Here is a 230,836-nt window from a genome sequence, read left to right as displayed (position 1 = left end):
TGAAGATCCTGGATGGCTCCTGGGTGGCCTGTTTGTCTCTGCTCTGGAGGTAGGCAGGTAACTCCGGGCTGGGATGAAGGTGTTGAGTGTCTGCTCTGACCAGGTATCCTGTGCACAGTCAGGTGTTGTTCTTGTCTGCCCAGCAGAACACCCAGCCCAGGACGGTAACAAAAGTTTGTCTTCAGAGCTGGCAAAAGTTTCATTTCACAGAGCCAGGCTTAATTCCTTTTTATACTGCTGCATAGAGAAGTACAGTGGGTGATACAAGTGACGTGACACTCTGAATGCCCCATTATAAGTGTTAGAAGTCAGTCTCTCACCACAGGTTAAAAATTAAAAATGCAAATCTCACCCTTTTATTGAGTCATTGACAGTTTGTAACAACAACAAAAACAACAATCAAAAAATAATCTAAAATACAAAAAAAAATCAGAAACAGTGAAGAACTGGAACAGCCTCCTCCCTTCCCACCCCTCCTGCTAACACTGCAATACAAACTTAAGTCTGTCTGATTAAATTGGCTTAATCTTGAAGTGGAGTCCAATAAGACTGAAGACGAGACACTTAAGGTCCTGGACCAGGTAGTAGAACACTCTCAAGCCTTCTGGATCTCTGCAGTGCACAACAGAAGGAAGAAAGGGGGAAAGAAAAAAAATTAATACTGATGCACTTAGAGAACAGGTTACAGAACTAATGTATTAAAAAAACCAAAAGCGTATATGGGCCTTTTTAGATGTCATCCTAGACATTTGTTTCATTCTACACTGATTGATTAAATACTCTGTACTCCAACTGTGAATATTTTAAGTCTTTAAATAATAAGCATTTTTTATCATGAAAGCAAGTATCAACAGCACTTAGGATTTTACCCTCCCTCTCAACAGTCAGTCTTTACCACTTAGGTGAAATACAGATATATTGTACCAAAGGAATTGGTACAAACAGGCCAACGGCAGCTCAGACTAAACAGGGTTCCTATAGCAAGGTCTGCTCTCAGTGAGTTTGAGAACACAGCCTGTAATGCCACAGTCTGAAGGCATTTGGCACATTGTGCTGCAACACAGAGCACTGGTGCCCCCAGGAGCTGATTCATACTTTGAAACAATATAAAATAATGTACCAAATAATCAGGAAGCTCTAACAGATTGGTAAACAGAAACAAGGGCAGCATAAGAAGCAGAGTACGTACTTGGACTGATTTACATCAATGAGGGAACCGATTTTTGACGTGGTAAAGGAGATGTGCTCGTCACCAATTACTATCTCGAGCTCCTGAAAAATAAAAGGTTATAGAAACTCACTGCTTCATGGTAGCAGTTACAGAAATACTTCAGTACTGTTTTTATGGTTTTTATTACAAATTTTTGTAACAAAGATATCAAATGCAGCAGGTCTGTGGATTGTATTAGCATCCACAAGTACACTGCCACTGAGGCACTACTCAGGTTTTAAAACATTATTTGTTTCCCTTTCGGCTGGAAGCAATACTGGCTTGAAGAAAAACTTTTGTTATGCTTCCAAGGAGCCAACATATGAAAATTAAAGAGCAATTAGAAGAGACGCTGCGCACCCTACCTGTCGGCCCACCCTGTCAGGAGGAGGCCACAGAGCATCATCTTCCTTTGTGATTTCACTGTCGTCGATTATTCTCTTCAGCTCCTCCATCACACTCTTGTGCACGTAAGCCTGGACACAACATTCCGGCAGAGAAATAAATACAAGCCTGCCCACGAGGAAGGCCCACCCCGAACCCTGCCCAGTCCCTCTTGCTGGCCCCTCGCCCTCAGCCGCGCTGCCCTCACCTCTTTCCGGATCATCACATCGTTCTTGTAGTTGCTGTTGTTGGCGTAGCGCAGCTTCCCTGTGGGGAGAGGCCGGGCATTAAACCACGCCGGGGCTACCCGCGGCCCGCCAGCCCCACCTCCAGCAGCACGGCCACCTCCCCCGGGCCCCCGCCCCGCTCTCACCGTCCGGCCGGAATTCGAACTCGAGGAACTCGTGTCCGAACTTCCCCTTGTGCCCCACGTAGTAGCGCAGGTAAAAGTCGCTCGCCATGGCCGCGCCGCCGCCCCGCAATGTACGTCATGAATGGCACCGGCGCGCGCCTTCCGGGCGCTCGGAGCGCAGCGGCGGCGGGCGCGGGCGCCCCCTGGCGGGCGGCGGTGGGTGAGGGCTGTGCGTGAGGGGGGAGCTCGGGCCCGGCCCCTCGGCGGGGTTGCACCGGCACCGGGCCGGGACACGGCCGGGACATGGCAGGGACACAGCCGGGACACAGCGGGACACGGGCTAAAGCCACATGGGGACAGCCCCTAGCGACACCACACGGTATCAGGCGAGGGGCCGCCGCGCCTCCGCTGCTCCCACGGATGAGAGTTCCAGGCTCTCAGCGGGCTCCGTGAGGGAGCAGTTATTCACTTGTTACTAACAATAGAGGTCTAGTGATATTTAGTCATACCAATGGAAGATGTTATTTTGTGTACGTGGCCATTCGTGATGAGCACTGATGACTGCATTCAGTGCTACTACAAGAACTTGATTCACACCTTGTTATGCTGCACTCCTCCCAAATTAGAAAGGGCCCACCAGAACCATCCAATTTATATTTTGAAGAAATGTCCCACACGGGGATCAAACCCACAACGTTGTCGTTATCAGCGCAGTTCTCTGTCCACTAGGCTATTCCAGAAGTGAGGCTGGACCTTGATCAGGTGAGTTAATCCCAGAGGCATTTACTGATCTCCTTTTGCACAGAGGGAGCAAGCACTGTGCATTTATGATTTTGAGCAAAATGCACTGCAAGTGGACAAGTTTCTGTCTTCTGAAGCAGTTTGGTGCCTCACTGGGACTGGTGTGTTGAGATCCCTCATCACTGGTGGCCTGAAGTTTGAGGGTAAAGGGACTGGGGGGTAAATCCTGCACTTTTCTGCTTTGGGAACTGCTAAAAGCAGATAGGCAGAGACACATCCTTTTGTAAAATATGCCCTTCTGGAAGAAAAATTCAGAAACAGGGTATCTTGTCATTAAACGGGATGCTTTTTATTGAGGACACAGAAGGGGAGGCTGGTTTGCACTGTGGTGTTGGAAATGGGTTTGCAGTGATGAATGTGATTTCATTTAGATGGTGCTGTCTCACATCCCACTGCAAGGCTAATGGAGCTCTCTCTGCTTTCCTTGGACTTACAGCAAGGTGAAGTCAGGCAATATTTACTCTTACTCGCTGTTTTTCACATCTTTGTGCTTGAATATTCTCAGTTGCATTCCACATTTTTTAGAAATGTCCATTCTATAAAATGTGTAAAAGTTGTCCCTTCAGTAGAAGAGTCCTACTGATACATAAATAGACAACCTGTTGCTTTATAATATCTGCAGGTACTGCAAAGAAATTAAAACATAACCTTAAAAAATATAACATTTGTATTCATACAAGATTGAAGGATTTTTGGCAGAATTATTGCCCTGCTTATTTTGTGAGCTTGGTTGTCCAGTCTAAAAGTTACTGTCTGGTTTGTCCCCAAGATTGGAGGTTTGACTTTGGTTTGGGGATTTTTTAATGAGAATAATTCCACTGTAATTGTCTAAATTGTTTATAAGCCTTTTGAGGAATATCAGTGCTTAATGTAAATTTATTTAAATTCTGTATTGGAAGGAAGAGCAAACTGGAGTAGGAGTTATCCCAAGAACCTGCATTGTAATTCCTTCTGGAGGTGTCAACTGTCTTTGAGTTCTCTATATTAATTCTAATATATTTTATGAAACTATACTATATGTGAGACAAAAATGTTGAGGTTTTTTGCTGTGTGTATATTATTTTTTTTGTCTAAGTGAAATAAATGTTATCTTTGATGGTGATACAATGGGTAAGGAATTGCTGCCAGTGTTGTTTGGGTTATCTTGACACATTTACAATCCCAAACCAGCTCTACTTGAACGCATTGGCTCAAGTATGTGTTTGTGAGAGGCACAAATGTGTGCACTGTAGTTCTTTGCATTCTGCTTAAAAGCATGTATAAACAGTGGTTGTTTTGCCTCTGAAGGAAATAGCTCTATAAACACACATTTTTAGCATTATTTTACATGATAAAAGAGCTGTAATGTAACAATGTGCATATGGAATCTTGTACTGGTACTGGTTTCTAAGGGGTTTGGGGTAGGAGGTTTTTTTGTTTGTTTTTGAAGAAGAGCAGAACTTACATGATTTTCTCCTCTGACCTATGGGGAGCAGGTACCTGTGGGACTTGAAAAAATGGGAGAAATCAGATATACATGTTCTGAATATTTCTATTTATCTGTTTTTTTCTCATCTCAATAAAAAAACAGATGGCTTGAATGAATCAACCTACTTTGGATCCATAATTTAACTTAGTTTTAGGATTGCAAGATTTGTGATTGTTTCTGGAAATACTTGTATTTCTGCTATTTTTTTCTCTTCACTAGAAATGTTGAATGCTTTGGAGAACTGGGTGACAGAATTTTTTTCACAGATTGCAAATAAATCAGTTTTTTTTTTCTGATATTTTTCCATGTCTGCAACTTGTGAAACCATGTTCCAAACAGAATTTTCTACAACTCTTTCTCCTTGTATCTGCAGAAGCTTTAACTATTACTGATTGCCCTATCAAAGAAATGAAAGTTAAAAAATCTGAAAAGTTAAAAAATCCCTAAAATACTTCTTTAAAATGTGTTCCATAGCATTTAATGTGTTCCATGGTGTGGATCTTGACTTTGCATATAGATCCTTGTTCTGCCTGTGTTACTTCCTTTGTTGCTGGGGAGAGAATTTTGTTCTGGTTTTGAAGAATGTTAATTCCTTTGCCTCTGCATTGTGTGAGATAATGAGCATCCAAATCCAGCTGAGTCAGCAGTGTGTTGTGGCTGCTGAGAGACAAACTGGGGGTGCTGTGTTAAACCTGAGCTTTGTGTTTTAATGCACTATTTACAAGAGTTTGTATTTTGAAATTGCTGTAGGGATGAGTTTCATCTACTTGGTTAAAAATACACCCCTGTAAGAAGGAACATTTACAGTTTTGGTGCCAAGTAAAACAACCTTATCACTCTGAGGTGAGGCTTTCCCCACAGGGCTGTGCTGCTGTGGCTGGTTATTGACTGAAAGACTCTGTTTGCTCACAAGGCAGTTCTCACTGGTGATCACTTAGTAAACAAAAATGGGCTGTATTGACTTCTGTATTGGAAGAACCAAATCCTAGCACAGACTCCTGTGTAAATGAGTGGCAGAAAAGGAGAAAGATTTGTGGAAATTAATAGAAAGCAGGACTGCAAGGGTCTGTCATTGTTGCCACGTTCATCCTCCTGCCCTCAGACAACATCAGCTCTCCCATGTGAATATTTGTGTGAGTTTTAAGGAAACTTTTTGGTTTTGATTGATTTTGATTGCCTGCTTTTTCTACAGATCGTTTTTGTGTCAAATGCAAGTTTATAATGTAATTGAGTTTCTCATTTAAAAAGTCAGCCCCCATCTCAGTCTGCTGGGTTTGACAGGGCTGGAAGTTGGGGTGCAGTGATGGATGGGAGCTGAGAACTGTCTGGGGTCCAGTACTGATGAATCCAACTCTTTAGTTTATTGCCACAAATAATATAAGAAAACAAATATTACTTATTTGAATGGTTTATTTATTTTTCATGATTGAACTTACACAAAATAGGATTTGCTCTTATTTAAAAATAGATGTGTGTTAATTCTGACTTCAGAATTTCACAGAGATAGTTATGAGGGATGACATGGGGGAGCTTGTCTCCAGTGGTTGCTTCTGAGGAAGAACTTGCACATTTAGACTGAAATTAGCCTTTGTGAATTGTCCTCTAAGTAGTTCCCCAAGAGGTACATAAGACAGAGGTATTTTATGGCACTGCATGTTTCAGGCTCTTCATTTGACATTAGCCAGGTGCTGGATTCCAGTCAGGTATTTCTGTGTAAACTGATTGTATTTAAACAAATCTGCCAAACTCTTTCAAGGTTTCCCTGGGGGCAGGGAGTGAGCACAGGTATTTATTTAGAGTTCAGCCCATGACCTTCCTGTAGATGTGGATTGTGTCTCTATAAATGTGGAAATGGGCAAAGGAGTGTTGGACATTTTACTCCTTGATTGGAAGGACATGCTGGTTGTGCTGAGCTGCTCCAGAAGATACTTCAGACAAGGGCTACAAAGAAACTTCTCTTTGCTTCCATGTGGCTTTGCTTTATCTTCAATAAACACTGTCCTATTTTTTTTCTTTTATTTGAAATGCTTTACCAAGTTTGTTTGTTTGTTTTTTGTTTTTAAATCCAAGCTCTGACAGAGCCTTCTGTCACACCAGAATTTCACAAGCTTTACAGAGGTGAGAGACCGGGGGCAATGCTTTTATAACAGAAACTTTAAGATTTTACCTTTAGGCATGCTTATGCTGCTCTAAGTGGGCCTCATGGTCTCTGTTACACTTTGACAAAAAGTTAAATGGAATTGTATTTATTTCCAACATTTTTAGCTGTGTACTTTTTAAGTGGTTTTGCATTTCATTTTTCTTTCTCATGCTTATCATCATCTCTGAAACACTCACTCTTCAATGTATTTGATTCTAATATTTGAATTTTTCTTTTCCCTTATTCTATAAAGAGAGAAACTGGTGTAGTAGGTCAGGAAATCCAAGCATAAGGTTTCATTAGCAAAAAAGAGAAGTACCTCAGGCATGTTTGCCTTGTCACAGCCTGCTTGTCCCCTGCATGCATCAGACTCTCCAGTCTTCAGAGTCATTTGAAAACTCTGTCAGGAAAAATACACTGCTTTCCTTTTACATAGATAATTGTGCCCTCCAGCAGGCTTTGATCTGGTGGATGCAGGAGTCACATCCCTTTCCTATGCAATCCTTATTTTTTAAAACCTTGTACAATTCTGAGGCATCCCAAGTGAGAAGCAAACCCTCAGCTTCCAAGAGAGGCCTTGCAGATAGACTTCATGCACAGGTGATGTGCTGAATTCATTCAGGGTTGCCATGGCAACCCTCTTTTTTTTCTTTATCTAGAAAAAATTGTTTTATCAGTAAATGTACCTTTCCCCAATGCCCCCTGGCTTCTGTTCAGGGCTCTCATGGCTCTTAGAAGCAATAGATGGGCAGGTCCTGAAATTAGCAGTGTCACAGATCCTCACTAATTAGTGTTGCTCACTAATGCTCTTTATTCCTCAGCTCTGAGTAAAGCAGCATTTAGTGTCTCCACTTCTCCTCTGGGGTTTTTGGCAGAAAATTGCCCCTTCCATACTGCATGAAGCCACACCATCTCAGATTCTGGGTTTTCAGCATCATTATTATTTTACAGCCAGGAGATACAATTCTCAGTCTTCATGTTCTCCTGTCCTTCTCCCCTGATCTCAGAGAGTTCTTGGTCATCTTTTTCAAGATTCTGCTTTGCTGTGGATAATGGCTCTCCTAGGAGCCATCAGGTTGGTTCTGTTCCATGTTCATATCACTGGCAGTTTTTCAGTGATTTAAAAGTAAAAAATAAGAGAATGGAAACAACCAAGATGAAAAGGATGATACTGGCTCTAATACACTAATCTCCTTCCAGAAGCCAGGGAGTTATTTCTCAAAATAAAGTGATTTGTCTCTCTCAAGGAATTATTCCTGATTTCCAGTCAGTCAGGATTAGTGTGACTGTGAGTCCATCCTGTCAAACCATGGGATGGTGCACAAGCAGTTCCTTATTGACAGCACTTTAACAGAGAGCTGGATGCCAGCTCCAGGAATTAATGTATATATTTTTATATATTTCCACACAGGCAAATGCACTTGCATATGGTTTTTTCTGTGCCAAATAAAAGGCCTTGCCCACAGATGGCTCTTGGGATTAAAAGGATTGGAAATAATTACACATTTTTATTTTCAATGAATAAACTTATTTTGCCATTATCTCAGGCAGCAGCATCCATCTGTTGTACATTACTTGGGCATTGCTTCCACAAGAGAAATATTACAGGTAAAATTATGTTTAGACTGTCATTACATTAATTATGTCATTATCATTCATTTACATTATGTTTTTATTTCATGGTGTTTCTAAAACATTTTGTGCAGAGAATCCAGTATATTATCTAGAATTGTCACAGAAAAAGTTAATTTCAGATAATGTATTTTGTGCTTCTGATTCTTTGAGAATAGCATACAAAATTATGTCAGTGATCTGTGTGTAATCTTGGTGTTGCTATACTAGACAAAATATTCCATTAACATAAATCACCTTTAATAATCTTCACTGTGCAGGTCATGAGCTGATACTTGTGTATGGACATAAAATTCCAGCCTAAATATCCACTCCTATTCCAGCCCCTGCCTGTGGGGTCTTTGCTCCTCATTTTAGGGCCATGTCACAGATCCCTGATGGTACCTACAGAATCTGCTCCTGCCTTGGATTTGGGGAAGATGTGCACAGTTTCCTCTCTGTGGTGGCACAAACCTCTGATTTAGGAAGAACAAAAGAGCTTAAATCACATCACCCACTCACTTTGCATCCTGCAGTGGAATGAGAAAGGTCAGGCAGTAACTTTTGTTCAAAAAGAAGACTTCAGTAGAACGGATTTGGTTTATTTAATAGTAAAGAAAAGGTCATGGATTTTGTTCTTTTATCCTTACATAAATTGATTTTTTAAAGTTGAAGTTGGTTTATCAGCATTTGTGTTCTATTGCATTGTTATTTCAGTACTGGAGAAAAGGTCATCTTCTTGCTGGGTGTCTGATATTCCATGGTCCATTAAAACTGCATTATTTCTGCTGAAGCTGAATTTCTTTTCTTGCATTTTTTTTCTCTCTTTATTTCTCCCCGCTAACTTCACTTGTCCCAAGTGAACTCAGCTGCAGCTGGGTAGTTTGTGCTGCAGTCTGGTCTATCACAGGTGCCTGCACAGGATTGTGTCTCTTATTTGGGTTATAGAAACATGAATGTCTTGCCTGTGCTAGCCTGATATGCCATTTAGGTTCATATGGATTTTTTTCAGGTTTTGTTCACTATTCAGCAGCTTGAAGAGATACCCACTGTAGTATTTTTTTTAGGGAAGTGAATTGCATTCTGTCTCAGAATGAAATGTCAGTAGAAGACAGTGACTGAGTTTTTTGCATAGAGTAAGAAAGAAAAATTAAAATATTAAAAAATATGGAGGTCTGATGGGAAATTTATTATGTGACTCTTCTGCTAAGGAAATTGTATTTTCTTTACAGCCAGCTCATCACTGACTTGTTTGCCTTACTTCAGTTCTACTCCAGCAGTCTTTGAGATGGTGAGAGAAAAACTAAAAAAGATTTAATGTGCTTATCAAATCAGAGGTGTTAAGCCAAATGAGTGTCAGTGGGGAAGGCTTAATTTTGGCTTAATTTTAGGGTAGTGGTAGAAAAGAAAGTAATCACCTTTTTCTTCCTGTGTTGTCACAGTAGTGTAAAGAAGGGGCTGGTGGAGTTGCCTTTTTATCAGAAATTACTGTGCAGTTCTTTGCTCCTCTTGTTGAATGTAGTGAATGCCAGCACAGTAATTATATGTGAACACAATTTTCAAACTGCCAAATATTTTTGCTTTATACCAAGTGCTGGTACTAATGATCAGGTGCCAAAGGCTGACATGAATTCACATCTAAAAAGTTATCCTCTGTATTTTTTCTTTATAGTTGTTCTGTTTCTTGTCAGCAGCACCTGTGTGTATGCACTTGGAGGTTAAAATTCCTCCTTAGAGGATTGTCAAATCCTCTGAATAAGTCTCAGCTGGGGCCATGGCCCTCCCACAGTTCCAGCCCAGCTGCTCGTTGTTTCTTTCTAACTGTCATTGCTCTCAGATCATTCCCATGTTCCTTCCTTAGCAGTTCATCTCACCCTGTCTGGAGGCAAACTTTATACTTAGATCAGAATTTACTTTATAAAAATGTTGGTGGATAAGAGGAGATACTGGAGGCCTGCTGCTGCACAGGGGTAAGTAGGCAAAACTGATGCTGCATAAGATCAGTGTCCCTAGAGTCTCAAAAATGCAGTAGTTAATACTTTATGAATATAATTTCACATCTTGCTGGAGATTCATTTGGTCTGATGACATAAATATTCTGATAGCACTGTGTTGATTTTTCTCAAATGAGGGAATGGTAATCAAAATAATGTATGGCTGTGGGCTCCTGATCTGCAGGAGCACCTGAAGGTTATTCCTCTTTGGCCTTGTTCTTGTTATGAAGGTAGAGTGTGCTCTAAAAGGGAGACATTAAATCAAAGCTCACTGTGTTCTGGAGCCCTCATAGCACTAACAGCTATTGACACTACAAATTATGTTATCTTCATTAGGGCTTTTGCCTTGAAGTGACTCATTGAAATTAAAAGGCTTTTGTATACCTGCTCATTAGAAGGTGCTGCTCCAGTATTTAGGATTAAATGGAACCCTTTGTAGCCTGTAGGTCACACAGATGGCACACAGGTCCCTGAGGGAAGAGGGGGATAATTCTGTATCACATTAATACATAAGTACAAATGCTGATGTGTGTTTGTGTTTTGGCCAAGGTGTGAGCAGGTATTTGATGTTGTGCTGTTTGTGCTCCCCAAAGAAAGCTCCAGTTTGCTCTCCTGGCCCACCCCTGCCCTGTGCAGTTCTGGGGGGTGGATTTGCCAAACACCCACCTGCTCTGTAAGGTGAGAACTCCCAACAGAGTCACATCTCTGATGTGACACTGGATGATTGGGTCAGGAAGCAGAGATCTGCACACAGCCATTGGTGTTACTGCAATGCTTTGCTGGGCAGTCACATTTAAATCACCACCAGTGCAGAGCTGCTCTGTGTGCTCACTGTGCAGGGACAGGGACTTTGTAAGCACAGTCCTGTGCACAAGACTTACTGAATTAATGACATCTAGGGGCAGTTTAGTGGCCTTAGTCCATCCTTCTGTGGATTGACCAGGCTTGTCTGCAGGGTCTGGAGCAGTGTGGCAAAATGCCAGCTGCTATGAAGGGGGTACATTTTGAATGAAATGAAGAAGTATTGCAGATGCACATGGGGGAGCCTTGTTTCATTTTCTGCAAAGCAGGGGAACACCTGGTTTGGCCCACCACGGGAACTACAGCTCCTGTTCAGCTGGGTTTTCCTGAGCAATTTGTCCCATATATCCTGTTGCTATGGGAAACCATAACTGCAGCTAATTCCTGGCATAGTGTAGCTGAAAGTCCAGAGTAATGTGTTACAAACAACACATCATCATCATATGGTCCTGTCACAGCTCCTCAATTAATTTATCTAGGCCTGCAGATGGCCCATGTCTTTGGTTGTGTATAAATCAGGCTTGGGGTGCATCCCTATCTCTGTCTATTTGTGTTACTTAGAGTCTATTCTAGGCCAGTGATTATACTTTGAATATCAGACATTCTCTAGTTTAATCATTTTGGTACTGTACATACTCATGGGATCATAGAATGGTTTGGGTTGGAACAGACCTCTAAGATCATCCAGCTCCAACCTCCTGCCATGGGCAGGGACACCTTCCTCTAGGCCAGGATATTCCTGCTTGGCCTTGAACACTTCCAGGGATGGAGAAGCTACAACCTCTTTATGCAGCAAATATTGCAGCTCTATGAGTTTCTGTAAACTGACAGCATGACTGAAGAAAGTACCAAAATGTTCTGTATTTGGTGGTTGTGCATGTAAGTTGCAATGAGTAAAGCATCACTGCTTCTCTGTGTTCTGGGCAGAGCCACAGACAAAGCAAAGGAACAACTGTAACTGTCCTGGGGGGTTGTGAGCCTAGCCCTTGTTTTGGGCTCAGTCTGCAGGAGACAAAGTAGGTTTTTATGATTAGAGTCTGTATGGATAGTTCTTAAATCACCTTAAAAAAAAAAAAGGGAAGAAACAAGGATAGATGTAGTTTGGAGAGTTCATGCCTCACCACACTGGGGTGGAGCTTGTGTCAGCTGAACTCCAAAAGGGCAAAAAAGGTTTAAATTTGGTGTTTCCTGAAAAGACCTCTATAGCAGGAGATTCTGTTAACCTCACCTGCTCCTCTGCAGGCTGCCAGCCACTGATGTGGTTGAGAAAGTTTTTATTATTAATTCTTTATGACTTCTATTGCCACTGATGTCTTTAGCATCAAAGTAATATGAAGTCAGTTAATGAGGTAATGCTTTTGAATGTGACACCCATTTCAGATACTGCTAAAAATAATGCCAATTTCCAATAATTTTGAGTCAGCTTTTCATTGCAGGAAGTGTAGAAGTCAACTTTAGCCTTTGTAAGAAAATTTCTGTCAATGAAACTTAGACCTAAATATTATCTTTAATATCTTGTTTATCTTTTAAACATAATTTCAAGGTGTTCTCTGCTTAGAACTTATTTAGGTCTGTGTCTTATTAGTAAAATATGTAGATTCAGGGATTTTTCTTGAATGTTTGGTTGTACGGCTTTCCATCATCTTTTATGTGTAATGGCTTGAATTAAATGAATGTATGTGCTTTTAGCTGAGCCCCAGTGGGGGAATATATGCATGAAAATAAATTACTGCAGTTGGAACTAATTAACTCCTTGATTGGCAGCCTCAGCAGATAAAGTCCTGAATAGGGTAATGTGGAATGTCTTTGCTATTTGGCCTCAGTTGTACCTGGCCAAGAACTGTAGGTAAAACCTCTTCTCTTCTACCTGAGGCAAGGGCTGAAGAATTGAACTGATGTGAAGACAAAATTATCAGTCCAGCCTTCTGTAATCGTGTGTGCACCATCCTTGGAGCCAGGCGGGGGCCTATCAAACTATCAGGGAGATTTGCTTGTTACGCTGACACAACTTCAGCTCCCTGCTAAGGCACTGCCTTATCACCCTGACAAGATTACAGTGATTCCTTGAAAGTGTGGGGAACTGAGCAGGCAGCTGTGCCTAATCCCTTAAGAAAATGTTCTCCCACTGAGGTCCATGGAGAGATTTGAATGCTGCAAATCATTTGAAAAAGAGTATAATTTTTTAAAGCATGGTAATTCTCATTCTGCTTGCTGATGCAGAGGTGCAGATACAGGTTAGTATTACTGCCCTCCTGGAAAAGCTAAGAACTCTGTCTGGACTGGTGCTCCTTGGCTTCTTCTGGAAGCTGGGATGAGAAATCCACATTGAGCACCCTGAGGCATACAGCCCACCTTCTGGGGACACTCTGGGAAGTGGTCTATTGTGAAGCTGATTGGTTGTGTCCTGGTCTCTGGTGCTGTGATAACAAAAACTGTAAGTTCATCTTTATCTGTAAAATTGGACTCTCAGATTTGTGGCTTGGCTGGGATGTTGGTGCTCAAAGCCATACAAGTAAAACAAGGTGGCTCAGTTCATTCCCTGGGGTGTAATGAGCCTGGCAAACTTTTGGCCATTTGGCCACCAAAGCCTTTCTGTCACTCTCATTCTCAGGAGAGGAGAGGAAAGAAAACACAACAAAAGGGTCATGGCTGGTGATAAGGATAGGGAGAGATCCCTCCACCAGCCACAGGGAAAACTGACTTGACTTGGGGAATTTAAATAAGAGTAGGATAATGAGAAACAAACCAAATCTTAAAATGCCTCCTCCCCCACTGGGTTTAACTTTGCTTCTGATTTTCTCTGTCTCCTCCTCCTCCAGTAGATTATTTACTGAGATGTGTGGCTCTGTATTTTTTACTCCTGTATCTAGGGATGACCAGTATCCCATTTCTTCACCACACCGGGGCAGGTGAGGCTTCAGGTTCACCCTTTGTGTGCAGGGGTTGGGCCAGCCCCGTCCCTGGCACAGCCTGGGGCTCTGGCTCACCCCAGACTCATCACATTTCAGCCCATGAAATGACACAATCCTGGCCAGGCTGTGCTCACCTTTGGAGTGATCCCCTGCAGGTTGCTGCAGGACACGCAGCTGCAAAGCTGCAGCCCCAGGTTTTGTCATCAAGACAAGCCTTAACAACCCCCAGAGTACAACTGAACAGCTCTGCTAAGTCCGCAGCTGGGATGTAGCAGTGCCTTCATCATCCCGTGTGCCATTTCAGGACACAGAGCCCCAAGAGCTGCGGAGGGAGTGTGTGGGTGTGGATGTTTTGTTAATTAGCACTTGGAGCTGGCCACCGAGCACCCAGCGTGTTAATGTGCAAATGGACTGTAGCTTGAACCGAAGAGTGGCTGCTCTTTCCCATATCTAAATTCACTGTTGCTTTTTTCTTGTTGAATCCTTCCAGTATTGATGCTGTGCATTCAGGAGACAGCTGGAACTGGCAGCACTCTATAAATGCCTGCACTGGAGCAGTCAAAGAACTCACAACAGCCCATGGCTGTAGGCTCCTGCTTCAAGGCAAGGATGTAAATTAGGAAGCTAGATTTAAAAGTGCATCCCAAAGTTAAAGGGCTGGTTTGATGGAGAACAATCAGTGTAAATGAGCACACATGTTCCTGCAGAAGGCACAAAGGTGACTGAGTTCCATGTGTTACATAAACACTGAGGGACACAGAGGAATTCCTGTAGGCCACTGAGCATCTTCATGGGAGTAGGCAGAAAGTGTTAGTGTGGATTAGCTCAGACTGTACCTTTACTATGTGTAAGAAGTGAAGAAAAAAAATATAATTTCATTGCTAATACAGCATAAATAATTTAAAAAGGGAGTTGTTTTGGGAGGCATACGTTAATGCCCAGGTAGGTTTGGGACTCTCTTATGGTGCTCTTTCACTTTTCTTTTGTGCTGTTCTTGCTGTTTATATCTGGAGAGAATTTTGTTGCTGTTTCACTTTTTCTATTTGTTACGGTATTACTTTGCTAAAAAACTGAAAGAGAAGACTGTTTTGAAGTAAGAAAAAGCTATTTTCAGTTAGATAGAAAATGAAACCACTGATATTTACCAGTACATCAGTCCATATTAGTTTGGTAATAACTCTTTGTGCCTGAAAAGTTTTACCTGCTTGGCTGCTTCCTTTGGGACCAAGAATTGTCTGAAAGAGGATTTCAGTAAATGCACTGCTTCCAAGGGCTTTGGACAACCCGTGATGGGGAAAGGTTTCATTGTGTTGTATTATCCAGGATTTCATTTTTTCAAGAGAAAGGGAGGAGAGAGTAAAATAACAGTGTGTTTAATTCTGAGTCACTTATGTGTCCAGCCAAAACTTTTGTCATACTTCCCGTACAGTGAACCTTTTTCCAGCTTTATTTCCTTGGGAGGGACAACTAAAGAAGTTGAGCCTGCCTCTTGAGATTCCAAGAACAGCAGTATTTCTGTCCTTTCTTCAAGATGGCATAAATGTGGCTCTAAGGAGTTTGGCAGCTTCTGTAGGTGTTTTACTAAAAGCTCAAAGAAGAAACTTTGCAATTAGTTGTTGAATAGTCCAGCATGTAATAGTTCAGGTTAAAAACTCCACCAGTTGTGTTGTGGGCACCATTCAGTTCTGGCACATTTTCTCACACTGGGTAAGGATTGGTGTACAGCTGGTGCTGGTTTTCATGTGATTTCCAGGTGACCAAAACCACCATGGCAGAAAAAGACAATTCAGAACAAAGTGCTCTGTTGTGGAATATGTATCCCACTCTGGATTTGGGCAATTAGGAGTTAGGAAACTCAGACCAAAATATGATACAGTCCCCTTTCACACACCACAAAGTAACTAGAGTTCAGTAATCCCAGATAAAAAAATTTAATCTTTCTATAGAAACAGTGCACTGTTTTACAAACGTGTTCATTTGGTTTCCAGTACAGCAAGTGTTACACAGAGCCCCCCCGCCCCTCCCTGGGCCTTTTGTCCGGAAGGTAAGAACTGAAACACAAAAGGCACCAAGCAAGAACTTACTCTAACAGAACTTCAGTATGACAAGACAGAGCAGAAATGATTACAATGTTAAATATCACCCTACCAGTCTGAACCATTATTTAAAATAATTAATTTCTTAAAAAACAAATTTGGTGTTTGACTTCTCAGTAGTTATAAATCTGTAAAGGTTGAAATCAGCACTGCACATTGAGTTCATTTACAATGGTTTGAAAAAAACCTGCAGACTTTTACACGTGGTTTGTACAGGTTTGTTTGTGTGTTCTTAAAAAAGTATCAAAACTGTAGAATTTTCATATATATTTACATTCGTCTGTTAGTTACAGTGTTATCACATACAGCCTTTCTCAGATTTTCTTCATGCACACAGTGCATGGATTTGTAGAAAGAGAGCTTCATACCTTAAAACAATAATGGGATATCTCACTCATTTTGTCACTGCCTTAAAATCTAAAATTTGGAAGGATGCTTGATTACTTCTGTATTGTCTATGCAGGCCATGAGGCATTTGAGAGTATGTGTTATGTCTGTAATGCATACCAGGGCTTTACACACCTTCTTCCTTCTCTTAGTCAAGAATCAGCTTCCAGCTCACATTACTCTGTAAATTTATTATAAAAGAAAGGAAGATAAAAGGAAAAAAAAAAATCCCAAACCTACTCAGCCTGAGTTTCTTCTACTCACTCAAATACACAAGCTTGGACTGACATAAAAACACGAGGAAGATTTCTGTTAGGATTAGGTACAGTTCAGGGAGGTACCAGTCCATTATGCAGTGGGAGGTAAGTGTATTCACTTCCCACAGAATTCCCAGGAAATCCTATAGAACGAGATGAGAAAACCAAGTGTTTTTCCTGCCAGGTGCAGGATGACCCAGCCAAAGACACTGGAAAGGCTGGGAGTGTTTAACCTGCTCTGGCCTCCTTGCCCAGTGCTCTGTGACACCTGCCATGGAACAGCCAGTTCCATGGGCAGGACTTTGAAAGAGTTCTGTGCGTGCCACAGCAGCTCCTAAAATTAGATTTTTTTAAATCATTATGAGCAGGGGACAAGGTCATGGAGGGATGGAAGTGACTTTTGTTATCATGTTATTTTCCTGATGAACCAGGGAGTGCTCACTTGGGAGTGTGGACATATATGGCTAAATCTTTGTTTCTGTTAATTCTGAGCTGATTTAAGAGGTGCAAGATTCCCAGAGTGGAAAAGCATTTAGATTTACAGTAATTTCACTATTATAAGCCACACTGATTATAAGCTGCACTTCCAGGTGACAGCAACTTTTCGTTCTTTGTCCATACATAAGCTGCACCTGATTATAAACTGCATGTTACAATACAGGGTGTGATAAAAGGTATCTGTTCTATCACCATCTGTTGAGGGTGGGGGCAGTGATCCTTATCTCCATGGGAGATATTCTGCTGATGGGCCATCCATTGAAACCAGGCAGGGCATTGTTCTTTATCTTTTCACAACCCATCCTTCCTCCAGCCAGTCATTTTCTGCTCATGGCCATTGAGTCCCACTGTGGCACTGATAAAATTACTGCATCCCATTGGGAGTTGCTCCAGCCAGGGGGAAGGGCCCAACATTTCTTACCAAGATAAAAACAGAGATTTTGGGACACTGGTCTCCAGAGGAAAACCGGATTTCTCCACATCACCACTGGAGCCCCGGAGGGAAACTGCACCTTGTACAGGAGCACTGCTCCAACTGAGCCACATCTGTCACTGCAGGAGGATGCAGCCACCATGGAATGGGACTGCTGCCAACACCCTGCCTGACGGGTGTCAGGTTGTACTCTGACTTTGTCAGGGTTTGGGGTTTGTTTCTTTGTAGTACTGTATTTCTATTTTAGTTTCCCTAGTAAAGAACTGTTATTCCTAATTCCCATATCTTTGCCTGAAAGCCCCTTGATTCCAAAATTATAATTTGGAGGGAGGGGGTTTACATTCTCCATTTCAAAGAGAAGCTCCTGCCTCTTATCAGACACCTGTCCTCCAAACTAAAACAGCAACTTTTTGTTCTTTGTCCATATATAAGCCACACCTGATTATAAGCCGCACTTCCGGGTTCAGACCAAAATTTTAGTCAAAATGGTGCGGCTTATAATCGTGAAATTACTGTAGTACATTTAGAAACAAACAAACAAAAACCAAATCAGATTTGTACCAAGCTGTAAAAAAGCAATAATACAACACAAAAACCCTGGGTGCTGCAGGAGTTTCTCCTGACTGAAATGCTGGAGGCAATGGCTCTCCAGTTAAATGCACTGCATGGATTCTTCATGGACAGACTGGAAAATGCAAAAGCAGCCCTTAAGAGCCAGGATGGAAGTCAGGAGCAATTTGTTATGGAGTGCTTCACTGGTCAGCCATCTTACACAGTGTCTTTAGATTTCAAAACTTCTCAAACATCCTGTAAAAATTCAATTATCCCTAATTTTCATAAATGTAGGCTAGTAGTTTTAAAATATATGTATATATTTTTATATATATGTATATATTTATATGCCTATATATCTATCTAGTCCAGATAGATATATACACAGATAATCTATGCACAGCAAGCCAAACATACAAAAAATAAATACTCTCACCCCTCTACTATATTTACAGAACAGATCTTATAATTCATATTTTGTTAATAAATATTTCTAAACTGCCTGTACAGAATTTATTTTACTTATGTTGATGGATAGCCACAAAGCATATTCAACATATTTACAAAATATCTATAAATATAGTCTTAAAATAAAGCAATAGCTACTGAACCTTCAGCCTGGCTGGTTATGTACATTGAGTTAGTAGCTCAGCTGTTGCTTATTCACTATCACAAATGGGTAGTGCAACAAGTTAAAATGTGTATAAAAGATTATACATACGAAACTCTCACATCCTTTGGATGTTTGCAGTTCATTATAACTTTGTGGTTACCCTTCTGCAACATAAATAACGATCAAAAAGAAGAAGCAGGTTCTGTGATCCAAAGCAGATTTGTTCAGTGTTCAGATGATGGCAGCAGCATCTTCATCCTCACGGCAACCCATCATCTTCTAAGCTTAATGCTACACGCTGGGGAGGGAAGAAACACACTTTTGTCAACTGTGCTACTGGTGCTCACTTCTATTTCTTGTTAGAACTCTCATGGCTGTCCCTCCTGTATTGGTGACAAGCCTATTGTAGTAGGGACTTTTTTCCTTCCCAAATGAGGTCACTCACTCAAGTGTTAATAAAGAGGTGTGGGGAAGATTCCTGCCCATGGATGTTGGATAAAATTGCTTGTAAGGGATGGCACTTTCTCCAGTGTGATCTTGTGAGGGACCTTTAGATGATAGAGGACATTATCCACACACCTGCCTGCCTACAGGAGCTCTATTGCCTTCACTCATTGCTCTGCATCTTGCTGCTCTCTTCTGAAAATACAGTGCACTTAAACCTGCCAGTGCTCCTCTCCCCAGGGATGCTGCTCTGACAGAGGATCCTTTTCTTTAACTTCTTACAGAACCTCACTCCTCCTTGTGAGGAATGGGACTTTTCTTCATACTGTTACTATAGAGAAAATATTCTCCCTGGTTTGTAGCAAAATTCAGTTTATCCTTAGAATAGTTTGGACACTTGGTAGCAACCTAAGCACAGATATAATGGAATCCAGTAGAGGATGAGTAATCACCTGTCCCATTCTGACACAGCTCTTGAGGGAACTTTACATTTGTCAGATTGGTACCTTGGTTAGGACAATTATTCTTCTTTTGAGCAGAGTATTTGCTCCAGAGCACTAAATTCTAAGACAACTGATGGACTGCCAGAAGTTTAGGTTTCTGCTTAATCAGTGATACTAAAGAAGTTCTGTTTTTGTCATTATTTGGCAAATAAGCAACACTAATCCAAATTCTGTACTGGAAAACTCTCAACAGAATTAATGTTGTCCATCAGCATCTCCTCAGGTACTTACTGCTGGGTACACGTGTCCAATTTGGGCAGTTCGCCCAATGTGGATTTCATCTTCATCTTCCTCTTCTGTTGTCTTCCTGTAAACTGGATTATCAAAATTCATGCTTTTAGTATTCTTCCGTTTCCAGTTTCTCCAGATGAGGTATCCCCCCATGCACAGCAAGCCAATGACCACTGAGGAGAGGGGAGAGAAAAGGCTGTTAGGCAGGCATGGATCTGCTGGCAGCTTCCCATGCTGGCAGCCTCCTCAGAACATTTTCTCAAAGCTGGGCTACTTTTCCCCAGTTCAGCAGTTCCTGTGCTCTTTCCCACCCCACCCCTGAAAACTGGAAAAGTGTATTTACTGTGGTAATACAATATTTTGGAATTGCATTTTGGTGTGATCTCCTTCAAAGGTTAAATCCCATGTGCTTACCCACAGGAATGACAATTCCAATCACAGCTGCTGTTACAGTTGAACCGAAGCCTTCATCATCGTTTGCATCTGTAATTACAGAAGTGTTCTGATCATTTAACTAATTTGCTGCTTTTAAAGAATGTTTCCTGCTACTACCTGTGCTATCCTGCCCATCAGAAAGCTTTTGCACTTGAAGAATTTACAAGAAGTTTAATAATAAAATCATTCTGACTACACTGAGCAGCACACAGAGATCTAGGCTGAGCTGAGCTTCTCCTGAGGAACAAGGTCCCTGCAGTGCTGCTGCCAGGCCAGGGGACAGGGACACACTCTGTCCAGGGCTGTCAGAGAAGCTCTGACCAGAAATGGGTGACTGTGCTTGGGCCTCCCATTTTCAAGCACAAAAAAGGGGGCCAGTTTTAAAAACCTGACATTTAATGGAAATGCCATGCACGGATCAGGGGATGGTGAATTGCTGTTCTAAAAATCCACAGCACAACACCTTCTAGTACTGACACAATTAATGACTTATGGAGCTGTCAGAAAAAGAAGGTACTTCAAAGCCATCTGCACAGCTTCTCTGTTTAATTTTTTGCTTTTTCATTATTTACAGCTAAGCAGTTAGTGAAAGCCATCTATCTCTCATTGCTGAAGCCTGCCCCAGCATGCAAGAATGGTCCCAAAACTCAATAGTGTACTTATAAGAGAAAAAAGCAATTACAGGAAAATATAATTTAAAAAAAATCAATATAACCTTTGCAGTTCTATACTTCAAAATGTTTGCCCTGAGCTCTCATATAGGGTATCAGTAGAGAAAATTTACTTTTGCTAAAATATCAGGAGTTGCAAGAGGAGGAACTAACTGTACTTTTGATACACCAACATTTCCCTGTGGCAGGCTGTTCCATTACATAGTTATTTACTTAATAACACACCAGATTATTTCCAAAGTGGACAAGAAAAGCACCTTGTTTCCATAGCTTATTAAAAAAGGTAATTATTGCATTTGGAAGAAACTTGCACAAAGAGAACTGAATGCATTTTAGCCATTAGACTGTGCTTTCCCCATGCAGCACAGTTCTGTAGACAGGGGTGGTGTATTGCTGCTTTCCAGATGTAATGGAAACAGTGAAACATTTGGGGGAAAGTAGCATTTCACTGTTTTTAAACATACATGGCTGTTTGAGGTCTTGCAGAGCAAAATCTTCTCTCTGGACTAGAATTTTTATTTTATTTTTTTGAACAGCAGTTCAGCCTTTCTGTTTTGCCTTGGCAGCAGGACCTGGAGGGATTGCCTGTTAGCTCTGAGATGGAGGCTGGTGCTCCATTGAGGAGAGCCTATTAGTGCTCTCCACTGGGATGCTCTTCTGATAAATAATGCAAAACTTCAAACTTGTGTCATGATGAGGCCACATTAACATGCCAAGCACGGTCACACAAACCAGAGCAGCTTGTCTTGGGCTGCAATGATTCCACACGTCCAGCAGCACTAAAGATGCACAGGGGGAATTTTTCACTCAGAACTTGTGCTGGATCACTTTAATAATTAAACAATTAAAATAGGTGAAGCACCTGCAGAATCTTCCATTCTACTGTCTGCAGCACTGAAGCTGGCATGAGCCAGTACTGGGTACAAGGCAAGGGCTGATGTGAACTCTCAGGGCTGTTCATGTGCCTTGGATAAAAGCTGATACAAATTCCTTGACATGGCAAGTGACTGGAATGACAGCAGCCATCTTAACCCAGAGAGAAGAGCTGGTGTCTCCTGCTGTGCACCAGGGTGTGCCTGCACCTGATCCCTCTGCAACTCAGACTTTAGGGCAGGTCTCCCACCAGGGCAGGAGGAGTTGGGACACAGAAGAAGGAAAGGAATCTCATTCACTTACAGTGCTGTGATAAATTGCTGTTTCCAGTGGTCATCTCAGAATCTATCAGGATGGACGTGGTGGAAGGTAAATGAAGACTTGGGGTGGTGATTGTAGCTTCTGGTACAGCTTTGGGGACGACTTCAGTGGTGTCATTGGCACTGCCAGGGACAGTGGCGATGGTCGTGGTGCCATCGGTGCGGGACACTGTGCTGGTGGAAACCACTTCAGGAGGTGCAGTGGTTGGAAGATCTGAAAACCAAGAGCAACAATGAAATTTGGTTAAAGCAAGTACATCAAACAAGTCACAAAAGGTGATATAAATCTGGGAAGAACTGTTATGTTTAATGAAGAGAGGCAGAAATCAAATTCCAATTCTATTTCCCAGGTACTATTGACAGTTCTCTGCCTAAAGCTACAGAAATGATTTTCTGACATCAAGTTTGATTAATTAATACTAATAAAAAAAGCATTCTGTATTGAAGATAGCTAAGAAGTTCACAGACTTGGGGGTTTCTGAGAACCTCCTAAGATTCTGAATTTGTACCAGGAACTCAGTGAATGTTAGGAAAAACTACAATGAAGCCACTTGTCTCTTCAGGATATTATCAACACCCACTGTGGCCTCTCCAGGTCTGGTATCTATCTACAGATAGATATCTATATATCTAAATATATAAAAATATATATTGCATACATAGATTACATAATCAATATATCAATACATGAGTAATGAATTTTAATGGTTTATTGACTGTTCACACTTTTAGTGCTGGTCCCTAGCTCCTTTTCCCCACTTCCTGCTCTATCTTTTTCTGGTTAAGCTTTCCAAAATAAGCAAGCTTTCAACAAAGGACACCACAGTGCTGCTGTGCTCAGAGGGCACCAAGGAGTGGAATACAGAAGCTGGTGTTTGTATTTTCACCATCAGGAAATATGTAAGTATGATGTTGTGGGGACAGTGAAATGGAGATGTGATTGTATTTACCTTTGTAGCATTTTTTCATGTCAGGACCCAGCCACATATTGTCAGGACAGGCACATGTGTACTTGGGGGAATGGGGAGAGATCTGAGGTGCAGGAAGACACAAGTAGTCACAGCCTCCGTTTGGCTGGGGGCTGAGCTCACAGGAATCTGGAGCTGTTCCAGGATGGAAGAAAAGACAAGTTATTTTTCTAATTATTTATTTCTTGCTTTTGGCAAAGAAATACCAGATTGTCTGAAAAGACCTTTTCCCACTCCCTGCCTCAATTTATCAGGCTGCTTAAGCATCTTTACAGTTTGTATGGTGGAGTGGAACCTTCAGTACTGTAAAAACTTCCCAAATACATAATGAATGGGAAGCATCACAGTGACAAGAGTAACTCACTGTTATCAAAGATGCTAATTAAACAGCTATTAGCAAATTGCAGATTCTTCAATAAATGCTGCTGCTGAATTAATTATGCAGGAACTTCAAACATTAGGCATTGATTTCCCATTATTACCTGTGCATTCTCTCTCATCAAGAACCATCAGGGAGCATTTCATTTGCCAGCTCAAACAAACCTGATTCAGGGCCATGACATCCTGAGGACACCTCTTACCTTTGGGCTGCTTTAATTCATGAAACACCACGATGTCATGAGGGTTATTGAGATTCTCTGCCAGGATGGAGATGTCCAAGCCATTGAGCCTGTTTGCGCTGAAGATCGCTTCGTTCTCCAGGTCAGTCCAGAACACTCTGTCCTGCAGGGAATGCAGATTCCTGACTGGCCTGCTCAAATCCTACTGGAGTTGGATTAAACTCCAGCAGTCACAAAGTCACATTTTCCTACCTTGGGGCACCTTCTGTTCACACTACTTGTCTGCAGCTTTTTTCTATTTTGGACAATGTTCAAAAGCCCAGCACTCCTACAAGTTTACAGAGTGCTGTGTAATTTTGAGTAGCTCTGAGACTGAGGTGAGGGAAGACATTTGTTACCTTGCTGATTTTTTCCTCCTTTCCCAAGATAAGACCTGCATTAAACAGGTATCTGTGAAGAGACCAGTGCCTAGAGCACACCTGGAAGCTGAGCACCTATTTCTCTTTTATATTACTGCCTTTTGCTTGGCATACTATAACTGAAGATACAGAACTGCTGGTGGAAGAGGTACCCAGGAATCACAGTTACCAAACAGTTTAATTGCTTGGTCATCTGTGTGTGCTGCTGCCTCCTAAACCTGTGTGTATTTCCATAAGGAAGGCCACACTGCTGGACAACAAGGACAGCTTAACAAAAGCAAAAGGGCTGTCTGTTATTCTAACCAGCCATTCGTACCAGGAAGGATGGAGAGAGGTGAAATAACCTAAGAGATCCTTCCAAATGCTGCTGATGAGGATAGCACTAAAGAGCAACAATGATCTGGAGAAACCTATGCCCAAACTTAGATGCCCAGATCACACACTTCACGTAGGTGGAATAAGGGATTTAAGGATGAGGGTTTTCCTGAGCCAGAGGCCAACTGGACCCTTCTCTGCTATAACTTGCGTACAGTGAGTGCCAGAGTTGAAGCCTTTGTTCCCCTGATCATTTAATGCACTGGTGCTGCATTAGGTAAAAGCATGAGAGAACACTTTGGTCTTGATTAAGGGCTTTAAAAACCAATTTCCCTGCTGAACCCACACGAGGTTAATCGGTTTCTATAGCAGCAACTGCCCTCACTGAGGTCTGTGCTGTGCAAAAGGCAGAGTTTTTAATCAAGAGGAGCTCTGAGACCTCTTACAGGCTCCAGTCTGTTCTGCATCCGTTTTCCACTCTTACCTCAAACACTGCCAAGCCAAAAGGATGGCTCAGATCATCCACAGAGGAGATCAGAACTTTTCTGTTGCTGCCATTGAAATCAATGCAGGACAGTGAATGCAATTTGGAGTCTACCCAGTAGAGACGCTGATTCAGCAAATCTGGAAAGTAAAACACAATGAAGCAAAATTACACACAGCTCTTGCAACTCTTTTGCTCTTGCCCAGCATGTTTTTCCTGCTGGCAGCATGACTAATCTCTTTATTATTGGGCCTCTTTTTTTTTTTTAACACTAGTTCTGATTTTGAATCAGTGCCCAGATATGCTGGGATAAGACCCTATAAATAAGATTATAAAGGAGGAACATTCTGCTCTGTGTGTGTGGGGGGGATGCCTGACTGACAGCCTTGTACAATGAGGTTCTTTTGTAACCAGGAGCAGCAGAGGAGCAGCAGTTTGGGTTTCCCAGATTCTCTCCATCAGTGTCTGAGTGAGAAGCTTCATCCCCTCCCAAGGTTGTTCAGGCCTTGGCCTCTTGCTGGAGAAAACTACTGAGATTCCAATGAGACAGAGCTGTGAGATTCACACATTTTCAGTGAAGAAAGTCTTCTTATGATGCAGGCTGGGGGAATCTGCTGGTGGGGACAGTCCTACCACAACCAGCATTTGGGGAGGGTGCAGGTAAGAGTGGGAGGAAAGGAGCCAATATTATTTGGAATGCTAAGCACTACATTTCTCTGTCTGGAGCAAATTCCCTCATTTTGGATGGGATTCACTGAACAGAATGCAAGTGGATGAGAGCCAACAAAACAAGGTTATATAATTAAACAAGTCATTAATTAATTTCTTAATTACTAAATGATAACATTATTTGTTCACAGCAGTAGCACTCCAGCAGTGTGTAATGGCAGCAGCAGTTCCTCCTCCATCCTTGCCACAGCCAGCATTTTCAAAGCCAAGCACAGAACCTCACAGCTGTGTGGTGTTAAACACACAGAGCTCCAACTCCAGAGCAGGATGTTCCCTGCTGCTCCACAAAACCTCCTTCCCACCCTTCTGCTTGGTGTGGCAGTGAGAACCACCACAGCCCTCTGAGGGGTTCCATTCACCCTGAGCAGCTGGGCAGGCAGGGAATGGTGACAGGGAATGGGTTCTGCAGGCCCTGGCCCTTTCCCTGATACTCTGTGCACACATCCATCATTCCTCAGTCCAGGGCAGGATCCTTACACTGCTCCTGAGACATTTGACACCAACGATTCAGATGCTTTTCAGACTTCTAAAGCATTGTCACAGCTCTGCATCCTCCCCCAAAATTTCCTTTTGCCTTAAGGCACAATGACAAGCAACTCAAGGTTCCTGGAGTATGAGGTTCTGACTGCAGCAAGACTTGCTGTTTGTGCTACTGAAATAAGGGAACTCGTGTTTGTGAGCAGTTGTAACAGTTTAGGATTTGTGTGTGCAGGTGCCTTTAAGCATTTACAGTTTTGTTTTCCTGCTTATTTCCTCCATCCCCAGTGGGTGCTGTAGCTCTGACCTGGCACTTACCAAGTGTGATGCCATTTGGCCACTCGATGTTGTCGGTGACCAGCACCTGCCGCCCCACGCCGTTCAGACCAGCCTTCTCAATCTTGGCTTTGTCTCCCCAGTCAGACCAATACATGAACCTGAGAAAGACAGAGGTAAGAAAGCAATAACCTGGACTCCAGTTAAGAAACCTGCACTGCTGGTTGCAGTAGGAGGTGCCCTAAGGTTCTCTCTTTTTTATAACAGTTAATTCCACTGGTAGAACCACATGCAGTTCTCAAACTGGGTAATCTGCCACAAAATTTGCAGCAGAATGCAGCATCTCATCCCAGTAACTAACCCCTGAAAACTCTCCTGCTGTGCCTGTTAGGTACCTGGCATTCACTCACCCATATAGCCCAAACACAAGTCAGACAGACTTAATTTCCCAGCACAGCCTCTGTTCTGGGACCAGCTCAGGCCCATTGAACACAGGAACTGGCCCTGAACTGTCTTTAACAGCAGGGACCTTGCCAAGGGTTAGTTAAAGCATCTCCACAGTCCCATTGCAGAGTGTATCTTAAAGGGCATCTGAAGTCCTGGTGAGATGAAACTACCCCACGTTTGTCAGAAGCACAAAAAGGTCACTGAATGTCTGTGCTGGCAAAGGGGTGTTTGTGGTGTTCACACCCACCTCTGTGTGGGATCCACAGCGATGGCTCTGGGCTCACTGAGGTCACTGTTGAAAAGTGTCCTCCTCCTTCTCCCATCTGCAGTGGCCACTGAGATGGTCTTGTTTCCAGAGTCTGTCCAGTAGATGTTCTTGTGGACCCAGTCAATGGCCAGTCCCTCGGGGGAGTTGAGCTGGCTGTCGATCAGGATCTCCTGCTCGGCCGTGTCACTCGCTTTGTCGATGTAGGCGCTGCAGGGACAGGAGGTCACAGGGCTCCCACAGGGCTCTCACAGGGCTCCCACAGGGCTCTCACAGGCTCCCACAGGGCTCCCAGAGCTGGGCCCAGGGGCACCATGGCTGGCACAGGAACCCTTATGGTGCTCCTGCAGCCTTCTGCTTTCTCCTACAGCCTCTTATTTCCCCATTCCCATATGGCAGCACTTCCACAATAGGGAACTGTTCATTGTTCTACCTGCTTCCTACTATAACTGCACAATTCAGGAAAACATTTGACTTCAGGCATGCTAACTTCAACAGCATTGATTTGTGGGATTTATGGACATTAAAAACATAATCTCCAGGGCTCTGCTAAACAGAGTTGAACTGAGCATGCAATAAATGTGCTTAAATGTACTGCAGAATTAGGAGCTGTGTAGCTAATTATGATTCATCAAAGGAATTCATGAAGCTGCATTAATTTGGCAAGTGATTTCACTAGATACAAACAAAATGTTCACTAAATATTAGTGGCAGCCTCAAAATCTTTCAAAATGATAATGAAAGGCAGCAGACTCCACATGGATGTTTCATAAATAACTGGAATGTTGCTCCCACAACCACACAGGCTGATTCTGTTCTCAATATCAATTCTGCTGAGTGAACTGAAATTAGTTATTCTGAGTTTGCATCAGTGTTTGTAGAAGCCTCTTAGAATAACTCAGTACAACTTAAAGCAGTTATAAAACAGCAGGAAGTTTCTGCCCCTCACCCCAAACATTTGAAATCGTAAGATGTTTCACAACCTCTCTTCACTGCCCATCCTGCCTTTGCTCATGGAATGAGAAGGTGAATTGTATGGGAGCTGAGTTCTCCAATATCAGATTAGAGCCTTGGAACTGAAACCCAGGAATTCCTGGCAGTTTCACAGTCTGCAGTCAGGGCTGGAACGGCCCTGCAGAGTCAGCCTGGGTGACCAGTACACTGCTGCATCTTCCCTACAAGAATGGTTTTGGTTTGTCTCTGAGCCAGCACCAAGAATGGTACCTCAGGGCTCTATGGGCCTGCCAGTTCTCCCAGGATTCCAGTATTGCAGTGTGATGAGCACCCAGTGCTCTCAGTGCACAGCTCCAGGCCAAGTAATCCCCTGCAGTGGAACAGCTGTTCCCTGTTCCCTGCCTGCACAGGAGGGAAAGCCAAGAGGCTCTCACAGCTTCCACAATGAAAGGGCTCAAGTACAGGTGACATTTCAATTCTCCCAGTAACTAAATATTGTAAAAGATCTGACACCCCAAAGGAGACATCACCTCAACAGGACAGAATCTGGGAAGGGAAGTGATGTGACCATTATGAAAGATGGGATCTCTTGCCAGTGATTACCTCCCGTCCTACAGTTTTCACCTTGCAATAACCTCAACCACAGACTGCTTGTTCCCAGGGACTCCCAGCATATTTGCTGTTGGAGAGCTGCAGGAGCAGTGTCTTGGATAATTCTCTGTCTATGAACTCACCTCTTGCCCAGACAGACCCAGTGAGTGCTGACAGCTTTCTTCTGAACCATCCTCCCACTTTCAGAACCCCACAGGCCCCTCAGGGTACCTGCCCAGCTACTGGTGGTCAATGCCCAGCACAGCCTGGGCAGATACCTCTGCAGAAAAACCTGTAGAAACCCTTGCTTGGCTCCCACGTGCTGACACCAGTCATCCTGTGCCTGATCATTAGCTGAAATCCAGAGCAAACCATTGCAGAAGCTGCAATAGCTGTGCAAATCAGAATATACACGGGGGATTTTCAGCACATAAATTAAATGCTTTTTTGGCTAAGCACACTCACAAGCCCCAGCACATAATAACTGTGATGGATACCATAAAAACAGCTGAAGGAGGAGTGAGAATGAGAGTTACAGAAAGTGTACTGTGGTCAGGTGCTGTGAATTTAAATCCAGTCTACCAGAGACTGCAGTGGGCAGCAGCTTGTGTCTGTGTTGCTGCCTCCTTGCTCCCACCATTTGCCTGCTTTGTGCTTCCAGATGCCAGGTCCTTTGTGGCCTCCCATACAACACTCACAGCATGGCAGCAGCCTCAGCCCTGCTTTGCAGTATCCATGGTTCAGGAAACAAGAACCTACATTGAACTGCATGAGTGCAGCAGGATCTGGCATTGATGAAAAGTCACCCTGTATTATCAAAGAGATAACTGCACAGGCCTCTGATGTCTTTATCAATTAAAAAAAATTACCATGTCTGGGGCTCAACAGGTAATGCTGTCAGGGTAGAAAAGCCCCCAGGTGCCCTGTACCCTGCACTGTTCTCTGGACTGCTTTAGAGGATACAGATGGAATGCAGCTTTGGGAAGGGACCAGCACACACATCCTCCATCCTCTCTTGCCCCTTACCTGTAGATTTTTCGGTAGAACAAGTCACACCAATAAATTCTGTTTGTTGACACCTCCACATCCAGTGCCACCACGTTCTTCAGCATGGGAATGATCCGGGAATAGTCCCTTTTCACCAGGTCTATTTTACGGACCTCGTGGCGATTGGTGAAGATCAGGTACGGGCTCTTGCCTACCACAGAAAATCAGCACATTTATCACTTCAGCAGCTGTCCCAAGGGCTGGATTCAGCTTTCATTTCTCAAACAGCAATGGAACTATCAGTCACTGATACCTGTGTTTGTACAGAAGATTTACACGACACTGGAAGCAAGTGGAAACTTGCTCCAGAGGCAGGGCTGTCACCTGCAGGAACCCCTGTGGTCTCTGGACACAGGCTGGTGCTTGGACAGCCTGTTCTGCTAAGCCACAAGCAAAACTCTGGGGAATGGCCTCATCTTCAATTCATTCAATCCTGGGCCAGATTTTGGTGACTTACAGCTGGGAGGGTGGAGGGGTGGCTCAGCTACCCTGTTTTAATCAAGATGTTTTCTACTACCACTAAATGTTTTTGCTGCACTGTTTTCAATAACACCTGTCAAGAGACTTTCTTCTCTAGTTTCAGCTTCAAACATCCAAGTAGTGACTGCAGTCTTGCTCTGTACACTGTTAAAATATTCTGATCTGCATGATCAGTAGTTCTTGCCTAGAGACGCATCTGCTATTGCTGCAGCAGCTCTGTGCTGCTCACAGTGAAATGTCTTTGCTTGCTTTGCGTGTTTCCTTTTGTTTCCGTTCCCCTGCCTCAGCCCTGCGAGTGTGTTTTCTTATCGGAGTTGTGCTGTTGAGCAAGCAGAGTTTTAGTGCCTGTGGCAGTGTCTTACCTACAGCTTTGCAGTTCTTGGACAGGGTGTCCATCTCGTATCCTTCGTAGCACTCACATTTGTAGTCTCCCTTGTAATTAATGCAGATCTGGCTACAAGCGTCTGGATTCTCACATTCATCTATGTCTGAAAGGAGTGTTTGAAACCCATCAATAACTTGAAATCAAACCATCTGTGATGGAGCAGTGCTCAAGTGAATATAATCACGTCTCTCTATGGTGAAACACAAGGGACTGCTGTTTGCATGTCAATTACCTCCACACGTTTTTTTATCCAGAAGCTTGTATCCAGGCGGGCATTCGCACTCGTACCCGATCTTCAAATCTTTGCATATGTGTGAGCAGCCACCGTTGTTCATCGAGCATTCGTTAACACCTGCAGGGGATACACAGATCACCTATGACAAATGGGGGCTTTTAGTTGTGAGATTGAATAAAATTAAGAGATTTCCTCAGAAATTTTCTCATTTCTGTGGGTTTGGTACTGGCCCTATAGAGCACCAGTGCCTTCAGGGACAGGAAGCCTCCACTGTATCACTTTCTTGCTCTTTATTATTCCAAACCAACGCTGGGGGATCATTTGGACTCAAAGCTAGTGGCTGAATGAATGGGGAGCCCTGGGGATACAGTGTATGTGAGTCTCTGCATCTCATCCCATCAGAGAGCTGCTGCTTTGAGCTGTTCTGCCACATGTGAGAAACTTCCAAGGGACCTAAGGGCTCTCTGCAGCATATTCCTCCTTCCCCATGCGCTGGTTCATGTTGACTTTTCTGAACAGTCTCTCTGAGCTTTAATAATTCATGCTGGGGGACTCTCATCTCCCAGGGGCCAGCTGTTTTGAAATACTGTACTATTTTCCCATCCAGCTCCAAGGAATGATCTATGTGAAAAATTCCAGACAACACTGAAGTGCAGTCTGTCAGAAATACTCCATTAGCACTGAGATACAGTCCTCCCACAAACATGTCCCCCACAGCAGTCTTTGCTGGCAGCCCCCAGCAGCCCCAGTGTGCAATTTATGAAGCAACAGCTCCCATCCTGTCCTGGGGCCCTTTCTAATCCAAGGCCACCTCTCTAATCCTGCTCTCAAGTGTGGAAATGAAAAACAGAATAAATGGATCCTTGAAAGTAGAACTGCATGAGAGGTTAGAAAAAGCTGGTTTCCTGTCAAAGAAAACATTTTTTTCTTGTTGTAATTGACTTACAAAAGGTGAAGAGAAAGTTCTCTTCTTAAGGAACACTGTTGAACAGGAGCTGTGGGATTTCAGGGATAGTGGACTCACAAGAACAAGGAAAACTGATTTGCTCCAGTCTATATTGCAATTTAAAGGCAAATTATTAATTTATCTTTTACTTTTTGCTTCCTTGCACACTGCAGGTAAGCAGCACAGCAGAGCCATTAAACCATTGCTTTTGGAAGAGAATGGAAACAACCACAACCCAATTAAGTCAGTAAGACTGGGAAAATACCATGCCAGAAGGAATTAATCTCAGCTCTGGGATGCTTTCACCTTCCTAGCAGGTACATATAGAGATATCGATACATAATCAATTGAGCAAGTTCACCAGGCTCTGAGAAGGTGTCCACAGACCCACTGTGTATTGTCACTGTTCAGTGACATTTATGGACAGAAATCTCCTATTCCTACACTTGCATGGGTCTGTAGCAAATTGGGTCATCAACATGCACAACTGCTCCCTGCAAAATACCACAAAGGCTCTTTTGATTAACAAGTGAACTCTCACTCAGGTGATTCCCTTGGTTTCAGAGGTGCTCTGTGGAATGGATTTAGGGGCTGTAAGTAAAGTGCTGCTTCACTTGCTGCATTTCTCAAGAGGAGCTAAGGAGGAGCCAGGCAGGAGGACCCTGGGCAGCTGCTGTTCTTCACCTAAACTTCAGCAGTATATTCCCTGCCTGCCTAAAATAGCCAAGTGTTGTCCTGCCTTCTGCAGTGCTTTTTAGGGGGACTCTCAGAGGCACTGCAGAGTTTGGGAGACCTCCACAGACAGACAACTGCAACACCCACTCAGAGAAACAGGGAGATGTGGATTAGTGGAAGAAAGCAAGGGCATGAGGTAGGAGTATCTTCACGAGGCATGCACACACTCTTCCTTGTCTAAAACAGGGAGAGACTGACAGTTCTTCCTGAGCAGGAGTTATTTAAGGGGCAGCCACTGAGCTCCATGATGTCATGGAAGGAGATGCCTGTTGGAGATATCTCTGCACTGGGGAAAACAACAAATGTATTTGAGTAATGCAGATCAGGGCTGGTGCCCACAGTATCTGGTGGGAAAGGCAAGAGAGGGCTGTCCTATGGAGAAGGGCATGGCTCTGTGGCCTGGGCTCTGTTCCCCTGGCTCCAACAGCCCTGACTCCTGGCATTCCCACAGCCTAGAGCTGGCAGGACACTGCAGAGAGCAGCCTGCTGTCACTGCTGAGGGAAGCAGCAACAATATGTACAACCAAAACCACCACAGCCAGAACTGGCTGAAGTCCTCTCTCACGGGTTGCTGCCACTCGACATGGGAACCTTCAAAGTATGTTCCCAATGCTATATTTTTTATGGTGTTATCATCATCTTAGAATTCAAATATAATTTAGGCAATGAGACTAAATAAACTGGTCTGTGTTGTGGAAGACACAAGTATTTGGGGAGAGGGGGAATTCCTCATTCCCAGTCCCGTGCTCAGTTCATACATCCCTCCAAGAATAAAATCTGAGTGGAGAAGGGCACAGTTCAAACTTACAGATGATCAGACTAAGCTACTAATTATATTCATATGAAGGGTGATGAGAGAATAAAGGCAAGGAAAGAGGAGCAGAGTGAGAAATAGCATTAGCAGCTACATGTGGTTACACTCAAAGCTGTGAGCACCAGATGGAGAAGAGGGGAAGCAGTTACAACAGGAGCAACACGTAGAAGGCAAGTACTGTACCACATTCTTTCAGAGGCTCGTCAGACCAGTCCCTGCAGTCTCTATGTGAATCGCACACTTTGCCTCCGTCAATGCACTCTCCACTCTTACACTGAAACTTGCTGGGACTTTCACATGCTGACTCTGTCATGTTGGGCAAGAGAGGAAAGCAACTAAGTTACATGAGGCTCGTGACATCACACAGGCTGACATAAAGCTCAGGAGGGTGTCATTAGCAGAAATGGGATGGGATTAAGTAAATGAACATTGAGCCTGAGCATCATGCAAAGAACTTTTCAAGTCATGCAGTCTGCCTGGTCAGCAATTATCTCTCCCAAGCAATCCCACTGCCAGAATGGCTTAAAACTGTACAGGAAGCAGCTCAGCACAGGCCTCTTCCCTTTCCAGAGGCCACACAGCCCTGGCAGATTCACCCCACGGAGTAAGAGGAGCACCTGTACTCACCTTGGACACAGCCAGCCTCGTCACTGTTGTCTGGACAGTCGTGCACCTTGTCACACTGCTTTGCTCCATGGATACAGGTCCCATCACCACACTGAAATTCATCTGGTTGGCAGGTCACCAGAGCTTTAAAACAACAAATTCAAGCATCAGGCACACAGAACTCAGTCATTTGTGTGGTACCTATCAGCCATGACACTGCTGGGGTTGTATCCTGTCAGCAAATGTCAATCAGCTGCTTCCACCAAAGCAACAGAGGCAGCAGCTGCCTCAGCCACTGTTCTCCTTTGCCACTCTGCTGTGCCTGATCACCCTCCACATCCTTGGGAAAACAGCATCAAAGCCCACACGAGGACACCCAGTCAAAACAGACCCAGTGCCAGCAGTGAAGCTTCTCAGGTGACACAGAACAGAGCAAGCAAGCAGCAAAACTCCCAGCAGTGGGGCAGCTCTGGGGGCTGCAGCCTGTGTGAGGCCTGGCTGCTTTCTAGCTGGGATTGTACAGTGACACAGGGTTGGCAAAGACAACTGCTCCTCAGCTCTCCTTCCTTCAGAAAAAATTACATTTCCAACACATTTCAAAACATTTTGGGCTAAGGCCCAGGCAAGAGACCTGCAGTGACTCTGCCAAAGCAGTGTGGTGACAGCAGCAGTGAAGGCAGCAACGAGACACAATCATCAGGTTACTGAATGCCCATGAGCCAACAGCCCACTGGAAGGCAGAAGAGCTCCACTGCACTGTGGTGTTTCTTGGGGTTTCCAGCCCTAAACACTCAGCAATATCAGCCCAGTTTTCATGCCTCAAGTTCATTTGTCCAGGTCAGATTTTGATGGACTCAAACTAGATCTGATAAACCGCAAAGTTGGGGAAATATATAAACCAGACACCTGCACTGACCGTGCTAAAAGCAGTCAAATTTCCCTCCCCAAGTTAAAATGAATGAGACCTCCCTAGCTGGGAGCAGCCCTGTGCTTACACAGGGGTACAGGCAGCTTGGAAAACAGGCTCCTCATTCCTGGGACATGTTTTGGAGCTCCCTTCTGAGGGGCCCATTGGATGTATTCTTAAAATCCTATTAAGGCAGCACACCCTGGAGAGCTCCTGATTCCAGCCTTTCCATGGTGTGATTGTGTCCTGGTGTGGTCTGACAGAAAATCACTGCTTCTGAGTAGTAAGGGGAGGCCAGCACTGGTGTTACTACAGGGGAGGTGAGAGCTGTCTGCAGACTGCCCTGGACAATTTGGCAAACTGATTCTAATATAAAAATGACAACTTTCAGATAACCCAGGAGAGCTGCAGACATGAAGTGAGCCAGCATCAATACCATAAAGTATCAGCTGCACAAAGACTCCACATTATTGCTGATTGCATCCTGCAGGATGCAGGATCCAGGTTCATGATTGCTTCACCTGACTTAGTTCTAGCGCATCTTCAGCCAGCAAAAGGCACCAGAGACAGGAAAAGCCACAACTGTAGGGCTGGTGGGGAAAGGGAGAAATCCTGTCATTAGAAATACACAGAATTCACATGAGAAAAGTTTGGAAATAGCACTGCTCCTTGGAGGGGAAAGCCATATACACTATATTCATAAAAAGCTGCAAAGTGAGAAAAAAATCTCAAGCAATAAACACAGTTATGGGCCCAGCTGTGCTGCCACATTTCAGCTAATAAAGCCAGGTACAGGAATGGGAAACCTCAGTGGGACATCTGGAACAGCAGCTCCAAACTAAGCCTGTGGGATCTGCTGCTCCACCGAGTGCAGAAAAATGAAGGAGGGAAAGAAATGAAGCCATGGTCTGGGAGAGTCACAGACCACAGGTGTGCCAGTGGCACCAAGAACTCCTGCAGGGAGGCAGAGTCACTTCTGCTTAAACTGTTCATGGCATGTGCAGCCACCTGCCTGGGGAACCCTGACCATGGAGAAAGCATCTTCCTCCACAGGAAACCCTGACTTCTGCCAAGCTGAACCTTGGCCACTGCAAAGCTTTTCCTGTTGCCTCACTGAAAATTCCTTTGCCACAACTATTTCTTGTCTTCACCCCTAACTTGAAAACCAGTGTGCTTCACCTTTTCTGTAGCAACTTCTATGTGTGGAGGTAGGATAGGATGGTCCTCCATTTCTGACTATAAATATGAACCCCTCACAAAAGTGTAACATGAAATTAAAGCAAATAGGGTTTTGTCTTTTCTGGAGCAGAAACAGGTCTCCAGTTTATCAAGTCAATCTGCATGACAACAGCTACAGATTTGGAAGACAGCTGTTAGAAAACCTATAATTGTCTTCAATTGTAATTTTCAAAGCTTCTCTAAAGAGCAGTTACAACTAAATGCTAAGAACCAAAAGGTTTCTAATCCTAAAATGAATTAAAATTACCGAGAATTTTGCAGGAATTGCAAAGACAATGCGGCACAAGCACTACAAGACTGAGAGAAAAACGACAGCACAATTCTTAGCTCAGTTGCTACAGAGACTGCAGAACACAGATGTGGGGCTGTACTCCACTGCACAAAGAAGAGACAGAAGTTTGGAGACCAGGATGGGTTTCCTGGCTCACTTCTCACTCCACCAGAGCTGTGCAAGTTCAGACCTTTGAGGAACAGCCCCTGAGCCTCTTAACAGACATCTAGAAAAGGCAGCTACAATAATGGCTCCTACTGATAACAAAGGCATTAAAATGCATGTATAGCATATCTATTTTTTCTGCATTTTTCAGGAGAATTCCATGTTATCCTGAAGTTGAGACACTAACCCATCTCAGCCCACTGGCAGAGCTGACAGCAGGTTTCCATTAAGGCCATTCCCAAGGCAAAGCAATAACCCAAGAAGAGGGAAGAGCTGTGCTGTTTATTTGCACAAGATGTTCAGAAAATTGCTGTGCCTAATTTGGAAGGTTTAAATCAGTGAAATCTCAGTAGTTTTACAGCCATCTCCTCTGCAAATCAAATACAAATTACCAAAGCCTTGTATACAACATATACAATTTGTATACAAATACAAAACATATTACCAAAGCCCTGCTAAATTAACAGGCACCTTCAAAGAGACACACTTCCCATTTACAAATCCTGGGCACAAAGCTGCATGGCTCAAACTCAGCAGGTATATTCCAGACTCCAAACCTGAGCCTCAGTTTCTTCTGGTTTCTGTTTTTTTCCCCTTCCTCCTCAAAAAAGAAAATCCCAACATTTGCAAAATGCATCAATCCCATTTTATGGATGGGGAGACAGAGGCAGGAAAGTGTGAGGTCAGGTCTCAAGGGGTCTGTGTTCTTGCTGTCAGTTGTAACCATTATTTATTCTCCCTCCTGGATGCCCTAATGCAAGTTGCAAAGGACATCTTAAAATACAACCATTCCAGATTTGGAGACTAATAAATCTAACCTAATGTTCATTTTATAAATATACATATATACATATTTGAATATATATGCTATGGAAAAAACCCCAGCCACCCAATGTTCTCACACAGCTTTCCTGAAATGACTCATTCCCTCCTATTCATTTCTTGTCTCGCTGCCAAAACCTGTTCACCAATTGTCACCCTTCATTTCTGCTCTACTCATTTACCAATCCAAAATGTTTGTAACGAGTGACGGGTGATGGCCTCATGACTTTTTTTAAAGCATTAGCTCCCATCCCTCTGTTTATACTGCACAAGCCCCATATGATCCCCATTTGCAAGAGAAGATGTAGTGGTGGGATCTGCAGTTTTAATCAAGTCCAGCCAAGGGCCCATGTGCCATCCCTGTTGCTAAAGGGACAGAGCTGTCACACACCTGGAACACCTCTCTGCATGCCCCATGATACTGATCTCAAACAGGGAATTTCTGGAGAGGAAAAGAATCATAAAGGTCCCTAAACTCTTCAGTCCAACAGATGAGCAGTGACACTGAGTTTCCAGAGCTCCCAGTGTCCCTTTCTTACTGCAGGCAGTTGCACCTCAGCAACAGCTGCATTTAGGACAGGGAAACAACATTAATTTTGGCTCTGACCCAGTCAGCACATCAGCTAGGTGAGCACTGTGAGGCTGCAAGGTCTCTCCTGGTTGCTGTCTCAGAGAATCCCACCCATGCAGTGTGAATGGCTGCAGGCTCACACACTGCTGTGGCACTGGGGTGCAACCAGAGCCAGGTACTCTGTGCAGAGGAGCACTGAGGTAGCTGAAACAATGGGGCTTTGAATCCCACTGTTTCCCAATCCACAGGACTGAAGGCAGCAGAATCAGCTCACATGCCTGTTTCTCCCAAGTAGACAAACTGCACTTTGTGTTGGACCCTCATTGAGCTAAATCTCCACTACTCAGAATTCTCTCAAGTCACTTCTGCCACATTTCCCCCTTTCTCCACTGGTTGTCAGCACTGTGCTGTGCTGCAGTGGTGTCCAGCTGTGTCCTCTGCCCTGGGAGCTGCCTCTGGTGCCTCTGGAAGTGCTGCTGGCTGAGGCTGCTCTGCAGCTCAGGGAGGCTGGTGGGGTTGTGATCCTTCAGGTTTCATGGCTCGGCAGTTTGAGCTCAGCTGGACACGGCTGGTGGCTGTCACACCAAGGACAGAGGCTGGGGAACAATGGGCCCTCTGCCTCAGGAAGGGACATGGGCACAGTCCCACCTCTCACCCAGCAAAATGTCAAAATAAATGGGGCCTGTAAAAGACTTGAGACATTTCAAGTTGAAGAGGGATTGAAAGTTCAGAAACTTTTCATCAGAAAGCACCATCAGTGAGCTGCTCTGCTCTTTCTCCACTTGACAACAGAAGGGAGCTCTCCCTCTATTTCCCTCTCCTGAGCTGTCCAAACTCCTCTCAGGTTGCTGTCACTGCAGGGAATGCATCCCCTGGGAGAGAGATCAGTGCTGCTGGAGTCCCCTGTACCACACACCAGTTCTTCACCTTTGTTTGTGACATGGCCTTGGCACTGCCTCCTGATTTGGAGGGGACACAGGTACAGGAGTGCCCCAAACCACCCAGGCTGCCCCAGCCAGCAGTGCCCATCTCCAGCAGCTGTGATTCTGCATGGCTTTCCTGAAACAGGGCCAGGAACCAGCTTTGTCTCCTGACTCCCTGGTCCCTGTGATCCTTCAGAGCCTGGCAGTACTGCCTGGGTACCTGCTGCCCAAGAGCTCTGCCAGTAACTTTAGCACCTTCTTGGAGATGAAGGAAAAGACAGCTTTCCTCATCCACCCCTCCCTGGGAGGGGTTGACAGCCTTGTACCCAAAAAGAGCAGCCAAAGCTGCTCTCTTCATAACAAAACATTTTTGGCTTCCCCTATTCAGCTCTCATCTTAAAAGAGTCCTTGTCTATCTTAAAGGTACAGCAGCTCCAGGGTAACCTGTGGCTCATCCCCCTGCTCTCCTGCAGTGCAAACAGTGAGTGGTGTCCAGGATTCACTACATCCTCCTCTTGTTAAAATAGCCACTGAATTTATATCTGCTTCTCTGCCTGGAAGAGTGTGATCCCAGCTCCTTGAAGGGCTCTCCCACACAGCTGCTCACCAGCCTGGCCTTAGCATTGTGATGGGTATGAAAAGATGTTGCTGGTAAGTGATAAATTTTCTTAGATACCTTGCAAAAATCCCTGGGTTTGCAGCTGGTTGCTGCCTTCCTCCCCAGAGGTGGCCCAGTGTCAGGGCTGCTAAATATAAACAGTATGTAAATATTTAATTTCAATCTTGTCATTATGAATATTCTAGCAAAACATTTTGCTCTTGTTTTCTTCTCTCTCCCTCCTCAGGTAAGTGACCAGCTTGAACAGTTTAGTGGCTAAAAATGGATGAAACATTCAAAATACCACACATACCAACACCAGCATGCTAAATGCATAAAGCCAGCTGAAAATAAATCCATTATTTATTAGCTCTGTGCCTTTATCAAGCCAAGCTCAAAATGCATTTCAAACTGGATTCTTCAGAGGTACTTCTCTTGACTGCCTTGTTCAGTATACTCCAACTTCAGAGGCAGAAAATGAATTATTTTTTTCTGCTGATCATATATTCCCTTTAGCATAGCAGCTTCTAACCTCCAGGCTGTGACCCCACCATGCAGCCTGAGGGCTTTGAACATTTCTCCCATTTTTCACTCCTTGTCTTTCTAGTGAAACAGATCTCTTCTGAGGCTCAGTACCATCCAACAGCTCTTGCACCTCCTCTATGAATTCTCAAGGAAAAAGCACAAAGGAGTGTAGAATACGCCTGACCCTGCTGGGCCGGGCACCCAGCCTTGTCGTGCGGGACACAAGCGCTCCTTGTCTGGCACAGCTGCTGCTCAGACATCAAAGCCTTGCCTTCAAACACAGCCCAGAGCAGCCTCCTGGCCCTTCCTCCCCAGCCCAGAGAGCCCTGCAGACACTCACGGCAGTCCTGCTCATCAGACTTGTCCTTGCAGTCCTCGTCCCCGTCGCACTTCCAGTTGAGGTGGATGCACTCGCCGTTGCCGCACTGGAACTCGTGGGCCGCGCACGTGTTGAGGGCCTTGGCGTCGTAGCCGCACCTCTCCATGGACTCGTCCGACTGGTCCTCGCAGTCGGGCTGGTTGTCACACACCCACTGCTCGGGGATGCACATGCTGTTGTTGCACTGGAACTCGTTGGGGTTGCAGGTCAGAGGGGAGCACTTCCTTTCATCGCTGCCGTCCCCGCAGTCGTTGTCACCGTCACACACGAAGATGATGGAGATGCACGACTTGTTACTGCACTGGAACTCGTTGGGAGAACAGGCTTGGGAATGAAAACAAACAGGTGAGCTGGGAGGTCTCCAGCCCAGCCCTCACTGCTGCCCCAGCTTTAGCACATTAGGGATGTCTGAGGGCAAAGGCACAAAGGCATTACCACAGCTGTCCCACCCCAAAACATTTCTCCCAGTGGTTCCCACGTGGCAAGGAGCTGGTGAGGCCACAGCGCTCCTCAGCTGTGCCTCAGGATGCGTCCTCCAGGGAGCAGGGGCAGCCTTGGAGAAGGAGGGGCACAGCAGGGCTGTGGGAACTGCGGGTGGGGGAAGCAGGGGCAGCGCTGCCCTGGCACTGAGGAGCAGCCAGGTGAGCCCCAGGTGGGAGCAGCAGCACAGAATGGGAATGGGAATGGGACAGGAATGGGAGGTTGCAGGGAGAGGCTGGGGCTGTGCTGGCAGCGCTGGGCTCTGCTTGGCTCCACGCTGACATTACCAGGCTTCCTGACTTTCATAAGCACAGAATCAGGTTTCAGGATTTCACAGTATGCCTGGTTTTGGACATATTAAGTGGGATGTGTAGGGTAAATATTTAGTGAGTCGAGCATCAATTTAGCTGCAATCTGCCAGTAAGGCCCTTTACAACACGCTGAATGCCTTCCCTGGAAATCACAACTCAACATTAACATACAAATGAGGCGCTTGTCAGATAGAAGCTGAGTGGAGCACTCTCCTCTGCAAGCCTAATGGACAGCTGAACCAGAGATGCCTGCTCAAATTAAACTTTCAGGAACTTGGATCCAAGAAAGTGCAGTTTGCAGTCACTTTATTCCATCAAGGTGTGGGGGAACCAAAACCATGGAAGAAATTCTCTCTAAGTACTTTGAGGTAGTTACTTACAAAAGAATTACTCTTCTGCAGCTTCAGCCCCTCTACAGGGAAGTTATGGCTTTGATAAATTACAAGTACAATAACTATAAATGCATACAAATTACAATAAGTTGGGGGTTTTTTTACATTGCACTTGGGAATCTCTTTGTCTTCAGAAGCAGAACTACTTACTGCCACATCTGCAGAGTCCCTACATCAGACCACACAGTTTAGAGGGTACCAATCACTGCAATTGCAATTGCACCTGGAAAGAGCAGAATCCCTCTAAAGGACCTGTCAGATCTCAGATTTTAGCCAGTGACAGGAACCCAGTGGGATTCTACTGCAATATTAGTCTGGTTTATACCTGGGATTAAAGCAGAATTTATCCAGCAATTAAGAACATGTCCACTTGCACAGATTCCTAATTACATTCTGTCTGGCAAACTTGCTGGGCTCTGATAACCTAAGCAGCCTGTCATTTTACATCAGAACATGAATACACAAACATATATATATATACACACACACACACACCTCTCCCCTCCTGCCCTGTGCTATTTAGTCCCAGGTTTTCCAGATGTCAGAGCACCTAATTAGAAGAGGATTGCCTTCCTTGCTGCATGCCCTGGCCAGGACCCAGCTCCCTCCAGCAGGGAGAAGCATCTAAAAACCTTCCTCTTTTGCATGGTAAAACTGAGACCATTAAAATGCTCTGAATATGACCCAAATTCTGCTCTTTATCTCCATTCAGCAGATTTTTCTATCCTTACCCCATAACTGGAAATCATCTATTAGCCCTACTGATCAGTACACAGCTATAGAACTTAACACTGTCTTCAGAGGAGCCATTGTGTGGAACTGCATATGGAACATTCCTCCAGAAAGTGGAAATTCAAGGAGATGTTTATAATCTTACCAATCTATTTAAAAATGGTAGTGGGAAAACAGGAGTATTTCTATGGCCATGTACAGGTTCTGTAACAGATAAAGGCTGAGAAGAAGAAATTGCTTTTCTGGCATTATTTTGATGAATCTCAGAAACAGATCAGAAAGCAAAATCTTGCATAGTTCTTTGATCCTTAATGTTTGGGCAAGTTTGTAATGATTTGCACATTCCACATATGCATAAATTTCCTTTCCACCAACTGTAATGAGCCCCTCTTTTTCCCCTCCTTGTTTTCTTGGTCCCACCTCCACCCCTCCTCCTGTTTGTACATATTTCCCTTCAGAAATCTGCTGCATTGGCAAATTAGTGACTGATAAACATAGGAGTGGGATACAGACAATGGAAGTTTGCACAAAAGCACCTCCTTTGCACCTACAAATCCCAGTACAGATATAAAATTACTGACAATCCCAGCCAGAAAGTAGAAGCAGTTCAACTTTTGTAACCTCTCATGAGGACTTTCTCAGTGAAGCATAAGAATTGCTAGCTAGAAAAATTGCATGGTCATGATTATTTTATTTCTTTTTAAAAATTAAGTTCATGTGATGCCAGCACTAGAGACACAAGCTCTCTCCCCACGAACAAGTCCAGCAGTTTGGCTGTTGGGAACTCCCCTCTCCACCCCACAGCCCTTAGTGGGGATCAAGCAGCTCCTGGGTCTCACCTCCTCCAGCAGAGCTCCATCACCCCTCCCGTGTGCTCTGCTGCTGCCAGGGGAGGGCAGAGAGCATCCCAAGCCCTCACCCTTCCTCATCCTCCCCAGAGCTGAAATCTCTGGGCATGGCAGGGTCAGGCTGAGGCTGCAGCTCCCGGCCCCAGGGAGCAGAGCTGCTGCTGCTGGGATCCTGCAGCACTGCAGCCAAGAGCCCAGGCAATAAAGCACTGCATTTCCCTTCCACAGCACCTGCAGAGATGGGCACGGGGCAGGAAATCCCCCAGGGACAGTTTCCTTCACATCCCCTTGCATAAATCTGTCAGGGTGCCTCACAGTCCCATCACCACAGTGTTTCATTGCCTCCAGAGCATTTCAGTAGGAAACATGCCAGTAGTAATTAAATGATCACTGGGGTATTTTTCACTTGAGCAATTTGTTTGCATTCTCCAAATTTGCTACCTGTCCTATTATAGGCTGATTCACTCAAGACCAAGGAATCAAATAATAATTTGCTTTCTTTAGTGCAGAAGAAATTAATAAATGTTGTACTCTGAGGTGCAAAACCTACTTCAAACATGAGTGATCCCAATAGAAAACCTGGAAATGTTTGTCACAAGGTGTTTAATCAACAGCCTTCAAAGCATAACTATAACATCAGTTTACTGTAGAGCACTGTAATGTGCAAAGGTTCTTCACAGTTTTAGGAAGTAAAATATCACACATAAATGATTATGTAGATGTGATTTTGCCTACAGACACAATATACCAGAGGTATTCTGCATTAATTTTTGCCCTGTGCTGTGTGCCAATCTGCAGAGCACAACTGTCACAGTTTTTGCCTCACAGCCTGCAGCTGCACTCTTGTCACTTCTCTAGAGGAGAGTGCAGCAGAAGCAGCCTTGGGATAGAGGAAGTTAAAAATAATAAAATAACAGAAGATCAGAGAGATTGCAGTTGTGGAGTTAGTGTTTCAGTACTGGCTGGTTCTCTTTTGCCCAGAGCCAGGATTTAACCAGAGGCTTTAGCTGAAGTCCAGTGCAGCAGGGACAATCTCAGCTCAGGCATGGCACCAAAAATTCAGATAATTCTGCCACATGCTTTTAAAGTGCTTTTAGAAAAAAGCAGAATACTCTCAAGATGTAGAATTCTCTAAAAATACAGGGTGCTCATTAAAAACTGTCATTTCAAAACATATATATTTTTACATAACATTTCTATACGGACAATTATATCAGGCATGGATCCTCAAATCTGGATAAAATTGAAAAAATGAAATAAATGGTGTGTCCATCATTTCCAGGAGCTGTGAATTATGTACAATGGACTATAACTGCTGTCACTGCTAATCTCTAATTAAAGATTTTACAGCTTTTCGGTAAGATTCAGGTATTTAATTCATCTCTCCTCCAAAAGAGCCATTTCCACTTGAAATTACATGAATGGCTTAAAGAATGATAATTATTTGGCAACATTTGTGGTAAAGTGGATAGCAGCAATTATCCACTGATGCTGAAGACAAGATGATAAGATGAATTATTACACTGTATTTTTCTGATATTGTCCCCAAAGCAACTTTAAAAAAAGTGTCTGAAAATTTATGATTTTTAAATATCTGATAATGGATCTTCTACAGCAGGCAAAGGATGATTTGTGCATACCAGCATTTGCATCAGGGAGGGAGAGATGTGCTGTGGATTCATGGCTGCTTCAACACTGGCAGGAGAGGCTGCTGGACTTGAGAAACTCTCTCAAGCTCTGAGATTTAGGATTTGAGTTCTGCAGGGCTCAGAGGTGGAATTTCTGAGCTCCATCTGCCCAGGATTTCTGTCCCAAGTGCAAGCCCAGCTCCCCCAGCCCACAGGAGCCAATCTCTGAGCTGGGTCATGGATAAGGAGGTCACTGAGTGCAGACAGGGTAGATTATGTAGAACTCCCAGTTACCAGCACTGTCAGCATGTTAGTTTTGTTTAACTAGTATTTATTTTCAGGTTTAATTCTGTCTAAATTATTTATTTTGCCTGCAGTCAATTGCTTACCAAATACCTGAATATTTCATACAGATCTTCTGTCAAATGCCAGTCTTTAAAGCCCAGATTCGTGCCTGGAAGGACAAGTTTCCCATGGAAAGCTGCCCTCCAGGAAGGACAGCAAAAGAGATGGAGGTAAATGAAGATGACCTTGAAGCTCATTGCTCTGAAAAAATGACAGGCCTCCCATGGAGGGAATAATGCAGTGGAATTGCAGCCTCACTCCCACCAGTGGTTGTTGCTATGGTGATTGATACTGAAAAGCCCATCTAGATGGAGGCTGCAGAAGGAATAGTAATTCCTGATATTGTTCAAATCACTAATGGAGCTAAGGAGCCATCTCACACACTCCTGCAAATTAATATTTGCATGTGCTGGCTGCCTTTGTCACACGCTGCCCTCTAACACAAATCAGTCATTTTCCATTCTCTGTAGCACTATTTGCATAGTATTAGTTAATTATAACCCAGCAACAAGATGCCAAAGCCCCTGCTGACAAATAATAGTTGGTTCAAAAATGTATTTGGTGATTTAGAATGTATTTCCTGAGATTCATATATTAATTCCAAGTGGTTTAATTATCTGGAAATAGAATTAATTATGACCCCCAATTTACAGAGAGAAGCAGTCTATGTACAAAGGTATGAATATTCTGCACTGTCTTTAATTTCATGTATGTGCAATAAGGTTGCAACTCATACCTGTGGTCTCCTCGATTTTCCTTCAAACCAGGAAAGGATTAGGAAGTTTATCAGATGTTCTTCTGGCTAAATGACTGCAAATGACCTCAAAATAAGAACAAATGAAGCCAGTGCAGAGAGTTTAAGGGTAAAATAAAGCAGCTTGAAAGACAAAAATGGATGGTCAGAATACCAAAGGTTAATACTGTCCTGTTTTTGTGACAATCCAAGACACTCCACGGGGATCTCATGAAGATAAAAACAGCATTATTATTCTTTTATATTCTGACTGGAATATAATCAGATGAATCAGACTGGAGATGTTTGGTACTAGCCAAAATTTAACAGGAAAACAAATGTGCTGTGAAGTGTCTAGTGAGTTTCTTTCCTGACTTTGAAAATTGGAGCCTGTACAGGACAAGCTCACTCCTATTCCTTTAGACATGACTTGCTTTTTAAAATGGCAATTTTACAAATTACACCAATTTGGCAAATCCCTCAGAAACATCTGATAATAGCCATTAAACATCTGCTCTAATATTATCACACAAAATTCTGTATTTCTGAGGAATATATGAACATTCAGCAATCAGAACAGGGCATTCCTGAGCAGGGCTCCATCCTGGGACAGGGTACACAAATCCCACATTACTGCACACACCTGGATTCAGCAGGACTCCCTGTGGGTATGAGTTTTCTGCACAGGATTTCTGTACATGGCATTTTCTGCACAACCACAGTTTAATTTTGCCATTGCAGTTTAAATCACAGACACTTTGCCAGGAAAAGCCAATCCATGGATGTCACCTTCCACTCACTGGGCAGATTCCCACTCTGTGCTCATCTGCTGAGACACAACCTGACTGTTTTCCCCACTGTTTTCTGGTTCCTTATGTCCAGCTCAGGAGAGACTTCATCAGAATCCTAAAAGCTACACTCCAACCACGTTGCCAAATGACAGCACAACTGGTTTTATTCTTAGGAAATGTGGGAAAGGCAAGGAATCCCAGCCCCTACCCCACAGCCATGTCACTGGCCTGCCACTTTCTCCTTCCCCTTCCCCATTCCTAAGCACAGGGATGGGACCAGATTAACCAGGGGGAAAGCTGAGCCACTTCCCCAGAATCAAACAAGTCATTTATAAGTTGCTGCCATAACTAAGCAGGGAATCCTGGAGGTTGCTGACTCACAGGTTTGAACTCACCTGAGCAGTGAGGGACAAAGCAGAGCTCACACTGCAAGCAGTGAGGTCAGTGCCTTATAACATTTCCATTTACTAATTTACTTTGCTTGATGGGAACTGTCTGTAAGAGGAAATATTGCTTATTGCAGTTTGCTTCACTATTAAACACTCACTGCATTTGGAACAGGCACTATTAACCCTTCTGGAGCACAGACAAAACAAGGCAAGGCTGAGAGCAAGGCTTAACAATTAAGAGATGCTTTGGAAATAAAATGGTTTGCAAGACAACTGATCTGAAGGTACCTTAAAAAGAAGCACTGAGGATGCAACAAGGCCACTGGCAGAATTTGGTGCAGCCCCATTCAAGGTTATGAATGGAAGTACATCCAGTAATGACCAAGTCCCTAAACACAAGAGCCCTGTGGTGATTTTGGGAAGGGGAGGGGAGAGACTGACAGACTGCTCAGGAAACAGCCAGCCCCTGCCTGTTTTCAGTTATGTGATAATTAGGGGGCACAGCTATTACATGATGTAGGCAACGTACCTATGTACCCACATTTCCAGAAAAGAATGGCAATCATTTCTCAAAAAACAGTAATAGCTTTTCTACTCAAATGGAAAATTTAATCACTGAGTGACACTCACTGCAATTAAACCTGTAAGGGTCGTGTGCTGACTGTGCTCACATTAACAGCAATGAGATTTCCATGGCATTAGGATTTGCCCTGCAGTTTCTATGACTTGGGAGTAGAAAGCAGCACTTTCCTTGATTTGGGCTGAGATGAAGACTCACATGTTCAACATGAGCAATTATTTTAAAGTTATTGGAACAAAGAAGGGTAATGAAGTGGTGTTTATTGTGAGCTAAACCTTTCTCATTACATTTTATCTAATAAACAAATTCCTTTGCAAAGTAAAAGTAAACTTAATCCAACCCTTATATCATCCTCTATGAAAAGAATATTTCAGCCACTAAGATGACTTTCAGATTAGTTTTATCTGTTAATATGACTCATAAACCAATTTTGCTTTTTTTTCCTCTTGCATCAAACATGACATGGTCCTTTCCTGCGTGGGACTGTGCTGAGTTCAGGCTACTGATTCTGATTTAGCCTTCAGATCATATGCTCAGGAAGCAGAACTGTTAATTAGTGTAACACATATGTACTGGTGGCCACTGCAGGATGCAACTCCTACCCACATATCTGCCATCATAGCATCATCATTGGCACTGCCAGCTACTGAAGATTTCCCTGAATAAAACTAATCAGATTCTTGCTTTTCAGATGAATAGGCTCAAAATTATAACTGCATTCTTATGAAGAAAGCACTTCAGGGACATGGAATACGATTGTATTTGGCAATAAGAAATGCAATTCTTGACTGTTTCAACTCTAGGAGCTCTAACTGTTGAAAGACAGACTGCCCAAAAGATAAACACAACTACAGGCCAAATCTTGTTCCTCTGCCAGTATGATGTGAGATTGGCAAGAATCAGAGCTGATGTCTCCAGCTAAAGTGCAGAAAGAGCAGCAGGACAAAGCTTGTGTGGGTGTGCCCAGGTATCCCGCAGTCCAGCACTGTGAAGCTTTACTTTTAATTATGCACAGATCTTTGTATAAAAGCAGCTGTTCAAAACCCTGAACAATGATCCCTTGGGTGTGAAGGATGTGTCTGTGGGGGGTGTGTGCTCGCTGCTCTTTGCATCCCCCCCTTTCCCCTCACACTCCTTCAGAGGAACGCTGCAGAAGCACCACTGCTGCATTGTCTTGTTTTCAGATTGTGTTTTCATCTACTCTGCTTTAGAGAATAAATTATTCATGGAGCTCTGATAGGGACAATTTCTCTGTGAGGAGGATCAGCACAGGGCCACCCCTAAAGCCCCACTCTGTGCTGGAAGCTCCATTTGCAGAGGTGCCACACATGTTCTTTTATAAACCTAAGCTCAAGAGACAGCAGCAGGGAAGGCAAAGCCATTCTGCCCTCACCCTCTGCAGGTAGAGCCCTGGCACAGCTTGGGCCATGGCTTTAGGGTTTAATTCTGGATTTACACAATGACTGTCTTACCTCTAACCTAAGTTCACACATTGTTTAATTATGTTTCATTACAACGAGCATCCAATATATTAAAAATGCAACTACCTTCACTTTTCCTGTCAGCATGCAATTAAAAGTAACTCCCAATCTCTTTTCTTCCTTGCCATTTTGTTCTGAAGGAACTCAGGATAAATATGATTATGGGCAGAGATTTTTTTCCTAAATAACAATGGGGATTTTTCTGCAAATTACTACAGCTTTTGAAGGAGCTCTAATACTTTAAGCAGTGATAAAGTGGCAGCTGTACATGTTTAATTTCTGAGGGCCAGGGCATAATGCACAAGCATTAATCCCTCCAGCTGTCCAGTAATTAAACATCATGTGAAGCACAGAGGATATCATTGCTGTGCTACCTTATCTTATTTATGAAGGACTTGCATTTGTTAAATCTAGCAATTCTTTTTTTTTCCTTCTTGGAAATAACTGTAAATTCTTCCACCATGGCAAGTGCACTGAAACTACAGCTACCCTCTATAAAATGCCAGGAGTTTCAGATCAGCTATGTTTCTTTTAATCACATACTAAAAAAATGAATAATGATAGTGGATAAATATTTCTTTTACAGGCATGACTGTGATGCTATGGACTTTAACCTGTTAAAATTGGTAGGTTTTTCAGGGAGAATGCATGGCAAAATCTGATCCTTTGGGTTTGGTGTCCCTCTGAGCTGACTGAGGGACAGCACATAATGAATGTTAATTCATTAACAGGCAGTGAACAGAACTAACTTTGACAAAAGCACACATTAATCAAACTGCAATGAAAGATAAAATCAGTGCTACATTATCACCAAGTTAAAAGGTTTCAGGAGGATCAGTGGAGATCTGGAATAGACTGGATCAGTATGGTCCAATCCCAGTAGGGAGCACTGCAAAATACAGGTACCTTTTAGTGCACAAAGGAAAAAAACAGTGCTGGGGCAACCTGATGCTCTTTACAGTTACAGGACAATGATAAAGGATGATAAAACAATTTAACTGTCAATAGAAAGGTCACCTCATGTGAGCGTAGGTGCAGGAGCAGAGTGGGGGAAGGTGACTTTAAATCAGCTTTGCAATTTCCCTCCTTCAGCTGGTTCATCACCAGGTGGATCTGCTGGAGGGATGAACAGCTTTAGCCTGCTTTAAATTCTGCCTGCAGCCAACGGTTCTCAGCTGACCTGAGGGCTGATAACCAGGGCACTGGCAAGAGCTGACTCCAAGTTTTCTGCAGTTGGACCTTCCAAGAAAAGGACCCTCACCTGGAGGGGCTGCTGCATTTTAGGGAGAATAACTCATGAGTCTGGAGCTGTGCCAGGAAAAGTGGAAAGTTCAGCACCTGAGGATCCTGTAAATGATCTGTTTACAGGGAAAGCCTGGGAGCTGCCATGGCAAGGACAGGGTTACAGCTGAGCACATCTGTGCTTACTGTGGTTTGCCTTATGAATTTAAAAAACCTTTATCCAGTTTGTTCACTTTTAATCTGGCATATCATCATATCATAAGGCTGAAAATCTAGAACTAATTCTGAGCTACATGGTCAGCAATGAAAAGCCTGAAGACCAGGGTCCAAAAGAAGATGCTCTGGGTAATGGGGCTGTCACTGGCATGAGACTCCTGCAGGAATTCCTGTAGGAATTCCTGGCTCTCACCTCAGCCAACTGCACAAAGTCAGTATGAGCACATCCTGCAAAAGTTCCCTATGATCACTGTCTCTGTGCTATAGTTTAGCAGAATAAACCATGGCATGGATAAATAATCTGCAGTCAATAAATCAATGAATACATCACTTCACTGCATCTGACTGTTGGGAAAGGGGAAAATGGTGCACTTCCAACTCCTCATCTGCAAGACACAATTTCCATATTGAGTGCAACCAGTGGCTCAGGTGAGAGCCAGTGACACAGCCAGAAGAGACAGGGCCAGAGCCTTGTTCTCTGTGAGCATCCCAGAGTCCTCACAGGAGGAACATGTGTGCACTAGAGGGGTTCAGTGCCATTTCAGCTGGTACAGGATGGCAGCTCTTCTCTTCTAAAGCCACTCTCAAGTGCTCTCTGCCTTCCTGAGCAGCTGACAAACACTGCTTACTGTGTCTCAGCAGAGATTTAACAAGTTCTGCATTAGTTAGCAAAGTCCACACAGACCCCGAGCTGTGTTGCTTTAATTACAGCTTCTCATATTTAATTTCTCTTTTAGTCTCAGTAAACACATTCCTAAGCTTGTCCAACTCATTGTGACAAAGGCTGGGTGCACTGGGAGCAGAAAACCTTCACCAGGGAAATAAGGAGGCTGCCAGCACCTCCAAGCCAGCAAATTCAACACTGCTAACACTGACCTATGACTACAACACACCTGGTACTGTGAAGACTCAAATTACTTCTGCTCTAAAAACTGAAAAATAAGATTTTTTTAATGTAGTCTTATTTTTAAAAGGCAGATATTTGCATTTTCAGAAATTGTTTGTGCACTGGAAGTCAGTAGTGTTCTTAAAGCCTGTCTGTTGGAAGTCAATTATTTAGGCAGACAGGCACTTAACTACCTATGTGCAAGGATTAATACCTGCAATTAATCCCCTGTGCAACTACAGCCTGTGCAGACAAATCTGGATCCCTGATCACTGGTGCTTTATCCATTGCAGGTGAAACAATTTGCAATTTCCATTCTTCCTTGACAAGTTCTTCCACAGGGTGAAAATCCCACCATTTTGTCATTTTGTCTCCTCATTCAGATTCTCTACTTTTGTCCCCAAGTCTCTGAACAGCTCCTTTCTCCCCCAGCTGCCTGTGCCAGTGTTTGCACTGGATAGACTTCACATGGATTCAAAAGGCAATGATATCATTCTGAGAGGAAAAATCCAGCAAGAATTACAAGATTCAGAGCAGTGGCTGGAAAGGAAACTGCTGGAGGAGGAAGAACCATCATACACCTGCACTGTTCCTACGATTTTGGATGATTCTGTACCATAATCATCACTGTCCTCTCCTGCAGGAGATCCTCCTTTAACTCAGCTGTGAACATTCTGACACAGGGACAGGCTCTTGCACAGCCTCAGCACAACCAAGCTTTGCTCCTGAACACCAGCACAATCTTATTACTGCTACAAATTACCAGTGCAGAAATGGAGGCATAAATAAAGTTCATAAACTCCATATTAAATCCTCTTGAAGAATTATAAATCCAAGAGCCAGTTAGTCCTATCAAAAAGTAAGAGTATAGACAGTTAAAATATTTTTGAAGTGTCACATGAGGTTGCAGTAATAGCTCTATTAATATGGATTTAGAAAGAGCTTAGGGGTTTTTCTTCTGGATGCCCTCACTCACACCATCTTCAAATCATCAACCACTTGTTTATTGCACATGCAGACTCTCACCACAGAAATTATTCTGAGCACAAATAAATCCCCTTCCAAACATTTATCCAGCAAGATGTGTTATTTATAGACAAGTTGGTCAGCTCTGTGAGAAGTGCAGCCTCTGTCACAGGGTGCTGTGCTCCAAGGGGCTGTGGGTGACAGGCAGTGCTGAAGCTTCTTACAAAATGAGAATAAAAAAAACCTGAGTGCAGAGATTAAATTAACAAAACAAAGAGAAGAAGGGGTCTGAAGTGGTGAGGATACTGTGTGCTGCTGAGATACGAGGAAACAGAGAAAGGAGGATTCTAACCAGAGAAGAAATGGGGATGTTAACAGAGTATCAGTGGATAGGCTTAGTGAGGTTTATCAGATTTGGATAAAGGAGAGGATAGCTATCAATCCTCCACAAGCTCCCTGGTGAAACAGCTCACACAATTGTTCTCATGCATGAGGAAAAGACCTTCATTTGACAGGCAACCTCCCTGAAAGTGCCCCCACTACAGCCCTTCAGCAGTGCCTCCTGTCTCCCTCTCAAAGCAAGTTTTGACCTCTGAAGGATGCTGAGTTGAGATCTTAGGGCTGAAAGCTTTTGATGTTTGCAGCCACCCAGGATGCTCCAAGTTCACCTGTCAATGCCTTTTCTCCTGGTCCTCGTGCCAGAGAATGGCCCATCCCACAGCCAGACTCAGCAGAGATTTCCAGTGTGTGGGGACAGTGCTCAGTCATTAGAAATTGCTTGAAAGCTACTAATTAATTTCTCACCAGGTACCCAACAACCATCAAAATGTGGTCATTTGTCCTTGGATTAAATTTCCATTTTTAAGAACCTGCACATGCACTAAAACTGGAAGCTAAGTAAGAGCAGAGATGCTGAAACATCCAGAACAGAAACCCTCAGCTATTTCCAAATCCATTAATAGCATCATTATGCTAAAATTATGTGGCATTCAGAACATTACATTCATTTTGGGGGTTACCTATGGTTTAAAAAAAAAGTTCAAAGCAATTTCAAGTAGATTTTTATCTAAAAGACTCAGTGAGACCATTCCCACTGGTGTGAGCAGCAGCAGCAGCATTACATCAGGGGAGGCAGTGTAAAAATTGTTCTAATTTCACTAACTCATATCAGGAAAATAGCAGTTACAATTATCTTCTAAATTTGTCTCTATTTCAGGCCTCTCGTTCAAAGAAAAACACTCAAGAATTTCACATGGAAAATCAACAAAAGGAAGAAGAAAAAAAGGACTAAGAAAAAAATACTTTTACAAAGAGAGCTAAATAGCAGAACAAGTTGCTCACAAAGTAAAAGCTTTGACAATATTTTGTTTGATAAAACTGACTGCAAAGAAATAAATTTGTCCACAGCACTCCACTCAGAGCCACAAAATGTTCATGTGAAACATACTTTCTTACACAGTTTCTCCCAGTTATACTAGGCAGAAATTAGAGCTCAAAATCAAGTTTTCAAATGAAAAAACTTCAATTTGTGCTTGAATGTAATCAGTCAACCCTTTCACCAGTAACCTGGAAGTAAAAATAACATTGCTGATACTGCATGCAACACTAGAAATGCTGAGGGATGGGTGAATACACAGAACTCAGAGAGCTTCTTAAAAGCCTGGGATCATTTGCACACAAAGAATTTAGTAAGAACAGTATTAGAAATTAGAAAGGTGGTTTTACTTCTGCACAGACTGGCAAGACTGATATTCCCTAAATTCTGGTGGTCTGCGTAAAAAAAAGTTGGAAAACCAACTGGAATACCAAAGGGAGCCACAAGAATGAGTCAAGCATTCATTCAAAAGAGAATATTTGACATCAAGAAGCATAAAGAACAAATATATTTGGTCTACCAAAAAGGCAGCCTGAGAAATGGTTTGATGACACAATGTAGGAGTTTTCACAGACTGAAACCACTGTTAAAGGGCCCTTTCATTCAGCACAGACAGGCCTAATAAAAGGCAATGGCCATTTAGGGACTGAATTTAAAACAGTTATGGGTACAGAGTACATCATTCTCTCTGTCCAGTGAAACAACAAGCTATCAATGTCCAGGCCTCTCTATCCCACCCCACAGAAGCCATCCTGAGTCTGTCCCCACTCTGCAGGGACAAGGACACACCAGGAACCTGCTGAGCTACCACAGAGGAAGGTTTGGACCTTTCCATATCACCTGGGTGTTAACCTTAATAATAATACTGAATTCCTCACAGAATTCACACATTTTCCAGCCAGCCCCAACTGGAATATCCTTCTTTCCTCTCTGTTCCTAAAAGTCACCACTTAGCACTGCAAAGCACAGTGAATGAGTTTGTTGGTAGGAAAAGTCATCCCTTTCCATGCAATTCGTAACAGTCACTCCAGGACTTTTATAAAGTCCTAAATGGAGATGTTGTATCTGTATGAACTCACCAGGAGTGCAACCAGCCTCATCAATTCCACTTTCACAATCCTTCTGCCCATCACATCTCCAGGACAACGGGATGCACTTGTTGCTTAAATCTCCACAGCTCATTTTTTCAGATGGACACACTTGTTTGGCTGGAAGGAAAAAAACCAAAGAAATAATGAGAAGTTAAACATATTTCTAACATTGTTTATGCTGTTAAAGTTACTTTTACTTTGAATGGCTGATCCTGAGACATATTGGAATGGAATCCCAAGTCAAGCTGCTGCCTCTTCAGTTAGGTCTCCCTGCACAGGCTGCCCTGGCCCTTCCTGGCCCTCCAGCCCCTTGCAAATAAAACTAACACCACCCCTCACTCTTGGTTTTGAGCCTAACTCAGCCAAAATGAACTGAGAAAGTTGTTTGAACAGACCAGCAGGGATTCCAGCTGAGAACCTGGGGCTGGTGGTTCCAGGGAGGGATGCTCAGAGCAGCAGCAGCACTGCCCAGCTCTGCCTCCCTGCCCAACACTGAGCTGGAGCTGTTCACTCACTGCCCCTGCACACAGCCCAGCAGCTCTGCACAAACCACCTCCAGCTGAGCCAGGAAAAACAAATTCCCTCATTTAGTACAAGGGTGTACATCTGTGTTTGGCAAGGCAATTTCTAAAAGTAATTGTCTGGGCAGACTGTGGTCAGCAAAGCTGAGGAAAAAGCAGCAAGGACAAGCAGGAACCTGCAGATATTTAACAAATTGAGCGGTAGCTGCGTAAATTGAAGGCAACTGTGATGTCAGACACGGAGACACAGGAGGACCTGCAGAAGCAAAAACCCCAGTACAGGCAAGAACACAACTATGAAAAAGAATCTGCCAGATTTATCTGGAACCAAGTCAGCTGTGAAGCTTATTCTCTCATAACTAGTTTGCATTGCTAAAATTCCTACTTTTTTCCCCTTCATACTAGCGTAAAGAGCAACAGATCTATATTTATTGTGACAAGGCTGCTGAAATGCAAAATGTTCCACAGTTTAAACAATTGTTTAGCATTCTGGAATCATCATCCAGTTTGGCAGGATTTGCTTATTAAACAGACCAATTTTTCTCTTCAAAAACTGATGTCTATTCAAATAGTTCTTCCATTGGTATTAATGACAGTAATGCTGTGTGTGGCTGCAGGTCTACTGAGCAAGGGGAACCTAAATTCTAAATTACAACTTTCACATTACCCTGCCTGGTAAAGGTATTTACACAAAGTCAATCAGCTTCCCAAGTGCTGAGTGAAAGAGGATGAGAATGATACCTCCCCTTGCACCTACACAAGGAGGCTGTGAAAGGGCATCTTACAGCCCCAAAGCATCAATCAGCCACTTGGAGAGCAGTTTGCCATTTCATCCCTGGAATTCTCTCTCTTACCGCCTTGAAGTGCTGTAAGAAGCACTTTTGAGAAGCTGTGGGCAACCAATACATCAAGAAAAATTAGGTCCTGCCACAGACAGACAGTTAATAACAGATGTAATGAAGTTTTAGAAGCCTGAGGCATGACAGCATTTCTGTTGAAATTTGCTCACTGCATACCTAAATAACATTTATGAATGTTGCATGATTACAGGGGGGAGGGGAAAAGGGATCCTTGCTTAGGCTTTGGGATTATTTTTCCAGCAAATTTGTAATTAAAAAAAAACATTGGAAAGGCTCCCCAACAAGACCCCACCAGGATCAGTGTATCTGCCAGCCCAGGCCAGGTCCTGTGTCCCTGTTCCTCTAAGCTGCAGGTTTTGTACTGCCCAGCTGCAGTAAGGTCTGGATTGGACTGGTGTACTGGGAAAACTGGGACACCAAAAATGTCACAGAGACATTTGTTAATCAGGTTATTGGTCCACATCCCCAAAAACTGTTCTAGTTCTTCCTGCTCTGGCAGTGGTGATGGGAAGGAGAATTTGTTTTGATGCCAAGAAGGACAGGTCTTCCATCCTCACTAAATATCCATTGAGAACCAAGTGTGCCAAGACAGGTGAGAACATGTTCCACACACCTGATTTTGAAGAAGGTGAAACATAAACACAAAATGGTATCATCACACAGTGGGATCATTAACCAGCAAAAAGGTTACTTATTGGTCACAGTTTAAAGTATGGGCATTACTTTTGCTTGGCTGCTGTGGGCAGATGCTTAATAGCTTTGGGAAGCTGAAAGGTTTGGAAAGGTATGAACAGAAGGTTCCTATTTATGGAAGGCAATCTCTGTGTTAATCATCTCCCTGACAGAATAATTACAGACATTTAAAATATGTAAATCAAAGCTTGCACTTTCAGGGATGCAGCAATAGAAACTGCTGTTGGTCACAGTCCATCAAATCTCTGTGTTCACTGGTTTCTGCACTGAGCAATCATTGCAGGAACCAATGATGTGTAAGCACTGGCAGGTAACAGAGAGGGGATCTTGCACAAAACTCCAAGCAAAACTTTGGTGAAAACACACCTGCATTTCCAGCAAGCTGTGTGTTTTCCTGCCCATTCCCTGAAGAAGCTGCAGATGCAAGTGGAGTCCATGTTATTGTCCACACTATTAGAGAGGCTTTCAGCAACTGCAGTCCAGACTTAACATTCCTGTTTCTGTGCACAGCTTACACAAACCCAGGCCTCTTGGGCTGACGTGACCAAAATGTTTTACTTCTTCCTTCCCTCTTTGTGCACCCAGAAAGGAAAGGGTTAGTGCTGTGTGTGATGGTGAGGCCTCTTACCCTGGAAGCATTCTGGACCAACACAAGTTATAGCAAGATCTGCCTTTTCAGAAAAGCACCATTAAACAACTTGGTTGAAATGTCAGACACATCAAGACCAATTTATCACAATGAACTGCAAATGCCAAGGATGGACAACAATGGTTTATTTATAAGGAGACAAGAGCAAAGAAGACAAGAAGGTTCCATTTACTCACTACCCCAATGGCACATTCTTCTATCTCTTTATGGGAGGCTACAAAGTCTTTCAGAGACCCACAGAGCCTAACTGGCGCCCCACTGTTCGCTTCCTCTTGTGCCACTGCTGTGCTTTTCAGGCTCCGGACATCATGTATATTCAAGAAAGCCCAAGAAAACAAAATTGATTTACTTTCAGAAGACCATTTGTCAGGTTCTCACCAAACAGGTACTCTAAGAGCATACACAAAATGCAATTAAGCAGCTTCTACTGGTGGGAAACCCACAAGACTTTTCATCAGCAGACTGAAAAGAATGCCCTTTGTGGAAATACATCATCTTACAGGTCTGAACAGCTCCTCTATCTCTGCTGAAATAACTCCCCATCCTCTCCAGACTGCCCCTTGTGGTTTTCTCAGGTTCTTCAGCAGCTCTAACCCAAAACTTTTTTTCCTACAACAGACAAAACTCAATACTAAAATGGTTCAATTATTTTCTGCCATGCCAATGAACTGTTCCCACAAATATTTCCACTATTTTTATTATGGAACTTAAAATTCCTACCTCCCTCTTTCCTCCAGCAAGGGTTTAGTTGTCAGTTTTGGTTTTTTTTAAGGAATGTTTTTTAACAAGGACCTCCTTTCCTCAAACACTGCCCTTAAATCTTCTTTTGTCACATGGCTCAGAGATGTACCAAGAACAAAATAAGTGCTCATACCTTCCCAAGTACAGGACTAGAATTCAGTTTGTTTCCAGACAAAGCAAGCCAAACTAGTAAATGAGCAATATTTCTGTTCTGCAGAGAGGAGGGGAGCTGACAGGCAGACACTGCTTAGAGTAATTCAGAACTCAGAGTTCTCAATCACTGAAGATTTGTGATTCAGTAAAAAATCTCAGTCACAAGTTTGCATATACAGTTCTTTATATATATGGTGTGTATGTATGAATGTATATCCCAGTCTACACTCACTGCTGACTTACAACTCAAAGCTTCCAATTGAAGTATTTAAGGTCACAAGAAATGCAGTTTAAAATCCATATCCTGACTTAAAATATTATCTCAGCTAAAGGTGTGTCCAACCCCTTCTCCCAGCTGTGGGTGGGTGAGGGACACTGGCCTCTACCCCATTCACCACCAGTTCACTCTGCAGCTGCAGACAGGTCTCTGTTGTTTCAGTTTACTTTACTCAACCCTTCAAGACACATCAGATTCTGGGTGGGATTTTATAAGGTGTGCTATACCATACTTGCTGGACTTGATCTCCCTGTCCCCTTCCTTGTGACACATCACCATCAGAAGTGTTTGTGTGGGGACAGCACCATCCATGGTGGATGATTGCCATGTCCTGGGAGTTTCTTTGGCCCTGGTGCACAGACACTGTGAGCACACAGGGACTCCCCTGAACCCTCAGCTTTCACTGGGTGCTTGAGTTTGGATCTGTGCATCAGCAACACACAGAGACAGAACACACTCTGGGGAATGCTAATCAAAGAATTGTTCCCACTAAAGTCAGGAGCTACACTGAACCCCCCTTCTGTCATGAAAAGCAACACAGACAAACATCAGCCTGCTGGGATAGCAAGACTTACACGAACCTGTAACTTCTACAAGAGCTAATGCAACTCATCCAGGAGCAGTGCTAGGGCTGGTCACCATATCTGTATTTTACATACACTTGAGATCTCTGAGAAAATACAGACAACTCTACAATTTCAGTTGAAAGCAGCCCAGGCCAAAACAAATGTCATGATTAGTGGCTTAAGTGAATTAAGATGAGAGCAGTGAGGCTTGGCATGAGACCAACCCTCCACCAGTGACGCCTTTGTTGACAGAAGCAGCCGCCCCATCCATCTGCTCCCACAGGAAACTCTTCTGGTCAAGCACTAATTCCCAGGGCCTGGGAGCTTGAACTGATGCTACCTGACCACATTTGTGAGTGTGTAAGTACAGGCTGGTGTGCCATAAGCTTTGTGGCAGCATGCAAGGGCACAGAAATAGTGAAAAATCTATTCTTCCTATCTGCACATAAAAATAATTAACTTATGGGCACTGCCTTTAAACTTTCAACATAAATTAAGCAACTCAAAAGGTGACTAAGGAACCATACTGTAAAATGCCAGGAACAGTACTAATAATTGATACACCTGATAAATAGTTAGATTCAGTGATGATGACTTATGTTCAGAAGTTCCCAGAGGAACAGTAGAGGATTTGCACAGATTTCCCTCCATTGCATTGCACAGTACAGCCCTTACTCACTCCATTCTTGTGTGCTTGTAAGAAGGGCTCCTTTACAACACCATGTATTAGGAGTCTCCAGCTCCTCTACCTTGAAACTGGAGGGAGAAAATAAGCTTAGCATACAAAGGGCTCAGCTTGTCTGAAAGAGCTAGGTAGCAGGTACTTCGTTTTTGTACAGATTAGCACATTGGTGATTACCACCTCTGACATCAGAGTGAAATAATCAGGAATTGAAAATCCCAAGATTAATCCTAATTACTGAACTAGAGACTCACTGTCAGAATAACAGTGAGGTAACTTTTATAGGAAAAGTGTGTTCCAAAAGCACTACAAACAACCTCAAGTAAGAAAATGATTCTCTGATATCGTGCCAACAGTTTTAACAGGTAATAATATAATAAATAAACACATAAACTGTGTTTGAGCACAGTGCAAGGAGGTGAGAGATCTCTATAGCAGGCTGCAAAGACAAGCTCCATGTCTCACAATGTGAGCCACCTGCATGGGTCAGGAGGAATCCCAGGTTCAGAGCTATCCTGGCACATTTGGAATCCTGAATACTCAGAGCCCAGGACAGCAAGCTGCACAGAAAGGACTGCTACTCTTGATTTCCAGTGCACCATTTTATCTTCAATTCCTGATTGCTATGTCTTACTCATCCACTTCAAAAATCAAAACTACCATCATACTTGGCTACAAAAAGCATTTCCTTCCCTCAGTCTGACTGGCAGGACTTCAGCTGATTTTGTATTCCTGTAAACACAGCAAATGCTCTTTTGCTGCAATCATTTGAGCACATCTCACCTAATTAATCTCAGAGCTTCTCCAGATACTGTTCTGATGGCACTTCATTTCATCTGTACCTGATGTACCCAGCAGCCCTAGTGCTGAGAAAAAAAGTCTTTAAATTCAAGTCATTTGGCTTGTTTAGGATAAATCCAAGTCTAGGTCAATGGTAAACAGGATGATTACATGGTCCTCCTTGGTCTCAAACTGCAGGAAAATTGTCATACTTTGAGTAGGAATCAGAAAGCTTTTTAATTGCCTTTAAACTGCTTCTCATGGATATACTTCTGAAATTTCAGAATTTACAAAGATCAGATGTTCAACAGCAGTGAGGATATACGCTGCTAATCCTCATTAAATTCCATTTTTTTAACCATCTAGTGCTTGTAAAACAGCAGTGTTTTTTTAACTGGTGTCTGTAGAATACCCTGTGACATTCCCCCACTGTCAAGTCTGGCTGTGCACAGAGAAACCAGTTCCTAAGAGACCATGACAGGTTATTAGGCATGAGAGAGATGCACATGATACAGTGAGAGCTTTCTGCTCCTGAACAAACTACATTTCCTTACCTGCCATTGCACACATGAGAATTCACTGCAGAAGTTCATTCCCTAAAGCAGCTTTCATGCCCAACACCTTGAGACAGAAGCTGCCTTTGCAGGGGAAACAGAACAGTTCCACAGATATTGTCAGCAATCCCTCAAGGCCAGTCCTCGGCCTTTCTGCTCCACCCAGCCCTCTCTGTGTGATCAGCAGTGCCCTGATGGCTCTGATGTTAAATGCCTCAGGCACTGCTTTGGTCAGGGATGCACAAATCCTTTAATAAACTTAACCCCAGGATTCCAACTCATTCCTTGCTATCATTTCCCACAGATCCTGGACACCAAAATACCCAGTGACCATGACCACAGCACGCTGGTGGTGTGTCCTGCTGCAGGGCTGAGCTCCACTCCACGGGACAAGGCAGAAATGTGAACAGAATGAGGCTGGTGCAGTCCAGCTCCATGTGAGTAAAGCATTACTGCACAGAGGGCAGCCCTGCAGAGCCAGGAGCCAGCCCTGAATGCCAGGTTCTCCTCTTGCCTGGCACCACAGCCATATGGTCACGAGAAACATTTACTCAGATTAATCCAGAGAAGAAATGAATACAGCCCTGTAGTGACAGCCCTGCTTAATGACAGTGAAGCACAGCCCTCATTGTTTAGAGGAACAAAAAGGGGATTTTGATAAACTCAAGTCAGAGGCCATCTGCCAACTTTCCCCCCTACTTCTATCAACTTTGGCCCTTTTCATGTCTTCTTGATGGAAAAGGAAAATCCACAATTTACCCTGGATTTAAAATGGAGAGCAGTTTAAAGCCCTAACATGGTCCCTCCTTGTGAAACCACCAGACCTTCTTGCCTTTCTCTCTGCTCCTCCTCTAAACCAGAGCAGAACTTGCCTTCAAGAGGAGTTGTGTCTCTAAGACATTATTCTGGCTACTGAAAACCTGAGTTTCCACACCAGATTTCTTCAGATCACTTTGTACTACTTAAAATTTTATTTTTTCTTCACTGGTGGTTTTCTCTCATCTCAAGGATCAGTTGGTCATGCCCTTAGATTGGCACAGAGGCAAGAAGATGCTAATAAAAACCACAGGGAAAATCCTAGACATCAAAGTAAGAAAGCAGAACAGCTGAAGAAGAACCTGTTTCTGGCAGAAGTAAAGCAGCAATGTGCATTGCTGATCTCCAACAGTCTCATAATAAACTGACAGTTGACTTTGGTAGTTAGCAAACACCCAGGCCTGCCAGCAAAACCCAGGACTCAAAATTTTCTTTAGAGATAGTTTTCTAATAGAAAAGCTATTAAATATTCCCTTTTGTGAGAGGCATTTTTCATGCTCAATCAAAAACAAAGCTTAAAAAAAAAAAATCCAACAATGACATGACTTTGTTTAAGGTCAAAAAAAATACTCTGTTTTTTTCTACCCTGAACATAACATCTTCTTTAAACTCTATTGTTTCTAGAGCTAGTTTGAAAGAGAGTGATGTACAACATTGTCCTGTCAAACCTCCCATCCCACCACTGTCTACATCAATAATTACCCTGTCAATCTGTGTTCACATTGCAATGCAGCTCAGCCTTCCCTTCCCTTCTGTATTAACAGGACTGGGGGAGGTCAGGGGAGAAGAGAGAAAAATTAGGAAAAAAGGGGTAAAAAAGAAAAAATAAAAGGATTTTTCCTTTTCTGTAGCCCAGAAAACAAATGGAACTCCAATCTTTGACATGGTTGAGAGCAGAGTTAGTTTCTCAACAGAGATCCTCTGCCTGTTTTTTTCCAGGGATGCCTACTGTGAAAAACAAAATCTGGCTATTGAAAACCTCTAAAAATCGATCATGATCCACTGTGCTCCCCCTTGATTAGTGATGTGTGATGCTTTTAAGGCAGTTCTGATTCAGACAAGCCTTAGGAGAATAAAACCCGAGGGCAGCAGCTGAGCCAGCCCAGCCTGGTAGCCAAGTAGCCGGGAATGAGCAGAGTTCAAACACAGACATGCTCTGGGAAGAAAGGGGAGTGTCAAGGAAGAAATGAGAGGCGGGAGGTTACAAGCTGGGCATGAATGGAAGTCAGCTAATTAACCCCGAGAATGCAGCTTGTGAAAGGAAAACTTGTCCCTGCCCGAGATCAGCGGCTCGGGAGCCTCGTGGGCAAAGAGATCTGTGAGCAAGTGAGAGTTTCCCACGCAGCCACAGAAGTGACAAAGGGATGTGCTGGGACACCGAGCAGAGCTGGGGTCAGCAGGGCACAGGTGGGGAGCAGCCCCAGCTTCCCCAGAGGGGACTCACTGCAAATCTCTCCTCACCTGGTCAGGTGGCAGCCTGTGCCTCATTCCCATCACCTAATTCCCATTACCTGATGAATTATCCCAGAGCCCACCCTGGGTACCAGCCCATCCCTCCTGGGCTGAGCTGCCAGGGACCATGGGAAGAGCTGATCTGCACAGAAACCCAGGTAATAACCACATTCCACTGATCTGTGCTCATCCAATAATGCTTCCTGCTTTATTCCTAGGCTTTGGGTCTAAATACACTGCAGCTTTAACAACATCAACTTTCTTCACTAAAGATTCAGTGATAAAATACTCCAGATTGCAGCACACAATAAATCAATCATCTCTCCCTGTATGGATTTGTAACTCAGCAGTTTGAAAGCATCTTGGAACAATTTCTGCACAGATACTTTTAGATAAGGGACAAATTTATTTTTTATTGAATCAAATGTTATTTGACTGGATTTGGTTTATAGATAAAAGTGACAGAGTTTTCTAGGCTGTCTTCAAATTGTTGGCACTGTGACCCTGAACTGTTTAAAAAATTAGTTTCTAAAAATAATTCATTCTCTCCACTGGCAGTATCTCACTTTGTTCAAGCCTAGCAGACATTATCACCTTGGTCACTTGTCAGATTCTTATACAAGCAGCTAAGCATAGCACCAGGACAGATTTATCTATTTTTCTTCCTATATATTAATTTCAAGAATGCCCCAAAATATGCATCCCAGAGTGCTCCATTTCTATTACAGCAAATCCAGAAACAAATTCCAGATGGTAGCTTATTTCATACATATTCTGGCTTATTTAGGCACTTGACTTCTCCACTTCTTTGGAAGCAAATTAATGCTTAACTCAAAATTAGGTTTTGAAGCGCAGTTTAAAAAAATTCACCTGACTATATCATGCAATTAGCAAAAAATCAATTACCAGATGCCAGTCTGAATTTTAAGACAGAAAAATTATTGTATTTTGTAAACACTGAAAACAATGACAAAGATCCCTTAAGTTGGAGAAATGTCTCTGCAGAGGTGACTCTGTTTCACAGGCCCAGTGCACAGACTGAGAGCAGGTCAGAGCAAACATCCAGAATGATACTGGATGAACCCAGGGAACAGCTATCCTGGTAAGAGGGGTTTTGTGGGAACAAAAGAGAGCAAAACACCTGTAATAATCCTCACAGTGTCCATACACTGTGCTCATTGAGCAACCAAGAAATATGTGGGGCCAACTTCTACCTCCAGTTCTTTCCAGCAAGGCAGCAAGAGAGACTTGGTCTGTAAATTGAGATGTAAAATATTATATATATAAAACTAGTATATAACAAATATGTAAACTGTGTTATATAAATTTTACTGGCAGTAAAATTTATATAATCAGGAAATATATAAAAATTTATATATCAGGAACTGGCAGTTCCTGCCTCTCATTCTTCCTCATCACTTAGGCAGTAACTAGGAAATTGTCAGATATTCCAGTACCATCCTGAAGATAAGCATAGTTTGCTATCTGATGAACTCCTAATGAACATACTGTTAATTGCATAACCTTCCTTCAGCACAGGAACTTTTCTGTTCATCAAGGGCATGGATAAAACAGCTTCTTTGCTTTGGAGCATCCTTGTAATTAATAATATATTCTTCACACTTCTAAATATAACCCATAATGAGATGCTTTAAAGGATCCAAGCTGCACCTTTCACCAAGTGCTTTTGATCAGAAGGGAAGGAGCCAGAGCCTGTTCAGACAACAGAGGCTGCTGGAACAGCGACTGTCGCTTCCCAATCCTGAAAGGCTGCACACGACTTCAAACGGGCTCAGCAGCAAAAGCTGCCAAAACAGCTTCCTCCACCTAAAACACAGTGTCTCGTTATCTCTGGGCATATTCTGTGCACATCAGAGATGAAAAGAAGTACATAGATAGTATATATAATATAGTCTACATAGATGTGTGTTGGGAAACTTCTACTCATTAACGCCATGAAAACTTTGCCATTAATCACGAATTAGGTGATGAGCAATGTGCAAAATCTCCCCAATTATGTTTGCCATCCATGTGACCTGGCACCTCTCAGAGATTTCTCCTGGTTTTCTTGTGTTGAGAAAAACACACCTCCAAGGATCACAAAACAGGAAAAAAAGTTTCTTGATACCTATGACTTTCTCTGGGGACATTTTCCAGAAGTTTTTTATGCAGAGCACTGGAACAGCTGCCCAGGGAGGTTGTGGCATCTCCCTCTCTGGAAACATTCCCAAACCCACCTGGACATGTTCCTGTGTCACCTGCTCCAGGTGACCCTGCCTCAGCAGGGGCATTGCACTGGATAATCTCCAACCCTGGCAAACCTGAGATTCTGTGACCTTCAAATAATGATCCATGGTTGGGGAGAAGAAAAGAGAGTGATTCTCCCCCATCTTTGGAATTCCCTTAATTAAACAAAACAAATTTTGCCCTGAACATTCCTTCCCAGTGATTTGGATGGACTATCCCATGTTTCTGAGGTAGAGTTTCTTCAGTGTCAGAGCTTGCTGTGCCTTGCAGCAGCTGGGCCAAATGCCTTTCCCTATAAACTGTGAGCATCACTGCTGTCTGTGCAGCAGCTGAAAGAACTTCCCATGTTTAAAAGCCTCAGGACCATTAAATGCTTGCACAGCAAAGGCTGACTTTCTACATCAACACCTTGTTTAAACAACAGCATGTCTTTATGACAGGTACCTATTTTGATTTACAGACTTCAGTCAGTAAGGATTTCTGTACAAGTGAGTCCACTTTACTTGCCACTACTGTTAAGAGCTGTATCTTATCTGTATTTCTCTTATCTAGTTTCCTGAATCAGGCTAAAGAAACAACTGTGTGATGAAACCAAAGAGACAGGTGTAAATTGACAAAGGCAACTCTCTACCCTCTCTTCAATTAATCAAATACCCTTCTAATAAGGTTTGTTTTTCAACTCTAATCATGTGAGCCTTGTAAGGTTGTTCACAGCCCCTTGTCTAATAACCTTTCCACTTTATAGCAGCTGCCCATGTCTTTTACCACCTCTCAACCACCTGCTCTTCAACTTGCTTAGCACGACCTCTAATTATGTTGTAAACTACATTTTTCTAAGATTTATGTTTAAGTCAAATCACATATCACAAAATATATGCAGTAGCTTATTAACATTCACAGTATCTTATTAACAAGGTCATGATTCAATCAAGAACCACTGAGAAGTGACACAACTCTTGTTTTCCCTAACATGTTGACACGGTGGGTTTTTTTTAAATCTTGATGTATTAAGTTCCATTATCAGGCTCTCTGTGGTTTTGTCCAAAACTAACAACAGCCAGTTCAGCACACACAGCTTTGGAATTGAAATGTTATTGTTCTAGCAGCCAGAAGCTCCAGGTTACTGACTGCAGACCTTCTACAGCAGGTTCTGTACTCTGCTCTGTTTAACCTTTTAAACCACCCTAAAAATACAGCTTTTACCAACATACTGAAACTTCCACCAGTCTTCTAACATCTGCAAAAAAACAGTAATGCAAGTTCTAAAAAAAAGATCAGAAAACTGACTGGCTGTGTCCCTCAATGACAGTTTGTCAGTACTTCTGCTTTAAAAGCCAAACCTTTAATAGCTGTGGTTGAGTAGCAGGCATGTCATTAAATGTGCAAATGCAACTTCTTCCTCTTTCTTCTGAACAGAAATTAGAAATACTTTCAGTATTTACTCAGTTTCTGCCACTGCAGCCTATACTTCCATTCTCATTGACCAGTATCACACTACATGGATTTGTTTTTCATACAGCTAAAGGATTCCTAACAATCCTTCCTATACCTGGCCACAAAATTCTCTTGCTTGCTTCTGGCTTTCCTTATTCAATTAATTAAATCCCCCTTGTACTTACACTGTAATAATTTCAACTCTCTCACACTAATTTCCTACAGAAACAAAGTTTCCATATACAATTAATGCCTCTCCCCTGATAACCTGCTTCTCCGTCCTCATAACCAAATGTGGTGGCCAAATTGAATAAAATAATGAAAATTATTATATTTTGAAGGTAATTTTTATATGTTTAATGAAAATACATGGCAGGGTAGAATGCTCTGACAGAAGAAAAGGCTGCACCAAAAGCCCAGCCTGTACTGGATGATGAAGAAACTGGGGAAACTTTTAATTTGAATTCTCATTCTCTTATGCACCAAAGAGTCAATCAAGCCCAGGACATAAATGAACAGGAGTCAGGGATGGAAGAGAAATCAAATTCACAAGTTCTGGTGCTCCTGAAGTATTTGCTAACTCAGGGATTGACGTTACTTTGCAGGAATCCCAAGTGCAGAGCAAGCAGGAGAAAAGCTCACAGAAATAGAGCATAATGTGGTTCTTAAGGGCTAGTACATGATTCTTTAATATTTCAGCAGCAAGACTTTCTTTCCAACCTACTATAACTAAAAGAAGCAGAACAGATCTCTGAGACAAGTTCTGTCACCTGTATAGTAGGTGAGATTGCACTTGGTCTAGATAAAGTAATTTTTATGACATTCAAGTTGAAAGTACACCCCATTTCCTATGCAGGTCAGCTATAATTTCCTACACAGACCAAAGACTTGAGGGACTCTGATGTCAGAACTTTAAATAACTGCACTCAGAGTGCCCAACCTTTCCAAAACCTTCTCTGGCAATGAGACAGAGCTGTCCTCATGTAGGTCTTTCCCACCAGGCAATTGCAGGAGTGAGCACACACAGAGCTCAAGGGGAAAGGGTCTGGCAGATTGAAGAGATTTGACCCAAAGCACTGGCCCTGCCCTGCTCCACACCAGAGCCAGGAGCAGCCAGAATCCACCAGCCCTGCCTGCCAGCATCAGGGACATGGCAAGCACAGCACTGCCACTGAAGGCACAGAGGGCAGCTGTGAGGCAGCTCCTCTGCTCTCTGGGCTTCTCTGCCATCTTCCCCAAAGAAAACAGATGCCAGGCTGCTAATCTGCTTTAGGAGAGGGAAAGAACAGCCTGGCAGAGATTTTGATCCGTGTCACAATTACAGTTCAGTCCCGGAGCAACACACATTTCTCATGATCCCCAGCTGGAATTAATACAAAGGCTGAGCTGAACCAATATAACCTTCAGAAAGTGAAGGAAATATTCTCTTGCATACCCTTAAAAAGCAACTGAAATATGAAAAATGTCTGGATACCTAAAGAATGCTTCATTCTGTTAGGTTTAAAAAATCAAAACCAACAAAAACCACGATCCAAAACAAGAGTAGCCATGTGAAATCATCAAAATAAAATACTCCTCTCCTCATGTTTGAACAAGCCCTGATCTCCTGATTGACTATGCCTGGAGAAGCGTGCTCATAACAATGTTCAAATGTATTACTTGATTTCATTCTCAATACAGGTAACACTGTGGGGCCACACAAAATATTAAATCTATCTACAAGTCACCCCAGCATCCAGCTTCCAGCATGTACCGGTCTCAATGACCCAGGTTACACAGAAAAGCAAACACAAATTCTGTGAGCCTGTTACAGAAGAGGATGTGGTGCTCTTGCTGATTTTCAATCAACAGAACAACATGACTTGGTCAGCCCAGTCTCTTCTGTGCAGGTCCAGTCCTTAATTTGGTTTTAGCTGACAACCACTGCACTCTACACAATGTGCTGGAGCTGCACATGTAGTAATTGTGATTTTAAAGACAGATTTGTACATCCTTTGCTGTGTGCACTGGGATGTGTCATCCTTGGCTGCCTTAACCATGCCCTGAACCCTCACTCTCGAGGCCACTGTCCCTCCTTCCCCTCTCAAACCTCTCCCCTCGCTCCACCCAGCCAGTTTTGATCTCTCAAGATCTGTACAGTTTGGGAAGTGCTTAAGTAATTACAGTACAGAGGAAGTAAGTCAGCACATGTATGGGTATGAACTATGAAAATTTTTCATTTGGCTCAGGAGGAGAGAAAATGTGTCTTGAAAGCCAGAAACATCAGCCCTTGTTCTCAAAATATTTGATGAGCAGATAGGGACACATTCACTCCTCCTGGAACATACTCTACATGACAGCTTCCAGTGGCAGCTGCTTTACACTCTGGAAAAAAACACTGCTTTTTCCAAACCAAAACCATAGGAGATGAATGGAAAAAATCCAAGTGAAGGAGAAGAATATATACAATTGTTGTAAGGCTATGTATAGTTAAGAACTGACCCCACAGTTCTGAAGTTCCTCCCTGATTTGGCACAGTCATTTAATACACTTTTTGCAAGAACCTGAATCCCAGACATGTTTTTCTTTTAATTCTTTTACACAAATTTAGAGATTTCTTCTTCATTTATTATGTATAGCAGGGATTACATTTTTGTTTAGTTTAAATTGGCCTTTTCTAAACATAGTTCTATAGCTTCAAGCTACTTCCCTTTGAAATGTTTTCACAGTGGTCCTCTCCCTGGTATTTAGAACTCACCATGACTAATTCCTCATAGCTTCTTAAATATATGCAAAAAGAAAAGGACTTTCATTTATGTTACTAAATGCAGTCACATCACAGACTGTCTCCTAAAATCAACCTTTAAAAACAATAATAAATATTTCATGCCATATGCTGAGAATATCATGGGCTCCAATCTCTTAAAGAAAACAGAAACACATGGAAATTCCTTGCTCAGTACTCTGTGGAAAGAGACTGTAAAGCACAACTCAGAGGGGTGGATAAGAGTTGTTATGTACAAGCACAATGCAAAGGCCACTGTTAAATAAACAGAAATTGTGTGCATTAGGACTCAAACTGTGCTCAGAATTCAGGCCACCATGGATCTGAGGCCACCAGCAGTTAGCTCTGTTACTTGCATTCCAAGTACTATTTCAAAGGACAATTCTGCATTTCAAGTAAAACAAGGTATAATGTTTACACCCACACAGAGTAACAATGAAAGGAAGGAAAAAGAACAATGACAATTCCTGATTTTCTCCATAATCCTGATACACACTTCTGCCTAAATACTTCTCTTTAAACATTCTCAATCAAGATTTCCAGCTCACAAAACAAACCAAGGAGTAGCTCAAGACACACTAAGCAATGGAGCATGACTGGCACTGAGACAAAGTCATTCTGCAATGATGGGCTGACTTCTCAACAACCCAAAAATCCATGCTCCCAGTCCAGCAGCAGCTGGAAGTAACAACAGTGACCTTTAAGTTCCAGGACAGTAAAATCCAGCTACAGCAGGCAGTAGAACATCAAGAGGCAAAATCTGAGAGCACATATGGCAGAGATGATCTGTGCCTAAAGGCTACACACACTCAAAACTCCCATTTTGGGTTTTTTTAAACCTTCACACCGATGGTTTTGAAGAAGTTGCTTAAGCTCAGTTTTTGTCAGAGCTGTGCACCTCACTGCCTTCACTGAGCACTGATGCATGTACACATGTTAGCAAAGCCCAGGCATGGCCAGATGCCCCCTTTCCAACTATCACTACAGGAGTCTGCAAAAGGAATTTCTCCCTAGAATCCACTAATTTAGAGCATTCACCTTAGAAGCTGCTGCCTACACTGAAGCATCCCAAAGGGTGCATTTAAACACTGACAATCTCCTTCAGAAATCTCAGTCTGGATGCTATAGATATTTCTGGTGTACTTGTGAACATCTAGGCTTTCTTTACTCTTTACCTACACTTCTTGGAAAACAGTGACTTAAGAAATTATCTTACTAAAGAGTTGTGGATGAAAAATTTAAGTAAGGGATTGTGGAAGAGCAACAGTCAAATTAAAATGTGCTCAACTCAGTTAACAAAAAAAGACTGGCAAGAAATTAGACCAAGAAGAACCCCACAGTTAAAAGCTCTTAACTCAGTGGAAAAATCTCATCCCAATTTACAGCCCTTTTATTAGCTGGTGTCTATCAAACAGGAATATAATCAGACCTATTGCAATCATCCACTCATGACAACACAGCAGCAGCCCTGACAAAGTGACACCACTTCTTTTGCAGATGGTGATGCTTTTAACCACTTGAGTGACCCATGGCCCTCCACAAGGCAGCAGCAGAACCAAAACAAACCCAGACTGCCAGACCTGCAGCTCCAGGACTTTATGGCAAGATGTCCTGCAAGTCCCCTGAGAACCACACACCAATATCTTCATTTCCTACCACACCTCAGCACAGAGGGCAGAACCAGGTGTGCTCCAGCACTGGCACCAGACTCCTGCTTCTGCCACCCTTCCCCTCACCCTCCTCAACTGCTGCTCACCCTGCCCTTCACACAGGGCATCCTCCCATATCTCCTGCTCATGCTCTTCTTCTCCAAACCCACCTTTGGAGGCTGCTCTCGCTCAATGCACAGTAACTATGTTAATACAAATATCTCTCAGTAACTCTCCAGCTGCACCTGGTTGAGGGTCAGTTGAGGGACCCCTCTGACCTCACTGCTGCTCTGTTCCACTCCTCCTGCTATTTCTCAGTTTCATTTCATTGCTCTTCTTGCTTCTCTCAAGCCTGTTCTGGTACAAAGTCCCTCTGACAGCCCCCTGTAAAGCCAGCACAGCCACAAGCTCTGTGCCACAAGGCAGCTGCACAGCCTGGGCAGAACCCCACTGGCTTCAGCAATGCCCTGCTGCAAACTCAATTGCTTAATTACACTGCAAACACAATTACCTAATTACAAAGGAAACTGGGGCTGCTATTACAGAACCTCTGTTGGATCTGCTTTTCTGAAGCACCTCTTGGTGCTGAAATTACAAATTGTGATGTAAGTTGGTGGTTTAAATGCTTGGTGGTTATCAGACAGAAGAACAATTTAGAATGGGCTTGTAGTAGAGTATTTATGTGCAAAAAAGGAACTTAAAAATGTGATTTTTAAGGGTGACAATATTTCTTTAATCCCTTAAAAGTCGTTTAGTTCACTGTCTGGCTTGACTATAATGAATCAGGAACCATTTTTCCAGCTTTCACACCAGATAGCAGGTAATTATGGAAACAGAATAGAACTTCAATTATGAGAAAAACATAGATTGTTCTATTGTGATCTTCCACAGCATTGCTGTTTCTTAGAAATAAACATATTGTGCAAGCTGGAAAGAAACCATTGATTAAAATTAATCAAAAGCCCTACTAGAAGCGTGGACATGCTTTTCTTTGTAAAAACCAAAACATATCTGACTAGAGATACAATAGTTGAGGCATTTGAATTACCTCTTCCAAAGCCCACTTTAATTTTTCCTCCCAGATTCATTTAATTAAATCTACTATTACAGGGTGGCTTTTTTCATTTTACATACACTATACAAAAGCTTGGTGTGCTCTGGGAAATCTAACAGATTAGAAAATCTTACCAATAACTTTTTATCTTGACTCCTTACCAGTGATTTTCTGCTGAAGCAACCTGTTTAAGATGCTGTTTCCAAGCATGCCAGCAATCAAATACTTTTTACAATAAAACAATAGTAGTTGCACTTATAGGCACCTGATAAGCAGAAAAACCTTTCAGTTCCTCCTCTGAAAAGCTGGAATATCAATAAAACAAGGTCAGAGGTGTCAGAGTCATAGCAAAGAGTCCAGAGCTGGAATTACAAACCATGCTAGGCTATTACTGGCACAGGCACCACCTTTTCCCTGGTGTTTTGTCAGCACAGTGGGTGCTCCGCTGTTGATGCCAGCCCAGAGCAGGCACAGGAGCACCAACAAACACTTCAGGGAGATCAGGCCCAGTGCAGGCAGCTCCACTTCTGCAGATGCTCAAGCACAAATGAGAGCAGGGGGTGCCTGGGGCTCCTTCCCTTTCATTCCCTGGCTCATCAAGGAGCAGGGCACTGGGGACAGGGAATCAGAGCAGTGCCAGGCTCCATCAGCAGGGCTGGTTCCACACAGCCCCTGCTCCAGGCTCTCAGCTCTGGCTGCAGGTCCAGCACACCCAGAGGTCTCCCAGCCTCCACATCAGCAGCTGCTCATTCATTTTCCTTCCTCCCAGGCTCACTTTCTCTCTCTTGTTCACAGAGATTATTCCAGCTCAAAAACAAATCAAAACAGGGAGGAAAGAGCCCCACAGAATGCTAGGGGGACAAAGCTGTACAAAGGATAAAGGAGTTGAGCAGCATTGAGATGAGACCTATTTGTAAAAGAGGTTATGGTTGCAAAAGTGCTCCTTGTCACAGGGGAAAATAAAGGCACACAAGGTCCCTCGATGAGCAAACATAATGAAAGCCAAGATGAGTGATAAAATCATAGAAAGAAAAAAAATACAGGTCTTCAGGACACTGCCAGAATTCCCTGTAAAACATTTTTTCCTGCTTCCTGAAGTCTGTCCTTTTAAAATTAAAATTTAAAACTTGCCTGAGGATGGTGCAGCATTGGTATTTCATCTCATATCTGCCAGGACAGCAACTGCTCTCTGTTCTGTCAAAGGACTCAATCTTCCCAAAACCTCAAAGACTAAACTGAGTACAGTGTCCCAGCAGCCTCAGGGAGCCCATCCCACACCATTCCTGGCAGCACCTGCATGGCCACAGTGAGGACAGGGCTGCACCAAGGTCCCAGCTCAAACCAAAGGGAGATGCTGTTTATTCCATGCTAAAGTGACAGCTCTTCTGAGGTTTTACAGGTATTGAGAAGTGAAATGCTGCTCAAAGGAACCAAGAGGACATGAAGAACTCAGGGAAAAAAAAAAAGATTGAGTAGATTAAGCATAGATTTAATAAATTCCAGTATATCCTCACTCTTTTATGTGCAAAAGAAAGCAAGTCTGAAAAGGCTCTGGTGCTATTAAATAATTGTGTTTCTTATCTTGGAGTGAACATTTCATCTTTTATATACATACAAAGAAACCCCCACCTGTTTTCTTTTTTAGAGGACAGAACAGGCAGCTTAGATGGCAATTTTAATTGAATGTGTTCAGGCTGTTGCACAAGAACACTGATGTGTAGGCCCAGGGCTGGGAAGAAAAGACTTTCCCTTACCACCTACACCTTAATTCATCATAAATATCCTGCTGGTTCTCACAACTCAGCTCCAAGTTTGACACTTGCATGTCTAGAGGCAGGAATTGTGAAGCAGCAACGCAAATTCCAGTGGAATTTGGCATGTTAATTGCTGTTTCTCAGTCATACTCCATGGGGCTGATGTACCTGGTGAAATACTTGAATAATCAATTGTTCTTTTCTCTGTGTGTCTATGTGCATTTCTCAACACATATGTATCATTTTACACACATAAATGCACACACAGCAGCTAGAAATGAAATTGATTGTCAAATATGTTAGGCATGTTAATCCCTGTACAGGGAAAAAAAGAGAAGTGTGGTTATGTTTGCAACCTCTGCCAAAACAGGGAATCACAGTCTCATACAACTTAGAGAGCTCCAGTGACAGGGTAAGATGATGAGAGCAGGCCAGAAAAAGGGTGCAAGAACTGGCATGAGCCCAACGTGTGCTCTAACAAAGCTTCAGTTCTCTGCATTTTAATGCAAAGGATTTGTAATGTGCTGTAGTAGGTTAAAATACAAGACAAAAGGGGAGAGCTGAAATGTGTCACTTCAAATATAGTCATGAAAATAATGTCCCTAGAAAGGAGGCAGGAGCTGCTGCTAAAGCCAAGCCTTGATTAAGCTCTGAGTGCATCCCACAGAGGCACAGGAGGATCCACACCACCCTCACAGTGCTGGCAGTGCTGGCTCTGACCCTCACCCCAGAGCACAATCTCACTGAAAGCATTGCAGGCATTAAAAATCTCCAGTGCAAGGCTTAAATTACAGAAATACCCACCAAAGCATGCTGAAACTGCATATTAAACCAGTCTTAATCATGATCCTAATCCTAAAGGAAGCAGGATGGAGTGTCATGAGACCCTTATTAAAACTGCAAAAGATTTCAGTGGGAGTGAATGAAAACAGGATCCTACAACTGCAGGAATGGAGAGAGAGAGGAAAAATACCCATTAAAGAAAAGGTGGTAGAACAAGGAAAGACAGCTTCAACATACAATTCATTATGATACTAAAATGCAAATGCATTTTAATGTCAGTAACATTAAGATAAAGTTATTTGATATTCACTTATTTTCCTCACACCATAATTCACCCATTTAAAAAAGAAGAAAAGGTTTGCTGTCTGTGTTCTTGCACTGAAACACTACTTCATTCACTTAAAACATTTCAATTTGCAAATTATGTTTTTCCTTTCATTCCCAGAAACTATTTCCTTTTCACATCAACCATAGTAGTTAAACAACTGTGATTCCTGCATCCTTCCCTCAATAAACAAACAAAAGGATAAATACAAAAATCAGGTAGTCTGAATTTCAGAAAGCAAGCAGCAAGAGAATGGAAAAAAACAAAAGTACTAAGCAATGAAAAGCTGCTTGAGATTTCTGAAAACCTTTTACGTTTTTAGTAGTTCAGTATTTATAGCCTGTTAAATAATTACACATACAAGAGCTTCACACACTCAACTTTAATTTTCCTGCTATTCTCTCCTATTGAAATAACTGCAAGATTAATTGTAGCCATAAAAAGCCAGCATCCAACTCTTTTATGACCACTCCTGTCTATAAACTGCACGAACACATTAGACCAATGGGGAAAACGTTTAAATGCTGGTGTTTAAACTTTGTAGCTGTCAACAACAAGCAAAAGCTCAAAATCGATCTGAGGGATGGAAACACTGCACATGTCCAAGCAGACAATGCTACCTGGAACAGTGACTCCCTCACAAGATACCACTGTTCAAGAAGAGAGCAATACAATCATCAGAACAGACCCAGTAGGTTTTTTCAGTTGGGTTTCCTACAGAACCTGGTCTGCCCTCTGCAAAGGGCACTGCTGAGACTTAAGCTCTAAACATGTTCCCATAAAGGAAAACCACATTTTGTGTAGGTATTACTTAAAACTTTTCAGCACTGGTAGAATTGCAGCACAATCATTACAAATCCTAAATTCATTTACATCTTTAGGTAAGTAAAATGCTGAGATCACCAAAGCCATGTAATCATCATCAAAAAGGAGATGTAATTCACTGCCCACGAGCCACAGACAAAGTTATCCCACTACTGGGGATAAACTGCTCAGCTTTGAGTTTGCTGAATTTCCTTTGATGTAAAAAGAATAATTTCACGCTTCAAGAAAAGGAACAGGATGCCAGAAAAACTGGATTTGATTCCTTACTCTCTCAAAGATTTCTCTTGTAAGTCCCTAACTAACCTTTGGGATATTGAGGTTGTCTTAGGGTTGGTTGCTCAGTCAGGACACACCTGGAGGCACCAGGCAGGTGCAGTGCTTGTGGATCCAGAGGCACTTGGGAAGCAGTGGGCTGAGACAGGATGGTTCAAGCAGGGGTAAAGGTCCATTTGTAAGAATTTGAACCATCTCATACACTTAGAATAAAAGGGGCCATGCCTGGGAACGACAGGTCTGCTGACAACTCAAAATGTCTTGTCCATCTCTATTGTTAAACTGCCATGGAAAAGGAGTTCTCAGGAGTCTGGAACCCTCTGCAAAGTAAACCTGAAAGCTAAGTGGCATCTTAAAACCAAAGAAATGAATTAATCTTCGAGTTATATTTTTGATGTGACAGGGGTGAATGAACAAAGCAAAACCTGTATCCTGATTACAGAATTGCATCATCGCCAATTATCTGACAAAATAATCTGAAATGAGAGACTACAAACAAGGAGAGGCTGGGGGACCAGCACTTGTTTGGCCAACAGAAGAGAAGGTTAAAGGAAGATATCATTGCTGCCTTCAACTCCAAAATGGGAGGCAATAGTGAAGATGGAGTCAGACTGTTCTCAGAGGTGCACAGTGACAGGAGAGGTGACAGACATGCTGCAACAAAGCAAACTCTGTCAAGATAAGAGGATTTTATTGCCATTTATAGGGGTGGTCAAACATGAGGACAGGGGTCCAGTTTGAGCAAGGAATTGGACCAGATGACTCCCAAAGGTCCAAATTATAAACCTCTGTCTTAAATTATTCCACGACTTCATGGAGAGATGATCATGGCTGTTTTCATTTTATTCTGTCTCAATAAATTTGATCACATTGAAAAATCAAAGCTTTCATCACTAGCCCTACAAACCAGTCTGGGCACTTGGAAAATGAGACTGCCACTTTTGTGCCTTGTCTCTGGGAGGATCCTGAGGCTCTAGAAGTGTTTCCACATCCAGTACCTTGCCGTATATTTGCTTACAGATGGGGTGCTCAGCTGCTGCAATTCAGCAGTGCTCCCAAAGGCCCAGCAGGGACAGTGCTGTATTTTCTGCTGGCCATAGCCAGTTGGAGTGTTGTTAAAATGCACACCTGTACATCTGGCATTAACATCACTGTATTCAATTCCCTGAATGATCTCTAACAGATTATTCCAACAGAACAGCCCTTAATTTACATGTTCCACTGCATTTGCAACCCCCAGCATCTTATCACATTTATACCAACAGATCTGCTCTTAACCTTGGGAAACAGAGAATAAAAAAAAAAAAAAAAAAAAAGGCTTTCTTCACTGCCCCTGGTCCTAAAACTGGGTATGTGGCTGTGCCTGGTTGATTTGGCCTAGATTTTTCTTTGCTACTTGAATTCAATGGCCCAATGTATGTGATGCCCTGAAAGGAACACTCCACCCTTCTCCAGGAAAAATTCTCCAAGGGCAGGGAACAGTTTATTAAGTCCTTTTCCACAAAAGCACAGCAATGTCACCAAACCCACTCAGTCATGCAGGAGATTTGCATCAAAGAAGAATAATAGAGACATAATATCCTTTGGGCTGAACAGAGGATTGTGCATTTGGGGGTGAACGACACCATCAGTGCTACCAACAACAGCATTTTACATTTGGGCAACTTAATAGGAAATGAGGGCAGAACTGACCAGCACTGTGAGAGATCAGCACACACAGCAGCAGCCACAGAGTGCCTGGGACCATGGAAAATACCCATTAAAAATATAACTGTCAGGTTTGGCTACATCTCCCTGAACCACCAGTGACATGTACTCTAAAATAAGAAAGAAGTGCCTGAACTGGTGCTGTATTTCAAACCAACATTCAGGGTTTGATTTTATATTCCACTTTCATTTTAAAATCTATTTCCAGAACTGCTGCTTATTAAACTTGCCCTATTAAATCATTCCCCTATTAAATGCAATATGAATTAAGGTTTCCTAGTCTCTTTTTCTTCCTCTTAACACCCTACACTCTTAACATCCTGTACCTTTCTGTACAATAATTTTTGCTCTTAACCAGGAGAATGTCACATATCTGAAAAAGAAATGTGGTGAGTTTATGCTCTCTGCATTCCTTGATCTCATTATACATACAATGTCCTAAGGCAAGAGTTTGCCAGCTTAGATTTTCACTCGCTCTATCTCTTTAATTTGTGTTCCCGTCAGTGTTGTTACTGATTGTTAGCATTTGTTTTTATTTTTCTCTTGAGAGTTTTTTTTTTTTCTTAAGTCACTGATTAAATAATCTAAATTCTTCAGAGGGAAATTTAAAATTTCCTTCTTGTATAAAACACAGAATGATTCAGTACCTGAGCTGGAACAACATTAGGTGGATAACATTCATTTTGCTGGAGGTTTCTGTTAGCTCAGTCAGAAGAATGACTTCCCTTCCCCCTCCCTCAGCTCCAAGGTAAGGAAAAGGTGAGGAATCTTTCCATACTCATAAGCAGAGCCTGTGCATATCAGCAGTGGCTGCACTACAGCCCCAGGGTATCACCAAGCCACACTGGGCTGCTTTTAGTGACAGTGATTAAAAAGCAGGGCCAGGGCTCTGGGTGTGGTGGGCTCTCCAATGCAGAGTACACGTGAGCTACCAAAAATCTTCTGCAGGTGCCAGAGACCTGTCCTGCAGAACACCTGAAGAAATATAAGCAGTTTCTTATTTCCAATGACCCATTTCAAAACAAAAGCCTGAATAATCATCTCCTCTAAAATCAGTCCATGCTAGGAACTTATCAACCTTCAACTAGAACCAAAACCCTAGGAGAAGTCCTAGAGATTTCATCTGCTGAGGATTCAGTGGGACTCATGAGATACCCTTACAGCCACCACTCACAGACACATTCAGTGGCTTGAAGAACACAGTTAAAAAAATAGCAATTGCATGAACAGCAGAAAAGGTGCAGACATCAGAGGTCCAGCAGAAATCAGGCCAGCTGTGATGCCATCTCACCTATCCAACAGGACACAGGTCATGCTGTCCTGCACATCTGGGAATGGCTAATGTCCCCAGAGAAGATATTGTTAGGTACAAAGCTGAGAAACTTCAGTGATTAGGGAAACAGAAAATCAAAGTACAGTTTGGGTTCTTTAAAACAAAACAAAACAAAACAAAAAACCAAACCCCACAAACTGTTACCTTCAACCAAGCATAAGAGATGGGGACAAGACATCCCTAACTACCAATAAGAGAGCATAAACTGTATTTTAAAACACACCACAAAAGCATTCAGAAAATAAAAAGCCATTTAGCAGGTGCCTGGATGCTGAGAGGAACAGCCTTGTTTTCACCACATTCTAAGCTGGAAGTACTCCTAAAATGCAACAGTAAGCATTATTAATGCTCTTAAACTCCCTGGACTGAATAGACTATGGACAATGTCCCAGTGTTGCATTAACTGAGGAATAACCCCAGATGCTGGCAGAGGTGCTGACAATTATGTGGCCTGTCTCAAAGCCATCGATTTTATAAAGCAGTTTGATCTTAACAGAGGTGAGAAATCTCTTATTTCCCAACCTGTCCCTTCCCTAGGGAAGCTCTGCAGGGCAGGGTCCTCCACAGGGCTGTGCTGCATTTCTGAACAGCAAAATGAGACAATCACAGGCCCTGCAGTCACCCCTTGACACAGGAAAAGTCCAGCCTTGATTTCATCACGGAGAAAGAAAATGGGACTGGAGATAATTATCATACAGGAATGTCTATCTATATATTTTGCTTGTGACTACATTTTGTCATTACAGCCTCATCTTAAATAACATTTACAGAGATGAAGAGTCAGGCCTTTTACAGGCCAAATTACAAGGAAACCCCCACACTCTTTAATAGTTTCTTTAATAGAACAGTGTGTTGCTGGAAGATGTTTCATGGGCTATCTATTTTTCTGAACTGAAGAACCACCAGAGAAACACAGACTTAGGTCTCTTAGAAAGTTTCAACAAGGAAGAAAAAGAAAATATTAAAAAATGAAAAAAAAATCACAAAAATCTGAACAAATTACTTTTCTCTGAGGACAGCAGTCCCATATGGTAACAATCTGAGGCTCAGGTCAAGTTTCTTTTATGATACTTTAAGATTTAAGGCTGATTTCCCCAGAGGATGAAATAAGTGGGGGAAAAAATGAAAGGTGAAATGGGTAGGAAAGGAATGGAAGCTGATTAACAGAAATCATCAGGGATCTCAGTGCAGCATGGCCTATCCACAGCTTGTGCTATGGCCTCTGACATGAGATTTGCAGGCAGAAACCGCAGCAAATGAAGCTGCTTAGTTATTCAGCCCCCCTCCAGACAATCAGGTAGTGGAAGTAGCATTACTGAGGCAGCTTTAACTAAGGAGGATGCAGGGTGAAAGACCAACAAATACAGTACATAAATATGTTAATGCATTTATTGAGGTAATTTTTTCTGCAGCCTGTATGCGGCTGCAAAAATGATTCAATTCATTTTATGCAAGAGAAGCACATTCATCACCCTTAATTAGGGAGAAAGTAAGGCTGGTACTGGGATTAAAAATAAAAGTATAGTTGATTTTGAAGTCCTCTATGTACCCCATTCTGGTGAGATCTGATAAAATACTTCCTCCAACACTGCTTCTGACTCATGGGAATAGTTGTGAACTACATGACTGGAAATTCAATAGAATGGCCTGTACTAGTGTCCTGCTCTGGGAAGAACAAATCTGCAGATATAAGTAAGCACACAAATAAAAGTCTACATATTAGTATTTTCATTAAAATAGTCCCATGATTCCCTTCAACTCTACATCAGACAACCTTTCACAGTTCTAGAACAATGGAGCACAAATGGACCTCCTCCTCATGATAAAATGCATTACATGAAAATCAAGAATGCTCTTTTTACTTACTGGGTTTTTAAAGGGTGGTACCTGCAGTAACATCTGTCACACTTACTCTCAGCTTTAGTTATTTTACATTCCTCATCTTTCATCTGCTGCTTTTTTCATTTGTTCTCAGAGGAAAAAATAAAAAATGAAGATAGAGCAATGCAGTAACATTGTAAAGCTCCTCTGAAATAACAGAAGTGCTGCCTTCAGTGATGATAAATCCCAATATGTGACCATGCAAAACACCAAATCTGAGTTTCCAAAAAGCCTGATCCCAGGTGAGTGTGACAGTTCTTGCACTGCTGCTGATCATAAGCCTGACAAGCAGCTCAAGATGTTTATAATTTCCTTGCAGACAGAAATCCAGACTAGACAGCACTGCCTGTATCACAGTCTGGAAAACGGGTGCATTTGAATGTTTGTACATTGTGTGATTTGAATGACCTGAATCTTTTGTGTCTGTAATTTTTGTTCCAACACAAGCTAAATTGACAGATCATCCTGCAAGTGCTGGGAATAACAGCTTCAGCTTCTCTGTGCTTTGATAATAGAACAGGTTTGAGAAACACCACTTTGTGCTACTCACTGCATGCTGCTTCTGATTCATCTGACCCATCAGGACATTCCTCTTCCCCATCACATTTCCACCTGGCTGGGATGCAGTGCCCGTTGTCACAAGTGAAATCTGACTCAGCACAAGTTTTCTTTGCTGCAAGAAAAGAAGAAAGTACTTGGCATGAATATAAACTGTGCAGAAGATCTCCATTGCACCCAACCCCACCAAGGATGATATGGATTGCTCTGTACTAAGAGGATTTATTTCACATTCAACATTGCTTCTTCATGACAGAGTCCCACATATATGATAGATGGGTGTTTCTTCTCTCCAGAACTCTTATTCCTCCATTATTTGACAAGGATTCACCCTCCTGTGTCATTTTCCAGCCATTCAAAAATCAGGGATGTTCTTTTTTAAGATAATTTTCTAAGGCTTTTACTATAAAAAGCTGCTGCCTTCATGGAACTGAAAGTGTGCTTCATGATTTACAGACAGGCAAGACAAACAAATATCACCTTTTGAGTACTATAATCTAAATATTAATGTTTCTATCTCTGCCATCTATTCATGGCTCGTTAGTACATCTGTCACCACAGCAGATGATCATACAGCACTCCTTCAAACACTAACATTCATTTCAGTAAATGTCAGCCACTCCACGCTCTTTGCTTTGCTTGCATTAATCTAGGGCTTGAAAAAGATGCAAGACATGAACTGAAGCAATTAATTGGTCTGTTCCTCCGTGCCAGTGGTGCAGCACTGTGTGCTCTGCAATTCTAGTCAGCATCTTCCCACTGCAGCAGAAAGAGAAAATCCTGTATATATTTGGTCCCTTCAGGCAGAGGTTTCATTGTTGATCTGACACCACTCGCTCACTGCTTTAGCAGTGGTGACTTCAGTGACTTTTCTGCTGAGTCCTGAGCAAGGGCTGGGGTTCAGTGTCACCACACCGAAGTGAAATGCTCTCTGGTTAGCTGGGATCTACCTTTGTTAGCCATCACCTGACACAGGAAGTGCTGGCAGGGAGATTTGTCTCTTCCCCCTGCAAAGCTGCTCACAACCTAATAGGATCATAGGAAAATTCGGGTAATGAAAGACCTCAGGAGGTCACCAAGTCCAACCTCCTGCTCAAGACAGGCTCAGCTCTGAGGTCAGAGCAGGCTGTTCTGTGTTTTATCCAATCTGATAGGAAAAAAACCCCAAGATGGAGCCAGCACAACCTCCCTGGGCAACCTGTTCCATGGGTGAGACCTGGGCTTGCCAAGCCATTCTCTCTCACAAGTCACGTGCACACATATTGCTACCTCAATACTCCTTCCAGCAAAAATTTTCAAAGCATTAAACACAACAAATAAGCCTCTGGGGTTTGATCTTTTACTTTCCTTTCTTGTTTTCCTACATGAGCTGCTGTCAGGAAGGGAGTCATGTTAAATATCACTCACGTGCCCACACAGGAAACGTGGAGCATTTTTGTGTGAGGTGCTGGAGAGACCTACATAGCTGAAATAAAGCACTCATTTTCTATCACACAGAACATGAAGCTGCCCTGAGCAGACATCCAGCAGGAAAACAGTGCAAAGCACCACTAAGCAGCTGTACAATCCCTCAGAATGCACTTTTTAAAGAGAACATACATTTACTCCCCTTCTGTTGCTAAATGAACCAGATTCTGGAGAATGGGGGGGGGAAAAGGGGCAATTTTCAATTTTCTCTTCAGCCATTCAGAAACATATTATGGACTAATATAGGATAGAAAAACCATTTCCATATAAACCAAGACACCAGTCATACTAAGGATCATCCAAAGACATTGAACAGCTGTTATCAGAGGGAAAAGACTTTCTCTTGAGTATCTCCTTTCAGAAATTCAAAGCTCGTGAAACTGGCTACTCCACTTCACTTCTGGGGTATTTAATTCAAGTTTTAATGAATCTGATGTATTTAATGGCCAGAAATGCTGATAATGAGAGGATACCTATGCACAGCTGAAGTGAGAGCACTTTCCTAAATGCTGGGAAGTTCACTGGGTAAAATGCTGCTATCTGCTTTTAGGGGAAGGTTGTGGCATCTACAAATGGAACAATCACAGTTCCATCCAGAAAGGAGAGACCAGTGTAATACTGCAGACATTAGAAACCTAGTTTTTAAAATGTATTTTGTTTTGTACTTGCTCTCTTAATGTAAAACTGACCTTTAATTTATTCTCTAGAGATCCAAACAGTGATAAAACTACTACTGTGCCTAAAACAAACCTCTCCTTCTGCCATCAGTGTCACAGTCTGATATGTTTTTGGGACATGGGGATGCAGGAGCAAGGGGCCAGCCCCAGGGAGGAGTGGCAGGGTCCCTCCCTTTGCACAGCCACCTGTGCAGATGGTGGCACCCATGGCTTTGTCCCTTCCCTGCCACTGCTGCTCCTCATGCACCACAAGCAGTTCCTTGCTAGGGCTCACAAAAGGGCAGCAGAGCATCACTGCCAGTGCTGGGGCATCCCCTGGGAGGGCTTCATGTGCTCCCTCCCTCTGGCAAAATGAAGCTGGGCACAACCACTCACCAGCAGTGGCCAAATCCAAAAATGTCACCGTGTCCCCACGCCCTCTCAAAGGTCCAACAGTCCCATAACAAAAATCAGCAGGATACAAAAGTGTTTGGTCTTTGTTTAAATCTAGATTGTCTAATATCTTCAAGGAACAGCATTAAGAGATTTGTATGATTCTTATATTTACTTCTGCTGTTTAAATTTTATTTTGCTTTTTGTTATTTCTATTTTAAATATTATAATTTATTTGCAATTATTTTTTATTACTATTACTCTCCAGCACTGGTTCAGAGCTCTGCAGACTGTCTCAATTCCAATAACTCCACTTTCTGTTGCAAACAGCAACCCAGATTATTCAAACTGCAAGAATACTGAAGCACTGTCTCATTTCTCACCTCTAATGCAAGACTGGAATCACTTTATTTCCAACCAGATTTACCTTCTGGCACTCAATTCTCATGTCTCTGGGATCACAATGCAGGCAGGGAGCAGTTAATTAAAATATCAGCTCTCTGTTTTTTCCTTCCTTTTTCTTTTTGAAGTCTGATAACCCTTTTTATTAATCTCCCATGTTATACATCTTCCTTCTATCAATAATTCATTGAGGCTCACACCATAAATTGCCAGTGGTGCATTAAAATGTAAAATAAATAAATACATCCCTTTTAGACAATGGGGAGGACACGGGTTCATTTTATAGTTTCACCTGGCTCAGAAATAGTCGAGCAAAATTAATTGTACCCCTGAGATCCATTTCCTTTGCCGTAAGCAGCCCAGGCAGCTCTGCTCACGTCTCTTCCAAATGAACATAAACAAACAAGAGTGAGGAGTCACAGCATCCCTGAGCCTCTGCTCCTCAGGGGCAGAGTGATACCTGGAATGAGAAGAGAGACGGCTCTGAAGCGTGCACGGAGCTTTCATCTCCCCCTGCTCGGCTGCACAGTGACACCAGAGCCTGCCTCTCTCTGGACTCCTGCTTCTTTTGCCTTCAGTTCCTGCTTCTCCTTCCCCACAAGTGCAGCTGGACACATCTGTCAAACTCCACTGGCTCTGCCCTGACCATGGGGCTCAGCTCCCGCAGGGAAGGAGCCCTTGGCTTGGGCAGCTCTCCAAAGGAGGCTTTAACTAAAGTCAGGTATTCCTGCTTCCCTTCTCCCAGAAAGAAAGGCAAGGAAAGAGGGAAAGGTTTCAATTTTACCCAGCAGTGACAGAAAAATACCCTAACACGCTGAATTTTAAATAAAATCTCATCAAACCCAACGTGGCCTCTCATTTTCCAAAATATCCTTTTCCGTTCCATTCCTCACATCTCTTATCCTGAACTGCAAGTAAGGAGTCAGGGGTCATCCCTGCAGCAAATTAAAAGCAGGGAACCCAGGGAGAGTGGTTTAGAACATGAACATTTACAGAGTGAATTCATAAAAAAGCAGCAACTGGGGACATGTTTAATTAGACTGGAGGGAATAAATATACACTGAAAGGAACAAGCCTTGGACTGGCTGGAGCAGGGACTGGATGATACAAATGTGACTTCCAGCTCCCAAAAACACCTGCTTCTGAAAACCAATTCCCTGACCCTAACCCAAACAAGGTATCTCTATCTAATGGAAAAGTCCAGGACTTATTCTTTTTTCCTTTTTCTAATAAAACCCAACATCCTGCCACTGCCCTCAGTCACTTCATTTAACCTCACTTAACTTTTGCCTCAGTTTCAGAGGCTTTACAAGGCAGGTACATCTTTGCAGTTACTCCTTGTAAGACACTAGGTCTTCCACGATTCAACTTCCAATTCACACCTTGTTTATTCCTATTTTGCACATCTTTAATATTAAGCAATACTCAATTCTAAAACAGTTTGATTTCTCACTAGTCCTGATTTCCCCAAACCAACAGCTGAAAAGCAGAATGAACACATTTCCTCTTTTATCAACAGTTCTATGTAGCTGTTCAAAAGCAGCAGTAATGTAAAAGCACACAAAAAAGCATGTTTTCTTACTACAACTTGGCTGTAAAGGACACTTGAAAATGAGGTTTTTGGGTTTTTTTCCCCTCATGAGACAATGAACCCTACATAGTTCTAACACTCTAAACACAGGATTTTTAGACAAAGGGTTTTGTTGTGTAACCAGACAGAAAGCCACGCCAATGACAGCATCCTTGAGTTAACCCACAAAGACCCTACAAACCCTGCCCTCTCCCCATTCTCTCCCCTCAGTAACCCTTGGCCAACCTCCACCAATTCTAAAAGAGGGGAAAGATGTGGAAAATAAGACTAACCCCACAGATTTCATATAATTGGGAGCTGAATGGAGAACAATCTAAGTCACAGCTCCACAGATGGAGAGGAGGGGAGGAAGTGGCCACAGGGCTGATCTGCTCCATGAGCTGCCACTCAGCCAGGGCTGCCCAGACTCTGCATCTCATCCCAAGGGGGTTTATGGCAGAGGGAAGGTGGCAATAAGGGATTAAAAACTCCAGACACCAAACTCACTGAAAACTGGTTTAATTTGTTCCACTACCCTCATTCCTTTACGCAGATCCTGCTATTTTAATTTCTGAATCAACACCAGACTTTCCATCAAACTGTGTATCTGCTCTCATTTGCAGCCAATATTCAGGCTTCTAGCAGAAAACAGTTTCACTCAAGCTGCTGTAAAACGTAACAAAATACAGTAAAAAACCATACAATGAAAAATTTCCTGTGATCCTTCTGCAGCAATAAAATAGCACAGCCCAGTGGGACGTGATAATGGGGAGAGGATGGTAGGCCAGACAAATGAATTCACAAAACAGGGTTTCATTCCATGCTGGGGAACTTCAATAGCAACTTTGATCAGTGGCTTATCAGAGCCCCTGACAAGGCTCCACATGAGAAGAAGAGAAGCAGCATTGCAGAGTTGAGGAGTTAAAACTCTGCCCCTCAGAACCACTCTGCCCTCAGAGGTGCCAACCACAGCTCCATGGGTAGTGGGATAGGAGCCAGCTCCTCCCAGAACAAAACACATCATTATTATGGGTCACTCTGCACATCCTAAGGACCTCCATCAATCCAGTCTCAGAGTGAGTAAAACACATCCCAGCTCTATCACTGGCTTGGTCCAACGAGGTTTTCTGCATGCCAGACAAAGGTAAGGGCTGTGCTCATCATTCAGCTCGAGAAAGCTTCTGGGCTACACAAAACTCAACAGCAAACAGTTGTTTGCAGTTTATAACCTCAGTCAGCTCCTGAATCACAAATAAAGCCACCAGGACATTGCAAATGTCATTCCCAAACAAAAATTCCCAGCAACAGAAGAAAACAATTTAAAAAAAATTAATTTGAAGTTATGTTCACCACAAACTTGATATATACTCCCAAACTCAGAAAACACTTGGAGCCCTAACCACAAACTTTGACAGCATCTCTGCCCTTCAAAAAGAATCTGTGCTATTGATCCCCAATCCTTTGATCAAATTTTATACCCCAAGGATGTCTTAGCTGTCCTTAAGGAGATCTGAAAATCTTAACCAACATCTGCAGCCCGAGTCCTCTCAGCTGCTGCTGTTGATTTTGCAAAGGAGGAAATGTCACAGGGAGTGTGGACAACCCACCCCAGAGTGGTTTTCTGACTCTCACAGCACCTCTGCCATGGCCATTACTGCCAAATCCTTGGCATGGGAATCCCAGCAATGTGCCGGTTTGCAGCTATAAAATGGCAACAGAGAAGATCCCAGAGTTGAAATATCAGGAAATCCTAGTGGATGTGGATCGTCAAATCCTTTTAATTTTCATACAACTAAGGACACCTTGAAGTAATGAAAGGGAATATTTAACCATTCTCTGAATCTGGCCATTTCTTTTGACGCCGTCATCTCAGCAGGCAATTACTTTTATAAAGCAAGATTAATCAGATCCCCTCAAAGAGCCAGTGCTCAGGCACAGACCATGATCCCTTTGATACTCTACATGAAACACATTCTAAAGAAACCTCTCCCCAAGACCCCCTGAAACAGCCCCAGAAAACAAGGCCCCATTGACAGAAGCCCAGTCAGAGGCTCTGGGGCTGCCTGAAGCTGCTGCTCAAGTAACCAAAACATGCAGCTGCAGAGCCTGAAGCCCCTCAGATCAATCAAATCAAACCAATGACATTAAAAGAAGAAAAAGAGATGTCACCTCTGATTTTTCATTAGTATCAAAGGTATCCACTTTTGTGCATTTAAAATGGTAATATGTATAAGCCTCCTATTTTGAATTATTTAAATCTGTTTTCACATTTAATATTGAATTTAATGTAAGGAAGATGGCAGAACCTAATTAAAACCTATGAAAAGCAGAATACTGAAACAACATACTGTTCTTATGTATGAAATTAAAGTGACTTCAGCTAACAAATACAGGCCTTTCTTCCTAAATTTACTCACATAAATCAAGGTAAAACTGAATATTTTTCCCCAACCTGTCCTCAGTTTGCTGTTTTCATTTTAGCCTTTAAGAAGGGGTTGTATGCTCAAAGCTTGCTCTGTTTTTTACCAAATATATAAGTTGGTCTAATGAATGCAGCACTTGTCCCTACAAACCATATTTCACCAATAGGAAAAGCAAGGTTTCTCTTCTTCCCAGAACAGAAATCAAGGATAAAAAGTCCACTTGGACTGGCGTGCTCCTTGGAGGGCATTAGAGGTCTGTCAAACATACTGCTTGGTATTCAGGACAAGTTCTCCTTGCAAGTTTGAAGGCTTAGTTGGGGCTCTGGGGCTTTGTCCTAGGGAGCTTCACAGCTGGGAACAGCCCAGGCAGAAAGCTCAAGTGCTGCCTCTCCCTTCAGAGGAACAAGCCCCACACTCCTTCAGGCAAGGCTCCCTCCAACATCTGCTCCCTCCATTCTTCCCTCAGCTTTCTCCATTTTTTTAAAATCCACTGATAAATCACAAGTCCTCTTTTAAGCTGTACAAACAGGTTTTGTGACAATTTCCTCATTTTTATTCTCCAGGAACCCCCATCACCTCAACGTTCAAGTCTGGAATTTAAAAAAACCAACAAACCCACAAGAAAACCAACCGTATTTCCCCACACTTGTAAATTGGAAACTCATGCCCTTCTGAAGAGGAAGGGGAAGAAGGGACAGATTTTCCTACCAGTATCTGAAATACACTCCAGCTTTGCTCAGAAACAGGCTGATAGCCCTGTCCAGCCTGCAGTCACCTCTGGATGCGACCAATCAACCTTGTTGTGTGACACTGCACAGCAGGTGTGAAAAACCACCCACCACTCAGTGTCAAAACAAAATCTCACCGAGGCTCTTCCTCAGCCAGCAGCAACAGGGACAAGAAGGCTGCCAAGTGCACAGCAAGGTTTGCCTTCAGTAAATGGACTTTGTTCTTACAACAAAGCTTATGCAAGGTAGTGTTGAATGGAAGAATATTTGCTCCCTTTAAGAGATCTGAGAAGTTGTAAATGCAGGAGTCCTGTCCTCCCTTAGAGGCTCACGGCCACAGAGCCTGAAATGACACAGAGCCCATGCAGCAGATGTGTGGCACAGCCAAGGGCCTGCCCATGTCCTTCCTCCCCGTTGGACGGCGCGGCCGCCGAATCCCAGCTCCAGTGAGGATTTCCTCCGTGTGGAAAAGAGCAGCCATCGCTCGGCTGCGGGAGCTGAACGTGTTTCCAGAACTCCATATTGCTGCAGTCATGACCTTTTCAAAGGATTTGGTATGCTCTGACTTTCCAGTTTGTTTCTAAATATTTCTTTGACTGAAGCTCATCCACACTGACTTTTCTGTCAGAATTGCCAGCTTTGTCTGTCTCTGGGTTTTGTTTTGCCTTCTTTTAACAAGCAAGACACGGTTGCAAGACAGAAGCACTTGGGGTGGCAACTACGTGAATGTTATTTCACAATGAAGGACGTCCACAAATTCCTCAAGAGGCACTTAGTATTATTCTGTCTTTCTTTTTCTGGGAATTGAACACTAGGGGCCACATTCTACCCTGATGAAACATCCCCAAAGTCCATAATAATTACTGGTCTCAGTGGTCTCTGTGCAAAATTGGTCTCAGATGTTTTTATGACACCCTATGGTGTCTGTTTTCAGTGCAGGTTTTATAACCCTCAGCTTAAACCAAAGCCTCTGATGACAAAAGTCCCTGGTGCCCTGAGTCAATGCCCCAGTGACAAAAGCCAGGTTTCCTCAGGACAAAACAGACTGAAAACTCTCTGAGAGCAAATATAGTAAGACAGAAAAGCAGAAGTGGTTGAGTTGATGGAGCAGTTTTAGTTCCCACCTACACATATGCCTATAGCTTATCAGACAGGTACCAGGGAAAGAGAACAGCCATATTTTATGGATAAAATTGCCTTCAGTTACTCAGAAAATTGGAAAAATGAGGCTAAGGCATGTGAGCATAGACAGAGAAAAGAGACAAAGACATGTGAATGCAGATCCTTCCACCATGTGAGATATAAGGAAAACGCAGGCTTCCCTACACAGTCACTGCTCTCTGCTCTCTCTGATGTTTTTAAATATGATTCCTTTTTCATAGATGGTGGTAAGAAAATCTCCAAGACCAGTGGAGAGGATAGCAAAGAATACCCCTGAAGCCTGATGTGCCACCTTTTCACCTGGCTCATGCTGTCACATTGAAACACGACAACACTGGAGTTTACATGCTCAGAATTGCCTTTCACAGCTTGGACAAAGCATTTAAGTTCTTGTTGCCTGAATTTAGTGTACACACTGTGAGGTTAAAGTGCACCAAAGCAAAACATGGCACCTCCAGCAGAATTTCACACCAAGTTTGCACGCAGGAGATAAACCCATGGGCCCTAAACCCTGCACAGAGCCAGGGACGATGAAGTGCCTGTCACGCTTTCACTGCAGCTGCACGCTCTGGGGTTCAGATCAGCATCAGGCACTTCTGGCAAGCCTCAGGCCCTGGCTGCACGTTTGTCACTGCTGTGGCAGGGTCTGTGGCTCAGCCCACTGGGCTGACACGGGCAGTGGGAGCACAGAACATCTGCGAGGAAGCAGCAGCAATTTCAGCAGCCACCTTTGCCACTGAGAGCAGAGCAGCACCATTACACACTGGGGGTCCCCAGAACTGCAGGCAGTCACTTCCTCTGCAAATCAGCCTTAAAAACAGCAAGAGAAACAAACACTGTTTAAATCCTGTTTTGCAGAACTTGGCCTGGGTCCAGGCTGCATACTGATCCTTACAACTGTGTGGAAAAACAGTAACCTGATATTTACACCTGCGAGCTCTGTGTTTGTAAGCACGGTAAAACACACGTGCAGGACATTCCTAGGCACGAGCATTTTATGTTTCCAAAAATGTGGTAATGACTAACAGCACAAGTATCTCTGACCCATCATAAATTATCCACAATCTAAAGACAGGCTGGAAACACAAGTCAATGCAAAGCCCCAGTTTCTAGGAAAACAAAGAAAGGGGAAAAAAAGGAAAAAAGCAAAGGTTTGTCAACAGAGTCAGGATCAACGGCCTAAATCAGAGATTTGAAGACTCAATCCATGCAGTGGTAAAATGATGCCTTGTGTGGGCACAAAATAGGGAGAGGAGATACAAGAAGTGTAACAAACCTGGAATGCCTGAGGAGGTATTGCTGGTTCAATGCACAAATCCACGTGGGTGGACAGGAGGGAGAGGCAATGAGGGTTTGTGCTCTCAATTAGGGAATTACATGGGCAACAACACACCTGAGCATTCTGTTTGGCAGCCAACATTAGGGGGAATGAAGCCGTTATTTCACTTGGTTCTGCTGGATTTATGCATTTTTTATTAAAGCAGCACTGCTTTTTTGTCAATTTACACATGGTCCAGTTGCTTAATGTTGGATCAATGTTTTCTCTTTTTCATATGGCCCTACTTTAATCAATAAGCTGCAGGGTAAAACATGTAAGAAATGCTCTGCACAGTTAAGAAAAAACCCTATGTGCCATGGTTTACTTTTTGGGAGGCTAAAATATTACAATTAAAATAGCACTGAAGAAGAACGAAGAGTCAATAACACAAAAAGGAACAGAGATTTTTCTGAATATTTAAATCTAGTGTTTTCAGGTTCCCTTTTTTCACTTACTTTACTACTAACAAAATGACGGGACTTTTGAAGTAAAAAATTCTTCCCAGGGTTATTTTAGAAAGTTCCCCTAGTCCTGAAGTATGTAACTCTCTCAGACATCAAAAATAGAAATGGAAAATGGAAAGTAATAATTGGAATGCCACAAAACCAAAAATACACACAAAATCCCCTTATACCATAACAACACTACTAAAAGCTTTCTTATATCATACCAATAGCTATAGTAAAAGAACTCAAAGTGAATTAACTGGGCAGCACCATATTGGGAATGCTCAAGATAATAAAAGAAAGAATAGAGCCTGGTTGTTAATGATCTTTAGACAGAGCAGTGCCACAGATGTCCCTGTGCACACACCTGTGAAGACACTTTTTCCACAGCTCTGTTAGCTGCTCTGTAAAGAAGACATTCATTGTATCCAAGGACTAATTGGCCAGGAATCTTGCTTTAAGACCACTGAATCAGAGCCCTGGGAATTGTAAGGGATCGCACACAAAAGCATTTTCAAGCCCGTCTCCAAAGCCAGCATCGTTTCAGACTGAACAGCAGGTTCATCCTCTGATCCAAGTCTGTTGCGGCGGAACAGCGCCAAACAAATGTCTGTTAATGCTGTGCCAGGAAGCGCGAGCGGATGGGCTCCTGCACTGCAGCAAGGCAAGGACTCAGGTTAAGAGTTGGGCATCGGTCACACAGCTCCCCCATTCAAGCACAAACCTCTTCACCCATCACTGTGTGTTGTCAAATGCTTTTATGCGTTGCAGTATTAAATACTTGTGTCCTGGGGATGGGAATTGAATAGGCACAACATGGAAATTATGATTCATGCAACCATAGCCTTTAACCTATTAACAACTATGACCAAGATACTTATTTGGAGCTCTCTAATCATCAAGGCAAGAAGACATCAACAGCAACTGTGTCACACTGACAGGGCCTTCAATGGCAAGTGTGGTTCAAAGGTCCATAGGAAACACAAAGAAGCTTTGTCTTTTGATGTAAAGAACAAAGCTACCATGTGGCACAGCATCACACATGCAATTAGTCAGGAAAGTTAATACAGTAGAAGCAGATGGTGGAACCATGTCAACATTTTTAGTGGGCACATTTCCCCCAACTCCCCAGTTGCTGTGATCCAAGGTCGGTGGAGCAGCAGGCAGATTGTTGGTAAGCTGGACCCCACCAGGGATTGACAATTCCCTTTTATCTATCCATCTGAGGTACCCCTGTGCTCCCACTTCTACTGGCACAGCTCCATCTTTGACACCTCCTCTCCACCACATCCCCATGCTACAGGGTAGCACCATTAACCTCAGTGCACACTGAAAAAAACAAGGCAGAGGCAGTCAGCCCCTAACCCTGGTTGTGCTGGGAGGTAAGGACAGGAAAAGGCATTAAAAACAGGAAAAGGCATTAAAACTCTCCTTCAGTGGCCCTCCACTGCTCATTCTGCTCATTTCTGCAGCTCAGTGTGTTACCAAATGCTACATGAATCACATGTAGAGCACACGTCATTCCACAGGACTTGAAAGGTTTGCAAAGAGCAACTGCTCCTTCCTCACTGCCAGCCCTAAAGCTTGGCTGACACAGGATGGAAATGAGAGGCTGCTTGGTCACCACCAATCGCCCTGCACACGCAGAAAACACACACCCCAAACCACAAGGATCGCACAAAGAAATGCAATACAGGAAACGCTGTGGTTTGCATGACTTTGAAGTTAACAGCCCTGCACAGCTTTCAGACAAAGTCTCTCCCCTGTTATTGTCAACCAGTTTTGTCCAATTCCCCAGCTCCACACACCATGGATTTCAACAGTACCAGGTGAGGATGGCAGGAGCTTTCAGCTCTGCAAGTCATTTAATTAAAATGAAATGAACAACCAGCAGTTAGTCAAAGTGCTTGTATGCTCCAGTCACCACAGCCGCCGAATTCTGCAGCCCTCGGCCCAATCTGATTTCCTTTAAAGCTCCTGGCAACCCATTAATTAAAACACATTATTTACAGCTTCCAGGGGCTTGAAACCATGGGATGCACTTGATGGAATTTATGCAATTACGTACAGCCAGTCCTAGTGACAGGTTCCATTCTTGCTCCTGCTCCCACCCTCGCCGGTCCCTTCCCCGCAGCTCATCCACGCGGGGCTGCTTGGCCTGGGCCGGCCACGGGGATCGGCTGCCATGGAAATGAGCAGGAGGCAACAAAGAACCAGTGAGTCCCTTCTGGAGATGAAGGAGTAGCAAGGCAATAGCACAGGAAGGCCAAGACAAAGAGAAACCAATTTGCCTGCTGCCTTTAAACACAAACAACCCTCCCTCTTTGTGCAAGGAGATGTTGATGAATTGAGTTTTCCCCTGATTTAAGAAACCAAGCCCCTTCCAGCCAAATGCAACAAAGCCATGTGGATGGAGCATCCTGCCTTTGGCCCTTTGCAGCATTCCATCCGTTAGTGCTCTGTGGGGAAATGATCCCAAAGCACACCCAGAGAAGGTGTAGTTTAATAAGCAATCCCCATGTCACTGGTACCACAGCATCAGCTGCAGAAAAAGTTTTTCTTTTTACTCCATTATTAAGTAGTCACACTCATCAGCAATTCCTGTGACTCTGCAAGAAAAAAGCAAGTTAAAACATAACCTTCCAAAGTATGACTGACAAGCATAACAAAGTCTCCCGTGTCTTTGATTTCCAAAAGTATTTGAGAAGGATTGAGAGTAGCCCTATCAAGGATTTGGGGGTGCTGGTGGATGAGGCCAGACACGACCTGGAGATGTGCACTCACAGCCCAGAAACCAAATGTCTCCTGGGCTGCATCCAAAGGAGTGTGCACGTAGATACAAGTCTACAAAATAAGAAATTTTTGTATGGTATATAAGATATATGAAATATAGAAGGATATAAAGAACACTGGTTGCCCAGAGATGTGGTGAATGCCCCATCCCTGGAAATGTTCAAAGTCAGGTTGGACAGGAATCTGAGCCACCTGATCCAGTTGAAGACATCCCTGCCCATGGCAAGGGGTTGGACTAGATGACCTTTAAAGGTCTTTTTCAACCCAAACTATTCCATGATTACTTGTGTTTTATGAGAATAAAGGGAACATAAATTTTTATGGAACTGTGAACTTTTTACTGCTTATGGAGTTCCACATGAACACTGCTGAAAGATCAAGTACCATAAACCAAAGACATCCACAGATATAATTATCCCGATGACTATTACTCCTGTCCCCCCCCACTTGTTTCTTACCTTTTTCCCCCCCATGAGGCCAAGTGATTAATCTATGTAAAACCTATGGAAGCCATCCAGAGATATAAAAAGGAGAAGACTCTATTAAAATAAGTCACTACCAAAGCCTCAATCATTCTTCCAGCAGTACAAAAGTGGATTTTGGCTTTATTCTCCTGTGGTTCATCCACAAAAGGAAGGAAAACAAAAAGTGGAGAAAGCATTTATTTCGTGCACGATGCAGAAACAGCTCTGCAGATTTCAGTCTGTAATTCCAAATATCCAATGTACACCGTGCCCTCAGCTGGGGTGAGAAATTGCTTGTCTGCTCTGAAGTCACTGTAGCTACTCCAATTCAGATTAGCTCTAAAAGCCTCTTTCCCCAAGATGTATTGCAGTAAGGCACTGTTATTATTTAAGTCCAGATTTAAATGTAATACAGAAGATAAATTTTTTTCTGCAAGAAAACCCAGAAACTCAAGACATTGTATCAACATTTGTCTTCTCATTAAGTCTTTTGTCACTATGATTATCTTAAGAAGAGCTATGAATGGATTTATAGGAGGTAGTGACCATGAAAATGTCTCTGAGATGACTGTTTTATTATGCTTTCTTGCTTTTCTGTACTGGGCCCCTGTAGGTGATAAAAGTACCAATTCTTTCTCTCCAGGGCAGCCAGAATGAAATACCAGACACCTTTCAGCAATAAAAATCAGCAATGTGACTTTAGACCATTCAAAACAGGAGTCTATACATGCCTGGTCACTAGAGTATGGAGTGCTAAACTTGCAATACTCGAGTAATTTTCTGGGTTCCCATCATTAACATACACTAAAAACATTAATCTGTGTGTACAATTTTAAGGTAATAGGTTGGTTTTTTTAAATTAACTTTTTTATCTTTTAAGTCTGTTACATCACATATATTGGCAGTGCAGCAAGTGACCTGTATGTAACCCCTGCTAATCAGTATCCTCCAGAAATTAAAAAGTAGCATTAGAACCAAAAACTGAGTTTCACAGATAAGAATTCAGCCTCCAGCAGAAGGAACAGCTCAGTATATCAGAAATGAAGGTACAAGTAGAAGAATAATTTTCATATGTTCCTCCAAAGTCTTCTCTAAACAGCAGCACAGGTTAGACCCTATGAAGGTCCTGGTCACAAGGTAAAGTTCGAAGGTTTTGTTACTACCAAACACCATCCAGCCTGGATTGGATCCCCAGGACTGGGACTGGTGAGCAAAATCAGAATTAAACTTCCCCTCTGCAAATGGTTTCCAGTCACCTAAGTGTTACCAAGACAACTCCAGCCCCCAGAATACAAATTACCTTTGGGGTAGCACCCTAAACTCTGAGCACTCACCAACTCTGCATGCAAATTTAAATCACAACAATTTAAGTGACAACTGTGTAAACAGCAGAAACTATTAAACTATCACAGGAGTCAATGGTACTATAGTCAGGAAAAATGTTACTGGAGGCAGCAACAAAACCGAGCAAAAGGAGGAGGAGAGACACATTAAAAAGTTCAGCCTTGTAATTCATGAGTGCCAGGCAAGGGCTTCTCATTCCCTAGGAAACATCACTTTTTCTTTGACTTCTCCTTGTCCTGGATATCAGCTATAAATTAGGAAAGATGTTGGGGCAAAACTTTACATGCAAGAAAGCCAGGCAGCTTTGGGTGCCAAGAGACACTGGTTATAAACAACCCTGGAGCTGTGCATTGCAATTTCTTTCTTTCCAACAGCTGCATTAAAAAAAAAAAGAAAATAAGATAAAGAAATATACCTTCTTTTGCCTTTGGCACTGATGTGTGTGAGGCATTTTTAAAACTCAGTGTTAAAGAAATGCTCTGGAAGTACGAATTGTTTGGGAAAAAAGCTGATAAACTGAGCCCTGAAAAATTACATCAGCAAATAGCTTCAGCAAGAGTAACTGTAAGGACTCAGGCAACAGAACGAAGAATTTTAGATATGTGACAAGCTCAGAGACAGAAACCTGAGAACAAGGAAGGGGTGGGAAACACCAAAAGCTGCAGTCCCCATTAAAGCTGTATAAGTTACAGTAGTATTTTATCATTCAGAACATTTTTCATTGGAAAGTCCCAAACACTTTACAGCCAGGACAGTCAGAGACAGCTCTTCAGGAGAAAACCAGTGGTGTCCTTGATTTTATGCTTCCATCAGGAGGTAATTTCACCTGGCAAGAGCCAGGAGCCTTCCAGCCAAATTCCTTCCTCTCCAGCTGTTCTATCTTCATGCAGACAACAAAACCTCCAAAGCCCTGAATTTTGGGGGGAGCACCTTAAACTGGGCCCTCAGGCAGCTTTGCAGATCTCCCCACAAATGAAAGCCAGCAGGGAAGTCCTGCTGTCCATGACTCACATGACTGCTTGGAAATTGCTGAAGTGTTCCCACCCCTGCATTTTCCCTCTCACAGTGACACTTTATCAAGTGCTTGGCTACAAGAAGATTTACTGATTAAGGTATCAAGTGCAACAGCTCAACTGCACACAGCCAAAAGCAAGGCAATGTGAGTCTGATCACCTTATTCCCTCTTTCCTTTTGCTAAGGTGAAATCCTTTCTACCAGATTCATAAAGTGCAGCTTGTAAGTAAAAATTCTCATTCTCCTGTCAGTTAAAATTACTGTTGGAAAATCTGTGTGACCAGGCAGCAGCCACTGTTAGAGTATGAGAATTTGCCCAATGGGACTCTGTGCAGCCACAATCACTTCAGACATCGATCATCCCACAGAAGATGACGTGGGATACAACCTCCCATTATCAGACCTTGCCTGGCCCAGCTGGGAGCAACTGATGAAATCCAAGAAGAGCTTATTTTAGAAAATCAAGAGAACCCTCTTCATGCCTGTGCATTAAAAACCTTCCCTGCTCACCAGCCATTCCCTAGAGGCCACATCCTGCTCTGACAGTTTTGAGGCAGGAGAAGGCAGGATTTTTTCCAGGACATCCTGCTTCACACCATGGCAGGAGGATGCTGCACATGGCACAAACCAAAGGCACTTTTAAGCTCCCTGTAAGTGGGACAGAGCAGTGATTAGCCCTGCTTGTAACCCAGTAGTAAGAACATGATCAACTTCAGTACCAATTAGAATTGATGTACAAACTCATCAAACTGGTAAATAATGGTAAGATTTAACAGAAGCAATTAAAATCTTCATTCTGAAAAGAAACATAAAAAAGGGCATAAAAAGTTCTTCACCATCCCCTACCATGTGACAGTTATCATGAACTGCCCTTAAGGAGAAGTTCTGTGATCTGGTTCATCTCATCCATCCATTACCTACTGCTTGTCTCTCCAAAAGCAGAAGATGGAAATAAAAAGACCCCAATCCCTCAGGAAGCCTAAAGAAGCAAAGAACTTCAAATTACTACTGACAGAAATGATGTTGTTCTAATGACTCTAGTCATGTCCTACAGTACTTGGCATTGGGAATTTCAATCCCAGTATCTTTTCTCAGTGGTATCACTTTTCCATTTGTGGTCTCTGTGCACTTTTTTTTCCATTAGTTGCCTGTGGGAAAGGAAAGGGAATTGGTAAAGGACCAAAGAGGGAACAGTCCACCTGCACTGGGGAGGGATGGGAGAATAACTGTGCACTGCCTTTGATGGTGTTCACTTTTCTTCAGCTGGACATGCACGTGGCAATTATCATGAAATGAATTATTAGAAGTACAGATGTCTAAAACCAACCAACATCAACCCCCAAAAAAAAAATGCAAAGAAAGATGTTTCTCCAGTGGACCATACATTTAATAGTCCTGATCCTTGGAACTACAGCCACTGGCCAGCACTTCCCTTCTGATGCCAGAGTCATTCCTGTGTCCTGCACAAGCAGCTAACACAGACTGACCATACTCTGACCATCCTCTGCCCTTGGCTCTCTGTTGGGAAAGGGTTGGAAGGGAGGAGCAGAATAATCACTAGAAAAGGGAAGGGGCCTATGCACAGAGAAACACCCCTTGCAAACTTCCTTTCTTCTTCAAGAATAAATGATTCAAGGATGTGAAGTTGCTAGCAGATAATACAGCAAAGCCACTTACAATATTTTAGTAAGAAAGCTCCTATTCCCTGCCTTGTGAAAAAAAGTTTTGTTTCTCATAGAGCTGACTCGATTCTTTCCCTTTTTTCTTGGCAGCTCTCGGTTTGTGGCAGTTCATTAAAAGATATGAACGTTTCCCTTTGTTCCTGGGTCAGCCAGGTCCTGTCATACAATTCAATTGGCAGGTGAATTCTAAATGGGTCAGAACTGATAGTAAGCTCTTAAAATGAGAATAAGCTGATTGTCCCTGGAAATAGAAAAGAACGGAGGGGACTTTCAGAGTATCTGTGTCTCCAGATAACCTTTGTTATGTAATGGAGCTGCCTTACACTGATATTTTTTTCCCCCTGCCATGGAAGAACTCTGTCAAGGCCTGCTGACACTGGAATAGGAGAAGCATGGCAAATGCACACAAAGCCTGGGAACACTGCAGAGAATCCCAGCCTGTGGCTCCTGCAGCCAGGTCAGAGCCCTCAGGGGTGTCCTCCCTGCATCTGCAGCCCAGGGGCTGCTCAGTCCCTGCCAGGCTGCAGCACAGTGAGCAGGGCAAGGCACAGGTCCAGGGCTACAGCACTCAAAGTGCCCAAATCCACATGAGGGATTACCAACAGTGACTGGCCCCATACAGCAAAAATGAACTGGTGTGCTGGCAGTCTCCTGAAGACTGAATGTGACTCTTCCCCTAAAGCCAGATGCACTATGTGCAAGGGTACAAAGTTACTTTGGAGACAGATGAATTTATAAATAGTTGCTAAGAAGCTTTCAGGCTTATGCAAGTTTTCTCTGAAAAACATCAAGTCCTTTGTTAACTCAATTTAATCACAGGCTCATGACTGAGATCAAACCCTCGCTGTCCTCTCCACAAGCCCTCCAAGGCCAAATGAAGACCAGTCACTAATATTTAAAGCATAACTTATGATGGCTACTGGCTACTTGAAAGCCAGTGTTCAAAATTCTTTCCTTTCAGGAAATCCTCACTGATCAAAAACCAAGCCAGAAGCCAAAACCTCCTGCTTCCCTAAGTCATGTTGTGCCTCCAAACACAGCCTGGAGAGCTTGCCTAAAGGGTTAATGTGAATTTATGTAAGCTCAAATGGAGAACAAAATCTGATCTCTTCTGTGCTTTAGCTGCAGTGAAACAAGAAGCAAAGCAGACAGCCAGAGATCCCTGCTGTGATTCTTGTAGTCCAAGTCCATTTTTCTCTGGACCAGCATTTCTGCTTTGAGATCAGAATGGTTAATAAGTTTTAAATAGCAAAGCATGAGAAAATCTACAATTATTCCAGCTTCAGGCCTGTCTTTAGAGATTTGATATTATCTAAAAACTAATAAAACCATTCACAAGAAACACATGTAACAAAATTACCATTTGGAATAGTTTTTCCATAGTCAGCAATAAGAGACTGCTTAAATTTGATTTGTGTGAACACAAAATTATAAGCCTGCAGTGGTATTTCCACCCCTTTCCAATCACCACCTTGAAAATATGAATTGTTTTCTGCTCCATTTGAATTAATTCTTAAAACTAGATGTTTATATCAGTTTTTATTAGTTGTTTCCATTGCTATTTCTTAGTGTGATTTTATTGTACAGCTTACCACACTGCAGAGTCTTTATTCATGCAGCAAAGAGGTTGCCAGGATGAAGCTTTAGGTTGTAGCTTAGTCCTTTTATTAGCTGAAATTTTGTGATCATCTTTTATTAAGTCAATAAAGTATTTTATAACCATGAAAGAGAAGGGGAAAAAAAAGGAAAAAAAAAAAAAAGAAAACCACCCTCTGACCTCCCAAGGGCTCAGCAGAGCCCTAAATCAGTGACATCTGGGATGCATCCCATCCCCATTCCCCATTCTGGGGCTGCCTTGCCCCATTATTTTCATCCTTTTCTGGATCCCAGGTGTCCCCAGGAAGACATCCCAGAGCAGGACAAGCTTGTGAACACACACACACCCCCACAAACACCAGCCACAAGCTCCGCTCCTCTGCAGCAATGTGCTGCCAGCTCCAAATGAAGCTGGAGAGGCAGAGAAGGGAATCACTCCAGCCTCCCCATTCTCCCACCCATCCCTTGCCAGTGTAACTTGCAGGATATCAAATCCACTCTCTGCAGGGACAGACCTCCTCTGGAGCAGCCACATCCATCCCAAGCAAAGGCTCTGTGCTGCTGCACAGGAGCTGCCATTCCCACACCCTGGGGCTTTCCAGGCTCTTTTGTGACAAGGCAGTAAGTCAAGAGGATCCTAACATCACACCCACATGGTGACAATGCTCTCTCCCTGCCCCCAGGGCATCTATATATCAAACCCCTCTCCCAGGATGCCTCTCTCTGTAATTTTATAGATTTAAAAGGTCAAAATTTTACCTGCATTTACTTTAATTCCATTCATACATTATTAAAACCTTTTAGGGATCACCTGCTCCAGGCCCTCCCACACTGCTGGGTAGCAAGGTCAAGCTAGCTGGGAATTGTTATATATTCCATGTCAAGGACATCAATTCAAAGTCAGGCACAGAAGAGAAAGATGCTAAATAAGGTAACTTCTCAATATTTCTAATTTAGTTCTAAAATAACTGGTGTTGTTTAAAGATGTGTGTGTTACACAACACTGGAATTTCTCATTTGAGCACATATAGCCCTTTAACCAGTAGTAAGATGCTCTACAAACCTTTCCACATGAACTCTAAGGAACAAACAAAAAAACCCAAAACTAATCCACCTGCACAAGAAATTCAGCTGCTTCTAACCTATTTAGGAGAGGACAAAGCACCAAACAACATATGGATATAGAATAATACCACATTCCTCTGAAAATCTGAGAAAAGATCAATCCCAAATAGTCAGTCCTCTTTCCTTCTTCATCTGTTTGTACTGGAGAGTCGACACCTGCTGTAGCTTTACATCCTCTTACCAGTAGGAAGGAATATTGATTTTTGTCCAGGGGAAAAGATGAGAAAAACAGAGAACACAACATTTAACAGCATTTCCTAAAGCAATTTCTTTTTTTTTTTTTTTTTTTTTTTTTACAGACTCCCTTTGAAGATTAGCAACTTGTTCATTCCTGGTAGGTCTGAAAGATACAATTCAAAACACAGCAAAAGGCAGCATAGAAAATCAGATGTTGAGTTTAACCAAAACAAACAGAAAAGATCACAACTTTTCAGACAATGTCTTGTCCAAATGTGGTCACTGTTTATCACTGTTTATAATGCTTAACTACCTGTTATTGCTTATTAATTCAAAGATTGAGTGGACAGAAGTGCAATCTTATGACCAAAGGATGCACACCTAATGCTGTGTGAGAACCTCCCTGCTCCCCCCAGCTCCCACACCTTGGAACATCTTCCCAGCCACTCCTACAGTGTCATGTTCTAAAAAATGGAAACCCCAAATGTTTCCTCCTCTTGGAGTTCTCCAAACTGAAGAATGCAATTCTGAATTCTGAAGAATAGAAACCTCAAAGAATGTGCTCCTCCTCTTGGAGTTCTCCAAACTCCCTCCAGAAGCTGCACACAAACCAAGGCAGGAGTGAGCAGCAGGAACACTCACACCCCATAGAAGCTTTGCTGAGGTCTCAAAAGCAGAGACCAGCCTGGTTTGAACAGCACAGCTGAGCCAAGTGACACAAGACTTCTGGGAAGCTCAGTTCCCCAAGGAGCTGCCATAAGCTTCAGCCTACTGCAAAAGGCAGCAGGTATTCCACTGCCAAGGAAATCAGATTTCACTGGAAACCTGGGAACCCGGGGAGACTTGGGGGCAGTGCTTCCTCTTCCCTGCTCCTGTCAGTGTTTGTTCATGGCACAGCAATGAGGGCAATGACTGCCAAGCCCAGCTGTAGCTGTGGGCAGTGCTTTATGAAAACAAGCAATGTCTGAAGGCAGTTTCAGACCATGGGTTGCATTTTGAACTCCCTGACATCCATTTGAAGTTGCAGATGGAAATCCTGATCCTTAGTAAGCAGAGTCTTCCTGACAATAAAACAGGATCTGGGAAGCATCTGGCTGCCTTCCCCTCTCCTGATCTCATGGGAACAGTAGCTACCACTCAATAACCTGACCTTTCAGCTGAGTTGTGCTTGAATTACTCTGGTAGGCTCATTCTTTCATCCCATCTCCTGCCTTCAGTTCATCTTAATTTATTGCCAATTTCCATAATGTGCTCCTGTGGTGACCTGTGTATAAACAACAGTTGCTTCTATAAATCAACTTTTTTTTCTATTTGGTTCAAATGTACTTGCCTGGCATCTGCATAACATTTTGGACTCCAAATCTCTCACTTCAGCTATCCCAGATCTTATTCTAATTTTCCATTTCCTTCTTGTTCACCTTGTGACATTTTTAAGAATGAGTCAGGAAATAAATCTTTAAGTTACAATGCACTTGTGTTACCACTCTTGTAATAAACAGACTTTATTATCACAACATGCTGAGCCACCCCAACAGCTGCCAGGACATCACAAACTCACCACACTGCAATATCACACATCCATTCCTAAAGGTATTGCTGAGATAGTTCCAGAGCCTGAAAACTCCAAATACACTTTATTTTTTAACACCCTTAAGAGGTCCTTGTCCTAGAAACACTTCCTGTGAACAGTTAATACCAATGGCAAAGCCAAACAGGTTTAATCCACTCCTAGGAACATTCTCAGCTGTTTAACACATTCATTAAAAACATTTTCTGAACTGCTCCTGCTAACTCACAGGGCACTGGGAGTGAGGAATGGACACTGCCAGCAGTGGTTGCAGGGATTGAATGGAGGGATATTTAGACTTCCATGTTCTGCCAAGTACTGATATCAATTACGAGTTCTTACACACAACAGATAATATTCACTGGCCTGTGCTTGTAAATCAGTAAATTGGTCATTAGTGTAGCACCAAGGCCACATTCATATCTTTGCTGTAGAGAAGGACAGCACAGCATCTCATAACAAAGCAATAAAAACACTCCCCAGTGAAACAACAACAAAAAAGGAGAAAAAAAAAAAAAAAAAAGGAAAATAAAAGGAAAAAGAAAAATCCCACAATTAAATTCTCTGTGTGTCAGTGTGAGTGTGCAGATTGCCCTGGGTTGCAGCAAAAAGCACACTGGAACTTTGTGTTTTACTTTCTTTACAAGATGTAGAAGGTTTCTCATCTTAATTATTCAAAAGTAGGTAAAAAATGATGACAATTTGCTCAATGGTGCTGCTCCTTGGCATTTGAATAAGGCTAAACAAAATTATTCCTAGTGAATCTGCACCATGTAAGGTTTATTAGATCTAAATAATTTCTACAGGTTCCTCATGAGGGGAAGTGGAGGGACAGACACTGATCTCTCCCCTGCAGTGCCCAGGGACAGGGGATGGCAGGAAGCTGTGGCAGGGAAGGTTTAGGTTGGACATTAGAGGTGGTTGGGCACTGAGCAGGCTCCCCAGGAATGGGCACAGCCCCAAGCTCCAGGTGCATTTGGAAAATATTTGTGCTCTCAGGAATAGGGTGGGATTGTTGGGGTGATGATCCTTGTGAATCCCTTCTATTTCAGGATATTCTATGATTGTGGGCTGGCAAAAGTATGAACAAGCATGAATTTCATATTCTATAGGTCCAAGCAGCCCAGACAGTATGCAAAGCTGGCTCTGATCCCAACAGCTTTAACTTAACCTCTCTTCTTGGTTCCCATCTTTCATCTGGAACATTAATACATACTTCACAGGCCTGATTTAAGAAAAAAAAAAATCTATTATTTCAAGTTTGTACAGTGCTTTGAAGATGAAAAGAGCTGTGTTTTCTCATAGCACAGCTTCAACCCAGAGATGTGGTTTATTTTTGCTCAGGAAATTTCTGCCATTAAGCTCTGTTTGAAGAATGTATTTATCAGAAGAAAAAATCTACTTTATATGAATAAAAAGTACTGTATTTAATAACATGTCTAAAAAATAAGAAAAAAATAAAGAGGAAACATGGCACAAACAGGAAAAGATTTTGGACATTATATACTGGCATGATCAGAAAGCTGCATTGTCTCCCAAAGCACCCTGGAGATTCAGGAGATCCCTGGTGTGACCCTACGTGTCCATGACACAAAGCAAAGCAAGCAATTGTACTGAATCCAAACTCTGAGGGTCCTGAGCTGCAGGAACAGCCTCCTGCTGAGCTCTCCTCACTTCACACTTGTGACAACAACACACTACAGACCATTCCCTGGGAAGCCATGAGCAGTTTCTGCTCCACCTAAGCTGTGCTGGGGTGCACTGCCACAACAAAGTGCACATTGCAGAACATGACCAAAAGGAAAATGTTCTGTGCTTCCTTGAGTTCTTTCTGGTCAGAGGTGTATGAAAACTGGGAGCCTACACAAATCTGGACTTGCCTCTTGTTTCCCAATCCTGCTGCACAAACTGCTGTGTTTATACTGCTTTCACAAAATATCAAATAATGTGATTTCCCTTGTTTCTTTCAAAGGGGAGGGTTGTTGCTTCAGTTTTGTTTTGTTGAGTTTGTTGTAGCTGCTGGCATGTGCGAGGAGAGCAGCATCCCAGTTACAATGGTTTTGGAAGCTGGATTCATTGTGTTGTGACGGGTTGCTCAGGGCTCTTTCCACATTTTTCCATTTCCTTGGCAGGGCTGCAGGCAGTGCAGTGTCAGAAGACAAATTACAGAGGCATTTACCCAGTGCTGGGGCTCGTCGGGTGCTACTCAGCCTTGACCGAACTGGCAATGATGGACTGAGTGCGCTCCGCTGCTTGTGGGACAATTTTCTTGGCACTGCAAAGAGACTTTTCATCATATTTTTGGACAAATGCACTGTGTTAAACATACCCAAGTATTTTAGGCCACAACCCTTGTTGATGTAAACCCGTGTAGTTTTACAGAAATCTGCACAGCTGTTTACATTCAGCCCTTTAACATCAGATCAGTTTGAGAATAGGGATTTTACAACACACAGCACTGCAGGATTTGTGTTTATTGCTGTATAAGCTTTAAAATCGTCACCACAGAAGCTTCCAACACAATCATCAACCAACACCATTCATGCAAAAGCAGCATGTGAACTTTGCCAGGTTATAAATAATGAACACAGGCATTATATGTGCTGTTACCAGGGGTATTTGTAAAAGCTCCACAGCTCAGCAATGGTACAAGTCACAGAAGGGAAACTTTACCAGAGAATCGTATCTGGTAACCTGACTGGCCCTCACATCCCTCAGGGAGTTAAGTCTCCTTCAGTGGTCTTGTTCCTAACATTCCTTCCTTTTTTCCTCCCAGTGCATTTTTCCTCTATCATAGTAGCCATTTCAGCCTCTGACTTCTACTGGGTTACTTTTACTTTTAAGGCACCAGCTCCTGGGCACCTGAGGTACAGGCAGGTACCTGCACATGTCATGGACACCAGCCTGGGCACCTCTCCCTGACACTTCTTGGGCCTTGTATTCCATCTCAAATCCCGGAGAGCTTCACTGATTTATCAGCCAAAGTGCTCGAGTTTGTTCATGGACTCACAGCTTTGTAGGAGGCTCTTAAAAGAAAAAAGGAATATACTTTTCATGCTTAAATATGTGAGGAAATGAGACAATAAAAAATAAAGCCTTGAATTCTTCTCCCTTCCACAGATCCCCATTTTCACATTTCCTGCACTGTAAAGGCAGTGCCACATCCAGGGCTACAAGAAGGTACCAAGTGTCAGCACAAGGACTTAACTCTCTCTCAAAATTCCAAGCAGCTGTGGAATAACTCCCAGCAGAGAATGTCATTTTAGGATCCAGCTCCTTTATCTCTAAAACCATTCAGGAGGAAAGAGAAAATAAATCACAGCTCTTCTCTCAGGGAAGAGGGGTTTCCTACTCTTCTGCTGCTGTGGAGTCTTCCCTTACCCTGGAAGTCCTGCTTAGGCTGGTTGAAAACAGGAAAATTCCAAGCAAAACTCACTACTCTCCAGAAGAAAAGGGCAAGCAATTAAGTGAATGCCAATCTACATATCAGAGTCCTCTCCAAAACTAAAAAAACCCACTTTTGAGAAGCAGCTATGCTTCTAGGAGAGTAACACGGTGCCTAGTGCAGCCCTGAATGCCACTCAAGAAGAGTTTGAGAGAGAAACAAAGAAAAATGCATTTGAGGAGATGTAATGGATCAAATCCCCTGTGGCAGGTGCACTTCTACAAATATAAGTTGAGCTGTTCTCCCCTGTAGCAGTCCTGTGCTCATACCCATGTCAAGAAATCCCATCAGGCATGCAGCCCTGATGCAAGGAAAGTACATTCTCTCAAATACACATCACTATCATCACTTCAAAGCCCTTCCTAATATGCTATAAGGTTCTGGAAAATATTCCTTTAACAGGTGGATTCATTAAATGGTTGGAATAGTTTAACCTGTGGTTTTGCTTTAGTGATTATTGTAGAAGGTATGGCATTGATTAGCAATATGCCATTAAAGGAAAAAACATATTGTTTAAATCTATGTTAAACTATGTTTCTGCACCAAACCTAATTCTGCTTCCTTCCACCACCATTTTGGTGGATGGTGATATTATATAATAGGGATATTATGGAGAAGGAGAAACTTGGCATTAGCATAATACAGCAGTGCCTAAGGGCTCCAAAAGCAGCTGCACTGCTGCATCTGGGGTGAAGGGGAAGAGCAACCCCCAGGACTGGTTCCATGAGGGAACCACCCAGCCAGGGATTCCAAGCAAGGATAATGGTCACTGGGTGCATCTTCCCAGCTGCCTCCTTTACACAGAAGGCTGAAAATTAGCAAAGTCTGGAACATCTTTAAAGCATCAGCAATAGTAACATAAAAATCACTCTGCTAGACTCACAATGAATATTGATCACCAACAAATCTGTTAGGTTCCTAGATCTCAGGTATATTGGTATACACATACCAGAAAGAAGCACTAATAAAAACATTTCCTGATTTTATTCTTTGCACTGACATTTCTATTTCTCTGGGCAGCACTAAGACAAAAGATCATGTAATGCAAACATGCCAATTCTTTTCCCCATTCTTTCTACAAATAATATATAGTGTCACTTTGCACCTAAGTGAACCCTAGCAATGTCAGGGAGTCTTTCTTGCAGAAAATGTTAAAATAAACTCTAAGCCATAGAATTTAGAAAAGAAGTGCCAAAGATCAAAAGTTACAGAATGGCACTTCTGACTCAGAGCTGAGAAAATGGTTCCTGAGACTTCAGCAAGTCCAGGGAGACATCAACAGAGTAACAGTTCAGGGATGCTTTCTGAGATATCTGAAGGAAAACAATTACAGAGGCGCTGAGTCTCTATCTGAGCAAGTCTAACATCTGGGATATCATTGCATCCCATGAAGGAAGCAGGATGAAAAAATTATCCTAGGAATATGTGTACTTCTAGCAGTGACAGCTAGAAACTGTCATGGGAATGATGATGTTTACTGTCTTAAACACCTCATTTTCACACAGAAGATTTTGCTTCTGCACAAACTTTTCCCTGTGCCAGAGATCTCCGAGTCTTTCAGGGACCATTGTCTCTGCCATGAGCAAGAGACCATCCTTTCTGTGTCACACTAATAATATCTAGAGCCAGCAGCTTTACCCCTGAGACTGTGTGCACATAACCAGGTTCAAAGTCTCCTTTTCTTAGCAGAGTCTACTTTCCTTCAGACAAATCCTGCACTGTCTTGTCTCTGACAAATGTCAAAGGGTCACACACAGAACAGTGAAATGGAAAGGAATGGGGAGAAACATCTCCTGGTCAGAGAGTAATGCTGCCTGCAGACTTAGTCCCAAACCAAAGGGGTTTTCCTACTTGCTGTTCTTCAGCATAGAGAAATAAGCAGTGTGCAAACACACAATGATAACAGAGGTCCTGAGATACAAAAGGTTGTTAATGACTGGCTTCACTGGGATCCTGATGAGGCTTTGCCTGCAGTGCTCATCTTGCTTGGAATAATGTTGGAATATTTTCCTGATAAAGAGAAAGAAGAGGCAAATGTGGCCAGTCCCTGGTATTTGCACCTTTCTGAAATAACAAGGAAAGCTATCCATCCTCAAAACTCTCATGGGAATCCCAGGCATGGAAAAGCAGCAGCACTCCCAAACAGAGGGACCCAGGATGACTTTACCTCCCATGCTGCTGGCTCTGGATAACGAGACCAGGTCTGTGAAAGAGTCTCTGGAAGTTTAAGAGCAAGTCAGGCTGAGAGCAGCTGTAGGGAAGAATAGAACAAGGTCCATTTCTCAGGAAGATCAGCCTCCTGTACAGGAAGGACAGGGTGCCCAGCGTGCCAGACGTGTTCCTTGCCAAAACCCCAAAAAGAAGCAATAGAAAGCTTTAAGTCAATCTGGCAGTTCCACAAGCACAAACTGACTCAGAGCTAACAGGGGATTACAAAGAATTACTTTTCTGTTTGGGTTAAACAACCCTCCCCAACACTCAAAAGCTACACTCTTCAAGAAGTGAGTTTTGAGACCACCTGACAATTACCAGCAGAAACAACAACAGTTAAAATAAAAACCAAGCATAATTAGGAAGATGTGAGAATTTTGGTTACAAGCTCTGCATTTCTCCCCCAGAAACAGTATGTTTTCCACAGAGAGAAACAAGTGTTCTGGTTATGGCATGCATTAAACAACCTGGGTGGGAAAAAAAAATAATCAGAGCATGGAAATCACAAAAGCAAAGAATTTTCAACATCCTGACACAAGAGGAAATATTTAGAAGTTTCATTAGCACTGACCACTGTACATTAGGTCTGCTATTTCCCAAGGGCCCTGACATTTTGAATGCTGCGAGAACACTGAGAAATATCAGCTCTTGCAGAAAGAGCTGTTGTTAGAATCTAAAACCCACTTTGAAATACAAAGACTATTTGCACAGCATTAAAGTAACAGCTGGAACTGTGTGTGCAGGCTCAGTGAGAGCAGAGGTACTCAGAGGCAGCACATGAACCTGCCAAGGGATGTTGCAGAGACTTTTACAAGTGTTATCTCACGTCCTTGCACCCAGAGCTGAGAGCACTGACAGTCCCTGCTCATGGATCTATTTCTCCACCTGCCTTCAGAAAGTCACCTCTGCAACACAGTTGGACACTTCTGATCAACGAAAACATCTCTGAAAATCCCATGCACAACAATTCCTACCAGTCTTCTTCCATAAGGTCTCCTACAGAATCATCTCTGCAGGGTAAACAAAGCACCCTGCAAGGCACAGCAGTCATGGGTGGCCTACAGGCAGCCAGCTACTCCAAGCTGTTGCTTCCAGACTTGGAAAGTCTTCCTCTCAATGTCTTTTTTCCTACAGAAAGAAATAATTGCACCCAATTTTGCTGGTGCAAGCACAAGGCCATAAGGGAATTTTTCTAGGCCATTCTCTCCATTGTTGTGGGGGGTCCAGTCATTATTCCTGTCAATCCCTAGGATCCAGAGATCAAGAACCAGCTTTATCACTCCACTCTTTGATGAGCTTAGGTTTGGTGGCCTCTGGAAGTAATGACAACCATCTGTGTCCAGAGATCTGCAAAGGTTCACTGACTTCAGAGCCTGTGTCAACACAAACCAGGGGAGAATTTGACTCTGCCTAATGGTGAAACAAAGCTCAGAGCTTCTGCTCCTGAGCCTGTGAGGCAGAGATTTATGTACCTTGCCTCTCCTGACATTGCCAGTGGATCCAATGAGCTGCATTTGTTCTTAAAAACAACCACCTTCCCTCTGAAAAGCAACGTGTCACATTTATCACAGAGCAAAGGGAGGAGATAAAACCACACGCCCCTGTCCACAGAGCACCAGTGACAGCTGTAGAACCACATGTGTTTAACTCGATACAAAAAAAATCAGGAAAATGTTGTACAAAATTCACACCTTGGCCAAATGCAGACACAAAATAGGTGGACAAAACCTGCATGGAAGTGATACTGCTTTGCAACTTTAAATGTTTTCTGAAAGCAGTATGTGTCAGTGTAAATCCACCCTGCACTTAGCAATCAGTCACAGAGCCCTCTTAAACTTTAAGATGTTTGGGGCTGTCCCCCCAGAGGCATTTCAGCTATCTCCTGTCCCTTTTGATTTGAAAATAAGTGTGAAATTGGAAATTTTATCACCAAACCCACAAGCTTTGCCAGATCCATTGCTGCTGGGAGCATGCTCTGTTTCCTCATACCTACTCAACAAAGATAACGTGTGATACCTACTGACTGCTAAGTATCATGGAGTATATACACCACAAAATAATTTCCTATATGTTTTAAATTATGCACTGAAGTCAAGCAAAGAAATGCAAAGCCTTTCTGCTACTTCATTAAAATAGAATACCTTTTGCTCCCCAAGTACAGCAGCTGGACTGCAGTGGCAGCCACACCTGTTAAAATACAGAATGCTTATTTATAGAGCTCATTTAGGCAAATAATCATTTTTCAGACAGAATCCACAAAAAGACTAGGTTCAGAAATTTATCACAGCTAGAAAGGGACAGTGTTTATTTACACTAGAGCACCCCAGAGATTTACAGTTTTCTCTCAGAGAACTAGAACCATTAGAAACCACCACCACACAGTCTCTCCCTCTTGATTGTGTGTTACTTGGCAGGGAGGGAAGACACAAGCCTGCCACAAGCAACAGCAGAAATTAAAGATATACTCAATCTGATGTGCAAAAGGACTTAAATTGCTGCTTAGAGAGCTTGGTGGTTTTCAGCCCCACTGACTGCCAGAAAGTCCACATAAGACATTCTGAAATCAAAGGTGGTTCTTTCTGGTCCAAAAATAATTTTGCCCATGATTGAACATTCCCCTATCCCTTTATCTTTAAGATCAAATCAATTTATACCTGCTACAAAGAAATCAACAAAATTCAAATCTATATTTCAGCTTTTAAATCACTTGGATCCAAACTAAACTGCAAGGTACATTCATCAAAGGGTTAAAACACATGGCTGTATCTTGTCCCTGCAAATTTAGTGCTTTAATTTTGTTTTTTTAAATGCATAGTTTTCGTCATTTATGAAAACAACTAAAATTCTATAAACTAATAACTTCTGCTTTCTTATTCACACTGCAGTAAAAACATTAAAACACTTTTTTTACCATTTTAGCATATTAATGCCTTCTGATGGTCATTATATTAAAGCCTAGACAATTAATTAAAAGGAAAAAGCATACTAGTGACAAAAGTTAATATACAAATCTGCACAGCACAGTGTGATCAACTCAACCAGGCTTGGTAACAGCAGTAGCAGTAGCTCCAAGTGTGGGATATGATATAATGACTCCCCCAGGAGAAGGCTGAAGGTAAACCTCAGAGCTGACCTCCACAAGCACTCATGTACAATTGTGTCTTAGCATTTCATTACTCTGATCTGACCTGAAAACATTTCCAACCACAGAAGTCACATCCAAAAGTGGCAGTGACTGAAAGCAAACCAACCTACCACTGTAAAACATTCAGAATTTAAAAGAAAATATATAATCAGTGTTCCAGTGGCTTTTAAAATCAAGAAGTGTTGCCAAATACTAATTTCTGACAAGCATCAGCAGCACTGAGTGGAAGATGTTGAACTACCTCTGGGTCCTACTAACTGTAGGAGAGTTCATTAAAAATGCATCCAGGAAAAAATTCTCTCATGCTACAAGTCAAGTTTTATTTAAGCAAACTAAAAGACAGACAACTAAGAAACTATAGAGAATCAGGCAGCACATGCATCTCAGAATCTCCCAGGGATTGTGCTGCAGAGCAATCACTGAGTCCTGAAAGCCCAGGCTGGACTCTGCACAGAACATAAAGAGCTTTCCACTTCCCCACCCCAAATAGTTAATTCCTCAATCTGGAAAATGCTGTTGGGAGCTTAAATGATGAACCTCTAGTGCCACATCTCACTCAGGATGCATTAACTCCTGAAGTTTCTCAGTTTCTCAGATCTTCTTCCATCTGTTAACTGCACTCACCTTCTAAGATTCATCTTAAAAGCTAAACAACCCCAATTTCAAATTCCCTGGTCTCATTCTGCCTCACCCTGGGTTTGCTCTCCACAATGCAGTGTTGCAGAATTTATTTTGGAGGTACATGTGTGTCACAGCCCACACATCCTGAGAGCTGGACTGAAAGCCGAATAGTGAGTGAATATAGCAGGAAACAGAGCAAGAGAGGTGTGTGTGGGGAGGGAGGAATTGAGAAACTTCCTATGGTGAAGGATCAGCCTGTTTCTTGGCCCCTTGTAAATGTTCAGGGTCTCATCACAGAGTCTAAAACAAAATTCTGATCTTTCCTCCCAACTCCCCACAACCTCTTCTCAATCAGTCACCAAATACAGGTGAGTTTGTAATGGGCTTTTTCTAACAGTTATTGTACCAGCCTGAGCACAGCAGCATCCCCAGCTTCCCAACACATGGAGTGCAACATCTCTCTGTGAAAAATGGTCTTTCTGCCTGTGTTAACACAATGGCCAATACACAATACAGTCCCAATCACTCTGATTATAAAAGCCCAAATGACATCATGTCACTACAGTCAGGCTAGTCCTTACATTTCTCACCCAACTTGCTGGTCTATCTACCGACCCATCTCTATTTCTATTCCAAAAACTACAAACAGGATCTTTTTGACAAGCTAGAATAAATAATGCTCATCAATCCTACTGTGTTTGTATCCACTGCAATTTTACACTGTGAAGAATTTCCAGAAGCAAGAGATAAAGCCAGGACTGACTGAAGGGCACAGTGGGGCACAAAGGACCAGCTATGCTTCACTCTCCTTTTACTTTGGCATCCTCACTTTGGTAGGACAAGCCCCAGAGATGTCTATTCATATGCAACGTGAGGTCTCCTTTTCCTTCCCCATGCCAAAAATAATGCATTACCATCTGTTCACAGCTAACAGACATGAACTGCTTCCACAATGATCCTGTGTAAGAGCTGAACAACTCAAGCCAGTGTCTGTCCAACACAAACACTCCCTGAGACAAAGCCCATGGAAAGCCCACAATGCCATCCCCTCAGCCATGCGTGTCCATCCCCACCTCGTGTCACCAGCACCAAGATGAGTGTTAATAAAAAAGCTGCTTCCCAAGAGCTTTGCTGAACTGCACTGCCTCATTCTGTTTTATTATTTATAACACCCAAATCTCTCTCGTAACCAGCCAGTGCAAAGGCAGTGACAAGAAGGGAATGTGAATGGAAAGCTTCGTAAACATACAGGAAATAATGTCAAAAAACCACAACAAATTTCTAAGAAATGGAAACTCAGAACTTCAAAGTCAAGTCAACCAAAAAACAACCTGTCAGGGCAGGAACAAAGGGAGCTGGTGCTGTGTGCACAGCAATTACTCCATCTGCAAATTCTGTTGAAGAGCAGAACTGACTATAAAAAGAATCCAGCAATGCAAGCCCTCCCTCCTAGTCAAATGAAGGAAACACATCCTTCCAAAGACAATACAAGCAAACGAGGGGAGAAAGCCAAGGCAACAGAACAAAAGGAACATCCCAAAATACTTCTTACAGTCAAGCTCCTGATTTTATGGATATAATTGAGAGCTCCCAGAACTGCAGAGTCACTGTTGCTGCATGGTCATCATTAGCTGAGAATGTTTCTTGAAGTTATTTGGCTCAGAGGAAGAAAGAGAAGATCAAGGACACAAAGTTGTGCTGCTGGCATAAAAACACTGAAATAAAAGTAGTGTATAATGAGAATTTCTCTTGGTGTACACAATGCTGCTGCAAGTAGAAATGAAAATAAAAATAATTTTGCCTTGAGTTAGAATTCCCTATTAATTTTAAGGCCTATACCACATAGTGACAATTGTTTTGAATGACTTATACAGAAATAGATGCTCCAGCACAAGTCAAAACCCATATCAATAAGGACAAAATCCAGCTTTTTTTTCCCTAAGATCTAAAAATATACTACAATTCCTATACACAATCATAGGATTCAGGCACTGTAATAGGTTACTTAGGGAAGTGGTGGAATCATCATCCCTGGAGTGTTCAGAAAGTGTGAATGTGGCACTTGGGGATGTGGTTTAGCAGTGGTGGTGGGTTAACAGCCGGACCTGGTGATCTTAGGGATCTTTTCCAACCTTAATAACTGTCCAGTAGGATTTATAGTTCAGAGCACTCAGGATCTAACTCCTCCCAACACCCCCAAATAAAAAAAACCATGGAGCTAAAATGATTTCCTACTATCTCAGGAACAGGAGGATGCTTATAACACTTGTAAGGCTGCCAGCTGGCCTCTGCAGGTTCCCCTGCACACAGCCTGCAAGTTCAACTTCAAGGAGTTCTCTGGTATTCTCTTGTGCAAAGCCTACAGAAAGCAACACAGGGTTTCAGTTACCACCCTACACACCCTTCTTATACTCACACTGGGGCTGACCAAGCAGGCACCAGAGCCTGTTTGTAGTGCTGAAGTCAGTGCCCCTCTTGCAGGCTGGACTTCCAAATGGAAGTTCAAAAAGGCAGAGAGTGAGCATCACTTCTGCAGCTCCCATCACTTCTGCAGCTCCACTGGTACCCCTGGGCACAGCAAAGCCAGGCTGGCAGAGGAGCAGACTCTCAAAGAGCAGGTGTGATTTCCTACACTGCTGCCCAGCATATTTACCTCAGTGATCATAACAATTCTTACTCAGGGGTCTGCCTTACTTGGGATGCTGGCATTGGAATGTTGGAATGTTTTCCTTACTGTTTACTGTCCTGGATAATCACACACCAACATCAATCAGTTCATGGACCAGAGATGCATGGCAGAACTTGCTCTGTTTTTAAACTATCTCATGTGGAAGTTTTCTGAGATCAGCTGATTCACAGGGAAGACAAACTGTGTGTTTCTCAGCTGCCACTAGGTCTAAATGCAACGAGGCTTTTTTCCATATTAAACTGATACATTCATATTCCTGATGAGGAAAGTCAAATCATTCCTGTCTACTTCAGCCTCTCAGGTTTTCCCTTAATATATTCACGCCTCCATCATCACTTGAGTTTAACAAGCATGACTTCAGCTAGGAAATTCACATCTTTTTGGGAAGGCAATGGAGGGGAGATTTCCATTTAATCCTGTACATACCGTGGTAGAAATTAGTTCTTTTGTTCCATTAAAATGAAGCCTCAAAATACTAAACCAGTCTTTTTTTTTTCCTTAATTATTCCTGTTGTTGCAGAAGTACCAGCACATATGTCACTGGAACAGAAAGATCAGTCTTGTAGGTAATAAGTTTTATTGAGTTCTCAGAACCATATCATCCGTCCACCAGACTTTTTAATTTGCCACATGACTGGTTCACTGTAACATCAGCTCTTGGAGTACTTGGGTAGGAGGGAATTCATGCTGAGTGCTTTCCTGAGCCAAACAAAAGTATTCTTCAACGTGTACATAGATTACTTTTTTTTTTCTCCCAGCAGTATTTAGATCACTTTTTATCACTTTAGAAGCAGATGACTAATTTATATATAGTTATTTTCATGCAAACTATACTTGCATCTTGTTTAACCTCACTAAAAAAATAAAAGCAAACTCTTCAGAACTGATATTCTAAGCATGGGGTATGTAGGGGGAGAAAACTTCCACACTGCTGAGAGCAACTACTGGGAAATTCACATCACAGTCCTGTAAAAACCACACTCCACTTGCATGGCCAGCACAAAGGGCTGGGGGCCAAGTCTTGTACTTAGTGAAATCAAAACAAAAAAGAAGACAAAGACTAAAGGAAAACAGAAGGAATCCCAGAAACCTGCAGAGTTTGACAGATGTGGGTCCTTGCAAAAGCCTTCAACAAAATCCTTTTTACCTGTTTGTATGGATCAATAGTACATAATCAGGACCAATTCCTGCTTAGTGCTCCATGTGTCCCCCAGGGCCTGCAGAGGTCCTGGGGTGAGACAGTACAGCTGGCAGTGGCACAAAGGGACAACAATTAGTGGCAGTTCTGACAAGCTGTGATACCTTTGAAAGTGATAAATTGAGGGATTTTTATACGTATCCTGTAAGAAAATCCAACCATCCTCAGACTTGGGACATTTGACACCCTCATTTCAATTGCCATTGCTTAACTTTACTCTCTCATCAGTCCATTCCTCCCAAAATATAGCTAAACACAAAGCCTGGGAGAGAGAGGGGGAAAAAAAAAATCATACAGTCAACCTGTCCTTTCCACCCTCAGTAAAGTCAAGCCACTCAAAACATTAAAAGTATTCAAATAGGATCTGGTATTCAAAACCAAGATAGGAGAGTCTTTATTTACATCAATAAAATCCTGATCCTTTCTGCCATCATCTTGAGTTTCACCAAAGGTTCTCACTCTTTTACTGTCCTAACACATTTAAAATGTTTAAATATATCTAGTACCAGTATCACAGTGTAGAACTCATGGGAGGGAACCCCAACTACTCAACTGCACATTTGTAATCTTCATTTTGCAATAGCAATTATGTTAAGCAATGAAATTATTTAAACTCCATCAATGTAAGTCACATTTAACTCAAATTAAGGACATAAACACAAAATTCTGTAACAATAGGCAAGAAGGATTTAATTGAAATTGATGTAACTTCTGCCTACACACAAACCTCTGGTAAGTAGAATACCTGTGTACTAAGTGGAATATTTATCTGGAAAAAGGGATACATTTATTAGTATTAATTCTAAATAGATGACAGAATTGTAATTGGTTTTGTGGAGGAAAGAAAAAAGGCAATTAATTTCAACTTACATTGAACAAGATACATCAGGGTAAAATATTGACAAAGCAGATGATTCTGTTCCCCTATGCAGAATGCCAACTGGCACCCACTTTGAAAATGCCAGTGTAAAAAAACAAACCAAAATAAGAATAAAGAAATCAACCATTTAAAAGACTACATTGCACATTACTGGATCACAAGCAAATTACTTTCTTTGCAGAAATAGGAGAGGAGGAAGACTCTACTGGATTTAAGAGAAGCAACCACCTACTTTTTCAAACACATATGTGTAAACATGTATCCACACATGTATGTACTTCCCCTTTGTGGGGATGACCTGTGGGACCTCAGGGACTGAGTACAAAAGTCAGAAATCTGGACAATTCACTAATTCTGTGTTCAAAAGACACAACAGCACAATATGTGGTAGTGCAATACTCCTTCATTATTCAATATCATTCTATGATGACAGAACTCTGTATTTAATTTAATTATTTGAAGGGCATCACCCCCCACTCCCAGGTAGCAGAGGAAGGAAGTTATAAAGGGCCAACAGGTGACCTTTAAACAACCCCCAGACCACAGGTACCACAGACACAGCCCAACAGACCTGTCCCTGCAGAGCCCTGGGAACCAAACCAGTCCTTGTTCATGGTCTAGAGATGCTCCAGTGGGGGGCTGTGACATTAACAGAGCTTAAATTGCTGCCTTCACATGAGGAGAGATAATCCAGGCTCCCTCTTTCACCCACACAAGGTTTTAAACTTCCTCCCAGATGGAGCAGCAGTGGCTGGACAATGCTTGACACCTCACTGCAAAGGTGTGCACAGCAAATCCCTTCACAGCCCCTTCCCCTCCCAGCACTGCCTGCAAAACAGGCTTGGAAGAACAAGGACCACCCATAACTCCAGTGCTGGGATTTCTCTGCTCAGCAGGAATCAGGTATGGTCAAGGATGGGTCTTCTCCCAACAACCAGAGACCCAAACACACCTGGCTGGCATCACATCCCAGCCTCCAGCACAACTCAGACTCCTCCGGTAGCAAGATCAACATCTTGTGAGAGCAGTTCTTGTGTGAGCTGAATGCATCTCACAGTTCCTGCTTGCAGGTTCCCCCTGAAGCAAGTATAATACACACTTCTTTAGAAAACACACACTAGTTCAGAAACTACTGCTCTAAAAGAGCATTAACTTTATAAAACCACACATTCAAAGCAAACTGTCAAGCAAAATTTCCTGAGCAACCTTAATTGAGCTCCCTTGTGTATTTACAGCATAATAGACTTATATATTCCTGGGTTATTTTCTTTCCCTACCATCTGAGCCTCATTTGTAGAGCATGGAGTTACAGGGAGGGAGGGAATATTGCTCTTCATCTTAATACTGCACCTTGTTATTAGATCTTCAGCAAACATTTCCCAGTCTCTCCACCACATGCAAAGCTGGCAATTCCCTTTTGACATTTTATATTGCTCTCCCAACAGTCCCTAACTCATTTTCACCAAAAATGTATATGTAGTAAATAAGCAATAAAATAAGCCCCCATCAATTGCACACAGAAGTGGCCAGATGAAAAGGTCACAGACTGGCAAAAGGTTAAAGCATGGACAAGCTTGTCAGATAAATCTGAAGTGTCAGATGAGTCCTTGCTATACAATTACTATCAGCTATGTGTAATGTTTAGAACTGATAAACTGTGAGAATCAAGCTCTTCATCACTCAAGGCAGGGACAATTTCATCTTCTGCTGCAGGTGCCCCTGGCTCACTCCAGCCCAGGGCTCTCTCTCTGTATCACACAACAGCCCAATCCCAAAATGCACCAAACATGTTGTTTCCAGGCAATTCAGTGTCAGCAGTTCCTGTGATCACTTGGGATTTGTTCTTCTCTTGCTGCCTGGGTTGCAAATAAATTTCTTTCTGTGCTCGCTAATTTTTTCTGAAGTCAGCAGTATGGTAATCCTTGGAGAGTTCCCAAGCTGCTCTTTAGGGAAGCAGTTAAAAACAGGAGAGTTTGGCAAACATTATTCTTGCTATAGGTCTTAGAAAAAAAAGAAAGCAAATTTCTGATATTAATTTTGAGGCAAAGTTATACTGTTGTGAAAATATAATCACATTACTGTGTATAAATTTGCAAGTATTTTTCATGCATTCTGTTCTAAGATGAACTGCAAAGGGAGGAAAATTAATTACTGCATCCTCTTTTCTCCCCCTTCTTGATTTTATGAACTGCAAGGGAAGTTTTCCCACACAAACCTCATTTTTTTTCCTGCCTTTCTTTTTAAAATTAAACATTCAGGTCTCATCTCCCTCAACATGTCAGAACCAGCAAGCTTATGTTATCACGGGGAGCAAACAAAATCTGATTAACTGCAATGGAGGGGATTTCTTTCTAGTAGTATTTAAACCTATTAGATGGCAACAAGAAACTTCTGTTTCATTAAAAACACTTGAGAGAAAAAGCTTGTTGCTAAGTTCAGCAACATTGCACTGTCAGTAATGCACTGAAAGCTCTTAATCCATAGCCATGGATGGCACAAAGGAACTCTCCCACAAAGAACAGATGAACCAGCAACTGCCCTGCTGGTTCAGGTGACGTGACTGGGGAAAGCTGCATGAAATCAGCCAGCCAAAAAAACAATTTAAAAAAGGAAAAGGAAAGAAAAAGAGAAAAGATACTAAATATTTAAAAGGTTCGTGGGTTTAGCAGAACTAAACTAATTTCTATTCTCTAATGTGCTTTCCTTTACTACCAAATGTATTCAAACTTTATCTGTTTTCAACAGAAGTGCCAACAGGCTGTGTACAGAGTGTAATTCAGATATAATTTAGCAGCTAAATTATCTTTGCAGTGAAAGTCCATTACTAAATCACTTCACTGGAAAATGAATAATAATGGAACAGTTACTAGCATTCCTTGGATATGCATGCCCTCCTTAGCATGTTTTTGATATTCAAGTGCTTCTTCAGCCTGTGCCAGTAAAGTCAGTAAATTCACATTAACTTGCTTCAGAATACACAGGACTCTTCTCGAAAACAATTTACAAACCAAAGATGGACTGAAACCTTGGCCTCACACTCACAGGATCGAATATTCCACCTGAAGTTCAGTCCACAGCCAATAAAAATGCAGACTAATTTTTTAAATGAAAAACTCCCATAAAGAAGAAAGTCAAAAAGCAAATTAATGCAGAAAATGCAGGGCAGGAATACTTGAAAGAAGCACTCAAGTAAGGTGATAGAAGGTGGCGTTTTCCAGGCAGCAAAATTAAAGACTAAAGACATTTTTAAAAACACTAAAAGTGACAGTAATAATGTAGAAAGTGCTCAAAAATAGCTTCCATTCCACAACAGAAGATAATAAAATACTTCAATTTTATTGAGTAACTCAAAGCTGTTCCACAGCACTTATTAAATTTAGACATTTTAAGGCAAGAAACCTGAACTCAAGAGTTTAAAAGAGCTGGTTGAGGGGAGGCAATAAATAATACAGGTGATTTTCATTAAATCTTAGAACACCTATTGCATTTCAGGAGACTCAAAGAAAGTTATGTCAGTTATGTTATGTCAGAATTTAAATACAATGAATGAATGCTTATCGACCTGTCAACTTAATACCAGTTTTAGCTAAGCTAAGGCAATGAATTATATTCCTCTTTAATTTTAAGACAAGCAACAGCAGTTTGTAAAATGAGATCCTGTCTGGCTAACCAGTTGTTTTTCTTGGTGTGCTATGAGCCTTGCAGAAATATCAGGGTTTGTAGCTTATCAAAGCAGATGGGAAGGGTAATTCCATTACTGACTGGGAGCACCTACCTGGCAAACAAGAATGGGGCGTTAGAAGATTTGTTTAGTTGAGTTGGCAACTCTACTGTGCTCCAGTGAATTCAAGTTGAAGGTAAGTTCAGACTAGAAGTGTGACATCCTTTCCAGGAGCCAGTAAATCTCAGGACAGCATTGCAGAGTCCATTGCTGGTTCTGCAGCAATAGGCTGCTAAATGAAATTCAGGTCTTTGAAAGGATGAAAGGAAGAAGAAAAAGGGGAATGACCTGTCTGTGAAGCAAAGAGCAAATCCAGGACAATCACACAGATGACAGCTCTGCTCTCGTCTGTGCTCAAGCCCATTTCAAAACCTGAGAATAAACGTTCAAGATAGATTTATCCTTCCATGTGTGCCTCCTCCACAGGCCACTCACCCACTAACTCAGGGCAGGTCTTGGCCCCCACAGACAGAAGGGCACATGCTTCAAAGGTAAACAGATGCTGATGCACCACCAGTGCTGCCAAACCACTGATATTAGTCTTCTAGAAAAGCTATTAAAGCCATAAAATGAAAATGAGCACTTATCTAGGTGCTGTAAATTGATATTATGAAAATGAGTCCTAAAGTTATTATATAATTTCAGGTGCTTCATAAACCATTAAATACTGAGATATAATGAGGAAGCTCTTAAAATAGTCAGGAAAGATCACTGGGAAATAAAATAACCAAGAGTTTAGCCTAGGCCTTGGTTACTTGGAGCAGTGACTGGCTGGCTCCATGTCAAGCAAAAGTCACTGTCTGTCACATCAAAAGGAAAAGTGAGGTGGGAAATAAGGAGGTGACAAGGCATCTCCAGGGCAGCACTTCTCCAGCAGAGCAGCACTGATGCACCCAGCAGGGCAGGAGACAGAGAGCCCCTGCAGCAGAGCATGAACTGTAAAACCAATGGTTGGTGGGAGTCAATGGAATCCTCAGAATCTTGCAGCCAGTGTAAAGGCAGCAACACACTGGGGGGGAGCAGACAGGATAAACAAGTGGAAGATGCTGTTAATATAAAGAAAATATTCAAATGCTAGCATCTGACAGTAGTTCAAGAGATGCTGCAATTAGTTTGGCTTTGCTTGCAGAATTACCCTAAAGAACAGAAGTTTCCAGAGGACTGGCCCATTTCTGCTTCCACTGCAGTCACCAGAGCATCTGCTATTGATCTCATGGGGAAAGGCTTCCAATCACCATCAGTGATTCTGCCTGCATACAAACAGGGCAGCAAGCAAAGGTGTCACCTTTATAAAACCTCCCAGCTGCTCCACTACCTCCTTTCAGTTTCAAACGACTCAAATCCCTCCTGAATGCACCAGGACTGCTGCACACCATCCTCAAGCAGTAATCCTAGCAGAATTCAGGGGATTTTTGGTACAACCAGGCCACACAGCTCCAGAATAGAGACCAGATAGCCTTTGTAAACTACAGCCAGGTAAAGCTGAAGAATTTCTGGAGAGACCTAAAAAAAACCTATAGGTATCACTAGTGCCCAGATACAGCCAAAGTCACGTTTGAAACTTTGTGCTACATTTTTCAATGTGTTTGGAACATTAAGGCAGTTTGTAACGTATATAAAACCTGTGAACACAAGTGGGTATCTTACAGTATGGGGTTATTTTTACTTGAACTTGATTGAAATGGCCTACATAGCTTATGGGTAAAGTAGCTTTCCCAAAGACATGTTGATACACCCCTGACATTTCATCAGGTGCAGAGCAGGTATCCTGGGTTGGGTCTTCCATCCTTAACAACTTTTGCCAAACAAATAACTTCAACTGCAGTGTCCTACATATGGTCTGTAGCACAGGCTGTACATTTTGTTCCATCACCCTGAAGTTAGACAGCATAAATATACCATTCTCGAGTCAGAGGAAGTGTGGTTCTCTCAATTTAAAAAGATGTTTTTAATGTTAACATTTAGCATTCAATTTTGACATCTGTTTTATGGGTTTTTACAGCTACTTGGAACCAACATAATTAAGGAAATCAGATTTTCTTGCTTCCATTCCTCTCCTTGCAATAGTAAGGAGCTGATTCAGGAGATGTTATGCTACTACACAATTAGGGTCACAAATATACGCATAATCTAAAAGGGCAGAGTTCACTGTGCAATAGTTACTCATGTTCCATTATTCATAAATGCTCTGATAGCTTTTCCACAAACGCCCAGTGCTTAATGAATCTTGAAAGCTTTTAGTTCAAACAATTATTCCTCATGAAAATGTGTACCAAAGCATATTATTTGTAACTCTATTTGCTTCTCCCCATTTAAATTTGAATTGCTGAGCTGGAAGCAGAAACAAAACCTTCACTGTTGGGCAACAGCCACAGTAAAACAAATTATGGAGGTGGAGCAGTTGATGAGCACACAAAATAAAAGTTAAGTCCTTCAAAGTACAACACTGTGAGGACAACACTTTTGTATAAAATAAGGGTCAGCACATGAATTAATTACAAACTGAAAGAGGGATCTAACTGATGAATATTACTAGGTATTTCCAGTTCAAAACAGCTGCAATTAACTCTGCCTTTGCTATTACCTCAATCTGCACAGCACTGACAGGAGGGGAACAATGCAGCACTGCCCAGTTCCAGCTGATAACGTGGGAATTGCATTTCACCAGCCTCTAACCCTTTCTCTTACTGCAAAGGGCAGTTTCTGGGAATGCTGCAGCTCAGGACTCACAGCACCCACCAAGCTCACAGCCTCCACACAGGAGGAATGCCAAAGGCAGATGCTCCCCATCCTCCCAACTGCTCACAGGGATCAAAGTCCTGGATGGTAAGAAGAATGTTTTGTGCACAGAACTTGGGTTGACAGAAGAGTGGGGAGGGACAAATCAGTCTGACCAGCTTTGAAATCCAACCTGCCAGGCTGGGCTCCCCCAGGAGCTGGGCCAACCTTCAGGCATCACAGGGGAGAAAAATCTGCTCGTGGTGCTTGCAGCCTTCTCCTCACCCTGGGTGAAAGGTGCTTCCGGAGATGTTACAATCTGTTTCCATCTGAATTGTTTGAGCTGATAAGCATTTTCAAGTGCCTGAGTTTCGCCTCCCAGGGAGGCTGGATCTGGGAGCTGCCCCATTATATCTGCACGCTCTCTCACACACATACATCCTCTGTCTGTGGAGGAAACATTTGTTGTAAACATATGGAGAAGGCCCTGCTGGAGGCCAGCATTTAATGCTCTAGTTAATAACATTTTCGAAGAAAAAAAAAAGGGGGGGGGGGGGGGGGAAGGAGAAAACTAAATTCAATAGGATGTGAACACAAAAAAGGCTCTCAGGTGTAACAGCATTTGCCAAGGTTTGTGCAAGCAAACTTAAAAACATCCTAGGGCTCTAATAAATGAGGGACATGGCCCAACACAATGCATAAGATATTTGCCTCTCTCTATAATATATACATACACACAGAGGAAAGGGAGTTCAGCCTGTTTGTGGTCAATTTGAGGTGTGCTGAGGGCAATTTGCATTGGGCTGAGCTTTCTTAACAACATTCTCAAATACAATAGAAATGTTGTTTTTAAATGTCAGACAGCATTTATCCAACTTGTCCTGCACAGTCCTCCTCCTCCTCTGCCCAGGGAGTAGCAGCTGTCTGGCTGATGCTCTGGGTTGTTTTCCTCCTGGCTGGATTTCTCCATTTAGCTGCCAGCATTTTTGTTCTTTGATGACTGGGTTTGTAAGCTGGTACCCACTGCTAATGATAATGGCTACTGAGGTCTATTACAGAGCAATGTAATACTGACAGTTTACATCCCAGAATGGGGAAAAAACCACGAGGGTTGGAGCACAGAGAGGCACAATGTGTGGGTATGGATTTCGCTCCAGGATCAGCTGTGCCTTCCTTGACTAATTAATCTGCAAGATTTGAACAGTCGGTAGAATGAAAAAAATGGGTCAACTTGGCAGCATGGGACTTAAATAAATAAAAATGAGGCAATAGCTTAGACTATGTCTGTGCTTTGTCCAGGTTTGAAGCCAACACAATATAAAATATAGACTTATAAAATAGATGAACTGATGATAAATGAGATGAGGATGAACCCTGCAAGACAGCTTGTTCTATGCCCAGGAAAGGTGTCAGAACCTTTACTGAAGGCATGACACCATCAGGATGCAGAGATGGACAATGCACTTAATTCATGACAACTAAACAGGTTTCTCACAGGGAAGAGTAACACAAAAAGATGGAGGTAGCTCTAGTCTATATAGCCATATATACTTCGATTTAAAATTTATATTGCATGTATGGGGTTTTTTTCCACAGTTTTGAAAGCTCAGGCAATCCCAAAGGAAGCCAACATCCCATACTGTATGGTAGTACCTGATCTGATTATTCAGTTTGTGGAGGCAGAGTTGAAAGACTGACCACCATGGTGAAACTTGTCATTCCTTACTGCAAAATGAGCAGGTGTCTGACTGGGGTAAAGCCAACTCTCCACCACTAGGACATAGATCAGTGCTTTTTCAGGGGAAGCAAATTAATTTTGTGCAGTTCTAAAGCTCAGTTTTCAATGGATCTAGTGTAAAAGATGTTAAAAGAGATTAATTAAGTGGTTTTGAGACCAGAACATGACTCCTCTGTGCATATTCTGTAGTTTCTTACATACTTACATAAAGATCAACTTTTCTGGTCTCATAAAAAACAAGAAACTCAAAAGCTGGAGGCAGACCTCCTTCCTTTGAGACCCCCCCACCCCTCAAATGCCAATAAAATCCGTTCACAAGTAAAAGAAGCCAGACACCTAGATGCCAAGACCAAATGTATGCAAGTCTTGTTTTTTTACAGGAACATAAGGGTAGGCAGCTGAACACACCTTGTGACAAACTGGACCTAATTCTATCCAGATTCAGAGTAGGCAGCAGGCCACTTCTCCCACAAAGGGAAGCTGCAGTGCATATTGAGTCAGTCAGAGGATGCCAGTCATGTTCCCCCCTCTAGGCACCAAGTTCTTCTACCTCTCTCAAACACAGCACTGATTTAATCTAAGAAGGTTTACAGAAAATAACTTGTTCTCTCTTTTCTTCACAGAGTGTCTGTTTCCCACTTGCTCTGCCCACTCCCATCCTACCCTTGGATCACGAGCAGACTTAACTTGCTCCATTACCAATTCTCTTCTGGGAGAAATCTTGCTTTGTACAAGGTACCAAGGAGTAAGAACATTTTAAAAGGATGACTGAGCAGGACAACATTGCAACACAAATTCTGGCCCCAAGTCATGCACACAAACAACTGAGCCACCTGCCAATATTTAAAGCAAATGTGTAGAACAAATTTCTTTGTTAACTTACTGACCAATTTCCCTCCTCCTCCACAAAGGGAACACTGTGTTCCACTCCTCCCCTCTTTGGGCAGCTCAATCCCATCCTCTGCCCAGCATTTTATTTTGGTCTTGTAATTGTTGTCTGCTACAGAAGCTACTTACAGCTACACAAGACAAATGACAGGCAAAAAAGCAGCTAAGAACCACTGAATTTGTCCAAAAGCATTACATGGTATATATTTCATTCTGTAACTTAACCAGGCAGCCACAATAAAAGCCCCAGACATCTCTCCTTGTCCAGAAGCAATTCAGGCCCTGGGGAATGATCTTGAATAGTGGCTAATGTGGGTGATGCCATCCCTAACACAACAAGGTCAAAATATATAATTAGCATTTTTCTCTCAGGGTTTTTCTCTTGCTGTGGTGCTCACTCCCCAGCTCTCCTGGCTGTGGGCTGGCCTCCCTGGCTGCAGGGGAATCAGAAATGAGCTCCAGTGAAGACAATAGCAAGAGCCCAGCAGCACTCAGTTTCTAGGGGTACTCAGCAACCACTGGTGCCAGCTCAAATGTTAAAATGAAAGCTCAACTCCATCATCCAAGAAGTTGGTCTTCCTTTCATATTGGATTTTATCAGATCAACACTTACAGCAAGAAGCAAAAGCAGAAGCTAAGAGTGGAACATTGTGAACCAGGTGAAGGGACCTGACAAGAGCTGTTGGCATTCCAGGATCACAGCAAGAGACTTTCACTGGGATCTTGGCACTTCCAGTGGACTCTTTAAGACTTTTAACAGGTAGAGTTGCCATGACAAGGAGAACATTTGTTGCAGGTTCTGTGGGACAGGGCCTGTATTAAAACCTCCACCCTCCTCTCTGCACATAGCATGGGTAACTGTCAGTCATTTATGTATTCCATTTCTGTATTCCATGGGCATCTCCTAAGCATCAACTCCAAACAGAAGGTGCTGGGGAGGCAATAATACTTTATGGCATGGTGTAGATTTGCTCTTCATGTAGAGACATTTTATTTTCTTCATTAGGCTCATGTCCTCCTCTCTCCCAGCATGCTGCTGTTTGCCCTTCCATCTCACCTGCATCCCCTTCCCTGGGACCAGCCTGCTGGGTGCTGTTGCTGTCCCTGCCCAGGCAGGAGGGCAGCTAGGAGGAGGAAGAGGTCACTGCCTATGGCACAAGAGCCTGTAATACATCAGCCCAAAGCTCCCACTTTCCTGCCCAAAGCAAAGAGCACATCTTTAATTCTGTCTCACAGCAAACACTGCAACCTGTGATGTTTCCTTGATTCATTTATCTTTCCCCCATTTCCCTGCCTGGCAGTTTTCTTCTCTTTATCTCTACCTGAAAACCATAGCACACTTTAAATCTGTCAAATGGTTTCCATTTGTATCCAGAAATCTCAGTATTAATAATACATTTTTACCCTATTATTTCTAGTCTCAGTGAAGTTTCACAGCAAGCTGACAATTTCTGCCTTATAAACACTTCCATGACACAATTTCATGAAGTCTGGATGATACCTGAAGCAGCAACAGGAACTGCCACTCAGTCCCATGAGTCTCTGCCTAGAGGAGGGATGCTCACATCCTTCTTGTGGTACCTGGGGTTTGCTGTTATCCAGTCATTTCACATAAAGGAAGGTGCACAATTCAAATCCCAGTTACAGAGGAAAGTCCAGCTGTCCTCTGCTCCAAGAGGTGAGGAAAGGAAAGCAAAAATCACCTATTCTCCATATAACAAGACAATAAAACAGGATTATCTGAAGAACCACACAAATAATTCAAATGTTCACTGTTCAAAAGATTATCATTCCTTGTAAAGTTGTTTTTTACCTCCTATTCTTTCACAAAACCCCTCAACCTCCAAAATCTGTGCCTCTCTCTTCTGCATATCACAGTGATCCATTTTGACCTCATGTCCCCATCTTCCTATTGCTCCCCTCCAGTTCTCTAAGTCCTGCTCAAGAGGGAGGCAGAAATCATAAACCTTTCTCCCCTCCTCACCTTCCAAGACATTATATTTGATACTACTTGGGTTATGTGATCTGTATTCACTCTGTCTGCTCCTGCCAAGGTTTCCTTGGCTGCTCCAGCACAGTTTCCTGAGTTCACCTGAGTGCCTCCTGTACCACACACTTCCAGCAGCTCACACACACCCCAGCCCCACAGACGTGTGATCCCTGACTCACAGTGCAAGCCAGCACTAAGCTGCTTTCCCAACCCCAAATCTCAATCATCTGACCCAGCATGCTGCAGAGCACAAACACAATCCACCTCAAAAATCAAGCTGTGTGACCAGACATCATTCACTAAAGGAAATTTCTCCCCTGCTACTTCAGAACACAGAAGAATTTCTGGACAATCTCAGGGCTAAAAAAATGCCTCTGCAGTCTGAATTGGTCCTACTGCCTCAGCAACTGCTGTAGAAATGCTTATTTTAGTAAAATTCATTACTTCTAGTATCCCAGGTGAAAATTAAACATAGTGTGGAACAAATCAATAATAGCAATAGAAGATATAAGATACACAACTTGGTACTGAGATTAGAACTGAAAAAGTCAAAGCCAATAGCTGTTGGCAGCCACATCTGGCAGTGAAACATGCTTGATGCTCAGTTAATAAGAATTTAACATGAGGTGAGAATTCCTCACCATGTGACAAAGGTGTGCAGCCAGGGCAGATGCAGCTGCAAAGTGGATTTTGGTGCAGTCCAGTCCCACAGCACAGCAACAACAGGGGAAGCACAGAAACACAAGCTAGAGCCATGGGGATTCCAAAATGACTGGAACATGGATAACTGAGGGAATGCCAGCAGAGCTAGAGAGCTGTATTCTAGAACCATTATTTCATCAGTAAACACAGGGGGCCTAATTTTGTTCTCAACCACTGTGATATAAAAAGTTACAGTGGAGTCAGTAATTCTACTGCAAGAAAAAAGCGTTAATAACAGAATTAAATTTGTACTACCTGTGAATCCATGGGAACAGCATCTGCTGTGCAGCTCTGACTTATTTTGCTTCAGGATTTGTGGCAGCCCCTCCACTTACAATGGGAGGTGCAGCAAACAGTCATTTCACTCATAGTAAATGATACCCTTGAACAGGTGCTGCAAAAAATCTGATGAATAGCTGGGGGTTGCTCAAACAGAAAACAGATATTGCACTTTAAAAAGAAGAAAAATTTAAAAGTCACAAAGTAGCCTTGTTTAGACATCTCAACAATAACAGGAGCCTTGTTTTGACATTGATAATTACCAATCCAAATTATATGAAGGTGATGCTCCTTGTTTTCTCTATTTGAGGTTTTAAATAACATCATCCATTATTAAAAAAGCAAATATGTTTACTGAATTGCTCAAGTTTCTTTACAACTTGGATCCACTGCCAAAATTCTGGACTCTGAACTCATGTTATCACCAGGCTAGAAGCATGAGGTCCTTGCTTGCTCCCACCACGTGCTACAACAACCTAAAGATGCTTCCTTTTACAGTGTAGTCTTTTAAGTAAATGTCACCAAAAATTTCTAACTGCCTGTCTATTTTTTCTCCCCTAAATCATCTGTCATAATTTCTCTATTCTAGCAAAGTACAATTCCTTTTAAGGAGTCAGAAAATGTGGGACTCTTTTCTCCAGGTTCAAATCACATTTATCATATTTAATGAGTAGATAAAGAGTTAGATTAAAATAGTATTAGAGGTGACAAAAACCAGCTCCTATTGTCAACTCTGACAATATCAAATTTTTGAGTGCTTGACTATGCCTTCAATGTTCTTTTAATAGAAATCCTTGAAGATTATTCTCAGGTTTTGGAAAGAAAAGAAAAAATTGGAGAGAAAAATTACAGTGCCAGGATGGAAGCTAAACATGAATCTACAGAGATTTGCACAAAGCTTCATGCCCAGCCGAATTTTAATGGAGCTTTTAAAAGCACATCCTCAACACAAAGGCAGAGCCATGACAGATTTCAAGCCTTTAATGACTCAAGTTCTTCAGTGAAGACCAAATACACACACATAAATGAGACTATTTTCCTTCTGTCTCTCTGATAAATAGCTTATCTTTTCCTTTATCAACAAAACCTGCCTGAAGCAAATGTAGAGTATATTTGGGTTCAGATAGCTAAACTAGGCCAACAGAAAGTAGGGTCTTAAAAATGGAAGTTTTGAACAGTGCTCACCACAAGCTTTGCTACCTCCATTTTATTGCCAGGGATACACAGACTCCAACCCCCAAAAGGAAGGGAGAACAGGTGCCTTTGTTAAGCAATCTACAACAAAAGAAAGAATAAATTACAGGTAAACTGTTGCTATACCTTTTGTGAATTACAGCAGCCAAATGCTGTGAATAAGAATAAAATACCCAGCTGCCCTCAGTCCCCACTAACATCCATCATTCCCTTCCATGAGGGCATGCAGGGCTGGCTGCAGACTGCATGTAACAACTCCAGCCTACAAGGCAGCTGGGAACTCCAGGAGCTTCTGGAACCATCCAGAAACCACAGAACAGCACCTGGACATAGAGCATGCACCACTGAGGAAAAGCTGCTCCTGGGAAGAAAGGAGTATCACTATTGCAGAATGCTGCACTCCTTTATTCCCAGACTCCAAAGCATCACTCCTGAACTCTCCTCTCACCTTAACCTCCTCAATCAGCACGTTGTGTGCAGTACTGGATGATTGCTCCATTTTCACAACCTACACTCCACCAAATACTGTTATCAGAGGCCCCATGTGAACTCATGCAGGGAAGGGGACAGCCTGGCATTACACAATTATATTTTCTATAGTGTTGTTTCTTTAAAAACAAAAAATACACACAAATCCTCAAAACACACAGTCATTGTGATGACCCATTTGTAACACTGCCCCAGAGGGCCTCAGTAGCCCCACAGAGGGTGCTGGGGGCTGAGGTGTGGGGTTACTACCATGGGTGGGAATTTGCCAGGACAGGAACTTCTGAAAGCAACTTTTCCACCTGTGAATTTGTCCATAAATCAACTTTCCTCCTGTGTATTTCATACACAGAGAAAATCCATTACCTTAAGCCCTAAACAACATCTTCTGAATTAGGGGAAATGCACCCCCACAACCACATCTAAAGCAATCAAAACCAAAAACCATTAGAACCACATCTTTCCACCCTCCCCCTTCCAATTTAGTTAGTGTCAAAAGAGTAATGAGTAATCAGGAAAATTCCTGTTAGGCTTATCTCTCAGTCCAGTGGGATCTCTAAATCCTTTATCAGCATTCACAATGAAAAATAAGATAACACCCACACTTGTTTAGCCCAGACTAGACATAGTCTGATACACATTTGTGGAGTGACTGGAATTTACATCGGGCAGGAATCCAGTTTTCCAGGATCTTCCTGCACCCTCAACATGCCCAAATCTGTGTGGAAGCATCCAAAGAAGCATCAGCATCTCATAGTCTCCAGAGCCCTTCAGTGACCTTTTTTATAAAGTGTATTTCAGCCATTGGTGTATGATCCCCACTCTGTTCAAGGTAAATGTGCTATCGGTCTGTGGCTTGAGAAATAAACTGCCAGGGTCATGGGGACTTTATAATTATATTTGTATTCTGGAAAAACCCTTGTGCCACTTAAACTCCAGCAATTCTGTAGCTTTTACAGGCATCACTGATTTCTCTGGGAGGGGTACTGGGAAGCACTGCAGCAAGGATACTCCTCTGCTGACACAGCTGCCTCTGTACCAAAGGCTCAGCTGAGTCATCCCCACTCTGCAAAGCCTTGGTCTGAGGCTCCCAGGTGGCCATGGATTAAAATTTGTTATGCAGCCTGGAATTCCCATACTCAGTGACCTCAGTGGATGAAATTTTGTGACCCCTTGACTCAGTGAGTGACTTTACCATTATTGCTGCCGCCAACACAGCTGAGTGTGCAAAGCCCTCCATACAGCACAACACAGACCTGGAGAAAATCAAAATTCACTGGGCTGGGATCCTCCAACACCAAGAGCTGCTTCTCATCTTTTTTTTTCTAGGAAGGTAGAATGGTCACAATGCTAAAGGATCAGCAACTTTCCCCATCACACCCCATCCATGTGGTGGAGCATCCCTTGTGTGGGTATCACCACCAGGAATGCTTGGCTCTCTTCATCCTTTTCATACTCAACCAATCCAGCAGAGACCACACAGCACATCCCATGTGAACCAAAATACAACTTTCCTTTGGTATTTTATGCATCTCTAGATCAGAACTGCAAAGTCAGCTGCCAGCAGTCAATGCATAATCAAATAAGAGAGTGAAAGTTGTAAAGAAAAAAACCCAACAACATAAACCAACTCCAAATTATTAACACAAATGCAGAGATTGCTTTGCATGAGAAATATGCACAACAAAAGGTGAAACCAGAAACAAATACTTTAGATTACTTGGTCACTAGAAGAATTTCCACTAGACACAAGAATGCACTGGAAAATCTGGAGAAACCAAAAAAAACCTCTGAAAATTCTGCAAAGACTAAATCTACTGTCAGAGCCAGTGCAAAAATAAAAGAGCTCATTCATCTTGCATATTTTGCCTAGAAAACACAAATCCCTGGGCTAACCTGAACCACAGCAGAGTGAAACTGTTCATAGAGGAGGAATTCTTTTCTGGACACAAACTGGCTTCAAAAAAGCAAGATGGAAAATTTTTCTGTAGCAGCCTGTGCATATTAATCCAAGGGCAAAAAGAAGTATGTTATGCACAAACATATCCAGCACTGGCTACTGCTGGAGGCAGAATGTCAGCCGCAAAGGGCCAACAGACTGATCCCACATGACAATCCTATATTTCTGTGTATTTAACCATATAATTAAAACCTGCTGCTGCTACACATACTAATTAGATGGACAGCATTTCATTTCAGGATCAGCATCCCCTTGACTGACAGCATGGCAGCACCAGGTGCCTGCAGCAGCCAGGCAAAGGCTTTGCTGCTCAGAGATGTCAGTGCTGGCTCACCAGAGGATGCCCTGGGAGGGCTGGATGGGGGTTAACAGGAATCTCCCCTCCACTGCCTAAGTTTCATTAAAATCACCAAAGGTTGGACTGCTCCAAGCATGGGAGACCAGAAGGAAAGCCAGATCCCAGGAACAGAGGATCTCCACAGTGTTTGAGAAGCTGTGATGAAGTATGTTAGGTAATTAAAGCTTCACATGCTGTTTTCAGGGTCAGCACAGTGTCCAGTTCTGATCGTGGTTGTAGCTGCTGCCATTTGCATCTTGGCAGAACATTCTAAAGCAGATTAGGATAGAAAAATCCACACTGAGGAAGAACATGACTTATACTGATCTAATTTATCCCCCCTCCACCAATGACCCACAACATCTCAGGTGCATGTCTGCAACCACAGAAAAAAAAATTCAATCCTGGCTCCAGGTGCACCTCATAAAACATGTTCCTTATCTCCACAGCACAGCCTCAGCACCAAGTGCAAGATTCCTGCAGACCTTCAGCTGCTCTTCAGACATCTCATGTTTATTAACAGCCTTCCCAGTTCCCAAGAAAAGACAGAAGACACTTCCACATAAGAAACAGCAGCCACTAACCATACAAGAACAGATTTCTGTGGATTCAGAACAACACAAGCATCAAAGGCTGAGGGAAATTTCACCACTCTTGCACACACAGCTCACAAAGCATCAATAAACAGTTATACTGACCACATACATTCATTTACACATCACCCTGGGCTTTAACCTAATTGCATTCTGCATACATAAACTCAAAGGGAAAATAGTTCATCTCAGACCTCAGCTGATCAGGGTAACACTGGTGACCACAGACCCAGTGGGCTCAGGCCAGAGCTGGGCTGGCTCCACAAGCAGCACAACCTTTGGTCACTGGATGTAGCACAGTTCCCTCACTCTCCTAATCCCTGTCACTCAGCTGCCTTCAGGAAACCATGGGCTGTAATCATCACACTGCCTTTTAACTGAACAGACAGCATTAGATTTCATCAGCCATTTCCCTGTCACACTGCATTGTCCACACAGGATAATGAGCCCCAAGGCTCTGCTGCTTGTAGCACTGTGGTTTGATAGGGAACATATTCCTGCATGGCACACAGGGACAGGAGCCTGCCCTGGAGCCCAGGCACACCCTGCAGACACTTGAAGGGACCAGGCACACCCTGCAGACACTTGTAGGGGACCAGGCACATCTGTGTCTCTGCTGGAATGTTTCTGCCTGGAGATTTGAACTGAGGCTTGGGCTTGAGTCTTCCCAGTTCTCACAGCAGGAACTTGCAAGTCTTATGGAAATAAAGAACCCTTCTTTAAGGGTTTCTCTGGCTAAATAAATAAAATAAATTGATAATGATAAAAGTATCACTTGAGGGGAAAAAAAACCGTTGTGTTTTATAGAAACTGCTGAGTATCTGAAAGGGAAATTATTTTAATTTGTAACTTACCTGACTACATCTTATGGTTTTTGGTTCATCTTGGATACTACAAAATTGGGTTGTTCATAATCAGCACTCATTTTCACATTCCTAAGACATACTAATAGCTGAGCTATAGCACTGCATGAAGTGTTAACTGAATTTTTCCAGCACTTCTCTTCACCTTTCCACTTTCCACTGACAAAAAAAATCTTTTCCAGCTGAGTTCAGCAAACCTGCATATTTGAGTGAAAGCAGCAAGGCCTCACACTGAGTCACAGCCAGTTTAGGTACAAACAGTTCCAAAGCAAAATTAAAAACAAACAAACAAAGCCAACAAAAAAATCTGGGATGCTTATTTAAAGCTACAAACTGTTGATCTAAAAAGTTGGTGCTGACTAGGGAGAAAACAGAGTCAGAACATTTTTAATTTGTGAAATGTTACCAAAATTTACCAATGGGGAACACCAAAGTAAGCGATGCATAATTAAGGAGCTAATAAATACCAGTATGAGCAGGCTCCAGTGACATTGGGATAAATCCAGTCTAAATTTACAGAATCATGACTAGAACAGCTCTGTCCTTACAAATGTATCAAATTTCTAGCGGGAAGAATTTTAACTGAAGAGAACACAGGTAAAGGAGGACCCACCCACCTGCACCTTGTATCCCTCCTGCCTGTTCTGCCTGGATGCAATTTTAACTGGACAGCATCATTTACAAACAGTCTCCCCCCTTTCTGCACTGCAACTTAATATTGTAATTATTTAATCCTACCTTATGTCATCCTGAGCTCCCTGCCCACACACAGCTTCCAGAAAGCATCTCACATAAACCATACAGCAACTATTAGTCCATACATTATGTAAGCAATAATCTGGAGAGCAGGAGGAGGGGGAGGAAAAAGGGAACAAATCCTTAGCCTTAGCAGGCTGGCTAAGTGCCCCATTTCCAACAAATGTCAATTTGCTGGTTACCTGAACAGTACAGGGATTACAGATTTCACCCATGCTGACAGATGGCATTTTGCAGTTTTGATCCATGACACATTTAAAGGAATACATTCATGAAGCTAGACATGATAAGGAGTAAAGGACCTGAGACAGGAAAACACGGACTGCATTAAGCATGCAAGATCCAAGCATGCAAGGTTTTGCTCTGCTGTCACACCAGGATTGATCCCATTAACTTCCATGGGGACAGGCCCGGTTTACTCAATTGTAAACAATCAAAATGAGGCCTGTGGCTCCAGTCCAACAGAGCAATTCATTTTCAGCACTGCAGGCTCCCCAGGCTCCATGAGGGCCAGGCACGCTCGGGGATTTGCCAGAGTGAGCCACAGTGTGCCCAGAGAGGCAGCAGCTCCCAGATCACCTGGCTAATCCTGCTCTCCCTTTAGCCAGGTGCTCAGCAGTACTTTAGGATGAATAAGGACATTTATTTATGACGTGGAAGCAATTAACTAGCACTGGGTCTAAGCTGTCCCCTTCACTGGTTAGACAAATACAAACCCCCTTGAGGAGCAGCATAAATGTGACACAGGCTCTTACTGCTCTCTAGGCAGGAAAGTATCACCCTGAGAGCAGTTCCTGTGCAGAGGTGAGTGTGCAAGGGCAGACAGGACACACAGCATCACTAAGGGTAAGATAAATACATTGAAGTGTGCTACTGAACATCACATCCTTACATGACAAGGAAAATTTCCAAGGTTCCTGTTTGAAATCTAAACAAAACACACCTTTATTTGCTCTTGACTTCACCATTTCTCTTTTCTCTATATTCTCAAAGACTGTAAGAAAGTTACAGGTTACAAAAACCCTGCTCTCATGCCCACATTTCACTTACTGGCTTTTACAATAGTTTAAAATTTTGACAATTTTATTCGTTTTATATAAGCCCCAGTGATCAATCATGAAGGATATGAAGTAAAAATGCAATAAACATTATTGCTTGACAGCTGCCTGGTGGCCCTGGGACCAGCTGATGGCATTACTCCAGGACCTAACAGAGAAGCTTATACCTTCAGATTAACATTAATTGGCATCCTTAGGGCAGCACAAGCAAAGAGGCCAAGGACCAAATGGGCCACAAAAATTCAGCAAAACATTTCTCCCCTCAGCTGACAGGCAGCTTGCAATGGAGAAACTTCTTTGTTATTCCCAAGGAGAGGCAAATATAGAGACAGTGCCTTGACAGGTCTCTACAGAGGGTGACAGATGATTTCATAGACAAAGTTTTAAACAAAACAAATAATAAAAGACACAGAGAGCAGATTGCCTCTGATGTGACCAGAGACATCCTTTGAGGATGCTAATGGAGTAGAGAATTGATTAGAAAGCTTGCCTTTTTTTTTGCAGCACACACAATAAAGAACAAGCGCTTGAATCAAACATGAGCATGCATAAAGATGTCCTTCCCTGGAAGAATGCTTCAGACTCTGAATTTCTGGCAACAAAATGTGCAAAGCACTAAAATATTTATCAAAAAGCTTTGGTCCAAAGACCCATGCATGGGCTCTGGACTATTTTGACATGGGTAAACCAGAGTGTTCTTGGTATATTAGAAAGTATCAGCTCTTCAGACTGGACTCTGCATTAAAACTGGAGATTTTAGTTCTTAGTGGTAGCATTCATTACAAACACAGCTGTGAGGAAACTAACACCACCAGTGACTTCTCCTTCACTGTTTATTTGGAGTTAGGATGAAGTTTCTGTTTGGTTTCATCTCAGAAAATTCTGGCAACTTCCTCCTCTGGGCAGCAGGCAGCACAGTAATACGTGGTGTTGGGCATCACATGAGACTCTCACACAGACCCCATGTGAAAATCTGCCACTCTCCCACCTACACAAACAATAGACTTCTCTTTAATATGTCAGCTGGTTTTAAAAACAAGTTTCAGACTTCCTTAAGCTCTCAGGATCCAGGTCACAGGAAAACTGCCTGTCACACACTTCCCAGCTTGTGACATGTCAGTATTTAAATGCTCCCAGCAGGAGCCTGCTTGCACCTGCTGCTTCCCCCTCTCCCCTTTGCCTGCCTTGCTGTCCCAGAGACAGTGACAGGTGTGGCACTGTGACACAGAAGCAAAAGGCACCTTTCCCTTGGAGCCAGGGCCATGCCACTGCTGTCAGCAATATATTCACTGAGAGGGTTCACACTTCCCAAACTGAGCTGGAACTATGAACTCTGACACATGCCTGACCATGCTTTAGATTGGACGTGTTCACACAGAGCAGGGCAGAGGTGGATGGAAGGCACCATGTAAAGGAGGATGGGATATCTTAAAGGGAGTCTTGGGCTCAATAAAGGTAAGATGCCTGAACCAGCAAATCCTAAGTGTGAGAAGCAGTCTGGGGGAAAAGCCTCAGCAATCATTGAGCTGCACAAGCAACTCCATCTCAGCCACCACCTCACTGTGTATTGATCTCGTTGGCATCCCACTATGTGGGTACAAAACTCCCACACAGGCAACTAAAAGCACAAAACATGAAGCAATGTTAAAGTGACTCTCATTACCCAAGAACCCAGGCTATGCGAGTCAATTCAGTAAATTAAAAAAAAGGCTGGCCAAGAATCATTCTCCAAAAACTACTTTGCATGCAACTGTGTATCAGTAGCCAATTAATTTAGGAGATGGAATACACTTTGCAAAGACACTAGTCCCATGGTAATGATTCCTGCATAGAGAGATCAGCAGGGGACACGGGGGAAGAAAAGGGGTTAGGGAGAATTGCCAGGCTACTGTTCAAGGAAGAAGCTTTGATCTAAGACAGAAGGAAAAAAAAATTAAGCATCCCTTAGACTATATCAGCATGGTTTATTTATCAAGCTGGAACCTATTACAACCATACTGATTGCTTTGAAGTTCCATGGCCTATGTCAACTGTTTATTTATGATTCCATAATTGAGTTATGTCAGAAGTGCCAGCCTGGGAATTAGACTGCTTCCTAAGGGACAGTGAACGTGAGACATGAGTCTGTTCTAACTCCATGGTGCTTCAATGTGTGCTGTCAGGATGTACTGGTTTCTGTTCCAAACTGGGCTGCTCTTCCCTAAGGGCTGCAAGATGTTGAGTGCTCCATGACAATGACACTAATGACTTGATTGAGAGAGGAAAAGGTTGCCACTGAACAAACCAGCATCTGCCAGCTGTGCTGCATCGGGAATGCCCATTTCACCCGTGGCACCAGAACATATGGAGCTGATGCTGCTGCTCAGGGGTGGGAACTGGGCTCCACCAGAATCATGATACTAAGCAGTGGCAGTCAGAAGTGAAATATTAATATTTTTTTTAATTGCCATGATTTTTCCCTTCCCGTACTCCAGCCATTCAGCCCATAGAACAAAAACTCCCTCACAGTCCATGCACAGCAAAACCCAACTGACCTGAACCCACGAAACATTTTCTATGGGTGATCTGTCTCCACCAGTGCCAGGCAGCTCCCCACAACACATCCTAAGGGCTTTTTTCATTCCAGCTTCTGACTGAATATTTTTGAAGTATGCCACTTTCATAGATTTTATTTCCCAACTTCTGTTAGCTTTGTTTTTGGCAATACATTATCAGCCATAACACATTAACAATCTAACGCCCTTTCCCACTTAGGGATAGTCTTTCACAGCACCACATAGGTGCACATGGTACTTCACAGGTACCTCACAGCATAGGTGAACGTGGGCATTTCTATTCCTCTTAGTCTTCCTTCCCCCAGTTTTCATGCTGCAATCTGCCACCATTGCTTCCCTTTCTTCCATTGGACCAAAAATCCAGGTACAGAAAACAAATATTTCACTGTGCAAAGCCATCATTACCCACTTCTGCTTTCTCTTTTCATCATTCTCTGGAGATGCTATTACCAAGAGGCCCTAATTCATTTTTTTAAATTATTCTCTCATTTCTCCCTTTCCAGCAAGTTTTGCACTCCTCAAAGTATAGTGTCCCCTGAGTTTTAAAAGCCTACATATGTTTATTAGAGGTCATTATCAACAAGGTTCAAGGGATTCACAAGCACCAGTGCCTGTGCCCCACAGTGCTTCTATGATGTGAAAGCCCAGTACATATAATTTCTGAGTGAGGGACTGGGGTTCAGGGAACAAGGTACCTGATCAGTGTCACACACAGGAAGAAGCCCAAGTCTTCAGTCTGAACATTTAAAAAGAACACGCAGAACAAAACAAACAAAAAATACACAAACAAATTTAAAAAGCACCTCCCAGTAATTTTTTTATCAAGCACTTTGAGATCACTAGTGAGACATCAGTTAAAATACCTGAACTCTGACCAATTCCACAACATTTACTAATTTTAACCAGTTTCCCCTTTAAAGGAGAAGATGGTTTCTGCTCCACCTGAGCCCTGTTCCCAAGGCACAGCCTGACCAGGACATTCAGAGTCCCTGGATCTTACCAGTGTGGGAAGCTGAACATGTTACTTACAGCTCTTTCAATTGTGTCTCATTCAGACTTCAAAGTCCACATCAGCTGCCAAATGCAATTTCTTCTGGGCTTTGAAGTACTTATATCCTAACTTCAGAAATTTCTCTGCCACAGTCCCTCCTTGTCAAATCACAGCTCACCAGCAACAAATGTCATTGACCCAGCCCTCCCTCCTCTGCTACTGCAGTGCCATGGTTTGACACCATGGTTTTAACTATGCCCAATAAAATCTCATCTAGTACAATTATTTCAAAATCTTTTAATTCATATTTTTAGCCCCCCCCCCCCCTTCCTTAACCATCCAACATTTTAGTACACTGGCACTTTCCTAATTCATCCTTCATTAAAAAATAACTCCATCTTCAATCTATCTTGCTGTACAGGAGAAAGCTGACAATTTTAAAGCCCTCACTCCTCTCATCCAATTTTAGAGTATATTTGATGAGCACTAGCATGTTCAAACCCAGCAATGCTTTGAGCTTGAGACATTCGTGAGTCCCACAGCCCTGGGCTTCCTAAACCTCATGGTTTTTGTGCTCCAGTATTCATCACCTCCTTTCTCCATTTATCTTTGGCGCTAGAAACAGGTCTGAGAAAACTGCCTTTTTCTCTATCACATGGATGACATTCCACTGTTTATTTTCTCAAGCAATCAAGGGAAATCCCACCAAACCACCTCTCCCTTTTCCAGACACGTCTGAGCTCTGGGAGAATGAATGGTTCTTCTGTTTGTGATAAAGAGTGCTCAGAAATGGCTCTGCTCTCTGGGGCAGTCTTGCAGAGTAGAAATGGTGATGAACCAGAATTCAATTATGTAATGAGAAATTGCTTTAATTAGCCAGTTAATTGACTCCTCGATTGCAATAACTAAAATCACTTGTTTTTACAAGGCACACTATTTTTTTCCTAAGGGCTCCCAGGAATCATCTCTGCCTGTCACTTTCCTCCACATCAACTAAAATCAAAAAGGATTCAAGAGTGCTGGCATGCTGGAGGATCCCACATTTGATTACTGCTTCAGAGCAGCCCCAAAAAAAATTCCTAAGAGTGGGGGCAGAGGTGCAGAAGCACCAGGATACTGAACCAGTCCTCCTTTGGTGGAAAGAAGCCTGACCTTGAAGCAGGTGAAATGCCAATGAATTGATCTGCCCTAATGCTGTCTTCTTTTTACTTTTTTCCGAAGTGTCCCAACTCAGAAAGATGTGGATTTTTCAACACTAACAAGATCCATCTACGCACATGATCAAGAGAGCTGCTCAAATATCCAAGAAGAGGTATACAGTGCCTTGGCAAATGTCCTTAAGACACAGTTTGGGGCCAGTTACACAATGATGCAGTTCCAGGTGTCTCAAAGATGATCATGAGAGACAATCCAGGTCAATTCTGCAGCACAATGAACCCAGTGCCTTGTCCATGATTAGGATATTGCACACAGACCCAAGACAGATGCCAGAATTTAGCCAGAAAGCTGCCTCTGTTTACTGCAAGTTTAGATTTGGCAACCCCATTTCATAGGGATGTAAAATTCTACTCTGAAACAAAGAGAACATGACTCATGAGTCAAGCAGTGCACTAGCACAAGGGAATTCCCTGATCTGGAACAGGAGGTACTGCTAATAGTCACCAGATTTCACACAGCAATGACAACTAAGAAGAGAAAAAGGGTCAGACTGGAATCAACCATGAATCTCTGTGTCCCAGGACTCTACCCTGGTTATCCTGCAGAGAGCTGCAAGGATTTATGAAGACTATTTCTTGTAGCACTACTCTGGTAGTTCCTAAGACCTTCCACTTTTTTTTCCTCTTATCCTGTCCCATAAAGCTGCTGTAACAAGGTTTCTTGGTGTCTCAATGTCCACCTCCACCTGGGTGTTTTACCCAGCACAGGATAAGATCTCTGTCCCTGGAGACAGCCTTCCCCTTCACAGACAGAAATGCAGACAAACCTCCACTGCTCAGGGTTCTCTCCCTGCTCCCATCAGTGAGACTCTCTCAGTGCTTTTGCTGTGACAGTGACCTTTCAGCTGGGAGGTGACCTTAGGTCTCAAGCAATTCAACCACTTTCCCTCCTCTCCTGACCTGCAGCAGGTCATCACCAGGAGGCAAATAAATAACCACAAATGAACTGTGCAAAAGGCTGGCTGCTGAGTTCTGTGACATTTTAAACATCTGTTTGATAGCAAGGGGTAGAAACCTGGATGAATGCAAATTAACAGGGCACACTGTCTCAATAGAGGGCTGAGTCTGACAGCACCTTTTAAACGCCAGAGAAAACATCTTACCTTCACGAAAAAGAATCAGTGTTGTGTCTTCACTGGAGATCACATGGGACTTGAACAGAAATTGAAATTATTTATATACAAACTCTTCTTGGAGCAAACCTTAGACATAATCAACAGCGAACACCTGAATGTTTGATTAGGACTGATATTTTAATCCAAAGACAAACACTGTGTAACAACAATAAAATCAACACCAGTGTGCTAAGTAGGTCACTTTTTAATGCAAGTATGCCAGGAATTACTTTGGCCCAGCATTTCTGCACCTAAATCATGTGAAAGTATCACCAAAAGAATTCCCTTTGGGATCTGAGCAGCAGCTGCTCCTGCTGGAGCCTGCAGAAAGCAGTGCACTGTCTGGGTAAGTGGCAAACAGGGGCAAGAATCCCAGGTGGGATCACAGGTCAGATGAAATTCAGCTACAGTAGAAGAGTTTGCACCAGAGAATGGGGACACAAGCAGAGTAGTTTGAGACCCATTTTTGTACAAAACTTCCACTGAAAAAAGTCACATCACAACTCAATTTAAAAAGTAAAATCCATCAGCTCTTGAAATAGAATTCACTACAAAAAAAGCCTGAAGAACTGGATTCCTAACAAAGCATTGGCTTTTAAATGAACCAGTCAGCTTTGGGAAGCACAGGTGAGATGGATGCCACACCAAATACTGGATACTTGCAGGCCCTGCACAGACAGAGCAAACAGAGCCTGGATACAGAAGTGTCCAGAACCTGCCCCATTCCCTCCCTCAGACCTCTCTCTGAAGGTCCCTAATACATCTAATCCAAAGAACAACAATCACCTTTGTCCCAAGAGACAATCACCAAATGCACAGAACACATATAATAGCACTAAAATGACTAATACAGGCTTAATTGGAAATCACTATTAAAATATGTGGCAGGTCTCAGATATTTAACCCAATGACATTCCTTTGTTTAAAAAAACACAATTTCCACAACAGAACAACAGCCATTGCAGTTTTCTTTCAATCCAGAATATCCTGTCAGGATTGATTCTGCACTAAGTCACTCCTTAAACCTTTAGAACACCAGAAACTCCAGGATGGACTGCAGTAGCCTTTAAAGAAGTACAGAGAGTGCCACAGATGATTTAAAGACTGGAATAAATGTCATGTCTAAGGTGGTTACGTGGAAATTTAAAATAGGCAAAATTAAATTACCCATGAGAAATACAGCCTGAATCTCTGACCTGAATTTGGTCAGAAAGTTTGCTTTGTCTAACTCACTCAAATCAGGAGTGCAAGACAGAAAGGTAGGAAGGCTGGGATGGTACAAACTATGAAGAATGCAAGGTAATACACAGAAAGTTTTATGCCAAAATGTAGAAGGTGAAATACTGCATATGCTGAGATCTAGAAGCAAGAGGAGGGTGTTTCTAAGAACCCCTTCAATATCCTGGGGGACCAAACCACTCAAAAAACCAGTCAGTGACCACCAAGGGATTAACAAAACTGTTGTAATTTTATAGAAGTAATAAAGAATGGAAAAATAACCTGCAAATCTCAAATATAATCACATTTCTTCAGTAGTAAATGCAAGTAGGTATCAAACCAAGCCATAAACTACAAATAAAACAGCAGAAGCATTTTTCTGAGCAAACCTGTGAGGTAAGAGCCTGAGAAATTTATAAATGGCTCTGTAGGGCCAGCATGTGAAACAGGTCAGTCCTTAGCACCCTGCTTTATGAAGCAGAGGTCCATCAGAGGTTTGAACATCCACGGCCAAAGGGCTCTGTCCTCCCTTGGTGTAACCCCTCATGCCATCTGTAGGAGCACCAGGCTGTCCCCATGCCTGGGTGGCTCCTCCTGGGGCTCAGCCATCCCCCTGCCCCTGGGGCACAGAGGCTGCAGGGAGGAACCGAGTGTGGAGGAAGAGGAAGGAGCGCTTCCAAAGGAGCGGAGCCACGGAAGCACAGGCGGTGCTTTAGAGCTCAGCAAAGGCTCCTGTGGGAAGGGAGGGCTGGCAGACAGCATTGTGTGTGCTGCACGGGCCACATTCATGGAAACAAGGCAAGAGAGGCAAGCGACCCCTCCAGAGCCAGCAGAGCCGTCTGTTCATTCCCCTGTTTGTTCGCTCTTTCAGACTTAAACGCTTGAGCAGATTTACACAAGTAAGTGCACTCAAGAAGTGGGCAAACTGAATATGAACACAAGGCCAACTGGCTGCAGTGTCCAGGAAACAGAAAATGGTATTAATCCCCTGAATTGGAGACCAAAGCACCGCCTGTGCCCCATGGAGCTCCCCAGTGGGGTCCCCTCCCACCCTTCTGCAGGGCTGCACAGTGGGGAGGCCGTGGGGACAGCACTGGGGGCTGGCTCAGATACCCACCAGGTCTGGCCCCCCTGCCCCAAACTGCCCTTCCCCATGCCAGGGGCAGGCAGTTGTTGGCACAAGACTAAGGCAATTAGTGTAGAAGGAAAATAAGGCACTGGGAAGTACTTGAAGCACTTGAAAGTTTACCAAAATAGCTCTCCCCAAATACAAAAACTCTGAATTACCACAAAAAGTGCCTCTTCTAGATCCAGCAGTCAAAAGCCTTCCCTCTGGGAATGCTGCTATTTAGGGTACCTCTATGCTACAGCAAATCCAACATTGTCTGAAGTGCAAACAGCACAATTTTGGACTTCTAACCCATCAAAGTCAGGAACTAGTTTGCAATGAGAACATTGCCTTCATGGGTATTTGTGCATGTGCACATAAAAGAAGATAGAGAGTCCAGAAATGAAAATGAGATTTCAAAAATGCTGAAATCCTACAGCTTGCATGTCCTCCCCTGTCTGTCAAACCCAGTTTCTTAGAAATATATTTACAATTCCTAGACAACTGCTCATCAAACCCTGTGCATGTTTTTGTGATTTTTGACAGTTAGAAGAGCATATATTTGTTCAAGTTTATTTTTATAGCATTCAACACCACATACCAAAGACTGTAGTATGGAAACCAACAGCATTTTCTTCTACCCAGCTGTAACTTTTCCCATGCCATAGGAGAATGGAGGAAGAGATACCTACTCATATCTTCACATCCTCAGCCTGCTTTATGCAATTTTCACAACAGCAAGAGAATAGTAGTAAAAGACAAACTGTTCTCCAAAAAATTAATCATCAACAGTTTTCTCTTGGAGCAATTATGTTACATGATAGATCCTCATCACTGACAGAAGCAGCTGTTTGATGTTCAATAATTAATTCATTAAAAAAAAGCTCAGTTGACCTGGATAAAGTGTCCATACCTGTTACTCAGCTCTATGCTCAGGCTTCCTCATAACCCACCAGCATCTTCTGGATCTCTCAGTGGCAGGGGAGATTTTTGCCCATTTTGTTGTTCCAGTGACCTTTCCTTTTTGCACATGATGCTGTCCAGTGCCAATTTCAAGGGATTTAAGGCTCCACTCTGACCTTGTCCCTATAATTTTCAGCAATCTGTGTGGGCAATGAGCCTTTCCCTCTGTAATAATTGTGTATATTAATCTTCACATATTACAATCTCCAAATTCTTGTAACTCTCCCTGCTGTCATTGCTCCAGGCATAATCTTGAATTATTTGTGTTGCCATAAATAGTACACATTGCATTATCTAGACAATATATGTTTTTAAAACTATGTTGCAGTGTCAAGCACAAAGAGTTGTACAGCCTTAGTTCTGCCCTCTTAGGTGTCCACATTCACCAGCAAACACAGGAATTTTATGAGGGAGATCAAGATATACCAAATAATCGCAGAATACAAGAATATATAATTTCAAGCAGTATTCACACAGATCTTCTTGCATATGTTTTTGTTCCTTTGGCAGTAGTATAGGCCAGCATTTTAGAAGCATCCTGCTAGTCTTTTGACACAACCCAACAAAAGGAAAATAACATTTTTATCTCAGCAAAACCTGGAAAGAATCTCAGAGTCAAACTTTCTAGGTCTGCAGGTTTTCTTCCTGTTGGATTTCAAATGCCTGCCACAGAGGAAGAGGGAAAGGACATTTGCATCCTTCTCACAAACCATGGAAATCCTTTAAATTGGGTTGAAAAGCATTAGGCATTCAGAGCAACAACTACTGCTAGGTTTGCCCACAGCAGACTTGCCATGTTCTGCACCCTTTTGTCCAGCTGCCAGGAGAGATCCTCCTCCTCTGCTCTCACTTCAGTACCAGACAGCTCTCTGTAGGCCACTGTGTGAGACAGGTGACACCAGGCAATCCAAAATCATCAGGTGTTTGATGCTGTCACTGCTACCTTGCCTTCACACCTGTCTGGACTGTCCTGGAATAAACTTCCAGAAAATACTACAGCTGGCCTGCAATCCAACTCAGCAATAACTCAGTCCCAAAAATGCAGCAGCAAGCAGGTTCCCTTAGGCCTTTAACAGCAAAGGGTATTTCCAAGGGTTCTTTCAAATTCTGCTCAAGAGTTGTACCAAACACACCATATCACAACTGCAATTTTCCTAATATTCAAGGAACTCAGTAAGAAAGTGGAACATTACAATCCATAACTGAAGTTGCAGACACCCTGTCCCTCCTTTCCAACATGGAACACTCTGTCCTTTCCCCAGTTCCCATTTTGCTGTCTCTGCCTCCTTAGATTTCATTATGGTTGCAGTCTCCTGACACAAACAATTTCCATTTCCCAGTGCAATGTGATGGACACCATGAACTGAAACCAAGGGTGTTGTTCTCTTAACCTTCCACTGAGCTGGACTTTCCATCTTCTCATGCTGCTCTTCTAAAACCATCCTCATCCCACTCCACTCAGCTCAGCCAGAACAGTCAAACCCCAGGCTGCATCCTAGGGATGCCCAGAAAACTGCTGGTATTTTGAGCTGGTAAATAAGGACATGACACTCTCTCAGTATTCCTCATGGCTCTGATTACCATGACAGATCAGAGTTTACCCTCCCCGAAGGGTCAACAGAGTAAGACAGCCCAAGGGAAGAATATGTAAGGGAGACCAGCACTCCTGCAAACACAGGCTGCAATACAGACTATCAAACTCTGCCCACCCTAAAGCAACATCCCATTGAGTTGTGCCAGCTCATCCCAGCACTGGCTGGAGCAAACAAGATTGTCTCACACTCAGAGGGTTCCTAACTTGCATCCTCATGTTTCTGTGCAGCTGCAAACACCCACAGCTGTTTGCACAGCAGCAAGGCTTTCATGCCCTTAAGCCAATGTTTAAACGAGCAGGTTTGAAACACTGTGGCTTGTTTTTCCTCAACAAACAAAACCTCTTGGCTTGACTAAACTCTTGGCAATACACATCAAAAAAGGCTCAACTGAATTAAACATATTTCAGAGGAGCTCAGGAGATAAAATATGGGTACAAAGAGCTGGCCAAAGAAGGTATGATAGAAAATGAAAGGAAATAAAATAATAATTAAATAAAATAAAATCAGGCACCTTTAAATAATTATTTTGGAGCTAAATTCATTAGTTACTGGAATATTTTGAGGCTTTCTTATAAAAGGCAGTGAGATCCCAAAGCAAAGGACATTGCTTCCAAGACCTAATGGCCTCCAAATTCCCACAGTAAAATTCGTAGAAATTTGTCTGAGACAAAGCCTGAAACAGAAAAGCCATTCTGCTGAACAGGCAAAAATATCTGAGAAGCTGTATAAAATCTAGCAGCATTACAGAGCCTTACTAAAAGCTATTAATTTTTTCTAGTAGTTTCCCATATTAAAAGCTTTTTAGAGCAGGAGTGTGTTTTGCAGTGTCCACAGCAATGCAGCAGGCAATAGATCCCTAGAACTTCAGGAAAAAAGTTCCTCTGACTAATGGAATGCCAGGAAACACCAAGCTGGTAAAAGTTACCCTGGTTAAGAGACAGGAGCACAGAAAAGGCAGGCCATAGATCCACTGTGTTCTGGGGGGAACCTTTACCCTCTCATGATTCAGCCTGGGCTTTCCTAGAAACATCCATGATTTATTGCACAGAAAAGAAAAAAAACCAAAAAACCAAAACAACCTGTTTTGGGATTCCTGCAGTGCCCCAACCACAAAGCATTCCTCTGGTAAGCTACAAACTCAGGCTGTATCATGGAGCAACATATTTAGAGGTCTGTGAGGTAAGATTCAACTGTTTTTACAAACAAAAACTTAAATTAAAAAAACCAAAAACAAAAAAAACCCCAAAAAACTGAAAACAACTTTAAACATTGTGAGCCTAAGAGGTAATAGTAAGAACTCCTGGTAGAACCACTCCAGTTACAGTGTTTTGCCTCAGAAAGCTCCTGAAAACAATTGTTCAACCTACTCTGCTTTTATTGTTATTTAAGAGATTAGAGGGAGAAAAAAAAAAAGCACAACAAACTCAAACCATCCAAGATGAACAGACTGGTGTGTTTTAAACATAATAACCCATCAGAAGAGGCTCCTGACTGTTCACACCTCACTGTCTTTTAACAAAGACATACACCCACAAACCTTCTCCTTTTCAGGAATAACCAGAATTGTGGGTTTGTTTTTTAGTTATCTGATTTTCTGTATATCTATTGTAAAAGCCAAAATTCCACCTTCAAATAAAAAAATCAATCCCAGTTTGATCCCACAGAGGCACAGACTATCAAGGGGTTATACAATTCAGTGCCATCTGTTCCCACTCCCTCTGCTCCTTTTGCTTATAATCAGGGAGAAGCCACCCCCTCACCTTGTTCTGTGTGGCTTTTCCATCCCTCTGCATTTTACCTGACTTCATGGCTCCACTACAGCTCCTCTGCCTGTGGGCTTTTCCTCCTCTCTCCACCCTTCCTGCTGATCAGTGTTATTAAACACACCTGTCTGCCCCTTCATCCAACTGTTATTCCATTTGTATTCACCCCATACCCAGGCACACATGCTGCTAGGTAATGCTAACTGTATTAAAGCACTGCTGGCAGGTGCACTGATGAGCAGGGAGAGAAAATAACATTGTCTAGCTGGGATAGGATGTGCTAAGCAAGGACTGTGAAAGCAGAACATCAGCACAGCACTCCTGGGGCACCCCTGGGAATCTGGGTCACCCTGTCACCACATCCTGAAAGTGGAGCCTCAAATGAGACAGGAAGAGCAAAATGGGCTTCAGCTCCTCACCACCACCAGAGCTGGAGCTTGAAGTGAGGCAACAAAGAGGCATAAATTATAAAGGCAACTGCAGAGCCATGCCTCCACAGAAGTTTTTGTTTTCTGGGTGTTTTTGAGTGAGAATCCGTTCTCTCTGCAGGATGCATTGGCAGCTTGTGCCCTAAGGTAAAGAAATCCAAGCCTGACACAGAACCCAGCAAGTCACTTGTTCAGAGATTTTGCAGACTCTCCAATCTTCTCTTTACTGCAAAGTGTATAAGAAAATCATATCTAAAAGAGTTGATTTCTCTCCAACATGTATTTGCCTTTATGTCCTGTTATTTTAAACCCACTCCCCTTCACGGTCTTATCTAAAACTGGGAAAATTGTGCAATGTTCTCTGTGCTGTCAACAACTGTTCAAAATTCCACACTAGTAATGTGGACAGCCTGAATGTAACAGCTCCCTCTTAATATTTTAAGCACAGAACAAGATTAAGTAGTATAATACAAACAACAGTGTGCATTAAATTCCCAGTTCTGCTGGAGAAACTGATGGAGTTGACATGTTTTTTTAAAAAACCTAGAAAAATCTGCAAAACATACTTAATGAGGAAATGTTAGTTTGTCTTTCTTTACACAGTTCTTTTTAAAAAGAGAATTTAATTATCAGTGTGCCATTTTCTTTATAACCATTCTTAGGAACATCGAGATAGTGATGACAATAAAAGACACATCTAGAAAAACCACAAACTAAATGAAGATTGAGTAAGAAAAAGCTCACAGTGGGAATCACTCTGAAAATACACTGATTAGATAATTACTATATGTGCATGTGTGTATGTATACATATATGGATAGACTTCTCCCTCTTAAAGGAAGGAAAGACCAAACTCTGGTATCAGTACTTGAAGTGACACAACCTTTTAATTTTAGTGAAGGAGTAGAAACCAAAGCTAAGCTTAAATGGGAATTTAATCCACACCATAAATACAACAAAGGATCGATAAAGAATCTGAAGTGATAGTGAGAGAGTAGAATTATTTTTTTTCCTTGCAAGGCAAGATGGGTAATAAGTGCCATGTTTCATTGTAAAATTTGGAAGGGCTTGATTTTCCCATGAGCTAGATTCATCCAGTGCATACATAAAGCCTGCCTCTATAAAAATGAATCATGCTGCGTTGCATTGAAAAAAACCCAAACCCATCTGTGATGCAGCTATGGAGTAAAAGACAGCACAGAGTTGTAAACTGCCTCAGAGGAAGCTCAGGGAGGCTGCTTATAAGAAGTGAGCTAACAGCAGGCTTTAATTCATCCAACAAAACAGCAGGATGCTGCTAAATAAAGGAATGCTGGAAGTGTGTAAACCTCTGGCTATACTACATCCAAGAGCTGGGTGTAAAGAATGGAAATTAAATTCTACGTTGTTGAGTTACCTTAAATATGTATCTTGCTCTATTCAGCATTTGAATTTACAGTAAATTCACGAATACAAGCCGCACGGACTATAAGCCGCACTGCTGGTGTGTTGGCAACATTGTTGCCTCTGTCAATAGATTAGCCGCACCCGGAATATTAGCCGCAGTTTAGTTCGCAGCGAACTTTCACAAAGTCGTCATTTAGTAACACAATCGCGTATTGCCGGGGTTTACTGGCTTACTGCCGACCTCGGAAACATTGTTTCCAAGTGAAAAAAGACACAGACGATAGCTGCGGCACCGTTCCCTGCAAGTTTTATTTACAAGCCGAAAAAGACAGGAACAATAGTGTGGTCATTTTGCGAGCATTCCCAACGGATCCGGGTTGCCTTTAAACAGCCGCTGAGCCGCGCGGGCGGGCAGCCAAGCACCGAGCGGAGCCACATCTCCGCGCCGGCACGGCCACCCGCTCAGCGAGCGCCGCCCTGCCACCCGCCCCCTCAGCCCCGCGGGCGAGCAGCCGAGGTCCCCAAACTCAGCTCTTTCCCTGCCACACGCATTGGCGCAAATGTGCCTGTCCTGTGAGCTCAGCGAGCGCCGCCCCGCCCCCGCCCTCTCAGCTGCACTCCCCCTGCCCCCTCAACCGCCCTGCCCCCGCGCGCTCAGCCACCCCGCCCCCGCGTGCTCAGCCACCCCGCCCCCGCGCGCTCAGCCGTACGCCCCCGCCCGCTCAGCCACCCCGCCCCCGCCCGCTCAGTCGCCCACCCCCTCCTCCGCGTGAGCCCAGCTACCCGCGCAGCCGCACAAGGGCGGCCAACCGCGCAGCCGCAGAAAACTGAAAACACTTAAAAAAATACAGAAAAATATCACACTTTTATTAAACTTTTAAACAGTTTCATTTTTCATTCATCAGCCGCTTCATCAGCGGCTTCATCTTCCGTGAAACCGTCGAAGTTTTCGTCCTCCGTATCGGAAACCAGCAGCTGGGCAATTGTAGGATCCAGCGAACGTGAGGCGGTTTCGCCGGCACCTTCACCATCAGAGTTATCACCTTCGGTACTCCCGATGGCATTGCTGGTCAGTCCAGGAATGATGTCGGCTTTGGCGAACGCTCGGCTGATAGTTCGGGTAGTAACTTTACCCCAGGCATCCAGTATCCACTGGCACACTGTGGCGTAACTTGCCCGGCGCAGCCTCCCGGTCTTGGTATAAGAGTGTTCGCCTTCCAACATCCACTCTTCCCACAGAGATCGCATTTTAGACTTGAAGGAACGAATAATACCTATGTCCAGCGGCTGCAGTTCTTTGGTCAAGCCACCCGGTATTACAGCAAGCTTCGTCTTCTTTTTTCTTGCGATATCTGTCACGGTTTCCGTCGTATGGGCACGCATGGAATCCAAAATTAGCAGTCCCGGTAACTGATTAAAGAACCTATGCAATGTGCCGCCGTAAACGTCCGTTAGCCAAATCTGCATTGCTTCCTCATCCATCCAGCCTTTTGAATTAGCATGAATCTTTATTCCCTTTGGAAATCTCTCTTTAGGGAGGGTTTTTCTTTTAAAAATTACCATGGGGCATAATTTCTGCCCAGCTAGCGAAACGCCGAGGACGACCGTAAACGATGTCTTTTCATTCCCCGTGGTTCTTACCGGCACCGTCGCTGTTCCGGTGTGGTCCACGGTCCTCGTCAGCGGCATATCGAATGTGAGGGGTACCTCGTCCATGTTTATAATACAGTGCGGCTGTATACTGTTTTCAGAGATCTTCCCTTTGCAGTAACTCCGGAACCTGGCTACCTTTTCTTTGTAGTCCGCCGGCAGCCGCTGACACACCGTGGTCCGTGTACGGACAGAGAGCTCCTGTCGCCTCATAAAGCGGAAGCACCAAGACGCTCCTGCTTTAAATTCTTCTATATGCAATTGCTTTGCAATTGCTTTGGCTTGTATCCGAATGGCAACAGTAGATACACTTCGGCCAGCTGCCCTTCGCTCAGAAATCCACTGATAAAGTCTTTCTTCCAGCTCTGGCCATTGTGCTCTGCGGCGACGGAAACTTTTCTTTGTCTTCCTTGCAAGACGAAGTTGGTCTTCTTGCTGTTTCCACCTACGTACCATGCATTCATTAATGTGGAACGCTCTAGCTGCAGGTCTGTTCCCATGTTCTTTTGCATAGCTGATCGCTTTCAATTTAAACTCCGCGTCGTACGCTACTCTCTTCTCCGCAGCCATGCCGAGGGAAGAAGTCGCCGAGGGGAGAACGAGCCGAGAAGAGAACACGCTGAGGGCAGAGCACGCCGAAAAAGAACGAAGCGCGGGAACTCATCCTGTTAAATACCCCCCCGTCCCCCAGTAATGCCGTCATCCACAGGCAGACAATAAGCTGTTCTCTGATTGGTTCATCATCGGAACACCGGGAAACCATGGTTTTCAAACTGTTTTGGCTCGGGACTGGACCGGCATGATACTAGGTAAGGGCAAATATCACATTTTTGTTAATAGATTAGCCGCACCGGAATATTGGCCGCATTTTCGGGTTTCCACCAAAATTTTAGTCTTCTTGCTGCGGCTTGTATTCGTGAAATTACTGTATTTTGTTAAATACAATCTTTTTTAAAACTCCTTTAAAATACTTTCCTGAAACTACTGCAGTACACTTAACATAAACTTTATACAATTTTTCCAAATATGCTTTTAGTATTTATTTGATGCTTAGTGATTCAAATACATATTGCTGGTTTGAAGGATTAAGAGTGTTTACTCCCATTACATTTTTAATGCAGAATCCACTGCAGAATCCATGAAATATTTGAAAGGTATGAGCCCTGAGAGACATGGAGTGCTTCCTGGCTGCCCACTCCTCCCTAGCAGCTCCTTCCATGGTGACAAGCCACCTGCAGTCAGTCACACAGCAACAGATACCTGCACATCCAGGAGGAATCACCTGCCAGTAAATAATGAATCCCACAATCTCCCAGGTGGGAAGAAGGAAAGTTCAAAATGAACATGTACAATGTGTCTCAACATCCTTGCCTAAGTCACATCAACTGTGTGTAAAACACCAGGTAATCACCCTACCTCTTGTTCCCCTACATTTCAAGTTACTTCTCATTTGGTATTTAATTCCCTTTTAAGTTTTATATAACAAAAGAGGCTTTCAAAACTTCCAATCTATCATCAGCAGGCTATAACTTTGATGTATTACTTACAATAAAAATGCTATCATACCTGGAATTTATTCCAGATCATTTGGCATATTTTGTTCAGCTCTATTACCAGCACTAAAGGCATTTGCACATTTTTGAATGTACGAGAGATTTTGTATGGATGCATCTCATTTGTCCACAAACTCCCACGTGATGTTGTATGTGTGAATACAGCTGAGGGACACTTGCCAGTCAAAACAGATGCTCAATTCCTATACCAGGGAATGGAGCACAAATACAGGATTTGCTTTAATGTATTCACAGTGCATCCAGCCCCAGCTATTTCCAAGACTTTTCAGTATAAATTGCAGCAGAAACTGTCTTAGAAATCAAGTTCCCATTTGGAAGCAAAAATCTGTCCAGTTAAACACAAATCAAGTTCTGTACCAGAAGGAATATCCAGGTAAGCATCACAGTTTCCCACAGTGACAGTTTTCTCTGCCAAACTTCACAGACTAAACTAGAACAAGTCACAGAACACAAACGTTACATCTCAAAACCGGTCCTGTCCCAGTATAATAATAATTTTGTGACTGATTGTACTATGGCAATGGCTGTGGAGTCCCTCAGGAGGAGGGATGAGCAGGGGAAGGAAGAAAAGGAGAAGACCAAGGACATCCTGGATGTGCAAGGACCACAGATCACACTGTGGTGGTTCCTGGCCAGCACAGTGACATTCCCACATGGCACAGAGCAGGGCAGCCCTCACCTGAAGGGATCCTGGAGCCAGCCAGGCTCTGGAGACACTGGAGGAACAGTGGAATACAAAGGCCAAGCCCTCCCTTCCCAGAGTCTGACCAAAAAATGCTCCAAGTCAAACCACACCCCATGCTGAGGGCACTCAATGGAACCCCCTGTGAGGTTAGAATTCAAAAACAAATCCCTTGATAATTTCTAATAAATATTTTGTGCTCATCCATGAGCTGTACCACCCCAAGCACAACTATTTCAAAACTGGCATTTTTAGAAGAAAGGATTGTTATCCTTTCCAGACAATAATACTGTCTCCCTTGGAATTTATGGCACATTCCTTAGATTTAACAATTATGATTATCATTCTATGCTTTGTCTTCAAACAGCTGTCCATGATACAAACTCCTGTGCAAAGCTACTGCTACTGTTCCTGAGGGGGAAAGTGGACAGGTTGTTCTTTTGGACAAAGATAGGATAGACCCTTTTCCAGGCTCTGGTGTATATACTTTGCTTTGTCTCCAAGCTCAGCTTTACAAGGAGTTTTATCTTGCAAAGCAGAGCAGCCAGTGCAGAGCTGATGCTTTATGCAAACCTGGTGTCATTAACATTCGAGAGTCCTACTGACAATGCCAGCTAAGGCGCAAGAAAAAAAGAGAAAATCCTTTGATTCCAGAAAAAAAAAACTTGCAATGAAAAACAAACACTTGATTCACAAGTGCTATAGTTGCAGAGGGAGAGAGTCAAGAGCTAATGTACCATAGTAATTGGATTGAAAGATTCTGAGTTGGTGGAATTTAGTGGCTGTATTAAAAAGCCATCTCTTCTTCAAGGCAAGGAGCCAACATAATGAAGAAAAGACAGGAAACAAGTTAGGGAGTGCCATGCAAGGTTAAAAGAAGACCCTGGTATCTTTACAGTGGAAGGACAGCAGATTTCCACAAAACTGACTTTCTCTTTCTTTTGCAATCTAGAGCTGTTTTTTATTACCAAAGTCAGCAACTGGAAAATACATTTACCAAATGTTATTCCTATCATTATAATAATAAAAGGGTCAATTAAAACTCAGTTCAGTGTAAATATGTCGTGTAGTGGGCTTTAGAAGAGAATTTCAGTTACTTCAAGAAAAACTAAGTAATTCTAGGCACAGCACTGGTTACCTTCTAAATTCTAAATCTCTACTGCTTAAGAAAGTCAAATCCTTTTTTACTAATTTTGTTCCTCCCCCCCCACACAGAATGATAAAGAAATTCTGAACCATTTCTCAGTCAAGGAATGGCATAAGTTTCTAGAAAGACCTGATTTCGCAGAAAAATTAAACAGAACTTAAAAATGCAACTTCAGGTTCACATCAGGAAATAACTGAACTTATCTCTGAACACCAAAAGAAAAGAAACAAGGCAGATGTGAGGAACTGGTGTTTATATTACATCTATTAAATGGGAATCAACAGTTCTAAGCATCTATTGCATGGTAAATATAGCAGTGAGGGTCTGATTTTTGCACAAGCAATTTGCATTAGAAGATGCAGACAAGTCCTCACTCACACTACATCTGAGTTGCACTTGGAGCTCAGCTTTGTACACTCAGCCACAAACCCCAGCAAGCACTGGAACTCAACTGCCTGAGTGAAATCAAAGAGAAATTTGTGCATTACTTACAAGGGCTTGTCCCTTCAGCTGCTCCAACACAACAGGACTCCCACAGCCAGGGTCTATGTACATACTTTTCAATATATTCTTTTCATTGCTATTCTACTAAAAAAAGGATAAGAGAATAAGCTTTGCAGGGTTAAAGAAGGACAAATAACGTTTTAGCTCCTTACAAGACAGGATAATGACCCAGTGAGTATTTAGAACAGTGACAGAAATAACTTCTTTTAACACTTACACTAAAAGGTTAATAATAATGTATTTCACATTTTACCAAACAGTTCATCTAAATTTCTTACCAGGAAGAGTCTGCAATACCATTTACACTCAAGGCTTCCCATGTAGAAATGAAAATTTCTTTCTTCTCTCTCCCAACACTAGAACTGCTCATTGGCCAAGACCCAAAGCTCAATACTGCCAGTTTCAGGAGGACTTAAAACACACACACAAAACACCATCTCAAGCCAGGCCTGCATTCTGCAAAGCGGGTCCACTTTTAATTAAAAGCAGAATCTCAGATTATCCCACCCAACCACTAAGCAGTGTAACGGGTTTTCTCAGTGCCACTTTAATAGCCTGCTTTAATAAGAAGCTTTTAATTCTGCATTCAGCTTCAAGACACCAAATGCTGCCAGCACTGTCTGATCTCAGCATGACAGGGAAAAGTACCACTAGGTCTCTGCTCCAGTATTTCTGACAAACATGGCTGAAGGAAATTATTTGCCTGGATTATGAGGCTAACAAGTATTCCCCAAATTAATGATGAACTGCATGAGTTTTACTTTTCACTCTTGCTGGTAAGAAACCACCAAAGCTTTCTTCTAAAAACTCCGCTTCAACCGCAGCAGGGATGACTAATTATAAGCACCCTGTCTGGAGTAGAAAGAAAAAGAAAGAAAGAGTTTGTGTAAGCTTATGGAAATGTGGCTCTGTGCTTCACTTTCTGCCTTTTCTCCTTGTCAAGCAAACAAAGCCGAAGGGTGGGAGGGGGAATGGCAGCACAATGAAACAGCCTCGGAAATTCAAAGCTGAAAAGATGTTCCAAATGATGAAAGGCAACAAGAGAAGGTTGCTCAGTTCTTACTCTGCTGCACCAGATAAGAGAGCTTGGGACAGGCAGAATCTGTTCCCTAAGCATGGTTCACTAGGGCATATCAAGGCTTCAGAAACATTATTGCATTTTTAATAATTCAGGAATCTGCCCATGTCCCTCTTGATTAACATCTATGTTGCAATTGTCCAAGCTTCACTGAGGTTGTCATTTTGCTGTCTGGAAATATCTGTAATTGCTTATACCAGCTGAAATGGTTATTTCAGCTTTTCAGTGTCTTTTAAAGTTGTCATCTTAATGAAGGGGCAATTTTTTTGACAGCTGATGGCAAAAATGTGCCTGAAAAAAAAATCAGGAGAGGAGAAAGAACAAGGAGAAAGCAGAAAAATTAATCTGCATGCAAGAAAATGTGCATTGTACAGAAGGCCTTGAGATTATATACTTACTCCTTTAGACCTGTAATCATGTTCTTGAGAGAATATCCACAAGCAAGAATTTGCTGTGCTGTTTTAGCTACCTCAACAGTATCCAGCATATGCATGTGCAGCTCCACTAAAACCAGAGGAGAGGGAACAAATGCCCTAGAACCAGCACTTGTTCCAGATTTTATAATGAATGCAAACAAGTGGTAAAGATTATGATATCTCCAAATTAGCAGGAGAATGGAACACATTGATTTTACTAATAAAATCTACTGGTCTATCTGACCCACCTATGTTAGATCTAATTCAGAGCTTTATTGTGTCTCAATGTGCCAGGACTTTCTTTGCTACATCACAGTTTGACTGCTGAGCTATTTTTGAACCAGATTATTTTGGTAACTGACCTGAACAGTGGTCCAGATCCAGAACAAGTAACTTGAGTCTATTTCTGACACTCTCTAGAGGAAGAACCTTAAATATAATGATCTGAAGGTCTTACAGAATCTCTAACAGATCTTCTATTCAGAGCAGGTGATCATTTTCTCACACTCAAGGCATTAAAATTGTTTAGCTCACACTTGACTTGGACTATAGAGCAACTTAGTAACTCTAAATAATATCTTTTCCTAGGACTGACAGGCAATCAGTGCTTTTTCCCATGGCAGCCCAAACTAAGCCAAGACTTGGAACCACAAAGATGCCAGACACACAGAGATGGTTGGTAAGAGCCTCCAGTCCAGGAAAGAGGACAGACAGCATCTAGCTTCAGCAGCATGGAATATATACATATATATATATATATATATATATTGCTTTGTGCTATATTGACTATAGCAGTCATCTGCCCTGCACCACGAGGGGTGTGACAGTGTCCCTGCATTCTTACCAAGTGGCCTAGGAGGTCTTGGTGTCTCCCAGGAAAAGAGGATCCATGCTCAGTTGGAAACTGCACTAAGAACACAACAGGAGCAAGACTTGTGGTAAGCAAGTTCCCCACAATACTGGTCTTGAATCCTTGTGATTACCAAGGGGGAGACCATGACAACAGCAAGAAAGCCATTGACTGCTGACACAGGAGACACAATGGCCAACTAGGTGAAATAAATCACTCACTAGCTGTTTTATTAATGACCCAACTAGAAAGCACATACTTCATTGCAGAAGATGAGAGAGAGAAGTAAACCAAGCTGCTGGTCGACAGGAAAGCATTAATATTCATTTAGCTTCTTATACACTGCCAGTGAGAAGAGCTGGGCCTTGCTGCTGTGTCAGCACTAAACACTGGTTTAGGCCTTGATTATCTATGGAATTTCCATTTAAATTCAAGAGAAGTGAGTGAAGGCAGAGACTGACACTGCAAACCATCCACAGCCCAGACTGACAGCTCATGAACACAGGATCAGAACAGAGACATCCTGGAACTCTGCTGTGTGCTCTGGGTGCCAGCAGTGATGGGAAGCTGATACTGCTGAAAGGAAGCCCTACCATCAGTGAGTGAGTAAATGAGCTTTTCTCTAGGAAGCAAAGTCTTGGAGAAAGCATTCACATCCTGCTGTGTATTTGTACACACACAAGACTTTTCTTCCTTGGGGATTTACTTCTGCAGTTGTTCACCCCTAACCCAATTCTCATTTCACTTCTCTGCAGTATGAATGCAAAATGGGGGACAGGGAAGAAAAATTGAGTAAAAAAATCACCAAGACTTTATGGTTTTATTATTTTTTCCACTTTCATGCTTTCCTAGCAATGTTTTCAGTTATTCTACGAACAGTCTTCAGACCACATACATTATTTTTATTTTTCTCTCCCAATGTATAAATCAACAAAGTCAGCATTGGAAATTCACCAGTTAAAAGTTAAAATTAAACCAATACCAAAATGACTTAGGACAGTAACAAACTTATCATGGTGCCCACCTGTAATTCCAGGACTCAAAAATATCAATGGCTCAGCACCATGTCTGTCAATGATGAAAAAACCCCAATATTGCAGTAACATATAGCATTAATTACCTGTCATAAAAGGCACACACACACCCAATTCTGTTCTTCACTTCTGAGCATATGGACATGTTTAAAGAAAAAGTACCACCTTTCAGTTCCAGTTCTTCAGAAGCATCCTAGAAAGTCAGAAAGCTTTGCACAGGACAGTGTTACGCATGCAGATTTCCAAGTCATGATTACAACACTACAGGGGTGTAGGTTTGTTCCATTTCTATTAGGAGGGCTTTCCTGTTTATATTTTAAAAATTTATAATTAAAAAATTCCCATGTTTATGCAATATTCTGCATGTTCACATGAGGGTCATCCTCTTTTTTTAGAGGGAAATGGGATACTGAGACCTACTTGAGATTTTTCTGAGAAATAGCATACAAGACTCAAAATTTACATGTAAAGAGGAGAAACCTTTTCCCTGTACATCTACCCACCCTTCTTTAAGTGAATGCATCAGTCATGAAACACACTGGAACAAAGGCTTTGAAAATTTAAGTTCACAGTCTGAGTACAGCACAGACAACAGCAATTCCTTTATATTCCTATTGCCTCCAGCAAGCCTGAACTGTTTAACATACAGAGGAGGTAGAGAAAGCAAGGGAACGTATGTTGATGTAGTAAATGGCACAGGAAAAAAAGGAAATTAAGAATTCTGAATGTCTTACAATAGATTCTGGCAGACTAGGAAGCTGAAAAGTCACAAATAAATCAGTGACTTCCAGTAGAAAACACATATCCAAGATTTGGGGTGGGAGGAAGGAGGTTTCTGCAGAAATAGAGAAAAGAAATTAGGCAACTGTTTTGACTGCAAGTACATTCAGAGGTTTTTATCAAATGGGAATTGCACTGAAGGGGATTATGTAGCAACTTTTACTGATGATTTTCTATCTAGCTTCTGGCACCATCCTCTTCAGCCCACCATACTGGGTTCTTCACAATGTTGCAAATGTGGAATATGCAAAATTTTCTTTAAAAAGGCTTTTCTTTAATGTTTGATCTTTGTATACTTTCATGCCTAATCAAGAAGGGAGATTAAACTGTGAAACTGAGAGCAGCTAACAAGCTCTAAGTCATGTCCAGGTGTTAGAAAAACAAATTGCTTGTTGGTAGAATTGCCTTGATAAGGTTTAGGGCTGGGCATGTTTCAGTTATCTCTGACACAGGGGGATGTTAACAAAGGCTGGGGAGAAGGAGGTACCACAGAGTGGACACAAAGAATGCAGAATTTATGGGCCACAGGGGCATTTTGCACAACTCCTGAGATAAGGGGAAACTAATAAAGCCAACTCAGCAGTTGTGCTGAAATCAGCTCCAACTGGGTAAAAAATAATTCTGGCAGGGGCAGACCATGACCACTGACCCAAGAAACCCACAGACTCAAAAGGAGAGAGGGACTGAGCATGCGGCCTAATTAGCATGAGAAGCGAGAGAATTATTAACCAATAGAAAACAGAATATTAATTAATAAGAGAACTATGTCACTTGTAGCCAATGAACACTAATCCCTTTGTTTGCTAAAATGTATAAATAGTAAAAGTTTTGATAGTTGGTGTTCTTGATTTGTGGAATACCACCGAGCAGCTGGGTTTGTGCAGCTCTAAAATAAATAATCAGTGTCTCCTCAGTGTGTAATTATTGGCCTGTTGCACACCAAGTAACAAATCTTATTTTTGAGAACAATAACAGAATGGAATAATGAGGATGAGCCCCCATGTCAGACCTGTGAACTCTTCCACCAGTAAGAAAAATTAACAGTGATTAGAAAACAAGATTAACAAGAACTCATTAAACTGAAAATACCACTATGCTTTGTTTTCAGTTTAAAAATCATTTCTAGGCATTTCAAAGTAAAGAAGGATTCCTGCGAAAGAGGCCTGTTTGGTTTGTCTTCCCTGCAGTTCTCACCACTCTATTTAAAACCACTCATCCAAACACAAGGTATTCTCAGAGGCACTATTGATAAAAGACTGCACAGAAGCCAAGCGCCACAAGCAGCTATTTTTAATTACCCAAACTGTGCATGGAAAACATGCACAGCTTTACAAGTGAACTTGGGGTCTGAGGGAGAAGCAGGGGTTAAAAAAAAAATAAATAAATCACAACAACAAGCAACATGCTAAGAAAAACTTCCCCATGGAACCCCCCTGTCTGGCCTAGGACCCTGTGTCAGGCCAGGTGAAACATTTTGGGCCATTGTAAATGAAGATAAAACATATTGGCATCTGTGTGACAGACACTGCCACAAATAAATCAAGCAATAAACAGCACAGCGTGCTATTTCTGGCCTTGTGCCTCCTTTTTGTCACATTAGGGTAAAAAGTTGCATTCAAAGACCACAAGTGCCTCTGAAACAAGAAGCCTCCCAACACCCCCCACCATGCAGGCAGAAATGCAGACAAATTCAAGTGTCTGGAGGGACTGTGGGATAACAGGGAAGCCCACTAACAAAAGCAGACAGCCCTCGTGGCTTCAGGAATCAAAATGAACACCCCAACATCCTCCTCCCAGCTGAGTGCTAGGGGTTTGTGATGACCTTAGCCTGTGACAACACCGCTGGCTACTGATTCCTTCCTGCCCCAACCCTTCCTTGTTGTTCTTCCGAGTCCTGAACAAACCCCAACGAGGTTTTGAGGGACAATCTCAGTCCTTGCCAATCACAGCTTGAGTCACACCACATTTGCCACATGAAGTTTTTCCAGCAGTGAGAAAGAAAACATGATTCTAGCAATACATCCAAGAAACCTGAAGAAGAAATAGCAAAGGTCACACAGACAAGGAGATGGACTGATACCCACAGACATTTCTTCTACCCTTATTGTACCCTACTCCTATGAGAGACTGTCTTTGTGCTTCTTCCCAACTGTCAGCATCTAGCAGAGAATTAAAAATCACAGAGCCAGGTCTCTGCTGTGTTTGTAGAGTGTCAAACACCAGGATGCCCTGGTCCAACATAGAACCACCAAGTGGCACTGGACAAGCCAGATTTTCCACATGTGTTGCCCCGGTTTGTGCTCTCCCACTGGCCCTTTATTTCCATGGGTTGTTTTGGCTGGGAACTGCTTTGTCTCTCCAGTGTAACTGTCCCTAAGAACAATACTACAAGATTTCCAAAGCACTCTGGAACAGTGACTGTCTGATACAGGAGGATGGGTCTGGACATATTTTCTTTTCCTCTGCCTACCCAGGTTTGCTCCTGGAGACCATGGTTGTCAGAGTCTATGCTGTCATCTTCCTAAGCAATTTTTTAAAGTGTGGAGCTCAGAGAATCCATAAGAGAAAGTGAAGTTCTGCACTACAAACACTAAATAAAACCTATTTAAAAGATGTTTTTAAACCAATCTGAAGAATTTATAGGTGAAGTTAGTTTTGAAGGTATCTTGGCTCAGGCAAACATGGTAGGTCCCCTTGCACACTTCTAGCACTTGTGACATTTCAAGGTAGCCCAGCTGCAAGTAAACAAGATTGAATGCATCATACATGATGTTCACCCTTTATGCAGCAATTTTTATCCATTAATCCAGTGATAGCTCACAAAGGTTGGCAAAAATATTTACATTTCCATTTTAAGCAACGATGCCCAGAGAGGTTAAGCCATTTTTCCAATGTCACATAAAAATGCAGCTGAAGCCAAGGACAGACCAATTTCTGAGAAGCAGTGAAGCACAGACCCCTCACCTCAATTCACTGACAGCTCTGCCATCACACCACAGCCATTCCCATTTGACTGGAGTAACACTTTTCCCAAAACTCAGTAGGCAAAGACATAGGAAATGATTTACACCTCCACATCTCACTGTCCATGCTACTGCTTATTACCTTCCCTGGTATGCAGACCTGTCCCAGGCCAGTGAGTTACACAGCCATCAATCCTGTCCACTTGTGTACACATGCTGGTTCCTGTTGATTTTTCTCATTGATTACATGGACACATCACAATTTTGTGAACACAGCCCAGTCCAGCAGAACTTCAACTGCCTGACAGCTCAGACCAAGCCATTGGCTACTATGGTTGCATATCCTAAATCCCACTGTGGCACTGCACCTGGAGCATCTATAGCCAGCACAAGGGTACAGTCACACACTGCCCTACTAAATCCTACCTGAATTTGAGAGAGGGTGCACTTGAGGTGAAGTCAAAGCTTTGGGCTAAGAGAACACGTAAAAGACTGGACAGAGTCACATATTGGATCGGCTCACCAGAAGCTCATGAACAGATTTGTTTCCTCTGAGGCCACAGACTGACTGCAAACTCCTCAGAAGCCAGTTGTCTTCAGCTATTTTTAGGGCAGGATGTCCAGATTTTCCTCAGGAAACGCATGCCAATCTTCAGCAAGGAGTCAATAAAAGAACTAATCTTTGCAGAATAACCAGACTGTGACAACCCTGCATGTGGACGTCTGACACCAGCACCATCTCCTTTAATGAACACTTCTCAGCACTGACAGACACCAGAAAATCCCCCAGCACAGAGTGAGCAGCCCCTCAGACAGAACCTGGCAGCAGGCAGGCAGAACCTCAAGCTTCCAAACACTGCTCCCCAGGCAACCTTTGCTCCAAACTAAATCAGGGCCTACAGCCCTTATCTGCCAGGGCCTCCTTCTCAGATTCAAATACATCTGGAATTTCTGTTCCATGAGCAGACTGGATTTATACATTCTTACTGCTTTTGTGTCCTCTGGAATCTGCCCACTAGAATTCTCCCATCCTTGCATTTTCCTTGCTGAATAGGTTCTCCCAACTCATCTTGTATCACAGAATCCAAGGGTCCTTTACTGCAGAAGACAGAGACTCATCCTTCAGATTCCTGGATAAGAGAAGGCTCCTATAGGAGACCTCATAGCAGCCTTTCAATATATAAAGAGGATTACAAGAAAGATGTAGAGACACTTTTTATCAGGGCTTGTAGTGATAGGACAAGGAGTAGTGATTTTAAACTGAAAGAGTACAGCCAACTGCACCATAAGAGGTTCAACTTTTCATTATTCTGGAGCTGCAAGCATTGATAGGTCTTGTATTTTGGAAGTATCTTTCCTGTATGACATTCACATAGAGCCAGGATCCATCAGCAGTACCCTCTGTTCACAGTAGAACTCAGCACTGTCATATATTTGTAACTTGCTCCTGGCAGAGACAGAGGAGGAACTCCAGCTAAGTCAAGTCTGTATCTTAAAGTCATGATGATTACATGATCACATTGCTTTTCTGTTAGATCTCTTGTTAGTATCTACTAATCAAACCAGCTGATTAATTTAAACCAAGTTGGAAAATGAAGTGTAGGTCTCAAAGATTATCATCATTGTAGGGACTTTATTAATAGATTCAGATGACAGCTTGTGTGAGAGAGCTCTGAATTAGCATCCTCACTAAAGGAAAGCAAATTCTGTGCACAGATCCTGTTTGGTGGTGGTCAGAGATGCACTGACAGTACAGTCAGAGTATCTATAGCTTCAAGCACAAACCAGAACCACTGTTAGGCTGGGTCTGCATTTGCTTGTGAGAATGTTTTAAACACACTCATTACTTGCAATTAGTGGCATTAGTGTCATGGATTGGTTGTGCTTTTCAGCTACTCATCTCAGAAAAGTACTAAATGGGAATAATCAGATGAGACACCAGACCAAAGGTCTGTGTGATACTAAAGCCAAATGGAAGAGAAAGAAATTAGAAGTCCTGAAACCTTGCAGTGATGACTTGTTATGGAAAGGTGGAGATTCAATTAAAGACTTTATCAAACACCCAGAAGGTATAGCTGGATAGCTCTGGTTTGATAACTGCTATGAAATACTTTGCACTTAAAATACTGCTTTATGTCTAGTCAATGTAAGCAGTCACCAAGAAGTGTCACTCCTACTTGGGAGGGAAGTGGTCAGAGGCTGAACTCACCAACGGATTTTTCTTTCGTAAACTCTGCCCCCATGTCCTGCTCTCTTTCTGCAGGAGGATTTCAAAGGCAAAGAAAACAAACCACATTTCCCCTCTGGTTTGGTGCTGCCAAAACAGGTCTGCAGGGGAGATTCTGCCACCACTCTGTTTGCAGATGTAAAGGCAAAGATGCCCAGATGACTCTAAATAGGAACTGAGCAGGGAACAGGAACACAGATGCCCTTCTACAGGCCACACAATCTTTTCTGGTCTCTGTACCTGGGACTACCAGCACCAATCATCCCAGGCCACTTGACCTGAATTCCAGGCAGCTGCTGAGTTACCACTAGACCAGAGGGTAAGAGAAGTGTCCTCCTTATGTCATTCCTCCTAAATATGAAGAGCATTTTAAAGAAACTCAGATCAGATATTCAACAAAACCGCCAAGTAGTACCCACCATGATGAAAAACTGAAATTAAAATGTCCTGTGAGTTTAGGAAAGTCATGATAGGAATGCAGTACCATGCCAAAAACCTTGGTGGGGGGGAGAGAGAGAGAAGCATGAGCAATTGTCACATGTTAATGGAAAAACTGATGTCCTCCCAGCTCCTGCATAAACCCATACCAGATGATCCCAGAGGAGAGCAGAGCTGACTTTGAAATGTGAAAGTCACAGAAGCTCAAATTCTTACTGAGGATTAAATTGGACTTTCTATAGTGATCAATAACACAGCACCACAAGAGACACTCTAGAGAGCCCAGGGGTTAAGTCAAGATCTATTCTAGTCTGAAGATTAATGATCTTCTATCTGGAAACATCCCAATATAAAATATGTGTTAGCTTCAGACACCTTTGGCTGCATCAGATTCAAAGTTCAGCTACTGATGCTGATGATCAGCAGTTGAGTTCCCACATTTTTTACAGCATTGTGAGACTTTTCTGACTCAGAGATCAAAAGAAAATAAACTGATCCAGCAGGTACTAAAATATTACAGTGCCCCTTGGAAGATCTCCCTGCTGTTGCCCACAGGAGGAACAGGCACTGCTCCCACTCCTCCTTGCAGAGCTGCTGTTGCATGTGGGAAGGTCTGGAGTGCTTTGGGTTTTCATAGTTCATCCAGTATCCTTGGAGCACAGCTCTGACAAGATAATGGAACCTTCTGGAGGGACTCTTTGGAAAGATTAAGTGAAAACTGAAACAAACTTTGAGCTTTGCCAGCACAGAAATTGTACATTCATAGCAGCCCTCCGCCTTATTTATTTGCTTCTCTCTTCTTATTTATTGGCTTCTCTTCTCTCTCACAGACCCTGAGAGAGAACTGCAGAAACCACTGTAAGTAAATGAGAGGAAGGAATTGAACATTCCTGTGCCGCAAGTACAAGGAGGATTCACTCTGTACAGAAGGTGAAAGTCACTCAAATGACTCAGTTGTCAGGATGATTTCCAAATTATTGCGATATTTAAAGAGGAGAAACGTGCAGCTCTCAAATGTGATTCTGTCAAAAGTGATATGAAAAATAAAATCCTCAGAGCAGAAAAGTGCCATGACAATGCAACCTCTGGAGAAAGAAAAAAAACCTCTTCAACCAGAACTTTGTAGAGACATTGGATGACTCTTAAAATCATGACTCTTGTTGAAAGATCAGCATTAATTGTAAAAACTAACAAGCTCTTCGGTGATTTTGTTCTGTATGAGCCAAGAGAGGAACAAAACATTGGTTGAGTGAGCTTCAGGTTTTATTTATATAAGGATCTGATGGCCAGGTTCATTCTTGTACAAAGCAGAGAGAGAAAGCTTTTTCAGCAGGCATTTTAAAAAATCAGATCTAAAAATAACTTTATGCTTTGGTTTTCCTTGTAAAATGCCTGGGAGTGCTTGTCCATGCTTCTTCCTTCAGTAGTCACTAAGAAAGCAAGAACCAGATCAAAGAAATCCCTGGCACTTCCAGTAACTTCAAACTGAAGATGAGTTTGCTCTGAATTGGAACATAACTGACCCAACTGAGCATCAGTAAGACAGAAATACGAAACTTGTGCCCATTTCTGATGCTCAGTTGAAAGCACACCCCAATACAATTCCCACTGTATTGCTTTGAGCATGTAGTATTTTTCCACATACATGCACTCCTGGGAAGCTTTGAAAGCTTTTATTTTTTAGTGCTGTGTATCCAGGTCCTTCCTTGAAGCTGTTGTTGTTTCTCATACCACATCTTTTGAAGTTGTAAAAACAAACTCGTGTGTTGTACAGGAGTAAAGCCAGCAGGAATGACCCAGCAAAGTCATTTCTGAAAGAGCCTCAATCTCCCCTGGAATGAAAGCAAATGGGTGGCACTTGAAGGGCAGAAGATCAGCTCCCTAAGCCCAGTCTGTGACAAACAGGCAACCTGATGACATGGTGAGGGAAAGCACCTGTGCATACAATACTGGCAGTTCATTAAAAACTCAGATGTAACTTTATGACAAAAAAGTCGACCTCCACTTAATAGCTTTTTACAAGTAATGCTTTCAAAATCAAAACATGGTTTCTTTCATTAACAGCTGCATTATTAAGCTGCACACAACCTTGTGTGATGTGATAAAACTGAGCAAACCCGTGTCTCCAGACCAGAAAGTGTCATGAAGAACAGTTTGTACTGTATAAAGCCAGTGCTAGGGCATTCTTAGCACACATCCATACTAACAGGTCATAGCCTTGTTTCTATCTGGCTATTTATAAAATCCTTTTCCTCCCTTTAGCAAGCAGCACAGCACAAGGTTATACACAACAGAATGCAATTCTGGGATAATGGTATCATGTTTTCCATGGGGACTTTTTTTTTCAAATTGTTACCTCTCAGGAGAACAGAGTGAAAAATCTCACCATCAGTACTTCCTTGCAAACACTTCTGCTCTTTTTGAAAAGCCACAACACATTTCAGTGCGAAGTAAAAACTCAGTACTAAGCAGCTGAAATAAATTCTTGAGAGTAAAACCACTCATTTCTAAAGCTCTTAGTGAAGCATTTACTGTTTAAATCTGGTATGAGATCTTGAAGTTCTTACTGCATACAGAAGACTGGGAATTTGCCATTCTCCTACATAAAAAGAAAGCAAGTGCACCCAGGAGTAAATCTTTGTGGCCAGAAACAGGCAGGCATGCTGCAGTGCAGGCTTCCACAACATCTGTTCTACAAACCTAATTATCCCTCATTGCACAGATGCAAAAGACATCTGAAATCTTGGCACTTGAGACAAACAGATAATTTCAAGTCCCTTTAAAATTAAAATTTTTTAAAAAAAGATCAGCCATGCAGAAGTATTTCTGTTACTGATGAACAAACCCAAAGTCAACAAAATCCAATCCCAGCTCATTCTATTATCAGATAAATCACATCTGTCCCATATAAGTGTTTATTCTTACTGCTCCTTAGACTCAGTCCTCAGTGGAATGATCTGAAACTGTGCTAATACAATCTATTACAATGCAGCCAGTTCTTCAGGATTTGGCAGCTCTTTTTGAATCCAGAGTGCAACAACTTCATTTAGTCTTAGCAGAAATACAGAAGTCCTAAAATCTAGATAAGACAGACCACCACTTCCAGAGGGAAATGCTAAATTAAGCTCACCTTCTAGTAGCTACAAGGGCACTCTTGGGCACTGGTCCAGCTACTGGTGGCCCTTTTATTTGCAGATTTCTTCTTCAGAACAAATTACACGTGAAATTTGAGAAAAGTTTTAAATGAGTTTACATATACAAAGTCAGCAAAGAAACACAGATAAGCAAGGCTGAGATATGTGGCTGTACAAAAGCAGACAGCTTAAATCATTTAAGAAATAGTATCAACAAATTTCTTTTCTCAAGTGAAGACATCTTTCTCTTTGTCTCTGAGGAACTTTAATTCATCTCATTGCTCTTGAATTTTCACTAGCAGTCAAGTGGCAAGCTGCCAAGTAACTCACAGTTGGCTGGAAGCATGGTCACCTACAAGCTAATTGATGCCACAGAACTTCCCTCCAGGATGCCATCTGGGTTGCATTCAATATTCTTACTGGATTCAGAAGTCCGTCCCTCTAAACTTGAAAGCTGCTTCTCTTGACCAAATGCCAACTTGCTGATTTTGTTTGCAAGCACACACATTTAACTAAGCAGCAATACCAAGCTCCTGTTCCACTCTTTTGACCATTTATTGACTGCGCTATTCTACAAAAATAAAGACAAACCACTTCCCCATCTCACAAGTGGGGCAAACTGGGAAAATAAGAGCTGAAGGAGGCTGTCAATGAAAGCTTAGAAAGGGATTTTATACCAAATCCCTGCCCCTGCCTGATCAGGCACATTTTAATACAGCTAGGTATCTCTCAATGCATACTCTCAATGGCTATAATGAGACTTCTTGTTTTCATTTTTAAAAATAGGGCATTTACAGAATAACCTTAGTATTACTTTTGGGGCCTATCCACCCCAGTAACATTTTTACTTTTCTGTTTCTACTTACTGCAGCAGAGAAGCACCTTCCTGACATGCAGTTGCACCCTTCCATTTCTCTGCATGGACAGCAGGACTTTTGTGCAGGCACAGCCAATTCCAGGGAAAACAGCAACAGTAAGTCAATGCAAAGGTGTGGAGCCCAATCAAGCAGTGACACTCCAAGCTCTCTGCACAGGGAGGCACTTTTCCAGTGGAGACCTGAGGACAGAACTGTCCAAAGCACCCAAATGACCCTTCAGCAAACCCACCTGCCTGTTCCCCCTGGAAACTGTCCCTGGAATGGCTTTCATGAGCAAAGATCTTTGCAAGAGCAGTGCAGATTTATTCTACATCACCTGCCTAGAAATTCTTTGTAATGGAATAGATTTGGCAGGAGTGAGTCACGATTACCTGTTCTTCATCTAGAGGGGAGACAGCATGCTGGAAAACTCCAAGGCAGTTTATTTGACTCACTCAGTCAGACATAATGCTGTTGGAACAAAAGGCCAACCTGGCAAAAGCTCATCAATACAAATCTCCATCAAATTCATACACTTATAAACAAGTGCACAGCAGTGATAGAGATGGAGAGTGCCTACTCACATTTGGCAATTCTTCCCGCCCATTCTTTGCAGTCAAACAAAAAAAACTAATATACTGGAAGTGTTTTAGTATCTATATATTACAGGCAAATCCTGTTAATGTTACCTGAGAAAGGGTACTGAAAAAGCAGGATGGAAGTTGCAATACTGACGTAACAGAATTAAAGAGGTTTGCACTGACTCACTAAATACCCACACAGCAACAATAAACTCCCTTTGAACTCACCAAGAGTTCTGCTGTGCAATCTAATAGCCTGCAGCTTAGCAGGAAAAACCACCTCTCCAAATGGCTCAGGGTTGGAGTTTTCTTGCTCTGCTTTTTTTTTTTTTTTTGTCAGTTGACTATATTGCACAATATCCAAACCAGAAAATGAACTTCACATTTTTTCATAAACAAGTGGATTAATGTCCATATTCCAGACCACATTCAGGCATGAATACAATATTGTCAGGCAGGGCAATGAGATTTAATTGGGAATACTCAACAAAAGCATTAGTTCCATTTTGTGGGACAGAGGAACACTGCTCATCTTCCTTGGGTCTATTCCTGCTGTGGCAGATAACACTGCAAACTATGAGCCAAGCCTGGAGAAACTTTAGTTGCTGTGCTGTTCAGGGCAGGGTGAACACCGGAAGCACTGGCAAAGTCAAAGCCACAGTAATGATTTTCCTGCCATAAGCAGATTCTCCACATAATTTAAATATCAGTTAACCTCGTGATCTCTTGCACTTCTAGACTTCCTGTGTCAAAGTTCAGTACCTGTACCACACTGAGAGTTCTGGGTCTTTCTGCTTCAGAAAGAAGAGACACCTGAAGGTTAACACAGAAAGAATTTGCTTTAGCTGTAAAATAACACACCATCCACTGGAGTGAGCCTGGCCCCTTCCACTAAAATGCAGCTAAGCAGCCTAAGAGAGCAATTTTACAATATTCAAACTGAAAGCAAGATTATAAATCTAGGAGCATCACAGACTAAAATATGCCTGCAATTGATCTCTCCTTCAGCAGGACTCTGGGAAACACAAGCAAAAGAAGCACTGGAGACAGACTTAATGGTCAATAAAATATGGATAGTTTCTATTTTCATGGCTTGCCAATGGCAAGTCCTCACAACAGCATTGTAGCTGGGGGATGCAAGAGATCAGGAATGGAATGAAACTGTACTTTCACCCCTAAAACAGAATTAAAGAGCAGTTAATCCTCACTTGGAACAAAACAGTAGCCCAAGGCCAGAACTTGTATTGTAGCTCCACAATGATACTCTATAAGCTTCTGGAGGCTAAAAGAAAGACAGGGTAATACCCTGGTGAAAACTGCTGCAGAAAACATTTTGTGAACACCACAGGCATGAAGCCATTGATTTTTGAGTTTGGAAAGGTTTTTTATTGTAGTTGTGACTGTCTGTAAGTATGAAGGAACAAAGATCCCTTGAAATCTCCCTTTACAGTCATGTTTTATCCGGCACGTTCCTCTCCCCATTATTTCACAGGCTCACCCCAGGAGTTAAATGTACCGGACATGAAGCTCTGCCTGGCTGGTGAGGGTGGCCCTGTGGAGAAGCCCTGGCCAGCACAGCTATGTAGGCACAGCCCCATGCTCAGAGAGGCCAGCCAGAGCTCTTCTCTCAGCAGGACCACACAAATCCATCTCCTTTCAGCTTTTCCAGCTAAGAGACATCAATCTCAACAGAACTACGCCAGCAGGGAGAGGGTCAGGTCTGGGCTCTGAAGCTGCAGAGCCAAGTTTTAGTCAGCAATTTAAAATATCCAATCAGCATTTCCTCAGAGACTTCTGCAGCAGCAAGATCAGGCTGAGCCCTCACACAGACATGTTTTCTCTCTTCAACTTCCAACATCAGAGAACAGTGCTGTCCACAGATTAAAGTTATAAGGAGCCCCCACCAAACATCACCATTAATTAGAGCTGAACACACAGCAAATATCTTCCCCAAATCCTGAGACACCCATCATTTAGCATTTGAATTCTAACAGTTCAGAGTGAAATGAGATCCTCCATCTTCCACTTCATATCCAATAGGAAATATAACTGTCTCACACAGAGTCCTAATAGGTATGAATCATCTCCTTCCCATCTACTGACAAGAATTTATCCAGCGTAAGAGAGCAAAACCTCCATCATTCTTACATGTCAAACTGCTGTAAAAATCTCTGCTATTATAAAAGCAGAGGAAAAAACCCAACACAATGGCAGATAATCCCAACTGATTACTATAGAAAAGTGACATTTACACATGCCCTTTTTCTATGTAAAAGGTCAAGCTGATGCACTAAAATGCTTCATCTACAGGAAATTCACCCCAACCATCTCCAGAAAAGGTGATACAGCTCTCATGTGTATCACAAAAAACAGTCATAAATTAAATTAAGGGAATTCCAGTTTTTTGTTCTAGATCTCACCAGGTTTGTTTTTTCCTCTCAGGAAACCTAATCCCACATGACTTCAGTAGAAACAAGTAGCAAGGAGAGAACCCTTTCCAAAAACAACACAGCAAGATTCTGCCCTAAACCCCTTGCTGAATATGTTTCTAATGCCACATTCAAACTCACACTCCCCCACAGGAAAGAAAAAAACACTTGTAGGAAGGGGGAAAATTAGGTCCTGTACTTGGCTGCCTTCCTCCCCCTCGGTGATTTTCACTGTCAGAGAAACATCTTTTTTGCATTCTAAAATTAACCCTGTGATATGATGATAAAGCCTCCACAACATGGCTCAGAAAAGGAACCAGTAAGCAACAAAGATCACTGTTCAACCCTTATTATTATGGACAACTCACTGACAGCCTTCCAGCCTGCTTGGAAAAGGAAAGGAGACAGTCTTCTAAAAGGATAGTTTGGTTTCAGGTTTTCTTGAAACACTCCTCCAGTGCACTGAGCAGGCAGGGATGAAGGTGCCAGGGCAAGAGCCCTGTAAACCAAGGAGCCTATAATTCCCAGCACAACCCTCATGCTGTAGGAATGCAGCATTTCCCATGGTGCTGAATATCTCAGTCCTCACTTTGAAATCTGGGAGATCAAAACTGTTCAGTGACAGTGACAGTTTTTGTTCTGTGAGCACACATCTCCTGGGGTACTGCTTGCCAGGGCACTTCACAGTGCCCAACAATCTGGTGCACAATGGCCCTGAACTGGAATCAACAGTAGGCAGATGTGGAGCTCCACATCAGCCCTGGAATCTCCAACACTTGTCACCCTGGCAGCCTCAACCTGCATTTCAGTCTCAAAATATAAAGATACTGTAAATTAAGTAATTGGATCTGGGCAAAGTGAACTTAGCAGCTTCTTGCCAGCTGAAGAACAGCATTTGTGCAGGAATTATTAATCCTTTCTATGAGCATTAGCACAAATAAAAGCTTGCAATATTCACATGATTGCATGCATAATCAAATGTGAAGAAATGCCTGCTGCTCTCAGAGTCCCCTGCAATTCCTGAGCGAGGGAAGTGTTAACAAAGGCTTTGTGCATTGCTGTTGAGGATGGGCACTCTGTGGAACAGAGCCATGAAATTAATAGCCAAACTCATAGGGAAAGACTGAAAGGAAGAGCAAGGCAATGAGGAAACCTGGGAAAGGTTCCATATTGCTCAGACATATGCTTGTCCACAACCACGGAGAAAAAGTAAGTACATTATTTATCATTTCCTTCTAGAAATGGGTGCCCAAGGATTTCTCCCCTGCTCTACACTCACTCTCTTTGAAGTTTAATGCCACGATCAGAGGCCCTCAAGAACAAGATAGATTTGATTCTTTTCAGCACCTGTCAATGCAGCTCCTTAATCCTAATTTAACTTCAGGGATCAACATGCACTGGCACCTTGGGCAAATACACATAACACATTATTTTATAAAAAATAGGACAGATTTCTGTGTTAAAAGAGTTCTTGTGAAAAGGGGGAACAGAAATCATCCAGCAAAGAGCTTGAAGTAAAGCAATTTCAGCATATCAATGTGATCCTGGAAGAGATTGGTGCAGAAGTTCTGTTTGAAACTCTTTATTTCTCACCTGCCAAAGAGCAGTGCACGCATAGGTAACCCCTCCTAAATCATCCACTGAATCTACCTTGTGCAAACTTTAGAGTTGCGCAACTTAAACTGTATCTTTGTGGCTTTACGTGAGAAAGGAAGAAGGAAAAGAGTAGTAGGAATAAAATAAACAACAGCAAACTCAACTCCCTCCTTTATCTTGGTTCCTTCCAGAAAATGATACGTTACTAATAATTTATGGAGGAATGGGTGCACAAGTGATAAGTTACTGCAGTAGTTCATGCTCAGGTAACAGGAAGGTGTGGGCAGGAGGTGAAGGAGGCACACACTCAATGAAAAGAGCCTCTTTAGCAAACAAAGTCTGTGGTGTGCAGTCTCACAACAGGCACTTCTGGCCAGCTGAAGAAGTGGCTGCAGTGATGTCTGCCTGTACACAGACTATGCTTCAGGATACCTTGGAATGCATAAAAACAAAGTTCATTTTGGAACACAAAATTATTATGCTCCTCCTCAAACACCTGCATTTTCTGTGTCTCCAATACTAAATACCAGAAGTGAGACATTTGAAGCATTTCTTGCACCTGACACAACACTAAAATTTTGAAACAGTGAGTTGTCTCAACACCAGGGTTTTTCTGAATATTTTATGAACAGTATGTGACGAAAGCAAAGGCTAAATCCTTGAGCAGTCATTTAATCCAAGGAACAAGATTATCTGTGTAAAACAATGTGATAGTGGACCAGAAAAAAAGAAACTGGGGACTTTCTTCATGAGTCACTAATGTCCACAATGAGTTGCTGAACCACTCTAAGCCTTGGGCAGAGGGTAACTTCCCCAGACATCAATTTTCATGTCCCTGAGACAATATTTAGCCCACTTGTATGGGGAAGATTCAAGAAAGCTGAACTGCTAAGCAGCCACGGGATGAGAAATGTGTAAAGAGCGTAACACAACCACACAAACAAGAATAGAAGCACTGAGTTACAGAGGCAGGAGGTGTATTTCTTGGCCTACATCAGTCAACACTGACATTTGCTACCAAAGAAACTGGGCCAATTCTCTGTTTATGAGTAGCTCTATAGATGCAGCAGTGATTCAAGATGAAAAGTCTACAGGAATAGTTGTACGTTTACATCTGAAATTCTTATTCTCAGTGCAAGAATATTCACTACTCCTGCTGTAGCTGATTTTCAGACTCTTAACTACTCCCTGGATCTCACAGAGTAGCATCATATCTGGATGGAACACAGCCAGTAAATCCAGCAAGGTTTACTGATATATAATCACTGCTCGAACAGCAAGCCAAGCAGCTGGTATCTATCGTAGGAGACTCATGCAACACATTTGGAAAGATGCCTACAACTTTACTCACCTAGATCAGAAAAAGCCTGAAAAGCCACCTAAAAAATTAATCACGTTAACTTCATACATGGAAGGCAAAGACAGAAAACATCACCTGGGTAATGCATAGTAGGACAAAGATGTAGGATCAAACTAAAATTTTAATTCACCCCTTGAAATGAAGCAAAGTATCACCTCAGTGTACATTACACTACACCTTATATGTCAAAGAAGGCAGTATGAAAAAAAATATGAAACAAGGCCAGTTAAAATAAAATACAAAGTTAAAACCTGGAACTGGAGCAGTTATCTAAATGAGGGACATTGCATAGTTAAGAGTTTACAGTCTCTTGTACATACCAGTTTCTTCAACAATTATTTTAATTGATAAATTGATGCTATATGCTACCTGCAAAGGAAAAGAAGTCTATAACAACGTAATATTTCAAATTTAACCGAAATCAAGAGAAAATTTCCACCTATTACAACGAATTTTAAACACTTTTACCCCTTTCACTATTTTGCTAGTAGAAGAAATCACACCCACAGAAGCTACAGAAACAAAGCGAGAGCTCAAGAAAAAGATAAAAAAAACTTACAGCAGGCAAAATTCTCACTCAGGATGGACAAGATTCTGCAGCACTAATGAATTAGATTTTAAATAACATATCTATCTTTAAAAATAAAAACTAATCACAACAGCACAGAAAGCAGTTGCCAAAAAGAACCCTTCTGGTTCTGCAAGTACAGGACTGTGCTCCTGCTGCCATGGAAACTGAGTCCCTCACTGCTCCCGTCCTGGTACAGTGCCACACATGCTCTCAAGCATTTAATAAATATTAATAATGCATTTAATAATATTGAAATATCAGAAACAGAACATCTAAGGAAAAAAAATTGGCAATAAAACTCACTTTACATGGCTGCAGCCCAAAGGCTCGTGAGCCTTGCTCCAAGTCAGCTATAAATCCTGTTCTCCTCTAGTTTCTAACACTTGCTCTTGGCATTAAGTGTGAGGCTAGACTGACTGCCAGGCCTTAGCTTAGAAAAAGTAACCAGGAAACCTGGAGGAAAAACTGAAACTCTTCCACTTGTCCAACAGGTACCTCTGCAAGGAGCAGCTGTGTGTGTTGAGCACTGGACTGCTAGGTCAGAGGCCTCATTTCTGTTCTTGGCTTGGCTGCTGACTCTTGTACAGCTGAGTCACTCTGGAGCAGAAGAGCTCTAGCACCATTTATCCACCTCTCCATGAGGAGAAAGGCACAGGGCTGCCAGATCTGCCACAGCTCTGGGAAGAAAAGTCATGGGCCTTGCCAGGAACAGAAGTACAGTCTACCAGGGCATCATTACTATGGCAAGAAACAGGATATCTCACCCTGAGACCATCAGTGACAGAGCTCAAAACCTTGCTTTAAAAAAAATCTTTTGGCTTCTTGAAGGTTAAAATCTGGTTTTTGAAAATATTTCAGTGTGGAAGGATTTAGTTTTATTTTTCAACTAGCTTACAATATTATTGTAACTTCTAAAGTCTAATCAGGTTTTTATCACTTGCATTTCAGACAGAATTTTTCACAGAGCAGAAAATCTGCATTAATTTTATCACAGGGCCTTTTACCCTTTTCCCCTCCCTTGTGGGTATCTAAATATTAATAATTTTAATGGAAAATAGAGAGTTAGAAAAACTACACTCAGTTTTTCCAACACTTCCTGCACATGCACCATAAAATAGTGAGGATTTGCCTTTGGCTGGAAGCAACTGTCTGCAGAGCACACCAGAGCAGGCTCGTTCCACCAAGGATATGCTACTGCACAAGAGAACAAGCAGCAACCCAAATCTTCATGTCCATCACCCAAACTCAACTTACTGATTTGTTTTCCTGTGCAAAGGAAAAAAAAGAAAGAACAACTGACATCTTACAGCATTTTATAAGGTAGACACAGAAAAGTGAGTGTAGTGACAGAAAAGAAGAACTGAGCAACAGCACACTTTGGGAACATCTTTGAAATTACCAGGGAAAAGCTGCAGGAAAATGAGAAAGCTGTAGAGAAGAAAAGGTCACCAGTAAAAGGACCAGGAGAACTTCACACCAAATCGGTTCTACCACAAACGCATCCCAAACACAACATCAGTCTGAAGCACACCAAAGAATGGTGGATTTGTCAGTGAATTCAGAAAGTTGATGGCCTTGAAAAAGCCAGCAGAAACAAAAGCTGGCTGTATTAGAAACAGCTGAGAGAATCAATAATGGTTAGACATTTTTCAGGTATAACAAGAGTGTTTAATGGTCCTTTAGGTGGACAATGGAGTCAAGAAAATTTATTATTTCTAGCACTGGTAATCTCTTAGTGTAGGTGTATCAGACCAATGTGCTCACCAACACATTATACTTGCTTTCTCTGGTTTCATAATTACAATTTGAATAAACTTCTGAACATTTTCTGATTAATATTAAATTATCCTAAATATCTTCCACTCTTTACATCAATCAGTCAGATATCACATCTCTAACCTGTGCTAAGCCTGGGTCTAGAACACTGTAGACACAAGAGAACTGGTCTGCATTGACTTTTCACAGAATGGTTTGGAAGGGACTTTAAAGACCTTTAGCTCCAACCCCCCTGCCATGGGCAGGGACAGCTTTCATTAGATGAGGTTGCTCAGAGCCACATCCAACCTGGCCTTGAACGCTGCCAGGGATGGAGCAGCCACAACTTCTTTACTTTATACAGTAAATGCTCTGGATGAAGTTTACCTGCCTTGCTCAAAATTAAGAATAAGCTTGTATCCTCTGAAATGACAGCTCTGAGCTCTCTGATAAACAAACCAAGTCACGTTGGTCTTAACTGGACTTGCATGATTTCCTTCTTGAACTTAATAATGATATTCACTCTTCCCATCTCCTTGACCTCAAGAAAGCTCTTCAGCTCACAGCTTGTTCCTGTAACTGTATCTAGAGAGACTCTTGTGCCTTCTTGCTATAGCACAGCAGCACCACATAAAACCAAGTTCACTTCCCTCTGTAACCATAATGTCCCCAGTGGCTCTCCCACATACCCCAGTTCTCTCCTCTGCCTTTTCACTGGTCCCATCTCAGTTCTCTTTCTTTCCTGGACCATGAGCAGGAGTGATAGAAAATCACCACCTTATGGAAAGCAGTCTGCATCTAGACTGCTTAATAAATAAAACTGCTCAAGAAAATGTGCCAGGAAATAAGGAAATGGAGACAGACATGTGCTTAAAACTTCATTTTCTACATAAATGTTGCAACAGGTTACACTAAAAGGGAAGATAATCCAGACATCAAAAACATGCCAGTTAGAGCAGACAACAAGAATACAATGAAAAATGAAGATAAATGAATTAAAACATTCACTGTGGAACACAGGAAATCAGTAAACTGGTTTTGAGCCCCAGCTGGACATGAACCCAGTACAGACCAGGACAGGCAGGCAGCAGGCACACAGAAAAGCAAACAAATCCTGCCTCTCAACACAGTCTTCCTAGCACTTCCAGTTTTGGGATAAGCATGCAAGCTGGCCACACAGCACAGTTAAACCATCACTGACACGATCAGGAGCATATGACCATGCATATGTCACAGAACCATAGAACTCCATGTGCACAGGCATCTCCAGAGTGGCAGGCACCAATCATTCAGCATACAGGACACTGCCTCAACATGAAACAGAAAGAAAAACTGGAGCAATCCACGACAGAGGACAAAAAGTTACAGGATACACGTGGCATTGTGAGTGCCTACTGTGTCACTTGGTCACGCCCCAAAGCCTTGCAAGCCTGACACACCACTGCACTCCTGCATTCAAAGCAACCTAGACCATGCTTCACTCTGCACAGCGTCCAGAATTTAGTTTTCAAAGAGGTCTTTTGATGCTTTTACTCCCAAATTCCAGCTCTAGTGAAACCTAAACTGAAAAGCAGAGACCACGAGGCTGCAGGAGTCAAACTGCAGACTCTCTGAACAAAGCCAGTGGAAGAACAGGAGTCCTCCCTCCCAGCTGCAAAGGAAATGTCTCAGCTACACAGACACCTTCTGCAGCCACAAGGCAGGCAGGGCTGAGGTAGGGGAGGTTTGCTGATGCCAAATGTTTACCCTGCATTCTGGACACAGGGGAACATTTTCTGAAACAGTAACTCCCTTCAGACTGCATTTCACACCTGAGGCAGCCTCAACTCTGTTTATAAAGTATCTCTAGGAGCAGTCCTCACCAGCAGGCAGCACCACAGAAAGGACACCGGTGCAGAGGTGGAAAATGGAGCAGGCTGTGTCCCCCTGCAGGCAGGTATTACAAAACTGAAACGATCCTGCAGCTTGTGTTTCATTTTAGGAAACTAGTTAAGCTCCTGATTGCTTTTTGCAACTACACTCTTCACCACATTTAGTGTTTATTCAACAGTGAAACATTTAAGCAGAGATCCTCCAGTCCTTTCACCCACACCCAGGTCAGGGTTAAGATAATGTGAACCATACTTACATCATAAAAATAAAATCAAACACAATTATCAAAGTAAGACCTCCTATTTTGCGTCAAATATCTTGTGTCTGGCTGACATTTTGCAAGGTCTTCCTTGTTTTCTGCTGGCTATAATGGCAAGTAGGAATAAACTTGTAAAGCTGGGGAAAAGCCTCCAAGAGTCACTGTCCCTTCAGAACAGCACTCTAGGATTTTCCATTCTGGGTGATGTGTCACACAGCAACACCCTGGACACACAGCACACAGACCCCTAGTCTGACCAAGCTTTGTAGCCTCCACCTTTTCTGAGGGAGGAAAAAAAAACCAGTATCCCACATTTTGAGTACCTCAGCAAAGAATGTTTTTGCTAAAATACTGTGCCTCAGAAAACGCACATTTTTCCCACAATAAAAGTAGCTTTGATGTTTTATAAACTTGATGCTGTACCATTATAAAAAAAGTCTCAATAACTGTGCATCTGCAAGCATTGTCTGAAATAGGTTGTAAGAGTTTTTCCAGCATTTCTGTAGAGAAAAACATATCACAGAGAAGGACTAAAATGCATCTATAGAAATTACATTCAGAACTGCCCTGGAGCCCTGTCCTCATCGTATGAACCACATTTAGTGCAAGCTGCAAGTTGTGACTGGGATTTTGTCTTTCCAGACTGGACTAAGCCCAAGCAAATCCTTTTTTATACAGCAGAACAAATAGTTTTATGACAGGTTTTAATAGCAACATAAGATTTCTAATTCCAGAGTTTATACCTTGATTTCCCCAGCAATCCAAACAATGTGACTTCCACGGTTTTTCTCTCTGGAGTTTAGTTTCCTTTCCATAGATACATTTTAAGGAACATCTCTACTCCCTTTTTATTTTCCTTTCCTCAAAATGGTATAACTTCCTAAAAACATTACAGCAAAAAGGCACCTTCATATTTAGGCAATCTGTTTACTGCTTTATTTTTATATAGTCCTACAATGCACACAAATTAGCATCTCCTTCTCTCTTGTTAACACTTCACAAGTCATGTGCCTACACACAAAGGAGCACCATCTCCTCCCTTCCTGGCAGCCTCCTTGGACACCTTTCTTTTGCTAGCCCAGAAACCCTGTCCTGGATAAACCTAACACACCTTAAAAACTAGTACTGACTTCAGGTCCAGTGTTTGCTACATTAACTCACACGTCAGTCCTATGGCAGATAAGTTGAATTACCAGGCACAAAAGAAAAGGATTACTCAGTGGAAAGCAAATGCCAAGGATGCAATACAGCTTGATTACTGAAACATTCTCCTTAGAATCCAAAACGTTATGCCAGCAAATTTTGGGGGCAGGGAGGATGGGGGGAAACAGACACAAGACAGGACACAACACAAAGGGGACACAAATATAATCAAACAAACAAAAATTCAGTCTTGGCAAAGACAATTTCCAGTAGGAAGCCCATAGAGTTCTGCAAAAAAAAAAGTCAACTCTTTTCAACTATTTAAAATACTCTTGGTTACAAAATTTTCCAGTGTATTAGACCATCTACCACAAGGAATTGGTTTCATAAACCAATTCTTCACACAGATAAAGACCATCCCTGTCTCTTCAAAACAGGAGAATATACACAAGGAGCAATGAGCTATTACAAATACATTATCAGCTCTGGGAAAAATAATCATCAAGTAATTACAGAGGTTATCAGGGTCCTTATCAGTACTCACTGCCAGCAGGCTACCTGCATATTAATTTCCCTCTCCATCACCACTCTGGCATGCTGGGTTTTCCAGAACAGTTTCTTCTATTACATATGTGCATAAAACAGCTTTTAAATAAATACCTTTTTATTACAACAGTGATAACAGAGGCAGTGTCTAGAAGCGAAAACATGGAATGCATTTTTTCACCCAGTGAGTAGAACTCCAAACATTACATATGCTGAAAAGCAGTATGCACTTTCAAAATAAAACAGTGTTCAGAACAATTTAAGTGAGAAAAATGTGCATGACAAATGCAATTTTTGACTTTCAGCCTGCTTGAAGAGGCAACTGCAAAGTCTCTCTAAACATGAACTAAATTAACAGTCCATGAGCAATTTCTGTAGTCTGATCCCCAATCAGTAATAAATGCCAAACTCAGATTAAAGTGAGGAACATATTTTTACCACCCCCAAACTCAACAAGTATAAACCCCCTCTGAAATAAGCCTAAATCAGACGCAATAAGCATTCTAACACAGCACAATCCACACCGAGCTGACGTTCAAGAGCACGTTGTTCTACACTCTGCCTCCTCTGACACAATGCTCAGAGGGTTGATCGTAAGGAAAAGGAGAACAAAAGCAGCCCAGATACTGAACCACTCACTCATGCAGGGTAAGAGCTCAGGACACAAACCTACTCTTCCGTGTTGAATGCAGGGTCCAGAATCCGTTCCTCCAGCCGCGATCCCAACCTCTGAAAAGCAGCTCCAAAAGTACTGCCCACAGGTCACCTGCAGCTCACCCAGCCTTTCTACCACACTGCACAGAGGTTTTAAACAGAAGGCTTCAAGAGCACCATTACAGACCTGCTTAAAGATTCCCAGTGCTTACACAGTTTAGTGTCTTTCTTGGGAAACACAGACACTTCCGAGAAAACATTCCCAGTTATGACTACACAAGAGTCCACAGCAGTTCTCAGTCACTCCCGACTTCTCCGAGTCTTTTGCAATTTGAAACATTTCACATCTAAGTTGCCTCTAAATAGTGCTATTATAATTCCTGTAAAAGCCATTTCTAGATCTCAATTAATGCTGCTAACTCCCCAGATCATAAAAAAAAAAAATCCTACATAAAGCCAATCAAGTCCTCTGAATAAAAACAGCAACCAGAAAGAAATGTTATTGAGTGCTCACAGGGAATGTCTTGTTATAATTTAAGAGTTTGGGAATCCCTGTTCTCCTTAAACTAATCTACTTAGACTTCACTCTGAATATCACCTGACACAGACTTACATATGAAGTTGTTAACAGGAAAATCACATATGGAAAAGCACATAACCAGTGACCTTTATTTTCATCATCTATTTACTGGGTCTGTGAGCTTTGAAGAGTTCACACACTGAACACGCATTCAGTGCCTATTATTCTACAGAGATAATTCGAGAGACGTGGTACTTGCTGCAATATTTGCAACTTTAAACTCCAAATTAAAGATATTTCTCTCCAAGATTTAGGCTCTGTAATGTCTGTTACAGATGATTCTCACACTCCATGGCTGAGACAAATTCTCCCAGGCTATGAGAAGCTGTAAGCAAAATAAGAGCCAACTTGTAACAGTGCAACCCTACAAAGCACCCAGAGTTTATGGGCTCCACTGATACACACCAGGGCCACACCACGGGAGAAGGAACGAGTGCCATTTTCTCAGGATTGGAAGTACAGATCTTGCTCTCTCTTCCCTCATACTATGAAGGAATTAAGTGTTATATGGCTGACACTGCCAAGCCAAGCAGTGCTACTTGTTCATCTGTCTATTTAAACACAAGAGTCACACCCACCCCACATCTTGCAGGATGATTACGAGTAAACCAACATTTCGCATGAGCACCTGTCACTGGCTCTGAGCACGGGCTCTTCCGGGGTTTAACATCTCTCCCAGCTGCCCCGGGGACACAAACTGCGCTGATACTTTTAGTGCTCTGAGCAGAGTTGTTGCTGGAGGCGAGGGGACTGGCAGAGGGAGGGCAGGAGCTGCCGCCGGGCTCGCGGTGCCGCACGGCGCTCCGGGTGTCCCGGCCGGGCCGGGCCGGCAGCGAGGAGCCGCTGCCCCGCGGCGCCGCGTCACGGATCTGCTGCTCCCGGCAGCCAATCGGCGGCGCGGCCGGGCACGGCGCGACTTCATTCATTCATTCATAAAACAGAGGCGCAGCGCAGCTGGGAAGCGCGCCCTGCCCGGCCCCCGCCCCGCCGTGCGGGGCACGGATACTCACGGCAATCCGCCTCGTCGCTGTTATCCGAGCAGTCGTCGTCCTCATCGCATTTCCAGACGGCGGGGATGCACCGCTCGTTCCGGCACTGGAACTGGTTCTCCTCGCACTCCTTGACGGCGCCTGCGAGACACAGGGCCGCGCCTGGGTCAGCGGGGCGCGCTCCCACGGCCGGGGCATCCCGGGGCCGCCTCGCCGCCCGGCCCGGCCAACCCGGGCAAGGCACCGGGAGCCGCCGCCGGCCGAGGCTGGGGGCAGCGGCTGGGCTCGCCAGGGCACAGCGGCTCGGTGCGGGGCTGGGCTGGCCGAGGCACAGCGGCTCGGTGCGGGGCTGAGGGAGTCGCGCCTCCGCGGGAGCACGGCGGCGATCCCGGAGCTGCTTTGTGCAGGGATAAAAGGGGCCATTCCCGTGCTTCCCCGCATTGTTTTAACGGCGGAGGGAAAAGGAGCCTGGGAATGGAAGATGGTTAAAACCGAAATACAACAGACAAAGAAAAATTATAAAGCGCAGCGATGCTGGGACCTCCTGCGCATCCGTTACCGGGGCAAAACGCGCCGACACCTGGGGACGCGGGGCGGAACACGCACCGCCGCCGTCCCGGGAAAAGGGACCTGACCGAACTAAAGTTGAGGGCGGGGGGAGAACGGAGCAAATCTGCTTTGCAGACTCGGTACCGCGCTGCTCTGATGAGGCACAAATCCCCTCTGAAAGGGATTAAAGGTGGCAGCTCCTGTCACCAGCTCTCGGGCTGTGTTCGCCCGCTGAAGAGCGCGCCCGGCCCCCGCAGGTCGCAACCCCCGAGCGCGCCCGGCCCTCCGCAGGTCCCAAACCCCGCACAGGGCACCGGGGCGATCGGGCAACCACGGCCGCACACCCCGGGGTGCCCGTGCCGGCAGGACTCGCCTCCTCCCCGGCAGCGCTGAGGCCGGGAGACCCCGGCGCTGAGGGAGAGCGGCCGTGCCGCGCCGGACCCACCTTTGCCGAGGTGCAGCTTGAGCAGCAGCAGCTGGAGGAGCAGCAGCCGGGCGAGCGCTGGCCGGCACATGGTGCTCGCTCGCTCCCTCCCTCCCTCGGTGGCAGCGCGCCGTGTGCGGGGTGCGCGCAGCCGGCGCGCCGCTCGCTGCCCGCCCCGTGCCGTCTGCGGCCGGCGCCGCCCCCGCCCCGCCGCGCCGCCGCCGTGACGCGCCCCGCTGGGCGGGCCCCGCTCGGCTCGGCCCCGGAGAGCGCGGCCACCGCCGGCATCCCGCCCCCGGAGCAGCGACAGGGGGACACCTGCGGGACAGCTCCCGCGGGCACCCAAAGGAGGCCCCGCGGATGGCACGGCCGCGCTCGGCCTGGGCCCGTCACCCTGGAGCTCTCGCTGGGACAGGCGGGCCTGGGCCCTGGGTCAGGCCCTCAGGTCCTGAACTTCCCTCGGTGGGCCCTGTTACAATGACAGCCTCATTCATGATCTAAATTTTATTAAGCCAATTAAATACGCGGACTCCTTTAAAAGGCCTCGAGTCACAAATTGTGCGCTCTCCTCATTATTTCAGATCTCCCACTGAGGGATTTCATTATGACCATACTGATGTGGTCATCTCCACTTAATTGTATTAAAATTAGTGAAACAAGTACCGAGTGTACTGAGGGTGGGCACCTCTCTTCCTAAGGACCGCTTACCCTTTCTACTGCCTAAGCACACGCGGGCTGATCAGTAATGACAAATGGTGTCCAGCCTTTATTTATCACTCCATTTGCACGGTGCTGATGAGAAAGCAGTTCACCGTCTTTAATTAACACCGCAGCCTAGTTCATACAGTCAGGATTAACAGTATTCCGGTAATAGTATTATAAGATATTTTTCAAGAGTAACTTAAATTCAGCATCACAACAGAATTAACACGATTATATATGGAGTTTCATTTTTAAAAAAATTAAATCGAGCACTAATTTCACATAAACCAATGTAACATAGCTTTTCAGTTCCTAAGCCTGAAATGCCATTGACTTAAGGACTGGGCTGCCATTTAAAAATGCACCTGTGTCTTTAACAAAAATTTTGCAAGTCATTAGTCAGCAGTGTCACTAATGCATTTGAATCATGTGAAGAGAAGAGCTAATCATTGAGCTATTCCACTAGCAGCTTATAGAGTATTAACAATTTATTCAAGCCTGTTGGAACAATTTTTAGCGTGAGAAATGTAGCTCATGTTTGTGTTGGCTGCATCAATGTGATAGATTACAATAATTGCTTAAAGCAAATGAGGTATTTATAATACATTAGGTCAAATTTCTCTTTTTAAAATGTGTCAAAACACAAATTCATAAAGCTACTGTAATTCATGGCCTCATTCTTCTCCGTTTTAAGTTAGTATATTAGTTTGAATTGGAAGTGGCTCTGAAGGCAATAATGAAGCTATCTGGTACAAAACAGGTGTGAGTGTGCAGACCATCAGTCACAGCACTGATCTGCTCTGATTCCTACTGGAATTTTGTTTCATTTAAAGAAACAACCTAACAGGTGTTTTGGCCTGAATGCCTCACACAGGAAACAACACTAATGAGATTTTTTGGAGTGAACTTCTCTGGTGACACCTGAGCAGCAGCAATTTCAAGAGCCTTCACTGACCAGCCGTTGAAGGGGCTACTGGTAGCCTAGTACCATCTTGTGGACATACTTGTCTCTGAGGAATTGCAGAGGCAAGAAAGAAACTGGAGGTGCTACAGGACAAGTAGATTGGGCAAAGGAAGCCATTTGTATGAAAGAGAAATGAAATATAAGTTCACCCATTATGTTCCAATAGTTAAGAATGTTAATTTACCTTTTAATTTACCTTTGTGGTTTATTGCTTCTAGTTGGTCACACACCACTGCACATTAAACAAGTCACAGATCAGCCATCCACTATCAGAGCAAGGGGTACATCAAAACAGTGAAATGTTCTTTCTAAAGAGTTCCATCAGCCAGCTCTCTGTTGTTTGTCATCCATACCATTCCTTTGATCTATTTTACAAATTATTTTTATAGCTTGATTTTTTTTTACTTAACACAGAATCCAGACCCTTTTTCCATATTTACATTTTTCAGTGATTGGTCCCTTAAATCCATATATTTCTCATGCTAACCACAGCTTATACATCAGAGAAGTCTCTTCAGTGTCAGGATGAATAACTGACCCTCTACACCCTGGATTTTCTGCAGGCTTGTATTCATACACCAGGTTCTTTACTCCCCCAGATGTGCAGATATGCACCCTCCCAATCACAGAGTGGGAACTGAATCATTCAGGAGCATGTGAAAATTGATGCACCAAATTTATTTTAGTGGAAGTTCCTCTGGTGTTTCCAGCTTTTGCCCACCTTATGCACACTTTTCCTTGTTTTGCAGAACACCACTACACAGATTCAGAGCAGAAGTCCATCTTGGGCAATGTGCTCCAGGCATTCACACCTGGCTGCAGTGTGTGTGCAATGCTCAGGAGCGTTTCGGCATCCACATCACAGCCAAGAGAGCAGAGCTGCTGTGCAAGAGGAGGTGACACAATGCCATCCACAGTGACTTAGAGACAGGCACCAGATTTCACCTAATTTGACTCTGGGAGCCTGAGTCATGGTGCCGAGTCAGAGCAGAGTCCCTGCTTTTTTACTCACTCACACTCACAGCTGGGAATTTCAAAAATCTGAACACCTCCCCTGCCCTGTGACCTCTACTGGAGAGCAGCCCCCACTGAAGAGAGCCCTCAGGAATGGAATAATGGTGGGTGCTTCATAAATTTATCAATAAAATCTTTGCTAAATATAATGACAGACTGTGAGGGAAGAGAAACAACAGGAAAACTGGGAAACTCTTCAAGCCATAGGGACCAAGTTCCTGAAATATTTGTACTACTGCCCCCTCCCTTTTCCCCAAATTTAGTATCTTTAGTATCTTTCTACAATGTATTTCTTTCTTCTTTCAAATGGACATTTTTAAACATTCAAAAACCTGTTCTCCTCTATTTGTAGAATAACCTTTAAAAGACACCCTGTCCATTAGCCTGACTTTTTCAGTCTTCTTTCAACTAGACAATCCTTCAATCCCGTCACGGCTTTTAGATATGCTAATGTAATATGTTTTGCAAAAAGATGTTTAAATTAAACCTTTTAATTAAAGTTAGCTGAACCAATGCACTAGCAGCCACATCCCTTGAACTGCCAACTGATATGTTAGTGCCCACAATACTATTTACATTTTAATATCAATTTTTCCTGCCAAAACTACTGTGAGTTTTCAGCTATACGTAGTATTGTATGTTACATTTAAAACTAAAATTTATTTTCTGCTGCTTCTACTGAGGCACAAAACCACAGGCCAAGCAGAGCATAAATACAGCTTCATTTCTGATCAAGTCTTGTTTTCCAAGATTTTTACACAGTTCCTGTTTTTTACCTGCTGTGTTCAAAATAGTTCACAACCTTCCTTCCTTCTTTTGGGATTCACAAACCTACTTTTGCTTGTATGGTGTTTAATAATCTGCTTTAAAATGTTTTACTTACTGTATTTATCTGTTAAGATGCTTTAGTCTTTTGCTTTTTGGTGACTGTCTTCAAAATCTGCCCATTTTAAACTGCACAGAAAGGTTTCTTCTAATTTCCCTCTTTTCATAGTTTCCCTAGACTGGCTTCCAATTTTCCCACAATAATTTAAAGAAATTCCACTCTTCTGCTCTTGTCCAGGTGGTTGTAGAAATTTTCCCTAACTCAAGAATTTAACCACAGTCACTGTAGCATCAATGGTCATTAACATTTTACCATCCAGCCCCATGGCCATCCTCATCTGTCTCTTTGCAAGGCCACTTTAATGACAGGTGATATTACTTTTCATTTACACAAGTCCCTTTTTGCTTGTGTGAAGGGAAGTTAGGGCTCTTCATTCTCTAGTTTGGTTTTTAAAATCTTTTTTCCAATTCATATTTTTATTTGTATCTGACTAAATGGTGTCTCTTTGATCTCCTTTTTCTATGCTTTTATTTTTGGAACTTTTATTGTTTAAAAATGCTTTGTTCAGTGTCTTCTATAATCTCTTTTGTTTCTTAGCTTAATTTTATTCTCTTTTAACTTCAACTTCTTTGCAGAGAACTCCAATCCCCTAAGTCAGCTGTTTGCTAGTTTGTTTTTAATATTTCTTACTTAAATCCATGCTCTGTATTCCTTTGCCTATTGGATACACCTTCCCTTTTCACATTTTGGGGAACTTTCACAGCCACCAGGACTTTTCTTTAGCTTGTTTCTTGTCTAAAAGGTCAGTTGAACCACCTTAGCATGCTCCAGGTCTTCTAATGATACCCTTATTCTTAGTTAGCTCATGGCCTAGTAAAGAAAGAGGACACAATCAGATTTAAAGAAAACTACAAACCCCATCAGTTTGTCATCCAAGAATTGTCTTTCCTGCAAGCCAGAATCTCTCACTTCCACAGCCATAATTACTCTTTGTCCTAAAACCCACTTCTTTATTCAAGCATATGTAGCTGTATGATACAGCACTGCCACACTGGCCAAACAAAATCTCAGGGGCACTTCTTGTCCAGGTATGAGACTGCAGCATTTAGTGACCAAAGCTTCCACTGAAATGTAAAACCATAATAACCACATTTACACAGAAACAGGTAACAGTTCCTTCTTCACACTCGTGGATTATTGTTTTCAGAGAAATTCCAACTTACAATCACTTCCTTAAATTTTACATATAACTGCAACCCTGCAACACAGGTTGGTCCATTTTAAGTTTCACCTCCTGGTTTTCCTCAGCAAACCAACTGCAGCACTACCCTGGCCATGGAAAAGCAGCTGGGAAAAGCAGCTCCCTGGGGACACAGCTGCCTGGAGAGCACTGCCACTTCACACCACTTTTCCAGTATGTCATCAAATCTATCTCCTTCCACTTCATGCTTTTGTTCCTGCCTCTCTATAGCAATTCTTCCAAGGGATTATGGGGAAGGTAAGAGATGCTTTGGAGTCCGTTGGTAAAGAGTTTATTCAGCTAGAGAGGAGTTAACACAGAGCTGCCCTTCTTTCCTGTGCCAAGGTTGAACACCCTGCCATAGCAGTGTCCCTAGACAATGGATCTCTGAGTGCAACCAAACCTCTGTAGGGACCTTTTCCATCAATTTTAATAAATGAGTATAAGAATGAAGGTACTAAGGAGAGAAAAAAAAGTGAGGATTAGGTGTCTGCGAAGATCTTTTGCATGCCAGAGGAGCACTGCTATAGACTGCTCTGTGCTGTTGGGCAGTGACTAATCACTGTGAAAGCCAACAAAAATGCAGACTTGAGGCCACAGTTCCTAACAACTACAGTGGGATTTTTCAAGAGGTCTCACTTCAAACTGTTCATCCTATTACTACTAACAAAGGAATCATGAATTGGAGCAAAACTGAAGTTGACAGTGTCTCGTGCAGCTCTACAGTGACCATATAGCAGTGCTGTAAAGCAGCAGATTAGTACCACAGGCTGCTGTTTGCTCTGTGGCTCCCAAAGGGCTTAGATACAAACAGGGAAAAACTAGGAGCAGGACCTAGACTGGAATACATTTTTTTTCCTGTTAAAAAAGTCCTGCTAGCTAGATGCTTGTTCTGTTTTTCTCCCACACCTTATTTGTTCAGTGCTGCAAAGTGGTGGTTTGTGTGTGGATGGTAGAAGAGGAGACAAAGTCTGTTTCTGTGAGGTGCCAAATTCCCTCAGCTCCCAGAAGCCCTCTGGAAAGCTCTAAGCATCTTGAAAGCTCACTGACAAATTATTTTAGCATTAATTACAACATCAATGAGAAAATAATACCCAAATGGGAATTTAGGATGATGCCTGTGTGGAATGTTTCTCATTATTTTGGTATGGATTCTGTATGACAGCAGAACACTTTAAAACCCATCTTGCTTTCAAGCTCATGCTGGATCTATTGCCTTGGTGCTAAAGCAGTGGGCACAGTCTGTCATCCAGTTGGTGAATTCTTATAGCTGCTTGACAAGGATGTCTTTCTTTATGAAGGAATGTGAACCCAAGACTTGTTTTCCTTTTTGAACTGAAAACTCATTAAAAGCAAATTTTTCAGGGTTGGATTCTGAATGGTTTTTTCCTTGCTTTCTCTTTCAATTCCCTAGCTTGTATTTAATAATGTTTTTAAGCTATCCCATTAAATATTGCCATCTCATCACTTTCGGTTCTTGAATGATGAGAGAATGAATGGAGATTTGAGCATTACCAAAATACATGAGCTTGGTTAGAGAGAAATTATTTGTTTTTCAGAGTGGATAGAAGTCAAATTAGCTTTTAAAATCCCCCCCAAAAAGAGGAAGGGAGAAAGGGAAGAAAAGGGAAGCACCAGATCAATTTTCAGGATAGGAAAATAATCCAGTTATCATCTTGCAAATGTGGGCCCAGTTTCAAAGATGTCCTCACTTTCCATGGTGATTTGCTTAGTCAATGCTAATATTCTTCTGGGAGTGTCTGTGTATAGCTTCACTAGAGACACTGGAATTGTGCAATGCAGCCTTATTCCCATATGTCTGAGAAGAGTCATCAGTGTAACTGAGTTGTGAAAAACTTGTTTCATTGAAGCTGAGAAACCTTTTCTCACAAATGTCAGGACAGGGCTCAGGCCACGTGTAGAATCCATGGGTGTGTGAGTTACAGACCTAACTCTGGCACTCCCAGAGCCACAGCTCTTTTCAACAAACTTTCAGAAAAATCTTTTCAGATTCCCTGCTGTTACATCATGTTGAAACAAAAGCAGTTGATGGATCAATCCCTGTGGCATTTTGTCATATCGAATAAAGCATCCAGTGGTAGATGCACTTCAGAATAACATGTCCTAGAGATGAATTTCTAGAAGCATAAAACAGCTCTCCTCTTACCCTTTCCACTACACCCTTCAAAATATTGCTCCATCCCAAATTATTTCACCAAAGGCAAAGGTTTCTCTCAGATCCACAGATGTTATGTTCTAAACAGATGGATCAGGATAGAAAAGCTACAGGCATATACATATTTGTAGTCTAAACTAACCTACCAATTCAGCTGGTCCTGAATTTTTTCCTTCTTGGGCTCCAGCCCTGCCTTCTCCTCTGGCTGTGGTGAAGCCCAGTAGTGATGCACTGATTTGTCTGCTCAGCTCCTGTCAGACTCACACAGTTTGAACTTCCACAAGCACTTTCCACAGCACTTCAAAGCACTGTAATTTTTGTTTGTGAGACTCCTGCTCATATCACAGAATATCCTGAGCTGGAAGGGACCCACAAGGATCATTGAGTCCAACTCTGAAGTGAATGGTCCATACAGGGATTAACCCCACGACCTTGGCATTATCAGCACCCTGCTCTGACCAACCAAGATAATCTATTGCCTCAGAAATACCTCATCTACCTTTAATTTCCACTTCAGAAAGCTTAAACATGTCCAAGCTAATCTCAGAACTCCTGTTTTTGTAAAGTAACTTCTCTGTTGCAATATAACCTGTGACAGTAGGAGGATTGCTGGATACTTGTTGCCCACTGGTCTTGGTACTTGCACAGGAGCCACAATTCCCAGGAGAGCAACACCAGGCCAGCACAAAGCACTGGAGGAGAGCTCTGAAGGGCTGCAGCCAATGTCACAGCCCTGCACAGCTAGAAGTTCCTTTCCCCTGGAAAATGATAAATCCTGTGGCCAGATTGGGTTAAGAAAAATGATTTAGAGGGCTAGGACTCAAATCATGGGCACACTCACCTGCTAAGGGCTAACAGGGGCTCCCAAACACCACAACAAGTTTGTGTAGTTTACCTGAAACTTGATTTGGGAAGTAGATCGTTTCTTACCATCACAAACCAAGCACTGGAGAAATCCAGATATTCCCACCCAAATGTTTGGGATCTGTTTTGATTTAATACTAACCAAGCATATGGGCCCCAAAAACATGGTACAGTGTTTTGTATCTCATAATTCAGTGTAGTGTAACACCTGCTTTCAGTCCAAAAGTGAAACTTCAATTCAGCAAATTACCCAGGCACCACAAAGGCACAGAGGGAAGTAAGGACCACCTCCCTTTGTGCAGGTTCACAATCTTATCTTTGCCTTGCCAAAACAAAATCAATAGAACAAAACACCAAGGTTTGGGCCTTTTGTTAATCATTTGACACCCAAAGTCTATAAATTCATTTCCCTATTTCATTCCTTTATTTATCCTGCTGCTCTGAAAGTCTTGAGAGGACAATGAAAATTGGCCTGACTCCGGCTCTCCCAGTCAAATAAAGCTGGCATGGACATGGGGTTACACTTAGCCACCCACCCACACAATTTTAGCTTCCCAGCCATCAAAGCACAATCAAAACTGCATTTTCCTGACTGTCAGTTTCTCTATGCATTTTTTAGAGCACAGATGTAATAGGTTTTACAGGGAGTCCCTTTGATTCATGCCAGCCTTGCACATTCTCATTCTGCCCCTAATCTCTCCTTTGTGGCACGCGGGCTTGGAGCGGTGGGCATGGATCCCAGCGGACACTGATTACCATCCAAATTCCCTTTTGGAAATGGTCCCATCTGGCAACTGCAGAACCCAAGGCTTCGACCCTCAGCCATTGTTCTTCTGCAAAATGAGCAGATTCAACTTTATTGCAGATTAAACATTTGCTGTATTTTATGTTTAAAGCTAATTCCAAGTTCTATGTCAAAACACAGGAGCTTTCTCTGCTGACCCTCCTGTAAGGGATGAATAAAAATTAAGCAGTCCAAGTAATTATTTTTTTTTTCAGAATACGTACAAAGAATTGTTCCCCAAGCTTAAACTTTGCATGTCAAGTTTCATCTGGGAGCAGATTCGTTTTTACAGCTCAGTTATCAGCTGTGCAAACAGGCCATTATTCATGTTCATCTAGGGTCTGACAGCATTATTGGCCTCTCAAAAATTTGCCAGGCCGGGAAAATTGATGCAGGAGAGAGGGAAGAAAAATGAGTCAGGGCTGAAGAGTCCCATGAAAGACAATCAACAGCTCCACAAGCTGAGGGCAGTGCAGGAATCTCCTGTTGCACACTCCCTGGAGCCAGGTGTGAGCAGGATCCTCAGGGAGCTCTGCCCTGCGGCTCCTCTGTCCCCATCTGTGCCACACGTGCAGGATGCAGATGCTTGGGTGGCTCTGTGCTCCACTGCTGAGGTGACAGAGCTGCTCATGGGATGGCACTGCCAGGCAATGATGGAGTGTGAAAGTAACAGAGCACTGCATGAAACCCTATGGGAAGCCCTGTTCCCCATCAACTGAACTGATCTTCCCATCCAGCCCATCCAGCAGAGCTAATGCACGGATGGTGATAGATCTCATTTCAGAATTCAGCTCTCCCCAGAACAGCCAAAGTGCACAAACCCAACCTTGAGTGAGTGTCCATCATGTTTCTCACAGTGATCCTCACAATACACATGTTTTATGGATAAACATAGCTATTCTTAAAGAGGATAATCTGTAAAACTAAATAGTCCAAATTTTAACAAAATAAAATATTACTGTGCCTTATACACCTGTATTATGGTCTACTGGTCCTAAAACATATCCTGAATTTGCAAATGAAATTTGAACCAATGGCATCAATCTTCTCTTGTGTATACTCTTAAGAGTTTAGTAATTTAAGGCTACTTATCTTTCTGAAACACATTAAAAAATCTGGTAATATAAATTCAAAGACTAATTCCCTGAACAAACAGAACTTCAGTAAATTCTGGTTTTACCTGTAGTGAGGGGTGGCATTTTCCTGGATTTTATTACATCAGCATTTCAAAATATGAAAATTAATTCCAAATCAATCTTAAGAACCTGAAAGCATTATAATGAGTCTGCAAACCAAAAGTAATCTTTTGACTTTTATGCAGCAACACTACTGAGTATTTAATGTGGGTTTTTTTTAAGACAGATTGTCCTGATATCTTTAACATTTAAATAAGTTACAGTCCTGCTGTAGAAGTTTGTCTTTCTAGGTATGTTAAGCAAGTCTTTTGTCAGTCTCCTTATTAAAAATGCAGAAATGTAGTATCATTCCTTATCAAAAATTAAACCAGCATGATTGGCACCCTTATAAAATTTTTAAATTGCCATTGTTTCATGTTAAGTTAAAGCCCCCTGATTTGCTTTAGACATCTCTGGGAATTCATCCATCTCCAAAGGAAGCTGAAAGGGCAGGACAGTGTTCCTGTGATTAAATGGAAGAGTAAACAATTGAAGTATAACAACATGGTGATTTGGGCTGTTTTTTTAACCAAGTACACAAGGATTCAGATGTAAAAGATGCCAATAGTTAAGAATTTATTGTGAAATAAGCCAGTGTCTGATTCCTGCACAGTAGAATGGGAACTTGTCAGTGGATAAAAAGTAATGATTACCCCTAAAAAAGGCCAAAAAACAAAGTTTAAGTGGAATGGTAGCCTTTCTTTATCTATTGCTGTGGGCAATAGGAGCTTATTGCTTAATGACCCTGAGGGTGTTCATGGCTTATGTCAAATCTCAAATTCTCTGTCTCCTGCTAAGGGGAAAATTAGACTGGCCATCATCTTCTGGTGCCTTTCTGTGTCCTCAGCACTAATATTTATCTAGACAGCAGCAAACTTGATATAAATCCATCCTCACAACAACTGTGAGCAACTCAAGTGATTCACTCCCATCCTGCCCAGATCTCTAGATAAGGCATTGCTGCCTCACACCCAGAGTCTCCTTCAAATCCTATTGCTATTGAACAGTTTTTCTTTACCAAACCCACCTATGCAATTCCCCACCAGGAAATTCCTCCTCAGCTCCTGGAGGGCAACCAGACTGGGATAATTACACATTTTTCCTTTTCTACATATAGACAGGCTCTGGCCAGCCTGGCATCTCCAGCTGCTGCTGCTGTGAGGTGCATGAGCCACCACCATGTTCCTAAATAACAGTGGTACAACAAGAAAAACTGAAGTCACCAACTCTGCTCACCAATTTCCATGATGGAATATTCTGTTCTCACAATATAAATAAAATTCATCATGTGAAATACCTGCATCAGGATCCCTCTTTATTTTCTTTTTGAGTTTCAGACAAAATAGTCCACATATTTCAGAGAGCTAAAGCAAGGAGAATGAATTGTTCCCCTACATAAAAGAACAGAATAACCTTAGAACCATTTAACTGAAAAGGCTTCAGAGTCTTCAGATCTTGAAATAGGGACTTCAAATGAGTTAAAAACCATGGAACTTATTTACTGCACACAAAAACTATGCTATGCTTACATTATAAAGGCTGCTAATCAAGCACACAGAATGGTGTGGTTGCCTGTGAAACAGTAATTCATGTGCTTGGTGCACGGGCACCACGATAGCACTGTAAATGACACTGTCACATATGCTGGTTTCCATAAGGCCCTTGCCTCATTCAGTGTGCAGAATGAACAATGTTCAACTAATGTGTAGCTCTCAATAGTTTATTTTCCCTTCATTATTCACTCTCACCAGGCATTATTTATTGCACGCTATTCAGATTCTGCTTTGAAAACAGAATTATTCATTTCTTCATAGGCTTTTCTGTGGTGCTTATCAGAACAGTGTGAATGCTTCAGACATCAATGCATTCATTTTTATAAACTTTCTGGGGTGTTAAGGTTACAGTTTTTCCCATTTTCACAGTAGATGAACTGAGTAAGAAGTATCAGCTAAATTTGGGTACCTAACACAAGCTGTTTAAATCCTGAGTTTTCAGACTATTATACAGCACTTCATATATTCAAGATTAAGGTCGCAGTGGCCTCAGCTGGAACTGTGATTGCTCAACAAGTTACACAGTCTACAACCCTGGGATCCTAGCTGTGTAGCACAAAACCAGAAAAACCCACAAGCAGAAAACAGCCTTGAAAAGTTTCATTTGATGTGAGTAGGATGCTGAGAATCAAGAGATCTCTCATGCATTTAGAGATAAAACCCATTTCTCTGCTATTCACTTGCCACAAGAAAAAGCCATCACAAACTCATCATTTTGCCTCCTGCAGATCCTTGCATCACTGGTTGTGTGTCTCACTTTCTGAGCAGGAAAGGATTTGGTACTCATTCCCTACAGACTCTTGATTTCTTTCTGGAGCACATTTCATTGTGTCAGCTCTTAAATAAAACAAGTGTCCTAAGCAAAAGAATATAGTGTGGAAAGCCATAATTTCAGATTAACAACATTCAGATGTGTAAAATAGCTGAATTAATGATGCACAGGAAACATAGGAAAGCTCAACTTTTGTGACTTTAACTTTGTCAATTTAACACTCCTTTGTTGTAGGTATTCTAAATGATCCATAGCCCAGGTGTTCAATCCTCAGACTCTCATTCAGGCATCTGCTTTTGCTGTTGTTGGGCTCTAAGAAGAGGAGGAGGAGTGCCCAGCCTGACTTAAAGCATGCCATGATTGCAATGAAGCCCTGCCCAGCTAGAGCAGACCGTGCTCTCTGCGTGCAGAGTCAGGAGTTTCAGCAGTGATGCTCTGGAGTCTTTCTGAACCCAATCCATGTGGATGTTGTCTGTCAGCCTGCAGATGGCTTTGCATGGGAAAAGTCAAACACACAGAAGTCACACTCCAGCCAGCTCTGAGAGAAGAAACAAATAGCTGAATAACCAGAGGGTTTGAGAGATTTGAGGGGTTTCTTACTATGAGTTCTAAGATTGATTTTTTTGCATGTTGGTAAATCAAATTGTTCTGCAGCATAAATGAGTTTTTTCATCATACATCTTAATATCCAGCCACAGGGAAGTCTGGACTGTATAAATGGCAGATGCATCTTGGTTTTGCTGGCTGAGAGCTGATTTTAATGAGGGCAAGATGAGACTGGGGGCAACAAACACAGAGACAAATCCTCATTGTGGGAGATTATCTGAGAAACTGAATAACTGTTGCAGAAAAGGTCCAGCTGGGTGCACAGAGATCTCAGATCTGCTCATAAAAAACTCTGTGAGTCAGAAACAAGATTTTTGAGAAGTGCCCTATGCTTCCAAAGGGTTTGTATTGCACACCCACCACCACATTCTCAAACACTATCATCACAAAGTAGCACAGGAGCAACCAAAAGAACAGTTCAGAAATGCCAGATAATTTCCTCTTTGCACATATGTTGGAGGGCTCTTGCTGGGAAACACAACAGCTTTAATTTTGCTCCAAATAGTTGGATGATAGCAAATTTCCAAACAAATTTCAAAAAAGAAGGGGGTGAAGAAACCCAAACCCATCAATACCACTTCCCTAAATGGCAAATGAGCCATTTAAAGTAATCACACCAGCAAAGCTTAGACTTCAAAGTCTGGAGGATTCTCATCACTTCACTAGTTACTCTTTCAGAAATACCTTTCATGTTATGTGAGAAAGAAAATGAATTCTGGATGCATCCCTCTGCAGTGCACAGATACAGGCAGTTGTGCATTTGAGCACCAGATAAAGGGATCTGGAGCACCAGGAAATGACACTTGCATTAATGAAAATGTTCCTGTGCAGTGATGTGATATTCCTGGCTGGGAGCTGGCATGAAGCACAAACAGGGAACACACAGCAGGGCATGTGATTATACAGGTTGGTGTTGTTTCTTAAGAGGGAGCAGAGGAGTGGGTGTTCATCAGAGAACAATGCTGAGGCAGAATCCTGCTCAGCTGCTCTGCCTGGACAGCAAAGGCAAACGGGGAGCAGGCACAGAGCCCCTCATGGCCAGCAGCAGCCTTGTCACTTCTGCAGACAGAGAAAAGGAGCCTGGAAGAACTGCAGCACCAAGAGCAACATCCAGGTCTGGGCATCCCCACCTGCTGCTCCTGCTCCTCCCAGGATGTGTGACTCTGTCCTGAGTTGACTGCAGCACTGCAGTGATTGCAGGGCAGGTGGTGCACAGTCAGACCCACACTCAAAACTCAGTGCAGACCAACACATCTGTACCCATATTACTGCATAGTCTTCTCTGGGACAGTATTTGGTGACCTGTTTGTCCAAATAAGAACTGGTTTCAATTTAATGATTTTTTTTTTCACACAAGGATTAGTTTCTGTGGGTATAGAATTAGGTAAAAACGAATTAAATGGTGTGAAAGACAGAGGCACTCAGTGATGCTTACTCATTCTTCTAATCATATGAATCCAGTCATCTCTATATTTCCTCATTTTTCACATACTGTATTTGTTACTAGCAGGTCTGAAGAATCACTTTTCCCCAATAATAGTGGTGTTTTCTTGCTGTAAAAGATTGGAGTTTGTTCCACACATCCTCCACTCTCCATGGGTATGCCTTGTGCTACTGTTTTGGCCTGACTGAATATAGTCATCATTAACACAACCAGAGAACTGTGTGTCACAGTCATGGAAACAGAGCATTTAAAAATCAAATTTCTGACTCAAATTAATTTAGAACACTTGCAACAGCCAGTTACTCTGAGCAGGCACCAGATTTAAGGACATGGCTCCTGCACTGGCCAAGCAAGAATCTGCACACAGTATCCTCCTTCCATCAGAGGTCAGCAGCAGGCATCTGGGGAGAGTAGAACCCATGTAATCCACAGACTTCAGAGAAACAATACTCCTGGAAATTCCTGCCTCCCAGATTTTTCCTAAACCATTATCATTACTACCACCAGTGGGTTTAGTTTTAAGTAGAACTGTTAATTTACAAAGTGCTTGATAATAAAAAGGTCTTGTATGGCAAGATTGGATGTTCCCACTGATACAAGAAAAGCACCCAAACTGTAGAAAGTGTTTGGCCTCCACCTGGAATTAACATTATTTTTGAAAGACTGGACCACTGTGCATGAGGTTGTGAATAATATCCATCATCACTGCCCACACTAGCTTTGATTTATAAGGAAAGGATGTACAGTTTCCAGCAGCATTCATGAACAGAACACATGCTTACAGAGAGATTTATCAAATCAAGGAAGATTTTCTATTTTGTTGTCAAAAAAGTCCCCAGAAGTCACAGTGAAGGATGAAGTTGGGTGAATAAGGAGGCTTAGATCAAGAACTGAAACAGATGCTGCTGCTGTGGACTACACAACCCCTTTGATAAGCTGTGCAGAAAGAATTGTGGCTATGCAAAGCTTAGAGCTCAAGAGCAGGAAAAGAAGGACACAGCTAAAGCAGGATGGATTACTTAGACAGACATTGAAAAGGGAAACATAACATTGTGGGTATTACTTTAGAGCTATTTCTTTTCAGATTGCAGTGTTGACATCTCAGAAATTCAGGGTAAATCCATGCCACTGAAGCATATCTGACCTCCAAATAAGGGTCTGTGACAGAAACAGCAGTGCCCAATTTACTGGAGTTATTCCAATCCAAGGTCACAGGGCTCTCACTGCACACATCAAGATTCAACAGGGAGCAGGTTCTCTTACCAATGACCAGCATCAGCTCTCTGCCACTCTGCATTTCCCAATCAGAGCAGAGCAATCACCTTTCTTTATTTCCAGGTTCATTACTTCCAGGTGTTCACATAAAAAAGTGAATGTGCATCACCAGATCCATGTGCCAGCACCACTCCTGGGAATGGAGGGCACAGGATCTGTGAAAAGGGAAGAATTGTTTTGTTTCAGACACTGCAGGCCCCAGGTGGGGTGTGAGCACCCTCCCTTGGTGTGGCAGACCTGCCTTGCTGCAGCTCTGAGAGATTCTCCTCCTCTGCAAGATACCTTGTACCACCAATCAATGGTTTCAGCATAGAAATGATGGAATTTTCCAATTCTTGGATTTGTTTGAAACAAAGTGGAACACTGACTTATAAACAGAAGTCTGAATGACAAATTAACTCATGAAAAACAATATTTATGAAACTGAAAGTACAGCTCTTCAGAAACACAGATGATCCCTATCAGTACATCTCTGATAATAGCAAGCTGTTCCAGATTAGATTTTCTTTCCCTGCTTTATCACCCTTTCTATTTAATATTGGCCTAGATCTCATTTATATGGAGTGGGCATGCCTAGAGACTTCACTGCATTAAATTAGAAACTGTATTTCCATATTATCTGTGACATTCACATGCACCTCTATTGATATTTTTCCTTGGTTAATTAAGCACTGACTTGAGTATTAGCTCACATCTTGGCCTTCCTCTCAGAGGTGATTGTAAGCTCTACATTCTCTCCAGGAGCAACTATGCACCAGCTGTGATAATAAGTGTACAAACTGTCTTTGTTAAACCTTTTCCATAGTCTATTTTCTATCTTGTATTCTCACACCTGTATTTAATATTTCCTCACCATTACATAATCTGCACCAAATATTTGGTCTCTGAGGAATCACAGAATAGTTGAGGTGGGAAGGGACCTCTGGAGGTATCTACTCCTACCCCTTGTTCAGGGCAGAGTCAGATAGGACAGGTTGCCCTGGTCTGTGTCTAGCCAGGTTCTGAGAATCTCAAAGGATGGAGACACCACAGCCTCCCTGGGTAACCTGTTCCAGTGGTGAACCAACTCATTGTGTAAAAGGTTCTGACATTCATATGGAATTTCCTGCATTTCAATTTGTGAAATTCACCATTCATCATTTCTTTTCTTGTGACTGGGGACCAGTGAGAAAAGTCTGCTCCTGTTGTCCTTACACATCAAGTCACATTTGCATTCTGCCATAAAAAGCATCTTTGATGATGTGACTCACTCCTGGGTGTCTGGGCACCTAACTTCAAACCGCTGAATATCACATTCATATGTGGGCTTTAAAGTACAAAGCCTGGCTGGGTATCAGGAAGCCAGGTAAAGTTTAGTATATCAGTAGCCAGGGGTCTGAGATTTCCTAGTGTTATACTACAGAGGAGAGCTGGAAATGCCTTTGTTTCATTTGTAAAATGACATGACTGCTAATCTCCAGAAAGTATCTTCCACCAAAGTAGGAACATATTCTAGTGCCTTTTAAGAGGGAATCAACCCAGAAACACTGAAGGAAGAGCCACTGTGCATAAAATAGATGGTGTTTTCCTGAAGAGCTGAAGAAACTCATCCTGATCACCATTTCCATGCCAGCTGGCATCAGATGTTAACTACAGCCACAGGCAGCAGCAGCAGCTCTAACATGTCCTGAGGGGATTTGGGTACACAGATGCCCCTCACATTCAGCTAAGATCCCTGGCATTACTCATCTCACCTGTCACAGTGCTTCAGAGGACATTAAAACAATTCTGGAACACCTACAAAAACTTGGATGAGTCATGTTTCCTGCAGCAGTGCTGAGCTGTGCATGGATACAAGACAATACATGGATACAAGACAATACTGTTCAGCTGTGGGTGTCCTTACCAATTCTCTGAAATGATGTAAGGCTGAAGCTGTAGGCAGTGACTTGGGCAGACAGGAATGCTCGAGCTGTGTAAGAACAGGCCTGTGAGGGGAAGCTGTGTGCATTGCCTCACTGGTCCCATGGGCACAGGAAAATGGAATTTGGGAGTTCCTGTGTTTTCACCCAGACTGAAAAGAGCACGGCTGACCCACCCACCATTTAGTATCTCAGCTTGCTCTTAGGAATTCCTATAAACAGGCATAAAGTGTTATTAATAATGTTTTTCTAGCATAATAATGAGCAAAATCTGATGCTTTATAGCATTAATGGTCTATGATTTCCCTGGCACTAAATGAGGTCATTACTGTGCTGCTGAACCGATCTCTGTCAGACCCCTAAAGGGGTTTGTGTCGGGATGTCAGCAGTGAAATGACCATGCAAGTGGCCTGGCTCTACAAGTTTTGTTTTTTTCACACAAGTCAATGGAGCATAGAGTGACTGTGACTGCCCTTTGTTTGAAAACAGCAGCAAGAGAGCAGACTACATGTGCAGCTTCACAAGGCATTAATCAGTTGCTTGCACCATTTAATTACCATTTATTATTTTATGGTTTTGATAAAATATTCAGTGGAATGAAAGCCTCATAATTTTCAACCATTGTTATCCAATTTGGCTTTAGTAAAATTGCGTAAACAAGTACACAATCTCAACATGTTTCAGCACAATTTATGGCTCCAGGGATGTAAGTTCCAGGAACAATTTCATAGAAAATAAACATGATTATTAATAGAAGTGATAAAGGAGTAGGGTGATAAAGCAATGTGACTATCGCATAAATACCTAATGAAATAAAAAAAGTATCAATTCTTTTTACCCAGCTATGTAGATTTAAAAGATATTTAAAATTTGTTTTAGTCTTCTGTATGAATAATGAGTTTACATGCATGGCCTCCTGAAGAGGACAGAATGGGGATTAAAAAAATATTGTTCATGATTTTCCCAGACTTATACAAAAGGTAATAGAGGTTATACAGAAGGTTGTAGAACATAAATTTACAGTGATGCTATAAACAAAGGAAAGGAGATAGAAAGATGAAACTACCATATAACATATTAAGGAATAATAATGTAAAGGCAAACAGTTCAGAACAGAGCACTCACTGCTTCTACTGTCACAGCTACTGATAAGCTAAAAAATTAAGTTGTTCTGAAGGAGGAAAAGCATGAGACTGCATGACTGGCAAGCTCTTAACAGGGATTATAAATATACATCTCTCCCTGATGAGATATTCAGCAGCGAATGTGCTTGAAGATACAACTTTAATGGGACTGAACTGGACACAAAACATATTAATAATGCCAGTAAAACACACAAAGAAGACTTCAAGATAATGTTTATCTGTCCTACAAAAAGTGATATGGAAAAACTGCTCAGCACAGGAGGTTGCAGAGTTTAAAACTGGATGAAGTATGCACCATCATCAATCATGCACAAAATTGCTGCAGTCTATTTTTTATGAATTTGTAGAAAGACATCTCAGAAAAGCTGACATACTACAAATGACTCAGTTCAGTAAATTGGAAATTTACACCTCCCCCTCCCTCTCCTCCCCATCACTTCCCAAACAAAGGGGAGAACTCACTTTTCCACTGAGAACCACCTTCCTTGTGCTGGTCATCTGTCAGTGCAGCTACAGGGGCCATGAGCAGCCTGGAGTTTGCAAGTGGCACACACAGGAATTAGCCAGAGAATTGTTCTCTGCCATGGCCTGATCAGTAAAACCTGAGAGAGTCATCAGTGAGAACAATGGGAGGCACAGAAGGCTGCATAGGTAGCACCAGAGAAAGCTGCAAAGATTTAAGGTTGCCTTTGATAATTTGAAGAGGTTCAAAAGTCTTGGAAGATCCTTTGAACATGAAAGGCACTGTCATTAGAACTGAGCACTACTAGGAGTTCATTACATTCAGCCACCAAAAGGGTGTCTCCCTTCTCAGTGCCCTTCTGTGTAAACCATGTGTATAAACCATGGTCCAAGCATGGGAATCCCTGCCAGGGGGCAGAAACCCAGCACAGCAAACATTTCCACAGCCTGCTCCTCACACAGCCATAACATGCAACCTCACGATGGGATGTCACTCCCCTCTCTGCTGCCTCACTTCAGAAAACACAAATGTTGAGGTTTCCTGGGATTTCTTGGGGTTTTAGCAGTATGTCCCACATTATGACTGGTCAGCACCTGCCATCATCTGCCACAGCTGCAATTGCTCATCTCCACCAAGAGCTGCCCATATCCTGGAGGTCACACAATTTCCTTCACATTTGTCTTCAGAACCCAGACAAAACTTTTCTTCTCCTTCTCCTTCTCCTTCTCCTTCTCCTTCTCCTTCTCCTTCTCCTTCTCCTTCTCCTTCTCCTTCTCCTTCTCCATTTTCCTTTTCTCCTTCTTCCTCTTCTTAGCATGGCATGTACATTCTTTAGTTTTATTCAAATATTCTCAAAAGAACAACCATTCTTTTAAATATAATAATTTTAATTCCAACTTTGTGCTTTTGTTTAAAAGTTGTCAAGATGTACAATAGTCACAGCAGTAATTTTTATGAAATTTTAGCTTTTCACTGAGAAATGACACATTCCCTCCTCAGTCTTTTGCTGTCACTAACCTCAGTTGAGTGCACTACACGAATTCTGTCTCAGTGCTGCATCCTTGCCCAGCTCTCTGCTGAGCTCCTCATACCTGGAGGTGGGGCAGGTGGGGTTTTTAGTTGGTCCAGCTCCTGGGAGGGACACTGCCTGTGGGTTTCAACAGACAGCTCCTGTTTGCCAGGCATCCATGCCTGGATATCTTTGGAAGCTTTTCAATTCCAACAGAAGCACTTAGAAGCACAGTTAGCCAGGCCCACTCTGAAATGGCATATGAATTGATGCTTCAATAGGGCATCAGGCCAAAGAATTCAAGATGCTTTTCCTTTTACACCAGTCTAGAAAGTTTAGATTTCCTCAGTTCAAGCCATAAGACAGCCCTAACAGAAGGCAGGAGACAATACCAGCATCCTCTATGTTAATCTTCCATTTGTAATCTGTTCAGAGGCAGAATTTTCCATTTTCTTTTTGTCTTTTCCTTTTGTCTTTTTTCCTTTAAAGGCCTTTATTTGCCATCTTTTCATCTGCCTCTTTTATCTTTGGTTCCCAATACTTTGGGCTAATACAGCAGGATATTGGTCTCCCACAGAAAATGCTGCTAATTAGTTTATTTATGTATTCATCACCAGCTTGATCTTGTAGGGTACAATCCAGCTATCAGGCTATTTGGAAGAAATTCTGCTCACCTCCATTTCTGCAACATGTTTTTACCAATCTGTCTTGTATTTTCTTAAAGGATTTATAAAAATAAAGTATGAAGACAGACTTTCCTCCGCCTGTGGTTTATCTACAGACCAGATTTTGTCACCCTCCCTCACACTGAATGGTCACTTATGACATATATTCTTTAATTGATTTCAGTGGGATTTCTCATGTAGTGTGCATGGTAAAATCTGACTTCATAAGCATAAATAAATGCCCTTCTCCCCCAAGCAAGGAAGGGCTTCAAAAGAAAGACTCTATATGCTCAGAAAAAGACCCTTATTAATTCCAGAAAATTAATACAGTAGCACTAGCAGGACCCCAGCTTCTGACACACAGAACCAAGAGGTCAGTTCTATTTTCAGTGTAAGAACCAGAAGGATTTAATGCCACTATTTCATCTCATTCAGTGGTTTGATATCCTCACTTGGCTGAATTCCCCTGTATGTTATGATCCATTTTGCTTAAATGGTTCTGCCACTCCCTTCTGTTTTCATTAAAGGTTTAAATCCCTCTTCAATCCTATGGACATCCAAGCTTTTTAAAGGCAAAAGATTGCTTGAAAGTGTCATTGATGCTTATCCTACCCTCAAACTATCAGGAAATATGGTAGGACCCACATTATAGTCCCACTGTCAGTAAATAGCTTTTGTGATTCAATAATAGTATAGGTCACTGTTTGCTACATGGATTCCTGAAAAATATGGATCTTCAAATAGAATCCAGCCCAGAAGAACCACAGGAAACCTCAAAAAAACCCCCAAAAGAACCCCCCCAAAAAATAAAAACAAAAACAAACAAACAAACAAACAACCCCCCCCAAAAAAACCAACAAAAAACCCCCAAAAAACCCCCAAAAATAAAAAAACCAAATCAAACCAACAAAAAAAGCCCTAAAAACAAAACAAAAAAACCTAAACCAAACCGAACAAAAAAACCCAAAAAACCCCCGAACTCCTGATGTTTTTCTGGCTTTTGTTCTTCTGCCAAAGCAGCCTGGGTTGATGACAGCAGCTGTCTCTGTGGCACATTTCACCAGAGATTTGGCATTTCAGTCCCCTTTACACCAAAGCTCAGACTGGAATTTATTTCCAGTGGCTTTGCTCAGATAAAACTCTTCAGGCAAGCAAGGGCTGCAGTTCTTGTACCTCCAGTAGGAAGGGAAAAACTTTTCTACTGTAACAAAGTTACTTTCACCAATGCCCAATTCTGTTTATCAGTTCCACAGAAGATGTAAATCAGGCTGAGATGGGGCTGAAGAGACAGGGAAGATTATCAATGGTTGAACTAGCAGGGTGACATTCTTATCTCCCTGCTTTTGCAGGCTCCAGAATCCACATCTCTGAGCAAGAGGAATGAAGATGCCCAGTTCATGGGACACATGAAAGTGCAGCATTACTTAGGGGTCAAACTACTAGTGCTGTTTTCTTGGAAAGTACTTGAGTCAGCAAATACATAGAGATAGGTACTGCTGCAAGCTGAGTGTCTCTCAAGCTCAAGGCTAGAGATAAGCACATTTGTATTGATTGCAAACCAGATTTCAATTCTGAAGGAGTTTTATTCCAACGAAAATTAAAATACAAGAAATTCCCTCCATCCAAATGAGGGAGGAGGCAGCTGTTAATGACAGCTGAATTGCACCCAGGGCTGGTGAGGTCATTCCCACACCACTGCAGCATTGCACAGGTTCAGCCCAGCACCAAGGGCTGCTGCAGTGGTGCCAGAGCATTTCTGCAGCTGGCTGGCAAGAGCCAGGCAGGGGAGGCTGCCTCTGGTTCCTGAGCAGCTGAGCAGCTCAGGGGCCTGTGCATGCTGGCATCTTCCTGGGACTCAGGTCAGGGAGTTGGAAGAAGTCTCAGGAAAAGCAGCTCCAGGTGCTCTGGCACTTATCTGTGCTGTGCCCTCCGAAGCAAAGAGCTGCCTGCAGGCAGCACCAGCTGAAATGCCAGTCTGGATTATCCTCTGCTCTCAGACCAGACAGGAGAAGGAAAAAAGCACTGAGCTCACTGTGGAATATCTGGATCCAGGAATATCTGGTTCCTGCTAAACCACAAACATCTTGTGGAAACACACATAAATGACAGGGAAAGCACAATTCACTGTCAGTTAAGTTTCTGTATCTCCACAGAAAAGTGCCATGAGAGAAGGCAGAAAGGAGAAACCTCAACATGAGAAATGATCTCATTGCAGGAGGTCAGCAGCGCTCTGTGGGCACCAGCCCCAGGCCATGGCAGGCTGAGAGCACGTGCTGGCACAGGCACTTCTGAGACACTTCACAGCATATTGAGGCTTCCCAACAATGCAAAAATACTCTGTAAATTGTTTCCAATCATTCTGCTTCCCATTCTCAACTGAAATAGAGGATTTGGCTCCAAAAATGTCAGTTACATTAAATGGCTGAGATAAATACCAGGGTAACAAGCTCTGATTTTTAAAAATCTGTGAAGTAGATGAAGAATATTCATGTAAATACTGTAACAGATTTAAAGAATTAGAAATTAATTAGGTCAAAGTAATGTCAGTCAAGATTTTGTGGAAAATAGCATTAATTTTTAGAATAGCTGTAGTCATGTTAGAACAAACATTTTAAAAAATAAAAATAGAAGACTATGACACCTAAAAAAATTTATAAAGGGTGGTCACTCTGTGCTTTGCTAAACCATATGACTTTGCAAACTTGCATTTCATACACCCAAATGAATCTCACAAGGTATTTGGAAGACTTTTGAAGGGATAACTGAATTCTTTCCAGTTATGTTTTGTGTCTCTCCCATCATAGGATACCAAAAAGAGAAGGGTCAATATGCAGCAAGTAGATAAAACTTGAAAAAAAAAAAACAGGAAAAAACATTAAATATTTCCCAAGCAACTTCTTGAGACACTCCTGGACAGATTCTTTAAGGCATCAATGGTGTGCTAATTTTGCTGGGACAGAGATAATTTTCTTCCTGGTAGCTGGTATGGGACTATGATTTGGATTTGTGCTGAAAACAGAGTTGATATCACAGGGATGTTTTTGTTCCTGCTGTGCAGACCTTACACAGAGCAAAGGCCTTTTCTGCTCCTCATCCCCCAGTCCACGGGCTGGAGGTGTGCAGAGCTGACCCCAAGTGACCAAGGGCTATTCTGGACCCTGTGGTGCCATCTCAGCATATAAAGCTGGGAGGAGAAGGGAGAGGGGATGTTCAGAGTGATGGTGTTTGAATTCCCATTAGAGCTGGGGGAGCCCTGCTGAACACCTGCCTGCCCATGGGAAGTGGGGAATGAATTCCTTGCTTTGCTTTGGCTGTGTTCTTTGGCTTTCCCTGTTGACCTGTCTTCATCTCAGCCCAGGAATGTTCTCACTGCTCTTGGGCTCTCTCCCCATCCTGCTGGTGGGCAGTGAGTGATTGGCTGTGTGGGGCTGAGCTGCTGCCTGGGGTTAAACCATGACTGACTGAATGGTCATCTCCAACCTCAAAAAGGCTTCCACAAACCTGCAGCTGTGTCTGTTTACAAACATGTATCATGGAAATACTTTGAACTGATTATTATTTTCTATTATTTATTTCTTCACCACCACCAACACATACATAATTTATCTGATGCACAGAATGATGAACAAGGTAACACGGACTCACTACTTGCTGGTGATAATAAGAGATTTTTTGTCTCTCTAGACTATTTTTTATTTCATGCTTCTGAGTTTTGGGCCTTACCATGAGGTTTGAGCATCAAAGCAGTGCAGCACAGAGCAGGGCATGTTTGCCACACGTTTTAACACCAGAGGCAGCTGCTTCTATTGTCTGGCTAGAGCCAGTTATACAACACATGGTACAAAGAGCAAAATAGATTAAAACATTTCATATGGAAGACAGCATTGAGGAATTATATAGTGATGGGTGACAAAATATTAATTAGATATGGCAAGCTATCCAGGGGAATGAAAGACAAAGAACAGGCAAAACCTGCTCGTCCTTGCTGGCTTTGAACTAATGACACATCAAGCAGGAGCTTACTGCACTCAGAGCCAAAGTCACGAATAATCTGACACTTCTCAGAGGACTGTTGATTTTACCAGACATTGAAGGGCAGTAAGAAGTTTTTCCTAGTGACAGAAGTGGAAAAACTGCCACTGATACTATAATTCAGGCTTGAAGTCCTGGAATAAAATGATTTGAAAGTCTTTTCAGTTAGAGCTTTTTCCGTGCCTAAGCAATTATTTATCTATATTTCTTTTATATTGTATAAATATTTTATATTTTTATTTCTTTTGTGTATTTCTTCCCTGCCAACTCCTCCTTTGCAGAAAGTGGCAAAAGATGAGCCTTTCATAACAAAAGTATGCAAGTTACTAAGATTAGTATCATTATTTGTTGATCTCTTTTCTCAACAAATTTGCAAACTGTACAGTAAATATAACAAATAGAAGCAAGCGAGAGAGGTGCATTAAAGAACTAAATATTTTTAATCAGTGTGACTAGATTAAACAGCTTCTTAAATATTTCTACGTGGCAATCCTTTAGGAAGTGTTTATGACAAGCTTATAACAGTGCCAGGCAAAAGACAAAGTGGAATCTATCCAGGCTCATCCATATTTAAATGTGTGTGCTCAGTGCAAACACGGCTTAGGGAACAGCGATGACATCTCCAGACTCACGATAGGTGGCAGCAGGAATGTTGGCAGAGCAACCAGGAGAGATGCTGGGGAAAAAGAGGGAATAAACCATTTGAAGGTGTAAATGGGAGAAAACCAATGAGAATGCAAGTCCTGCAGGCCAGGGAGGTCTATAGGTCATCAGGCTATACCAAACTTCCTGCAAAAATTTTACCTTGAAGAAAAGACACCTGCTATAAAATAATTTGGTTCTCAAGATTGTGAGCAAGAAATATTTAAGAAATAACGGGTGGGGAAAATATGAGATGCAATAAGGTGGCCAAGTATTTCAGATACATAAAAAGCTTTGAGATGCCAGGAGTGAGAGGAAGACAGTGGGCATGGATCAAGCCCTCATGAACAGCAGCCTAAGTGAAAAAGCAATGGGAAAAGAAAACATTGCCAACATTCTTCTTTCTGAACTGTTCCAGGTGCTGTGACCACAGCCTGTCTTTCTGAGATGGAAAATTCTTCCTCTGCAGGTCAGCATGCCCTGCCTGCATGGCACATATGATTTTAAGAGTCACTGCAGGGATGTGGGTGTCCCCAGATTGCTGGAGGCTCGGGTGTCCTCATGCCAGCCCTTCCACCTTTCAATTCAGGCCAGTAATTCAGTTACAGAAACAAAGTGCAGCTCATATTTTCTGCCAACTCCATTTATTCTCTCCATCTGGAACATAGTCCAGCATTACAATACAAGATTAGTCTTTTCCAAGATACCCATCTGCAGAACATAAGCTATCAAAAGGTTAGGTTACATTCTGTCTCCAGCTCCTACCACTTTAAAACACTGACAAAATTTGACAAAAACACTCAATTTTTTCACTATATCACCTTGAAACTAGCCAGTAGAACAACATCTTTTTTTTTTCTTCTTCCTCTCCAATAAGACCACAGCTTAGTTCCAGGCTCAGAGGGTCTCTCTGGGATATAAACAGTTATCAGATGTCTGGAATTAGATAGAGCAATATACATATATATACTGACTAGACAGTCCAAGATGAGGAAAGAATTGTCATCACAAGTCCTACTCCAGAAGCCACATCTGAAATCACAGTGATATTCTACCCATAAACAGAATTTGCCTAAAGTGGCCCTTCAGCAGGACATTTAAAAAGCAAACAATGGACAAAGAGATGAGCTCTCAGCAAAGCACTGGGAACAGTGTGAGCATTAAGGAGCAGAACCACCACACAAACACTGACCACGTGTGCCAGCAGCACTGACCTAAACACAAGAGATCAGGCACAGTGCCATGATCCATCCTGTGTTTTGATCAATGCCAAAGGGAAAAAAAAGCATCTACTGCACTGGTAACTCTGCAAGTTACTGGGTTTACTCTCTAAGAGCTACCAGTGCAATTGATGTGCACAAGCAGCAACATGAGATGAAAATATGCCTCAAGGAAGAAGTGAAGAGGCCAAGCAAATAGAGCAGGAAAGGAGAAATAAAAAAGGGGAATTACCAAATCTGATGGTATTTCTGTTCCTTCTTATTTCCTTGTTGCCAGTATTTTGCACAAATATTCTGCAGTTGTAATGCAGTCAGAGACCTCACAACCCAGAGACAAAGCTATAAATAAGTCAACAGTGGCACTGTCCACTTGGATCTATATAAACTTCTAGAAAAGAAAAGAAAAGCAAACTTCTGAATTTGCCTGATCTCCAGGTTTTGGGTTGCTTTTTTTAATAAGGACCAATTAAAGTTTGAGGTCAGCAGTCTCAGAATCCGCATTATTTAATTAGCATTAGGCACACAACCAGATACTGTTGTATCTCACTTGTGGTTTGGGACTTAGAGTTGTAGGATTTCCATTGATAGCACTTGGGGACGGCCACCCTCAGGAATTACATCTTCATAAGTATGAAAACCCTCTCTGTAAATTGTTGTGCAATCCTAATTCTGCTTTTTAAACACTGAATGCAAGAGCTTTTCCTTACAGCATTGCTACCTTAAAAACAGATTAATTTTAATATATGTAGACACTGGTGCTTTCTTTTCTAACACTGTATGCACAAAAAACTTTTTCTGCTCCTGCCAATATCCCAATTTGCATGCTTTCTGTCACATCAAATGAAACTGCTCATTGGAAATTGGGACATAAGCTGCCACTCACATTCATGAATATGTGCCCGATTTCCTTTAGCACTTGACATTGTAATGTACTCTTGAGCAGCTCTGCAGGTGAGAAGGCCAATCATTATCAGCAGCCACTGGAGATAAGAAATATATGGGGAAAGCTTATCTGAATCCAAAGAATTGCTGCTTTAGCAAGTTTTTCACACTATTCAGGTTCTTAAAAAAAACATGAAAGAAGGTTTTCTCCCTCTCTGCTTCTAGAGATGGGTCACTGCATATTCACAGCAACCTGCACAAGGATTTCTGTGCTGCACAGCCACTGTTTCCTGCACTGCACTTTACAGGGTGACTCTCTCTCAGCAACTCAAGGGCCTTCAGCCCATTAAAAGGTGCTTCAGTGCAACAAGGTTTGGATGAGCAGATGGGTGCCAGTGTCTCTTCACAGCTGGCCACAACAGCACTAAACACTGCAAATTTCACTGTAACAATAAAAATAAAGCCATTAAAGTGACCCACTGAAATAATTTGTGCAGTCTAACATAATAATTTATTAATTTGCAATTTCTCTCCAAATGCACACTGGACATGGTTTCAAAAGCATAAAAACACTATTCCCTTCCCTTGTTAAGCTCTGTGGAAGTGGAGAGGGTTCACAGAAGATTGTTCACACTGGGTTTGCTCACATGAACACAGATCTGAGTTAGAGCCTTGGGCTCTATGCACTACACTGCCTTCCACGTGTGTCTGATCAACTGAGTGGTCTGCAGGCTCATATTGTATTTAGCTTAATCAATTCACTCAGCCAGCTGAAAGGGCTCTGTCTGTATTGACTGAGAAGTTAGCTGGTAAAAAATGCACACCCATTTCCACATGAGACCCTGCTCCCATGGAAGACAGGAATCATTCCCACTGACTTCAGTGTCAAATTCAAAGTCAATCTACCAGGAGTTTGGCCAAAAACAATTTAATCTTATTTTCAAAGCCAGGCAATTCAATTTTACAACCAATTTTTAACTTTTACCTTTCTTTTCCTCATCACTTTATTCTTTTGTCACTTTTTTTTCTGTCAGAGCAATGGTTTTCCAAGGAAACCCATTCATCTCAATGTTTGTGAGACTGACATCTCTCTGTCATCACCAGCTCACAGAAATGATGGAGATAAACAATGTGCAGTTTGTTCAGATTAATGGGTGTGATGACACTGAGCTCGTGGCAGGAGCAAACAAAAGGCCTTTACAAGCTAATGATGACTATTGCTCTGCTGAACTATGAGCAATTTCTACAGACTGGAAATTGGCAATTAAAAGATTCACTATCTGCTGAAGGCATCTATTAATAATAAGTCTTCCTAAAGTAAACAGGGGATTTTGAAGACGAATTGTCAGCCACATCTCCTTGATCTGGGTGCCCCAGGAAGTGGTTCTGCCAACACAGTAACTCAGGCTGCAGCAGAGGACAGCTTTCAAATAAAGGAATGATTCTTGAGGAGAAAGGCTTAGCCTGAAGCTGAATATTTTAAGATTTCACATTCCGATGGAAAGAATTCTATTTACAGTTTGATGGCACTTCAGGTTTGCTGGGAATAAAAACAAACACACATGAAATGAACTACTGAGAAGTGATTTTGTGCGGCCACAGCTCTATAATTCATCTGTGGTGACTACTTTGAGGGCTGAGTTCAATTGGATTGCTTTGTATTTGTATCACAGCACTATATTCTATTCTCATTTGAGCTGGTACAATTCTGGAGTACTTTGATTAACAATAGTGGGATTATTCCAGATTTGCATTGAAGGCAGGTTGCCTTTGAACTGTATCATATGAGCAGTACAAACTAGGACAGTGGCTACTTTAACACATGGCACCCAGCTAGAAGCTTTTTTACAGCATTCAGGTGAGACAACAACAAGGACAAAGGAAGCTACACAAATAAACAACAAAATTAAATATAAGATTAGGTTATTTACAGAAACTTTCCAGAGTCACAAGGATTAGAAATATGCCGATGAAAACTATATTTTTTTCTTATTGTTTCTGAAATCATTAATCATGGTGCTGAATATGAAAACTGTCATTTAGATGCAGCTGGAAAAATAACTTATCCACAGCTGAACTGGAACCAACTCCTTAGAAATCAGTAAATGAGCAAATTTTTAATCATTACTAAGTGCAAAATTATGCAGAAGTGCTGAGGGTTCCCAGAATACATTCTTTGCAGCTGCAAATGGGCAGGGAAAAGGAGGAATAGATTTCCACTGCAGCTATTGCTGTCTGTGTTTCTCTCTCATCCAGTACACCATGACTCTTTACTTTATGCAGAATATGGAAGGATACTGCAGTGCATCCTTTCCAACCCTACAGGTGTACAAGTAAACTATGTGTCAACGTGGAGATGTTCTTCCCTATTGTGATGGGTTGCCTGGAAAGATTTTGGGGGGCATGGATCCAGGAGTGACATCTGTGAAAAGTGTCCCCTATGTCCAATAGAGCCAATGCCAGCTGGCTCCAAGACAGACAGCAGTGGCCAAGGCTGAGCCCATCAGTAAGAAAGGTAGAGCCTCTGGGATAATGGATTTTAGAAAGATGGGGTAAAAAAATGTGGCAGAACAGCAGCAGAGAGAGGAGTGAAAGCATGTGAGAGAAACAGCCCTGCAGACCCCAAGGTCAGTGGGGCAGGAGGGGCAGGAGGTGCTCCCTGAGCAGAGATTCCCTGGAGCCTGTGGTACAGAGCATGGGGAGGCAGCTGTGCCCCTGCAGCCCATGGAGCTCCATGGGGGAGCTGAGATCCACCTGCAGCCCAGGGGGAACCCCAGCTGGAGCAGGGGATGCCCAAAGGAGGCTGTGACCCCATGGAAGGGACCCACACTGGAGCAGTGTGGGAAGAACTGCAGCCCAGGGAAAGGACTCCTGTTGAAGAATTTTGTGGAGGACTGTCTCCCGTGGGAAGAACCTCATGCTGGAGCAGGAGCAGAGGGTGGTAAGTTTGTCCCCGAGGAGGGAGGAGCAGCAGAGACAACTGTGATGAACTGACCACAGCCCCTGTGCCCTGTCCCCTGTAGCCAGTGGTGGAAAGGAGGGAGAGAAAATGGGGAGTGAAGCTGGGGGAAGAAGAGAGGGATGCAGAGAAGGTGTTTTAATATTTGGTTTTATTTCTGGTTTTGATTATTACTGAATTAATTTAATTTTCCAAGTTGAGTCAGTTTTGCCTGCGACAGTAACTGGTGCATGATCTCTCCCTGTCCTTATCCCAACCCACAGACCTTTTGTTGTACCTCCTCTCCCCTGTCCAGCTGAGGAGAGGAGTGACAAGAGTGGCTGTGGTGGGCACAAACTGAAGTGCAATTCAATGATTCTATAATTCTACATTTTCTTTGAAATGTAACTTAATTGTACTGTGCCAAGGCATTTATTAGATAGAAAGGTAACAAAATGTATTACTAAAGCATTAAGTTGAACATACTGATGGAAAGCTCCATACTTTTTAGGACTGCAACATATCCATAAGACATGGCAAGCAGCAGATTTGTTTTGGCTCTTTTACAAACACTGTTTGTTTGCTAAAGCACAACAAATTGATATGTTGCTCTATGTGTTGTATGCTCAGGATTTCACAAAATGAATAACAAATCAGACCCTGTTTAATGTTGGAGGAGCACCATTAAAGTACCTTGCAAATGTCTGTGTCACAGGTGTTTTGCTGCAGATTCTACCCCAGTGAACACACAGCTGGTTATCATCATATAAGGTAGAGTTCAGATAAAAGGAAGATGCGACATGTTGGTTAATCAGGGAGAAGACAAAAAGAAGAAAAAAATGCTTCTGTCTCTAACTCTGTTTTCTGCATCACTGAGCACTGACACACAATGTCATTTATTTCAACCATATAAACCATGACCACATATTTGCAGATGCAATTACTTCAACTTTATATTCACTAGCTTGGAAACAAGCCCCATTTGTCTCCTTCCTCGAGGAAAATAGGAGCCATAATGCAGAAGTGGAGAACAGAGATGTCACATCCTGTCAATTCACCCTCACAGCTTCCTCATCTCTGATACCAATCACTGTTCCTGAGTTTCTGGGGACAGGTTTTTATACATCTCACAGGAACTGATCTGTAGTAGGATCAGTTTTGTGGGATAAAGACTTGAGGAAACAGAGAAAGATGAAAAGGTGTCAATGTGGACAAGCACCAGGATACAAATTCAGAGCTTCCCTAAGGGGCAGCTCTCAGAGATGAACACCTCTAATGCAAACATTATTCCTCTGCTGTTGGCTGGCTAAATAGCCAGCTGAAGGACATTTTACTCATTCAAACTTACAATTCTTTAAAGTTGCAATTTACTTAAGAGCAGAATACTTCAAAACAGCTTTTGTGCATGTTTCCAGTCATTAGCGACAACACTGTAAACCTCTCTTTAGACAAAGAGCAAACTTTGTTCCTGAAAGTACCAGAACATTTTCTCAAGGAGGAATAGAAGAATTAGTAATTGCTCATGTAAAATTTCCAAGACTCACTGAGCTACAGGAAGGCAAAGTCCAGTGTAAAGATCTAAATTCATTTTGTACTCAAACGATATTAGGTTAGTGAACGAGATGAAAGACTAACAAAGGGAAAAGATCAGACCAAAACAAAATAAAAAGAGAATAATTAAAAAAAAAAAATTGCACTGTGTAAATACAGCATGAAATAAACCAAGGCAAAGCAGTTCAATGAAGCTGGATGCACCTGCAATGATGATACACATGCTAGTCCTAGGACAGTGACTGGAAATTATTTAAGTATCTTTGCTGCACAGATACATTCTCAACATATTAATACTTCAAAAGCTGAAAAAAAATCATAAAAACACACACAAGGCATTAGCATTGTCTCTGTATATTGAAATGCATTTGCACGTGGTCATGCTGATAAAAGCAGATTATCCCATTAATGAGATAAATAATTACAGATGCACTTCATGGAAGAGCATGTTATTCTAAGAAAATTACTATAATTACTGGAGGTGCCTGGCAAAATATTATCCATTCCTAGATGGCTGAAGCTTAAAAGTTTGACTCAGTTTTTAATAAAATATCCTAACTAGAAATGTTAGCTATGCTCCTAATAAAAAACCTTGAAAATAAACAGCTATTTTATAAATGAAGGGCACTGTCTATCTTTGTGTAGAACACTTTATATACCCTGGACATAAATCCAGTGCTCATCAGATAAAGAGAGGGCAACTTAATTCCTGGAAAGTGAGTGACAGGACAAAGAAAAGGAAAATTACTGATGCCCTAATGGGTATGGATCCCAGAATGATCTCAGCAATACCACAAAATTAACAATTGAAATAAATGTGAAATGCTAACAGCCCACATACTAACAAGATTCAGAACTTTCCTGTCTCTGCTGAGTTCGATACTTGAAAGTAAGTATGGGAAACTTCTTTTACTAGAGGCAGCTAAATACAAAGTCTAATTCCAACTTTGATATTTCCACCACAAAGTCAGTCATTTTGACTGAATTTCAACTTTAAAGCCATACTGCAGAACAATAAACAGCAATATATTAATTCTCTCTGTCAAACTGGCCTAGAAAAATGGGACTTGTTTGACATCCTCCTATCTATTTAGTAAGGAAACTAATATAAATATTTTTATACTGTAGATGAGCAAAAAAAGGTAAATGCTGCTGTCTAGAGATATTTCCTTAGAAGTCCAATGATAACAGAATACTACTGACAGAATACAGATACAAGAAAGAAGATTCTTATTACTACGTGGCAATTTGTTTTCTCTCCTCCCCACCCCCATCAGCCCTGACGTCCTTGGACCATTTCAATTTATTCAGATTTTCCTCAAAGCCATGGGTTTTAGATCTGTGATCCTTCTGGCTGCCATCATTGAGGACTATTTGATCCAAGTGTTCCTTAAGTGCCACATGGGTCAGACCATTCCAGCAGAGGAGAGGGAAGCCTGGGGCATCTATAGACCTCACCTGCAGGGCTTTAAGTGGTGTTTCTTACTTGCACAATAGTCCAGCACTGGTGACGGAAGTGCAGTTTAGGATGTGCTAGAGTTCTCTGGACTCCTGCCTGCAGGAACTCTCTCACTCAGTTCTGCTGCTGCAGCAATCATTCCTACCTGTCTTTGTTCTTATCAAGTGCTATCCTTGTTCTTATCAAGTTGTCTTCACAACTTTTCTGTCATTTCTCTAATTTATAAACATAGCTTTGAATTCTGATCCTGTCTTCCAAAATGCTTGCAGCCCTTCACTCCTGGTGTTAATCTGCAAATTTAACAATCATGTTCAGCCTGAGTAGCTCTGTTTGACATAGACTGTGGCTCCATGTATGGCAAATTTAAGCTCCCTGATAACAGGATTTCAAACTACCTTTTCTGGTCCCCCAAGTTGAAGTACATTCTACAGAAAATTCCTGACTCAGAGCTCCAGCCTCAATCCACATGTGTATCTTTTCTCTTATGATAAAGAGGTAATAGGGTCTTGTTTACAGTCTTGGAGTCTTTTTTCTTATAGCAGAACCACCAATGCAATTCAATGAATTAGTACTCAAATAGGCAGGAAATAGAAAAATCAGAATATTAAAAATATTTTTAATATTCAAGATATGTTTATACCAATTAGATAGGTGGTGAGAACTTGAACATTTCTTCTCCTTCCTGTCTGGGAAATTCTATGTTGAACTGTTATGTCAGTTCCTGGTGTTTCAATCATTTTTTGCAAGTTGCACATATCTTGAGACTACAGTAAACATATTTTATTGAATGGAAAATAAAACACCCAGAAATCACCAAGTCTTATATATCACATCAGTGAAAGGAGATAAATGCAAAGGACCTACTATACAGCAAAATGATGAATTGCACTGCTGGTTATTTCTGCCAGCTACAGGATCTGTGATAGCTAAAAAGCAAGATGCTGAAAATGTACAGTACACTCTTCAGCTATGTGCCTTTCTGTCCATGAATCCCTGCATTTTATGGATCCTGTAACACAGTTGTGCAAGGTCTCTCTGTGTCAAAAAAGACCTTTTTCCTTTTTTTGCTCAGTTGCCACTTCTTTACTTACTAGAAATAAACTAAGCTATAAATGCCCTGATATGTGCATCTGCACCCCCTGAATAAAGAGCCTTACAAATGATATGTGCAAATTTTGGAGTCACTCCATATCAATCCCTTAGCCCATGCACACTCCCACTTGTCTCTTCAGACGTCCCTCGTGTGAAGGTCTCTGTCAGCTGGCATTGACCCTCACTGCCATTGGCAGGCACAGGACATGTTTCTCTTAAGGGATGGATGGCTGCAGTCTCAATTAATGCTTTATTTTTCTCTTCCCAATATGCCACCTCTCAAGGACTAGCCACGACAAACCCTACTTTATAAGCCCTCTGCATTGGTATGCCTGTGGTGCAGCAGCATTTGGAGCATGTCCACGACGTGCTGCATGCAAATGCCTCTCCCGTGAGAGTTTCAAAGAAACCCTTCTGCCACTGGCACATGAAGATGAGTTCCAGGAGTTCTGTGACAGGTGAAAACCACTTTTGCTCTGTGGTGATAAAGGAATGAATAAATGCATATTATGGCAGGAAGTCAGACTCTGTCTTTGGGGCTGTATCAGCAGTGAAAAGGTTTCAGTGTAAGAACGGTGTTGTTTTGCCTGCATCTGCATCAGTAGAAGCTGGTGCTTTCTTTACAAGTCTGAATTACCTGCTGTTGCAGCTCAGTGCTACTATTAAGAATCCCTTTGGCCAGTGTGATGAAGGGAGAGAGCCTATGAATAGAAAACTGTCTTGACTCCAAGCAGGTGTGAAGTCTGAAAGATGCAGATGACAGTTTGATCAGGCATCCTCCTTCAGGCTGGTGCTTCAGTGGAATGGAACAGACTTGCTCCATGGAGAACTCCTACTGCTGCTAAATGGTAATTTACAGACACATAAATAGCTGGACCTCTTGAAAATAATGAACATGAGAGGTTTATTAAAGGGCCCCCAATTCTATTCCTTATACAGGGGGTACAAGAAAGACTTTGTAATTTCTGTATCTTATTCCCTGAAAAGCAGAGAAAAAAGGAAATCAGTCAGTGACACCAAATATGCCAGAGCAAAGATTCACTTTGACTTCCAAAATGTGTCTGATGTTTTGGGATGCTTCTCTTTTTGAACATTCAGCTTGAAAGACAAGAGGGGGACTTTGCCTTGGAAAGTGCTGAGCATGCACTGTCTGTAAATCAGATCCTCTTTAAGGTGCTGTATGTCAGGCTGGATCGGAAAATCTGAGATCAAAGTTTTACTGACCCGCTTTAAAATATCGCTTTGTGGTAAGTTTCTGCTGCCACAAAACAACAAAACTTGTAACTAAACTTTCCTAGAACTTCCAAAGATGAGAATATACAGATTCAAACAGAAATCTAGGAGCAAGGACAGCTAATTATCTTTTTCAAAACTGCCCTCACGTGGCATTAATGTATTGAATCTTGTCTTGGATTTCACTTAAACGCTTTTTTTTTTGCAAATGACTCAATCCCTGCACTTCAAAGAATTACACTTTAAGGCCAATAGATAGCTCAATCCAAAAATAAAAATAAAAAAAAATTAAAAAGGTATTTCATATGTAGAAATTTTGAATATCGTTAATCAGAGGAGGGAATATTTTTTGTGAATAATAAAAAAACCCAAACAAACAGAGAAATTACTTATTAACTTCAGGCATAACTGTGTTTGTTTCAATTTTTCTGTCTCTCTGAGGGGAAAAATAAGATTCCTCTACTTGTAAAGCAGGGTGAAAACCCTGGGAAAACAAACAAAAAAAAAAACCAAAAACCAAAAACCAAAAAACAAACAAACAAAAAAAAAAAAAAAAAAAGAAGAAAAAAAAAGAAGCAATTTTTGAGAAAATAATTTAAAGAAAGGGCTAATTCTTGTTAGTTTATTCTCTTCCTCACCCCATCTGCTCTCTTGTTCTCTTTCCTACACATACATGCTCACACATCCTTGAATGAGGGCAGCACTGGAGAAAACAGAGCAAGAACCAGGCAAGACCTCAGTAACTGCACTCTTAAAGCCATGAGCAGGGCCAGCAGCTCCACTTCTCAATCATGGAGTTGAAATGACACACGTCACCAAAGACAGAATGTACAGTGGAAGCAGATCTAATGAAAATATGCAAGAGTTTTGGAGCTGCTGGCTGGTAAGAAACCAGTTGTGATCCACACAGACATTTTTTCCCAGCAGTTTTCCTGCTGTCCTCCACTGGCTGGGTGTGATCTATCCCCATGCTCTTGAGGGATTCCACTCTGCCAGAAGGCAACTTCCCTGCTTTGCTTTGAGTGATGGCAGTTTTGTAGCAGGAGACTTCAGTGACTTGGGAAACTCAATTCATATCATTCCTTATAATGCTGTGTTTAAGGGATGTCCTCAGGGCAGTTTTCATGTTTGTACATTGTAGTAATCATTGCTTTGTTCTACTGAACTGCTTCTGCTGATGATTTTATGCATCATGAAGTTCATTCTTGTTTTAACATTCTCAAAAATAGGTGTGAGATACAGGATATGTTATTAAAGGACACATCAGTAACAACTTTATAATTTACATTAATTAAAGAAAAACCAAAATACGAGTCTGTACATTTGTCACTGTCAGTCTTCTTTCAGAGTGACAGAGATACACATACAAAAATCCTATGTGCAGTTTTATTAAGTTATCCATCAGTGGCAGAAGTTTAGGCCTCCCTTCCCAATTTTCCATGTTGCACCTCAAGTCAAGCTTCTCTTTATGCCCTTACCAAAAATACAAATTCTTTTCTACAATTATGTGAAAAGGATTCAGTTAAGAGGAGTGACATATGATTAGGAGTAGTTCTGATGCCCAGACAGGAACAAGAGATGACTGTGACCAGTGAGTTGAGTCAGTGAATTTGAAATTAGAATGAAGGTAGGTGAACTGAAGAATTCATTTATTCCCACTGAGAGGGCTGATACTGCACCCAAAGGATGTAGAAATAGTGCACAGAGTGAAGTTTGCTGTCAGTGAACAGCCACTGCCTCACTGAGGATGCTGAGCCCACTCTTCCACTGGTTTTAGATTTCCATCCCAGCAGCTTTGGAAAGAACTGTGACTTTGCTTTGCACACGAATATTTCTGTCACCTTTGTCATTGTTCAATGTGTCTACACCTTCACTTTTGCACTGTGGGTGAGAAGAGAGAAAGGTACAAAATAATTGATTGCCTTTGCAGATGATCAGCAGTTTTTCTTTCCTAAATCAAGAGTCTCAGATGTTCATGTGCCTCCAAAATTTTGTGAAGCCCCTTTGCCCACTGACAGGGCTTAAACAACAGGATCAGGCATTTAACCATGAACTTAATAATATGAGATATAATATTGTTCCAGTAGCATATACTGAGAATACTGCCTTAGACAGATGTAGGCCATGAGAAAAATGTGAATGATGGATTCTTGCTACCTGCAAAAGAAATGAAGCAGAGGATATGTATGGTAGTCAGCAAGACCTGCATCTTATCAATAAAACATTAACTGTGACAGCTGCAGGTGGAGATGCCATTCCACTCAAGTGTTGTTAGTTTTTTCCAAGCCTTCTCTTAAAAATGCTTACTGATTGTATAAATATTATCATCATTAAAGAACCCATAAAAACACATTTTGGATCCCCACCTGGGGCTAGCACAAACTGTATAGAATGTCTCCTAAACTTCAGCAGGATTTGTGCTTGTAAGTACTTGTCTCTTAGAGGGATGATTTTCAGCCACCCCAAATAATTCACCTTTTGAAAGGCTCCTGATTTTACTTCTAACCACATATTCCAACTGGAAAGAGGAAATATATTGCCATGAAATATTGAGAAATTCTATATCACAAAGACCAGATAATCAGCAACAGAACTTATTGCCATTGACTTGTAGAATTCTTATATCGAAGAAAGGTTTTTAATTGCTACTCGTTAAATCCTCAGGTTTAAGTCAGATATTGAAGACTGTTTCTTTTCCCTGACATCATCCTTATTTCATGCTCACCACAGCAAGTGAGAGACTGTGATCCTGACATCCTGTCCTGTCCTGTCCTGTCCCGTCCTGTCCTGTCCTGACTCCCAGTACAAATATGGCACTGCCATCTCCTCCTTATTTCATCAGTGTAGATGGAGAAACTCCACTGAAGTGAATGAAATTTTGTGATTGCAAAAGTTGTGCAATGTTAGAGGTGGTTTGAGAGCACTGCAAAACACAGAAAGCAAATTTTCCAAAAGCTGATACACCTGCCTCACCTGGTGCCCTGCTGCATATTTATGTGTAGCTCTGCCTTTCAATCAGGATTGTTATTGATAGTGCCATTTCCAAATAAAAGTCCTTTTCAAATCATGTGTAAATGAACTTTTAAAGGTATTAATTCTGTTTCATGACAGAGACTTTTGCTAGGAGCATGAACCAGACATCAAATAAGACTTTACCAGAGACTCTGAGGATTTAACAAGCAGCAGTATTAGCTCAGTCTCCAAAAAAGCATTGGTACGAGATGATCTGTGAAGTAGAGCCACTGTCTTTGTGGTGGAACTGTAAGTGTGGCTACTTCAAACCTTCATAGTGTTACTTAACTTTAAGTGTGTCAGGCATGAGCACTCTGACCTGCTGCTGTATGTTATGGGTTGTGTACAAGGTGGGATCCTCAAAAAATGACCTTTGCTTTCTAGTGTTTAGTGTTTCCTCATTCTAAAATCGCTGAGGGTATTGAGAGACCATCCACAGAAGTTCATGATGGGAACACAAGCACCAACAAACCAACAGCTGTGGTTATCCTGACAGTCCCAGATACAGCCCCTGGATCTGCTGAAGACAATCCTCTCTGCTTTCAACTGTATTCTGTATTCCATCCTGGGAGAAGGGGGAGTGAATGCATTTTCATGCTCCACTGGTTCCACTTTCCTCTTACACTGCACGTTATTGTTGTCACCTACTTGTGTTTCCTCTGACTTCCTGCAAACTCTTTGGGGTCTGAGCACATTGTTTGGTGTTCACATGTAAGGCCATATGTGCTGCCACATGCACACTAAGCAATGTATCTTTTGTATTCTGATACCTCCAGCAGTGCCCTTGTTTTAGCATTTAACTGCGAAATTACAGCAAAAGAAAGCTTCTTATTTTGGTTGTCTCAGAAATCTAGTTGTAGAGGTATAATCATTAAAAAGAAACATTCAATGCCTAGCAACTGTCTACCCACAATTTAGACACAGCAAATAATTTTTGAGCTGTGGAGAAGAGTGAAGGCAGTGCTCTCTGATGTATCTGTGACTGTCATCCCAAATCCCCTCGTGTCCATACACAAAGATAGGGCTCAATCTCACAGATACATTTTGTACCTTTGTTATTTGAGAGACTGAGATAATACCCTAGGAGTAAAGTACTGCCTTCTGAATTTCTCCTCCCAGACACTTCTGAATTTTAGACATGCTTTCCAATTATTTCTTTTACTATTCATTGCATTCTCCTTTTCCACAGTTATTTGACATGTTAAGCATAGACTGGCTTGAGATGAACAGAAAGCTAATCAAATATTTACATCATGGTGATTTGAACATATGCAGTATTAACACACTGTGTGTTTTTCACTGGTTGAATTAAAAACTTCTGTCACAGAGTTAGTTAATTAAAGAGGTTTGCTAGATGAGGATTGATAAAGCAAAAAAAAAAAAAAAAAAAGTTACTGCTGTCTTCCCTATGTGGGGTTGTCTGTTGACTGTATGAAGAGCTGCTCACAGAATTACAGCTGACAATGCAAAGGGAAAGTGCATTTCAGCTCCTCTGCAAAGGGAATTGAGAAAAAATTGATGGTGGTTTTTCCACCCCTGATGATGGGAATTCTCTCTTCTTTAACGTCTGGGGAAGATGAAAATGTCCAATGTTTAATGGTTTTCAGGGAGCTGCCATAGCAAGCAAGCTGTAAAGACAAAGCCCTAACAAGTGGTAGCGGGAAAAAGATACAGTGAATTCTGTCTCTGTTAAGAGTATTTTTATTTGTTTAAGATAATCAATTTACTTAAGAATTTATTCCCTGAGCAAAAAATAATTGCACAGATAAGCATTTTTATATCCTATCTGCCATATCTCAACAAGATCTAAAGATTTAAAAGCTTCACACGCATGATAAAAGTCTTGCTTATGCCTAGGCAATTATTTTTCAAATTTAAATGTCTCTGTTAATAATGTATTTTTTACTTTCCTAAAGGGCTTTAACTAGTCTGAAGAACCAACTAACATCAAATTTCTGTTTTTAAAATGGAAGACAACTATAATTTAAAAATGCAGTATTTACTTAGTTCTCATTTAACTGAAATTTGATGTATTTAGAAGCCTCCTAATTTATATTCAGGATCTCCATTTCAATACCAATGATCAGAATTTCATACATATTTGTGCTCAGCAGCTACTGCATGCATACTAATGAGTCCTTTCCAAGGCATTCCTGTGGCACTAACATTTGCAAATGCTGGGCTGACATGGTGGTCTAGCAGGTAAAAAGCTGCTTGTAGGCACACTGTCCCCATTCCAGTGATATGTGATTCCACTGTCAGTCCAGTGTTAGTGTCAGCTCAAATCCAAGATAAAGTAGTAAACATGGGATGCAAAATGCAGGAGGGACACAGAGTCCCTAGAAATGCCTGTGCTTGGAAGCCTGTATCAGTAAAAGCAAGCTCTCCTCTTTTGGTGGAAACTGAAGTCGTGGCAGTTTTTGCAGCAGCTCATTACACATATGATTGAGAAGTTTGTATTTTGTTAAACATGCTTCTCCTGAGAAGGAAAAATTCAAGGCTTCTCCCCAAAGGGAAATAAGTTCATGTTCCACTTGCCTCTGATCTGTATCACCTACATTTAAGAGAAGTGCTGAGTGTCACCTCTGCCTTGGGATGAAACGAGGTCAGCCCGTTCCCCACACACCCACCCGGGCTGGTGGCTCTGGTTTCACTGGCAGTGACACATCAGGCTCCTGCTGAGATCAGGGCCTGCCGTGGGAAGTGAAGCATGAGGACACTGTGACTGCTCCCACCTCTGAGAATTCACCCTTCTCACACGAGGCAGAGAGGAGTAACTGTGAGCACCTCCACGAGGAATTACTACAGACAGTCAGAGAAGGGTGCTCAGAGTCACCTGTCACAGCTTTTTGAAGCTCACCCCAGAAATCAGCAGAGAGGGGTGCTGAATCAAGAGCTGGATGGATTGTAAGCCACTTGTGCCCTTGCCACACGATTTATGAACTGTCTGTTAAGTCTCCCTTCCCCAGACCCCACACTATTGAAGGATCTCTCTCTTTCACAGGATGCTGCTTGTTAGAATTCACATAGAGAATATTTGCATACATTTTTTTACTGTTTCAGGCTCTGCTGTGCAGAACAAAGCCAAATCTACTCTCTAATAATGTAATTTCAGCTGCACTGTAGCATACACAGATTTGCACTCTGTGGTTCTGCTCCTCATGGACTGATATATTAGCTTATCATTGTGTCACAACTGGAATGCTTTTTTAATTCTTCTCTTTCTTTCTCTATATTCTACACAAAGAACTTAATAAAGGACATCAAGCTGCTTAGGTGGCAAAAAACGTAGTCAAGATCCTGCCATTTCATTTACAGAAAACATGATTTCCTCAGCCATACTAATTTCTAATACAGAGCTAGGCTGACTGCCTGTCATTTTTACTTTATTTTAAAGAAAGGCTGGTGAGCAGAGGCTGGTACTAGGAGCTGCAATCCAACAAGTTCACTCTTACAGTAAGAGTGCATATTTCCCAAGGGATGACTGGCTGGGGATTTCTGCAGCAAGTGCCTCCCTGTCACTCAATGTCTCCTCTCATAGCCAGAGCCACAGATGCCCCAAGATGCCTGTGCCCCAAGACTGCTGCTGTGCCACAGCAGAGAAACATTCAATGTGTGAGTGCAGCTCTGGTGTTTTGCAATCCCTGGCTGACTATAACCACAGTGACAGGACCCTTTAGGAACTACTATGTAACATTGCAATTTTTTGTTTTGTATTTTTTGGTTTGTATCTATTGCTTTGTTTTGCAGAGGACTGCCACAGTACAGTCCCTTACTTGCATATTTGCTGCTATTTATTACTTTCACAAGACACCTAAAAATTGACTAATAGCATTGCCTGTGAACTACCTCTTTAATAAAAGCATTTTTCCAAGCATGACATTTGTCTTCAACACCTCTTTGTAGAGAAACTGTTTTGAGCAAGAGTAGGAAAGCATCTCCTGTTTTTGCTGAAGATCTTTAATTACAAAGCCTCTCCACACAAGTTCATGAGTCCTTTCTCAGCAAAGTTTCTGAATCTGTGGATTTTTTTCCTTGTGGACCTTTCACAAGTAGATAGAATGATCTGTACATGGGATAAGGCAGAGGATATGGGGATCCATAGTGCTCATCAAAAAAAAATCCTCATTTTACCCATTTATCAGTATTCTACCAGATTTTTTCAGTCCTGTGTAGCTGCCATATGACAAATTCTAACTGCATAGTTACTTCTTCAAGCAAATTTTGCCTGTCTGTCTCAATAATTTGCTCTGTCCTTCCATTCCCTGATATGCAGCTCTGCTGACACCACAGAAAATCTTGTTACAAATTGCCCTGAGTGGACTGATGGGCTCTCCACAGTGGTGCAGCTCAGTCCTCTGCTCTGGTTCTATGTACCAGTAGGATTTATACACTGGAAAACTGGTTTTAAAAATACCTCTAGTGATCCTAACTCATGATATGAGATTTTGAAAGACCACCAAATAAAAGGGGAAATGTCTGTACAAATTAATAAGCTCTGGATTGCAGCCTTAACAAGAATCATGCTTACAATTCTTTATATACCTCACTATTGTCCCATTCAGCTTTATTTTCACTAACTCTGCCTTTTCCTTTCATTTTCTAAAGTCCCTTCCCTTTTTCACATTGCACAGCTGTTCTGAATGCTGCAGGAGCCTTAAATCATGTCCCTGAGGAAATAAAAATATTCCTGTTAGATTCAGCAGAGGAACCCTGCCAGGTAAGGGAGGGTTTCTAAATACAAGACAACACAAATTCAGTTTTCTCCCTCCCAGCTGCAATGGCAGGGATGAGCATGCACCTGCCTGCCTGCTTCAGCCCTTTTGACAGGCTGGGATGGAAAACCCCCAAAATACCTGATCATTCAGCCTGAGTTTAGAGCACCATTCTGAATTCAAATCCAATTATTGTACATCTATCTGTTAGCCAGGCGAAATATTTAATTGTCTTTGCTTCAGCTTTCTCCTTTTGTACAAAGTTCTGCCCATGTCTTTCCAGGCTTTTTGCTTCCCTGGGAGATGCCAATTTAATAGAGAGATTTTGAAGGATATGAACTCAGCTGTCAAATAGAAGGATCAAAGCCTGAACACCTGTTTTCATCTCCTGGTTCTATCAAACGGGTATTCAATCTCTTCCCATGGCACTTAGCCAATAAGATCATCAATGGGTCACTCAAATGTCAGCATCTGAGTGTGCAGAGCTGTGTATCAGCACAGCTCTGCAGGTCCTGCTGGGCAAAATGAGATTTTGGGGAAATGCAGCTTTGGGAGGACATCAGTGCAAAGCTATCAATGTGCAAATGCATCAATGCAAACACTAATGTAGTTTGGAGTGCTGTAAAGTAGCAATTACTGGCATGTGCTGTGAATAAGATACTCCAGTTCCACCAGCTGAAATATCCATAGATTTGGGTGCATGCTTTCCTTGATTTCCCCGGCTGCTTTTTCAGTGGTAGTGTCTTAGCTTTTTTAGCCTGCATAGG

General features: G+C 42.5%; 2 protein-coding genes across 4 annotated transcripts; both read right to left on the bottom strand.

Annotated features, from left to right (window-relative positions):
- Window positions 1-326: 326 nt before the first annotated feature.
- MAGOH (mago homolog, exon junction complex subunit) lies at window positions 327-2,101 on the bottom strand. Its single transcript, XM_033067477.1, has 5 exons — window positions 1,968-2,101; window positions 1,803-1,861; window positions 1,576-1,686; window positions 1,190-1,272; window positions 327-612 (listed from the first exon to the last, which is right to left on the bottom strand). The coding sequence occupies exons 1-5, from the start codon at window positions 2,053-2,055 to the stop codon at window positions 513-515; spliced, it is 441 nt and encodes a 146-aa protein (XP_032923368.1). The 5' UTR covers window positions 2,056-2,101; the 3' UTR covers window positions 327-512.
- A 15,718-nt stretch (window positions 2,102-17,819) lies between these two features.
- On the bottom strand, window positions 17,820-186,875 carry LRP8 (LDL receptor related protein 8). Of its 3 annotated transcripts, XM_033067244.1 has the most exons (19): window positions 186,737-186,875; window positions 185,764-185,883; window positions 81,929-82,051; window positions 54,594-54,722; window positions 40,081-40,443; window positions 33,741-33,863; window positions 33,297-33,419; window positions 30,616-30,735; window positions 30,361-30,486; window positions 29,498-29,669; window positions 26,909-27,136; window positions 26,257-26,375; window positions 24,733-24,872; window positions 23,536-23,677; window positions 22,937-23,089; window positions 21,970-22,200; window positions 20,102-20,170; window positions 19,688-19,860; window positions 17,820-18,807 (listed from the first exon to the last, which is right to left on the bottom strand). In XM_033067244.1, the coding sequence occupies exons 1-19, from the start codon at window positions 186,804-186,806 to the stop codon at window positions 18,769-18,771; spliced, it is 2,763 nt and encodes a 920-aa protein (XP_032923135.1). In that variant the 5' UTR covers window positions 186,807-186,875; the 3' UTR covers window positions 17,820-18,768. The 3 variants fall into 3 exon arrangements, with proteins under 3 accessions (XP_032923135.1, XP_032923136.1, XP_032923137.1); XM_033067245.1 differs by lacking the exon at window positions 33,297-33,419; XM_033067246.1 differs by lacking the exons at window positions 185,764-185,883; window positions 186,737-186,875 and adding an exon at window positions 177,933-178,019.
- Window positions 186,876-230,836: the final 43,961 nt, after the last annotated feature.

The sequence above is a fragment of the Catharus ustulatus genome, chromosome 9 (genome assembly GCF_009819885.2).
Source record: "Catharus ustulatus isolate bCatUst1 chromosome 9, bCatUst1.pri.v2, whole genome shotgun sequence".
Lineage (NCBI taxonomy): Eukaryota > Metazoa > Chordata > Aves > Passeriformes > Turdidae > Catharus > Catharus ustulatus.
The sequence above is the reverse complement of the archived record's forward strand: the minus strand, read 5'-3'. Positions and strand labels throughout refer to the sequence as shown.

Bases quoted from the DNA above. Each gene is read 5' to 3' on its own strand.
- LRP8 (XM_033067244.1), bottom strand. From the start codon at position 186,806: ATGTGCCGGCCAGCGCTCGCCCGGCTGCTGCTCCTCCAGCTGCTGCTG. The intron at 54,723-81,928 runs GTGAGTAGCACA...TTTTCCTTCCAG, and splicing joins TGAATCAGAAGCAGCATGCA to CCAAACAAGTGTGTCCATCT. The intron at 20,171-21,969 runs GTAAGTGAATGA...CTGTAATTACAG, and splicing joins CAGCAATTTATCACAGCACT to ATGCAAACGATGATGAAGGC.
- MAGOH (XM_033067477.1), bottom strand. From the start codon at position 2,055: ATGGCGAGCGACTTTTACCTGCGCTACTACGTGGGGCACAAGGGGAAG. The intron at 1,862-1,967 runs GTGAGAGCGGGG...CTCTCCCCACAG, and splicing joins GTTCGAATTCCGGCCGGACG to GGAAGCTGCGCTACGCCAAC. The intron at 1,273-1,575 runs GTAGGGTGCGCA...TTTATTTTTCAG, and splicing joins CTGACAGGGTGGGCCGACAG to GAGCTCGAGATAGTAATTGG.